Source organism: Numenius arquata, chromosome 8, assembly GCF_964106895.1.
Source record: "Numenius arquata chromosome 8, bNumArq3.hap1.1, whole genome shotgun sequence".
NCBI classification, from domain to species: Eukaryota; Metazoa; Chordata; class Aves; order Charadriiformes; family Scolopacidae; genus Numenius; species Numenius arquata.
In genome coordinates, this window is record NC_133583.1 from 56,150,247 (window position 1) to 56,438,604 (window position 288,358).

General features: G+C 41.7%; 9 protein-coding genes and 1 long non-coding RNA gene across 13 annotated transcripts in view; 4 read left to right on the plus strand and 6 right to left on the minus strand.

Annotated features, from left to right (window-relative positions):
* Window positions 1-433: 433 nt before the first annotated feature.
* Window positions 434-205,196, minus strand: GLIS1 (GLIS family zinc finger 1). Its single transcript, XM_074152086.1, has 11 exons — window positions 205,133-205,196; window positions 204,544-204,933; window positions 110,556-110,754; window positions 103,141-104,242; window positions 41,700-41,861; window positions 38,147-38,257; window positions 34,178-34,310; window positions 25,964-26,114; window positions 11,179-11,363; window positions 4,235-4,402; window positions 434-570 (listed from the first exon to the last, which is right to left on the minus strand). The coding sequence occupies exons 2-11, from the start codon at window positions 204,893-204,895 to the stop codon at window positions 434-436; spliced, it is 2,700 nt and encodes an 899-aa protein (XP_074008187.1). The 5' UTR covers window positions 204,896-204,933; window positions 205,133-205,196.
* An 8,129-nt stretch (window positions 205,197-213,325) lies between these two features.
* NDC1 (NDC1 transmembrane nucleoporin) lies at window positions 213,326-233,763 on the minus strand. Its single transcript, XM_074151387.1, has 19 exons — window positions 233,718-233,763; window positions 233,302-233,430; window positions 233,111-233,231; window positions 231,915-232,016; window positions 231,399-231,573; window positions 230,776-230,914; window positions 229,783-229,891; window positions 228,318-228,369; window positions 227,496-227,628; window positions 224,760-224,852; window positions 223,354-223,435; window positions 222,334-222,489; window positions 220,614-220,868; window positions 220,362-220,480; window positions 220,074-220,124; window positions 218,928-218,991; window positions 217,639-217,739; window positions 216,512-216,672; window positions 213,326-215,635 (listed from the first exon to the last, which is right to left on the minus strand). Exons 2-19 carry the CDS (start codon window positions 233,341-233,343, stop codon window positions 215,572-215,574), a joined length of 2,019 nt encoding a protein of 672 aa, XP_074007488.1. The 5' UTR covers window positions 233,344-233,430; window positions 233,718-233,763; the 3' UTR covers window positions 213,326-215,571.
* LOC141467074 (uncharacterized) lies at window positions 233,510-239,494 on the plus strand. The gene is made up of 3 exons (XR_012463327.1): window positions 233,510-233,754; window positions 235,625-235,724; window positions 237,526-239,494. It is a non-coding gene; the product is annotated as an uncharacterized lncRNA (long non-coding RNA).
* YIPF1 (Yip1 domain family member 1) lies at window positions 234,648-241,655 on the minus strand. 2 transcript variants are annotated; one of them, XM_074151389.1, is made up of 9 exons: window positions 241,494-241,655; window positions 240,746-240,879; window positions 239,998-240,078; window positions 239,800-239,887; window positions 239,557-239,673; window positions 238,354-238,520; window positions 237,572-237,754; window positions 235,933-236,027; window positions 234,648-234,913 (listed from the first exon to the last, which is right to left on the minus strand). In XM_074151389.1, exons 1-8 carry the CDS (start codon window positions 241,522-241,524, stop codon window positions 235,938-235,940), a joined length of 891 nt encoding a protein of 296 aa, XP_074007490.1. In that variant the 5' UTR covers window positions 241,525-241,655; the 3' UTR covers window positions 234,648-234,913; window positions 235,933-235,937. The 2 variants fall into 2 exon arrangements, with proteins under 2 accessions (XP_074007490.1, XP_074007489.1); XM_074151388.1 differs by having other exon boundaries at window positions 240,746-240,909; window positions 241,494-241,634.
* Window positions 241,656-243,212: 1,557 nt separating this feature from the next.
* DIO1 (iodothyronine deiodinase 1) lies at window positions 243,213-247,744 on the plus strand. Its single transcript, XM_074151263.1, has 4 exons — window positions 243,213-243,567; window positions 245,090-245,233; window positions 246,426-246,625; window positions 247,084-247,744. The coding sequence occupies exons 1-4, from the start codon at window positions 243,237-243,239 to the stop codon at window positions 247,165-247,167; spliced, it is 759 nt and encodes a 252-aa protein (XP_074007364.1). The 5' UTR covers window positions 243,213-243,236; the 3' UTR covers window positions 247,168-247,744.
* IFT25 (intraflagellar transport 25) lies at window positions 245,562-251,291 on the minus strand. Its single transcript, XM_074151264.1, has 5 exons — window positions 250,888-251,291; window positions 250,380-250,486; window positions 249,586-249,654; window positions 248,951-248,994; window positions 245,562-248,455 (listed from the first exon to the last, which is right to left on the minus strand). The coding sequence occupies exons 1-5, from the start codon at window positions 250,983-250,985 to the stop codon at window positions 248,348-248,350; spliced, it is 426 nt and encodes a 141-aa protein (XP_074007365.1). The 5' UTR covers window positions 250,986-251,291; the 3' UTR covers window positions 245,562-248,347.
* Window position 251,292: 1 nt separating this feature from the next.
* Window positions 251,293-258,037, plus strand: LRRC42 (leucine rich repeat containing 42). Its single transcript, XM_074151262.1, has 8 exons — window positions 251,293-251,424; window positions 252,295-252,782; window positions 254,948-255,079; window positions 256,101-256,219; window positions 256,632-256,720; window positions 256,805-256,918; window positions 257,071-257,155; window positions 257,551-258,037. The coding sequence occupies exons 2-8, from the start codon at window positions 252,310-252,312 to the stop codon at window positions 257,805-257,807; spliced, it is 1,269 nt and encodes a 422-aa protein (XP_074007363.1). The 5' UTR covers window positions 251,293-251,424; window positions 252,295-252,309; the 3' UTR covers window positions 257,808-258,037.
* Window positions 258,038-262,950: 4,913 nt separating this feature from the next.
* Window positions 262,951-268,268, minus strand: LDLRAD1 (low density lipoprotein receptor class A domain containing 1). The gene is made up of 6 exons (XM_074152537.1): window positions 268,248-268,268; window positions 267,789-267,843; window positions 265,852-265,971; window positions 264,593-264,730; window positions 263,888-264,016; window positions 262,951-263,096 (listed from the first exon to the last, which is right to left on the minus strand). The coding sequence occupies exons 1-6, from the start codon at window positions 268,266-268,268 to the stop codon at window positions 262,951-262,953; spliced, it is 609 nt and encodes a 202-aa protein (XP_074008638.1).
* Window positions 268,269-272,982: 4,714 nt separating this feature from the next.
* On the minus strand, window positions 272,983-282,920 carry TMEM59 (transmembrane protein 59). 3 transcript variants are annotated; one of them, XM_074152016.1, is made up of 8 exons: window positions 282,710-282,920; window positions 278,918-279,023; window positions 276,719-276,813; window positions 276,375-276,527; window positions 276,025-276,109; window positions 275,625-275,709; window positions 274,701-274,809; window positions 272,983-273,968 (listed from the first exon to the last, which is right to left on the minus strand). In XM_074152016.1, the coding sequence occupies exons 1-8, from the start codon at window positions 282,899-282,901 to the stop codon at window positions 273,813-273,815; spliced, it is 981 nt and encodes a 326-aa protein (XP_074008117.1). In that variant the 5' UTR covers window positions 282,902-282,920; the 3' UTR covers window positions 272,983-273,812. The 3 variants fall into 3 exon arrangements, with proteins under 3 accessions (XP_074008117.1, XP_074008119.1, XP_074008118.1); XM_074152018.1 differs by lacking the exons at window positions 276,719-276,813; window positions 278,918-279,023 and having other exon boundaries at window positions 282,710-282,796; XM_074152017.1 differs by lacking the exons at window positions 276,719-276,813; window positions 278,918-279,023; window positions 282,710-282,920 and having other exon boundaries at window positions 275,625-275,690; window positions 276,000-276,109; window positions 276,375-276,524.
* A 161-nt stretch (window positions 282,921-283,081) lies between these two features.
* TCEANC2 (transcription elongation factor A N-terminal and central domain containing 2) overlaps window positions 283,082-288,358 on the plus strand; it is a 6,685-nt gene continuing 1,408 nt past the window's right edge. The window contains exons 1-3 of the mRNA XM_074152540.1: window positions 283,082-283,190; window positions 284,622-284,763; window positions 286,463-286,656. Of these exons, the coding sequence (XP_074008641.1) occupies window positions 283,089-283,190; window positions 284,622-284,763; window positions 286,463-286,656 (438 nt within the window). The 5' untranslated portion in view covers window positions 283,082-283,088. The remainder of the gene's footprint in view (window positions 283,191-284,621; window positions 284,764-286,462; window positions 286,657-288,358) is intronic.

Here is a 288,358-nt window from a genome sequence, read left to right on the forward strand (position 1 = left end):
TTAAAAAAATCCTTTTAGTTAAAAAAAAGGCAAAAAAAAAAAAAGATAAGAATTGACGAATGAGTTAAATGAAAACTGATTAAAGGGAACAACATTCTCAAATTGAAACATACTTTTCAGGAAAAAGAAAACCTTCTTTACAAGTTTATTATATAACTTACATTTACACTTTACTGAGAGAACTTACAAAACAAGCTGCTTGAAATGCTCCTCATTCCCTTAATGCATGAATTTCAAAGTGCCACAGCAAAGGAACAGTTTCCAATATTATCTTATACAGACTATTCATGTATAAAATGGTTTGGTAAATGTGAGGTGTTTATTTAAATGAGCACATATAGGGATACAGACTAAATAAAAGTACTTGAACAACACCTTTGTTATTACATACACAGTTATAGGTATAATAAAGGAAACAAGGTCAGCACTGCCCTTAGGTATCTGTGTAGATGGAAGGAATGTGATTCAAGCAGTGATCAAAGGCACCGTTTTGGAAGAATCCATTTTCATCAGTTCCATTGGAGACCATGTCTTCAGATACACACTGTGCTTCAGAGATTGCATCATAGCCTGAAAGTGTGACAAGTTGCATGGACATGATTTAGTAGAGTACATATAAGGAAGGAAGCATGGTTTGAGGCCTGGGTTTATACAGTACAGCACAGTGTTAATGAAAAGACAATAGGATTTACCATCAAAGCCTTACCCAGGAGATACACAAACTAATCTCCATGGGCATTTGTGTCACAGTAGATGAAGCTCCCATTCATTTCTGCGGAAAGCTACCCATTTGCAAGTGCAGTGCAAGTATCAGAGTATGACTCTCTTGGGACTTTACAGTCATTATCTGAATAGGATGTCAAAACAATGAGTGGGCAAGGATCCTAGTTAAGTGTGCACTAAAAGTGATGCAGTCCTCTTGTTTTCTGTGTTTTTCCTTTTAATGGCACTTAGGAAAAATGTTCCATGTGTCTCCCAGCTGCTGTTAAGATCCAGAAGAAATCTGGATTCTACATTTATTGGATCCGCACATGCTGCAGAAATGAAGTCTGTGGAAGCATGTCTGGGTCAGGTCAGGCTCACAGGACATGAGGAAGGAGCTGTGCACCGCATTGTCCTCAGCCCATCAAAGCCCACCATGCTGCTGTCTCCTCATCTGCCTGAGCTGGCTGGTGCTTGCCAGGCTACCAGAAAGTCACTATGGTGGGGAATTTCTTTGTCCTTATCCTTTTAAAATGCAAAACTTCCACAGCTGTTAGAACTGTCCCTGAGCTGTCTGTCCCTGTGGAAAGGAATAGGTTTGCCTGCTACCAGGTGCTTTGGCAGCTGGAGTGCCAGGGAGTCTGAAAAAAAAGTTTATTGCCTACCCTAAAGGACATGAAAATTGCCTATTGTGCCCCACTATAACCTGCTTTTGCAGCTGGCCAGTCAAGGCTCACATGCACATACACATTTTACCGCAGTCCAGCTCTTTCCTTACTTCCCCCTGCTGTGTTCACCCCTTGCTGTGCCCTTCTTCTTTCTGCATTTGTCCCTGTGCCCGCACTTCTCCTCACACCAACCATACCCTCCTTATCTGCCCCACGGCCCTGCTGTCTGCCTGGGGCTGCGCAACTTCCCAAGTTATCTTCAACAGTTTTATAACCCACCCACTACCCCCTCCCCAAACTACTGCATGAAACATTGACCCCTCATGTCCATCCTTTAACATACATATTCTGTTTCACCCTGTACCACCTGGTACAGGGTCTTTAACAATTTGGGTCTTTAGAAAAGTGTCTCTCTGTGCACTCAGCCCACCGACCACAATTTTATTAATCATCATCAGCATTAAGTCAGCTGAGACAATACATGGAACAAGATTCTTCTAGTTAAGACAGACCTGTAGACTAAGTGCCTGATGTAGAAAAGAAATCTCTTAAAAATTGCATTCGTGTGAATTGCAAGTCAATGTGTGGGTGGCTGATCCTCATGGTTAAAGCACTGGGACCTGGCTCCATTCTCTGCTTGACAGAGGAGCTCTGTGGAGCCATTGCGAAATGACTGTTTTTCTGTGCCTCAGTTCCTCATCTGGAAAATGAGCTCTTCCTTCTCTTCATCCTGCCTTTCTCGCATCTCTTCAGCCTGCCTAACTCTGCAGGAAAATGTGTCCAGATATGGCTGCATCAAATGCTGCACCACGCTTAACTGAGGCCTCCAGGCTGTGCAGCACCACGCCACCACCAGTAATGCCAGATCTTGTAGTCTCATACAGCCAGTCCTGATTTCAGAAAGAACCGTCGGCTTACTCCTTAGAATTTAATTATAGGTATTTTACTATGAGGTATGTTTTTATTATTTGAGACCAAATTATCTACTTATTTACATTTCTGCATTTTCCTATGACGTATTAATTTACTGTTAGTTTACAGGTCAAATTCTGCTGTCTGCAGAAATCTGGCATGCAGTGTATGTCCAAAGTCTCTGGAAGATGAACTTGGCCTGTTTATCTGCCCTGTGCTGTGTTGGTCCAAGTGGAGTGACCAGTATTTTGAGAAGTTTTGTGAGTGTTTATGTTATGCTAATTTCTGTTTGATGAGCCCTGTATACAGGGTGGATACACAACCACAGATGGACAAAACCCAAGATAAGCATACACCCCAGAAATCATTATTAGATTCCAGATAGAGTAAACTATCCGAAGTCCTGAACAGAAAATAAAAATTTATTGACTGTTAATGTGATTCATGGAACAGCTGTTTGCCAGTCACATTTGGCATTCCTGTGAGATGAGATCTCATTTAATATTAATGGTGCTATAAAAGCCTAAAAAAAATTAATGTATAGCCTTGATGAATCTTGCAAACCTGAATGGTTCTATTTTACACACAAAAAGATGAGATAAGATTTATATATTTAATATATATTTATGTTTCAGCCTTTTAAGTATTTGCATACCTCAATAACCACTCTAAAAACAAAAATATTACACAGAAACATTTCATAATAGTTTAGCCCCAGACAGAAAAATCAACTGTTGTTGAAATTGGTGTCTTGCCATAGTATTATTCTTTGCTCCTACAATTTCTTTGGAAAGTTTATTTAGTCTGTTCTTTAAATATTGCAGGCTGTCAATCTAAACTTGAAATTTCTTGTTAACATGAAAAACCTATGTTTTAGTAACATCAAACTTATGAATTATACAAAAGAATTCAAAGCTGAAGTTGAAACTTCATCTTAGGCTTTTCCCTTGTGTTTGTTACTGATGCATAGACTTTCTAGTGTGGAACAACAGAGAAATACATGCACGCTCTCTCTGAACAGAGTCTCCTTTAATACAAAACAAACAGGAAAGTCAACTCTAATTTTGTGGTCTGACTCCGGCCCCATTTCAAAAAGCATTTAAACATATGTTTTCACTATTGTCCTTAACCAAGATGCCCTCCTGAATTCAGACATGAAGAAAAATTTCTTGGAGATACGTAAGTAAAGATTGCAGTAAATGGTAGTGTTTCGTGGCTCTGACAATACTCACATTTTGTTTGATTTCAGTAATTCTGACAATTCTTAATTGTGGTTTTAAAAGTAGGAAAAAATACTTTATAAAAATTAATACTTTAATATTGAAGTATTATAGTAATCTAGCTATAATAACTTGTTGCAAATTTTATGTTATGCAAATATGTAGCTAAATGGGAGAATACAATTGCCATAAATGTGCAACAGCACAAACACAAAGGAACTCCTGAATGAAAAGGAAACTAATATTTTTAGCTGATTTTATAAAAAGCAGTGCCTTTCCATTTTGTAAACATCAGTATTGCAAAACAAAGCCATCCTTTTATTCTTCCATGGACAGGAAGTCCTCTGCTGCTATTTGCTTCAGAGTTGTGTTAACTATCTTCTCAACTTTAATCTGATTATAAAACCTGCCTGCACATACCTGAAGAGATGTACAATGAATAGCCCACACAATAGATGTGGGAAGTGTCTTGTTTGTCAGCGCTCATGAAGGTATGTGTTGCCTACGACATCCAGTAAAACAAAAGGAAAATTTGTCCATCAGTCAGATGCAGGACAATTAAAGAAAACAAATTTGCTTTCCTTCTGGGTTTTTTAGAGATGCAAATGACTTTCAGTGACTGAATTTTTTATGCAAACATATTTTTGTAATAACATTGACTATAGAATTTGTTCGTTTCCCCTCCTGCTATAAATATCATATGAATAATTCTTTATAGGCGCATTAAATTACCTGTTGAAGCTAAAGGTGCATTGAGTATGTGATAGCCATTCTGTCTCAGAGGATTAAAGCAATGGGATTCCCCTGTTAGCACATCACTGGTGACAGCCTGGTCCATTGTTCTGTAGCAGTCTCCATAGTGGAAACAGTTTTGTATTGAGTGAAAGCTGCCTTGGTAACCTGAAAACAGATATTACACACACATTTTAACACTACTGCAATGGTATTAGCTCCATTTCTGTCACTGTATTTCAGTACTATTGTGGGGGTTTTTAGTTCATCAGTTTTAACTATGGAAAAATGATCATGCTATTCTATAAGGGGTAATAATATAAAAGCTACATCAGAGTTGGTCCCACAAGGTGCTGTGGACTGTGATCCCCATCAAGCAAAAATCTCAAGGATGTGCTTCATTTCAAGCAATAGATCAGTTGAATGCAGTCAACAGTCCACTTGTGTTCAAAGCTAAGTAGTAAGTACTCCACTGGATCAGGTCCAGGATGCTCAGCTCCTAAGGGAATGTGTCTATCATGAATTACTTTCAATTTAAATACAATAATGCAATATTTAAATGAACAGCACTGCGTTGTTTTCAGTTGACTAAAGTCTTTTCCCATCCAGTGTGTGTTATGCACTGCTGGAGACAGAGCTATTTATTCCAAATACCTTTAAGAGTACCTTAAACCTCTCCTTTCTCAGACTGCTCTTATTTAAATGAAACTCCTTGCACTGAACACAGGGGGCTATAGTCTGCAAGTAAAATTGAACTAGAGGTACAGGACTGACTCCAGATTGAGTTCAGCTAGAGGCTTTTCTAGCTTCTGAAAAGTGGCGAGATAAATCTGTATGGTGTTCGGCTGCCTCGGTCATTCTGCTTTTGGGGCATGTTTTACTTTTGTCCCACGCATACCCTATATGTCTTATCTACTGCTTTTTTTTTAAAGTATTGTATTACCAACTAACCAGCAGTTTGGGTTTTGCCAGCAGGAGTAGTAAATAAATTGTACCAACAAAAGAAGACATTTAACAGTAAAGGACAAATGAATTGCTGAGGAAGGAATTTTACAACTTACAAGTTTGTGCCAGCATCCTAAAAGAAAATGTTACTTGCTCCCATAAGGATGACCTCAAAGCATGCCATAAGATTTACACCAACCATAGCCTGATTTAATTCTCTTCCTTCCTCCTGCCTCAACAACCTCTTCCTGATTCCAGGCACATCGCACAGTAATTGCACATTCATATTAACGATCCCTTTTCCTACCTTCTCTGAAAGTCCCTTCTGAAATGATGCTCTTTCCTTTATATGTGACTGAAGTCAATCAAGTAGAATGTGCCATCAGGATATTCCTCTAATTGCTAGGAAAAAAATGGAGCTGTTGTCTTTCTTCCCTCAGTTTTACTCAGACTGAAACATTTCCTAAGGATCTTCAGCTGAGAAATCAGCACAGCTCCACTCACCAGTGGAAAACTTGACTTGCTGGGCCAGTTGTGCAGCTATTCAGTCTGTTTGTTTAGAAATGAAATACCTGTGCCTATCACCAGAGCGCCTGGGTGCTGTACAGCATGGAATTTGTCCCTTACAGATCATGCAGTGTATAAGCTTTTTCCTGTTAAGAAAGATCTCCTGTCTTTTTCTAGATTTTCCCTTTACTACCAAAGTTTGACCAAGTAAATAATACCAGGCAAAACTCAGGGTCTGTCTGTTCATTCTGGTCATGTTTTCTAAGGTGGTAATAAATAAGGCAAAGTGAGCCAATTCTTTAGTAGAAATGCAGTGAACTCATCGAGTGGTGAAAGATTTGCTCTGAAGTTTCACAGTTTAATATGTGTTTTGGCAGAATCTGCAAGGATTAGATGATTCATTTCTTGAAAACCTATGATCCTCCACCACAAAATACCTAAATTGTTGATATCCATGATTGGTGAAGTACTAATGGATGACTATATTAGATAAAGACACTATGCACACTGTACCAAAGCTGTTCATATTTGCTCCTATGTAGAAGGCGGCCCAGAAATTTGGAAAGCCAAGTATTAAATGATGCATGTCCTTCCTCAGAATAAATACACAGCCACCTCTATTTACTGCCTGGAGAGCCTGGCTGAAAAAACCAAAGAGCTCTTATGAGAGGCAGCAAAACCATCTTTTGATGTGGTTTTAGGTACAGTGCTTTATTGCTTTGGCTTTTGATAATTATCCTGACTTTTCTGTTTACAAAACATTAACTCCTTGCTGTAAGCCTTCTAAAAATACATCCTTTTGAGATGAGCAGTGAAAAAAAATGAGACACTTGGCGTCAGATGAGGTATAACTTTGCAGAGAGCACTTAATATCCATTGCGAGAGAAAAAACTGAACCTTTTCCAGAATGTCTGCTATACACATCACTGCTAGGGAAGGCATGACGTGTATTTTCTCTGTCTCTGTAATTGCTGCCCTTTCGTCATGCTCCCAGGCTTTCCTTTGTTAAATCAATTAAATATCTTTATAATCTACAGAGCTGGCACAGTGGCTTAGAAAATCAGAGAACAGCCAAGCATGACAGAACTGGATTGAAACTAGTTGGATCCAGGGTTTTCTCAAGGCCTATGGGTAAAGATTTCTTTTAAATTGTTTTAAGTTACACTGTCGAGTTGCTCAGGAAAAAATACCTGAGGCAGAGAACTGCCTCTGAATCAGAAGTCTGGAAAAGAACTACCATAAGCAATCAAATGCTCCTTTGGATTGCAGTATCTATCCCTCAGCATGTGAAGAGCAGTGCAAAAAGTGTTACTGGAACTATCCAATGAAGAGACACAATGTAGGAAAATACTAGTGTTATTGCATTGTTGTATTCACCCCGACCAAATTTCTGCTAAGTGCTTCCCAAAGAAAATACAGAGAAATACACCATTCCTGTTCTAATGTGTGTGCAGACATGATAAATGCGAGTAGCAAACTAAAGAAAAAGACGGAGTGAGGAAGAGAGAGGTTGCAGCAGGAACACTGGTCAGGTAAAACAAACCATGACACCAAAAATGGGACTTTTAACTCTTCTGTGAAATGATGAAACAGTGGAACCCTATAAGAAAGGGACAGAGGCTTTAATGCATTCTATGCGTGTGGAAAAAGGCAGAGGGATGGCTATGGGAGGAGTGGACTAAAAGGTAGCTGCTTCCTTGAGTACTACAGGTGAAGGAAAAAGGTAGGAACTCCCAATAGCTTTTGCAATTGCAAAAGGTGAGAAAGAGTTGGAGACTCAAGACAGCTCTTCTGCATAGACAAGAGCACTGAGAAGATACCTGAGTTAGATGGTGCCTCCTTTATCCCTTATGCAGGGATCTTGCACCAGACAGATCACTGCTTGGTCGGAGACCCGTCAGTAAGCACTTGTATTTCTCTTCTGTGTTTTCACACGACTCATCTTAAGAACAACCTCTCACATGACAGCATGGAAGTTTCATGTGGGGTGACACTGGCAGCAGTTTATCTGGGAGGACTCTGGCCTTACATCTGAAACACTAAAAACTGCAGTTGCAGCTGGTGAATCTGATCTGCAGTTCCACTACTAGGGTGTATGGGAAGAATTTGGTGATGTTCCCTGCCCTTAAACTGGGCACAAAACAGTACTTGGGTGAGAAGAATCGTGCTTGCAGTATTAAAAGCTGTATTTCACAATATAGCCATGTGACTGTTAATCCTGGAAGGTGGGAATGAATCTTAAAGAGTGACTGAAATTGCACACCTTCAGGTTGAAGGACTGCAGGATCAGTGAGTTGCTATGTCAGTAAGATTTTTTTAATGACTTTTTATAAACTTTCTGTATTCCCACCCGCTGCTTCAGAGGCACAATTGGAGAGTTTCTTTTGGTACCAGGTAGGCTGGCTCTTGCTGGTGGCCTTCAGTAGCCTGGCATGGCTCAAGAGGGCAGTCAGTCTGTTCCAGAGGATCTGAGCCTCATGCATCTTTTACGCTATTAAAAAGGGAAAATTGCCAGCTTGTTTAAATGCTAAGTGTTCCCGAAAACCAAAATAATTAGACAAGAGACAGAAAGGCCATGTGAGTTAAAGCAACCACAAGGGCTTTTGTAACAACGGGTGCTCTTGCCAGATAAGGTTTCATTCATTTTACACAACCACAGGAAATGAAACTTGTTGCTTGCAGGCAATACAATGTTTGATTTGCATGTGCAATACAAGTCAGAGCTTTACTGCATTTATTCATTTTTAAGATGTGCAGTATGAAACAAGGGTGCTTTTGGTTCATGCCATTTAGTTGTGGTTCCTCTAGATTTTTTTTAATGCTTTACACAGAAAGTATTAGAAATTAAGATGTAATTAAAGTCCCATAACCAGTGGTTCAATTAACAACCACATATGGCTGATTAGAGTAAATTAAACATGGAGCTTTTTTTACAAGTTCTTAAAAAAGACTCCCTTCAGTGGTTAAAATATGGAGTAAGCAAAAAGGATTGTCTGGTGCAAACATCCCTGCTCCTTCTAGGAGAGCAAGAGTGTAGCACCAATTTGGCAACAAGAGCTTCACCAATATTTTTTTTTCCACTTGGATTTCAGGTTTTCCTTCAGTTTTGATTTAAATCAAACATTTTCTGAGGTTAATTTTCAAGTGAAGAATTTACTAAATGTCCTGTCAGTTTAAATGATCACTATAAAATGTTTTATGTACAGTAGATGTAGAAATATAACAGTTAATAAAGGAATAAACCGTGTTCCAAACATAACATTTAGTTAAAATTTTGCTTTGAAATAATTTGTGACAGAAAAGCTGCAGTTAGCCACTTCACACAGTGCACTGGCTGCCTCTGGTTCTCTAACACATGGCCCAGAAAACTTCAAGCAGCTTTAAAATGAGTGATGTAATGAGCAAATAATTGGAATATGCCTATTAAATGCCATCTTGTTATGTCATGTCATTTACATGTATGTGCAAATAAATCTCAGCTTTTCAAATTCCATAAAATTTCTGACAAGAAATCATGTCAGGTATAAATAACTACAGGATTCCACTGCCTGCAGAACTCTTTCAGCATGTAATAATTTCCATGTGATCTTACTACAACTAGGTTTAAACATATAAATAATGTCAGCTTATTCTTTCATTATCAATATTTCTGCTACCAGCTTGACAAAGCTTGCTGTCTTCTAAAAATTTCAGCTCCACAATGTTTCTATGTTTCCATACAGATGCCTAGTTCTACAGCTAGACTTACATAGTGTTTCTTTTTTCAGCAAAAATTCAAATCTCCCAAATTACTACAGATTCCATTAGAAAAATGTGCTATTAACGAACTGAGATGCAAAAAAGATGTAGAGCAAGTACAGCTAAGTACAGGTTACAGATCAATTGCTTTCAAAGGCTGCTAATCAAAATTGATTTTTGAATGACCATTTCCATAATGAATTTATAATAATACTTCAACATTTGGCCAAAGTGGAAAATTATTGCTTTTTTAAAACCACACGACATAACGCTTAGAAAGCAACAATTCATTCAAAAGGAACTGTGGTTTTCTTAAGGAATAAAGTCAATTTATTTAAGTGGTTCAAAACTTGTTCTGTCTATGCATTTGTTTCTGCCATAGTAATGAGCTGCTAAACTTTCCTCTTGTGGTTTGTAGTTATTTAGCTCATTATAGTAACATAATCATATATCATTATATGCTATCATAAATCTGCCACTTTTCCCTCACAGAGTTAATCTTTTTAAATTGAATAATCTGTTGAGCATCAGGTTGAGTTAGTTTTTCCTTCAGCACAAATCATTTGATAAAATACGCTTTACCTTTTTCAGACTAAGTCAGTCCAACCAAGGAGCAAAAATAGTCCTCAGAGAATGAAGGGCAGAGGGAACCGTTGCGATACTGAACTCCATTCATTACAGCTGTGAATTGCTTACTGGGTTTGTGTTCAGCTCCTGTGCTTCAGACCAAGCCTTAGCATATATTTGAGAGAAAGCAAAAATCCTATTTTGCCCACCGGTAAATTGATCACGTGATACTTTGCCAGCCAAAAAATGACCTTATAAAAAATGACAGTACAGCTGTGAAACCAGTTTCAAAAAGCTGGTTATCTGCCTGTATAAACTTATATGCTTGGTTATACTTGCAAGCAGACAGATGTCCTGCACACTTCTTTATTGTGAATATTTACCACACTTAAGCAGCATACCATCTGGATTATATAACATGTTCCTTAAATATGCAAGTTCCTGTTACTGGAAGAATCTGTGATAATAATATCTCTTGCTAATTTATACCTCAAAAATTGCAGAAACATTAATTAGTTCCCACAGCAGAACTCTGGAATAGGTAAATAAGCTCCCGAATAAAAAAGCTGAGTAATTAAAAAATGTTTTAAATTAAGCAGTAGGACAGCTGCTTAGCTGCTCCCATTCCTGTCCTCAAATCACACTGGCACACTATAATTGTACAGAGTGCCTTTGCATATTATTGTATAAAACAATACAGATGCCAAACTTCGAAATAATAAATAGCAAAATATTTTTTCTTTGTCTAAGCTCATGTCTAGTGCATCACTGTCAGTGGACTGAGCAGGACATTGCCAAGGTGTGCTTCAGCCCATGTGTTTTGGGACTAGATGGCTCTTGCTTTGGCAGGGTCACTCTCTCCAAGCTGATGGAAGGCTGGATGACCAGTCAAATGAGGTGCATAGCTACTAGCCATCTACTGACATACCTGAATAAATGCAATAAATCTGCTGTTGTGATAGATTTCCCCATTATGATAACTTACCACAGCATAAGCTGATCTGAAGATTTTTCTCTGTATATTTATCAAGCCACTTTAAAAATCGGAGCTCCCATTAAAATCTTGTCAATCCGTTAGTAAGACAAATATTGGTCAAAAATGCAAAAACTGAAATAAATTCTTTCTCCCCAACTAGGAATTAGAAAAGTTCAAAAAACAGCAACAAGAACAAAGAGGGAAGAGTTACCTTGAGATCCCTGCTGTACAGACTGGTTTTGAAACTGAGCGTATGGTTTGTTTGGTATTCCAGAAAATTGCTGCCCATTTGGTGACTGGCTGTGTGATGATGGAGAGCCATGTTTCTGCAATAGGGAAGGTGGAACTAATGCTTTCAGGGGGCTGACAAGTGGAGAAATTATGTTGGGAGCAAGCCTAGAAAAAGAAAATACAAAAAAACTTCACATATCACATCACAATATGGGGAAATGAAATACTCTATTTCCATAATGGCCAAACTATAGAAACGCTTGTTTTCCAGATAGAAATTATATTGTAAAAAAAAAAAAAAGATAACAATGCAGTGCTGCTTTCAGGTATCCATTAGGAGGAAAGGAAGTTAGAAAAGGATTTCTGTTCCTTTACACTGACTTCCTGTACTAGCCATAATGACAGGATCAAAACGACACCACTCCTCAGGAAGCAACTTAAACACAGCTCAGTATAAATTTAAAATTCCATGATACATGAAATACATGTCCAGAAAACAGAAGTGGAAAACTTAGTTAGAGTGAGTAAATGCAAGTAAATTGTTTAAGTGCCTTCATAGCTGTAACAGGGTAAAGCTTCACACCCCAGTTGCAGCCAAGAAACAGAAAAGCATTAGTTTCAGTGCAACAGATGGTACCGTCCTCTCAAAGAAAGAGCCTGATTAAGTGTTTGCTTGTGGCGGCAGCACTCAGTGCAAGACCGAGAAGTGGTTGTACCTGAGAGATGGAAAATTCCCCCCAGACATCTGGGACTGGGGCCAGCACAGGAGCGCTGGGGCAGTCCTACTCGGGGAACAGACCCTGACCCAACACTCCCACAAGGAGCGGGAGCAGCTGAGGAGCCTCACTAACCCACTTGTACGCAGTCCCTGGGCATCCTCTGCCACCAGTGGAGCAGAGAAACGAGTGCTTTGTCCCTGCCACAACACAACCATTCCACCAAGGGGTGGCACAGCAGCTGGCCCAGAAGGGACAAACCCTTTGCCAGAGAACTGTCTTTCAGCCATTTACAGCCAGGAAGATGGCACAGCACAGAAGATGGGACCAAAAACCTGGCCATCCACGTACAAGCCTCTTAGAGCCAGATTAAACTAACTCTGTAAATCAGTAAATAGATAGAAGCTGGATCTTTTGCCCTCCTACGGCAGCTTTGACAAATGGCCTTTTGCTCCATAGCCCAGTGCTACACTGTCAAATGTGTGGACTGCATGGACTTCATGCTCACCATATACTCTCTGTTCCCTCTGGAGCTTTTGTTAAACAGAAGTGGCTCTTTGAGCAGCAATAGAACCTCCAGAGACTAGAAAAACACAGCTACAGGTCCTGAGGTGTAGAAATAAAAATACCTCTGCAGGTTATAATACATGTCACGTAACTGGAAAAAACATATTGAGCACAAACCATTGCAGGCATACAAAGAATCAACTAAAAACCAAATTAAATCTCTCACTGTGTCTTCCTCTACCACTGCACACGCTGTTCAAACACCATAAACCATGATTTGCAATAGCAGCTCCTTGCCAGTTTACATCACTGCTTCTTGGAGCAGTTAGGATTAAACTTGGGGAGGGAGGCTATGCTTGACTTAGGGCTAAGCACTACATGGGAGCATTCAAGAGGTAAATATAGATGAACTGTGACTTAATGGTGACAACAGCTTAATCAAATTTAACATGAGAGGCAGAGGAACACTGCCAAAAGCTGTCATAGTGACACTCTATTAAAAGGGGCTTAAATAAATCAACCAGTCAAAGCCCATCCTACGTTGAAATAATTCCATCTCCCAAAGCAGGAAAATAAGGCATATAATACAAACCACAGAAACTCTGAATATCCCCGAACTAGACTGAAGAAATAAACCAGTATTGTTAAATGGGTGAAGGCAAGGATATTTTCAAGCCAAATACGTAAGAACTGGAAAATAATTTTTTTGTGAGAAAGATAACACCCCTCCAATAAGTGATGAGCAGCAATAGGTAAAATGAAGAGGACTAAAGTCAAATTTTAAGAACCAACATGCAAAGAAAAAAAATATTATCGGGTTTTTTTTTTTAAGTGCATATTAAAAAGCGCTCAGCACCAGAACTGGGATGGCCCTTGCCCTACCCGAGGGGAAAGGCCTGGGGCTGCATAGGTGGCAAAAAGGGACGCGGGGATTGCAGGGGTGACCTGTGCCCTCTTCAGGGCAGAGACAGAAAATGCTCTCTGGAGTCTGAACTGCTGAAGAGCAGAAGCTCAAGGAAAAATACCGAGTTTATTTGCTAAGAAGCAGCTAAACGCCAAGGTCAGCTCCCATGTGACAGTAGTTTTTCCTCAAAGGTCTCAGTAAAGAGATCGTTTAACACAAATGAGCTGTCGCGCAGCCCTGCTACAAGTCGTATCTTCTGCAAATGCTCTTGAATGCATGTCTGTGGTGAGCTTTTGCGTGAAGATGGGGCTGACATGATCTGCTGGGACCTGCAGAAAACAGTCTCTTCTGAGGCTGCAAGGGAGCGCCAGCAAAGCACAACCACAAATTACAAAATGGTCACCAGCCCCTTCAAATGGCACACATGGAGACATTGTCCTCAACGTGCCAGAAACGCTATTAGAAGCCTGGAAATGCTTCTATCTGAAAGGAGATTTAAAAGATTGCAGTTGTTTTCACTGGAAAGATAATAGCTAAAAGAGATCATGATAGTGACATTTATATGGATAATGACCACACACACATTTAAAAGAGAAACAAAAGATGTACTAAAAACTCCAAGGACTGGATGAGCCAGAAACCACTCTGAATGAGGGAGGAAAATACTTCTGGTGAGCGAGGACTCTGCAACTGCCTGTGTTGGGTTTCCTCTGCCTTTTCTTGAAATGTCTTCTCCTGGCTACTGCTGGGAAATGCAGCACCCCATAGAGGCCTGCTGGACTGCTCTCTGTCGAGTGCTTTGTTAGGATGGTCCAGTAATCGCATTTTTAAATTCTCTGCAAATATGTTCCATGCCAAACAAAAATGGTACATTTAAGGTGTCCAGCTGTGGGAATACTGAAAATCCCAGCTTCCTTACCCAGTTTAACTAATTCAAGAGGCTACTTAAATCTTAACCATGTGAGAAGAATTTGTCAATTTGAGACACTGGAACAGGCTGCCCGGAGAAGCTGTGGATGCCCCATCCCTGGAGGTGTTCAAGGCCAGGCTGGACGGGGCTTTGAGCAACCTGCTCTAGTGGGAGGTGTCCCTGCCCATGGCAGGGGGGTTGGAACTAGATGATCTTTAAGGTCCCTTCCAATCCAAACCATTCTATGATTCTATGATTGTTATTTTTAAAGCAGCGCTTTCTCCCCATTTACACTCTTTTGCATTCTGTGAGAGCTCTGGTTTTCCTGTGTGCGAGCTCACCAGTTGTGATAGCGTTTGTGCCTTTGAAATAGCTGGTTAGGAGCAGGAGAGCTTCCACGTGGGGTGTGGAGGTGTGCGGGGCCATGCTCCAGCTGGGTGAGCCGAGCTGCCAGCTCGCTTCTCCCCCTCGGCACCGCTGTCACCATGCTGGAGCTCAGCAAACATAGCTGTGTGCGGGCAGCCAGTATCCTAGCAGCTTGCAGTACAGGAACCTGAGCTGAAACCCTGGAAGCTCTGGATAACACTTGACCATCACTGTCTCCTCTGTGTGAACGGAGTTTCGCACAGTTGAGCAGGTCACTGTAAAATCTACTACATTCTGCTCAGTCTCTCCCAAACAGGGAATTTAACGTATTTCCCGTAAGTTAAGGCACAGTTTTTAGCTAGGGAGGAGCTTTGCTCGGGAGAAAAATCTGGCTTTCCCAGTATAAGCGGCCAACATGGGGATTTGTTTCCTTAAAATGGTCATCACAGTGCCTACAGCTCGAGCTGATCCCTAAAATACTATTTTGTGTGTGTGTATGCATGTGTGAATGTGCTCTGGCACGCTCAAGGGGAGTTTTTTCATCAGCTAACTGTCCAATTCCCAGTGCCGTGTTTTTAATTCTCTCCTGAATATTTCCCTACTAATTAGGTTGCTGTGATACTCAGGTTGTTAAAAGAGAGGAGGAATCATTCCTGATACAAATTAAATAGATAATGCATTAGCAACAGAAAAGAGCTTAAAAGGAGATGCCTTCTGTATGGAAGAAGAAACACTAAACTGCTTATTGCAGGAACTCAGCTGGATACATTAAAAATTCCCAGGCAGCAGCTCAGGCATATATGTTTCAATAACTAATAGCCTGGACATTTCCTGTTAATACTGTCTACAACCACAGTTTGCTTTGGTTTGGACATTAATAATAAATATATACCATATATTTTACTTTAATTGTAACTTGCATAATTCAGTAAATTTGCAGGTCCTTTTGGGGCCTTTTAAAATATATCTGTGCCTATATATAGCTATATAGAGAGATAAATAAATACTCTCACACACATGTAAAAAAATCCTTATTCTTCCTTAATTCATTACATTTGAGGGCTCCTGGCTATACTGAATATTTCTGTTCAGGAGCATAAATCTTTTTGCTATCTCCCTAACCTTGTGACAAAGCTAAGGAGAATCAACAGTTCTTACAGAACTTGCACTACTGATGTAGTCTGGCTGTTGGTATAATCTACCCTGTCTTACAAGGATGCTTGATGGTAAAACACTTTGTAACTCAAACAACAAATTAACCCACTGCAAAGTTTTTACTATTCCATTATCAGAAACTGTATGACCCTTACGTGAAAGGTAACCTCTCAACCATGCATTTACCTTACTCCTAGCCATTATCTGCTACAGACACTAATGAAGTTCTTAGCAAACCCCCTCTGATTCCAGATTTCCAGTTGCCTACCAATGAAACTGTTATTGCTAAAACCCTTGCTGTATGTAATATATGATGCAAGTAGGAAAGCTTTTTCCCCTGAAGATTCATTTTGGTGACTTCAGACCTAATGACTGTAGGTGTTTCTCAATCCCTCTCATACAGAGACATATGCACCAAAAGGGTCTCTGTTCCCTGCATCTGTTGACTGGTTTTAAACTTACAGTATCTTTTGGGAACAGCACTGTTGTAGGAATAACGTGCAACTTTCTGGAGCAGTGATAATAACAGAAAGGGAACTATAGAATCTACTTATTAATGACCATATATTACATAGTGGGAAAACCAGAAGAGCTGTATTCAGTTTTGATGCATTAAGGTATTGTGGGAGTTAAAAACAGCTGAAGATACACTAGCATAGTAAGACAGGTTTTTTTTTACAAAGTAAAACTGCCAAAACTAGAAGTATGCCAATGAAAGAAGAGAATTTAAAACACAGTTTTTCAGATTACAAGGGTGCAATGGAGGAGCCAGCCTCCTCTCCACCCTGTCCAAGACATGGGAGCAACAGGGCATGCACCACAGAGGGAAGCAGGTCAGTTTAAAACAAAAGGAACATTTTGCTCACACAGCATGCATGCCCCAGCCTGTTTCATTCATAGCCACAGGAAGTCACAGAATCAAACAAAATACCTAGTTTTTTAAAAGGGACTGAATAATTTAATGGCCAAAACCAACATTTCCATGCTAAGCGAGGGGTAATCAAATCTTGTGCTTCAGGATGTAAACTGATCGGCCAAGGAGGCAGAGAGGAATTCTCCTCTCTCTTCACTCATCATACAACTTCGTATGATTGACCAGGTATTGCGGGTTTTTTCACATTCCCTTTGAAGCACCATGTGTAGGATGGCGCTGAAGACATAATACTAGTCTTGAGGGACCTGTGATTTCAGGTGGAATTGCAAAGCTAATGCATTCCTCTCCTGAGAATCCATCAGTAGACAATTAAGTAAAAGGACTAATCAGAAAGATCTTGTTTATGTAATACCTTCATCCACACAACCGACTGAAAACTATTGGAAGAACTGATCCTAATTTGGTAATGTACCTTGTCTATGATACTGCACACATTTCTGCTCCATGCTAAACACTGTCTTAAAATGCTCAGCTCCACAGCCCTTCCTAAGGGAAGCTCTCAAGTCAGATGGGCTACTACCCATTAAGAGTCATTAAACCAAATGTTAGACATAGACAACCCGCTAATTCCTCACCTCTGAGGCAAAGCATCTGTCACATCAATGAGAACACTCGGAAATCTCTATCTTAACAGAAGGATTTTTTAAAAAAAGAAAATTACAAGTCAAGACATAGAAGATATTAATCTGTCTTCTCTCTCATTTTACAGAGTACATACCTTTAGGAATCTCAAACAGAAATCCCAGTAGAATCTGTAGAATCCCAGACTTCTACATAAATATTCTTGTGATCATGTTTTAACAATATATTTTGGATGGTGAAAGTTCATATTAAATTCTAAGTAAGGCCTGTGTGAGGGAACTATCTAGATATGCCATGAGTTAGCAGTGATCTGTAGAAAAGACATCTAACAGGCTACAATTACCATTACCTTGTTTTAGAATTATTTATCCTGCCTCCACTTTCAGCCTCCCAAAGTAGGCAGTGGTGTGTAAGCATTTGTGTATTTTTACAATGCATACCAAATGTCTTCTTCCAATATTACCGCAACATAATGAACCAAAAAATTAATACATTATCGACATTGATTTTTCTGAACTGTCAAGATGTATGTTTCCTATATTCATCCACAGTACTTAGTCTGAGTAAGAAACTTTTACACTTTGCTTTAGCCCATCTTTGTTCAAAAGCAGTTCCTGGACAAATTAGCTCAAGAGTAAGAAACTGTAAAGCCAGATTTTGATCTAGTTTAAGATTAGCTTTTTCATGCTCTAGTTCATCATCTCTTGACTGTCAAAAACTACACACGGTATACTTAATAGTAAATATTGAATGGAATTGAAAATTGAAAAATAATGAAAATAAATTTAAAATAAGATTCTTGAATAATAACTGGGAATGAAGTATAACCGCAAAATAGAAATATCTAAGATAGGGATGTTTCCAATATGAAAACTGTCTGGGGTTTTGGCTTTTTTTATGATGTGATGGCTTGATTGGCAGATTCCTCAGCAAGACAAAGAACCTCAACCCATATCCCATTGAGTTCAGTGGAAGTAGGACCAAATCCAGACTGAAAAACATCTGTCCTTTATCTCAAACAATTTTTTGTATACTTGGGGTTGTAAGACCATTCTGTAATACAATTCTCATGCATAGCATATCACCATATCAAACAGTCTTGACTTTAAGAATTATGTTTAACTCATATTAATATGAAGAAAAGTATATAATAAAGCACCAGGGAAGTCCAAAGCAAAGAAGCTCCATGTTTTATCTTAAGTGGCTCATACAGTGTTGCAGCGAGTTACAAAAGCTGAGATTTTCCATGAAACCAGGTTCTACCATAAACTCCAGCATGCCAACCATTTCATTCATAAAATCTCTCCCCCAAGCATTATAGTTACTTATATTGTGAGAAAGTCCAATTCACTTCCAGGACCTGGAGATTTTTTGTTTTTTAATGGAAAAAAAAAAGTTAACACTGATTTTCATCTCTTCCCATAATATTAAAAATGATGTGTAAAGCTCTGCTAATCTGGTCTCTGGATAGCGCCCAATCTCTTGCCACGTGTTTCTGTTCTGGGTCTTGCCCTACGGGAATTTCTGTCAGCACATGCTCAGGAAACAGTTATACCGTTCACTTCTTTTTTTTTTTACTTTTTTTTTTTTTTTGAGACGGACTCGTATCTGAAGTTTGGTGAACCTTTGCACTAATCACTGCCAGGTGCCTCTGGCTACATTTCTGGAATGCAAGGAATCTTTTCCTTCTCTGCCTCTTTCTTCCTTTCTCCTCTTCCCCCCTCTCCCTGATATATAACAAATCCTTCATTGCACATCACCTTGCTGGGCATCACTGTGTTTTATTACCTTTATCTATAAACAATGAGCAAACAAGTTCCTGGGCTGTGACACACTGCCCTTCTTACAAGGCCTCAGTCTCTGCTCCGTGACTGCAAGATACAATGCTGTGTTTCAGTTTTCTCTTTTCTCGGTGTGCTGGTGGCCAGCTCGAGTCGCCGTCTGCTGTGAAGAGACTCGGGCTCTGCTACTAATGCGTTGGGTGACACACCTCCATGTGTAACATCTTTGAAGTAGGAATGAGGCAATGTCAGCCTTCTCCTATCTTCTAGATAAATATGCTATTTTTATTTCAGAATACTGCTTTGGATTAGTTTAATCCAGTTCTGCATCTTCACTCACCCACACTCCGAGCAGTGACAAGTGCCTGTACAATGAGTGCAGGAGGCAGTTAGCTATGAGGAGTAAGAGGAGCTTCATAAACATTATGGAGAACAACATCCATGGGACCTTTATAGTGACTGAAGAGTCTTAGGTTATTTAATTGTTTTGGATTATTTTTAATAATACCAATCAACAGTGATACGAAAATAGCTTCAGGCTCAAAATTACAGAGGAGTCAAAGGAGTCCTTTCCTGGTACACTCAAAGGCTTTCTGTGTGGGTCTTCCCTTCAGGTACAGAGCAACTTACTGAAATACTCACGATCATACACATTACGCCCATACATTGGGCATAAAACATAACTCAGTATTTTGTAATGCATTTCATCACCTTCACAAACACACAAACACACCCAGATACATTTTTTTCTATGCTAAATGAATATCTCTACACTTGTTCTGACCTGCTATGTCCAATTTTAATTATAGTGATCATTATGGGAACTGTGCCAGTCTAAAAGACATCTTTATTTATAGAGTTTGTTGAATAATCTCCCTTGAAATGAAGCTGATTAATCACTACAGTGGAAGGTGCTACACGTAAGGAAAATTTGAAAACTTATTCTTGCTAAAAATCTAACAGGAAAATATTTTTCAAAAGTAAAAAAAAAAAAATCCTTATTAATGTGGTCAAAGAGGTATTCAAACATATTTAAATAAAGAGCACTGCCTTAGGTTCAAGTGATTGCCAGGAAGTCAATTACAAAGACATGCAATCAAACAGATACTGTCTACTCAGTATTATCCAGCATGCACTGCACGCTTGACTGATCTATCTTATTTTAGTCATTCAAGATCATTATTCCCTGGCAAGTAAGCAGCAAGATGCTCCCAGGTGCAGGTAGATTCTGTCCAGGTACCTGATGCCTGCTTTCTTCAAGTTTACAGTCTAAAAGGCACTATACTGAATAGTGGGAGATGTGACGATAACTTAATCATTTGTTATACCATGATAAATCATTGTGTTTGGTGCATATGGTTTACATGTAATTGCAGAAGTTTCATGTAAAAAGCAAAACAAAATTAAAAAAAAAAAAGAAAAAAGCAGCTTTACAGAGGTTTAGCATAAATTTAACTATAGCTAAAACCAGTAAATGCTAAAATCATTAATATAATGCAGAAGAGCTGCAGCTGAATCCATCTTAAATGGTTCCTGAGTTACGCTGACCAACTCCTTTAACCTCCCACCTTCCTGTAATTCTCTTATTTCTTACTCTAAGATAGTTTTTCTCACAGTGTCTCCTCTGGGCAGGCAACACAGCATGTACTTTGAGATGCACTGATGAAGGCTCTCTCATGAATGTCAATCCCGCCCTTTTAGAAATACAAATGAAACACATGCCCTCCTATTTCTGCTGATGGCCAAACAATATTTTACCCCATGATTAACCACTAAGTTATTCTTAACCATGTCTTGTTGAAGTAAGCCTATGCTAATGCTAATTTTGCTTTAAGGGGGGAAAAAACTGTATAAGCCTATCTGGACATGATTATAAATGAATTCTGATCACATTTTCTACAATGAGATAAATGACTTGGGATTTGAAACCAGATGCTTTTAATTACTGATTTTCTTTGTTACATGAACCTCATCTCCGCACCTGTACATTGTTCTTTCTTTGGACAGATGTACTGATGCCCCTTTTGCGTGCTCAGATCCATAACACTGAGATAAATTATGATGGGTTCTTGGCTTCCTCCATTGAAAATGTTTTCAGCTGTCAGAGATATCTGTTTCTTGTTATTGGTTTTAGTGCTTTTGAAAGAAAGACTAAAACACTGACTTGTGTATTCTATTATAAATGGAGAGTATTCTCCAGTGGAATCCACAAGGAATGAATGATGTATCTCCTTGGTCCTAGGAAGTGTTACAAAAACTGTAGGTATTTGGTTCTCCAGAGTACTTCTAGAGAGTAAAAGCTGGTTTCCTACAAAGACTCTAGCAACATGCCAGTCACTACTCAATTTATTTATGTGAGCTCACAAACTTAAAGATTAATAAAAATTAGACAGAAGTAGTTAGACACCTAATTGTCACTGAAAGTAATGATAATTAGCTACACAAATGTGTTTTCCTATCTGGACATGGATTCTGGCAGTCAAAGGAGTTAGAAAAGAATATCCCCCATTTCATTTACTGGTTTGGGGGCAATTTCTTAAAGTTTATCCCAGAAACAGTCACGCTCCAGAAAACTATCTGCTTGCAAACAACAGTGAAACTCTTACAGCCGTAATTTGAGTCTGGTCCCATCTGATGAGGAAGCACCCACCAGACCCTTTGTATGCCATCATCACCTACCAGCAAAGCTGAAGCCAAATCAACCCCCAGGAGCAGAGATGTGGGGTTGTTGGGGGGTGTTCTCTCCCAGCTCCTCAGCTCACTGCCAGCTGTCAGGGGGACCGGGCCAGATTCTTCTTTGAAGTGGAGGCACCTGACAGGATCCTGGCAATGTGTGTAAGAGGGCTGAAATGTGGGTAGGAGCTGGCGTACGGTCCCATATTGCCAAAGTATGGCAGGGTAGTAGTACAAATAAAAATCCAGCACACAAGATTTTACCCTACGTATTTGTTTCCAACCTTCAAAGCATCAGGAATTTCAAATCTAGTGTTCCCTGGTTGAGCAAGAAGGGAGGCTCTGTGTACCTTGTGCTATTTTAGGTAGAGAGAAATGAAGCACTAAATTTTTAATAGAGGTCTGTAGTATTTGAATTAACAGATGCTAAGAAGCAAGCAAACAAAAATTCTTAAGCAGCCTGACTAAAATGTTTCTTTTCACGTGATTGATTTTAAGTCCTGTTTCTTGTGATTTTGAACGGGTAAGTGGCTCTTCATGGGGGTCTGGAACATGGTTTGAGCTGGTTGCAGTTAGCTGGTGAGAAACCTGGGCAAAAGAGAGTTGTGTAAGCTCCTTCCTCTAACCCTGATTACTTAATCCTTTATGTTAAAGGCTCACAAGACTGGATTCAGAGTTCTCATTAATCATCACCTATGGACACCACAGATGTCTTAATCCCAGTAGTTCTTCATTTAGTGTTCTGTTTACAGAGCAGAAATGACCTAAATTACCACAGGAATATAGAACACTAGTTTCACTTTCCTTTCCCTTGGAGACGTGTCACCTTCCCAATAAAGTTATTATTTGTCAGTACCCCCAGCTTCTTTTAAGAACATAAGTGCTTTTTGTTATGGGTGACACAAGTGACAGAGGGCCTCACAGTCACATATAGAGGGACCGTGTTCAGATCCTACAAAGTGACCTTGTTAGGTCATTAAGCTAAATTGGTGCAAATCCCTAACTTGGTGCCACCACTCAAACTCACTTAACTTTAGTCACATCAGTTTCATTTAAGCTGGTAATTTATCACACTTTAATATTTTCAACTGGAATTTACGGAGATAGTTTACAAATGAAACCAACTACATTTTTAGATGACTTAGATAATAACAGTTTAAAAATAGCGGAAAGAAAGCCAAGTGCAAAATCCACATAAGATTAAATACTAAAAGCTGTTTTTCTGTCTTCATACTGCTACAAATCAAAACAGACTATTTTTGCAATGGGCAAAATGAAACTGAGTTAGACATTATACATGGCATATGCTACAAGAAATGCTAAAATACCACTTTGCTACCTGAAATAAAATATAAATATATATTTAAACCTGGATCATGACAAGCGCACTTTCTGTATGCCAAAACATTTCTCAGTCACACACTTTTTAGTTTAATTAATATCAATATAAGTGAAATTTTTTGGTCGAGCATACACTTCATACAGAACTTGAAGAAATACTCTCCCTATTGTATAAAGCCAGTATAAATACATTTGGTAATGAAGTCAGATTTTGTTAGAACATTTTCAAGTGAATTAGATAATTTTGTCAAACTATTTAAATGTCTTAGCAAACCATTTGGGAAAATTGACTGCTGCACTTGGTATTGACTTTGGCAAAGGATGGTATAACATAGAGCTTTTTTTAAAAAAAAAGAAAAAGCCTTTAAATCAAATTCTGAATCTTATGTCAAACTTGAGTAGACTATTTGTACTCTGCATCATGTAGTTTTTGGCATCTTGCATATTTGATGACTCAGTAATTAGACTTCTTGATAGTAATCATTTGGTTCATTCCACAGACTTAAACTATGCAACCCGGTCTTGTCATCGTACTGATTCACAGTATAGAAATTCTTTGCATTTACTTAAACATTAATGCTGAGACAGCTGACAAATGAGGCAAAACATTATATGTGTGCCAGAAAGCTGGAGCAGTTCATATGAAGAAAGGTAGTGTTAGGTGTTTCTTTCCTATTGTAAACCATATATATTTTATATGAGTAATGGCATACTGCTATGAAGTGGCAAAAGTGTAACAGTTCTATAATTCAATGGCTCCAAGCATTAGATTATTAAGTGATTTTACCCAGTTAAATGGATGAATGCTTTAAACAAAAGTGTGTTAAATGAAATTCAAGGACTATTAGTTCACACTAAGTTTCTGTACATGCAATTAAAATGTCATGTATGGGCTTTATTTCAGCAGTCATTAATAATGTAAGCATAAACAAAATACTGCAAAAGGATCTTGGACTGCATATGACAGTACTGAATACAGATTATTTTGAGTTTAGAAAATGGTATTTGAGATGCTGAAAAATTCCAAGTAATTATGTCATGAAACTAGATACCCTGTTTTGAAATAACTATTCAAAAATACATTCCACGCTCCATTTCCTGAAGTTTGGTTCATGGTTAGAAATCTGTTATCATCTCGCTCTTACATTTTGTCATAGGATATTAACTATGGTGTTGCTGCAAAGACTTTACATTACTTAAGTATATAAGCACCGAGATAATCAATCGGCACCGGTCTCCTCTGAGAAAGAATACTTGTTCCACTAGAACTGAAAACAGCAGAGACAATTCTGATGTAAACTTTGGCCTGAGCAAAAGATCAGAATGTCTGTAGAAGGAGCTCAGAGAGAAACTGGGTTCACTCAGCACCGCGTTTCTGCTGGGAAGTGCTGTGCTCTGGAATGGAGACATGAGGGGTAGCAAGGAGAACTCATCTGGGAGCTCCAGACCACTCAAACTGGAATACTGTCTATTGCCCTCATTCTGGTCAAGTCTTTGCTTTCATTTCTTATTAACACTAACATTACATGAAGTGCCTTAGAAATAAATCCTTCCTGTAGTATATCCTTAGTTTATTTCGTTTGTGGGAGTTTTTGCCTTAACTCCCCTAGGACGCCCATCCTAGAATGCACTCAAAGAGGAAACAGCTGAGCAGCGCACTGGGCAGCAGTGAGAGGAGAGGATCCTACTCCTCTAGGCTCAAGTAGCTCCATTCAGCAGGGAAAGAATAGCTCGTGGATTAGCTAACCTTGCTACAGCGTTCATTCCCCAATTAAGAAAAAAAAAAAAAAATTGAGTAATTTGTTCCTAATTGAATTTCCTTAATCAGATTGTTCTTCAACTGCTCCAGGTGTAATTTTCATTACTGTGCCCTTTCCATGCCACTTACACTCTGCCTTCTGCCCTTTGCTTAAAGCATACAATTTAAAACTTACTGGGCTTTCCTTTCCCCATATGAAAGAAGAGTCGGATCAGTCACCGGACTAGAACGGAAAAGCTCTACATTCAATTGCTGTATTTACTAAAGAATTGCAACATATTTTTAGAAGAAAAAAACCTCTTAATCTCTCTGTATCCCAAGTTCCCATCAGTAAAGCAAAATCAGAGTCCCCTCCCTTTCCAAAGCGCTGGGAAGAAAAACTAAGTTTGATGTTTAATTTGCATGAGTCTAGACACACAAAAAAAATTCTGAGCAGAATTTTGTGGCTTTCAGAGATTCTTTACGGTTGAGAAGATGTTATGAGATCCTTGAGCAAACATTGCTTTACAAGTATCAGATACTGTAGCAATGCAATGCAATCCATACTGTAGCAATGCAATCTGTACAATCAGTGTGATAATACACTCTTCTCTGATTGGTATCTCACTGGTTAATGCCTGCTGCTGAGAGATGTATTACAGAAAATCTTATCAGAGAGCAAGGAAGTGAGAAAGCCCGCTGCTCTGACACAAAGTAAGTCTTACTAAGGCAAACACTGCCTTATTCCTGAGTGAGTCATAGTTTGGGTTTTTACCCTTTGAGAGGTTTCTCACTTTAGCTGAGCAAAGTTCTCTCACTTATCCAAAGTGAAGTCATCAAGCAAGAATTAAAAAAAAAATAAATATCTAAAGGCAATTGCATTCAATGAAGAAAAAAATCTCAGTGTGTTTTGTTCAAGACAAGGATGTGGCCCTGAGCAACCTGACAGTAATGTCAAAGTTTTCTGTGCTTTGCACAGGGGATGATGACGTGACCTACTGAGGTGCCTTCAAAACTGAATTATTCTGTGATTCTAAACCAAACAAAATTGCTTAGTTTGAGCCAGTGTTTTTCATTCGAACAGCATCCATGCAAAGTAAAATAATTAATCAATCATTATCATGGCAGACAGAGGCCAAGCATGTTTCATACACATACCCTTCCCTGGCACTCTCCAGCGGCGACTGATGGTGATGTGGACTGGAAAGGGTAGAGTCGAGTGGATGGTGTCTTGAAGGGATGTCATGAGGAGGTGGCAATATACCTGGTGAGGGACCGTTATGGTTAGCGCTGGAACCACTGTACATGCCTGTGAACACACGTCATTTTGCAAAAGAAAATGAGCAAGGAAAGAAGCATCGAAGTAAGCCCTTGAGAGTCCCCAACTCCTTCCCTATCCCCCACCCAGCCCTGAGACACAAACACACAGCAGCCCACTTGTGTTGGGGGAGTCATACTGCCAAGGCAGGGCCCCACTCAGAGACCCAATAGGTTAGTGAATACTGCTGTGCTTGGAGCAGCACTCACAGCTGTATCAAGGTATTTTGACATGTGTCTCCCCTCCAACCCTCTCAGGTGGTCCATTTCTGCCTTGCTGTGACTGCAGACCTGTAAGCACTCCTCCCAGCAGCTGGCGGGACTTGGCAGGACTCACCCTGCCTTCACCGTACTTCCGAGTGAGAACCCACAGTGCTTGTTTGCAGAATGATGGAGCTCATAGTCACAGCAGAGTGGTACGTGATACCTTACCAACATCACATTAGACACTGAACTCAGAGCACTGGACATCCTAGATCATTTAAAAATATTACATATCATACAAATGAAACTGAAACTGAAATGGACTGTCAATGTTCCATTTTTTTTTTTCAGGACTCTGGCTACTCTCCTCTGTTCTGCTGTGGTGAGACCCCACCTGGAGAACCACATCCAGCCCTGGAGCCCTCAGGACAGGAAAGACATGGACCTGTTGGAGCTGGTCCAGGGGACAGCCAAAAAAATTATCAGAGGGATGGAACACCTCTGCTATGAGGACAGGCTGAGAGAGTTGGGACAGGGAAATAAGTTAAATTCTTGGAAAAGTCTAGTCCTTCTTTTCTCGATTTCTCAGCCCTTCTCCTCATCTTCTTAAAGTTTGCCTACAACACATCTCCCAGAGTTTTGGCCCACCAGGGCCTGCCTCCAGGGAGTGCGCACCCAGAGGAGGACTAGAGCAGCCACTATATGGTGAAGGCTGTGGGGAGCAAATGAAGTTTGCCAGCTCCCACAGCATCCAGCTACTCAGCACTTAAGACCCCCCACACCCTCTGGGGTCTAGTTTCTTTGCTTTCTCTCCTCCTGTAGCATTCACCTTTCTTCTCCCACTCACTGTGTGCAGAGTGACACATTCAGGAAGACAGAGCTGTGTATCAGCTCTGCTTGGACGTGTCCCATGTCACTGACAGCGTTCTGGATGGCACTGCTCCCAAACCCTCACAGTGACAGGAACAAGCAGAAAGCATCATGTAAATCTGGAGCTGTGGGGAATGTGTGACAGCCCTCTGGGCGGATAAGACACGGCTGAGTGTCAGCATCTGTTTCTGTGTGACTGAAGAGCAGAACCACTGAGGCAAGATTCCAGCCACCTTTGTCAGAGACTTCGGATGAGTCAAAAACCTCTCATGAACAATGAGTCCTCAGCTGTTGACAGATCTAAAGCAACAAAAATGAACCACATCATCTCTGTCTCCTGCTAGACAGAACATTTGTCAACCAGCCAGTGAAACCAACTTGCTTTCTGCACTGAAAGCCAGACAGAAGAGGCTTTAAGAAGTCAGATGTTTCCAGGTGATGCTAGGATTTATTTGTCAAAGCCTCTTCTGATAACAGTAAGTCAGTAGCTAGGATGCTGCACTGTGAAAATGTCATTTTTCTACTGGTGGCTTCAGTCCATTTTATGATACAATGGTTTCCACTTCCCCCAAATCCTTGCTGTTCACACATTCATTATCAGGCTTGGAAGATGAGCCAAATACCAATTTGACCTTGACTGTACTGTGTCATTTCACACTTCAGCTGTATTTCCTACAACACGTAGTTCAGGTATATTGGCAGCACAGCCTGAAGGAAACTGCTGAACCTAAAAAGACACGTTTACGCTCTCTAAGGCTAGTAGACTATTACTGGACCCTGTCAGTAACTCACCCCAAAAGCCCAAAAACCCTTAAAAGGTAATTTTAGCAGTGTGGTCGCCAGTAAACACATTCATATGTTTTATCTTACAGTCCCACCCTGAACAGTTCACGAATGTCTAAGAGGTCTCTCCTGGCACTTTACATACTCTCTCAGCTGCTGGGGATAGTTCAAATCTTTGCTTGAGGTGGATGGGAAAGACAGAGTAGCAGAGTACCTACCATCAGAGTACTTGCCCCTCTAACGAAGCAAGAAAATGTTAAACACCCCACGCATCTGTATGTCCAGGAGACGAGTCTTGCATGATCCCATGCACTCAGACTCACCCCATTAGAAAACCAAATGAAACCAGAATCCCTGTTACCCCGAGTTTCTGCCATGCCCAACTGCTATGCAGAGGAGTTTACCCCGCTGTGGTGGAACCACTGGAGTGGACACCCATTGCCCACTCTTGGGCTTGAGAAGATGCATTGCTGTGGGTCTCCTCTCCTATTTAAAGTAGGGCTTCTTCCAGCCACCCCAAGTTCATCCATCTTTTGACTTACTGATCACACCTGGAAAAGGCCCTTGCTTGGAGCATACGTGTGCTGAGGCTTGTAGGCTTTGTTCATCAGTGAGTGTTCCTTTTCCTACATCTTTATTTACCACAACACCCTCACTCACGCTTGGTTTGACAAGTGGCGTCTCTTGTCCCCATGATCCTCCTTCCACACCGCAGCTTGTGCTGCCTCACCCCAGAAGCCGCTGGCACCGACACCCCCTCTCCGTGGCCTTGCTAGATCGGCAGCTCACCGCAACATCGGCTGAAGCATGTCAGGGTAAACCCAGCCGTCCCCATGTCCCCGGGGACACTGACAAATGTGGCGCTACACGTGTGCTGCCTGCTGCCAAGCAGCGTGTGTCCCAGCTGGGCCCTGCCTGCCTCTCCCGCAGTGGGAACACTAATTTTGGGTGCCATTCTCTGGTATCCAGCTGCCAGTATTCATGAAAACTTGTCAGAATGCAATTATCTCTGAGGCGTTTGTCAAATGTGGTTGAGCTTGGCTAATGGATTTAAAAAAATACTGTGGGGAAGGGGACTAACACACATGTGGACGGAGAGGCGAGCAAAATGATTACAGAAATTACAGAAGCTTTGCTTCCCAAGGAAATGAGACTTGACCCGGGATCCTGACTTGTACAGTGTGTATCCCTCTGACACGGGGCTAGTGGGAGGAATGGGGAGAGCTGCAGGGCTGCTCTGGCATCAGACACAGCGATGTGTGCTCCTGGGCCTGGTGGTGAGGCTCTGAGACTGCACAGCCCACCATTTGGATGAGGGCTGCATCTGCCCCTGAAGCTTCTGGATAGCGAGAAAGCCGAAACGCGAGCCAACGTAGACAAAGAATCGACTCTATTGTTCACTTGCTTCACTTGCATGGGGTGTCTGCCTGTAATTAAAGAGTACTTTGGGGGCCATGTGGTGCACACAATGGAAGATGGGATTTACTACGAGATTCCATGTGAGTCTGTAATGAGACATTAGTCATTTCTGTTGAGTCACTGAGAACCAAATCGGTACTTATTTAAAGTTAAAAGTCATTTAACTTACACAGTGGAAAACCAGGCCACTCCAACAGAACTTTATTCCCTTCAGAGGGACAGACCTTTTTCTGGTCATGGAGACTGTGCAGGGTGCACTGTGCTGGGCACTATGAACGCTATCAGCTATCAGCATTTATGCTGCTACTGGAATTTGTTTTGACTTTAAAAAGGTTTGATGTGCATATTTTTATTCCAGCCTTAAGACACTCAAAGTTTGGAGGTGCTGTCACTCCAACTCCATGACTACCTAATGGTATGTTGATGGGTGTTAAGCTTTTAGAAGGAAATACTGGCAGTGGCAGTTTATCAGGAAAGAGAGAGAGTGAACTGCCTTGTTGAGGGAAGCAGGAGGTATCTGTTGATAGGAGGGTGTATAAAGTCCTTCTCACTGCCAAGCCCTAGCAGAAAAGAAGAGCTGTTTGAGGGGAGAAAAATGGTATCTTTGCTGCGTGGATCCCTTTAGGAGATCAGGTGCCTCTACAATGGAGGAAGTCAAGGGGGAAGAGCAGTTGCTGTTCCAGCCTCAGTATAATTTTCAATACTTCTAAAATGTCTCTTCTTCTACAGTTTTTTTTCTTTTTTTTCAGCAATGTTTCATACTCTGAGTACCTGAAGTCACACAGAAGCCTTTGGAGCTGTTATGAATGACTGCAAGCACAACCCAGTTCAGGACTGTGCACCTTGGGCCTCTTCACGCATTGACCATCTTAGCTCATAAATATATGTCATCAATCAATACTTTAAATGGCTTGGCCTTTAACCTTAACATCTGTTGCCAAAACAGTACTCTGAGCATCTGTGACTAGCAGCTTTTCTTTTCCCCAGCTTTATGCCAACTGAGACCAGAAAAACAATAATAAAACATGCCCAAAGAAAATGCCTGAGTGGAATTACCTGAGCAGAGGTACTTCCTTTGTGGAGAGAGTGATACGAGTTCTTAGGCACAGCTAGAGTTGAATGTGTGCAGCCATGAAGCATCTTAGTTATGAGGAGGGAAAAAGGAGGAAGATCTAAGCAAACAATGGGTTCCTCTGACTGCAAAACATTCTTTTGCTCACTGTCTTGCCCATTCCCAAGCACAAACCTGCTTTGAAGTCAGACACAAGGGATGGGAGCTTTTTAAATATTTCATTTTTTCTGTGATTGGCTTTCATCCCTGACATATTTAAAATGTGCTTTAACTTGGAGAAAGACAAAACCGAAACTCTCCAGGAATCCAAGTGATCCCTAAAGCCCAGAGCTCTGCACATTAATAATGTGGTTTCTTTGAAACAAAAAAAAAAAAAAAAAGGGGGGGGGGGGGGAATCCCAAACTCAAAACAAAAACCCCAAACCATGAACATTTTCATATTTTCAAGTGGAATCAAGAGGATGTCATATACTATATTTATCCATATATATTCTATATAGAGTGTTATAGCTGATTTCTCCAGAAATATTACCTCTGCTTATTTGAAAGAGCAAATGTGCAATCACTGCAGACTATAGGTGGCAGCAGGAATGTCCTTATGCTTTAATTCTGTAAGGATCAGCACTTTAGCTTATACGCCCTACATAATGACAGAGGAACAGCTTTGCTATGAAATTGTGCTACACAAAGTATGAAGTAACTTCTGTTTCACTGTAAAATGGTCTTTCAAATCTTGATTTATTTTCCCTGGCACTTCATACTGTGCATGTGATGGGGTCTCATATGGTGTGACCCAATGGAAGTATCAGGGAAGATTTACTAGGTTTTTTACAACATCCTGGTGATGGATTGATATAATCAGCAAAGAAGTCATACCAGAGAAAGCCAGTATTATTGATAGATAAAATCCTTAATTTCACAAGAGGTTCTCAGAAATGACACTGAGAGTTTAGGGATGGTCTGTTTATCTGGAAGTGAATAAGTTTTTTCCTGTTTTATTGTTGTCACTTGAAATCTGAGGCTGTTTCTAAGGTTCTTAAGTGCAGCCTGTTCTGAGGGAAATGTCACTGGTCCTTCCAGTCCCGCCTGGAAGCGAGAGGCCAAGCCACGCTTCAGCTATGCTGGACTGGCGTGGCTGCAGAGCAGGGGCCACGTGCTGCCCTCACAGATCTAAAGAGTGCAGACAACACAAGCAGAGAATGGAAATTATACCCCCCAGTCCCTCCAGCTTTCTGCCACTTTTCAAGGAGCAACGTATAAACTGCGAGTGCAGATTCCCAGGGGAACAGTGTCAGAATCATCGCTATTTCCCTTTCTACTCCATTCTGTTCATGTTACATACCAACATTTAGTGCAAATTGAACTAGAAAGGAGAACAGGAGATGTCAAGCAGGATGCATTTTTTGGATTTTACGTTTAAGATTTGGGAAAAAAAAGCAGGAGATTCTTGCCTATGTAATTTTTAGTAATTTATTACTTTGCTCTTACATGGCAAAATATACTATTGAAGCGCATCATCTCTTCCACCAGGCATTTTTGTTTCTAATCCCAGTTTACCATTGGATTTCTCTAAGCCTCAACAGCAACAAGCTCGGGTTTGTCTGGAAAGCTCATACTCAGTTACTAAATCACTTTAAAACATATTTAGTAATACCAAGTCAAGCCTTTCCTCCACAGTGGAATTGAAAGAGGATAAAGTACATCTTAAATCAATAATGTAGTCTTCAAAAATGGCATCCCTGCCTTTTTTTGTCTCACCTTGGCTCTGCTCTGCCATACCAAGGCAGAATCTGAGGACAGGCTGAGAGAGTTCAGGTTGTTCAGCCTAGAGAAAAGGTGGCTCCAGGGAGACTTTATTGGGGTCTTCCAGTACTTAAAGGGGACTTATCAGAAAGACAGGGACAGACTTTTTAATAGGGCCTGTTGCAGTAGGACACAGGGTAATGGCTTTATGCTAAAAGAGGGAAGATTTAGACTATATAAAAGGAAGAATTTTTTTACGATGAGGGTGGTGAAACACTGGCACAGGTTGTCCAGAGAGGTGGTAGATGCCCCATCCCTGGAAACATTGAAGGTCAAGTTGGACAGGGCTCCGAGCAACCTGATCTAGTTGAAGATGTCCCTGCTCATTGGAGGGGGTTGGACTAGATGGCTTTTAAAGGTCCCTTCCAACCCAAACTATTCTACGATTCAAACTGTTCCCCGCTCTTAGGCATAGCATGCTGTATACCAGACTCCACATTCCTGCCCCAAAATTAGGAATAGTCTGTCCAAATCTGGGTTTAGTATGCATTACTATTTAAACAATTATAGAATGAAAAAGTGATTAATACCTGTTACATCTTTTTTTTCTGGAGATTTTCTCCAGATTATACAAAGTGCTAGATATAAAATGTTGCCATATATCCATCCTGTTTCTAATACACAGCTGCCATTAAAAATGAGTAAGACACTGAGATGAGTCTGGAATATGACAGAGAATGACACAAGAAAATGTGACAATGATGGCTTATAAATCAAGAGGATGGCATAATCTGGAATGTTGTGCATAGTATTGGTTATCCCATCCCAAAATGGATATTACAGAGTTAGAGAAGTTTCAAAGGCTGTAACATGAATGGTTCTCCAAAAGTAGGTTCTACCAGAGCAAACCAAGTAGGAGTCTATGTGCATATTCTTCTTACTGAACATTACCTGAAAGCTGCACTTGCAGAATTAGTCAATGAAAGTATTTTTTTCAAACAAGTGTGGGCTTTGTAACTCACGTGGTATTGCTGAAGCCAAAAATAAATTATATACGAAAATCAGAAAAAGGGCTAAATAGTTACATGGACAGAAAGAGATTTGAGAGTGAAAGTTCCCCACTATAATCTCTAGAATCAGGGGAGGGATATGGCTGCCTTCACAGGGTGAGGCAGATCACAATGACACTGATGGCCTTTGAGAGCTCCTCTTCTTCTTTCTGCTGGCTGAACAAAGAACCCAGAATTGCTACATCCCTGATTCAGGATCCTCTGCTGAGGTTCCAAAGTTGTGAATCTAGATCTTATTTTCAGCAGAGCAGAATGGAGACATCTTTTCTCTTCCTATAAAATGTATAGAACAGTCTAAAGTCCCTGAAAGGAGCCAGCTCTTGTTCAAACCACAAGACGGACAGACAAGACAGACAAGAAGGAACGGAAGAAAGATTAAATACTAGAAAAGATAATTAAAACAGCATGTTTGACATTTCAAATTCAAGCTTTTCCTCCATTCATACGTTACCATATTATTTGTTATAAACACACAGCGCATGATAATACACAGCCTCAACAACTTCCCTACAGCTCCTGAAGAGCTGGAAAACCTTATTGCTGCGTGCTTTTGTCTTCGCTAGAGCACTCATTTGGCTTTAGCGAAGCTCATGCACCTGCATTCTGCTGAAGCCAAGGCAAACTTTTTAAAAGAGAACAAATGGATAGAGGCTGACTTTCAGCAGGGCTGCTGCCCCTTCACGTCAAATTAACAGGAGCTATTTGGCTGACTAACTCTGAAAAAAAAAAAAAGTCAGGCTTTAGCAAACAACTCACAAAATTATTTCATTTCTTTTGTTGGTTTGGGGTTTTTTTTCATCTTCCATAGTGGCAAATCAGACCCATAAGCTTTTCTGTTTTAAATTCTGTATTATATGACACATTTAGCACCATACTTATTAGAAGTATTCTTACCTGTAATTAAATCATGATGACCTACAGATCTACCACATTTCCCATCCAAAATGTGTTGTGAAGATGTGTGGAGTTGTTGTATAGCTAAGCATTCACTTAGTACATCTTGTTCGATATCAGTACATGAATTTAGCTACAAGAGGAGGATAAAACAAACATTTTATTTCAAAGTAAACCAAATGACTTCTAATTAAATTCGTATGTCTCTTTGCTTAAAGATTATGTATAGAAGGAAGGAATAAAATGTCATTCTTAGGAACTTGGTGCAATTAAGGATATCTCTATTACTTGGGTTTTTTTTTAATTAGAGATAATTTTGGTTTTCCTAAGTGCACGAGTTAAATGTGCTAATCTTAAATCAACAAATTTGCTTCAGAAAATAATGTACTCTGTGTTTCTTCAAACCTTCCTGAGTAATTTAGCTGCACATTTTCAGGCTTTCTGTAGTTTCTTGGGTTGTGTGGCAAAAGGATTGCATCACCTTGTAGCTGTGACACTTGGAAAGACATTTGATAGGGAAAGAAAAGCATTTGTGCTTATCAGATTAGAACTGGTGGAATAATATGCTGTCAGTAATGTGTAAGAGGTATCACCGATATGTCAGCTGTTCTCCATGTAAATTAAAGCTCTGGCAAAAGTGTCTGAAGCAAACTCTTGAAAACCACAATGTCGATCATATTAAAAACAGCAGGAGAGGAGAATTAAGAAAGAAAAGCATTTCTAATTCTCTTTCAAACATGCTGATGTTGCCAAGCTTTTGTCATAGTATGGTGCTCACGTTACACAAACAGCCATCGTATTCTATAGCCATTAATAAATAGTTATTGTCTTTACATTTACAGTTTTGCATACCGATCTCCCCTGGGCTTGGTTATTCTAAATAAAAGGTCCGGGCAAACCTATTTAGAATTCTGCTGTATGGCCATTTGCTGCTTCAAGATAAACATCTAACATTTGGATCACAAAGTGCACCTGTAGCCAATTAAACTTAAACTACTACTAAATTAACAGCTAACTTTCTCCTATTTTGTTCTTGTAAAGCCTTTCAGAACAACCAAATATTACCTCTGCAGTCATCTTCTAGGCTATGAACTAAATATTCAGGATTCCTTTGATGTAAGTCTAAGGTCAGACATTTTATTTTATATCAGAGATGGCACATTTTGGTAGCATATCTCAACCAAGACATGTGGGCAGAGCAGCCCATTAACTTCTCTTTCTTGGCTAAGTCATTTCCACTTAGAACTCCTGGGAAGCTGATACCAACAGACAACTGCTTTTGCCGAGTTATAACCAAAAATGAGCAAATGAGTATAAGCAGTCTTTTCCCCTGTGGACTGTCACCGTTTCAATAACACTGAGATTTACTTAGCTGTGAAAGGGTGGTTTTTTTCCTGTAATATGTTTAAGTGAAATATTTGAGGGATTTTATTATTTCTTTATGAGTCAGGTTGGCTTTGGTCCCTTTTAAAAGAGAGCCTGAGCAAAACACACTTTAAATCTGCTGCTTTTTCAGATGCCTTTTAAGCTCCAGGAAAAAAGACACAGGATCAAGTATTCATAAAGTTATCATGGATAAATGAGACGGGAAATCTGAAGATGATTTCAAACCACTGGAGGAGTGCAGACTTAGACTGGTTTCCCAAATAAGGTGTGGGAGGCAAGGAACTAACATTATTTTAAGATAGACTTGATAAGTCTATAGGAGGGTATGTATACGCATGCAGGAAAATTCCTCAAGCTAGGAGATTAAGAGATATGAAACCTTGGATATTTGATGTCTTGGTACATCCAAGCAGCTAGAGTTTGCAACTTGTGTGTACTGCATTTGTCCTCTATTAATTCTATACTTAAGGGTTCCTGCTGCTTATGCAGGAAGTACTTTGTGCCAGTTAATGCAAAGTTTGGATTTAGGGTTTTTTCTCACCTTCCTCCCGAGAACTGGAAATGGGCCTCTGCAGGTGACCGGGTGTAACAGTGGGGACTGTTCCTTTGTCCAGATGTAAAGGATGTTAACATGTTAATGCGTTCAGCCCAGTACACAGAGCTGAACAAATGATACCCATCTTTGGTATTAGGAAATTATTTCCTTCTTCCCTCTCCCACGAAGTACGTCAGCAACCACAGGAAAGGAAAGATGGCGGGAGGGAGAGGGGAAGGGTGTGTTCTCTCCTTTGGAATAGGGAGCATAGTTGCTTTCCACAATCAGCTGAGAATTTCATATAACAAAATCTTCCTGTCGCAAAACTTTTGCTATTGCAAAAGACTTCTGTGCCACAGTCAACCTCTTTCCGTGGCCGGTTACTGCTATGGCTTTCTGGCTCTTACTCTCATTAAAACCTACAGGTTGCTCTGGGGGAGCGTTGGGAATTTTGCGACCTGTGGTGTGGGAGGCAGGTGCACAGCACGCCCTGTGGAACCTTCTAGAGAGCTTGTAGTGAAACCACATGGCCTGATACTACAAAATTGGGCTTGAAAACTAGGCGGTCCTTTCCAGTCTTGCCAGGCTAAATAAGAGTTCTGACTGGACCTGACGTATGCAGAGACAGCAACTCGATTCTGTGGGCATCTGGATGGATACGAACAACGTTACTCCCAGGCACAAAGCTCCACGTGTAATGAGTGTTTCTAGACTGACTATTTGAAATAGTGTACACAACTCTGGGCACTGATATTCTAGAAACTGTTACTCGGACAGCATGCACCCGGCACGGAGAAGGGTTACAGGAAGAACTGGGGGACAGACAACTGTCCTAGGAAAGGGGACCACAAGTTCAGTTTGGTGAATCTAGCCAAGCGAAAACTTTAAGGGATACAATTCATGCTGAGAAGTAGCCGGAGGGAAGGGGTGTAAGACAAGGGGCATGGCTGACACAAGGACAAATCAGCACGAACTCATCACAGTTGTATTCAAGCAGGAAAATTAGGCTTTTTTGACATTGATCTCAGTCCTCCATGGCTCATCCCAAATTCTGCAACTAAGATTGCCTGGGTTCTGCTATTGTCTCTTCTCTCTACATGTTCCTCTCTTTGCTCTCCAGTACTTCTAATTCTTACCTTTGACATTTTTAAAAACTAGCTGCTCCCTAAGCTCTATCTAACAGGCTGTCATTTCTGCTCTGTCCTCCGTCCTTTAAACATGCCTTGCTGTCTCATCCGTGATGCTCTGGACAGTGACAAGGCAGCTGGGGGAAGATGTCATTGCTGCTTATTGAACTAATTGTAATTGCTTGCTAAGGCTTGCACTCCCTTCCACTCCTGGGCCTGAAGTTTGCTCATGGTCTCTTGTGTCACAGACCAGCTCCGTGGGGTCCCAGTCAGCTTTTTACGCACTGTGTGTCCAAATGTGTAATAAACCAGTCTCTGATCCTGGGCTGGTGCCCGTAAGCATCCCCATTTAATAATGAGCTCAGCATTTAGCCCAAAGAAACCAAAATACTTATTTGAATCTAATAGTAGTGAAAACATAACTAGCAGTCTGGGTTTGGAATGATTTATAAATGCATTTAAAATACAGATGTGGTGGGAAAAGTGGGGGGTTTTCATTCTCCTCTATTACAAGTGCTCCTTTCCTGACATTTCCATAGTACCCTGGCTTAGTTTCATTTGCGTTTTAGATGATCTGCCAACGTGTATCTACTAGCTGATTGCAGAGACTCAAGGCATGGACATTTTGTGTGAATGACAGCAAAATTTGGGCTTGTGTATGAAAGATGAACAGGAAAGAATGCTTGGAGAGAAAGTGTGGGGCAAACTGAAATGACAGGGGGATAGCCTTGCAAGTGTAAAACTATAAAGTGGGCTGGTTAACAACAGTGATTAAAAACCAACTGGAAAATTAGCTCAAGTTTTCTTCTAGCGGTATTGCAGAAGAACTCTGATTTGAACATGTATAAACTAAAGGTAAATTAAAAATAACTGTATCGAGGAGGTCTAGAGATGTGTCACTTTTTGCCTGGTGGGTCTTACCTTCTTACGCACCTGTTGTTCTTTGGCTGAATGAGCTTTCACGTGTTTGCGCAGAGAGCTGGGGTCGGTGTAGCGTTTGGAGCAGCCAGGAATCTGACAGGCGTAGGGTTTCTGTAAATGTGAGAAAAGGGAAAAGATTTCCTATTCTTTTGCATCTCTCCAATCAGCACGCAGAGCGCTGAAGGATGGCCGTCTCTGTGACACACGGTGTTAGGTCTGAGCTGTTTGCGCTGTTTGCTGTTTCCAGATTTGCTCTGTCTCCTCTGTGTACACCAGCCAGATGTGATGCAAACAGAAGAACCACATTGATTGCTCCACGAAAGCAATGAGAGCACCTGACACATCTATACTCTGGCATGTTGGGTATTGATTACTGGGCTGAATTAAATGCTAATGAGATGTAACTGAATGGGTTTTGAGAGCATTACTTTTTTTCTAGCCTTTACAGTAGACAAAATGATCATGAGATCACCCGGTATAATTATAAATATAGAAGCTCTGGGTTTGAATTCTGATTTACATAGTTTTTAAAACTGTTCTGTATGCAGCAGAGCAAAACTCGTGGCATAGCACACATTTGGTTTCATTCATACCTTATACCTGTTTTGAATAACAACTGCAATATCTTTCTTTTTGTAAGGCCTAACCAAACAATCTGCATCAAACAGTAACATCTGAGCAAATCAATGCACAAAGAAAAAACCACTATTGTCAATTTTGTTGGGAAGATCTTTCCAGCTGCTTTTGGCATGTGGCAGAGTTTGCCACTTCTATGTGGCACAGCATGAGCACTCTTTCCTGGGATAACAACCTGGGTCTGAGCAAGCAGTTCCAGTACACTCTTCTCATAGGAAAATTAAAAACAAATAATAAATAAGGATGTTGCAATTTAACTGCTGATTTCGGAGTCCCAATGACTGAAAGCCTCAGCAAGTTCTTCTCTTAGTTATGCCTACTCCCAACAAAGGAAACACTATCTCTCTGTTACAGTACGACCTCCAAATTAATGTGCACGTACCCAGTTGAACAAAGGGACTCTGGCACTTGTTATTAACTAACCACTCACTTAAGTGATAGCAAGATAGTGCCACGTGTCAAAGCTCACAAAGTTTTAAAGTTGAATGGAACATTCCTTTTTTCTCTGTTTTCTTGCCTCATCTGTCAACATTACCTTTGCCTTCTCACTTGGACTAGTAGGTCTGTTTGGTGTCTTCCCAAAGGTAGAAAGCTAGTTTTTCATGACCTCAGTGTCACATTCTTTAATCCCCTTGGTTTCAGAATAGAGTATGCACAAAAGCGAGAAAAACCCACCGGTTTTGGGAGAAGTGACTGTGAGGTCCTTTAAACAAGTTGCCGTGCTCCTGGAGGAGTGATGACATGCCCTTTTTACCACAAGGACAGATATGTTCCCTTTGTTCTGCCTCTACCTAGGAGAAGGATCTACTTCCAGATGATTTAGTAGAGACTCGATCAAACTAGCATACACCAGTAAGTCTCTGAAATGATTTACAGATTCTCCTTTTGGAGATGATAAATGATGGAGTGACCTACATTGAGAAGCTTTGAAACCAATTCCAAATGCACTCAATAAGGAATAAGCAGTCTATATAAACTCCTTTTCTTTGTCAGTACCTCCAGAGGATAAGTATTGCTGCTCTGTCCAGCCAGCAGGAAATTTCTGAAGGAATAATGGAATCATTCACCAATTCATGACCTTACAGGCTAACACAGCACCTACCCAGAAAGCTACAGGGCAAAGCAGATTTATTGAAAGTGTCTGGAACACAGAGAACTGACACCTGAGGAAAAACTATGGAAAACTTTAACAAATCCTGTAGCAGAAAAACTAGCAGAGTGTTTTTCAAATCGTTGATGTCATTCAAATTAGTGATAGAATCATTCAACTTAGTGATTGGGAAACTAGATAAAAATCTGACTACCCTTAAAAAGGTTCATGGCTACTTGCTCTGACATTCCAGGCAGTTATTTTGCCCACCGAGCTAACGCGACGTGCCGTCTTTACAGCAGCACCATCCCGCAGCTCTGCTACTTTTCACATTCACATAAGCCCACGATACACTAAGCTAAACCATCAGCCTTCAATTAACCCAGGTAAGTGGAAGTTAGTTACTGTGTTGTAGGACTACAGAAACAGTCTTAAAGAACCTGCAACAGAATAGCACGGAGGATGTTTTTAGACATTTAAGAAAGTTAGTAGAAAATGATTACTGTACCTTTTTCCTGATTTATGAGCATTTCAGATAGTAAAGACAGAGATAAAGAGAGAAGAAAAGAAAATATAAAATTAAGAGATTTGTCTTCAATAATGCACAGATCAACAGATACAAGAATTTTTGCTTATTTTGGTAACCATTTGAATTCTTTTTCAAAATTAATAAATGGCATTCCTTTTGCGACTTCGGCTAATAAAAAATATATCTATTAGATTCAAGCAGTTACATTTCAAAACTGTGCACCCAATTTAGTATATCCACTTTCAAAAGAGACGCATTTTAGAAGTAATTACAAATTCAAATATCTCAGGTTGACTTTCAAATAAATAAAACATTGTTATTGTAAGTGTGCTTTGGTTTGGAAAATGTGACTGACTCGCTTCTCTTACTTGTTTGTTTTTGCAAGGCATAATATACATTAGACATTCCTTAATGCTGCACTGTCTGAAATGTGTAACTGCTTAAAAAGTAAATATCAATTAAACTCAAAAGTTCTGCCCCATAAACACTCGGCCAAACGTTAAACCATATATTCACTTCTTTGCAAAAGACAAAGGAACAACTCTGCCTGTTATTCTTTACAAGCTTTATGCTGTGGACTTAACTGGTCTACAAAGTTGTCTACTTACTTTCCTTCCCCATAGTATGGTGATTTAATTTTATCGGAGCCTAAGACACTAGACAGGCTCCCATCTTCTCTGCAAGACAAGTGAGAAGACTTGTAGAGTTGAGCCAGAATCTAGCAACTGTCCATAAGAAAAGAATTTGTTTCTTACACTTAATTCTGATGGTGGGTACTTTAAAATATTCATATAGTTATAAGACAGATGTATTTTTACCTTTGCAAAATTATGTCCAAAATTGAGATGCATTTAACCTCCACTGAGATGTCTGAACTGCTTTTGTATTCATTCAGAACAGACTTTATTGAAGCCACACAGGATGGGAAGCAAGACAATGACACACATTTAGTACAGCAGCAATGACTCAGCTTTCACTCATTCTGTACCTTATTCTGCTGCCTCCTCTTACTGGAACAAGAACAATGGGAGGGTTTGCTGAGTAACTTATTCCTGAGTAACCTATTCTTGAGTAATTTATTCCTCAGCATGAGTAAGACAGCTGAATTTGCCTTTCTGTGATCAAGACTTTTTCATTTCTCAAAGCACATACAATTCAAAACAAAAGTGCAGTTGCCTATAGCTGGGCTTTCTGAGATGCTCCTTGTGAAAAGGAACAGTCACCCTCCAGTTGCAGAACAGACCGTGTACAAGGACCACTGGAAAACAGTGCAACTCCCAGTACGAAATCATGCTTACGGTATCCAGGTGTGTTCGCTGATGCTTTGCCCGGTCGCTGGAGTTGCTGAAAGCTTTCTGGCAGCCAGGATGCTGACACAGGTATGGCTTCTCCCCAGTATGACTCCGGAGGTGAATCTTAAGGTTCTCAAGCCTAGAAAATGCCTTGTTGCACCCTTCAAACTGAAAAATGTCATAAAAAATTGTTATAAAGTACTGTTAAATAAACCATGTGTAGCCACAATGAGAACAGTGTAAGATCCAAGTTGGACATGCAATAAATCAACCAACATTCAAACATCTGTTGAAATTTATGGACAAAACATAACATTTTGTGCTGTTCATTTATTCTGTCACTGAAGACATGGTGTATAGCTCAATAATAACAGAAGAGTTATAAATATCTCACACGTTCTGTCTGAAGTACTGAACACTTAAAGACATGGTATCAGAACAGAAAATTTAAAGAAAGAACAAGTGTTCTGATGAGCTCTCTTAGATGTTAATTGGCACAGGAACCACCGTGAGCAATAACAATTAGCTGCTACAGACAGAGAGCAAGAGAAGCTATTTGTGGCGGGTTAGAACCTGGTTTCAGATGTCTGAAACACTATACCCTGGAGCAGATGAGCACAGACTATTACAAGAAGACCTGATCCACGTGAAGATCAATCCAAAGGAACTCTGCTGTTATTCTGCACCCTTTTCTTTACTCGCCGCATCACGCAGATCTGTTCTCAGCATTTATACAACCAGTAACCTGAGCAATTCTGACTTCTTAAGCACCCGTTTCATTAGAGAACTCAATAATAAAATGCTGCATAGCATTCATAACAGAAGTCACTGTTTCAAATTAAATCTGAACTAATAAATAATTAAAATTTCCAGCTACTAGGCCAAGGGAGGGGTGTTTTGCACTGCTCACTGATAAGTTGCAGCGTTACGGATAACCGGTGACTGCAGGGGAGGCACTGTCTCTGAGACGGGCCCTGGGAACTAACTCAGGCGAGCACAAATACATGCACATGCACATTCCTGCACCAGCAAACCCATAAAACGCATTCAGATACTTGTGCATGTGCACAAATACTTCTATGCACTCACACGTGTGGTGGTGTGCATATACTTTGCCCACTCTGCGTTGCAGCTTCATGGCACTGCAGACCTTCTGGTGTCTCTATACAGATAAAACCCTGGCTCCTCTGTGATTCGAGATCTCAGAGAATGTATTTGAGAAAGACAACCCAATTCACCTTCATATCAACAATAACAACAATTTTGAAAGAAGGCAGATGTGTCTGTTTCTGGAAAAACTGCTATTTCTTGAAGTCAGATTTTTTTGTACAATCCTTGCTCATAAAGAGCGAAATCCTCACCCTCACAAAATTAGTGAGTGCTTTGTCACTTCCTTCTGCTGAGTCGGATTTTGTTCAGCAGCTTTCCATTCACTACCTGTGCTGTGGTTCCTCAGACGGCGTCACAGAAATTACAGTCTTGCCAATCCCCGTCACGTTCTATTTGTGACACACACACCTCTTACATACATCGGTGTGTGCAAACTTCTGACTTGGCTGCTGCATCCAGCATTGCAGGCAGAGGGATGGCAGGGGAGAGCACATGCAGATGGAGCCTAGAAGATGCTGTAAACTGGAGGTAACTGTTCTCCTGGTGCCTGACAAAGGCAATTTTAACTACTGATGGACAGAGGCTCATCGCATCCTGCTCAGACCAGTGGGTTTTAAGCATCTCAACACAAAGCGATCTGGATTCTCCAGCTAGCACTTCATTTTGCAGGCTGGGTTCTCTCTTTGTAGGCAGATTGGCCGTGCACACTACAAATTAAGCACAGCAACGCACTCCAGCACACGGGCACCCACACAGAGGGTTTCCTGGCAGACTGCAAATTTCTGCCTTTCCCACCACTCATACATAAAAGGATCACTGTGGCTTTTACTGCCCTGGGCAGATATCTATTCTGTCTGAATGGCATATATGGGTCTATGTGTGCAGATAACTATCTGCTATGTATATATTTCCATCTTTCCCCATCACAACTATCATGACAGATCCACAGAGTCACCTGGAGACATGCAGTCTATGTCTTCAGAGGTTTGTTTGGCCATGACTCTCCTCTGAACGCTTCAGCTGGTGCAGGGAGGTAAGGGAGTTTTGGAAGTGACCAAGCCACCAAGGCTTAAAAAGAAACAAACTTTCTTCTTAATCATCACTAAAAATCTGGCAAGGATGCAGAATGAAGCAATCTAAAATGTGCAAATATGCATGAAAAATAAAAATAAAATGAAAAATAAAGCATGAAAAATAAAGCAGAGTTTGGAAAATCCATAGCTGTCATAAGACATTCCATAAGGCCAGTCTCTGGCAAATGGAGTGAATGTTCTGAGGTCCTCAAGATCACTTGTTTCCTCTTTGTTCCCCAGCTTCCTCTCCCCCTTGCTTTCTTCAGTCTCCTACGATTAGTGTTTTCTCCACAGTGTTGCATTACCCCTTTTGAACTAATATCCCGTTCATTTTCAGTTCAATAGTTCAGCTCTTCTCAGTTTTACCCACCAATATTTAACCACAAGGTAGGGTGAGAATCAGATGCAGAGTCTACAAAATTATTTTGCACCTCAGCTCTGCGACCTCATTCACCTGGACCTCAGGTAAGCAGCAAGACCAAGCTTTTCCCTTCAGTTGCTCATGCTGTCCCCCCGTGTGTACCGTTCCTTCCCCCCTACCTGAGCGGACTCTCCCGTGACTCTGTCAGGAGTCCTTTCTACATGCTCCACTCCCCTCTCTAAAGGAGCTTCTGGTTCTTGCATACAGGCATCAAAAAACCTAGTCCAGAAGGACATTATACAGCAATGTTCCTTGTTATTGGGTCTTTGGGACACTTTATACCCCATCGGCACCACAATCACTACAGTGACACTGCACAAGATCCTTCTTGTCTCCATGGTGTCTCAGGCCTGGAAGACCTGCTAGGTCACAGAAGTAATTTCTCAGCTATTCAGTCACAAATGCAGGATCCTGACCCACAGATTGTTTTTCTAATGGATTACCAGTCTTCAGCTCCGTATCTACAGCCGAATGCAAAGTAGGAAAGTATGCAGAATAATCCAAACTAATTAAAGGTCCAGCTCCATTCTCATTGATGTCAGTAGCAAAAATTCCAATGGCAAATGTCCTAAAACATCTAAACACAAGCTTAATTTAAAACACATGAAAGCACATATGTTTAAGACGTTGCTGGATCGAGACTTCAGGAAGAGAAGGAACAGGCCCTACCATAAATGCTGAGAGCTACAATGAAGCAGCAACACTCGAACAAATACGGGTTTATTATCCTTTTACTGTGGTCAACAGCCTTTTTTTTTTGGTACTAATGTATAACCCAAAGGTCTAATGCCTTCAGCAGTAAAGTTCCTCCATTACCACGTATGCCTGGACTTTAAGGGCTTTTCTTATTTATATCATGATTTCCTAATTTGCATTATTTATATTATCCAGCTCTATTAAGCTGAATAACAGATAGTGGGACAGTCACAATGCTGTGATAAATTCAGTCTAAATGTGCAAGGTGGGAGAATACACCAGCAAAGAGCATGAGATGACTCCAGCGCTCATATTTTCAAGAAGGCAGGGTTGCTAAAGGTAGGGTTGGCCAAACAGGAAGAAAATCAATGGAAAAGGAGTGGGAGCAAGAACTTTGGCATGTGATGAGAAGAGGGGAAGGTGATGTACAAAGGTGAAGGTGAAAGGCCTGAGAGGGAGGGAGGAAAGGAGTTGGTACGAAGAGCTGAGAAACATGGGGCTGAGAGAATCCATTTAGAGCTACAGAAAGGTCTCCACTTTGAATGATTCCAGGAAAACCTATTTCAATTCTGTCATTTCTTGCGGGATCTGCTGACTGTGTGCCTGGCAGTTTTTCCCTACAAGTCCACATGTGGAAACAGCACTGCTTCCCTAAAGTGGAAGTGTCTCACCTGTACAGTTGTGCAAGGACAAGACAACTTCAACTGGGCTGCTGAGGAAACTTGTGTTAGGATGACTTTGTAAGGTAATTCTTGGGCTTCAGTGCTCTCACCAACACTTTTAACCCTTCTCCCTACCCTTGCTACTTGGAGTGTATTTATATTTATATATACACTAAATAAAACTACTCCTGGAGAAACGGGGTGCTCGTTCTCCTTTTCAAATAACCTCTAGGAAGATCCAGCCATCCCACAAGTGTCTCAGCTTCAACTACAAAGAACAAATGTTCAATTTCCAAAGGGTTTTAGGATGGTGAGAGCTATTTGATCAACTGAGAAGGCTACTTACAATATCTCCCAGACATCTGGCCCCAATCTGTCACTGCTTAATCCTACAATCTTAAACATTTTGTTGACGTTTGATGCTTGGGATAACTGTAACAAACGCTGCATGATCCTCAAAGTCTGTAAATGTCAACAGAGCTCTTAAACAAGTTCATCAATAAAAATAATAATTATATTGCAATTACTACTTTTGTCTTTTTTGTGAGGTTGCTAATGTGGGCTTCAGACACTTCTATGCTACACACATCTGAGCACAGACACAAAACAATGCCACATGATTACAGTAAATAGAATGATGCAATTACTGGATTTTATAACTACTGCTGCTTTAGAATAGGGCTTTTACCAGGAAAAAATATGTTGTAGAAATTTACGGGACTAAATTATTTCACTACCATATGGAAATACATACGTTATCTTTATTTTATTTCTAAAATCTCACTGGAGTGTAACTGGTGCAATATCATGCATTTTAAAGGCATATTTATGAAAACACTAAATTATCTCACAGTGATCTGAACACATCACAATTTTCCTATCTAAACAATTTAATCTAATAACTGTAATTGCTTAATGTTTTTTCTTTGCTTCCACATTATACTTTGAATGCACCTGAGAGTGTTGCTATGCAGAAATAACGGCATATTCCCAAGAGGATTTATATTATCAAATGTTTACCGTTTTCATAAGCATATTTAATCACAATCATGTCTAGAATATCTGTCAGTGGTACAGATCAGAAGAAAAAAACTATAAACTAAACAGCTCAGACCATAAGGTGAAGCAATAACTGACATTTTCTTAGGAAATGAGTTATGACTGAAAAAGAGAAGCCTTCATAGTTGCAGTGCTAAATAGGTCCAGTGTGCCATTAGAGAAAGCTCATTAATATACACCTCTGCTCTCTGCTGCAAGATCAGTGAAACAAGCTGCCTTTTATTTATAGACCTAAAAAGGAAAGAGCAGGTCATATTGGCTGCTGACATCTCAGACAGCTTACAGATGGAAACCCCAAAACATTTCATTCCAAAGCATTTATTACTATCAATAGGAAATCTTATGTCTGGTCAAAACATCTACCAGCCTTATGAACATTGTGAAATGTTCTTTCTTCCCAACTGATTACAAAATTGGGAAAAATTTACTGGAAAACATGTTATGAGAAAAAGGATCCTGTGAGGATATATATCCCTTCTGGAGGGGAGGAAATAGTCACAGCGCTCTTTAAATAGCATCAATGTTTTACAGCACACTGAGTCTAATGTTGGGGACATGGCAGGAGGCACACGAGGCTCCAAACTCTTATGAATGTCAGTAACTTAAGCACATGAGTTGTTCCACCCAACACAAAAATCAAAATACCTGATTTGGTGCTTTGTTTTTTCTAGTGAACTCTTGATTGCATTAATTTTTAACTCTCTATTTTAGGTACAATATAAAGCCCTGATCCTGCAAATGCTTGCTCATGAGTAACATGAGTCATGCAAGGAGTTTTATTAAACTCAACAGAACTATTTGTGTACATAAAAAGCAACCCATACGACTGAGCTCCCAACTGCCTAAAGAATCTCAGCTCATATAGGCAGTCTACAGATTTAAATTGTTAGAAGCTTCATTTTTCCCTTTGTGCTAACAAAATAATGGAAGTTACCTGTAACAGAAAAAGTACCTGCCAATTTCTGTGTTGTTTTTTTCTAAGTCTGAACAATTTACATTTGCATAGTGACATTTCTACATATTTCATCTGAGTCCTGGGAAAATTGCTTGTACTTGTTTTACTATTTGTATTAGAAAAAAGCATTTAAGGCTTTAACCAGACTATTGTACAATTGTTGGTGTGTAACAAAGAAAAGGTAAAAAGGTTCAGAACAGGAAAAAAAATCCTAGAAAAGTAAGCCACACTACAAATGCAATACATCCTTCATGTTGTTGGGTTTTAGGGTAATTACAGCCAATCATTTAACATTAACACATTGTACACCAGCAGTTCATTTTTCTTTATGCTGTTAGACAGGTTGCATATTTCCTAATTAACATGAAACTGGGAAATACTCATACACTGAAAATCCTGGAGGAAGCGTTTGATCAGCATACGTCACTGAATTAAACAAGACTTTGGGCTGTCTCTTTTATTTCAATTTTATGAATTTTATAAGCCCCTAAGTTTGCATTCCTGCCCCCCTTCTCTGGCAGTACCAGGACTTATGGGTGCACGAGGAATGCAGACCCGGCCCACGCATGGCATAACAACAGACTCATTGAAGTCATAAGGCTTTCAACAGCCACCAGGTCTGATTCTGCATGCGAGGCCATTTCCACACACAAACAGACTTCTCTGACTGCAAAACCCAACCACCTGCCTGCCAACATCCCTGGAGATGGGATTCCTCTGCTCTCACTGTAGCTGTTTTTAAAAAAAAAATAATGAAAGGCCTCATTGTTTGAGTTCCCCGAGTCCCTGGGGAGCAGCAGGTCTGCCCAGCATGAGGTGGGCAGCTCCGTGGGATGCATCCTGCTCTGGAGGTGCCTGTGCCTCTCTCCCAACTACACAGGCAGCCTAGATTTGGCTTCTGGGTTTTGTTTTTTAAAGATAGTTTTACCTGTGCTCCTGGGGAAATCTGGCATTAAACCTGAGTTTTGCCGATCATCTCTCAAGGTCTGGTGCCATACCAAGCGCAGGAGACCAGCTCAGGGCAGACACTGAACCTCAGCCCGTCTCTAAGTAGCACTGACATGTTTTGGGTCTCAAAAGCCTTGCTCACGTAATTGTAACTTATCACCTGTCAGGAAAGGGGTGAATGTCATTTGAAGCACCGAAATAATGAATCATAGATTTATTTCTTCTCGTACCACTAGGTCAGACACTTCTGTGGGCGTTTCAGTGAGTAAACAGAGCTTTCCATACATTTTCCAGTAAGTTTCCCAAAATATCTGGGAAACTATCACATCATTCTATCGTTTTCACAAGACCCCGTTGCTAGCCTTAAAATTCTTTTTAGTAGTCCTTCTTTAATTAAGTAGAGGGATAAACATTTGTCAAAATAGGGGTACTTGCATTTATTTGCTGCAACATACGAGAATGAACCAGCGAAGTTGGGGATATTTCACTATCAGCAGCACGACAGCCACAAATTTTGCCATAAGGTTTTGCTAAATATGTAGTTTGGAAACCAAACAATTTTCTGAAACGTCATTACAGTTGGACTGAATGCAGTATTATGGCTTGCAGGCGAAAACAACATTGCATGGAGCAACAGTTTAAAACACAGAATGCAAAATTCATATGGTCATGTAATAAGCAAAGACGACACCCGTCCCAAAATCTACATGTCAGTCCCTTTGTTTCCTTGTATGTAATTGGGAAACTATTATTTATTTGGGATTTTTTGAATAGCTTGCAAGCTATTCAAAATTAAAGGACATCACACAATCCAAGATTTGCTGCTCCAGTATCTGAAGCCAGATCTGCTTGTTTTGGGGACAAAATTAAGATTGAACAAAATCAATTAAAAACCCTCTCCAGCTGTGCCAGCAAAGAACCATAAATAAAGTTAAAATGCTTCCCTCCAGTTCTTTTATTTATTTTTTTTTATGAGAACTATAGTTTACTACACTTCAAAACTGTTCCTCTGGATAGGTAACTCATTTTCTTACCTCACTTCCCAAGCAAACATTTCAATTCCAGGTTGCATCTAACATATCGCCTATTTACACCCATCTCAGTGGAAACGTTACTGAAATTCTTTCCTACACTCTTGCCTTTATCTTTGTATTCGGGTCCACATTTTAGTCACATCTTTAAATAACAGACTGCGCTTCGGGTCTGGGAGGCCAGTTACACCGCAAACAGTTCCGTACAGAATGTATTTCACTGACCTGCAAGATGGAACAGGCGCTCAGGATTTACTTACAGGTATAAGAGTTTGCAAGTTCGGAGTGAAGAATTAATTTGCTGAAGATAATGAAGGCAGCCCTAGGACAAGGGGAGAATCCTTCTGAACTAACAAGTTAAAAAAAAAAAAAAATAGAGGACAACAGAAAGAAGGAAAAAAAATGTCAATACTAAAAGAAAAAAAAAAAAACCCTCCCCAAAACTTACGGCTGATTAGCATAGCGTAGCATCTTAAAAGGCCAAAATACCACATGTGTGGCATGTTACAAAAGAAGATTAAAATAAAGGAAAAAATATCCAGAGAACCATGAAGTCTCAAAACATCTGGAGTTTTATAGTAACAAGGAGGAAAAAATCAAAAACATAATTGAAAAAAGTCCACTGCGATACATTATTGTACAATGAAGCTTAATGGAATTGAAAGGAGAAGAGATGAAAAGGCAAAATAAGGGGGTGGGGGGAGAAATAAAAGAAACAAGAAAAGGCATTTATATTTTAAAGATGTCACTGAGGGTTTTTATCCCAGTTATTAAAAATTACACACCCTGCTTCTGTAAGCTGTTCCTGTAACGTGTTGAGCGCTCTCATTCAGCGCAGGACATTCATGCATGCTGGGGAATTCATCAACCCTTTTGTACCCGGTGTAGGGGCACTTTTCGCTCCCGATTCTTTGAGAGACATCTGCAAAGAGGATGGCAGAGGCACTGCCTGCCCTGGTTTACATTCTGAATCCAGTGGGAGATTTGAAGAGAGGCAGGACAAACATGTAAATTAAAAATGTTTGCTAAAAACAATGCACACATTCAGGAATTAAGCAAACAGTCTTAAGCTGTTCTATTGGCATCAGACACTAGAATCAACTGTAATTGAAATACTTTTGAATGTATTCACTAACAAACATTTATATGGAAAAGTGAAACGAAAAACTTCCCTCTTTTTTTTTCAGATTTTTCTCTTTTTTTTTAATGAAGCAGTAAAGGAAGAGCAAGATCTGCACATAGTCCAGTCTGCCTTTGTACCGTGCCAACTGTGTGTCTATAAGCAGGAAGGGTTTCCAATGCACCACAGGCATGAACATCCTGGATTCGGTCTGTCCCCGGTCTGTCCCCAGTCACAGGAGGATTTGAGACAAGCGTGTGCCAAACCCCGTCTTGTAAGAAATACGGTGTAATCTGGCAACAGTGAGGGTCCATCCCAACTTCCCACTCATCCTCCAGACTAGGATTATTATTTTTTAATCCTGGGAAACCTAGCTCGTATCTTTGTCAAGACCAATAAATACGTTTTACGCTCATAATTGCCACATGTCATTGCAGCTAACAGAGTGGCTCCTGCCCTTGGCAGATCAGAGGAAGATCCTGTGGGTGAAAAATTATCTGCAACTGGAAATTGCTGGCTACAGATAACTGAACTGGTCAACCACAATCGAATTCTCTCCTAGAAAAGAGGAAAATTAGCAGCAAGGTAACTCTCCACCCACCTATATGGTTTTTTTGTTACAAATATAACTTTTTGTATGCAGTTCAACATAGATCATTAGTTTTCCTCACAAAATATGTCTCACAAAGTGGATAGCTTTATTGTTGGGGTTTTCTCCGGTTTTAGATAGGGTGAGTTTTTTATCTTAAAAGGAACTGTACTATCTTAAAAGGTACCATATTCTACCTATATTCGTTTCCACGTGCACATAATGGAGCTTTTATCTTAAATTGTTGTTTCTAAAGATCAGCTAAGAAGAACAAAAGTTTCCCTGCAGACTAACAAACTGCATGAAATTTTCAACCCTGGATGAATCTTTGCACAAAGTGATAAGAAGGACACACAAATTTCTCCCAAGATTATTCTTGGCAAGGGAGTAGACATGCTCCATGCTCAGATAGGCTCCTGCTCTTTTCTATGCCACACTGGGCCAATTTGATTATCCATAAATGAAGACTGGGGTTGGAATCCAAGGAGTGCAAGGGATCTGCTAAGATGTACATGATTATGCCCAACATTTCCTTATGTGTGTAGAGCTGAGCTGCGGTGAAGAGCCCTACAAGAGCTGCTGGTGAACCACCAGGAAAGAAAGATTGTGCAATGTTGTGGGAGCTTGTCATCATTTCAGCGTTAGTTACTTTATTCTGCTTTCCCTCATGCCCTGGTTGTGCAGCAGATCCTCAAGAGACATGGCTCCCTCCTTCACCCACTGACCTGCTCCACCCGCACAACAGAATCCCACAGGGTGACTTTACACTGGGGAGAGCTAGAGGGTAACAACATCTTCTCTTTCTGAGAGAACAAGCTCTCTTCCCTAACAAATGAGAAACTTCTCATTTTACCCAGTCGTTAATTTAATCTTGCAGTGTTTTAATTTCATCTTGCTTGGCCATGTTCATTACATGAAGGAAAATCTGTCAGATGTATTCCTAGGAAAATGGCTTCAAGACGTCATGTGCATTAAAGGAAGTCAGTTTTCTGGCTTTGCCAAAATCCAACCAGTGTCTAGGCTCGGTTAGGTGCTGCGTTGTTGGAAGAACCATGTTTTAGAGTTTGGAAACACAATTCTGTTCTTGCACTCTGTAAATGACTACCATGCTTCAGCTGAGCTGCAGCAACAGTCCATGTCTAAGCTCCTTTTCTCTGGTAAATCCATTATAATGTGATGCCTTCCATTAGAGGCTGAGCTCAGTCCTGTCATCTCACACTTCCACGGGTTAAGTGCATGCGCTTCAACAGGCACATTGGCTGATGTACACCAACCTGTCAAGCAAGATGCCTAAGCCTCCAAAGGAGATGTTAAATCAAGGTTTTGCTAATAAACATCCCCAACTCCATTGCTACTTTTCACTCAAGGTGACTTACTACTTCCTAGCACACTGAGCTACCCACATCTTCACCAAACCCTGCTCCAGTTTTAAGTATGGAGTTGCCTTCCAAAGTCTATTGTGAAGATGAGCTCTCTGCCGAAGAGCAGACGGCATGGCAGCAGTGCCAGGTCCCCTCATTCTCTATAGCACTGTGGGATCCTTTGGATAAAAGGCAGTATAGAAATGTTCTTTTCTGAATAGCACTTAATGTTTTCCCACAGTCTTATTGTTTACAGGGAGTTTAGCAAGTCACTTCACTAATTTAAAATAGATTGTATCCCACATGGGTGGATAACAATAACACATATTGGTGAATCATATGGCTTTCAAATGATATGTATGAAAAAGAAGTGCTACACATATTGTCTGAAATTTTATTGTGTGAAACCACAGCACTTAGCTCCCTACCAGCTGTGTCAACAATTGAGCGTAATAAACTAATACAATTGTAGAATAACAGCAAGGTTAGTTCTGAAAAAAGAAAAGCCAAGATTAAAAAATAAAGTGCAACAAGAAAATGAATACAGATGAACACCATTTCAGGTGGGAACAACCAGCCTTGCAAATGACGCAACTTCAGGAAGTTTAGATTCCATGGTTATAGGTTGCCATTTAAAGCCTAAAAGGAAAAGGGATTATATGGATGAGATGATTTTTAAAAGGGAAGAAGGACAGGTTTTGATATCTGAGGAAATGTGTGTTATGCTTAGACTGTACAACCAACCACTGCTGAAGGATTGTAACTTACTACAAACTACATACGCAGGGTCAGCTTTAAAATGAAAGGGGGGTAAGAATCTTTCCTGGACTTTGCTTCCTACGTTCAGATCAGCCTCCTATCCCTGCTGATTCCTTCATACGAGCTGCTCTACACACATGACGTAGCTCCTGAGGATGCTGCCAAAGGACATTCCTGGCATACTTTACCAATAGCAGCCCATGTACAGGAATGGCTGAATGAACCAGGCTCAAATAACAAAGGGTTCACATTGAGCTGTCTCACATAATTTTTAATATGCTGCTAAATAAATAAATAAATAACTGAATAAAAGACATTTTCTAAAATAATATTTTGAGGGAAAACTGGAAATTGAACTCAACGGAAATAGGTTTTAAATTAAAATGTTGAACTGTAGCCCAGAAATGACAAGAAAATTAAATCTCTTTTTTTTTCCTGAACCCCAATAAAAAAGCCTTAAACACTCTCAGTAGACCACAGTTTTGAAAGAAATGAAATTATGTTATTGTCATGCACGATTATCCAACATTTAGAAGGTATCTGCAAGGTTTTCCTGAGAGTTGTACCTCCATCCCATAACCTAGCAGGAAACCACAATCACTTCTGTACCTTACGTGAAGGACTTTGAAATGAAAGTGCCTCAAAATCAAATATAAGCAGCTTTCAACATGTGCATTTAATCTTCCTAGGTTAAGAAACACCCTGTGGCCACCACACTAAAGAACTGAAAACGTAAATTGAAGAAATTATATCCATATGATTAAGTAAGATTCTTAAAGAGAAACATGTTGTTAAGTACTTCATTGAGAATAAAATGAAATGCAGTAAAATAGAAGCTATTTGGAATAAATCACTGACGCACATGCTTTCTATGCAAAATGGCAGCGTTCAGCTCTGAGTGGACATCTGGAGCAAATTAGCATTATGTTGAGAATAATATAAAATTAAAACATTTAGTTTCAGCTTCTAAAATTAAATATAAAATCAGAGACCAATGTTGTGTTGGACAGCTCGCCTTGTGACTCTGATAGCAAGAGTTTATTTTTGTTTTTAAATTTGTTTATGCCTCCTATCACTGTTTTTGGAGCCCTGACACTCCTAGATATTATCTCTGCAAACAGCACCAGGCAGAACGTGGTACCTGGAAATGTGCTGCCGAGTCTTGCATTGGAGGTTCAGAATGAGGAGTCCAAGGCCAAGCGCGGGCCAAAGCAGCTTGGGTAAAACAAGAGGAAATGACCCAAAACTACAGGCAGAACTCGGACCACACCCAAGCCAAACCTCCCAGGGTCTGAATATGTTTCATTTTTACATTTGCATGCTGACTCGGCACTTTCTGGCTCTGGAGAGCATCCAGGGTTGATGTGTTGAAGGTGCTGGATGACTTCAAGCCTTTGCGGGGCCCCTCTAAAATATGCTGTGCTCCTCCTGGCTGCTGCTGCTGAAGCTACTCAATTCACATGAGGTCTGTAATGGCCAACTAGGAAGCTCTATTGAGGTGAAGGACAGAAGAGAAGACTCTGCTCCTGGTGGGGCCTGCCCTGTTTGTTTCAGGGACAGAGGCCATGCAGGAGACTATCACACGGTTCCCTATTTCCAAACCCAAAGAAAGCTTCTGTCCCCGTTCCTGTATCTTCTATGTGCAAACTCCAGGCTCTTAAGACAATCAAGCTCTGCTCTTTCACTTCCTAGAGAGACTGACCAGGATAACAGAAGCTGTAACTCCCTATAATCATTTTCCTCTACAACTGGGTCCTCTCTGTCACTTGAGGGGAAGGGCAGCTGCCATCAGCCTAGGCTTGCCACAACTGAATAACTGGTCTGTCCACTTTGATCCTGAAGCAGGAAAAAAGAGGGTTTTCTGCTCCCTCGAGGTGCCAGGCTTGGCACTCGCCAAGACCACAAGCTTCAGGGGAGAACTAACTTTTCTCCTGGACATCTTTTTAGATGTCTCATTTCAGTGCTCTGCTCCACACACCTTTCCAAAAGTTACTGGCTTACAAAACTGTCCATCTCCAACTAAACAGAACGGCTACTAGCAGTAACATTTCTGAAAAACTCTGTAGCCAGAAGTCATTAGCATCCCTAGTACACTTTTGAACAACTGCTGCCTGGTGCAGGGAGCCGTGCTTGCAAGTGGTGCCATGCCAAGCACCCCTTACTGCTCCTCTCTGCCTGTGAGATCTACCTATGGATCACTTCTGATCTGCCAGCAGCTCGACAGCATGCCCTGAGACAGCTGGGTGTCTAGGAAGTGCTCAACTGGAAAGAGAGTGCAGTGCAATGGATATAACATGCAGCTCAGCTGTGGGAGATCTGGAGTTTTACTAAGTTCTGCGATTGGGTGACCCTTAGCAAATCACTTCATCTCCTGTGCATGGTTTAGTCCTTCGTACTTTCTGACTATTTCTACTGAAATGCCTACTGAGCAGGGACTGTGCAACGTCAAGAGCCTTTTGAGATGCTTTCAGAGCAACCTGAAGTCATCAGTCATTGGTGTAAAGCCACTGAGACAGGAGCAGTGCTCTGGAGGATCAGGCCTTCCAGCAGAAGATCAATAACCATAGCACTGGAGAGAATACCAGACACATAATCATCTTCGGGTAGTTTGCTAATGCGCCTTTATGCTTTGAAATACTCTCCTAGATGTTTGAAAAAAAAAATAACGTCAAACAAGCAACCAACATTCACTTTATATAGCATAAAAATAAGCTCTTTATAGTATGGTTTATCTCCTTTCCGATATATTTGGGAACATGCCAACCTTGGCACCTGTTCCTAGACTTCCTTTAAGGTAGCCCCGTCTTTCAACATGAAACCTAAATTGGATGTGCACAGATTTGCTTCTGCACTTTGCAATGTAAACACCTGCACATATGTTTTAAATAGTCTCACACCTCTATATGTAAAAATTCAGACACCTGTGAATTGGCTTTAAATGGCCCCACTGGGTTTTGTGGATGGAGAACAACTTCCAGGTGCAGATGAATAAGGTTATTCCAAGGGCATAGGCAACGTAGAGCCTCCAGTCTGAGTACGTACAATATTGCATTTCCAAATTTAAAGCACGATTTTAAACACTTGTCCTCTCTGTGACTCATTAGTCATCTACAGAATGGGGATATAGATACATTTGTGTCTCTCTGGATTGTATTGAGCCTTAATTTGTTGGGTTGTAATTCTCTAAAGCATCTTGAGATCTTTGCACCGAGTGTGCACTCCACAAGCAAGAATAGTCTCAGTCTTGCTCTTCTTACAGCTGCACAGGAAAGGATAATTTTCACTGGTCTTGGGCTACACTGCTTTGTGATTCTTCTGGAAATAACTATCTTTCCATGTGTCTATTTTAACACTGAAAGATTCTGTTGGGTTTTTTCCAATTCTTCCAGCACCTTCACTCACATCAGATCCTCACAGATTATTTCTTATTCCAAAATTTTGGCCTGCTTTAGCCCATCATTTACTCCCCCAGAATTCTGATAAACACTTCCATTATGCTTTTGCAAATGATATCCTATGTGAATAAAGGCTGGGAACTCTGAATTAATCTACAGTATGTCTTTTTAAATTCCTACTTTTCCTCTTACGTTTCTTCTCCAGTCACCTCATAATTGAGAACAAAAAAAAGATGTTCAGTTTATTTTCCTGTTTAAGAGATGAGTTCTGGAGTAAACTTGCTTTGATTTCATGGTGATCTATGTGACCACAATGCATTCTTTGAAAAGGAGAATAAACTTTGGCATTTAATGAATGATTAGAACTTTTCCAAAAGCTATCATCATTTTTTTTAAATGCCGTGTCCTTTTCTCCTTCCCCAGAAGAATGTCCAAAACAACCTCAACTTTCCATATGCAAACAAACACATATTTTAATGACAGTGAGGAAAGTTTTGCAGGGAGAAATAGTACCTTTTATTAGACCAGCTAATACAGTTGAAAAAGATAGGCAAGCTCTTGGCACAAAAGCCCTTCTTTGGATGTAAAACTCTCTCCAGACTGACCACAAAGAATTGCAGCCAAAGACTAAAGAAAAGATATGTGCATCAGATTTCCATAATGCTCTATGAAGAGAAGTCTAATGGGCAAGGGGGTCTTTGTGGCATTATCTACACTAGCCTGGACAAAGAGTGGCATGAGTTCACTTCTGCCTTTCAGATCATTAATTCAGACTCAGGCCACCACAGCTGGGCTACCGAGGTTCCAGCTGTGGAGCAGGCCAGAGCAAGGGCACGGCCAAGCTTCCTAAATAGGCACTACGTAGTGTATGGGCATGCCATAGACGCAAGATGGCACAGCCATCCTCTGCGGTGGAATGGGTATGCTTTCCTTGAACCTAAGGGACCACTTAAAGACAGCCTCTGCCTAGCACTGCTCCACTTTCTTTTTTACTTTTTACCCTTTGGAGCAGGGAGGAGACTCTGTGGATCCCTCCTACTCCTACTCCTACTCCTACTCCTACTCCTCTCCCACTAGTTGCAATCCTGGAAATGCCAGGGCCGTGGGAATGGAGAGATGCAGCCCTTCTTTCTGTCCAAACAATCCTGGATCAATGTTTTGTGTGGAGAAAAAAAATCACATTCCTCCTTGTGAGCTTTCTGTGTTTTCTCACTGCCGGAAGTGAGCATATGAAATAAGAACTCTTTAAATTTCATCTTGGAGGCTGGTGCCTTTTTCATTAACCCCAAATTACAGAGAAGCTAAAGAGCAAACAGGTGAATATGCAGTTGATAAACATATGCAAGGAAGATAAAAGGGGCATGAGTGGTGGGCCTACTACTCTTGCCTGTACACACGATTTTTATGTACACGTGACCTTATCAATTACATGATATGACATCAACGGTACAGGGCTTTTCTCTCTGTGCTAAATGTTTTCAAAACATTCCTGGCCTGAGAAATTTCTCTCTAAAACCACTCACTAGTATGAGCCTTTCATGTAGCCTAAACCAGGAGCTTCACTTATAGTTGTGCTTCATCCAAATAATGTGAAGCATAACAGGTCACAGAGCCCTTGTATGCGTGACCACACGCCCAACTACTGATGCACACGTGCATTAAACAACTCTCTTGAACTGCTGGGGAAATTATATTGCCCCTTGCAGTAAAAAATCTCTATACAAGACTGCCTTAAAAGCTGAATTTTGAGCTACTGGCTGTCAGTCTGTTACAGTAATAGAGAGGACTTGGGTTTGAGACAGCACAAACACTACAACTGTTCGAAACTACAGCTTTAGCTATGTGGGCCTAGGCTTATCTGCCATTAAAGCATAGCCAGAGTGATAGACTCTTAAAGTTCAGAATGGCTCATCACCATTAGAATGCCTTTTCCTAATCCTCACCAGGAGCCAGTACCTATGTACAGCCAAATAATCCACCTCATCAATCTCCTGACATTTTCCAACCAAGCCAGGCAAGTAAAAGACCTAGCCAGAACTCACTAAGGGACAATCTGAGGGTTTTTATACACTCAAGGTGCCAGGTTAACTTCTGTGAGGCTTCTTTAGCCAAATGCAGCAGGGTAGATGAAAATACTGACTTTGAAAAAGCTGGACTACTATTTTTAAAAAGGAGAGCAAAAGTGACTTCTTGAAAGGCCTCTAAATTAAAGGTCTAAGGGAAAATATAATGGGATCTTTTCTTCTGTCTGGGACAGGGAGAACAAAAGGCCGTGCAATGAAATTAAAAGATGGCAAAATTAAAATTGAGGAAAGGGAATACTTATTCACAGAACATGGGAGATGGGAGATTTACGAGTTCATTGCTGTAGGGAACTGGTGGGAAAAGAAAGTGAAATCTAGAAAACTTTTGGACTGATGCACATATAGCAAGACTTTCCAGACCTGTCAAAGTTCAAGCAAACAGTACGGAAAGGATACTAAGCCTCTTTCTTCTGGGATTACCACCACTCTCTACCATTAGATGAGTACTACATGATCACACCTGTCAATTCCAGTTTTCATACCTGTTGTGAAGCATTTGGTGCTGGCCACTGCCACCTGTGGTAACACTAGGTACCTGTCGTACTGTTGGGTTTCTTACCCACTGTTGGTGGGAGACAGCTTTAACATTTCAAAGATCACAAACTCCTCAAAGTCATGTTAACCAGCCATTTTGGGAGGATGCCTCTTACCCACATTCAGACAAGAAACAGCTAGTCGTCTCAGTCACTGACACCCTCCTCATAAACACTGGGGCAGAGACTTTCCAGGTGACCGAGCCCCCTCATCCTCAGACAGCTGTCCAAGACAGCTGGGATATGCTGCCACCACATTCCTCCTTATTGACCATTAGGAGATCTTAGAGAACAATAAAATTACCATAAAGCTTAAAAGGTAATGCCGGGTCTAACAGACAGCCAGGCCAACAAGAAGCCACTGTGACACTGTTGAACTGCTGGTGGCAGGACAAAATTTGAACTTAATTTGGTGCAGAAAATAAGGTTTGGAAGGACAAAGAAGAGAATGATGACCTCTAGGAAGACAAGACCAAAGCCTGACTGGGTGGGTGGGCAGGGGAAGACAGGGTGTGGGAGATAAAATCTAATGATTTCAGCTAAGCAAATGGAGCAGTCGGGTTTCAACAGTCAACTGCAATCACTACCTCTTGCTTTCACTGTGGGGTCACCAAGAAAGACAGAGCAAGATGGGGAAGCAGAACAAATGCTGAGCAATCCATGTGGCAGACTGTGCCCACTGAACAGAAAAGATTTTTAAATGAGAGCCCAGGATGGGACAAAAGAAATGATAAAAAGGGTACAGGATACTCCTGCCTCTGAATCCCATTTACAGTGAATAACCTTTTGACATGTGAACTGAGTTCTGCTTAGGATCAACCAAGTCCATTGTACCTAAATACCCCATGTCAGACAGCACAAAACATACCCCGATTTTTTGTTATTTTGTTTGGTTCTCTATTGATATTTTTTACCATGACTAACACATGATTTTCCCTCAAAAGTTACCATGACAAAATCACAGCTCTTAAACATAAGAGTACAGCCTGCAGGCTCTCTGAGTTAAAGGAAGCCCTGGCACAACAGCAGCATGGAGGATGTGGACTCAGCCACAAAGGATCATGCCAGCAGATTACCACAGACACATTTGTGCACTTGCCGTTAAAAGCCATACACCCCAAACTTTGGCAAACAACGTCAATGACAATAGGAAATGACCCTTCATCAGGACACAGAAAAGATTTGGCCAACTGAGGAGAACCTCTAAGAGCACCGGGTAAAACCATCTTCTCCCCTAGGCTGGCCTTCCCTGCAAATCAGCCGAATCGTCGTCACACTGCAAGGCACATAAATCAGATCAGTGGGTTCAAGCCTTAACTAAGCTTGCAACCATTTCTTAGAGTCCTTTCTCCCTGCACTAAAATCAGTTTTCTCAGCATATAAAACATTCTTGGCATAGGACAGAAAAAAGAAAGGGAAAAGTATACTCATGTAGTCATGGCTGAAAGGGTACTTTCCCACAGCAGCATCTGCGAGGAATATTTTGTACTATCTCTAGTTGCCTTGGAGACACTGTGCCGACCTGATGGGCCAGTCACAACCTCAGTTGTGACCTCTAAATCTGAACCACAAAAGTGCAACGCATTTGGGCTTTACAGGCTATCCATCTAGCCTGCTATGGCATTACGCTGACCTCCGCTCTCTTCTCAGTATCGCCGTGTGAATTTGAATCATCCTTGCAATTTGGATTCCCTCTTTCACACACTCAATGGCATGGTCCTGCATGGTCCCACAGGATGTTAAAAACTGACCAGACTGCAAAGAACAAGTCTTTGGTAGAGCACTTCACTTCTCCAGAGAATCAAAAACAACACTCCAGGGGCAAATGAGAACAGAAAACCAAGACCAAGACCATTTCAGAGGTATTCTGTGATTCCACCAGCACAGATACCACACAAGCAGAATGCTGACCTCTTTCTGGAGAGCCATCAGCACTCCAGAGCTGACAGCCACTGTCATCAGCTTGTCAGCATCTCCTCTTCATCCTGGTCTTCTCTGAAAAAACGCAGCTTGGAAATGGCGGCATCTTACTCCAAATATCTGCTCCTGTGCACAACAACTTTCCACCACCTGAACTATAGGTTTCAGAATGGACTGAAAATCATCTGCAAGATGAGCCACCTCACCCCATGGACCTCAAAGGCAGACAGGGCTCAACGGCAGCATCAGGTAGCTGTAGCTGTTGGTCTGATATGACCAAGAGAACTTTCTTCACTGTGATGAAGAAGGAACGGCTCAGAGTGAGTGTGCTGCCAAGTTTAATAGTAGGAAAAAATGATTTTGCTTTTACCAAAAGGACATAATTATTGTATCCATTTGCAGGTTGTTCTGAAAAGTCACTTTTTTGTTTTTAGCAAAACAAGTTTTGTGAATCCTTTCTTGTTCAAACAGTCAAGTTACTCAGCTCTCCCATCCCAGACAGACAAGGATGAATTGGGTGCCAACTCACAGGACGGCTCTCCTCTCTTCTGTGCGTAAACCCACTGACAAATAGCCCCACACAGAAAAAGCACCATAAAAAATGCTAAATCCACTGGTCCACACACAGTGTCAACAAAGCCAGGCTCTCACCACTTCTCCTGGGATATTCCCCCTTTTTCCCCTTAAGTTGTGGGGTTGGACTATTAGTAAAAAGTTGACACAGCTGTCCCAGATGCAAACCCACTGGCACTTCATCTGATATCTTAAAATGACAACAAACAAACAAAACCAAAAAGATTTTATGCCAAACACAACAGTCTAGCTTGAAATTTTTGGGAGGATAGGAGATCTGGAGGCAGGGACCACAGTAAGTCAAAACTTTATTTTTCGCTGCTTTTAATGCCAGCTGAGAAGTTGTGAAAAACTGGTGAATTCTAAACTCAAGGCACAACATAATGGCGGCCAAATTTCATGCCCTTCCAATGCCGGGTAGGTGATCTAGGACGTAAATGGCAATATAATAATGGTGATAATAAACAAGATAAAAACATGTAATTCTGCATAGTAAAGTCAAGTCATTATGACCCACTTTTTTGCTGTTGGCCACTGTTCAATAACTGGCAATTTAGCCACGAAAGAGCTTATTGCTGTGCATCTGCGATCTGTCAGAAACAGTTCTCAATTGAAACATACAGTTACTGCTATTCTTTGATCTACTGTTGTGTATGGGACTTTATACTCTGTGCGCGCAGAACTCCTAACTGGAAAAGTGTGTGCTCTTATAACACAAGGGCCATACACTCTCTGTGACACAGTACACGGGTTCATTTATAATATTAACTGGTCTTTTATTTAATCCTTCAAATTGACACTACCAGCATGCAACATACATGATACACGTTTCATCTGGTATCAATCCCCCCTCCCAAATCCCTAAATCCTAAATAATCTGAAGGTCTTCCTACTAAGGTTTTCAGGTGATAGAATTCGAACCAAATCCCTTTAGATTTTAGTCCAAAATTTGGATAATGATTTTAGAATTATTAAAAATAATCAGATCTTAAAAAAAAATCTCCTTATTAAGATTTCTCATATGTCCCCTTTTTCTCTACCACAACAAGTTCATTTGACAAAGAAACTGAGCTGGTTGAAGACAGTACAGGCAATTCTTCCATCAAATCCTCTTCCAGATTAACTTAAAACCACACCACACAATCAATAGCTTTAAGCGTGCTTAAGAAAATCTTCTTAAAAGATTTTATTTTTTAAAAAATTCTATTTTCTTGTTCATGTTTTCCAAATCAACTTTGTTTTGGTTTGCTTTTAATGAAAATGTAGATTCTGGCAATCACGCCTGTGCCAAAGGATCAGGGAGCTGGCATAGGGATTTGGCCCATTGTATGGATACCTTTTAAGTGCCTGTCTCTGGTTTACTTATCTCACTTCCTTCTGACCTAGTAATTCCTATTTCAACACAATGATTTTATGGATTAATTTTTAATGGATTTATGTGTAAAAGAGAGAAAGAGAGATGTACATATTTTTGAATACAGCCCAGTATGAAGCAATCATTTTCAATTAGCATGTCCTTAGATGAATACAATAAGCCAGTGTTTTTCATTTCCAATTTGTTTTGTTCCGTGCAAAAGGAATTAAAGAGATAAAGGACATACAAAAAGACTGGTCCCAGATGCAGCTGGAAAGCAAGATTTATCAATTAGTATGTTAGAAGTTTCAGGCTGGCCACCATTCCTAGGGCTTCAGATTCCTGTCTTCTAGTTGTATCAAGTTTTCTGCTTTTAATTAAATATTGAAAATCAGGCTGGTTACTTGAGATACCATCAAAATACATAGCTGCACCCCAACACTGTTCTACAATCACTAAATTTAGCAGTGTACAATAATTTATTTTAAGCATCACAATTAAAGGAACAAGATCTACTAAATAAAGGCCTTTTCCCATTATACTTCTAGAGAGAGAAACGTTAGAGCATTAGGTACACAATATTGCATTTTATCAAATCATGCTGTTCTTACTTCAGTACACCACAAAGCCATCCTATCTTTGCCCTCTCTGTGATGTCCTGTAACGCTGGAAGTCATGCTCAGCACTTGCGCAGTTTTCTGTTAGAGCAAATGTAACTTGGATGAGCTGCACTGAACAGATGTCAACTATATTTGTCACGTATACAATGTATGACCAAAATCCACTGTAGATGTGTTCATCATGTGCCATCTCACTTGAACTCTGGGCCTAGTGTTACAAAGCAGGCATTTTGGTACCAACACTGACTTAAGGAATTCTTGCCAGTGCTTTCTACCATTTTTTCTCATTCCTACTTTGTTTTGCATGCCTTCAGTTCAGCCAAGATAAGTGTTTGCAGAGCCATGCTGTGAACCAGACCAGTGATTTTATCAGAGTCAAAAACTGAGAACATTAATTTTAATCAGAATCTGTTCAAATTCAAACTGTGGATCTCATAAACACAAATAATGGAAAGAAGGGACAGCAACATTCAAACCCCAGCGCATGAACGAACAGCCAGGAGAGAACTTTTTAAATCACGTTAGCTGCTGAAAGCCCCTGCACTGTGAAACCACATTTGAAGCATCTATGGACTAGCCCAGTCAAGGATGCAGGGCACTAATTGAAAGCATAGAGAATCACTTCCCAATCTCTTAAGTAAATACCATTTATACAGTAAAACTGCAGCCTGCTGTAATGATCTTATCCTTTCTTAGCTCTGTATGGTCTCTCTCTTCCTACCCTAAACTGCCAGAAGTCTCCATGACCTGCAAAGAGTGTTTCACAGACAAGCAGCCTGACCTATGCCTCGATGAAGCAATATCAGACTTGTTGAAATAAAAGACTCTATACAAATATAAGTGACTATTACTATTACAATTTCCGTTCATTTTCACAGGTACACCACATCCTCTAGTCGGTGCAGATGAGAAATATCTGCTAAATTTTAAAAAAAAACATGTCCTGATAATGTTTATCATTCCATACAGTAACACAGAGGGAGAGAGAGCATCTGATTACCCTGACATAGATCTTTGCCGATGAACAGCATTCTGTGTGCCCCTAGTATTTGCTGACAAAATCTCATTCTTTCTTCTCAGCATCACCTAAAGAGCAAAGCCAAATTTCCAGAAACCAAGAGGGAAAAAAAAATTTGTAGAGGGTCACAATTCATACTCTGAAAAACCAGAAAAAAGTGCTCAGCAAAGCCCTCCTGTCTCTGCCCTCTCTATGCAATGGTCCGTAACACTGGAACACACCTGTGCAGAATGTGTGCCTTTCTGTTACAGCAAATGTAAGTTAGATGAGCTGCAATGAGTGAGTCACCTATACTTGTCACACATACAAAGGCTGAGGTTTGCCCATAAAAACAAACCCTGTCACCCTACCATAATTTCTCCAACACCATGCCTATACCCACAGTGCTGTTTTAAGCAGCTGGTTTATATATGCGGGGTAACATCCACACATTGCCCCCCTGCTGATCATCCCAGGTAAGAAGAGGACAGAATATCCCTGCTCACACAGCTCAGTCCTGAAATAAGGCAAGATCTGTGAAGATCTGCAGCTACCGCTTTCTTTCCACTGCTTCGCTGGGTGGGGAGAAGATGAGAGGTTGGCAAAGGTAACTTCAAACATCCTCCCCTGACTGTGGGAACGGATCTTCTCAGCTTGTCAGCTATTCTTGGGGTGGTGAAGGCAGGCAGACAATGCCCAGTGGCTTTTGCCAGCTCCTGCGGGACAGCTGAGGCTGCACTGGAGTCTGTGTGAACCATGGATTTTCTCAGTCGGGCTTACATTAACTTTTTCTTCCACGATTTCCAGATGCCTGTGCCTACCTGAATGGGATATTCCAGAAGAGAACAGACAAGTTTTTGGTAGGTAACTTTAGCTCCGGGTTAACTGAGCTTTGGGCTGGCAAGTTTCTAGTTTTGTTCTGTTTGTTAATAAAATAACAGGGGGCCAGTGTTAAACAGCTGAGACTTGCATGTAAATCTGCAGTTAAGCCTCTCCTGTGGCTACACAGAGATCAATACTGCTAAGTAACTTCTACATGTCCCTGTCCTCTCCTCTGTTACCTTAGGAGAGTGCACTAGGGACAACTGGTGCCAGAATTCCTCATGTCTTAAATCTCAAAGGTGTAAGTTTAGCCACTGGGCAATCTCAACTGTGAGTTAGCAGAATTGTGTGCCATTTAATTTCTTTGATTTTAAAACAATAATTTCTCATCACTCTCATTCACTATCCCTCTACACTCCCTCAACCCCTCGGCAATGACAGCCCCAGCCACACAATGCCCATTCTGTCTCGCTTCTCTGCTTTTCTCTGCCTCTCCAGTGCTGCTTGACCCTCCCTCCTCCAGCAGCTTCCTCCCAAAGAGACTAGAGGAGCTGGGAGATGGCACAGAAACGGTGCAGAGCATGGTGCAGTCTGTGAGAATGTTCCTGATTTTTCATGAGAGCAGTCACAGAAGCAAGAACAGACACTCCTCAGTAGGACGGGCAAAGTCAAGTGAACTGTGCTGATTTCCCTGTGACATGTCTCCCTCACCCCAGTAGCTGTGCTGCCCCAATTGCCCTTGTGCAGCAGCACTGACCATGCTGGCTTTCCAGGCCTCTCGCACCAATGGAAGGAACATGGACATTTGTCCTTCTCAGCAGTTATCCCTCCAAGAAAATGGTTTCTTAGTCAGCACCTCCTGCCTGCCCTAGGCGTGAAGGCAGCGAGAATGTGGGACCATGGGGACTGCTGGTGCAGGAGGCTTCTGGAGAGCAGCAGGGTTTCAGAGCCCCTTCCCCAGAGTCAGGTCACACAGCAGGCTGGGGAAGGAGGAGCAGGGTCCTAAGAGGACCTGCACCCTCCTCTCTCCCTCCATGCTGCTCCTCCCTCCCACGACACTGAGTCATAACAACCTTCATCTTCTCTCCAGTGCATCAGTGCTAAGGGTTCAATCCATACAATCCCTCTGCAGTAGCAGTCCCTGAGCGGAAGAAACAGCAAATGTGCGGATCATTCCCAAATACATCTATAGAGACTACACCATCTGTAATTTATTACCTTTCAAGAAGAGCCTCTCTAATGTTAGCTATGCAAATTAGCATGGCAAATCCCTACACACACATACACCATCTGCAGAGTGAGGTCTGATCACAAACAGTAGGGGACAGTTGCAATGGGATGCCAGAAGACTGTCAGCATTCTGCCAAGAGAAACAGATATGGCAGTGGAGTAATTTGTCCACTTGATTTGCTGAAGTACTGTGACCACACACAGTCTAAAAATTCCTTTGCTTGGTCTTTTTGGTATGTACCTGTATAGCCAAACTTCTTCTTTAAAAAAAGTATTCAAAGTTGTATCCCCAAGACCGCAATAGGAATCTTGCATTAGTCAAGGCAAATCTCAAAAGGGTGAGATCAGTCAGGGTGGGAGGTACAAGAAATACAATTTTAAGCTTCATGAGAGTACAAATACCCTGCAATAGTAAAAACACCTTTAGAGATTGTAAAATTCATTCTTCTGGGTGCAAAGAGGAAAAGTTCAATAGGACACCTTGCTACAGCACCTCAATTTTGTGACATTCCACACAAAGACTTCAAGTCTGAAATAGGACTTATCTAGTGAGCCTAACTCCAGTATCTCCATCGCAACAGGTAAAGATACAACCAGCTTTTCAACAGGTCCAGTGAAACGCCTAGGAGGTCCCAGCAGTTAAGTTCATAAAAAGCCAATCTTCCCTCCTCTTTCACATTACCACAGTATGGATGCAAGATATTACAAAAGCATTCCAACTATGTTTTCAGAAGTGTATCTTGTCAAGAAAGACACTGCTTCACATTGGCTCAGATACTGAAAAACTAACCAAGCTAATACACTTTCTCTTGCTTAGGTCCAAGAGGTATGCTCAGACATGGCAGAAAAGCATTCTTCCATATGTGCAACATCAACCTGCTCAGGCCCAAGTTCTCAAACATTAGCAAGGACCATCTGCAAACCTGGACACATATTTAGCATATTTTTACTTAATATGATTAAGTAAAGCTGATTAAAAAATGTGAACTGGTTTGCAAAAAATAAATAAAGGTATTTTCTGTGATACTTTCACCATAAAGCTAGAATCCAAAAGCTTGGTGGATGTAATTCCAACCTGCAGAATGATTCATGCATAGGAGCGTAGGATAGAACTTGCACCAAGATCTTTTTCAATTTCCAAGTGCTTTGCTTTGCAATTTCAACATTCTTCCATGGTATTTGAAAGGCTGGGTTGAGAACTGTGAAAGGGATGTCAGCCTGTGAGCAGGAGGGTGACAGGGAAGGGCAGGATGTTGGCAGGTGAGCAGGGGCTGGAGAGCAGCTTTCCCTCCCAGCGTTACAGATACTCAAACACCACAAAGTGCAAAGCCCGAATTCCATCCCTGTAGCACTAGCTCTGAACAGACAATAAACAGTGTACCTGTGACTGAGTTTTCAAATCAGAAGCTTTAATACAGCAATAGCTTCAACTGTAACTGCAAAATTGCTTTCACTCCTACCTGTATTCTCCAGAAGAGAAAGGCAGTACCTGATGATCCACATCATCTCTGGTGTCTTTTGCGAGACCAAGATGCATTAAATTGAATGGCCTGGTCCAAATCACAATCAGTCCTGCTGTATAGGTCTACATTAACAGCTTCACTTTATCCTGCTCGATATCTCTGTTTCAGCTGTGTTTCTGTATCTGGAAAGCTGGAAAGCTGCACTGGGATTATTCAGGCTGAAAGACGCTATATGCTGTAACTATAATTACTCAATATGCACAGTAGCCACTATTTAAACATGAATTTCTTAACTAGTTTTAATTCTTTGTAATACTCAAAGGCACCAGTAGATGTTTAAAGCTGTTTTGGGGCTAGAGAGTATTAAAAAGGGGAAAAAAAAGTTTCTGAAACAATTAGATTTCTATTTCACTCGTCACTCTCGCAATCTGAAAACAGGCCCGTCAATAAACCAAATGTAGTTTAAATAAGAAAAGCAGTATGCTCTCAGGCTGGAACCCTGTGTGCCAAATTATAGCTTGCAGTAAATTTTTATGAGCAAGTTATAAACCCCTGAAAAATGGAGCTTACAGCAGAAACACTGGAAGAGCCATCACTGCAGCAGCCCTAACATATGCTGCTGCATATTGCTTTTGCCTGGTGAAGCTTCATCTAGCTTCATGTCTTCCTCCTCTTCAACATCAATACAGCTTCCCAGAGTGACTGTGAAATCAGCAGTCATCTCTGACACAGCCATATCTTCCATCTCCGTTGCTGAGCACTGTTCTTGGCACTGAAACACAACACGTTATCCGTTCTGTCAGGCACCCTGCTCTACGCTCTGGTTTTTGTGGCTTATCCTTAGGGAACATCTCCCTCGCAGATTTGTGGTTTGCCCCGTGAGGCTGAAGCCTACTGTTGGCTTCTCACTTTCTACCTTGGCAGAGGAAATGTACTTCTATTTCATGCATCAGTGACTGCCTCCAGGGCTAATTTTGGACTAGCATTTTCAGAGCAAGGGTCTGTGAACAGAAAGATTCAGAAGAGAAAGAGAATTCCAGAAAGAAAAGCCTAATAGAGAATAACTAAATAAAAGACGAGTATTCATTATGTATTTAACTTAGCTGCTTCATGAACTTGTCGTTATAAAAGCTATAATGGGAATACACTAAATTTGCCCAATAGGATTTTCACCTGAGTTGAATGGAGAACCTTGTCATCACAAATTTCCCCTGAAAACTGGGAAAATGAAACTTGGGTTCCTAGCCACAGACCGAAAGCAATGCAGCTGACTTTGTGAGGATAATCTCTACTTACATAGGATGTCTGAAAACACACTCTAAATCCATCAAAAGCAAAGACGGACACAAGGGGAACAACCCAGCTTGATGAGGAGAAAATGTGCAGGTTTAAGGGCAGCTGGAACTGCTGATCTGATTCAGAAGTACCGTGAGGTCTGTTAGTGATGTACTGACACAGAGATGGGTGGAAAATACGCCAGACAAAACTATGCACTATTAACCAAGACATCTTCAAAGTCTGAAAAAGACCTAATGGGAAAAAAAGGAACAGTGGTCACATAAATAATTGCCCTCATTGATATCTTACATTTGTTGTGAAAACTGAGATTTTTAGGACCTGCAGTGGTCTGCTTTTTCCATCTCTGATTTAAAATTACATTTTCCTGAATCTGAAAATGCTCATATATTTTAGATTTTTCTGAATGTTTCTAAAAGGATTCCCACAAACTTTTAAGTATTCTGTGCTGGTTTTCCTCCCTGTTTTCCTCTTCCATATTTTGTTTCTTACTGTCTGCTCCTCCTCCGTTTCCTTTTTTCATTACTGAAAGGGGACTGAAGGGAGACAAAATGAAAAAAGCTGTATTTTGCATTGGGCAATCAGGGCATTTTTGGTCAGGAAATGCTGAAGTTTTTCATGAAGCATAACTTGACTCTTTTGCCAGCTCCATTCTGTGACCTCCTTTTTCACAGAATGGAGACTTTCTACAATGTTGCCCTGTTCTCATCAGGTTCAACAGCAGGTTGGGAGCATCTTCCAGAACCGTTTTTTTACTTTTCCTCTTATGTCACCACAATGAGCTGGTTTTATTCCCTCATATAGCATGGAATATTTAGCTTAATTGAAAACCAAACACAATTAATGGATTAATACCAACTGTCATGATTGTACTTCGAAACCTGTTTGACAAAAGCATAGTCACTGTCATGAAAAACTACCTCCTTCAAGACTTCTGTGGTCTCTCTGCTAACAAACACAATGACAGTTGTACGCACTACAGCCTACAAGAGCACTCCCTGTTTTCTCATTGTCTCAATACATCCCCCATGATTTAATTATAGATTTTGGCTCTGCTTTGATTTCAGTTTATACTAATGATATTTGATTGACAGTAACTTAAGAAAAATCACAAACTTATGTTAAATTACCAGATTATTTATGTATTTTCTGCTGTACTGGTAACAATGACTTCAGTGAAACATATGGAACAAATAATATTGGGATATTTAGAAATCAGGAGTTTATAAGAAACTGGAAACAACTTGATATAAACCATTTAAAAACTATATTGTGCTTCATTAAAAAAGATATATATTTACCTAGTCTGTCTGGTATTACAGGAAACAAATAAGAGAGAGGTACTTGCAACTGTAATTGAAGTGACAACATATTTCATGGTAGCTGGAGATTTCAACTATCTCTGAAGACTGGATTCACTTTAAAACTACACAGCCTACTCGCATCACTGTCCAATTTCAAAACACACCTAATATTAAGAAGAGTTGGCAATATGTTTCTCAAGCCAGAAAAATACTTTACGGTATTAAGGCACAGTTGATTTTGATTATCCTGTTGTTGAATGTCACCCTATAGGCACAGCTGCAGAGCCCCAGGCCATCATTCCTCCAGTGAGCAAGGTAATACACAGCTTCCATGGGCACAGGTTTGGCTGATCTAGTTCAATATTGCCGTGCTGCTGAGTCAGTCCTGATGCAGATGAAGATATGACATGTTTCTACTTCTCCTCACCCTATTTGGTGATCTTCACAATTGCTGTACCAGCATAGAGCTTCCCACAAATGCTGAGGCTGTCCATAAAACACATCATGTCAACCTCCTCAATGACATCCTGTCCCCCGGGCGCCAAAAGCAAAGAGAACACCAAGCACATGCTAATAGCAAAACATGGTAGAAAGCCAATGCCAATTAAAGGGAGCACTAAAGTGGTGTAGCAGAGGACTGATTAACACACTGCCAGACACCAATTAAGGTGAAGCAATAATATGTTGGGAAGTTACATAATTAATAAATAGCTTGGGATAAAGTATTAAAAAGCAGTTTATGTGCTCTGTCATTTTTAATCACCACATTTACGAACAATTATGAGTAATGATGCCTCACAACACTATGAAATAACAATACTGCTGTGGTACTGCTGTTCTTCTGTGTGGCAGAAGCAGCCCATCATTACTCCTGGCTGCTAAGAGACGTCAACAGCTTCTACAAATTGGATTTGCCTTAAGTGGTATCTCCTACTCACATTGCAATCCAATTTCAAAACATACCCAACAGGTATCAAGAATATATTTCCCACAACAGAACAGTTTAGGTGCCTTACTTGTGGCCACTTCCAATCTCACTAGCAAAGCTGAGCTAGAACTAGTCTCTAGAACTAATTCTCCAGGCCCTTTGTGAGCCAACAGATAAATCCTCCCCACTTCCCAATGAGAAACCTGTACTCTTAACAAAGACTGACTTTTATTTGTAACAGTTCTTCTTCTTCTAGGAAGGCTGCGAGGAATTGGCGGAAAGGCTTCTTTCTATGTATTCCTGTGAGAAGACAAAACTTGCTCCCACGTAGCTGGTAGGGAGTATTTGATATTACTCCACGAATTATTTGGCAAGATGAAAAAATTAAACAGCAATTAAATAGCTCTGGAGAAAGGTTGCACTGCATAGCTCAAGACCCAAACCTGCATTCATGCTTGAAACCCCCAACACGGATCCCCACCACCACCTGTACCACAGTACTGTGTGTGGCGCTGGGCATGGCCATGGGAAGGCACTAAAGGCTCTGTGTCCTACCCTGTTGAGTTTGAAAAGAAATGAACTCAGCGTTTATGACATGGCCCTAGTTCCTGGCTCCATGAATACAAGGTACATTCCACTCTAATTATTCCTAATTGCCATGACTTAATGTGTAAATATTTGCAACACAGGAATATAAAAGTGCTTCCATACTGTTAGCTACAGACACGTTACCAGCTGCTAGCACGTTTTCTAAGCCTTTGCAATTTCTCCAGATACAGGCTGTGGAGCACAGCTCCTCAGCTGACGTAAGCCCTTTGAAGTGAAGGGCTGTCTTGTTTTGTTGAGGTTTTCAACAGATAGTTGAATGGGAACCAGTGCAGTTCTGATGCCCCAGTTTGCACACACCATCTTCCCATAAATCTTTCTTTTATCCATTTGTTATTGTTTTCCACAGCTGTTGGACATCTATCATTGTGCAGCCTGAACCCCACCTACCCTAAATCTGCCTTTGCCCTGTCCTGACTGCTCCCCTGGTACTTAATATTCTGCCCCTCCTCCATCCTGCTTACACTGTTCTGACTCTAGTATATTGGAGAACTTAAATTGGCAAGATGAGACCAGCTGACAGTAGGGCAGACATGACCCAATCATGTTCTTCTCAATTTAGTCCCTTTTCTTGGTAGAGCCAAACCTGCAGAGAGAGTCAAAGGCAAATTCCAGGGTGGTCAGGGAGGGGGCTGAGCAGTGGGTGGCACTGGGAACAACTGGGACTTTGGCTGCCAGTTCCAGAAATTTCACAGGATGGTTCTGGAGGCAGCTGCCTGAAAGGCCAAGGCAAGCCTTTGGAAGAGGGTAAAAAAAATGGATGATTCTTAAGGTTACCCTGCAATGTTGCAATCAAGTTTTCCCTGTCCATCAGCCCTACACCTCAAGTGGGTGTACCAGAGCAGTCTGGCAGCATGAATCCCTGTCTACAGAGGTCAGATTTATTGACTGAATGCACCGATTGCCATCAGCCATCAAGCTCTCCTGAAGCTGTAATGATTCTCAGCCTCCTTCCACTTGGACCAGTAAATCGGAGCAGCTGAGACACTGAATGCAACACAGTGCTGTAACTCACTACCAAGTCCCCTGAGGCATCTTGGGCCATAATTTATACAGCTCTGAGTACTTTTATATTATATAAAACTGAGAGCTTGAAGGAAAACCAAACCTAATGAAACAAAGCAAACGCAGACAATGAATAGCCTGAAAAATTAAAATAGCCTCAAAACTTGAAAAATCCAAACTGTCCCCCTAAATGACTCATATTAAAGAAGCTGCCTCATTTATTACGCTAGAAGAATTGTAAAAATAAAGACAGACTTAAAGAAAAAGCAAGCTCTCAGGGGATTCATAGGTTACTCAGTTTTTCTTTTAATTTCAATCTCTTATTACATATTACACTGTAAAGCCACGTAGCTGCCCCAAGGCAGGGGCTTTCACTATGGTGGTGACAGGGTAGCCTGTTCTTCCTCCTTTCTTTGGGGGTAGGGAAGGTACCATAAGGGGCTAGGCATTGTCACCACCTAACAATCCATTTTTTCTTTTCCATCCCACAGGGCTAAATGCCTCTTTCCCAAGATCTGACACAGAGCAAGTCCCACACCTGGCCCTTACCAAGAGGCTGGGGAAGAGGAAGGTGCAGGACAGGTCACAGGATGACTGAGGATGACAACAGCCTGAGTCATCCTCACTGAATCCTCTCCTCGTCCACTTCCACCTCGAAGAGCTCACAAGGTTTTGGCAAAGTTGAAATAATGTTTAATGAACAGTAATAGCAAACCCAAATTAGTCTAATAATGCAATCTAATATGCAAACAGGTCATATTTCTTGCAGATAATAGAATGCACCACTCTCCTGTTAGTCTCTTTATCCGTGACATTTTTCCCAGCATTTTTCTGCAAGCTGAATGGGAGTTTCCTTCTGGGACTAACAGTCCTCAGCAAACTCTGAGTAATAAATAATAATAATAAATAAATTTCAAAAGCTCTGGAGCAGTCTGCTTAGTCATCTTATTAAGTGTTACCAACACTTTCACAGTGTTGAACAGGCCTTAGTCATTCACCCATTCCTGTAAAAGACACAGTTTTCTCATCACTAACCCTCTGCAAAAGTGCCAGAATGTCACGGCTGGAAAGGAATTGCTATGAGCAGAGTAAAGAGCTCCCCTCTGACCTCTCCCATTGGCTGGACAGCAATTAAAGGTTGTTCTGCACTTCGGAAACAACTTCTCTTAGTGTTGATTTTAACTATGTGACAACATTTCATCATTTCTGATTATCAGACTGTTCCCACACCAGCAAAAATGGCTGCAGCTCTGCCTTTGGCTACAAGAAAAGCAAGAGGAAGATGCTGGATATGAGCTGGTGAGGCGCTACAATTCATTTTTCTACAAACTGGCTTTTAAAAATGAGCAAAAGTTTTTCTCATTTGATGCAAAATAAAGGGGATACCATAATGACAAGGTAAAAAAGAAATCAAACGGTAACCATCAAGGGTTTAAATTTCCAGGTGCTTTGAAGAGAAGTTTCTAAACTGTTCCTTGAATTTTAGAGATTGAGTCACACAATCACGCTGTATCTGACCAGAAGTGTTAATCAGAAAGAACAGTAACAGCCTATCACAATGGGAGTAAGTACATAAATATTATTTGACATACTTTTTCAATAATCTTATACGTGCTTTTTAACAAGCCTCCATAACACAGAGAACATATGAGCCCTGCTAGTATATACTGTACGGCAAGGTAGTTAAGAATATATTGCATTTATAAACTATCCACAACTTTATGAGTCTCTAGCTATAATTTCATCATAGCACAGTAATTGGAAAGTCTGCATAATTTTGGAAGGATATGTGTTTTAGTTAAAAGAACACTATTATTGCTAATTGGATACCAAGCTTACATTGTAAATCAGAGCAAAGTATGGGCTCCTAATTACAAACTTTTTTGAAACAAGCACTGTATGTCTTTACATTATTTTTGGCTAACAAGTGACTTAAATAATCTTAGTGTTACAAAGTCCATAAATCTTTTCTTTAGCTGTGGCTGATGAAATGTTACAGGATAAGAATGTGTGCTCCCAAGCTAAATAGCTGGCTTGGCAGCCTCATCTCCTCCAGTGAATCAAGGTAGAGGGGTATGTAAGTGACTGGCACTGGCAGAGCCCCAAGCAGAAAAGGTAAAAAGTAGAAAACTGGTATTACAGTATGCAGCATGTTGCAGCTTAACACATTTTAAACAGGCTGGGCTCACTCTTTGGCATCTGGAGCTAAAAACTTACAGCCGTGTTCTTATGTGGAACGAACTTGTGTATTAGAGTTTTACAACACCAGCAACAAGCTTTTATGAAGTTGTTAAGGTCCTGAATCCAGAGCTGTTATGCAAGGCTATTTTTAAAATTATTTTTTCCAAACAGCTTTTCCTCCACATGACTTGATCCACTCTTGGAACACCTGTGGCAGCGGGGATGGCACTCACCACTGAGCTGGGTGACAAACACCAATGGAAATCAATATACACATTGGATGCAATCCCTCACGAACTCTGCTGAAACATGAAACATGAAAGTGCCAAAAGCCTCAACTTCCCATCAGAGTCCGTGGGAGTAGAGAACGTTCAACAAAAGCTATGATTCTCATGGGATCTGCCTGCTGAGCACACAGGGACCAGGCCATCTACCCCAATCCCGCAGCCAAGGCGCAGGAAGGTGGTTCATTAAGCGGTGTTCGGTTGTTCGCCACGGCCTTAAAGCTATGCTGCTTACCTCAATGATGGACAGAGTGAAAAGCCTTGTGCATTAAAAGGCATAAAAAAGAGGCAACTTAAAAAACTGGGCCTCTTGGAACATGTAACAGGGCTCAGGAAGATCAATGATGCTAAGTCAGAGGCCTATCTTTCAATCTCTGCCCATTGAAAGGAAATTCATGTCCATTTTTAAAAGTCTGTTCTGAAGACAATAATGTACTACAAATCTCTGGAAATCCTTTTGATTTTTGCTTTTGATTTTCGCTTTTGATTTTCTATGTATGATATATATTTATTAAAAAAAAAGTAATGTAGACTCAGCCTTGTTGATGCTGTTCAAGTGTCAGCCTGCATAACATCAAGACAGAGGCCATGTGTTCCAGATTTAAAAGCTGTATTCAGTTTTTGATATAGCATTCAGCAAGGACTCACTGTCAGACAAGCCTTCTAATCTGTTCAGCATGTTTCCACCTCTTCTTCTTCAGGGAATGGTTGTGGTACATTTTACCAGGTTACCTAGTAATGTTGGTGTCTTAACAGCCAGTTGGAGCAGAAGACGTCTTTAATAGCCTTGGATAGCCTATGGATCCCATCTAGGCTGAAAAAGTCCCCAAGGTCTTGGGAGTTCAGCAGCTCTGCAGGGTATATGTATTTAACCTCTCAATCTGGTCAGGTTATTAAAGTGAGTTCACTGAACTTGATTCCAGAAGAAAAAACAGAAGCAGCGTGCTTGCACTGTTGCAGATGAGTAAGTATGGTTAAGTCCTGTTTTATGACCACCTTAATTCCTTTCCCATAAATTCACTAACCTCAATTCACAACTGTGAATGCCTCTGACAAACAAGACTTGTCTGCATGGGAGCGGAACACTGCAAGCTCCACTTGGCTTGTACCTATTTGTTAATGCAGAGCCTGAAAACTATTTCTGTCACAAGTTCAACCACAATCTTCTTTGTCCACCACAGGGTTAACCCAAGTTCAGTCTTGCAGTGTAGATGACTCAAAATGTATGATTAAAAACATAGTGCTCCAAGCGCATTGGCCATGAAAGCTGCCTTGGAGCCTTCCTGCCACCACCAAACAGTAGCACAGCTGTATCCAAACTATATATTTAGGATGGTCAGAGATGAATGACAGACAAAAATCAAACTGCACTGTCAGGCAGAGAAACTAAAGATGAGTTTCTCTGTGTTTATTTGATCACCTTGTTCAGGCTCAAGCCTTTACTATCTACTATCAGCCTTTTAGGATTCTCCTGATAACCAAAGATACCATGACAATACTGTTTCTCTCCCAGAATGACTGGCAAAAGTACTACACTGTGGAAAAAGCTTTCTTATGGAGATTTTCCTCAGTTTCAGGTTGGCAGGTGTTTCCCATTGACCAGAAGAACTCAGAATTGTTCTGGAGCAGGAAACAAGTCCTTTGAGATCTGGAGTAAAATGCCAACTGGAAACTTTTAACACGGCAGGTGCAGTAGACGCCTTAGACTAAATCATTAGTGCGTGATTGTTAAAGAAGAGAAAAAGGGAACAAAGTCAGATGTGGACATGTAGATTAGACAGGAGAACATGACTCATCCTCCTCTGGATAACTTTAGTTCTTAATCAGAGTCTCCACTAGAGAATTTACCAACGTCAAGCAAGAACACATTCTTATGAAACTGAACACAACATGTGCTCTTCAGAACATCAGAAACCCAGGACAGACCGGTCACATAGAAATGGGAGGCAATATACGTAGTTCAAACCTCATGGTAAAGTAATCTGTAGCTACCTTACATCAGGGGGGCAGATGGAAATGCCCTCTGAGCAGCTCTAGTCTCAGCAGCAAAGGCAAGATTTACTAAACCTGGCAAATAACCTTTCAACAGAGAGTAGAATTTGTTGTGCTAAAAAACATGCTCAGACTCCCGCAGACTGGACCATCCAAACTTCACCTGCAATGCATTTTTTGAAACTTTCGGGTAACTGCATTTTATGTTTTTATTTTTGTTCTGGCATTCTGAAAATCCTGATGTTTCTGTTTAACATTTCTTGCAGTGAATCATTAATTTCAACTGAAACCGCGCCAAATTTTTCACCTAAATCCTTATTTAAACACCTTTAAAAGTAGGCTGTTTTTAAAGGTGCTGAGCACTTCACACCTCTGAAAAAATCAGTGCTCTTCCTTAGACACCATTTCTCTCTTGACTCAAGCTGCCTGTATATTTCAGACAACTTGAAATACTTTGCTTTCAAGTAAAAATCTGTCCTCTCTCCCTTAGCACTCTCTGACACGTGATTCACTGGTTGTTTCCTAACAGTTTTTTGGGGGCACAGAAATTACAATGTCTTCCCTGTCAGGATGAACATGTTCCTTTTCTTACCGACCGCCTGAGCACAGCACTAAGACTAGGTTCCAATTAAATTATCAAAAGAATTGCTTCGAGACTGGGTCAGGTGAAATCAGTGAGCAACCCTGCATGAGTAAGAGCAGAAAAAACAGTAACTTAGAATTTGTGCAGGATATCCTGAGAGCACTGACCACTAACTCCACTTTCGAAACAAAGTGAAACAGTCTGCTAAGAGCGCTTTAAAGCCAACGATTAGATTTCCCATGTGCATGTTGTATGCGCATGTTTTAGACTATCCCCAAGTAACACATGACATTCCCATTAGCTTTTGTTAACTTCTACATCAGAGTAAGCCAGAATCTTAAGAAGATTAACCTCTGTTCCTTCTAACTGTTCCTTAATTTTTATTAGAACAATTTTTAGGGTAGTTTTGTGGGCTTTTTTTTCTCCTTTGGATGGATACAGAAATTTCTCTGATGAAAGCTTCAGATTTTTTTAATTAAAAACAAAACAAAACAAAAAAGCCCCAAAACCCCAACCCTGTAAAATTATTTTCCTTAAAGAAACTGCCAAAACTCTAGGAATCAAATTACAGAACAGAAGCAGACGTCACAATTCCAGCTTTACCTACTCATGGAACCTGAATGCCTCTCTGAGGTGATGAGTTGATGGGAAACAGCACAGTTCTGTACTGAGGAGGGAATTTCTAGTTGTATTTAATGATCTTGGTGAAAGCGAAGCTTATGAGCACATGTAATGGATTTCTGTGTTCTTAAAAGTTGGAAAATAATTCTTTTGCTTACTGCTGAATAACTTCTACACACAAAGGTACAGCTATCTAAGAAAGAAGACGACTGGGGATTTCCATCTGTGGTCTGCAAAGTGTTAAGGTTAGCTATCTGCAAGACTGCCGTAAAACATAATTACAAAAAGCTGATTACTAGTGGACATACATTTGCTACCCAAAAGTTTGCAATTCTACTCAACCATTTTTTAGAAATCTGCAAATTGAAAACTACTTCAGGGTCAGAGGGCCTGATTTTGGCCTTCTCCTTCATTTATGATACTGTTTCTACTTTTTAAATTGACAGACATTCTTCATTCATAAGCTCCATTGTTTAAATGGTCATTGACTTCAGGAAAATAAGTCTCTGTTACACTCAATAACTGCTAACCCCATTTATCCAACCAATAAATAATCCGTCACCCTCTCCCTCCTCCTCAACTCCTAGGTTATTATACTGCAACATCTTGGCTCTACGCCTATTTAATCTTGGTAATAATGATCAAAACCAGAGTGCACAGATCTCAGTACCCTGATTAGGATCACCATCCAACTACACATAATGCACGTACTTCATTAGAAAAAGAAGGTTCTGCCAGAGGTTGCCATATTCGATTGGAACTTTTACATTTCTCAGGATTTAATATTATCATCAGCAGTTTAGATCCCACTGGATTTTCAATGGTAAATGGCAAGTTTATTAGGTTTTTCCATTGTTAGAGGCAAATGAGGAAGTGGGTTTTTTACTGTTTTGCATGAACTTATGTCAAGACTGGTGACTCTGAAAAGTCATTAGAAAGCAGAAAATGGAGGGTGATTACAGTATAATACCTTACAACTGACAAGGCTCTGTTCTTGCTCCAACAAATAAGAAGTGTTTGTTGAGCCTTCATGGTCACATGCACTGAGAAACAGGACAGTCCAAATTTAACGTCTGGGTGACGTCTGTTTGAAGGTTTTTGTAGTATACATTAAAGAGTCCGCTCACAGAGGACATGACTCAATTCCCATCTGTGACAGTGGCCAAACATCTACTGACCAAAATTGTACAGGCTAAAGGTTTCGTTTGTCAGTCTCATGCTATAAATAACCAGTCTCCGGTCTAGATGTACAGCCTAGTTTACCTTGGCAAGGAGAAGATGGCATACTGATTTATACAATCCAACTACCATCAACATGTCTTGCACTCTGATGTGCAACAACAGAACAACAGTTAAACATTTAAACAATAATCCCCAATGTTTGGTCCCAAAACAGTGGAAAAACAAAGGATTCACTGCAGTTACGTTGCTTATATTTTAAAGTAAATTCTACCTTCCAATATAGGTGGGAAAGCCAGGAATTAATTTGGTTTCACTGCACACTTACTGGTTGATTCCTTGACAGATGGTGATGTTGTCACTAGCAGAGCTTTTTCTTCCACTGATGTGCTGCTACATAAAAAAAATTAAGACCTGAGGGGTTAAATGCAATTGTTTAAAGGGAAAAATGTAAAGATATAATTTTAAATAATGCTTTGCAATGGTTCTGCTTTAAGTAGATTAAAATTGTCTTAGAGTCTTATTCTTTTTTGCAGAGAGTCAGTGTCAGTGAGGCTCAGAGTGTGGACAGAAATACCAAACCTCCAGCCTTGGCTGTAGATGACTTGAGACACCCAAGTTTGTGCTGACATGTCTCTAATTCGTGGCCACTTTATGAAAAGAACCATTTTCCTTACCAATTGGTTACCCTAATGAAAGCAACCTGCCTTTCCTGAAACGCCTAGGTTTGCAAGAGATAAAGACTTCTGTATAGAGAGAAAATTCCAGGCAAATTTGACAGAGGATTGTTGGTTGCAAAGATATTAAGTTCCTACTAGTTTTTCTCAAAGTTGGTAGTTGAGTAGGGGAGAGACTGAAGAAAAGACCTCAATAGGAGACTTTTTACTAGACATCAGAGAATCCTCACAGGCACTCAGCCTTGAGACAACCAAAGGAAGACAGGCTTAATTAACTCTGCTGTCCACCAACTTGTTTTTAGGTTAACTAATTTATCTGCTTTACAGAATGCTAAAGAATCCTTTACTGTAAAAATGCCTATGGTATAGGATGATACTGTACAAAGTGTTTCTATCTACTGTCTCTGCCCATAAAAGATATTAAGTCCCTTTGTCCAGCATGGACAATGGGATGGGGGCTGGGCAGGAACTGAGGGAGGAGGGATTTGCCTGTGCACATGGGTTAAAAGACATTTAATGAATCACAGAAAATAATAGCTTTACACAGTAAAAGCATCCCTCTCCCTGTTTCTCTCCCCCTGCTTTTCCACATAAATTATGTGAACATATCATCAAAACATGATGATTTTTATTTTCATAAATGGGGCCATATGTCAGTTAAAACAGAAAATGTGTGCTGAACTGTGATGTGGGTTACATGATACACTTTAATTGGATGTCACTTTAATGTAAACAGCTTTACATAAAACTCAGCCTAAAAGAACTTTTTTAAATTGTCAAATATTAGTTGCTAAAACAACTTGATGTTGCATGTGTCTTTCGCATTGTCTAGTCAATCAAAAGATACCCGTCACAAAGGGGCTAGATTCTCATCTCACTTGCACCAAAGCAGCAACAGAGACTTTGTTACAGGTCCTTAGAATAGGGAGCCAGGGACAAAGACTTTTTTTGCATAAACAATTTTGCCTAAATTTTCCATTTAAGATTTGATTTTTTTATTGCAAATGTCATTTTTTTCATCTAAACTTTTAACAAGTGCAATTCACTTGTGGTCAAGCCTGTATGCCAACATCCCTTTTTGCAGTGGGAGAAATCTTAATCTGAAAAAAAACCCCAAACAAACCCAAGCACTACACACATGCTCTTACATAGGCGAAAACGACCAACTTTCCCTCATACAACACACAACTCCGGGTACCCACATGGAAATAACCTCCATAAACAACATGCTACCGTAATAATGAACAGCTGAAAATAATGAGATTTTAAAAAAAAAATTTAAAAAGCAGCTTTAGTAATGCTGATAAAACATCAACCACTTACTTATACTGGGAAACATTAACAAGTCGGGATTTGCTAGCAGATACCACAGGGTTACCACAGTCATTTTCTATGTATAAACATGGGGAAAAGCAGTCACATCTCACCTGCTACTCTGCGGTTGCTGCTGGCAAAGGCTTATTCTTTGATGCCACTGTGCTCTACTATCACAGCAATGCTCAGAATGGGGCCTTTTGAATGATACTGTCAAGTTGAATTTCAAGAAACAACTGATTCTTACTACCTTGCAATAAAAACCTCATATTTTAATAGCAGATACGCAGCTGGATAGCACTTGCTACCTTTTAAAAGTACTTAAACCAGTCGAACAAAACTGCTCACATCAACCCGTATTCACAGTAAACCGTTGATGGGTTTATCAAATATCTTTGATTTCTTTTAGCAATTAATCAGACCTGCAGGCACATACTGCTATGTATGCACTCTCTAATCTTAAATGTTACCCCTAACACTTAAGGCAGAATCCTATAGCACGGTTAGTAGCATCCCCTATAAGCTACCCCACCAGAATCCAAGGTCTACTTTGTAGGAAAAATAACAGTTATCATTCCTTAATCTGCAGCTTTCTACAGTAAGCCCAGTGCACCTCAGAGCCATGGCAGAAGCCTCCACGATGCCATCTTAGGCCTGGACTTCTCTTAAAACAAAAGAAGCTGCATGCTTCTCTCCGAGAATCATCTAACACGTTTTGGAATTACGTCTAGACCACCAACAAAGCTGTTGGAGAAAAAGAGGAGCGGCGTTATATTACAAAGCTTTTCCTTACAGTTCCTGTTACTAGTTATTGGACATCATTATGGGTTTTATAACGATGGCAGTGTAAATCAGCAGGCGAAGGCTGAATAGAATGTTCTATCCTTGTCTCCTGATGAAAATTCCTGTCCAAAGAAGGGATAAAATAATAAATTTGTTTTAAAGAATCACTTTTTTCCTCGGGTTTATTTTGGTTTAATTTAGCAGAATGCATAAAAGAAGGATTTAAAAAAAAATCCATAAAGCCAAGAAAACCACAAAATCCCCTTAAAAAATGAGATTTATGTTCAAGTTTGAAATGGCATAAACAGGCATTACAAACATCATCTCTGTTCCAATCAGAGCAATAAAAATTGTCTTACAAATTATAAGGCTATAAAAATTGAAGACGACTGTTCCTGCAGTCCAGTTGGCTGGCGCTAACTTCAGTATTTGGTGTTCAAATGTAAACAGCACTGCTGATTCCTCACGTGTTGCCTGTCACTTAGGCTCGCCACAACGTATGTAAGGAGGCAGCATGTCCATGTGGCTGCTTCCTCAAACTGTAAAGCGCTTGAGCTGACCCCGTATGGCAATGGCAAGGGACAGAAACAATCAGAAAGATGCTTCCAAAGCCATGTGCCTGTTGCACTGGCTGGTACTTAAAGGAAACTTACCCTCATCACAAGGAAAATTTAAGGGAAGTTTATTGCTTTAAAGCATCATTTTGCACATTAAGATCCAACGAGATGGAAATCATCTCCAACCACATATTGTGGAATGAAAAAAATGTTTCAGAATCTTGTTTTTCTGGCTGTACTGAAGCGGGTATCCACTATCTCAACTCGTAATCTACCAAAAAAAGGGCATAATTTTCGTAATAAAGCTGCTGTAACTGCAACAACACAAATAGAAAAATCCAAACCAGAATGGCATTTATGCCTTGTATCAGGAAGACTCTGGATCTGCTGAGCAGGGCAATGACAGCCCTGCACCCCCAGTGTACCCCATTTGTTCCACATAAGCCTGTCTATGTATATTTACGCAGGACGGCCCAGATGCCTGTGCAGCAACACACCGCCCTTTCTTACACCTCCCATCCTGCCATTAGTCAGATGGATTATTTAAACAAAAGCCTATTTACACCAGCAGAATATAAATCCCGTGCATAAATGCTCACTGGGGGTGGGCACTGCCCCGAGCAAAGTCTCACCAGGGATGGCTGTTGGACACAATATTTATCCCAGACTCCTAAAGCCTGCAGCGCTCATCCCCACCCGAGGTCTGTCCCAGCGGTGGTGCTGTGGCTCCTAAGTGGGGAGGCATTTTGTCTTTCTCCCTCTGGCATGGCCTTGGCAGGCTATACCCCAGCGATTCTTTTATATACCTTTTCAGTTAGGCAGTAGGATCCAACACCCCATTGTCAGCAACCGCAAGGGATGTAAATCCCTCTCAAAATGAGCATTAGGGTCCAGTTCTGCAGTAGTTCCCACGAAAGGTTAGTGCAGACATTGCAAAATCAGCTCCTTACAATTATCTCAGAAGTACAGGAGAAAACGATACGCACTGGACTTACAGCTATTCACTCCTTGCCTCCTACATTCATCTGTGCTGTATAGGAGAGAATGAGCATATTAAGCTGTTAAATGCGCCTGGCAGCAGGTGAATGATTTAACTGTGACTTAGTAACATGTTCTGCTCAGGTGGTGGGATTTTGCATGTAAAGCATGACCCTGGTTGAGGGAACATATATACCCCTCCTTTCTCCAAGAACCAGGCCGGTGAAGGGGCGTAGAGGGAGTATGCACACATAGATATATATGTACTTACACATACATACATACACGCATGCATGCACACATCTACATATATATATATATGTGCTTTAAAACATGCCCAGAATGAAATACAGTTGCCTAATGCAATTACTAAATTTTGTCTTCATTATAGCAGCGCTGCCAATCTACCACCAGGCATTCCATCTTTCATATAGAATTCGGTAAACATTTCAATCCAAATCTAAGAACCATAGCCAAGGTATCAGTAACAGTGACATATTATGAAACTTTCATTCCCTTTCCCCCTCCCTTTCCACCCCAGTAATAACTGTCAGGCGATCCTGGCAATTTCACAAGCATAGCAATGATTCAGCTGGCAGATTTCAGTGGATTATTGTGGCCAATTTGGAAAAACACTCTAATAAGCATTACTTTCCAGAAACCAATATAAATCTGGAAGAGGGGATTATTAAACCCAGGGAAACTATAACAAAAGACATTAATTGCATTTTTGGAAGGACCTTTTGAATGAAATTATTACCTGCTAGTTTATAAGGCAAATATATAGATAAAAACCACTACTGTGACAAGAATTTATTTATATTGGCCATATATACTGTAGGAAATTTATATATAAATATAATTTACACACAAACACTATGCTCATTTATGGCATTATATAAGCAATACATTTTGTTATATGTCTATATGTATATCTTCAGACAATTAGGATTAAGTTATTTACTCTCACATGCACACATGTGCACACAAGTGATGGTAAGTAAAACAAAAGATCAAAGGTAGGAAGTGATCACAATGAATTATAAGCCATCTGTTTATGTATTTCTAAGTATATTTTAAGGTTTCTTGATAGGCTTACAACAGAACACAGCATTTTCTTAAACTGAGTCTACAGGATTTGGAAAGATTTTCCTAACTTGCTTCTCATTTGCTGCTTATGCCTAATATTTGAAAATCACCGGCCTGCTCCAAAATCTGATGAAGTACATGAGGAGCTTTCTCTTGACATCAGTAAATGCTGGACCAGGCCATTAATATAGAAAGATTAATCACTGCCTCAAACATTTGTGTCTTTGGGGATTGTGTGAGAAGAACGATGGAACAACCACAAGCCATTTTGGAAGTTCAAACACTAGATGACTCAAGGATTCATCCCACTGTTGAATAACAGTTTTGAAAACAAAATAATGTATTCTTACAATAATATGATGTAACCTCTGATTTTCTTATTTTCCCTGTTGTGAGACTGTTCACTTGTATACGTGTTCTTCTCATTTTGTCTGCGTTCTCCTTCTATTTATCTTCCCAAACACATCATGAGTAGCTTTGGAAGTAAAGGAGAAGCCCTCTCCCTTCACAGTGAACTTCATTCTTGTTGGAGCCAGTGCTCTAGAAGGCTTAATAAAGCAGCAGGAAGGTAGTCTGATGAGCAAATATTTAGATAGCACAGATCATATAGCCCACATATGACTAAAACTGGTCACAAAGACTGCATTTATTTTGATAACTCAAAAAAAGAGCTAGGATTTTACACTCCATTATTATTAATGAATAGACCTGGAACAAACACAGGAAGCCAAGCTCCAAAATAACTACTGCATAGGACACTGCTGCTAAAACCCAAAGTGCCAACCAAAGAGGTAATGAGAGCAGAAATACCCAAACAAAACATCCACAGGGACTGCGGCTGAGCCACAGGACTCCCACACAGCTACCTCTTGCCTTCCTGGAGGGGAAATACAGCTTGTGTCTCGAACCCGAACACATTCAGCACCTCTCCTGTGCCAAACACCAGCCCTGTCTACCCTGCCTCTGGTCTTTCCAAGTCTGCATCCTACTACCAGAGGGGTCTGAGAAACCTCTAAGCTTCTATCAATGCAAGTGCTCTTCACAGGTCCTTTCCTGTTCTCAACTAGCTCCCTCCAGAGAGTGACCATTACAAAACACAGGTGAAAAAGGGGTATTTGAACCTTCTGCTGACCTTGGCAGTTGATGAGGTCTCTCCACACCAGCACAGGGGTGAGATTGCCCCTCACGGATGCTCACTTGCTCATGGTGCTGTGGCCACCTTGCAGGCCTGACTTTGACACCATCAGGAGCATGCTGAGAAGGATACAACTAACAGTTTGGCCCAAACACCATCAGCTGTAGATTTTATTAATTTCTGAATTAACTGATACACTGTGCCAATAAATAATGGTCCTTTTCCCACTAATTCCTACCTTAATTTTTTGTTTCCTGGATATCCCAAGACCAAAAATTAAAACAATTAGAACAATACGGTAAAGTTAAAATTCTGCATCCACCACAAAACAGAGAGGGCTAGATTTGCAAAGGAAGAAAGAAAAAAGGAGTTGTCTCCCTTTCTTCTCCTTTTAGCATTGCATATTGATACATTCAAGTAAGACATGTCCCCTCCACCCCCTCCAGTCCCCAAAAGACAGCCAGGCATGAGTTGTCTGCTTAATTTGACAAACACTGGGCATTCAGTGGGATATGAGTGGCTGTAACAAAAGGCTCCAATGTCTTACACTGTTTTGCCCTAAACATCACTGTAACATGCAATTACCATAGAATTCACTGAGCAAACAAAGTTTGTGGATGATTCACGTTGCGTATTTTCCCTAAATCTGAGCTAAAAACTTCAAAGCCTCCCAAACTGAATCACCAAACCGAATCACCCTGTTTTCAAACACATGGAGCAACTTAGGGGGAGCAGCATTTAGAGGTACTGTACAACAGAGCCATGCACAGCACAGCAAAGCCCAGGGAAAGTCATCCACCTCTGCAGCAGAAGCACTCAACATCTTGTGAACTGGGGCTTGATTATTAAGCTTGTATCATTCCGGCCTTGGCTGTGCTCCCACTTGTTTGCGGTCAATGGGAATTTTGCCCCTGCTCTCAGCGCAGCTGAAATTTGCCTTTAGGAATTGGCAGAGGCTTCAAGTTTGCAGCTGGGAAGGCTCCACACAGGTGCACAAGGAATGGAGACCCTGCTTGGCCTGGTGAGGCCATGGCTGAGGGACATCATCGGGAAGCAGAGGTGTCTCTCCTCCCAGCTTTGCACGGTCACTGGATTCTCGAGAGCGGACAGGCAAAAGCAAAGTGCAGATGGGGAGGGTGGGAGAGCAGCATTAGCTACAATCCCACCTACGAGTTGCACTGGCCACTTTACAGCTGCTCCAGTGCATCCAACAGCAGATAGCTCCCTTCTCATCAGCAAACATCATCTACATATTTAGCAGAATAATCAGCCTCTTTGCTCTCAGCCCTTCCCACCAACCTCTCTTCCCCTCACATAAGCCAAACTACCTGCTAACTAAATGTTGTGCCTATTATTTCTTTAACAACATTTTGAAACATTTATCAAAATTTATCAAAACCAGACTTGGGTCATGAATAAAGCCACCGTACACTGATAAATGTTGTAAAGAACAGGGAATCAGGATTTAAAGGCTTGCTTTCTTCATCTTTCATAGTCTAAAACTGGCTGCAATCAGTCCTGGAAATTAGACAGTCCAGCTATGGTTGTTTACCAGTAACTGTATTTAAGCTACATTTGCCAGTATTCTATATTTACCATGTTCTTAAGCATACACTAGTGTCTTTGCATGAAAGGACAGAGAGTTGAAACAATGACAACATTTTCAGTGCAACGTTGCAATCAAAAGCACTCAATTTAATATACAGGTTTGATAGTTTGTTTTGTCTAAGGTGGCTATTTTGCACCTTGTTTTTCTTGCTTGAAATGGTTCCTGGGCAAAGCACCATAGATTTAGAATGATATGCTGCCATGTTTTTAAGGAAAATATGGTTTTGTTTAGGCTACAATTAGATGCTTTCACAATTCGTCTCTGGCAAACTGAGACTGAAAACTCCAGAGTCAATTTGTTTAGTGTGAACTGAAGTAACATCTATCTTAGTAAAGAAACTTTTACAACAAAGAGCCTTCATCATAGTAAGACCTAGAAGTTTTCCTTCTAAAAATGTAAGGCTGCCATGCAATTCTTAACGCACACCAATTCACAAGGCTACGAGCCATGTATTGTTTGGAAGCCATGGGGGTAAATCAAATTATCATGAGTGACACTAATGATCCCATACTTGCCTGAACATAATGCACGTTATATAGTCTTGCCTTTAGAGACTATTTTTTTATATATATAATTGGTATAAATGGCTCACTCCCTCTCTTTTGTTGATTTTACAAAGAAATGCATTCGGGTACAGAGTCTGCCTTTCCCAGGTTAATTATGTGAGCCAAATCGGCCGTGCCTCTCACGTGAGAAGTCCCCAGGTAACGCCTTGGAAAGACCTGAGTGCAATAAATGGAGTGGTGTATCATAAAATGCATATGACTACCCTCTACTGGATGGAGCTAGAGCAGCCGAGCTGTGTCACTGGATCCTCAAAGCCATGATTTCATAGAAGTCCTTCCACTGGGTTTGGGTTTTCACCGAAGTGGATCTAAATGCAGTTGTCAAAGGAAATTCCTGGGTCATCAGGGTATGCTGTCCTTGGACAAAGCAAGCATTTCTGCTAAGTACAGGTCAATTACAAACACAACATACAAAAAAGCAAAGGCTATATAATGAGAGAAGACAACCATCACAGACTTTCAAAAATCCAAATGGTTTCTTTGCCTTGCACTTTTCTTTCCCAGCAAAATCAGGCCAGATCCCAGCTGGTAAAAACTGGCAAATTTCCATTAGCCTGTGGGTCATTAACTCTGAAAAAAGGGCAGTTTCAAAACCAGTTTTGTGTATAGTGTTAGTTTCTGTCAGCGTTGCTATAAACAATCGAAATTGAAAGTATTTGGGATGACTACAATACCCATTTCTTTCTCTTGCCATTCAGAGAAGTGTTCCAACACAGATTTTCCTAAAACAATTTACACGTATCAGAGCCTGGATCTGACAAGCTGAAATATTCAAAACGAGCTTAATCTACCTTCTAAATTTGCACTGCTGGTGTTACACAAAGATAGTCCTCTGTTGTCTGCCTGTAACCATTAGACAAATTCTTAATGGGGGTGCTTTCACATGCTAAAGGGAACAACTGATTTCAAAAGGGCTGGTGCAAATACTAAGAGCAAAGAGAGAGCTGGTGTGCTCTGCACTTCCTGATCAGCAAACGCCTTTGCAAGGAATCTCAATCCATGCCAAATGTAAAAGAGGAAGGCAGCATTATCATGCTTTTCATTATCTTCCTTTTCTGCCATGTCTACCACGCTCAACGATGCCAAAAAATTGACAAGCATAAGCCCAGGTACAGATTTTGCAGAGGAGATGTCTAGAAAGGAGCTAGCTTCTTTACCTCTCCCCAGGTTTTGCTTAGCATCCTCTGATTGTGGTCCCCTATCTGTGGAGCTCCCACATCCCCCTGTAGCTGTGCCCTGCACCCTTCCCCAACCAACCACAGGCCAGCGCCCGGAGCTTTGGGACACGGAGCAATGCACACCAAACAAGCCTGACCCAAAACTTGAATTTCACTGCCTGCATTTTGAGGAAGTTGGACCAGGAATCTGCAGGTGAAGCTGGTGTGTTCAACAGTCTTTATCTGCCCAATTGCACAGCAGAAATAAAATACCCATACGTCATGGCACAGTCATTTCTGGCACAATGGTCTATGCCGGTACATTAGCATTCACTGGAATCAATAGCAAAGCTTTCATTCATGGTGAGGAGAAACTTTTTGTTCTATAAAGGTCAAATCTGGTAAGGGCAAAACAAAACAAAAGGTATCTTTCTTGGCAAACTGACTGCTCCAGCCAGTGATCCCTGATTTCATACTTGCCAGTGTGCAAAGCAAGCATCCGTTTGTGAAACGGTCTGAGGACAGTGGGGCCCACATCTCAGGGGACGCTGAGCACCATCTCTCTGCATGATGACTATCCCCAGCAACGTTAGGAGGACAAAATATACAAATAATATCTTGAGAGTGCAGCCACCTGAAGGCTTAAACTGTACTCCTGTGCCTGTTAATGCAGTTCCTTCTCTTATGCCTAATGATGCAATCAATCTTCACAAAATGGCAGAAATGAGGAATAAGACAGTTTAAATTCAAAATTATTCTCTACAATATATTTTCCAGTTTTTCAGACGGTCTAGCTTATATTATTCACACAGTTGGGCATCTTCTATTTCCACTATGAAATTATTCCACTCTAAAATATACCTCATTTTTAGGAAACTTATATGGAAAGATTAACTTTAAATATCTCTTTGCTTGATTTTGCCTGATACCCCTTACTTATTCTCTATTCTCTTCTAAACAATCCCTCCCTCTCCTTGTTCTCCCCAGCCCTTGTTTAATTCCTTTAATCTTTCCTTAAAAGACCATCTCTCTGTCCCCTTAATCATTTTTTAATTTCCCATCCTTTAGGCGAGTGCCAAAGATGCTAAAATGAGAAATGGATGCTTGCCATAAAGGAACAGAACTCCTGTAACTCCAAAACAGTTGAAATCATGAGAACTTGCAGGCCATTACCCCATTATGTGAATGGTATTTTTACAGCACTAGAAATGAAGTAATGCAGCTACAAATATTCATGTTTTAAACGTGCTGTCATTCTAGTGGCCCAGCTACAAGTTGCTCAAGAAGTACTGATAGAAGGTTAGGGATATCACAGTCCACAGTTAATAACACTCATGCTTTGCAAAGGTTCCTTCCATTCTGATCCCTTCAACTTTGCTCAGTGTTAAAAAGTCTATCCTTTAAAAAGTCCTAAATTTGCTGCTTTTCAATATCCATCTGTGAGGAGAGACAATACAGAATCCTTCACCTGGCCTTTCCTGTGATGGTCACTGTGTCCCTCCAATACCTCTCCCTCTAAATTCAGCAAAGTCTCTCCACACCTGGAAGTATTTCTGAATGCCTCCTTTCCAAATCTGAATAAAAACAGTCAACGATCATCTGAGATAATTTTGGCATATCATTTCAGCCCAGAAGTAAGATATATTCGAGGGGAGGTTTGCCAATCTGAAGTGTAAAGCGTGCTATTTAGCAGCTACCTGGCTAAAAGACTTACACTGACCAAGCTCGTGTGCTCTGTGCATCCGATGCATATCTCTGGTTTCTGTGTGTTTGTTGTCATCTTTTCACTCCTTGGCCTTGAAGACGAAGCACAAGCTAAAAATGCTCAGTTAAGACCAAAGCATTGTAAACAGCGAACTCTCAGATCACCACGACCATGCACTTAAAAATGGCATTATGTTTGAGGATATGCAGGAAGATAAAAGCCTGTGAATAACTGTGATACTTTTAAATATTTTCACATAATCTGCTTTTTTCTGCTCTCCCCATGTCTTGTCTGAGGAGTCAATTTATTGCATGGAGGCAAGTGGGCAACGTGTCAAGCATTAGATGTGGTTTTGCTGAGAGCACCCCACACTGAGTCAGGTCTACTGCTGTTTTTCTGAGTGCAAGCAAGTATCAGAAGGTAGATCTCTTGCCAGATCCCTTCTCCCTGCAGTACTAGAATGTGTTTTCAGGCATCACGACTTGTGCCATTCCAGGAGTAGCCCCCTGGGCCTTGTCTGATGTGGAGACAGTGTGCTCAAGATCTACGGGGAACTGGGTTGAGACTGTATCTCTTTATAAGGGAAAGCAAAGCAATTCCTACAGCTGGCCAGTTTCTGCACAAAGGCAGACAAATGCAGCTGTACCCATTTTGAAATCAGGGGAAAAAAGAGCAGGATTTGTTTCACATGACTTTAAAAGATCCTGACTTACAAGTCATAGTGCTGATGATACACCTTTTTCAAAGGCACTGACATAAAAGTGTTCTGTGCCTCTGAGTGTACTGAAATCATTATTGTAAGGTGACACGATACCTGGGATCGCAGAGGCTGGGCTCAGTGACCCAGATGGCCCTGCCAGTTTTGCCTTGTGTTTGCCTTTTTGTAATACTCCATCTTCTTCACCCTCCCGCTGAAACAGAGTGAAATCATATCAACATGGACAGAGCAGATTAGCTTTACAAGGTTCCCACCGGTCTGACATTCATCAGCTTTCTAATCTAATAGTAACACAATACCCTTTACAAGTACACACTGAAGCAGCGTGCTCTCAGCCTGAGTCCAAGCGCTGTAGGTTAAATTGATACCCAGGTCCCGCATTCTACCAGCCGCTGATTGACTGTTATTTCTGACATTCCCAGGGCCTGGCAGCCCTCCATGCAAGGGTTAAAGGAAAGTTGTAAGCAACGGTTCTAAAACACTTGGAAGAATCTCCCTGAATCAAAACCATTTCATAAAAGGCTCTCTGCCAGGCAATAAAATATTTTTGATGGACTCTTATTTTATCATTACCCATGTAAGAAAAATGTATTGCAAGAATCCCAACACAATTCAGGGAAGTAATCATTTGCAGATTTAGTAGGCATTCTCAATTGGCAAAAATGAAAGATTTATTGTAGGGATGATGAAACAAAGAGCAGTTGTGCAAACTTTACTGAGCTGGATTATGAGAACATGCTTTTTCCATTTCCCACTTTTAAATGCCTTGGATGCAGTTTCAAAAGAAAGATCAAGATCAATTATTTAACACTGCAGCTCCACTGTACCTGAGTGTAGGATCTCTTCACACATATGTTATCTGTACACAACAATAAAAGGAGGAGATCGAGGGAAGACACTGCTATAGACAACAAAAGCAGACTTTGAAATGAAACTCATATTGTTCCTTGATTCCACAATCAGCTCAGGGATGTAAACAGAAAAGTCAGGCAATGACAAATGTCTGTGATGTACATGCACAGCTATTTGAAATGAAGCCCCTTTTGACTTACCCAAACAGAGAAAATACAGGTCACAGGGCACTGTATACTCTACAATAGCAACAGTTTCTTTGAAAGCCACAGTAGAGTTGAGCTGTCTTGCTTACCCTTACTCATGTGAATAATGCTCTGAAGCTGAAAGGACTGTCTGGTCAGCAAAGGTGCATCAAACCGACTTTAAGAAATAGGTGGAAGAGGAAACACTTTAGGAAAAAAGAGGTCTTTTTCTTGCCTTTTCTACCAGGCACTCAGTGTGTGACTTCTGGCACTTTGTGGCTGAGCCATTCTGGGCTCATGTACCCTGGTGTAAATTCAGGGTTTCTTTCCAATTACACCAGTATAAACAGGGACAGAAAGTAGCAGATTCATTTGCCTTAATTCAACTGTATCTGGAAGTTGGGCACAAGAAATGCCATAGGCAGGCAGAAGTTTGAAAGAGCTCTGAGATTCTCAGCAGAAGGAACCATTAGAGATGCAAAACAGCATTATGGATGTGTTACAATATTGGCCTCACTACCTCACTGTGATTATGCACCCTCACTGTGCACCAGTGAGATTTATTTCATTGTACTTGTGGGGAAATGGAGATCTAAGGTCAACATTTCCAGAAGCGCTCATGAAATTTCAGTAACTCAGTTACACACTGTCTGGTTTGAGAGACTTCAGAGGTGCCCTATTAGAGCAGGGCACCTCCAAAATAAAGTTATCCAAAAACCAGGGTCTGCTTTTGAAAATCTTGTTCAATGTGAGTTGTCAGATGCCAGAAGGTCAAGTTTTGATATATTTAGTTTAAATAGCACATTATGGTTTTACCAGGCCCACTGGACTACTTGCTAAACAAGCGAGTGAAGCTTTCAGAATCTGGCCCATTGTGAAGCCCAAGCTGATATAAACACCCCGTGTTGTGGAACGATGGCTTTTTATTTCTCATCTGATTGTTAAAGGCTAACTGTTGCTGGTTTGCCCCGAAGTAACAAACAAATGCATCACATTTAGAACTGAGATCCAACTGCATAAATGACTGTATAAAGTTTTTAATGTGCACTAAATTCCTCTTTCTCCCCTGAGACTATACTATACAGCCTCTGTGCTGCCTGCAAATGCAGATTAACATTTTTATTAAATGACATATGTTTCACTAATACAGAGTATTAAAAATGTATTGGCCTAATAAGAAACATTAATGAGTATATCGTTGGCACAGTTTTTAAACAATATTTAATTTTACTGCTTTTTAATTTGACCAAGCCTTCTGCCAGGTGATTGCAACTATTTTTCCTTCTTGAGGTTAATCGCTGTTCGGAAAGGCTAAATCACTGAGAGTTCAGAACAACTCCATGCCATTTTTAATAATCCCCACAGAACATGTCCATAGAAATAAAACAAAGCCAAGCACTTAACCTCAAGAACACAATCACAGAGACTTTGTTTAAAATTTTAGAACTTTCAAGCTCTCCACCTAAATTACAAGATTAATAATATTCAGGTGCAATATTTTTTTAAAATGAAATGTCAGGAGGAAAAAAAATCTTCTCTCACTGCTCCTAGATATTAGATAACTGTACACTGTCTTCAAATCACTGAATGCAACCTTCTTTCCCAGTTCTTCTGGAGAAAACCCACCCTGCCAAAATGATGCTGGGCCCTGCAGAATTACAGTTTTAGGACGCGACTGCTGGACACATCCTTGAGGTACTCTTGAGGTGTATTAAGACATTTCTAAGGAAGCAGGTAGTTCCCAATTATATTTACTGCTCTGTAAAACTTATGACTAGAATGGAGAACGTATCTGACTAGCTGAGGGTGTATCACTTCTTCTTTACTACTGTGCAGATTCATATAGTGAAACTGATGGACAACTCACTCCCAGACAGGATGCATAGTGAGAAAGAAATCTTGTCACACTTTTGCTACATGGGAAATGGTGAGCTACAGAAGTCCTGAAGAGTTATTGCAAATCCAGTGCTTAGAGGCTGGAAAGCCTTTCTCTTTTTGCATCTTCAGATGTGATTATTTGATAGAATTCATTGATCTGCATAGCAAAGAAAGTGATCTTGTGGTGCAGCTGGAATGAATTGGGAGTTAAGAGGCTGCTTGCAAGATATCTTCAAAAGGTGATGCCCCATGAGAGGTTTATAGGTCTGCGCTGAGACTGGGGTTTGAATAAATCTACATGTGGAGTATCATCCAGAGCCAGGCCACAGCAGAGCTGGAAATAATTCTGAGTGTCTTAAAATGAGAAAGAATCACTACTTACTGAGTTTTGTGGGACAAGAGGATAAAGATAAAAACACAGTATCGAGATGTCATTTTTGTGTGCAAACTGGGCGAAGGGAAAGGAAAGGAGCCTAGGAGAAATTTTCCAAAAAGACCTGGGAGACATGCCTAGAAGTTTGTCTGGCGGCCAGACATGGTAGGTCACAACTAATAAATTTCACTTTTCTCAGCTGGGCATACTTTAGCCTATATTATTTGACAAAGAACATGAATGACTGCTCTGCGTGGAGGAGTTCTGATACAACTACCTCTTCCATGTGCCACAATGGTGCCAAGCAGCACAGTCACTGTGGAGAACCATTTCTAATACAAAAACGTTCCCTTCCTTTAAGATGTTCCCTGTCAATCAGACCATTGTCAGGTATTTTTGAAAAGCTCAGAGTGTATAGGATGTTGACAAATATCTGCTGCTTTGTAGGAAAGTGGATCATTTTCCTTCTACTCAAAGCATGTCACAGTTGGAATTGTGGTAAAAAAATATGTATTTCAGTAGCCAAATCAAAACACTTAAGAATGAAGAGAAGAGAAATCAGTCCAGGATGAACTGAAATATAATTGTTTGGGGCACTGCGCTAACAAAATAAAAACACTGAATAAATCAAATGGGGAGAGCTTTTAAGCAACCAAAAAAAAAGCATCTTTGTTTAACACTTATTCATTCTGAAATGGAAAGTAAAAAAAGATGGGTGAAGATACAGAAACATCTCATTATTTCCAAAACAGTACATTGTTTAGAAAATGTCAATACTTACAAAAACTTCCAGTCCTGTTCCCTGTCCCCCCATCATTTTTTTTCCAAATTGAAGGTGACCCAGATTCACTAATGGTTTTCTTCTCCAAGCTCTGTTTTACAATGATACTGGTTTAAAAAAAACTGGCATGGAATACCTGGTAAAATGTCTAATGTGGAAATGAGTATCCACCCTTGTGTCACAAGGCTATCTGCTCCCTAAACCACTATTTGCTTAGTCCTATCACCTTACCTTCAGTAGATACTAAGTATTATTAGTGAAAATTATCCAACACTATGAGAAGTGTAATACTGGTAATTAACTACATTATATCCTATGGCAGTGAGTTTCATAGGGTGAGTACCCACTACGTTGTGGTGATATTACTGTTACTATCCCACTTTGTTTCATACTTAAAAGACTGAATGAACAGCAATATCTACACACAGTGACCAGCTCTGTATAAATATGCCAGGAGAACTTCAGGATAATTATGTTTTAACCATGTCCCAAATTAATAATTTATTGAGTCAAATGAAATAAAACCTGGTGGAATTAAATGCTCTTGTAGGATGAAAAACTATGTATTTGAAAGCCCCCTCCATGGAAGCTCCTCTAACTACCATATTCCATTTATCAGAGCTCTTCAATGCCCTGTATAACATTTTTAAGGCACACAACTGAACTTGAAAACCATTCTGGTTGCTGGCAGCAACAGTTGGAATTTATTTCATTTGTATTTATTTAGATTTATGCGAACAAAAAACCCTGAGAGTATGCCAGCCAGACCTAACCCATACCAAACTGCTGGAAAATAACAAAAAATGCAGCCAGCCTTGCTTGGTCAGAGCAGAATTCCATCTGGCCCAGTGTCCTACATCTTTTTCTATCAACCTGATAAAGCCAATGCACCTCACAGAATGTCCTGAAGGTCAGCAATCCCAGGATCGAATTGGGAAACTGATAATCCCTCAGGGAAAACCCCAACAGCTACTCCCTCTGCAGCCCGGCTCAAGAAGGCTGGTCTCAAGCCCCTAAAGGCACCATACCGTTGTGCTGTACCATTGCACCAAGAACTGCCGTCCTGCTAAGAATTTCTGTTCTATTGCCCTGAAACATGGGACAATCCCACCCACAGCAGAATCTGGGCCATAATTTCTACATCTTTCGCTCTGCAAGATCTGCTCCTGTGAACATACAAGAGTTCAAATTCACCGACTGCCATCAGACAAGAGCTGACATGATGCCAAGCCTAAAGCCATTTGCCAGCCTGCCCTCCAATCCTAGGGCATGCTTCAACCCATTTGTACTGTCGTGTAATCTGTAGTGGTTTTTGTAAACAAACAAACATTGTATTTTCATAAAACCACTGAATTGCTGTCTGTTCCTCTGATCAGAGTGTTTTTAATGCTGCAGTTCCTTGACAGTATCGGGAAATGCCATCAGAGACCTAATAAAAAGAGAGATCTCTGGTGAGGCAGCTTTGATAGAATGGATGTTTCCTACTATTGACTTCAAAGGAAAGAAAGTGAGGCTAATATTATTGTTGTTTTTTTTAAGCACTCCTTTGGCATCAGCGCATGACACCCTCCACTCCAAAAGCTGAAAATATTTTCCAGACTTCCACAGCATTCCCTCGAGTCAGGCATGGAAACTTATTGTTTCGGTGAAGGAACTCAAAAGCACATAAGCTGGTGCATGCAGACCTATTTTCCCTGCAGATGCAGGATTGCCCCTTAGACTCATCTGTAGATGTAGCCTGTAGAGATCTCATTACTCACCATCTATTGCTAGACACATGCTCCCCTCTGACCGCAGACAGCATAATACTTGCTATCTACTGGGAACATGAGATTCCGCATTGGTTTCCGTAGCAGCAGAAGCAATAATACTAATCTGCTCAACAGGCCCCTTTCTCCTGTGATCGTAATAACCAGGTTGCCGCCCATGAAGTGTTACAAATGTAGCCGAGCCTTCTGATGAAATTTTTCACAGGTTTATGACACGTCAAACCACCTGCGTCAGAGATGTACAGTAAAACTAACAGGAAGTTCAACCAGACTGCTATCTTTTGGGTAATCTGAACAAAAATCTGTTTCATAGGTAAATTGCAAATGGTTAGTTTGTGCGATGTAGTGATTTGAACACAAGATCTGCACTGGAATGCTGGCATTGCCTAAAGATGCCTTTAGGCAAGTTACTTATCATCTCTATGTCTCAATTTCCCCATGTTTAATGCAGTACCTATAATGTCTCACCCTTAGGGATTCAAAAGAACTGACTACAAACAGCACAGGTGCTGAATTTCAATGCATACAGCACAGCACCCGAAGACACTATCAAGACTATTCCCAAACTGAGTATGTTGCACATACACAAGAAAAAAAAAAATCTGCTTCAAAGTCTTAACTATCCAGGCAAGAACACGATGTGACAGGTCTAGAACACACTCAGGAGGAGTTTGTTTCTTTGAAATACATGAGCTAGAAACATTAACAACAGCTATTATCACTGTCCAGCTCCTCTCATGGATATCACATACGTTATGATACCTCATTTCTATAAACACTAGTTGCATATGTAGAAATTATGTAAGGATAAATATATTTACCTTAATCATGTCTGTAGAGGTCTGCAACATAGGTTCCCTGAGCACATATGCATGCAGTGATGGGAACTTAATTTTCTACTCTTTGTGAAGCCACAAGAGTGCAAGAGGGTAAACTAATAAGCCAAGTATGGGTTTGTCCAAATCAAACAATTCTAGACAACTAAACGAGCAGCATTATATTTACATTTGCAAGCAGAGGCTTAAACTGAGGATGCAATATCTGGAGATCAGCAGGGTTCTACCCACCAAAGTATTGGAAGAATTGAAAGACAGCAAAAGATGCAGCTATGAGAAACTTTTTGTAAAAAAATAAAAACCATTTAAGCTTACTAATTTTTGCTGTCTCAGACAATCAAAATTCCAATTGTCTGGGACATCAAATCTAAAAAAGCATGAAATTAATCTTTAGAAGTTAAAGTCTTAAAGGCATTGCATCATTATTTTTGTTGGATATATTTTTGATTATAATGCAGATGAACCCCAAATTTAATAAAACTAAAATAACATGAGTTAAGTATGAAACATAACAGGATATTGCAAAGAGATTAGGTAGTTTCCTTTAGACTACTTGCAGAGCCCAAGGAAAAACCAAACCGAGGGACACAATGACGAGAAGGCACCGCTTAATTAGAATATTTAACAGAATATGAAAACAGAATACTCATAGTACACAGCGAGCAGAATATGGACCCGAAAGATCAGTAGTTCTCTACACCAGATACTGTTTTGCCTGTCGACTGTCTGTAGTAAAGAAAGAAGCAGACTTGCTAAATTTAAACCAGCTGTAACGATGAGAGTGTTACAGTTGGACTGAAGGAAGCTTACCTCATGAAAGTATTGTGGAAACTGCTGTTGGAAAGATAACAAAAGGATTAACTGCAGTTTTAGTGAACCATTTACTTTTCAATCAAAATGTCTCATGTATTTCCTGTTCTCAAGTAGCTTGAATTCCAAAATTCCTTTGTCTATTACAGTACATAGTAGCAAAGCCTGTCATAAGAAATTAATAATTTTACATGGAAAAGTACTTTTATGTATGAGGGCGGGGTGCTGCTCACTGTTAGCTTCTCCTGAGCAGTTCAATACCTAGTCAGCCAGTAATCTTACAGAGAGGAACAAAATCAAGGGCTTAAAAAGAAAGTACAATGGGTAATTGTGAACAGCGAAAGAAAATCTCCACTACAAATACCAAGAGATGTAAAGTTACTTTAACAGGGCTACAGCAAAAATGAAACAAAATCTCAGACCTCTATAGACGGAGAATGAATTGCCTTCTTAATTTGCAGGAATAACAGCACAATTATTACCACATCAAAAGAAAAGCCATCATTTAAAATGACATGACATCACTGCACAATGAAACACTGCACAGCAACCCCTGTTTAAAGAGGAATGGAATTCACTGGGCAAATAATCCCCACTTGATATTAATAACTTCAAGGAGCCGTGTTGCAGCTTTGGATCTTGTCCCTGCTAGATCAAGGTCTTTCCAGGGTACAAAACAAAATTTGCAAAGATGACATATTTTTCATGCTCACTTGGATCCAGCTTTACTCCACACAGGATTCCAGGTTTTAACATTTAATACATGGATACCTCTGCTGACAGTGGAAGGCTCTTATTCTGGGAATAGAAGAGTTAACTGCAAGTTGTGCAATGTAAAGCTCCTAATTCTGATTGGGCCATTCCATGTATGGGAACAACCACAATATCTGCTCAAATAAAACAGATCTTTATGTACTTACATGCCAAGGCTATATACATGTGCCATGAAGGCTGTCTGCAATATCAGATGCAAACCTATTAATGATGTTAAACCTTGAGATGTTATCAAAAGCCAGTTCTTTAATGCAGGTGAACATAATTGCAAGTAGGAAATTTTTAGCTTTTGCTAAGATATTACATGATTTAACGTCTCTGGTTTATCCAGTTTCCTGTAGGAATGGGAACGTAACATTAGAAATCTGCTCTACAATACCTGTAAAATACACATTTTGCAGAAAAAGACAAAAATTCCCTCACCCATGGAGTCTACCGAATCTTTCAGCATCATAGTAAAGCTAATCAAGGCTTCATGTTTTAAGCATTTCTTTTAAAAAGTGTGAGATAAAAGTGGGAAGACGACTGATGTAATTGCAGGTAATAAAACCACTAAAAACAAAAAGTAGGCTAAAATAAAATCTGTAAGTATGCTTTCACAGCTTACTTATACTTTTGTTTGGAGAGAAGCAATTACCTTGCATTATCCTTTGATGATTTATGACCAAATAAAAGATATGCATAGGAAGTTAAACTCCTTTGTACTTCTACAAATTGTGATTGAGCTACTTCTGGAAAAGAGCAAAGCAGTTCTTTCTCTCAAAGGAAAAAGAAACAGGTAAGTCTTAGAGCGTTTCCATTTTATCTTGGACAACTTGATGGTGTTGTCTAAATATCTGCATTGTTTCCAGTATTATTTTAGGGAATACCCACTGGACAGTGCAGACATTAAGGTAATATATTTCATTTATCCAATGGAAGTAAAAAGATAATCAGGATGACCACTCACAGAGAAAATTTTTCTCTGTATAACATTTTGAATACAGTTGTTTTCTTCTTTCTCCCTTCCACAACCATTGTAGGCCAGCAAGCTTTTTCTTGAACAAATGAAAAAAAGTAAGCAAGCTTTTTATATAAACATTCTTTCCTATTCCTCCATAGAATGCTACAGCTTGCCATGGAAAAGTTTGTCGTGATCTAACTTCCTTACAAGCATTTTCCATTATATCATTCTCTGATCAAAACAATAAAATAGATATATAGTCAGAAATTCTGCCTATCAAGAACCACAACCTGCACCCACAACCATTCCCTTTGTTTGTACTTATTTGTGTGTGTATGCATGTGCATGCGTGCACATGCGTGCACATGTGGGTGTTACAAATAAGACTTTCCAAATTTCATGGCCCAATTTGGAAGCTTATGTCAAACTTGTTTTGCTTCATCTGTTTCAGTCAGGGTCTTATATCATTGTTGTTTCAAACATGTGGAAAGCTTAATGGAAGTCATTAACTTTTATTTTAGTTTGGCCATATTGTCATCATGGTGGGCAGATGCAGAGATGGTGTTATTCCCAAGATCCTCTTTTTGGAACACTGATGTTGTTTACATCTTCTTGATCAGAAGAGAACAATGGTTTTTACTTATTTTTAAAGCTCTGTTTTGCAAATTAAAAAATCCCCTAACAACCTTTGAAAATGTAATTAAAGATACTCCTTTTATTCTTTTAACTGTTTAAAAACCTTAACAAATTTATTTTTCTTTTCTAAACTACCATTTGAAACTTTTGCACTCGCAACTCTATGGCTTATTGTTCAGCTGAAGGAATGAAAAGAATTTCATTAGATGTGTTTTATGTTTCTTGATTAAAAATGTCACCCGAGGCTCAGGGACTTGTTTTACGTTAAATGACTGCTGTGTGCTTTGATCATCACTTTATTAATGCTTTAATGAATATTAAAAAAAATAAAGCACTGTATTAAAAGTTAAGCTCTCATATAAGGAAATTGAATCCTTTTTCCAAGAACTACAGTATTTCTTACTCAAACATTTCCTTCTAGATTAAGGTTTTCTCTGATTCCCCTTTAGCCCGCTGCAGACTAAGTTACAGGAAAGCACAACAATTATATTGGAATAAGATTGAAAAGAGGGCAAGAAAGAGAGCAGAGTAGTATGTTTCTATTCAAACAAATATATTCCAGACTTACCATGCACTTGTTTGGTTTTTCTCCAGAATGAACCCTCATATGAATCAGCAGTTTGTAACGAGCATTGAAGGGTTTATATCGGCGGACACAGCCTGCCCAAAAGCAAGTGAAGTCCTCTCCTTTCCGCTGGTCAATGTGAGTCTTTTCTATGTGTCTGACCAGTTCGTCTTGTTGGTCGTAAGTGGCACTGCAGTCAATCCACCGACAGACCTGTTTGCCATTGCCGAGCTCCTGTTCATCCCCGTCGCTGGGCTGAAGGGACTTCGGAGACATCGAGGCGTGTAAGTGAGGCAGTGTCCCTTGAGTTTGGCTTAGTTGCTGGTGTAGATGGTAAGGGGGAGGCAGCCCCTGATGATGTCGAAAAAGATCAGCAGTGGAGGAATAATCATCAGCTGGCTCTTGTTTTAAGAAACTCACCTTCTGGGTGCTGTGTGAGGTGTTTTGATGAGGAATGCTAGTACCATTCATCATAAGGCTAAGGCTTCCATTCTCCTCGACTTGCTGCATTTGTATCTGCTCACAGTCACCTCTGTCACATTCAGCAGAAATAGGTACAAGACATGCTGGAGGGGAGGGAATACTGCAAGGGTTTCCAGGCTGAGAGCAAGACTGGGGCCGAGAGGATTTTTGAGGACTGTGATGACTGATCTCCACAGGATGAGAGGAAATGCCAGCTGAATTAGTTCGCAGTCCATTCACACAGGTGACCAGTGACGTCTGTGATGTGCGGATGATAGCTGTAATATCAATTCCTTCAGCTGAAGACGGCACAACAGAGATGCATCTCTTCTTCAGGTTGCTTGTTTGTAGCCTGGCCGAGTGCTGAGGGGTGCCAAGTGACAAAGGACCCAGGGAGGAGCTATGTTCATTATTAAACAAGTAGGATGAAAGTGAGTTTGTAAAGCTATTATTCATTAGGTCTATTTCAGGATGCAGACTACCGGAGGCTCTCAGCTCCATCCCCTCCGTAATCCTCCTATGTGTGGAAGCCTCAGACAGAACCTTATAATCGCTCGGGCATTCTTGTTTAATGTGCTGAGCCGGGTGACTTCCATTCAGGCATGGAGCAGCAGAATCTACTGAGTCTTGAAACCTGGGAGACCTGCAATACAGTTTTCATTAAGCATCACTAACTACCACAGGATTTATGATTTTTGTACAAGACACAACACTTGTTAAGCCCTGGAGAATGGAAGCACTTCCTCCCTGCTGAATGTAGCCTGTCTAATGCAGCAATTACACCAAAAAAATCTGCAATGCTTCTTCTACAACCCTTGTAAAGGCAGCATCGTTTTACACAGGATTAATTTTACACCCTGAGTTACGCATAGAACAGACAATCTCCCCTCCACTGCTACGGCCAGTTCATCAATCACAATCTAGGTTTTCAATGCATAATAAATCGGGCAAAACAATAGCTGAGAATGAAGTTTGAGAGCTTTGGGCATTTTTGAATAATTCAAATATCAGCATTTTCCTCAGAGCACACTGGGAAAATGCCTTGCTATTCTTATTCACACAAATCAAATAAGGCTAGCTGAGCTTTGCTTACATGTCAGAGAGATGCCTTCCTTTGCTAAATTAAAAAGGGAACAAGATCAGTGCGGAAAAAAGGAATACAAAAATACGAACAGAGGTCTGGAGTCGATGGGAGATCAGCTGAGTATTTACTTCTGAAGTCTACAAAAGATAACTAAGAAAAGTTCACAACTGGTAGATTTAAACTGGCAGTCTATGTATTCCCATTTCCATTTTTCCAATTAAAGTCTACATGGGTATGCAAATCAAAAGAAGATTGTTCTGCAGAAGTGATTTTTAATCTTTTTTGATGTGTGCTGAATCCAACCACTCAGGAAGCAGAACCTTGAGGAACCCCACACAGACATTTCAGAAAAGCACCGCATTTAGGAAATGTTTCCTCCTAACATTTTCTTTCAAGCAGTTAGCAATTGTTTTCTGCCTTAAAATAAAACACACTATCTCAGCTATAAACATTTACTGTGGATGATCCAACTATGTTTTTTCTTAGGACCAGCGGGTGTTCCTTCCATATCCCCAAAGCATGGTAGGGTTTAACCTATGGCTCCATCATGCAGTAATGTGCCAGACCGAGAAGAGGAAACAGTACATCTGTGTGCAGGGAAGCTGTACCTGAACTAATAAACCCTCCAGAGAGGTGCTCCATGGCTCTTACACTGACACGTTCCACTTAAATGAATTTTATGCTTTTTTGGTGCTAGCACCACAAAGGCTGAAGAAAACCTGGCCGTTTGGCAACTTGTGTGTGAGACCACAACTAAGACAGATCTGACACATTTTAAAGCATGAAACCCATATGCATAAGGTATTTTGGACATATACATACATTAAACTGTGAAGCTGCTGAATAAACTGCAATTATTTTATGACTTAGATGATTTTATCACTACTATTTCTATTATCCACCACTAACACTAAGATGGGAAGCTGGGACAACATCTAACACATCATTGGTAACAGCTCTCAAAGAACTACCAATTAGGAAAAAGCAAAACAACAACAAAAAGCTTCAAAAAGACTTCCTTCCCATGAAATTAAGGTTGTCAAAAAATTACACCTGTCTAAGGCACATAACTGTCAACACTGCATTCTCTAGTGACAGGTTTCTAAGATCCAACAGTTTGCAGCCAGTAGGGCTTGATATAAAAAACCCCAAACATTTAAGGTCATGAGAGAACTGAAATTCTCCACCATTCATTGCTACAGAACAATCAGATCTTGCATTTGCCACCAGAAGTTTAAAAAGACTACATTTAAAAATTTTAGAGGTTTCCATAATCCATTAGTTATAATTCCTCCCTTTAGGTTTCCACAGTTGGTCTCAGGGTAAACTTAAAGCACCTGGTTTTGCAGATGGTAAATTTAAAAAAAAAAACCAAACCCCCAAACCAACAAAGCAAACAGTATTCATACATTATTTTTTAACATTTACAGAACCATATGTCTGTAAAATATGTGGCATAGGCATACCTAGAAACATTTTATTGCATGTATTTGGGAAACACTGCCCTGCTTGCTTCTAGTTTTGTTGCTCAGTAGAAAGTGTGCTGTTCTACATTCATTCTGAGAAAGGTTTTACAGCATACCATGCCAGGCACAATATTTCCTATTACTTAGTTTCTTTCGTATGAGAAGTCTTCTAAACAATTCCGTTTGTATCATAGTTCAGTGGTCCCAAAGCCTCAGGGTAAAGTAAACACAACACATTTCTTACATCATATAAAGCTAACCCAAGCTTACGTTTCAGCCTGTGATAATTGGTGTCATATTATTAAGCTTTATGTAAAGCTCCTAACTTGCCAAAAATCCATGTGAGGAGTTTAAGCTGGAGTCAATGCAGAGTTACCTGCAGTATGGATACAAACATCCCTGTCCTGAGAAACAACAGGTTCCCCAAACTTCCAGCAACATCTATCTTTATTTCCAGCACAAGATCGTACTTGGAGTCAGAACTGTATTGCTGTGATGCTGCAGTGCAGAACATGAGACACACAAAAGAGGAGAATTTTGAACCAAAAAGCAAGGTCGGAATACATTATTTCAAAAGCAAATGAGATGGAGGCAGTGAATTCACGCTTCCCATTGCCACGGCTGTGTCTTATCCACGCTCTGCCTACATAGTGATAAGCCCAGGCTGCTTGTACAGATCAGAAGCAAGTCTTTTCTGGGAGCTACGGTTTCCTCTGCAGCACTGTATATTTAAATACATTATATACCCTGCGTTAGTTAACTCCTCTGGGATAATCTGGCATTCTTTCAATTTCCCAATGTTTGAGTGTTGGGGTACTTAATGCAAACTTTCTGTATTCCTTGCAGAATTTTGCCATCGCTGTTCTAAGGAAAATCCTGCTTGTTCCTCCTGGTCCTGGGGGATGGGGGAAGAAGGGGCACAGAAACAAAACTGATAGAAGAGAGAGACAAGGTATTTGGCATCCAATCTGCTGTGTGTCTCCTCTTATACTTATTGACTATTTGCTCCTGCAATGGCATCTTGCTGCTAAAGCCAGGGATCAGATTCCAGGGCTGGTACACACAGGCAGCGCTGGCTGTAAGCATTTCAGAATCTCTGGATGGTAGTGAAATATAAACGCATATGAAAAAACAGCCAAGAGGAGAGTAAGAGGGACAAAGGACAGCAAGACAGTGTGAAGAGCACTGTGTGGACACTGGGATCAGCATGAACAGCTCTGAGGAGCTTCCAAATGAGCAATCCTAGGAGGGATCGGGGTCAGCAGGAGAATATGCCCCACAAACCTCCCTTCACAGGGAGCATCCACGTCCCAGGGATGGACAGTTTGAGGCAACAGAATTGCTGCTTAACCAGATGAAAGCTGAGTGTAAGGCCTTTGAAGATTAACAACAGCCTCTCAGAGGATACTAAGGCAGTGTTTCCAAAGAGACTCCCTTACGTGGTAATTGGAGCCAGAGCATGAGGCCAGTAGCACCATGCCAGAAGTACTGCAGTTCCCAACTGCCCTCAGAGGAAAAGATGACTGTATCTGAAATCTCCAGCTTATTTACAAAACATACATGCCTTCAATTGCCACTGTAAATGTGCAATCAGTGATAACTGACAGTTTTAAGAAGCTGGGGGGGATTGTTCTGCTGCACATCCAGGGACCCTTTGCAACGCTATCTGACTGCTCTGATGTCTTCCCTGGGTTTTATGTGCCGTGCTCTGAGCACAGCGTGGGCGGGTTTGCCGTGTCTGATAATGAATTATTTGACAAAAGGCCAACATTAGCTGTGTGCTGACTCCAATTGTGGTAAAGAAGGTATGAGGACTTTTCCAGTCCCACACACGTTGCATTCACAGATAGCATGTAGCAGCAATTATGTTGCACAACTTAAAAGCTATTAACTGAGTGGGGAAAAGGGGCCAGGAAGAAGAGGGATTGGGATTCTTGGATTAAGGCAGTCGTCCCTAGAATACAGTTTCCAAGAGAAAGTGATTCAGAGGAAAGCTGAAGGGAATAACAAGTTTCAGTGCACTGAGGGGAAAAAAGGACAAAGCCAATCATAACCCCAAATCCTAAGGGAGATTTTGGATTGCTTGGGGAGGTGCTCTCTCATTTGTTTGGGTTTTCCTTGAACATTGCATATCCTAGAAATGCAGAGTCATTCAAAGCTCAACACAGAGAGATTGTTTGAAATTGTATCTCCCTTCATTTCTGTGCTGGTCACTACAACTGGACAGATCAACCAAATAAGAGTTTGTCCTGACTTCTGTGTGCTCAGATATCTGCCCATTCCAGCCCTATTTCTCTCATCTGTTTTGATTTTTCTCATCTAATGAAGGCTGAAATCCGGGGGGCACAGAGCACCCTTGGCTTCCATTGACTTCACTGAAATCTGATGGGCATTCACCGCCACCTCAGTTTGGTTCTCCTGCTTTCAGATCTTCAGGGAAAGACGATTTTTTCTGTTACTTGCTTGTCAAGAACTTTTAGCATCACAAACACCATGAACAGAAATCATCCCAACTGCTGTCCACCTTCTCTCACACGCCAAGGTTCTGGCCCTGTACCATGTGCCTTGTGAGTAGCACGGTGATAAAATTAGACACTGTGTCTATGAGGTCTATAGAGCAGAGCTGGGCATTGGCTTTACCTTGTAAATCCCATGCAGGCACAAGCAGTATAGGCCAGGTGGACATACAAGCAGAGCATGACCAGTGGGATACACAAAAAGGATACACATAAAGGAATGGAATGGTCCTTCAAGATATTCTCCAAACATTTCCAAACTGTTGCTTAGAAGCAATGGAGCCTCAAGGCTTCAGACTGTGCTACAAAGCAAAGGGGAGGGAATCAGGCCTATCACCTGCTACTTTCTCATGTTATGCAGCAGACAATCCTTTATGTTGTTCTGGGAATCCTCTTCAAATAGGGGCTGGAAGGGGTTCGTATTTCTGAGGGTGGGTACTGTGATGCCCGGTATGCAGGTATCTGTCATTTCCTCATTATAGATTTTACAAAAAGGTTCAGAAAGATCTAAGCAGAGTACTCTCTTCCTCCTTTTGTTTGCTCCTGCCCTAATTATCTTTGTTTCATAATTGTCCTCACTGACAGAATAAAAAAAAGGTTGATAACTGCCAGTCCCACATTGAGCCATAAAGAAGGTAGGAGGGAGCAGACTCACATTCAGCTGCAATGGCATCTACAAATCTTTGTAGCAATAGCAGAATATTTTGTTATGTGGCATGGTTATTATTTGTCCTTTTCAAACAAACAAACAACTAGCTCTTTCCACTTGCTTGCCATATTGCTGTGCCTCCTCCTCCTGAAAACACAGATGTTCTTACCCCACCAGTAAATGGAAAAGGGGAAACAAAACATAAATATGTATAAAAAAATCAGAAACAGTCAGATTTGGAAGACCAAGCTATAGGCCATATTTCCTCTTGCTGTGATTATGGAAATTTAGGCTTGATAGCTCCATGCACAGAGTGCCAATTATTCCAAGTATCTAAGATAAAGGCTGCAACTTTATTGAGGTTTTGCTTTTCTACAGCTCTTCAAAAAGGTCAAGATTATTCTGTATTATATCCCCTGCCAAAAAGCAGTGTAATTAAAATAGATGGACAGATTTTAATTTGTAGCAGGCTTCTATTCACAATGGATGTCTGTTTAGGGTACTTGTTTAAAATCTGGTAATGTTAAATTTGTAACAACAACAAAAAAATAATGGAGTTCTGTGTTTTCATATAATTAATTTATAGCAAATGTTTAAATAGAGATTCTGTTCATAGCATATCCAACTACAGTGTATATATCAAAACCAGAAACCAAATTTTCACATTACGGCCTTAAAAGCAAATACCAAGGATGTGGCTGTATGGGAACATTGAAAATACTTCATTAAAGGAAATACTGTAGAAATAAAAGTGGCATTGGCTTCCTGTAGGTTTGATGGTGGCATGCCAAATTGCCATATGGGAGACATTGGTTTGGGAGTAAGTATCATCCCTGCCTTCCAGGCTGCAATTTGGAAACAACATGGCATTGGGGTGGAGGTACAGAGGAGGCAAGTCTGACCCTACTTAAGCCCCTAGCAAAACACTCGCTGAGTTTTGTGCATGCTGGAAGAGCCCCCACAGAGAAGCTGTATTTCAACTTCAATTGAGGGGGCTGTGGCTGCATTTGCAGCGACTCCTCCTGGCACTGCCTTGGCCAGTTGTCTGTGCACATGTGCGTGTCCCTGCAGTGAGAACCTGCAAACGAGCAGTACGGTTAAATCAGCATCCAAAGGACTTCCAAAATGAAGTAAAACCCAAAATCACTCTTCCAAATGCAGCACCCAACTGGGAAATAGTTCCAACAAAGAAGCACTCGAGAAGAGCAAAGTATATCAAGCAATAAAACTTGCAGTGATACCTTATATCTGAGTGTGTCAAGTTCAGCTGACCAACGTGAAGCAGTCTCTCACAGGACAGTGGGTGGTCGCGCACCAGTGAGTTTCCTGCATGGATGAACAGACTTTGTCTGCAGACAGGTACCGAGCTGCTTGTCATCTCCATGTCCATCATGTTCTTCTTCTCAGAGATCAAATTACAATGATTGTAGCCACCGTTCACTGTCAGAAAAAGAAAAAAAATCATAAGCCTTTGACTAAGAACCCTCTATTCTTATTACTTTGTATGCTCATTTGCATATTTTGTATGTTTATTTTGGATCTCCTTGTAAAATTCTTGTAAATGACATGGCAGTAGAAACGAAAGCTTTCACTAGGAAGCAAAAATTAATTCCAAAGGAATGTGGATCTGTGAATTATGGTTGTTTATTTCTCTTTTTAAGTTTTGTGGCTATTTTACACTTCATAATCTAACTCAAAAAAACCCCTCCATCTGATAGTTTGCCTTCCTTCTGTGTATTTTTATGGCAGAGTCTTGCCTGTGTTAGATTTTGAAGAGGGATGTTTCAGAGTCCCTTTATTTTCAGGGAGAGGAGCGCTCTGAAAACAGTGACGTAAGTCGAGTTTTTCTTTGCAGACAATTATCTCTGTGATTATGACTTTAGATGGGCATGTTTCTACTTTATTGTCAGGTCAACAGTGTTAAAAAATTTAACTAATTTTTTTTCAATGTATACATTTAACTGTATTTTCCAAATAAGCTATTATTATAAATGCTAGTGCTAATAATAAAATATTCTGCTCTGGTGAACATTAAATTTTACCAGACTAGGAAAAACAGACTAGAGCTATAGCAATATTCTTCAGAAATATATATAACCACAAATGATAATCCAGCTAAAAAGATCGGACAAAGAAGGAACTTAGAATTTAGATTGCGTTGGTCAAACACTAGCAATTCCACTTAATTTGAAGCATATTAGTTGGGGTTTTTACCTCTAGTGAACTAATCAAATACTTACAGATAAGCGTGTATAAAAGTATTTTAAAGAAATTTAGCCTTCAGAGGCTAGCTAAAGAAGTCGCAATAGCCATTTACCATCATTTTCACTATTGCATATGAATCATGCTTTGAAAATACTAGATCTCCGTCTAATCTGTTTTTTTCGTGGAGACAAAATGTAATGGTATCAGATACTAATGGTAAACATATTTCTGTAGTTTTCATACAGAGTCCAGAAAGTAACTCCTTCACCCTTGTACCCACCACTCATGGTGACAGGTACTACAGAGCTCAACTGCGTTTTAGTTAGTCCCTTCTCTATGGAGGCACTACATGCTGCACACCGAGGAAGAAAACAAATTCTGCAGTCAGTCACAGAAAAGATAAAGCCTGTGCCCAGTTTCATGCAAATCACTGATTCTCACAAGCATCAAGGTTTGTCCTTTACTAAGGCATTACACGGCACAATTCATCTCACCACAGTTTTGCTGTCTCTGAGTTTTACCCAGAGAATGCCTACAGCGTTCAGCCATCCCAAAACAGGTGTCTAAGATGGGCTCATGCAACTTCAGGACATGCTTTCCTCTTCCCCTTGACTACAGAAGGTGCCTAGACAAGTAATTTAAACTGAGTACCAGACTTTCAGACAGCTGCAGTTGAGTGAAATGAATCCCACAGGACTTACAAACATCCTTGTCACAAATAACCTACTTTTCACTGCTCTCAGGTCTGGTCCTCCTTCTACTGAAACCCACATTGGACCTGCAATTGACAGCATTAAGTTCTACTATTTCAACACATAATTTGTGGTATTACCCACAGCAGGTATACCTTGATATAAACTCAACGAATCAGAGAATGGTTTGGATTAGAAGGGACCTTCAAAGATCATCTAGACCAATCCCTCTGCCATGAGCAGGGACATCTTTCATTAGATCAGGTTGGTCAAAGCACATCTAACCTGACCTTTAACATTTCCAGTGAGGGGGCATCCACAACTTCCCTGGGGAACCTGTTCCAGTGTCTCACCACACTCATCATGAAAATTTTTCCTTATATCCAATCTAAATGTACCTTCCTTTAGTTTAAAACCATTGCCCCTTGTCCTGTCATTACAGGCTTTTACATAAAAGGTTTTTCTCTGTCTTTCTTATAAGCCATCCTTTACATATTGCAAGGCTGCAATAAGGCCTGCCAGGAGCCTTCTCTTCTCCAGGCTGAACAACCCCAACTCTCTCAGCCTGTCTTCATAGGAGAGGTGCTCCAGGCTCTGATCGTCTTCGTGGTACTCCTCCGGACTTGCTCCTTGCTATGTCCTTCCCATGCTGGGGGCCCTAGAGCTGGACATGGTACTGCAGGTGGGGTCTCACCAGATCAGAGTAGAGGGGCAGAATCACCTCCCTTGCTCTGCTGGCCACACTTCTTTTGATGCAGCCCAGGATGCAGTTGGCTTTCTGGGCTGTGAGTGCATGTTGCCACCAATACCCAAAGTCATTCTCCTCAGGGCTGCTCTCAATCAATTCATCACCCAGTCTGTACTGAGCTTTACACCTACATAATATAGGTATTACATATTTTATAGTTATAATACTATATAATTAAACAGATATCACAGTATCTAGTTAATTCCATTTTCATGATATAAGGGTAAGTAAAATTGTACTCATGAATTTCTGCAATTGCTGCGGTTTTGTTACCTCATTTACAAAGTTTCAATCAGAGATTGTGCTCATTTTAGTTGGTTACTGCTTCAGCACAGGTCCTCAGAGCAAAGATACTCTTAAAATATGTAACACCCATTTCCTCTTTTGGAGAGCTGCTAATGCTTGTGGACTTGGCAGTGTTGGCTTACAGTTGGACTCAATGATCTTAAGGTCTTTTCCAACCTAAATGATTCTATGATTCTAATCCTATAGCAAACGAAAGGCAAGTGGGAAAGCCTGAGCTGCCGTGGCCCTCTATAATTACAGTCAATGGATGCTTTGAAAGCAATGAGAATCACGTTCAGGGTACAAATGAGAAGAAACAGGTGACTGGGGAAGGCAAAAAAGTCTCCGGTAACTGGAGAATTTGTGAAAGGGATCACAGCACAAAAGTCCATTCTCCTCCACTGGCTGGGCTCCACAGCCTCCCCATCATGCTCCACGGCACCATTGTAATGGGAAGACCATGGCAGATGAAGACGTAGTCCAGGCAAGCATCCAGACCCATAGGAAAGAGTAGGTACATGTGACACCCAAATTACAAGTCTCATGAGGCATTATTGTGACATTTCTAGAATAGAATTCCCTGTTTCCAGTGAAAAGTTTTCAGTGTTTGGCTGATACATTTCTTGACCATTTATTTTATTTTTATTTTTTTAAGAAGTCAGAATCTTTAAAATTGGGAAACCAATACAAGGTTTTTCCTACCCAGCTCCGTCACAATACCAAGGCATGCGATAAGTCTTAGAAAGTGTAGGCCAGCACTATTTTATATAAACGAAAAGCTCACTTAAGATATTTAGGAATGATACATGAGATTTTAAAGAGAAACCAATTTGTATTTAAACTATACAAAATGGGCTGTTAGCCTTCTTTATGGTAATTAATATATATGTTCTAGTTATTTCAGATTTATATTCAGAGACCTGAATTCACTGATATCCTGTGATTGTTCTGAATGACTCGGAAGAGACTAAGAAGCTGTACAGAATCATAGAATCATAGAATGGTTAGAGCTGGAAGGGCCTTAAAGATCATCGAGTTCCAACCCCCCTGCCATGGGCAGGGACACCTCCCACTAGAGCAGGTTGCTCAAAGCCCCATCCAGCCTGGCCTTAAACACTTCCAGGGATGGGGCATCCACAACTTCCCTGGGCAACCTGTTCCAGCGTCTCACCACCCTCACAGAAAGAATTTTCTCCTAATATCTAATCTAAATCTCCCCTCTTCCAATTTAAAACCATTACCCCTTGTCCTGTCACTACATTTCCTGACAAAGAGTCCCCGTCTGGCTCTCAGAAATGTAGCTCCTTTTTGCCTGCACAGGGCAGTCATTTGTATTTGGAGGTTTTGGACTGAGGCTTTTAAGAAGATCGCTTTGGATGCCTTTCAGCTTATAGTGGGTGTTTGTGACAATTAGCTCTGCCCTGCTTGTAATCATGACATAAATTATCACTATATCCTCTGGAGTCCACAGCGCCATCGGGCTTTATTCCATTCCTATTCTGGCTCCATCCCATCATAATTTAACTCACTTCAGGGGTAGTATCTACCTTAGCAAGACTGTATAATCAGACTTGTGGTTGTTAATTTGGATACCTGAATCACATTTAAAGGGTATCTAAATACACTGTTGAACACCGGTGAAATAAGTTCTACACACTTTTAAAAGCCACACCACCAAGAGAAGTTGATAAATCAGTCATATCTGCAATACCCAATTCACAGCTCCTCACTTTTTTCCATCAGCAATGTTACCTGGAATACAATCACGATGTATCTTCCCTCCAAAATACTATGGATTCTTCTAAAATGTTTAAGATTTATACTGGACTCATAATAAAAGCACTTTCTTTCTTTCATTCCCCAAATGATACAGGTCTGAAATTCATTAGGGCTTTCTAAATATGTATTTTATCAATTTTATCATATTATCAAAACACAGAAACCTGAAGCTTCCACCAAAGTTCAGCAATACCAACTGTAGCACACACTGATACCTATTTGTGTGAAGACGGAGATTTCCTAGAATAACATGAACATTATCCGTGTGCTGTCAAAAATGATTATTTTCTCTTGTAGCTGTCAAATCAGAAAATATATTTTCTCCTTGCAAAGGAACAGAACACTTACGCTAAATCCATGAAATTATGCGTTCAGCCAATCCACTGTGCATTTGCCTTCACAAAGTACCTTACAGATTTGTTAACAAGAGCTAAAAATTTCTTGCACAACAGCGCCTTGAGTGAAGTCGCACTTGCATCAAAGCCCTCTGAAATGTGCCCACCACATGGGAGTTGGAACAATGACAGAGGAGGAACACCACCAGTGGCTCACTTCACCACACCCCCCCCCTGCAGCAACTAAAACAAGAACCGAGAGATCATCTCTGAACATCGACAACCAGAGTCTACGTTCAACTGTCCAAGCACGTGTGAAAGCAAATCCATTGCCTCTGAAAAAAATAGGAAAAAAGTGTGGTTTACACCAGTGTAACTGAGAACAGAATCTGGCCCTTTGACAACTGGCTGTTTTATACAATATTAATATCACTGGCTGGCATAACACAAGCTTTAAGCATTTTCCATGTCTGGAACTAGATCTCTTCTTTCACTGGTATCGAGGGGCCTTTAACCTACATACTGTAACTTACCAGTAACAGATGAAAAGAGCACAAACTCCCTGCCTTATACAAGAGGGTTCACCCTGCTTTCAGTAGAACCGTAGCTATTTCATAAATCCATATAAAAAACTAATCCTAATTTACAGAGAGTAAATCTAATAAAAGCAGAATGGTTTCCAGAAGGATCTCATGGAAGTGGAATCTATCAAGGTAACTTTTGTCTTTCTCTTTTTCTGTCCTGCAGTTTTGATTTATATCTTTACATTTAAATGCTCATGAAGGGAACGGAAGAGGTTGATACAGTAGTGTGCAAAGGCTGCAATCAGGCAATTCCTTCCATATGAGTAATCAAGTTAGTTCAATTTTGGATATCTTGCTTCTTTCATTCTGGGGTAACTGACTTTGGGGGAGTTTTTTCTTGATTTATGCCAGATTTAGTCGTGTGAGAATTGGTCCCATTGATTGTGATGAGACTACACACCTCAGAAAGGACATCAGGATCTGCAGTTAGCCCTACATTTCTTGCTAGGGGTAAATTCTCCTAGAGGAAAACAGAACATCTCCTCACACAAAGGGAAACCTGTCTGTGTGACAATGAGATCAACATTTAAAACAACCCTACAAAAGGGCAACAGCTCTTCTTCCCTTGGGTTATCTTGTTTACCATTCAGGAAGGCTTCACTCTTACTGATAAAATTAGCTATTAAGGCCATAGACAGATAAGAGCAAGAACTTACCAAAAGGGTAATTATTCAACAATAAACACATGCTGCAGTGTTTTGGAGTTTACCTAATTAAGGCCAATGAACAAATAACTAAAATGATGTATAATTGAAATGACTCGCATTCAAAATAGAGATAGATTTGAAATATTTGCCTAACATACTTAGATATCCCCAGAGCTTTGTGGGTTTTGCGGCGAAGACCAAACTAGGTCATTTGCTTTTTTCTTACAGCTTCATTCTCTTTAATTACTTCTTTTTAAAAAAAAATTTGCCATTCTTGGTTTTGTTTGGATGCGACGTCCAAAATTTACCACGACAACACTGAGAAATGGAACGCTATTACTGGCAGCTGGATGAGTCACGTGAGACAAGTGAAAGACCAAACAGTACCAGATTTTCCTCAAACAAGTGAAAATCATCTGCGCTGGAAGAGGCCATCAAAGCCCTCCACTGAGAGAAAATTATTAACTCAAAAGGTGCCAACACAGAAAAGCCATGTATCGAAGGGAAGGTACTGTACCCACACTCAGCAACCCATTCCACATAACGAGCGCTGAATAATCTCCATTACTGCATGGCTGGAGCAACTGCCACAACTCCTATACAGTCAGTAATTTAAGATCATCAAGAGGGATGCACAGCACTATGCTGCCTGCTTGAAGGCTCTAATGAATGAACGGAATGCTTCAAAACACAGAATCTTCCAAATGATTCATGAAAATACAGCATTTTCAAAATTTTCAACAATAACAAAAAAAATCAACACTTCCTCAAAGTTTGTAATGCCTGTTATGCCAATCTCTGTTGTGAATGGGAGAGCTTGCCTTAATCCTACAACACCAAGCCTGAGGGGCAGAAATGTAGCGTAAAAGCTGGAAAATAGATACTATAGTTGTTCTTATACTTCCTAGCAGGCAGGTCTGATTGTGTGATTTCCTACATCTTGTGGAAAAACATGGTTTCTCCTTCAGTTTCAGAGAACTACTACTAGAAGGGATATGAGTTTGGGTCAAATTTTTTCTATTGTGGGCACAGCTTAAGAGAAGGGAATACAGTTTAGAAGTAGGCTGGTGTGATTAGCCATACACGACATTACAGCCCTAAGCAGACCGTACCCAAATGTAATATTGTTATTTTCACTTAGACCTTCAAGTTCTTAACAAAATATCCTAAACATGGACTTCCAGATCTTGGCCTGGAGACTCTAAGAGGGGATGTTTAGATCTTTTCTTGACCTCTTTACAGTCATTTCCACCATCTGGTACACAACAAAGCTCTAGACATTTGGGCTTCTCACCACTTGAAAGAGGAAAGTTCTGCGCTTTAAGAGATCTTTGTAATAATTTCTAATTCAGTACAATATTTCCAATAACATGTTACTATTAAAGATTATCTTTTTTTAAATTGCACAAACATGATGTGGTCCCAGATTGTCCCACTATGACTCTTTATGTAGGTAAATGTATATTCTCACAAAGCTTTGTAAATTCTTTTTATTACAAGCTATAGTTTTACCCTGTGTATTTCTAGTACTTCTCTCTGTGTTTTGATTTCATTTCTGTGCGATATCAACACTGTGCAACACTAAGTTTCCTTCCTGGGGTAAAAGAAGGCAAGAAACCTCTTAGAGCTGAACGGCCTCGGAGCAGTACATTAAGGTACAGAATTCCTTGCTCATTCCATGAATTATCTGAGTCTTCTGCAATGCACAGGTAGCAAATGCAAGATCTGAACATGGCGCTGAGGAAACAACTACATAGATAGTGACTATCCAACAAAATCAATGTTGCACAGAAAAGTTACTAAAAATGTTCAAATACAATTGTGCAGTTCTTTAAACCTATCGGGCAGCCCATGGGGTCAAGCATATTGACTTTCAATGCAACCATTTGCCACACACAGCTCCTTTGGTAAATTTACACTGGCAAAGAAACAATGCTTTCTCCAAGGCATCAAGAGAAGAGATCTGTTGCTGTTTGTCCTTACCTGAGAACTGAAGTGGTTAACAACAACAGACTACATTTTCACTGCTGCATTCAAGAGTTCATACCTCAAAGATGAACAAAGCAGCTCACACCACATTCCAGGTTCACCCTAGATCTCTATATCAGTTACAAACTGTTCACATTTTAAGGCTTGTTTCATGCAGCTGGTAGAGACTTGGCTTCACTTTTTTATGATGTCTGTACACTATCTTAATAAAAACAGAGAAAGCGAGAGCCAAAAGACTCTTTATTACAGAGGAGACCATAGGGTATAGTGAGAGTCAAGTGAAGACACAAGGTGGTCTATATTTGTGTATCATAACAGAGGTGACCGATCCTCTCCCTATTTGAAAATAGATACAGCCAATATAAAACACAGGGTCAAAACCAGCAGCATTCAATAAGATTAGAATAAAAAAGAAGGATCTCTTTCCTCCGAGTTTTTTTTTAACCATCCTATAAAATCCTATAACAGAAATACTTATTTCTTTACTTCCACGTTGATGTATGAGTGAAGACAGAAGGGCGAAGAAAACTCTTGGGAACTGAAAACAACCCAGCTAGGGAAATAAATTCTGGAGTATCAATCTTAAAAACTTGTGAAAGATAAATATAACCCATGTGTGTCTTTCTAGTAGATTCTGGACCCTAAGTGTTGGCTACATGTATATTTGTTATTTCATGTTCAATTTATTTTTAAAACAAGTTATTTGGATTGCATTTTATTTCTGTTCTGTGGAATTTCTTTTTGCAGACTACACACAGTATTTTAAAAGAGTGAATGAGGAAGGTTGGTAATACTGAATAAAGAAGCGTGGTTAATTTTATATCAGTCTAACGTAAAACAATTTGAAAACATTTCAGTAATTTACAGATTTGTAACCTTTTCACCTTCAAGCATGCAGACAGATATGGCTCCCATCTTTGACTTTTCCATATTTTAAAAATAATCTTGGAGTCCAACAGGCAGTTGAAGAACGCAGTAACAATACATTACACCTTTCACTGCTAAAATGGCTTGCAATGTTACGTAGTTTAGGTTTCCAGCAGAGACCTTCACAACACTTTTTGAAGTTAGCGACTATGGCCAAGATTCAGGAAAACACATGCCATGTGCTCAGGTTCCAGCAACTTCACAGCCTTAGTTGATATTCTGAGATAGGCTTTAGATGTGTAAGAATATAACCATTTTAGGCAACAGTGGATAGATTGTCAGAGAAATAAAATAACCATCTACTATCACAAGGAGTCTTTCACTGCATTCAGGTTTGAAACTCAACATTCTGGGCTTCCTATTTGGACCTCAGACGTCTAAATTATGCCCTCAAACAGAGCTGAGAGCAGAGTGAAAATGACCATTGCCCTCTTTTGTGGCAATCAGGACAAAACCTTTTTCAGCCTGATGAAACACAGGTCTCGTCATTAAATTCATTGTTACAGAGTCTCCTTGTTTTGGAATCACCTTTTGCCTGTTGCCAGGCAATCTGAAAAATATTGTTCTCGGCACATCTGGCCTTTTTTGTGGTCAGTTATCCTTCCTCACAGCTTGAGTTCTAGTAACAGGGGGAAAAGACATTAAAATAAATGTTTTAGGAAAATATTAAGCTCAACAAACATTATTTTAATTAAAAGGAAATCCTAAAACCCTCCTAATGGGCACTTGGAGAATATAAGCTCTATGTAATGAAATTTGATGTATTTCTTTTTCTTTTTTTAAGAAGACTGCATTTGGAATAGGTTTAATTTTCAGTATTTCTGTTAGGTAGGATATAACACTATGATTCTCCTTGCCCTGCCAAACACAGGAGAAGAGGGGTGCCTCTGCCACCTTATGAGTAAACATGTTCAAAGGAGACGCCAAATACAGCCAATGGCCCCATTCTCTTTTCCCACTTCTCCACTCCTCTCCATTTCATTTCTACATTCAGTTTGAAACCCTCTCTTCCACTGCCATCTTTAACCCTTTCCAACCTGTGCCTCACCTTCTAGTACATATTCCAGGATGCCACAGATGCAAGACTGCCGCTGCACTGTAGAAAGCTGGCTCTACCAAATCCACTGTACTACTTAGAGTGCAACTTTTAACCCTACTTGAAGCTGGTCACACTGTCCGAGTACTAGACAACCGTATTTTTCAATGCGAGCAACAGGCGTAACACACAGAATCTGGTTTAAAGTCCCTGCTGTCACACATGAGATTGATCAACAACCTGTGCTCTCAAAGACTGGCTGAACCAGGACTAATCAATCCACAACCCCTGAATAAATGCCGTTGCACATATTGGTGTAAAGTATAAGACAACTCTACACCGTTTAGGGTTATGTACACACTCACCTGCCCTTGTGCCCTTTGGTTTGTCTTTTTTGTTGCTGTAAATGGACACCACCAGGGTTTTCACAGCAGCCTGTAGTTAGACGGGGCCTGTAGGTTAAAAGAACTCCAGAGTGACTCTTTCAAGACAGAAGTTCACACATTTTGTGATGAGGGTACTTGAATTGTTCCTACTGTAAATGATGCTTTCATCATCGATTATGACTCCATTGAGAAGACAGGATCTTTCTATACATGCACAGTTTGAGAAAATCTGTTGCTTTTGGTTTTTTCCTCTAATTCACTAATAGCCAGAGCATGCCTACTATGAACTGCACGAGGGTTATTGCTTTCCCATTTACTTATTAAACCCTGAACTTTCAAACTCTCAGTTCTCCACTCCCCTATATTTTACTTAGTCGATTTAGTCTCTCTTTTCCATGGAAGTTCTAGCCAGCAGACCACATAACGACTCTGCAGGGGTATATGCTCTCCCAAACATTTGAAACACAAGGATGTGCAGGGAATGAAAGCTGGGGTTTTGCCATATGGCACCTTGCATGTGTCTTGTGTAAACATACATGTCTCTATGTCCCAAGAAGGAATTTTATGTCTGCCTGGCTCAGCGGTACAACATTAAAAAGGAAAAAACCCACCACCCATACTTACAACAGAGTACAACAAAATATTTCTATCAAGATGTTGAGCTCCAAGACTTAGAAGCCTGGAAGTGTCACCAAGTCAGTAAAAGCCACAGAAGTTAATTGCTACAAAGACAGAATCACTGTAGATCACACAGGATTATGCAGAAATGCTAAGCTTTAAACAAAAGGGTAAACTGGTAACTAAAAAGCATTTTGTTCTTTTCAACGCAAGCTAGACAGAGGAAATGGTCTGGTGGGATGTGGATGCACAACATTAGTCTTAAAGACATAATTCTTATGCATATATTTGGAAACAATAGTGAAACAAGAGAGAAAACAACTCATAATAGGAATTAAAATGCACTGGGAGTCTAGAAAGAACTTTCCATGTTGCTGTGTTCCTCCCCTACATGTAATGGGAAGACAATGGAGGGGCGATAGTAGACCTGCATTGCACATCAGCTTCCATCTGTGGGTTGTCTTCCATTTGCTGGCACTCTCTTCTCTCTACTGATACAAGTGAGCACTCCAAGCTCACTTGTTATAGCGGCCTCTTCCAGACATTTTTCCTGGTTCTTTATATATCAGAGTGATGAAAAACTACAGTGAAAAGGTATTTGATTGCTGAAGACTACATATTCTCCTAACACAACTTGCATTGGCTTCTCCACTCTCTTATTAAAAAAGAGACATCTTCACATATAAAACCCCCGTCTGGACTCACTGCAGATCTCTCACACTTACCAAGTAACCTACATCTCCAATGAACCTCTTTGTGCTCTTGTGTAAAATATTTTTTTACAATGAAAACTCAAATTGCTACCACAAACAGGCAACCATTTCACCTACACAGTCCCCTTGATCATTTAACGCTGGATACCCAATACAGTAATGGCTTCTTTGCAGCTTTGAATTAACACTGCCAGAAAGAAAATTCAAGACAAACAAACAGTTTCCCCAATATAAGCTGAAAAGAGCAACAGCCTACCCCTGCTACTTTTCATTTGCTGTTTTCATTGTTTGACATTTCTTTCTGCCAGGATTTTGGCACTATTTCAAGGATTGATTTGAAATATATTTAACACCAAGTGATTTGCAATGTTGTTTTCTATTTTACCAGAACTATGCTTGGGACTAATTCTATTTAAGTAGAATTTACCCTTCTGCACTCGGTGCCAGTGAACGGGCCTCTTGCAGGCTCTCCACAACAGAGTGCACTTCTTGACTTTACCTGAGAACAGCAGTCATCCATACCTGCAGTCTTAGGATTGTAGATATACACAGTGCCTGTTAAACATACACCTTAATGTTATCACCAGTAAGAACAGTCTACTGAAGGACAGAGTCAAACATATGAGTTATTGGTGCAATAAATACCTATATGCCATGAAACATAGTAAGAAGAAAAACCCTCCTCTATGACTTAACTACAACTGGTTCAGGTGTCTATTAAGAAAGGCGCAGCTTCAGACAGCTGGGACGACTGAACATCTTGACTGTATCAAGACGCTAGGCTTAGGACAGACTGTGGGACAGGGGAAAAATGAGGCTATTGTGGAAAAGGCACAGGGAAGAAGAAAAACAGAAATAGGATGATGCAGAAAGGTTAAAGTACAAGGACTGCTAAAAAAAGGGAAAATGTTCTCACCGAATAGTGCTGGCTTACACGAACACTGAATAAACAACAATTAGAAGTTTTAGCTCCAGCTAAAAGTCCTCTGTGAATCTTCCAGTGATGGCAGTGGGCAGTTGCTATGGATTAGGCAGTCTATGGAGCACTCTCTACTTTTATTTAGCATTGCTGCCTTCTACATCCTTCTGTAAACTGGGTCTGAGCTTTCTACACAAGTCATGAGAATAAGGTATCTCAGTGATTACATGAAGCCAGATATTATAATAATGAGAAGCCCATTATTCTGATACACAGATTATGCAATCACAGAAAACAGGGCTGAAAGAGTCTTCAGAGGGTGTATAATCCACTCTCACAAACTTAAGGAGGTGTTTGGCCAGTCTGTCCTTTACAGCCTCCAGCAATTCCCCAGCATTCCTAGCAACATATTCAGTTGTTTCACTTGACTTAAAATTTTTTTTTCTTAATGTCTAACTTAAAGCCCCCTTAGCACAACTTAGTCTGTTACATATTGTCCTGTCAAAACTGGACATGGATAAGAGTCCATTCTCTTGCCCTCCATAGCAACCTTTATGTCTTTGAAGGCTGTGCCCACTCAGTCTTCTCTTGCCAGTATCACACAGTCTTCATTATTTCAGTTTTTTCTCATAAATCATGTTTCACAGAGCTCTGATCTCTTCCCTCTTTCTCTCTTCTGAACTCTCTCCAGCAGATCTTTTTCTGTACTTTATACTACCTTTTTTCCTTCACATTTTACACTATCAGATGCTGTTATTTGCAGATGGTAGCAGGTACACACTTCCTTCGCTGTGAGACAGCAAGGAAGCAGGACATTGGCCATCAGACCCAGCAGTTATATCTCATCTGGATTATTTCACCTTTTTTCTTGGATAAGGCACAGAATAATGAAGTTGATGAACCTGTGGTATGACAAGGTTTTCCTGTTAGTTCTAACTGTTGTATTAAACTGCCCTCTGAAAAAATGCCTAGAAATCTCAGTGTAGAACTTAACCAAACGCACCCATGCAGAGGTAAAGGTTGCCTCTACCAAGGTCCCATCACTCCATAATTCAACTTAGCAGCATAAAACACTAAACAAAAACTCTCAGGAAAGTGCACATATTTGCACACTGTCCAGATTCCAGTGTTACGGCATTCTCAAAACTCTAATTAGGACTGACTCTTCAGATTTACAGCACTTTTTGTGCTGACCATCCCTGCCATCAAGAACACACGAAGAGCATGAAATCATTCTACCATGCTGATCTAATTGATCCAGTGAAACTGAGAGTAATGCATTAATCATATTGTCTCCGGGTCCAGTTCTGGTCTGGTTGTCAATCAAGAGTCACTGCCATAGCCAGTGAAATAACAATACTATGAAACTAGAAGGTGCAAGATCAGACCTATGAAGTCTTCTAGAACTTAGTATCTAAAGATGCACACCGGAGGGACAAATTCTAACATCTCCATTTTAATAAAACCTTCCACTGCTCCATTGGAGATACAAAAATTGCAGCCAGCAACTCAGTAAATATTGTTGACTAACCAAACTGAGCAGAGAGCCACAGACAGAACGGTGATCTTCTACTCAGACTAGATTTGAGGGCCTCAGACTGAGATAGTCCAGCTTCTTATAACTCTGGGCAGGTGTCCCATTTCTTTCCTCTTTCCCATCACCTTGGCACACTGCTAACTTTGATAATGAGGAATGAGGATTTATACCTGGAATGTGCATTTTTATGTGAATTTAGTGCTGGGAAAAAAAAGCCAGGTTAAGAGCTGTGGAGATAGAAATGTTCCCATAGCAGGTAAAGTGTGGTCAAAAGGTGTGCAAAGTTCCCTAAATCTCAGGGCAAAAGAGCCAGAAACGTGCCCTGTAAGAACTACTTCTAAGTGGGAAACAGAGACCCTATGGTGAAGTGACCGAGTTTGTGAATAGCAGGCATGGCACAGGACTTCCAAAGACCACGCAGTTTACAGGCTGAACCCAGAAAGAATGCCAATGTGCTCGGTGCATTGTATTTCCTGTGGGATATCTGCATCTAGTTTAACCACATGCTGTTGGATCTAGAGTGTATCTTTTAGAAAGACATCAAATCTCAAAGTGGAATCTTTAAATGATGGAGAATTGCTTCTGTGGCAGTTTGTTCCATGGCTCTCAGCATGAATTTTATATAGTTTGAACTTGTTTGACTTCAGTTCCCAGGCCCTGGGTCTCATTATGCCTCTGCGTGCCAGACTAAAACACAAGATGTACCTGGTACTTTCTCCCACTGTAGAAAATTTTAGACTTTGTTCCCACCTTTTCTTCAGTGACTAACTGGCTGCCTTCTTTATTTTCTCACAGAATAGTGTGTTCTCCAGATCATGAATCGTTTGTGTGAATCTTGTCTTAAACGCAGCCAGTTTTTCCAAGGAACCTTGTTAAATTGTCAACACTAGAACAGTACAGTACTAGAATCATTAATAACATAAGACAACAGTGTTGTTTTGCTACTTCTTCCCGATATGTGCCTAAACATAGCTCTCCAGATTTTTTTATTATTACTGTTCTGCTGTAGCATCAGAATAGGAACTCTTGTTCAGCCAGCAAACTCTTAATGTTTTACCTGAGGCTGCCTGGTTGGGTCCTTTAACGCCCTCAGAGCTTGGGGGAAGCGAGAAGGATGGTTATTCTGGTTTTGTGTGTGCGTGACTAATACAAGTCTCTGCTAAGAAATAGAATAAAGTCACCAAATTATACTACTGTGCCTCCAAACTTAATGACCCAGAATGAGTTCTGCTGTCGATGGGCCTAACTCAATAGGCACCACTGAAAACAATGGAGTCCCCCAGTGTGTGACCAAAAAAGAAATAACAACTTTTTAAGGAATGTAGCAACTGCAGAAGCTCAGTAACCACTTACGAAACTGAGGGGGGAAAAGCAGCCATTTGAATTTTTGTTTACAGGCAAAAAGGGCTCCAGTAATAGAGTCAGTGAGTGTGAGATTTCTGTTGTTTTAATTATGCCTTTCTTAGGTTTGCCTTGTTTGGTTTAGCACAAGTTCTGCAAAATACATCTAAACCCTATGGCTGGTTTGCAAAAGACAGCAGAGAGGGAGTAACTGAAGCCATTTGAAAAATAAAGGAGCTGGAAGCTGAACGTGTGTGTCATCCGAGCCCCACGCTAAGCCATGGCCTTTTACAGCTAAAACGATTGCCGACAGAGCAGAGTACGGCTCACAAAAATCCGTATCTACCTGGCAGAAATCCATGTGATCCTGAGCACACTGACTAAGAAATTAGCTGAGATGAAGGGGGAGGAATGCAACCTCTGCAAGTTCCCAAAAAGAGAAAACCAAGGAATTATTCCTTCTCATTGTCATAGCCCTTCGTTTACGTGAATCCTGGCAGTCAGCAAGAGGGAAAAGATGAGAGCAGCCCAGCTGCAAAATCACTACTTGTGATATGACAGAAGCAAGTATCATGCATTATTTGCACTTCAAAGCATTAGCAGTAGTTTTCCAATAAGAAAAGCAAGGAAAGAAAGGACTAGCAACAGCAAAGCTGGGCCACCTCAGAGCACGATGCTGCACGGATCTCTAAGCTGGCTTGACTTGAGCTACCAAGTCCTCACGCTGCAGGGTAACACCAGGAGTAAGAAAGTCTGTATCCAGAGGCTGTATTAGCCTGGATCCAGGGTTAGGCTGGCAAAACTGCTCACAAAACTGTTCAATGGCAAGCCCAGATGTCAGGCGTTTTGCTGTTGGCCACGTGCACTTACTCGATGGATGTGCTTAGAAAGAACTAAGCTCTACAGAAACACCAGGATGTGTGCTGCAGTACTAGTCCCACACAAGCCACAGTGGCTTTCCAAAGCTCAGGTCTACATCCCTTGTATGTCAGTGCATTTTCCTCTTCTCAGTCAGTGTGGAAAAGCAAAGTATCCTGTTTCTGTGTAACTGAATCCCAGCCATGTATATAAAGCTAATGACTGGTTACACCACACATAATGAAGAGTCACATTTTGCTAACTGCATAGGAAATAAACAAGCTAAAAAAGAAAATAATTACTGGCTTTAGTAGGAATCTCTCTTGACCTTTCTTCTGGACTCAGACCCTTGATGCTAAGACTGCGATGCATTATAGTCGCTGTCAGGCACACGTACCGCCTTCTTTGGTTTTGCTTTCCTTTTAAAGCCCATTGATATTTCTTAACTTTCTTTGCTGCAGAACATCCATCCAGCAGAGGCCCCAGGATCAGAATTACTGTGGTCTGCTTGAGATCATCCATGGCCTCATTCCTCACACCCACCTGACTGAGGTGCAGCCTCATGGCCACTGCAGCCATGGCAAAGGAGCCATCCCCACCTTTTACCTCTGATACACAGGTAGCAGTTGCCTGAAACACAGAGACATGGCAGAGCTGTGAGGGAACCTTGTGCTCTCCTTCCCCTCAGCTCTGGAGGATGGACCATTCTTTGCACATACAGTGAGAACCATGCAATTCTACTGTTATTTATGTACTAATATTGCCAAAGCCCAAAGGATTATAATGCCATTGCAGTTTATTCTGCACAGGAATGACCAAAAATACGACTTCTGCCTCAGAGAAAGGCCACAGCCTAAAAGACTGACCGATACAAGCAGCAGAGCAGAAAGAAATGATGTGCCGGTGCCACTCAGCACAGCAGCAGTGGCCTTGGCACAACTGTAGCTTAAGGTTTCTACATCTTTTGGCTGCATCATGAGCCAAACCCAGCATGGCAAACCTCTTGACATGCAATAGAGACAACTGCAGTGCAGGCTTAGGTTGTGGTAGTAAAGACCAGCAGTTAATGGTTGGCAGGAGAAAGAGTGTCGAAGGGTAAGACACTCTTAAGGGTAAGAAGAGGCAGGGAGGGAACTGACACACACACTACTATGTTCTGTCCCTGCAACCTACACTCAGAGCTAAAGGAACCCCTCACACTTTCACATCAGTTTTTTGAGCAAAGAAGAAAACAAGTTCCTCCTAAACACCGTACCATCTAGTGACCTGTATCTCCCTCTGCTCTCCTGTAGTCCCTGTATCACAGCCACGTCTCCAGAGGTGACACAGTGGCCTGCACCCTTCTGTGTGTGGGAGCATTGTGGGTCTTCTCTTCCAAGGAAGCAGTAGCTAATCAGTTTTTTCAGTCACAGTTAGAAAGGATGTTTTATTTGGAGGAGTGGAGATAGAAGGGAAAAAAAGGAAGGGGGGGGGGGGGGGGGGGGAAGAAACAAAAAAAAGAAGAGGGACTTATGCTGACAAGTGGCTGGTGGGGATAATGACCCCAGTCAGAGTCCTTGTGTTCTTATAAAAAAACTCTTGACAAACCCCAGCATCTGGTAGTTCAGCTGTGGGTTTCCGCTGTTTATTTTTCTATCCCAGTGCTCTCATCCCTATGCACTGCCTGTGCCTGGCTCTGTTAAGCATTCCAAGTGCTACAGAGCATAATTGAAAGAATAAAAACCCCAGGCTCAGCATCAGGCACGTACAGAAAAAAATGAAACTGCTTAAATCCTTCCTTACATTGATGCGAACGCAGGCAATAATCCCCCAACGCCACGCCAGGGAGGTCCATGGTGAATACAGTCTAGGAGTGTCAACCCCAGCAGACTTCGCTGAACTGGTAAGCACACACATGAACACCAGGTTATTTTGTTCTAACCAGCGGGAACCATGACCAACCCCTGTGATGCACAGGGGGAAGCAGTTGCTTTGATGAGCTGTCCAGAGGATGGATCCTCTTCATGTTTTCTCAATTTCAAAGAGCTTAGTTCTTTCTCTATTTCTCTCCTCCCTCTTCACCTTCACACAGATAATCTCAATTACAAAACCAAACATAACTATCCTGCCTCTGCTGACTATTGTCTGCCTACCACGGCTTAAAAATTTAGTCTCTGACAATGCTTCCTGGATGGTAAGTCATCAAAGGTAGCCCCGTTCAGCTAAAAAACGGACCGCTGCACCTTCAGTCTGCTTCTTCCTTCTACTCTTACTCTGACCAGTCCCTGTCCAGGCTTCATCTTTGAGCCCTCACTTCACTTCCAGGCCTTTCTGCAGAGTACTCCTAAGGCAATGTCCTTCTGATATACACACATGTCCATCCAGCTCCCCATTACCCTGTGTTTCTATTGCTAATATATGCTCTTATGTGATCTTTACTTAGGTGGTATTCCCTTGCTGATAATCATCCAGACTAGCACAGGAAAAAACTAATATAAAAATTCAGTGAAATTCTGTCACTGTAGAGTTGGAAGGGACCATAGAGATCATCTAGTCCAACTCCCCTGCTGAAGCAGGATTGCCTAGAGCATGTTAGAGCATGTTACTCAGGGCTGCATCCAGGCGGGTCTTGAAAATCTCCAGAGAAGGGGACTCCACAACCTCCCTGGGCAGCCTGTTCCAGGGCTCTGTCACCCTCACCGTGAAGAAGTTTTTTCTCATATTTGAGTGGAATCTCCTGTGTTCCAACTTGTGCCCGTTGCCCCTCGTCCTCTCATTGGCAACCACTGAAAAGAGTCTGGCTCCCTCCTCCTTCAACCCACCCTTTAGATACTTAAAAGCATTGATAAGGTCTCCCCTCAGCCTTCTCTTCTCCAGAAGACAGTAAGGCTAGGGAAAAAAAAAAAGCCAAGATGGGGAAAAGCTGCTCTCCTGACCAAAAAGAAAAAAAAAAGCCTATGTGGCTACGATTAAAAAACATGGGGATTGCAGAGAAACCATGAGCTATATATGTACGTGGAGAGGATTTCTCTTTTACAACTCTGGCAGAACTAAAATGATGTTTATTGTAGGGCTCGCCACCTGGTACCTCACTCCTTCCTCTGCCTGCAGATGCACTATTTTCCCACTATTCCATCTCCACAGCTCAGTCGGGAAAGGAGCAGTGGTCAGCGCCTGAAAGGCAGAGTCTGGAGAGAAGCCCAAACTCGAGGCTCTGCTCCTTTATGGTGAAGGGCAAGCAGGATGAGTTTTATCAGCTCCAGAGACGCAGCTCATCTCCTGGAGGAGGTCACCCATGCTGCGAGGTGTCTGTGCAAAGCCTGAGGGGCTGCTAATGCCACATGCTCAGGAAAGCAACCTCTGAAAGTAATTTAAAAAAAAAAAAAAAAAACAAACTCTTGAGAAGTGGCCTATCTTTCAGTTTGGGGAAATCACACTCTGCATCTAATCAGCAGGCAACCAGAGCTGTTAACTGTAATTGGTGATAATCACAGGAGAATTTTATTCAGTAACAATTCATTTTCTGTAATTATTACTCTGTTCTTATAAAAGTTACCTAAATGTGCTCACAGCTACAAGAACATTCCCAATGCCAACTCTCAAATTGTTTTCACTTTGAGAGATGCGTAATATTGAAAGCAGATGTATCAAATTGAAACTTTTTTTTTTTTTTGCAACGTACTGTAAATGTTTTTAAAATGTGACTCTGGTACAATGCATGTCAAACAGTCGAATTCAAGGTAAAGAGTGCTGCCAAAACCAGAAGACAAATTAAGTTTAAAATCAGTTTTGACAGATTAAATGGAGATACTTTGAAGCCATAAATCAAATGGCCAGTCTCTAGGAAGTTAATAATGAACGTATCTTTTCTCCGTATTTATTATCCCAAAGATATACAGAAAAACAAGCCAACATCAAAAGCAAATTTGAACCTCAGTGTCTAAAATACTTCACCTGAGCGGCAGTGAAAGTATGAGCAAGTTCATCTCCCAATATTTGCTTGTTCCGAAGACAGATGAAAGACTAATATTTGTAAGTCACACAACTTCCCAGTGTTCAGAATCATTGTCTAAAGTAAACATTTGAGCCTTGTGTATTTTCAGTGTGTGCGACTCCACATTCACCAAGCGGTGGATATCTGGATTATTTTTTTTAACACTGTTTATGAGCAAATCAGTGTCTGTTTAAAATTGGTGGTTTTGGTAAAATCATGTTCCAGAAGAGAAAGGACATAAGGAAAAAAATTTTGCTTGCAAGACCTTATTCAATCTTCTGTGCAATCTGGTTGGTTATATTGGGTTAATTTCTTCACATGTAAAATGATGCATGCAAATAAAATCAAACCAAAACAAAGAAGGCAGAGCAAAATGTTTTCCAAGCTTTGCAAACAGAGTGCTTACAGTGTTTATACAAATAGTAAAGTCTGGCTAAAACAAGCATCTGACAGCTCTGTGCTGCTTTCAGACACATGACTCCTATTTGCCATTTATTCCATGTAGGCAGAAGTGGGTGCCCAGGCAGAGCCCCAGTGAAATCCCTGGGGCAATGCATGAATGCAAAGTTTTGCTTGCACACATGCCATTGCTAGATTAGATCTTGTGTGTTGTGCACTCCGTTCCATGCTCACTCAACACGCTCCCACTGAAGCTGGACAAATCTAGATATAAACTGTCCTGGAGGAATTAGTTACTACAGAATACATAATAAACAAAGGCCCAAGAAATTTGTGCACTAAAACATAACTTTCACCTCCTGGCTTTTTTTTGTATTACAAATTATATTCCATAATCTGCTGGCATGCATTCTGCTTGGACATCAATGAACTCCCGAAAGACAGCAAGGTCTAGCCAAAATGCAGCACCCGACAGTAAACTCAGCAAGGATTAAATGAGAAAGTCTGCAGGTCGCAGGAGAAATACCTGTCACAGCAGCCTCCTAAATTTAAAATCAGAAGGGAGAAGACTGGATTTGCACATGCATCTGTATACACATATGTACCAGTACAGACACTAGCATTTGGGAATACTACATGGATTCAGGATCCGTAGAGATTAATACCATCACAATAAACTAGACATATGGGGAAATAAAATTCTCTTTCAGTAAATTTGATACTGGTTCATGAAAACGGTTCTGCCATTTCTCTCAAATCACTACGCTGAATTTCAGTTCACCTGTGAAACAAAATTAAAAATAATCATTAAATCTCACCAGACTGTCTCTTTTGAAATCATAGTTTTGAATTAAGACAGGTAACATTCTTTCAGCTGCTTAAGATTGCAGACCCCTCTTAAGTGATCTCATACATTAGCTACTCTTACTTGATTTTTATAAACATGATCACGTACTGATTTTATAAAAGCATATGTATGCAACAGCCCAACTTCACCACTGCACAGCTGAAAGAATGGCCAAAACACAAGAGGACGGGGAGTTCTCACAGGACCACAGGGTGACACTGGGCTCAGCCACTGGCCACCTACAGCAGTGAAGAGCCTTTCACCAACATCTGGGTCTAAGAAACCGCCATCCTATGCAAACAGACATTGCATCCTATGCAAAGTCATTCATAGCCAATTTCTATTAAATATAACTCTCTTTGCTTTGACCCTGACGTAAGAGGGTGTTGGTTCTACTCCTAGCACAGGGCACTCAACATCACCGGTTACCTCAAATCAGTATGCACCATCACTGGCTCTGGTAATTACTGCCAAGTTCTCCTAATCCAGAGATATTAGCATTTAAATGACAGATACTTGAGTTTTAATCCTATCACACACATCTCTATATAAGTAAAGTTCCTTTGGAATTCAACAAAATGCCGTGAGGCTTGTGAAATCACTACATAAATCATCTGGAAGGGGGAAAATACACAACCCAGAGACAAGCAGAACTTGTTTTCTTTGTAAAACAGCATTTTCCATAGTTTGTGCTACCACATTCTTCTGTTCTTTAGAATATAATATTTGAGTTAAAACTAAGATTTTAGTCAATGCAAGGTTTTCCTTTGCGAGTTCTTATCTTACGAGATGAATTATGTTATTTTATGGATCACTGAACTGCTGTTCACAAAAACAACCTTAAACAATATGCTTTGTGAAATACAGAGAGAGCTGAGAGCAACCCACCCATTGCAAGATCCTGTACCTTGGCTATATACTGTGCAAGTACACCGGAGCACAAGAAAGGCAGCAGGGCCCCATTTCATTAGTATCAAAATTAATCATTTTGCAACACTGAAACCTCCTCAATACTGTTGGTTTAAGCTATTTTATAGATGCAGCAGTCAAAGGCAAAACTGAGAACAAGAAGTGTTCCTTCTATAAACACTGTTGCTTAGAAACCCTGTATTTTTAATAACCTAGCACTCTAAATTCAGCATGGTCTGTCAGTATGGGATTTCAGCGCAAGACACTAAGGTATTTTGAGGCCAGTTTCCCAGTTTGCACTGTACGATACCCAGAGTTGTTCTTCATAGCAATACAGTGACATGATCAATTGGGTAAGGAGACAGGAAGCCGAGTACTTGTTCATTATTCATATTGCCATAGTGCCTGAAATCTCCAGTCCTAAAGTGATCCTTTGCTAGTGATGTGCAAGTACAAAACAAGACAGACAACCCTTGCCCTCAAGACAGCTTAAATGTAGAGAACAGGAGACCAAAAAAGATACAAAGCGATAACGCATTTGAAAAATAACATATTCTACAAACTAAAAAGTTAAGATATAAAATAAATAATAAGATAAAGCAAAAATTAAGTGTTGTTATTTGGTTTTGCTAGAATAAATATGGTATATTTGCTTGAAATACATCCTATGTTCTTAGAAAAAACAAACCACACAGATGTAGCTGCTCTCTCAGCTAAGTGGTACCTGACAGCTTACAGGATGCTGCTGCAGCACAGTCACATCTGTTCTTAGTACCCTCACTGTGTTTCATTATCTCCATCCTGCTGTACTACGTCCCTGCCTGTTAAACTTCTCTTATTTAGAGGACCCTAGAAGAGTTGCTTCAGTTCAAGCAGTTAGGTTTGTACTACAGGAAAAGTAATTTTTACAAAATCAAACATGATTTCTCAGACATCCGTATTTTTTCAGACATATGCAAACATCTGGGGATGAGATTTATATTGGTAATGAATTTTTGTAAATGGGGAACACTGGACAAAGTTCCCTCTGAAAGACAAGAATGCGAGGCAGAATCAAGGACTAAATTCTGGGCTCTGCCAGATTTACCCATCCATGTTTTTATTAGAAACTAATTATGAACAATAATTTAAAATACCTAGTGAACCAAATCCTGATCTTGCAGCCAAAATCTTCTTTGACGTCTATGAACTTTTTACCTAAGAAACAACAAAATCAGAAAGAAGCAAGGGTATTGGGATTTCACTCATGAGTTTTACCTTGACTGTACCTATTTTAATTGCCACTATTTTCCTTCTGGCACTTCCACGCATCACAGAACTTTGGTCACATCCCAGCAACATTACTTCATCTCCCTGTCATCTCTCTGTGCAGCTGGCCAATAGGTGTAGAAATAGGTTGTGTAGAAATACATCATTCCAAGCCCTAAAGGATGCACTGTTCTCGCAAGGATAAGCTCAGCTCTACCTATAAATGTCCCTTCTTCTCCTAGTCCAAAGGGATGGCAAGTCTTGCTGTCTTGCCAGGAAAACCTTACGTCTAAGAGCTGACACTTACTATGACCCTGACCCTCTAAGGCATGTTACATCTTGTTCTCCAGCCATCAAGTTTTAACGTCTGTTGTGTAATTCCGTAACAGTGATGCTTTCAGAAGATACCAAAGGCCACAGTTTTATTGCAATATGACGTACGCTGAAATCAATGATGGGGCCTCAGTTTAAACATAACAATACATTTTGACATATAGCTTATAGCGTTTAGCAGTGGGGCTCTAACTTCCCATGACTGAACATGCCATGGACATTTCTGAGCATTTCACTGCTTGAAGTTTCCTAATGATTCTCCACTAAAGCCTTAGTGTTTATTTAAACACAACTACACAAAGAAATCTGCAAGACAAAGTCTGTATTAATTATACAACAACAACAGTCATTACCAACATGGTTTTTTTTCTTTCTCTCTCTGCTGGTGCACTGCTTGAAGTTGCTCTACTGACTTTTTCACAAGGATGCTGGAAGAACAAAGTTTGCAGTCAGTCAAGGCAGCTCGTAAACATTATCAGGCTATTCCTCTGAGTCAGGTTAATTGATTTACCTGAATCTAATCTTTTAATTAAGATTACAAATTGGTTCGGTGATCAAAGTAAAGTTTGTATGACAATTGCTTTTTATTGAAAGCAAGTAGCAGCAACGGACTCATACATAAATGTAACAAAACGCAAAACAAAAACAGTGCATCCCGCCAGAAATTACTTCTTTTTCCTTAGGTTTTCATCTTGTCAACATTTTAGTAGCTTGGATAAGTCTGGAGATTTATTTATTTTATAGTAACTCAGTTCAAATTCAGCAGAGACCAGTATTTTTTTAGCATAGTCAATACTTTCTTGAAAAGATACTTTATGTGGAGAAAAATGATTGCTAATTCCCCAAATGTTTTTAAAATCTTCAAAGACACTCATAATCTTTTGCCAAAGCCAATGGAACCAGAATTTCCATGGATGCATCATTACTGTTGCCATACTAACTTATCCTTTGAATTTGACAAGTCTCACAAGCAAAGCAACATTGAAGACAGATTTTGGTAGGAAACGTCCATGAAAGCCTCAGGCATTACAGAAAGTGCTCCTGACACCCAACAAACTGCAACATTCCACTGCAATCATGCCTTCTGGATGCTTCAGGATGGCATTAGTGTTGCTAGCTGCTAGGATACCGATACTTAATCTATAGATAATAGATACTTAATCTAAATAGCAAACAGAGGGCCTGCTTATGATTCTATGATTATACAAAGTAATTGCACATGCATGCACAATTAAGTACTATTTTTGCAAATTAGCTTTTTAACAACAGCTACTCATTGCAATGCAGGGAGACTGCTCTCCTCTATAGAAGAAGAAAACCTTATCATTGCTTTAACTCATGTCAGGTTACAGGAGTGAGAAATGACCTCTGTACTGGAGGATTACACACTACACAACAAGCAAACCAAGCAGCAACACAGATTTTCCAAACTGCAGATTCTTCAAATGTAACTGTCCAGTACAAACGCCAGCTTAGATACCAGCAACATGAAATAAACCTTACAAATTCCTCTGAGTTTTTCTGAATCACCTTGGTGCAGAAAACACTAGTGTGGCCAGCTAATGAGAATGACTGATAGAACTGATATGTTTCCAGGGTTTAATGGAACTAATCTTCTGTATATTCCATATATTTTACTATTGTTTCAAAAATGACCCTTTACTGTCTGAATCTTTCAGGCCTCACTATCAAGCTCAACACTTCATCAGAGCTGATATCGCTTACTGTTTTCTTAGGACACCTTAATTAGGGTAAGGTTAGGGCACTTCTAGGTTTTCCTCCGACAGGGGAGGATTTACGTTCAAAGACTGTCTTTCCTATGTCCACCTGAAGGCCTGAAAAGAAGGATGGTCCTTGGATTAGAGCAAAGACAGAAAATTTTGGAGCTGATAATTCACATTGTGGATGGCCCTCAGGCAAGTCATTGAATTCAGCCTGCACTTTACACCTTTCTGGTAAAATGGGAGTAACAGCACTTCCGTATCTCAGAGTTACTAATAAAACAAATATATTAAAGGCTGAGAGACACCCAAGTTCTACAGGACCATACAATCACCCTGTATAGAGAAGTTACTGTCAAAGTCTGGCCACCCCCATTTCAATGCTTTATGTATTTGCTGGCAAGACCTAACATAAAGCCTCCACAAAAAGTATATTAAATTATAGCCAGAGAGTACACAGGGGATTGCATGATCTTTGTCTGGAAGAAGTCTAGCTAATTCAAACAGGCTCCAGAATTGCGCATACATATATATATATATTTATATATTCTGGGATACTCACTGGAGATAAGCCTGAACTCTGAACCTCCTAAGCCTCCGCTGTCACTGCCAGACAGGAGAAACCTCAACGGTAAATTTTAAAGCAGAGGGAAAGATCTTCAGAAGCATCTCAGGGAATCGCCAATGCAAGTGTCCCCCACAGACATGCCTCCTATCACAAATAAACTGATACAAAGGCAGAAGAAAAGGGAGAAAGTAAGCTCTTTAGAGTAGGTTTCTATACTTTTTACAATCTATCTTCATTTTTGGCAAATTAGGTCAGAACCGCACTGCCTTGTGTTCTGCAAGGCCCATTCCCCAACAGATTTCCAATTAGTCGAAGGACAGGTAGTCAGAGCCTTGCCAGAGCACATTTCAGTGATGTTTTCTGGGGCAAGTAAGTTGGATTTAGTGCTCAGAAGATAGAAAGATTGAGAAATGCTTTCTGGGAATCAGGGTTTTGATGGCAAAATAATAGCTCAGGCCAAGGAACAGCCAGAAATGGGGCACAATGCAGTTAGCCCCAAGGCTCAATCAAATCTGAGATCTGAACCCATGTGAAAGCCAAGTTTAAGACAATAATATAACACATTTTCTTGTACTGCCAGATTTCAGTCATTTCCCATTCACCTTAAGTTGTGGCCTAGTCACATTTTCATGGTTGCATCCACAGGAAAAAACAATAGGAAGAGACAAAAGGAAGGGAAAGAAGAGGAGCCCTGGAGTCCCTGTCACCACTTTCTCCCTCCCTTTCCCCAGCTTGTTCCCTGTTGGGTCATCCCAGCTCTCCCATCTCATCCCTCACACTCTTATTTGCAAGGCCGGGAGGCCTGTCATCACCAGGGAGGCAAACTAGCACACCCCTCCCTTCGGCCTGCCCTGGAAATACAGTATGTTTGCAGCCTCCTTCCCCAGCAAAATGACGTCTGCTAGCAGACCTTCATAGGAAGGAGGAATGGCTGCAGGGCACGTTCTGCTCCAGGACTGCTCAGAGACTAGGAATATACCCAGGCCAGGGCCTCTAATCACAAACCTCCCATCAATCATTTACTTTTCTAGATTCTAGCTAAGAGTAAAGGCCAGATTCTCAGTCTCACTCAAACACAGACTTTGACCAGAACTGAGTCTAGAGATCTACAAAACTGGTGACATTAGGGTAGGTGGGAAAAGGGACATCTCTGCTAGATTGATTTGGTAGTGCTCACACAACAAAAAGAGCTTAGAGAAAAATAACTTGCTTTAAAAGGAGGACATCCCTCTTCCCATCTCAATTCCTTTTTTTCCACTTCATCCAGTTTAGAGGACTTGTGTGATTCTGAGACCAACACTGAGGTCAGGTCTCACTCTCATTGTTTCAGGTCTTACATTCTTCTGGAGGAAGGCCATAAGGAAATCAGCCAATCAAGTCAATAAAGCCCAGACCTAAGGGAGACTTGCTAATTTTTTCTCCTTCTTTCCGAGCACTCAGGGAAGGAAAAGGAGGACAATTTTTCTGAGGGGAATGCTGTGGCTTAGGAGAGAGTGGAAATTAAATTTTGAAATTTTCATTCTACCAGAAATCCTCTAAGGAAGGCTATTTCTTCAGTGGAGCAGCAAGAGCATTTTTGAACTTCCAAGGAAAGTAACAGGGATATACCAGTGTGTTCTGAAGTCAGAAACAGATGAAGATTAATTGCCTTTGATTTCTTTGTGAAATGGGAAAAGTGCTATATTTAAAGTAATAGGAAACTGAGAAACTCGGAGATCTAGAATTCTGCCACACAGATGAGTTTCTGCAAGGTGGCAAGTTACTACTTATCAACCACTTCATATTAACTGTCTTGTACAGGCACTTACCTTACATAAGCGTAACCTAATTTAAGGTAGCTTCCCTTTATGAAAAGAGAGCTGAAGTACCTTTCATTGACATGGAGGTGCTGCAGGCTAAAAGTGTGTGCGTATGGTTACTCACAACCAAGCAACTGACACTCTCTGTTACTCTCTAGTAATTTATCCTGATGCCAAAGCCCCGAGGCCCTGTGCCCCCACTGAACACCTCTGCTCCTATCCATAGGCTCTTTACAAGAGCTGAAACATCAGCACAATAGTAATCTGTCTCCTAGTAGAATCAGAGACATTTATGCACCTCAGGAGCAATGACCGTACACATGGAAGGGATATTCTTGGAAAACCTGTAAAGTTTAGAAAAAAATCATGGGAAGGAAATACTGTCTGTCCAGTGTGTCAAGCCATTCTCGTGCTGTGCTGTGTGAATGACCACCTGACCTGCCCAGGATCTGTTAATCCTGCCCGCTGATCAGAATACAGATCCCCATGTTTACTGCTGGTACCTAAATTGTCCTTATTTACAGACACACACACAGAGCACAGTCAAATTCTACTGTTAGAAGACCATGGGCAGGTTCTCAGCTCATGCAAATCATCAAGACTCCCTTTACTTCAGTTCAACTCTTCAGTGAATGAACTACAGTGATTTACACGAACCAGGGCCTAACAGGCAAACGCTGTGTAGCTGGTGGATGCAGGATTTGATCTGTTACATCCTTGACAGGGACTAAAGAATGCTTTCTACCAAAAAGCAGACATCATCTTAGCTAAGCTACATGGTCCATCCATGGGCTACATGGATCCACCAACTCTTTCTCCTTTACAGAAAATTGTTCCAATAATTTTTCAGCATCCAAGCATAGACTGAGGAAGGAGTGTGCATGAAACATGTTTCCTGACATATCTTGCTGTACAGAAGCAATGAGAGTCTTAACGGGAGAAGATTCCCTTTTGCTTCTTTAAATAACTGGATAAACAGAGGAGACATGATGTTCGGCCAAAGATGCATCTCTGAGAATATTGCACTTAAATGCTTAACAATTGTCAGGTGAAAAAAAATCATGTAGCTGCTTCACACAATTGAGGAAAGGAAAATAAACAGATATGCTGACTTGCTCTGACTCTGCGTCAAGGTTTATGGTGTCTAGGCATTCAGACAAAGCCTGCACAATGAATGGAAATAGCTGCAATGGCTGTTCTAGGAAGGACTGGCCTTATCTGGCTTTTAGTGAGGCATGAAATGCTGCTTAACCTACAAGTGAGGAAATAATCTTTTCATAAGAAAAGTTTCTTCCTAGCTCCTTTGCTAAAAGGCTATATGCAGAACCATGAGGTTTTATATCCATCCCACAGTTCACATCAGCTGGGGACTCAACTCCATTTCTAATGCTGACAAACGTATGCCACATCCATACGGCTGGAATAAGGTCTGTGCGATCCCTGACGCCTGCAGACTTTGTCTTGGCAATAAAATGTGAGATGGTCTTCCTTTTCCCACAGGACACTGAATTTGGCATCACAGATACGCTATCAACCCAAGAGGGGAGTAAGGAAATAGGAAAGGATCCGTTCATATATGTTTACAAATTCCTGTGGAAAACAGATTTGAAATTTGAAAAGGAAACTAAACTAGTTTTGGAATTCCTTATTCCTTTCTCACAAATTGACTCCAGTTCCTTTTGCAGGAACACTAAGTTTTAGGACCAACGAGCAATTCAGCTCACACTTTCTATCTGGTTGTAGCATAGTCTCAAGTGACTCCTGACTGCTCAAGTTCTGGGATTTCACTCGAGTCTTCATTAGATACAGACTGTAGCAAAGGGTCATATACTATCAATCGGCCAAAAATGAAGCCCTGAATCAAATAAATCAACCGTTGTTAAAGGCAAGGACAGGTTTGCTTACCCAAGTTCAGACAGAAATATAAGCTCTTCACATTCCAGGACAGCCTCTCAGTATTTTCCATTTTCATTTGCATACCTTATAAAAATAGCCTATGTTTCATGATATACACTCAGAGAAGTTAGTCCCTGAGGACAGATGCAATTTTTGTTTACACGGAAAACCTGTCATAGGAACTAGGGGATACATGAGCATTACTGTTAGCTGTTTGAATTGTGTCCAAAGAAAAAAATTAACTCTGTAATTAAAAAAACAAATCCTGCCTGAAGCTATGCAAGGAAACCAAACAACAGTGGAGTAGATGCTCTGTTCTGGGGAAAGGAGCATACTGTTTAGTGTGGCATCTGGCAGAGCCATGATAAGCACAAAATGGAGCTGCCTACAGAAAATGGCAAACCAAAAAAAAATCCAGGGAAAGCAATAAAGCACACAATGAACAAAAAGTGCCCTTAAACTCAGCGCAGTTTAAATGCACCAGGAGTCCCTTCAAACATTCTACCTTCTACACTGAAGTCCCACAGAGACAAACAACTCGCCCTGGAGCCCAACTCAGTCCTCACATTTCTCCAGATAGTTCCATCACCAATGTAACAGGGCGGTACATTTCATTCCCTAAGGCAGCAGCAACTCACAGCACTTATTAATGACAACATGAAAGTTAATGACAATTTCTGGCAGATGGCAGCAGTTAAGAATATCAGTATTGCAGCTCCATTGGAGCAGGTGCTGTATAACATAGTATGCACTTTAAAAAATACAAACCAAAGAACAGTCTGAAGATAGAACACAAGCAAATGTTCTGTCCTGCACTTCTGGAATCATTTTAAAACAAATAAAAACAAGTTTAAGGAGTTCTTTATACCAGCAAAATGTTCCAAATGCATGGTAGCTTCTGGGTCAACCTGAAAGTTGTGATGCAAAAAAATGCAAAATATTTTTCCTTCTCATTAAGTAATATCCATTTAGTATCTAAAGAACAGTTTTGATATGACACTCACCATATTCTTGACTTCATTACAGGTCAGAAAATATGCAAGACAGGACTGCACAAAAAAAAATTTGCAAGACGGGACTGCACAAACCAAACTACTTCCTTAAACAAAATGCAACAATACAAGCTCTCGAAATATGAAAAGCTATCCCAGCAGTATCTGCTAATGTTCAGAAATGTTAAGCTTTCTGCACTGCTTTATATGGAACTCCTTGACAGACCCTCTGTAAGTCAAAAAACAGAATAAAATAATTTATGGTCCTTGTGTATCTATTGGCAATAATACTTACACAATTTTAATGAATTTGCTGGTAAATCAATAGCTCAGTTTCTGTTCTGCATTACAAGTATTACTGCATGTCAAATAAATCATTGTAATGAAGTTTGATGAGCAAAGAGTTTGATGGTGGTGTTCCATAATTATAAACATCAGCAGAAGGCTTTTTCAGATCATGAAAGGAAAAGTGCTTTGATGATGGCAAGTAAATTCCCTGATTAAAATTACTTTAGACATTTCAGGCAATGGAAGTCTTCAAATCTGGCCCTGACCTTTGCTCTTCAAAATACATCTCTTCATTAGTAAATTGCAATACGTTTAATCATCAAATAATAAAAAGACACTGAACATCACAAAAGCCACAGCACACAGTTGATTTATTTATGCAAATTTTAGAGATGCAGTTGCTCAAACCATTTTGAAGGTATCTGACTTCTAAGACAAGAAACAGCCATATCAACCTGATGGAAGTATTTGTTGCCTTCATATGGAAAGAATCAAAGGACTGAAGAAATAAAGTATCAGCTGGAACAGACACCACATTATCGAGACTATAAAACATGATTTATTTTCAAGTTTCTCCTTGACATAAGCATTATAAATTTAAAACTCTAGCTAACGTTGGATCAGGTGCAAGACGCAACAGAATTGAAAATCACATTCACCATTTACACAGTATTTCATCAGATTCCTTCCATCTGCATATCAAATGAACCCTGAATGTCTTACATGCATGAAGAAACCAAATGATCCAACTAAATAGCTCTTGCTGTGAACTGTAAATAATTTAGGTGTTCCTATCAAAGAATAACAGCAAACAAACCTGGTCAGTAACATCTGAACAGATGTGCAAATTGACTGCTTGGTAATAAGCTGGGTTTAGGCCATTATCCAACAGGAAAAAGAAAAGGCTTTTACAGGACAAATAATTTTAATTTTTGTCACTTCATAACATCCTGAAATACTTCTATGTAATCTCAGTTATTATGTTTATTGTTCTTGGTTACAACAATAAACTCCAACTACACACCAAAGATATTTTTCCAAACTCACAATAACATTTAACATTCCCACTGCTCCTCCCTCCCCGTATTTGTCCCTGCCTCTAACCTTGCAGTGTGTATGTAAGTCTGAGGACACTTTGGAAATGGCATAGCAAAAGAGCTGTTATTTCCAACCTTTCTCCAAGACTGATCACGAGATTTCAAGGATCTGACAGACTGCACATTCTGGGGAAGTAGTTGTCCTCTGCTCCATTAGCTCAACCAAGCACCTATGCAGGCTCAAAGAATTAGAAGCAACACAAACCTAATCCAGAGAACTGCATTCAGGAATGTCTTCTCTTTCACCCTTCTCATCCAGAAAGGGAATACAGGAACTCAGCACTCCTCTGGCTTTGCACCTTTCTTAACAGGTCCCTCTCAGACTTGGGCAAGGACAAGAGCAAATCTCTCCTGAAAGCATTATGTACACAGTGACGCTAGAGGAACACTACACGAAGCAAAGCTTGAAAGAGAATGCAGCGTTCCTGCTGAACAGTGAAAAAGAGAGCTCCAGGGATCTTTTTTACTAACCATAAGCTGGAGGGAAAAAACAACATATGAGAGAATGCAGTGTATATACAGGACAGTATCTATCCTCTGTCACACATGCGTACCCCTCTGATCTTCAGCTATAGTTCAATGATGTAAAAAGGAATTAAATGTTTATTCTGAGAGTTGCTCCACAAGCTGTTATGTCCGGAAGGTTTCCTTCCAGAATAGCTGCAAGGCCAGCCCACCACCAGCCTTAAGGATGCTGCTATAGCTGGAAAAGTGGAGAGACACATTCTTCATCCCTAAGCCCACTTCAGGTGCCATTCTACACAGCAGACGTAACCCAACCACAGCAAAACCAGAAGACGTTTTCTAGCATAAAAGTCAGAACACATCAGCACAGCAGTCAGAGACATTCTCCTCACTGATAAAACACCAGCGACAAAAAAGCTCACTTCAGAGGGCAGAATATACGCCGAATTTGCAGCAGGCCTGTAAAGACAATAAAGGACATGATATATGACGGGTTTGTGGCATGATTCCCTATCGCTGACTGCAGATATGATTCAAATAACCAAACGGAAAACAGCACTCATAAATGGGACCAGATAGATGGAGAAAGGCAAATATTCAGGGATTGGCTGAGATGCTGATCCCTGAATACTCATCCCTGGGATGCTTAAAGGAGGGAGAGGTTTTGCTGGAGACAAGACTGGCCATGCAACTGGATGTAAAGGCACGGCAGGCAGTTCATTCCAGATGGTGAGGGCAGCAGATTGTAAGGGATAAACACAAAGGAGTCTGGTGCTTTGGCTGCCAGAAAACATTGGAAATATATTTTTAAATACTTTTAAGTTAAACTTGGCTCTTTTTTTCTCCAATCAGTAATACCAGTACAATGAGAGACAAACTAAAACAGCTGCCTATATTGCCACGTCCAAGACATTCTGCAGAGATCACGTCAGAGAGTCAGCAGGCCAAATCCAGAGGTAAGTATAAGCAAGGCTACAGGAAACCTATGGTGGTGTGACTTACGTCACCTACAAGAGCCCTTGACTGTATGTCATCTCCACCCAGACTTCCTCCAGCCTGGTGTATGCTTATCTGTGGCTAACTCACCCGTCCTCGTATTCTCTTCACGCTCCACCTCTGACTTTGGCTCTCTGCATTGATAAGCATGTGAAGGATGTTTTGGGAAGCCCAAGCTATTGGGTCTGACAAGAAAACTCAATGTTAAGCATGTACTGAATCCTGGAGGGGGGAGGGAAGAGTGCAACTCTGGGAGCAATTGACTGGAATGTAAAAGAAAGTGCAACACAAAGAAGGGAAGGAACTACTTCAACTTACAGCATAATATGACCGTTCTATGTATAAATTATAGCAACCTATTGTAAATCATCCTAAAAGCACCTACGTTAAGATGGAGGTACTTGTGACATGTCACCTCTGCGTTAGTCCCAACTTCTGCCAAATAACAGGGAAACGTTAAAGTCTTCCCAAGGTTGTTCCCAAGGACACTTGAGTATCTAACCCAGTGGTACCCAGATGCTGCCTCATGCAATTTCCCAGGGAGCAGGTGGGTGGCCAGTCTCTGTGTGTACCAGACCCAAACCTTTCCATTCACCTTCATGAAGTTGTGCCATTCTAACTGAAACTCATCACAGCCTCTTATGCTCCACTTCCAACAGCCAGAATCATTTTTAGTAGCACCCAAAAGTTAGCCAAGTGAGCTAACATTTTCCTTTGAACCCATGAGCCTTTAGAAAGGTTAGTAAATTTTTATACAGTATAGAAGTGTGGTGTGCTTGCTACTTAACAATCCAGTTCTGTGCTGGATCTGTCACCACTACAGTAAAAAGTTTAAGTGTACAGTGTGCTTATAATAAATACTTTGCACAAAATTATTCATTCCACAGATGGGCAAAAGGGACTTTAATGCTTACTTTGTTTGCAGAATGCTATATAAACCCCGCTAGTTACAGGCAAGAATATGGAAGTCGTTTTGTTCTATTAAATAAAGGAAACAAGGTTCTCATTTTAAAATTAATTCAATGAAAACTATTAAGTAGCTGGCTGTGAATGCTTTGGGAATTTATATATACATGCACACATACACATTTTTACCTGATAATAATTTCCCTCCCCGCTTACCTCTTAAACAAACACACTGTTAACCACATCGTTTCCAAGGAGCTCTGCATGGGAAGAGCTTGCAAGTCAAGACAGCAAGGTAACATCCACTACCCAAATATTGTAGCCCTACACTGTTTCTTCCAGCAGACACAAAGGGAGTATAAGCCAGAGGGTTTTCTCCCAGCAGATGCAATTTGATCTCTCCCATAGTCATGCTGCTTTAATACTAATAGCTGAGGAGGAACAGCCCCAGCCCTCTTGTCTCTTGGCAATATCAGCATCACTTGGGGAATTAGCCCAGAGTGAACTTTTGGTGAAAGCATGAGATCTGAGCGCTCGTCTGTGCTGGGTGTTCGCCTTGACTTCAGCTCCCCTTTGCTGGCTTCAGGGCAACTGAGCTTTTGTCCTGAGCTGAGAAAGACATAATGGCCCCGTGCTTTCTGCAGCCTGTTGTGAGCTTATGATACAAACCTAACTAAGCATTTTAACTGCTTTTTCTGCGGGGTTCTCAGCTTTCCAAGAGCAAAAGTGCCGGCTATGAAGTTATAATATATTTCTGTGAATACAGGCTCTTCTTATCCTCATCTGCTTCTTTAGTTTTTCTACTTAACACCAAGCAGGACGTGTGATAACATTATTCCTGAACATCCCCATAGTGACTGTGTGAGGCCACAAATGACGGGTTGTGTATCCAACTCACAAGGAGGTTGAGGGTTTGGGGAAAAGAAAGCTTCAGTTTAAATAAAACCAACTGTTTATCAAGAACCACAGAACAAAGCAATAGCAAAAAAAATTAGACGAAATTAATGCATATTAAGTAGGAAATGTCACTTATGTTTTTAAACACTTTCATAGAACTTGTATGTACCCATGCCCCTTTGAGCTTCCAACAACACATTTCTAATCTGTCATAGCACAAGTCACACATCATAAAAGGCAATAATAACATGGCCGAAGTTGGAGATCCCTGCACCACTCACAGATACCCTACTGTGGAGCTTTTCATTCTCTTGAATGGTGCTTCCCATGTCTCCTCTATCTCTCAGGGCTGCATACTAACTTCAGAGACAAATTCTGGCTTAAATTAAGATGGTTGTATCAAGATGAAATGTTCATGTCTTTGCAAACTATAAGGATAATATATCAAATCTTTAAGCTGGCATGTTTTTTTCTACAGCTTCACTGCTGATTTACACTATCTAATGATCTGTTTATTCTCTGGATCGTGCATAGTCCACAATGGTTTAAATTACTCATCTGCTTGCACTTAAGCGTTTGGCCTCTATAAATAAAGACATGATAGGTAAGTGCAATGCAAATGTACTTTCCAATAATCAGTGCCACCCGGGTCAAAATTTCATCTGGGTAAACGCAGTTCAAGCACACAGATTTATGCCACCTTTAATAGAACCCCTTAGTGAGGATCTGTGGAAATCGCTAATAGGAATGTTAGGTTTTGCTCTTGGTTTTACCTACAGGAAGTTTTAGGATAGCAATCTCCAATGACATATTTTGAAGCTCAGTCTACTAAGTCACATTAATATTTTAATGATGAAGCAGCAACCTCTCTACATGGTTACATCAAAAGAAGCAGAGTAAATTCAGATTGGCTTGAACAAATGCAGTATTTGGATAACAGTGTAAAATTGTATTCAGCTCATCTGTCCTCATCAGGTAGCTCATGAGTATTTCATGGGGACATCAACATCTGCAATTACAAGGTTTACAGTGGGACATTAAGGCAAGGCTCCAGGTTATTTTGCTCTGTGTTGCTCGGACACCTTGCCCTTGACAGCAGAAACTTCTGCTTGGAGAAACCCCAAGAGTGACATATATATATATATATATGCACGCTCAGACACAATGCCTCGGCAGAGATTGTCTATACTCTTACTGAGATACAGCTCAGGATCCAAATGAAATTGAATTAGCACATCCAGGGAAGCAACAATGATATACTTACCTCAATTACAGCAAAACCTAAGCATCTGGAAGCTGGACTGCATCATTAAGACCACTAGGAATCTTTCACTACCCATAGGGATATTATTAAAGCTAATGTCATACAGAATCTTAATGTGATGCTCTTTTTTTTCTGGAATAACCACATGTATTGTGGGTTAGAGTTAAACTTATGCAGAATGACCTAGAGCCTCACCATAATGTCTTTCTTACTGTGGCAAACCTGACAGATGACCTTCAGCACACAAGATATATCAGTAATTTAACTTCATGAAACAAAATGGCAGGGAGAAGTGAATAAAGGAGAAAGAACAAGAGAACTATTGTTAACATCATTTAGCTACTCAGAGAAAGAAAAAGAAAATGCAAGCATGTTTTCTTAGGAAATAACAGTAACAATTGTCTTTGTCATCTAATTCCCTATTGGCTTTATTGGTCTCTAGTAGAGACTTAGATGAAGAACATCGTGCAGATGACCTCAGTGAGGGCCTGGCATGTGTTTGGGAAATCCAGCAGGAGGGAGGGAGGTAGTTGTTTCGGACACAGGAAAATAACCTAATGTGTGAAAGCATGACAGAGGGAACAAGGGGATAATAGGATTAGTGACAGAGACAAATGATCAGGGAGAACGCAAATTACCAACTTTCCTGAAGACAACGCAAGAAGTACTATACCCAAAGCAGAGGAACATTGGAAGCAAACAGCAGGATTCATTCAGGACATGATGCGATCTAATCACTGCAGGGAAATGCTGAAGATTTATCCCATCCATCATTTATCCACTCAAAAAAAAAAAAAAAAATCACTAAAAACCAAGGGGTTCCAGCTCCTCCTGACTATAAAAGAACCCAGATTTGCCTCAGTATAATCAGGGACAAAACCTGGACAGAGTGGACTGCATAAGTGAATAGGAAACATGCCTGACAGATGTGAAAACTTTATTAGTAGAAAGTCAAATGAGAAAATGAAGGTAGGTGCCATCACAGCTATCATACACTAGAATCGTGCAAGACTGACATAAGAAAATAAAAGTATTGCTTTAGTGCATATGCTTTGGAAATATTAAGGGACAAAAAACATGGAAATCTTCAATGCTGTTTTTAGAGCTGCTTTTCAGGGAGGAGCTGCCCTTTAAGTTTGAGTGACTAATGGCAACGAATGTAATCTGTTTTTTATTTGCAGTGCCAGGCTCATTTGGCTTGTGTAAAATGCAACCCTTTGTTTGGTAAACAAGCAAATTAAACTGGTGATCCAGAGAATCTTGGAAACTTTACTTAAATAAAGGAGCCTCTCTCTCTCAGAGTCATGGCTTAAAACCCATTGGAAGGTGTTTCCAGATGTTTATCATGGGCTTTGCTGTCAAGATCAAATAGGTAATCTTTGCTAATACAGTCATGCCATATTAAAAATAGAAGTAGTGAATAAACACCTATTTATTCATACAGTAACAGTGGCCTCAGCTTCTTGGTCAAGCTGTAACAGTGCTGCCCAATGTATTATAAATGAGTTAAAATACAGTTAGTTACATCATTGGAAATAGCCTCAAAAAAAAAGACAAAATATCTATACCAATGTTATGATAGGAAGACTAATATAAAAAAACAACGAAACAGGGCAAGAGGAAAGAAAAATATGCACAGCAAGAACTGTAAAATGCCTCAAAAATCTCAATAAGTCTTTTTAAATCTTGGGAAAAATGAGCTAAGACATATGCTGAACCTTGAGGGAATATTCCACAAGAGGTTCCTCCCAGGCAACGAATAGGTCCATGCCAGCCAGGGCTACACACTGGCATCCCAAAAGAGACAAGACAGAACCACACAGCATCAACCTGCTTCAGTTGAATTATGCCCATCTACTCACACTGCCAGCCTGCCCATTGCACAAGTGCAAATATTCCCCAATATTCATTTGAAGCACTAAGATTCCTTTGTAACCAGGGCATATGCCATGCTTTGCTGATTAAGTTGTCTGCCCTAAAATCACCCAGAGACGTGAATGCAAGTGCAGCTGCTCATGCCACTAAGAGCAAAAGATCTCAGCATCCTTGGGCAGAGCAGAGGTTGCAGTAACAAAGCCTGCTAGTTTTAAGTGCGTCTGCAGCTATTGCAAGGAGCCTCCTCATGGACACTGACTATTTCCAGGCCATGGAAAATGCAATGCTGAAAAGAACACATTGATTCTCATGCTGCAGGTCTTCTAAAAGATAAATTATGCAAAAATATCACCCTCTAGCTCCCTGGGCAGAGCTGTTGTTTAACATCTTAGACTGGACTGCCTGCAGGTACTGACAGAATTTGGAAAATACTCGCTACAGAAACCAAAAGCTAAACAATACTGAGACACTCTAAGGATATCACTGCCCCAAATGCTTGTTTTTCCCCTTTCTGCAGAACTAAGGGAGCAAAAGCAGGGTTCCCTCTGATGCATTATCAACAGACCACTGTATTGAACTCCAGGCAGTTGTTCATATTTAAATGCACAATGCGCGTTTAAGGAAACTGGGGAAGATCTAATCTTGGCGCAGAGACGTACAAGGTGAAATAACGCATTCTTAAAGACCAAGGTTAGTTTGAGAAACTGGCAGTCAGAAAACACATCTTTCTATCTACAAACAGAACAAACTGTTAAGCAACCAGAGACATGAAAAATCTAGAAGCCCTTGCCATTATTTTCAGAGGCCTACTTTTCACAGCAAGGCTGGAACTGACCCTGATTTATGCCCAAACAACACAAAGTCTGACAAATTGAAATATGCAAAATGAGATAAATTAAAGCAGGTTCTTTCTGAGCTGAGACACCTCTTCTGTCTCTAGCGAGTAACACAGTGGAATACATGTGTAAATGCATTTTATCTATTCTTTCTCATTGTGAGGTTAGGCTCAAGACAGCAACAAGCTCTATTGTGAATTGTTTTGATTTTGTTCGTTTAAACTTGATCCTCAACATTTGGAATTTTTTTTTATTTGATTATACACACGCTTCTCAGAAAGGAATGCAGAGGGCTCTCTCCAGCTTTCAATTAGGATGATGAGGTTACCTTGAATTTTCTAACACTGCAGCAATGCCTTAAGGTGAGGATGGGATAGCCCCTTTGCCCCAACATCATGGGAGGAACGTGTGATTTCTAAGAATCTACATATGCTAATGCTTGCTGTTTGGATATTAACTCGCAATGCAAAAACCAGCAGCCAAAACACAAATTAGAGCTAGTGGTAAATCGACTCCTGATCTGTTTGGGACTCTGCAATGAAATCCCCCAGGAATTCGCTGTAATATTTTGGCTGCTCAGTCTGTTGCCTGCATACGTGGTCACAGAGAGACAGTAAGACCAACACCCTACTAATGAGCAAAATATGAATTACCATGATAGCTCAAGATAAACTCTGCCACAAACTCATGCACTCGTCCTTCTTTTTTCCTTCCCAGACAAATCATCAGCTGTTAGGGGGAGGGGAAGAATTTATACCTTTTTCATCTCCTGGATCTTCCCTAACCCAGCACATTGCCAACACCATGTTAACGGTTTTTGAATATGCCCCTGAAGAACAAAGATACTCCTTTTGCCAGATCCCAGTATTTACAAGCAAGCCCAAATCTGTGAGAAAATTCAATTGAACGCAGATGGCAGGAAATTCCTCTAAAATGACAGTGGCCAAATTCAAACCACAAGACATGAAAATAACCCAACGTACTAGACATGAAGAACATATCTTATAGATTTTTCCTCATGCAATTCACAATCTGTGATTGATTACTGGGAAGACAGACTGCAGATTTATTGGACTTCTGTAGAACAAGTATTCCATTTGCAACAATTAAATCTTATGTGGTTGAAAAATAGGTTGGAGGAACCAGTGGATGGCTCTGACACTGAGGAATGCATTTCTAGGTTGTCCATAAGACTGTTGCTTGTTTAATTTTGCACTAGACCCCACTGTGCACTGATTTGTTTAGTGTAATTAACAGGGCTGACTCAAAATTTTTGTCATTGTATCAGAAAACCAGACCTGAGAAATATTATTTGTACTGCTGTAATTTCTTTTAATTTTTTTCAATGACAGCTGTCAGTCTTTTTGTGATTTAACAGCTCAATTAATCTTTATGTGCTCTTCAAAAAAAAAACCAAAAAAGTTGCTATATACATGGCAACATGCAGCTGGAGCCTGAACAAACTACAATGATGCCTTAAACTCAGATGTGGACAAAGCTGAAGCAGTCTTCCATGCTGAAGGGACCAACTACATGTTGGGGGCTGGACTAAGCTAAATCCTGATTCACTGAAACTTGAGGAGTTTATACTTTGCTGTGTGTCTGCCGTAAAACTCAAGTGGCAACCTAAGGACAGAAAGGCACGGTCTGGTATCAGACAAATCCCAACAACCTGCATCAGAGGAAATGAAATGCCATCTTCTCTCCTTTCGCAACACCTCAGATCCAGTTGACCAGCGAATTCTGAAGGGTGGCATAGGTCCTCATAGCAGAGGTGCTCCGGCCCTCTCATCCTCTTCATGGTCCTCCTCTGGACTCACTCTAACAGCTCCATGTCCTTCTTATGTTGGGGTCCCCAGAGCTGGATGCAGTACTCCAGGTGGGGTCTCACCAAAGCAGATAGGTGCAGAATCACCTCCCTTGACCTGCTGGCCATGCTTCTTTTGATGCAGCCCAGGATACAGTTGGCTTTCTGGGCTGCGAGCGCACGCTGCTGTCTCTTGAGCTTGATCCATCCAGCTCTACTGTGCTTCCCTGAGCCCATGTAGTTCAAAACAACTTTCCTGATATTCTCTTGAACTGACAGTTTCTCTCTCTTCCTTCTCTATTCTCATGCCTAACCCCCGTTCCTTTCCATCAGTCCGCTGGCACCTCTCAGTTCAGAGTACCGAGGCAGACAAACTCCAATTTTGGTCCGAATGTGGTGGCTTCTGGGGGAACAGGAGTGTAATGAGAAACAAACTGCTCCTCTCAGAGCTGTAGCAAGCCAACTGGGCACTACACGGCATCCCCTCTCCACAGAGCACTCCTGCCTCTCAGGAACACCCTCCTGCCTGAGACCTGACAGTCACCAGCCCAGGCCTGCAGCATCTTTTCCCAGGCTGCAGCAACCTGTGAGGCTCAGGTGTACTGTCCCCATTAGGTACCGCTCCTCCCGCTGTCCCTCAGACAGCTTCTCTCTCACCACCTCGAGGAATACAGCTCTTTCTCTTCAATTCCTAATACATCCCCCCTGCTAAGACAAGATAGGGCAGCAGAGACTTCATGCTGGCCTTCGTGGCACGCTATGTCTGCTTTCTGGCTGCAGCGTGCGTTGTGCACACAGCAACAGACAGAAACTTGGCAGTCCCTTTGCTCACTGCACCGACCCGCAAAGCCCTCCCCAGCCTCTTCCACTCCATCTCCATTTGCTTTCATGGGAATTTTGCATGCACATTGAACGGAAAACAGAAATCCTGGCTGAGGCCTGCAAAGAATACTCGCCTAATAGCACGCAAACCAAACAAACGCAACCTATTTTCAAATAAAATACCATCTTCTCACAGTCACTGGGAAACAGGTAGCAAAAGCAGCAGTTTGGACCATGATCAGGAATTGGCAGACTCTCCTCCAGGCAGAAAGAGATACACAGCGCGGATAATCCGTTTTACAATAACCTGGTGCAATGCTCAAACAAGAGCTGCCCAAGTATGTTGTTAGGCACCACTGTCTATGCTGGTTTTATGAGCAACAGTAACTTCTATGCTGGGGCTAAGAATACCTCTTTTTTTTTTTTTCACTTGTCGCCAGGTACTTTTTAATATAGCTGTGAGAGCCTGCAAAAAAATATGCCTTGCAGACAAGCTTTCTCTCTCTCTGCCTTTATCCTCCCCCTTCTCCCCACACTTCCTTTTTTCAAAATAATTCTTCAAACTCTGAAGTCCAAGGAGATCTCCACGGAAAGAACAGTGAAGACACGAAAACAATTACAAGTGAATCATGCAAATATAAACAAGTCTGATTCTGATCTTTCAGTTAATTTATATGGGTAGGAATACATCAAATTTACTCCAGTTGTTTCCAAATGGCATCGAAAAATGCAATATCTGAATTCTGATTTCTGTGTTAGCTCTTGGAAAGATAATTAGTCAAATAACCATATTCCAGTGCTTTAAAACTGCACTCAAAAGGGCTGCCTGTAGAAAAATGTGTTAGTGAATCCCTTGCACTTGATATCTTGAAGTGAACACTACCAAATCACAGTGCACAAGAGTACAAGAGTACTCTAAGAGTAAAAGTAATGCTATTTTGACTCACTCATTTTCACTGAAGCCAATGAAAACCCTCCCACTGAGCTAAATCAGACCCTTTTAAGGATGACAAAGAAAATCTGGTGAAAGTTAGCAGGATTGTGATATGATTAACGTCTGACTTTACCATCCACAAGAGAAAGCTGGCTCTGTGCCTGACCCTATGCTTTAGGTGATACAATTTTTCAAGACTTTTTTTTTTAAGAAAAAAAGACTGCTGTACCCATTGAATCCCATTGCCTGACCCTGAATTTCTCTCTTACCTCTGATCCCATAAACTCATGTTCTAGCTGAACACAACTGCCAAAAGAGCATCCAGTCTTGATTTCAGAAGGCCAAGAGCCTTCACTTGTTCCAGAGATTCTTCACATCTTTTATTAAGAATTTATGACTATTTTCATTCTATTTGTTTGATCTCAGTTTCCAGCCCTCAGTTCTTGCTATGCTTTTCTCTGATGCATTAAGGATCCTTTAATGTACAGCGTTTTCTTGTCATTGAATCACTTAACCTTTTTGATAAGCTAGAGGGTAAAGTCCTCAAATCCAGGAAGGTTTCTTCCTCTTTAATGCCCTTTCTCCAACTTGTCATCATTTCTACCGGGAGCAGCACAATGCTATGAAACACCTTGCTGCGCATACTGCCACTGCTTCCCACAAATGCAGAATCACCTAGAAAGTTCATGCTTTCTAGGACAAGGTGCCCCTCCTTTTCCCGATATTCCCTGCCTGCCTTCCTTGCTTCCCCAGCAGTTGCAAGACCCAATACCAAGCTGTGCCAAAAATCATTTTTTCTCCGTGGGTTCCAGCTTTTCAAGGGATTGACACTCAACCTGTTGCATTACTCTGCTCTTGTGGTTATTTGGCATTGGATCAACCTTCACAACATGCAGAAATTTCTAACAGCAATGGTTTTAAAATTCTAGCCTCAAGTATTAAAAAACCTAACCACTCCATATGCAAAGCCACTGGATATACCTACTTTCTACTCGCTACTGTCAGCTACTCTAAGCCAGTACTTAATGTGTTTAGTAGATGTTTCAGCAATATCACATAATGTGTGTTGGGGTTTTTTTGGGTTTTGATTGTTGAGGGTTTGTTTTTTTTTTAAGAAAACCTCAATCCATTAACCTCATAACCTCATGGAAATCTGACATCAGATTTCTTGGACAAGATGCACTTTCCTTACAACCACACTAAACTAACTGTATGCCTATTCTTCAATACTTCGTCAAGCCGTGATATTGCCAAATATAAAATCCCACTAACTGGCCTGCCACCACCCTATTTGTTCATTTTTCATATTGGCCCAACATCAATTTTATGCTGCCCTTTTACAGAGATGCTGTCAGTAAAACATTGAAGCATAAGGAAAACAGCCATGCTGCTGTGCTGTCTGTTTACCATGGAGCCATTCAATAAATACCCGACTCCAGTGACGTGACATGTTAACAGCAGTGTCCAACAGCAATCATGGAAGCCAAGGCTCCTTTGTGCCAGAAATGGGACAGATGATAGCCCCTGATTTTGTACACACTGATCAAACAGAAAGGTAGGTGAAATGGGGTGAGGGGGAGGAAAGGAAAATGAGTGGGTTGTGTGCCTTGCCCACAGTCAGTCAGTCAATAGCTGCTCTATATCCAGGGAATGTACTGCAGCAGCAGCTGGGGCTGTCAGAACCTATCATAGCTATTAAACACCTTGGGAAATCTGTCCTTTGGTTGCTATTAATCTATTTTAACAAGATAAGGAGAGCTCTGAGAGATGCCCGTTACCCTTTAATTTCTTCCTCTAAAGCACTGTTTCACAGTGAGCCTTGGAAGAGACCTTCTCCATGCTTTGCTCTCCTCTGCTACAGAGCCTACACTCAGAGCAATCTTAACTCCTGCCAGCACTGCAGCCGGAGACGGGATTCAGACATCTCACAGCTGTGTGCATCAATAGGATGAACTCACTGGAGATCTCTGGGGTCAGCCTGGGCTTCATTCAAACTTGTGCAGGAGTCAGCAAAGCCAATTGAGTCATATGCAATCTGCTTCCCACAGAGCCATCAGCCTTTGAGGATGACGCAGTTGCCACTGCTGCAACACAGTTTTGTGTCACACTTCTGATCCCCTGTGACTCACCCCCACGTTTTCCCGTGCACCCAGCTATCTTATCCCTGCAATTCCTTTGTCCCAGTCTTTCTGCCTCCTGGCCATGCTGAGGGCAGCACAAGACAGTTATGTGGAAACGGTTATCTGGTCACTCACCTCCCACTGCTGAAGCAGGGAAAGCACCAGGATAGCTCCTGTCTTCAGAGCAGACACCAGGAGAAGGAAGAGATCACTCCACCTAGTCAGAGAAATAATAAGAAAGGGGAAGAAAGGCCTGGAAAGTAAAAAACTGACATTTGGGTTGGAAAAATAGAGTTTCATTAATCCGGGGAGAAAGAATGGGAGACACACCCTAGGAAGGTGGTTGGAGGGAGGAAGGCAAGTGGACAGCAATGATCCTACAGAGCACACTGCTATTTGTTGTTTAAAAAGGGAAGCAGAGGAAAATGCACAGGATGAAATTAAGAACAGAAAGCAGAAAAATACAGCCTGATGAGGGAGATCTATTCAGCTACACAGAAGTTACTCTAGAAAACATACCCTTGGCCATATGGATAAACCATTAGTAAATCTGCAGTACTGAGAAACTCCACACTGGAAGAAGGAAAAGCATTTGGCCAAATGACTCTTCAGTCTTTGTTTCCTTCCTTGAGAGATGTCAGGATAGGGGACGTTGTACAACAACTTTGTATATAAAGTCCATGAAGGAGGGCCAAGAGGTCTGTGGTCTGATTTTCAGTGCCTGCTTCCCCACTTGCAAATAGCGACAACTTCATGCCATAAGGGTAATGTAAACTTTAAAAAGAACCAAGACAGCCTGTAATAGAAGATGCTACAAAATGTACAGAATTCTGCTGTTAAAATGGGAGAAAATCTACAGGAGCAAAGATAAGGACTACCACCCAGCAGCAGAAAGAAAAGGAAAGGCTGAGGACCTCACATGACAACCCCTACAAGATTATTGCTGTGTTTGCAGAATTGCCTAAGTAAGCTCTTTAAGGGAAACACACTTACAGTAAGTGATGTCTAGCTTGTGTGTGAATCACCCCTCTTTCCATTCCCTACTTTTTGTAAAATAAAAATAAAAGGTACATACTTCTGTACTGCTCTTCTTCGTACAAATAACCCACTCAGAGACGTGCTGGCTGGACATTCACAACACAAATACTTAATATTAATGTTGCTCGTGACGACAACTTCTCCAGCATCTAGCTGGAAGCCCTACTGGGGAGCTATTCCACCAGAAAAAGTGAAGGTAAAGTCATCCTCTGTGACCTACTGCTTTACATCCTCTACAGTCCATATTTTTAATTGTGCCAGGTTTTTTCCTTCTCTTGCCTTAAGCTGCTTCTTGCCCAGGTACTGTCAGCATATCCATGGATCTTGGTAACCCTGGTAAACACTCAGATATTACTGAAACAAGGGTACAAATACGTAATCTGATTGACCACACGGGCAATACTCAAACACCTTCCATACCCAGGTGAACAGAGATGAAACAGTGCCTGTGCCCACAGTGGGTAGGATCTCCAGCATCCTGAAGCCAAAAGAGACTTCCATTGCATGAATTACAAATTGTTCTCTAGGGAAAACAAAACAAAACAAAACAAACAAACAAAAAAACCTACCTCAAACCAGAGAGGCTGGAAACCTTTAATAAGTACTGATGATGCATATCTATCAGAGGTAAAAAAATTCAGGGGCAATTACAGATTCCTGGAGGAGAGCAGATAAAAGTGAACAGGAAATAACCAGAGGAATTCTAAAATCCTGTAACTGGGAGCAAGATTTCTAGAACGTGCTGTAAGAGGGTCAGCATGCATTAGCACAAGCAGCATTATAGCATGTAAACCCTCACACATTACAGACGACCTCAGACAATTTAGGGCACATGCTGAAGAACTGAAATAGTCAAATGAACTTGATCCATCAGCAAAAGAAGACAGCAGACCCTGGATGTGCTGTCGAGGTTGGTGATGTTATGGAGCAGGGTTTGCTTTTACTGAACAGTGAGTCACTTTCCCTGGGGTGACTGGGTAGCATGGCATGTACCACCGTACGTTTAGATGACAATGCCTCTCTCTGTGCCTAAGAGATCAACTCTTTGATGGGGCATTTGCTCAGCAGCTGCTGGAACTGTCTCAAGATCATGACAATTCTGCCTAGACACACTGCAATGCTGTTTCAGTCGTAATTCAAAAGCTAGATTCTCTCTCGAAGTACTTCTGATGCCATTCTCCTTTTCACGAGTAAACAACAAAGAAGTCATTTCAGTTTCTGTAAACATGTTTTTCTTCATGAGCTAGCCCGTTTGGTGTGCATTACATGCCGTGCTGGCACGGGCTGGGATGTCTTACAAAAACGCTTTCCACTAATACTGGAATCTTGCTACTCTGAGGGAATGCTGGGTTGCACAAGAGAGACATCAAGAATCGATTCTGCCTTTTCCCCCACAATTTCAGATAAGAATTGGTTTTATGTTAATTGCACATTCCATTTTTACAAAGCCCTTGGGTGTGAGTCAAAATTTCAAAAGAACTTCTTCATTTTTTCAGAGGAGAAGAAAATTATAATATTTAAATAAAGGAAAATGAATACTTACTAGGCTAAAGCAGAGAACACTAATTTGTTACACAATGAAGTGGCCACATTCTGTTCTCGCTAACTGAAACTAGAATAAATACAGTGCATACCATGAGAGTGAATGAAAGGAAATTTTAAACCTAAAATTTTATATAGGTAATAGATGAGTAGATGACTGGTGTGGGAACTGGAAAATATGCAAAGCAGGAAAATCTTTTGCTTAGCAAATGAGATTTTTTTTGCATTCATAAACTGGAATTAAATTGATTCCACTGAAGTGTATTTACCTTCCCCTATGGTCTCCTTTGGGCCTGATTTTTATGACTCCTCTAATGGAGCTGGCAGAGGACAGAGTCACTAACACGGTTTTGATGAAAACTTCTCGTTAAAATAATTGTTTAATTTTTGCTCTCGTTTATCTATTAATGAATATTTCAAGGTTTCCATTGGGGATCTCTTGTCAGACCATTCTGACAAGAATCCCTGTTCTTCCTAATATTGCATACAGTACTTAACTTCAGAATTGTATGTGTGTTATGATCTGGAAGCTAAAATAGCCAGCACTGCAGCTAGTCTGTGAATCTTTCAAATGAGGCCACTTCCCAAGATCAATGTAGTACCTAACTCCTTCTCTGTCACCCCTCCCCCTGAGCTCTCATTCACCCGCTTTGTACAGTTTCTTATTAAGCCAGCAAAGCTCCCCAAGAAGCTGTCTGCAGCAGCATTACTGATCAAGAGGCCATTCAGAAAACACAAGTATAGAAACTGCTGTGTACTATGGACAACAGATCACAGAAGGAAGCTGAATATAAGGTTCACTGAAAGTCACTGGGATTTCTACTCTTTCATTTTAGAAAAATACTTTTTGAAGCTAGTTTTGATTAATGTGGACTTCCTCTCAGCCTTTATTGAGATTTTTCATGTCCATAACAACTCTATATCTGGCCTTTTGTGCCAAAAAATACCAGGCTGGTGCCACCTTATTTTTATTAGCTTTCAAAAGAAGTAGCTCAATTCACTACAGCTTACCCAAAACTTTACACTTAAATTCACTTCTGAATTAATTCTGTATAATTTGGGAGCACCAGACAGAGCCTAGCGTGAGAGTCAGCAGAGACACACACGCAACTCCAGATCTTAGGTGGCTGAATCAACCTTTGGGAAGTATCTCTGTCTTTTCACTAGATCCAGCACAAGCCTACAGATTTGGCCTCTCAGCAGAGATGGTTTTAATTTGAAAGTCTAAATTTAGCTGGGATGCCACTAGTAAGATGTCTTAATCCAGAGGGACCTTATGATGCATTTGATTCTTCAGCTGGAATAGATCCCTCATTTTTATCTCCAGAATCACTGAGATATATATTTTTAATTTATAAATACAGGCTACAGTTTTAAAATGCACATTTTGCAACCAGACACCTACAAGCATCTAAATGTAAAGAATTTTTCTTTCCTAGAAGCTGGCTTTTCATGTAAGTGCACGAATGAAGACAAAGAATGAAACTGCACTGCATTTTGGTTTGGAACTGTTAGTCCCATTCTCACTTCTCACTGCTAAAAGTTGCTTTAGACAAGTGGGAGAGCCAGGGACCCGCTGAATGCAACAGAAGAAGCCTCCTGTGTCTCAGCTGTAGTTACCAGCAGCCTGTGCACAAATGCAGAGCGATGCAGCTGAGCTCAGCAAGTGAAACATCCCTCTAGTGGGGTGACATCGCAATCGTAAAACTGAGCACAAGAGTGGCCTTGCTCGGGCTGCATCTCTGCAGCTGGTTCCCAGCAGCACACACTCGTGCTCTGCGGCATCCGAATCAAAGGTGTTGCTCTTCAGCTTGTGTTACACAACTGCAGGGTCCAGCTCATTTTCACAGTACAAATTTTTGCCTCTTCATATTTCAAGAGTTCACACTGCCTGATGGGAAAGTTTCTCTTGGACACAATGTCAGCTCTTAAAATGAATTTGACTTCTGTTTTGAAAATGTTCTGAATTCAGAATCTAGGAAACAAAGACCCCTCACAGCTAACTACAGAGAAGGTAAAGAAAGGCAAATTTTTTAACAAAGTTCTGCCACAAAGGTAATGGCTCTTCTTCTGCTGCTCAACATTGTCTTTATTATCCAAACTCTCACTGCACTTACCCAAACTCCTATCAGCTTCAACAAGAGCAGGATCAAACTGTTAGGTTACTACTGTACATGTATCATAATAACTGGATGGAAGAGCTTTACAGCCCAAAGCATCTCATGTTGCTCTGAGATGTCACAGGTATTGTAACTCAGCTCAGCTGAATATTGCTTTTCCAGCAGCCATTATCTTACCTATCTCTGCTCTTTAGTCTTAAATGAAGTTAACTCCAGTCAGACTACAGCATTTACTACAAAAGCATCTAATTTCTTGCTAAGCACATTCTTTGGGCCACTGGAGTGCTTCCATGCCAGATGTACAGTTCTGTACACAGTAATGGGCTTCATGAATTATAAACCATTACGAAGGAGCAAAACAGTCTCTCAACTGCCCCTTGAAACAGTGAATGAAACACAGCAAAAGAAACATCCGCCCACTGGGCTCATGTCCATGCTGTGCTAGAACATCTCACCAAGATCAGCTTGGCACTGCATACAAGAAACAGCTGTAAAATGCTGAAGGAGAAATCCTTGTTTAGAGAGCAATTAGAATGTGCTTTTCTTGCTTAAACAGATTGTGACGTGAAAATAAATATACACAGGAAAGCTCAGATTTACTGCTCTGTTGACTAGACAGGTCTCCTATGGCTTGGATTGTTCAGTGACAGCCCCTGCCCTCCCCCTAAACTCCTCTCTGTTCTCAGCATCACTCTATAGATGCGTATCACCCTGTTTCAAGACATTATTTGCTGCAGCTCCCTCCTTGCAGTCCAATTCCTTTGCTTCCCAACCTGCACACCACTTGTATCTCCTCTCCAGAAGACCACTGAATTCCCTTGAGGCAGACTACGTTATCCAGGAGACAGTCTTACACATGGGACATGAATAACCCACAACAAAGGCCTCATGCCATTTATGTTCCCTATAGGAGAATTATTGGCTTCTCTCTCAGAAAAAGGACACCTCCAATTCTCCCCACATTATGCCTGCATGCTAGAGAGCACACGTACGTAAACTCTCACACACAGTGAGTCTGATATGTCCAGAGTGCGAGAAGCGGACTATCTGCTCTGTAGTACTTCTCTGAGCATGTCTGATGACCAGGACACCTAAATAGCCAACAGCATTCTAGAAAGCCTCAGACAAACCTCTCCTCCTTCTACCTGGGCAAAATGTCCTGGAAAGGAATAGGGAAAAGGTGGGGATAAAAGTCTGATGTGGAGAAGCCTGGGAAGTATATACATTTACTGCAGCAGGAATGGGACTGCACCACCACCACTGCCAAAGGCGCTGCTTCTGAAGCAGAAAGGAAAGAGCTGCCCAGTTTCCTTCTCTTCTCAGCACCCTTAATGGGAAACACTTTGATGACTGGCCATTGATATACACCAGACCATTATATCTCAATCCATTTAATGTGTATCGCAAGCTATGGCCTTATCATAGCACAGGTACAGTGACAATGCTTGGATTTGTATCTCCAGGCTCAGTACTGAGAGGGACCTTAGAGGTCCACAACTATTGTTTGAGACAGAACAGCCCATTATTCTTACAAATAAATAAATCAAAATAACAATTCAAAAAAATCCTAGTTCTTGAACCCAGAGATGCCAATAGTGCCACTCCTTAGCTTTTAATCTGATGCCTCCCCTCCATGTTGCTGAGAGGTGAGGTTCCCTCCCACAGAGCAGAATTACAGCAGAGCCAAGAGGCCACATCTCCCCACACTGCAGCTTGCTCAGCCACATCTCAGCACCACCAGTCCAAACTGGTCCGCCTTGCTAGTAACTGCATCCTTAATAAAACAGAGCAGAAACCCACAGTCTGACCGCATCCTGCACAGCAAGGTTTACATGGGGAGGTTTGGTCAGGACTTCTTTCATACTAAACAGTCCTAAAGAAAAAAAGGCAAATGAGAAAGTGGTGATAAGATCAGACTCTCAGGTAACTATTCTGTCTGTTCAAATCAATCAAAGAGGTTTTTGGAGAGAAGATTACCATCTCATAAGCAAATAAGCTTACAGGTTATTAATAACTAGAAGACCACCTCTTTTCTTTGGGCTAATCTTGTCACAAGCTTTCCTCTTTCCTGAATAGAAGTCCCGTCATATCTGAACAACAAAGAGCAGCCAAAGAATGGCTTGATAAAGAAAGGTTGAGGTAATTGATGTAAGGATGGAGTATGTCCTGCCATGAAGAGCTTACAAATAAGAAAAGAGTAAGATACACACCAAGCCTCTGGAAACCTCTTGTCCTGCTCAAACCACGACACCTCTGCATCAGCTTGAGGAAAAGTGCTAGATAGCACAGAGCAGAGTTGAACTCCTCTGCTGAGAAATCAGTGGCCACCAGTCTTTAGAGGTGATTGCTAAGCCACTTTGAATTCATTTTTGCCAAGCTCAAACCCATTTAAATTCTAAGAGATACAGCTGACACTATTTTCAGAGCTCAACTTGCTGATGATGTCCACAAATTTCCACTGCCACCTGGTCTCCACAGCTGCCAAGCACCTTATGGAGAACTCAGGCTCCTCTTCCAGATGTTTTTGTGTGATTTTAGAAGTCTCAGTTTATTCTGATTTCTTTCAGCACTTGACACCATATTCAGTAATTCATAGCTTAGGTGTAGCTACCTTATTTCTCAATTATTTAAAATATTTCCTCCCTCTTCCCATGCAGTTTCAACCTGAAACAATCTGGTTCCTCGCTCAGACTAAAAGAAAATACAAGGATCAGGGCGGATGACGTATGAATAGAATAAGTACACAAAAGCATGTTTAACTGAGTAAAGTACCTATTCAGATGAGTACTTGCTCATCTGAGGTGCAATTTTCCCATGTACTCCACCAGTGCCACAAGCTGAACCCATAACTTTCTGACATCTGTGCTGGTAAACAGACTCCATGTCCAGTCAGAAGTCATTCCCTTGTCAAGTACCTAAAATCAGTCCCATTGGTAAATCTCAGATGGCACATCACCATGCTACAAACTCCATGCAAGGGCACTTGAGGGCAGTGAACAAATCGAAATAGCAGAAAACTGTTTAATGTACCAATGGCTACCTTTTATCAAGAATATAGTTAATGCTCAAGCCAAAAGGCACACCATAGAAACAGAGGGAATGTCAGACACAGACAGTAAAGATAAGCAAAAGGAGAGAATGCACCTCAGATTACAAGATCCCACAGAGATCTGGAACTTTACCTCAAAATGAGATAAATAGGAGGTGACCAAGGTACAGTATGAATAGTATAAAGCTAACCATGCAATAGTTCATTCTTACCTCCTCATATCATAAGAAGAGGACGTTCAATAAAACTTCACTAGAAAGAAACTATCCCATAACTAAGCTGCTTCAGTATCTCCTTCTCTGAAGCATCCAGGACTCACTGTTGCATCAGACAGGACTCAGAACTAGATAGACCAATGGTCCAAAACACGTTGGCCAAGCCCTTTGTTTCTGCTATTGTAAGTCATCACTCCTACAAGGAAAGGGCTTTTCTTTTTCATTCTCTGAGTTGTTTTATAATTGTTTTAAGAAAGCAATTGCAAAGCTAACAGGGGTTGTGAGCACAGGACTTCTGTCATCTAGGGAACAGACAGTATCCTCCCAGGAGCTGGTGTATGATCATAGCTGTATCAGCTGGCATCAGCTAACAGTTACCTTAAGCAATAAAACAGTCTCAAAGCTGGAAGAGTCCATTAGAGAGCAATTACTCAGAATAACAGGGAAGGTAATAATTTTCCATATCATACCTTCAAACTTTCAGACACATGGCACTGAAATCCAGTACAGCTCAGCTGTAAATCAACTGTGCATCACAGGACTATTAAATGCTTTCAAACCGTTCAAAAAGTGTTTTCCCACAGCTTGGTACAAATTGAATCAAGATGTATTCACAGCTGTATGAATATCAGAAAGAATAATAACTTATTTTTTCTCCATTTCAAAATCAATTCCTATTGGTGTATCTAATTTAATAGATTTTTTGGTCCTATTTCAGAGAATATGGCTGAAATGCAGGAAAGAAAAATGGTTGTTGACGCCTCAAGCGGGCATCTTTAGTCATGAATGGAAGCTTATTGTGCAATTAAAATAAAACTCCAAAAAGATCTTTAAAATAACTTATAATGCTTTTAAGAAAGCTCATGGTGATGAATTTTCTGCTTGTTTACTAAGAAAATCCAGCTTAGATTTAAGATGAAAGTGGTAGAGAAACCAGATGTTAGGAGAAATATCTGAACCTAATGCAACGCAAAACCAATTTATTACTCATGTTTTTAATGATTTTCCCCATTTCCCACTCCATTTTGGCTCCTCTGAAGCAAGATGGCCTTTTAAAATTATCTCATTCTATCCTGAAGGTCATGATATAAAACTCAAGTGTATGTTTGCACCCAGAAAACTGAGTTCAATCTTGTGACAAGTTTCCTTCAGGACAAGAAATGACAAGTTTCCTTCCCTAACATGTCTTTAAATATTGTGCAATCCAATCACTAAAATAATACTAAGCAGCACATGGATTATGGACCATGACACTCACTCTCCTTTAAGGTGCAAAGCAGAGAAGGTGTCAAATGAAAACATCATATGGCAGTTTCTATTTAATCAGAATGGGCTAGGTTTAGTGGGGAGGTTAACTAACATAAAGTTATGAAAGTTACCATCAGAGGATATTGTGAATATTGTCAATGTATGTGTTCAAAAAAGTGATTAGAAAAAATTCTAATAGTAAAACTGGTCAAGGTCTATAAAACAGAACAACATGAGTACTAATTGAAGAAGTCCCCCGGCTGCACACTATTAGTGTCTGGGAGAAGATGCTCAGGAAGTTTGACTACATGCTCACCCCCTTTTTCTGCTCTTCCTTCAGCATTGCTCCCAGCTCCAATAAGATACAGAATATTAGACTTCAATCCAATACAGGTGTTTACATGTCAGAGAGGACCAAGCAAAATGGAAGAGAGATCAAAAGCTCCAGGAGATGCTATCTATACAGCTCTGCCTCAAATAAAAATAAATTGTATCCAATTCTTCTCCAACAGATGTGTTTCTAAGGTGTTCCTAAATTTGGTAAATGGTGATGACTTCACAAGCTCTCTGCCCGTAAACAGTTCTACGTCTCACTTTAATCTACAAGGGCTGATGTAGCTGCAGGTGTGGGACAGACACAACTATGTCCTATCATGGTGCTAAGAGCTAGACTTTCTACTACGTTCCCTTCCCAAATAAATCCATGCCCATCATCTCATACGAAGTAGCTAGGCATTGTCTCCTATACCTAACAAGTAAAGCTACAGTCAAATCTCGTGCCTTGTTATATAAAAATCAGGAAAAATCCCTCTCACCAGTTATTTTAAATTGATTATTATTAAAAGTAATTTTGTATGGCAGTCATGTTTACTGACAGAAACATCCCTGCATTCACCTTTCAAGTCTATAGGAAATACTGTAGCCCAATAGCACTAAATGGCTGCGTTGGTTGTAAATCAAGGCTGTGAGTTTCTGAAATCCCACCTCATTTTGCACTGTAACATACGCAGAACAGGCACAGAGTCATGTACCGACTCTCACGCCAAGGAAGCGGTGAGATCTAAACCACACTTAGATGATCTCAAGCTCTCATCTTGAAGTAAAGCATTACTAATCACTCAGTGTTGTGGAAGACTAACAAGAGGATTTGGTTTGCATCAACCTGAAATCAATCTGGGATCTAAACCTCAACTCTTTGGAAGCTTGAAAGCATCTGAACAATTTTAGGTAAGGCTTATCTTTGCTCTTAGTACAGCAAGAAAAATGAAATTCTGAACCCAGACTCTGCAGTTTTTCTTAAAAATGCATTCCTAAGACACATATCTAGAAAAGAAAAAGAACAGGACTTCCATACAAACATCTTTACAGTCTCCTTTTAAACAAAGACCTAAGCCTAGATAGGTAGGCTACCTACCTAGATACCTACCTATCTAGGTAACAAAGACCTGTTACCTAGATACCATAAATACAGATTTGAGGCCTCTTTATCATAGAATGATGCAATGCAAAAAAAAAAAAAAAGATGCTAAGTTTAAATTTTCCACTGGAAAATAATCCTGTCAAGTACAGCTGGGAAAAAAATACATTATTTGTTTGCAATCAATAGGGTCTATTTTCAACTTCAAGAATGTCACCATGTGATCGATCACTGTAGGGTCATGAGTATTAATTATGTAAGCCATAGCAGACACACTAGCTAAAATTGAGCTTTCACCACCTACAACATAAACATTATCATCCCATGGCTGACGGTATTACATTAGTTAGTAAAGACATGTGCAATTCTCTTTTGATAAAGAGTCATTTGACACAAGCTCCTCACGGTCTCCCAGACTCTACTCCCCAAAATATTTCTTTAAAAGAAGCCAGGGTTAATTATGTCAAAGACAGCGGCAGACCTGTGCCCCTGTAGGAGACTGAATGTGTATAGACCAAATTCTCTCATGCTGCATGTCTTGACTTCAGCGAGTTATGTCAGCAGAGAATATGCCCTTTGCTCAAATGATATGCTCTTTTCCTTTGGTTTTCAAACATTTTGCATTTTTCCATGATAACTCTAAGGCTTACTACCAGATGGGGTTGTTGCATGTGTTGCATGTTTCCAAAATGATGCTCACTGCTGTATCTGTAACTCCATCCTCAGGAACACTTGCTATTAGTGGTGAGAAAGATTTTTCCCTCTTTGCAAACTGTTCCCTTTTTCCCACTTGTAGCTGTACAGAGACAGTCATCTCAAGATAAGTTTTAGCCAATGCACAGTTAATAGCCTCTAATCTATTCTATTTTTTCATGAAATACATAAAACAAATCCATCTCTCATTACTATTTTTTATTATTCATAATTTTACACTTTGACTTCATTTTAATTATACTTTTGAAATGACTTGTCAATGTTCTTTAAACTTTTTATCATTAAATCTGTATTTTTAAAAGGTACTTAACATGCAGATTAGACTGTAGCATTTGATCTAAGTTTTCTAGCTGTCGCATTGCTTTGATTATTTCTAACATCTGGGATCAGCATGTGCCATTTCAAGGTATGAAAAAGTTCCTACAATAGAACAGGCAGTTCTGAGTAAGAGTTCTCAGCTCGCACTATTGATACTATGTACCTCAAAAAAGTCAAAGTGCACTGAAAGCACTCCAAAAGCACATTTCTTCCTGGCTTTTCTCTAATTCCAAGCTCTGAACACTTGAGCAGTCAGCCAACAAAGCCTTCTAGCATCAGCTCCTAAATCCTACCAGGAAGGCATGTTAGGTGCCTAAGCATTTTTCTTACAGCTGGCCCTCAGAATCTGTCTGCTTTAAATGAGCAGTGCTGCAAGAGGTCCCGACGTTTTCTTTTAAGGGATGCAATTTGCCATGGGTGTAGACACTTGTTTCTAAGTGAAATAAATAATGGGGCAGGGGAGAGGGGAGAGACAGCTTGAGTAGGAAAACTGATAAACCCTTAATTACAGTTAGCAAGATCAGTCCCCTGGATATTGCTGTTTTCTTTAGTTAAGATGCATAGGTCTTTAATGGTCTCAGCTGCTTCTTCTCCCACGGTGTCAAGGGGCTCCTGGAAAACCACTGTGAATGGATGGGCCTTTTCTGCAACAATATCTAGATTCCTCTTTTTTTTCTGGCTGGAAGAATAACCCAAAGTGGCCTTCCCATTTTGAGCCTGGCTGAAGTTTACCTTTCTCTATGTCTCCCATTTCCTCTACCCTATTGTCCTGCTTCTCTCAAAAATGGCTTGGTCTTTCACTGTTCACAATACCCAATACCCTACCTAAGGAGGCACGGTATAGGCCAAGTTCCTCTGCTCTGACCATTTCTTCTCTTCTGCCTCCAAATTTCAGAATTATCTTTGCATGAGGAGCAGCCAGCTAGCCAACAGCAAGCCCGTGATTTTTAGTGGACTTAAAAGTCCACTAAAGCTGCTTTAGCAGCTTGAAATCCCACATCCTTGAAGTTAAAGGGTTTCTTGCTCCCCTCTTAAATGCAGTTTTTCTACGGCAGAAGAAAATCCAAAGAGTTACTAACCCATCACTTATGTTTTGTTTTTCTGTTGTAAATGATACATCTTAGGGATTGTTCTCTTCCTAGAAACCCTGCATTTTTCCAGACCGGATTACCTAAGCAATAAACAACCTACTATTGTGCCATATCACTGTGTCAGTAGTGACTGAACAAAGTACAAAATTAAACAGCATAGCCTCAAGGTGCAAAAATAACAGTCACTTAAAGCTTTCCGATTGCTGGGAAAAAAAGAAAAAAAGTGAGGGAAAAAAAAAAACCCACACACCAAACTTTCAGCAATGTGTGATTCACCTTTTGCTGGCTAAAGCTTTATCTGACATTGCAGAAGAATCCAGCTACAGCTCATCAAGAAAAATCTAATTCCTTTATTTGACTCTGTGCTCAGCTCCCTAATTTGAGAATTCTTAATAGTTCTCTGACTCTCAAGGTGGTCATAGCACAAGTGGTTTCTACCTGTAGCTTGCACCCAAAACCCAAACTTTTGATTAACTGCACATATGAAGCTGTTATGCCATCCATGTTTTCCACTTGGAAGAAAAAACAATCTTAAAATCCATCTGAGATCACTGCAAAGCAGCTGATACCATTCAAAAGACCACAAAAATGTGAGCTAAATGCTAAATTTTCGATGCTCTCTAAAGGAAAAACAGGAAGATCTTTATGAAAATACTAAGTAGGAGATATTATCTTGCCTGACAAAGGCTTGCACTGCGAGACCACTAAACTAAAGAAACTGAAAATATACCCTTTAGCAATGAATAAAGTTGAAATCAATCTTAGCTGTCTTGTTTGCAAATGGAATCTGATCCTCATATTTCAAAGTAGCTGAAAATGACTCAAGACAAATTCACAAATCCAGTTACTCAACATGAGATAATGGAAATTATGGCTCTAAGACTCATGAGGGATGCTTCTGAGAAAATTTCTGGAAAGTGCTGTACAATTATGAATGATGAAACAATGGATTTCTCCAAAAGACAGCTAGCGGTTTTTTGTCTGCAGTATGTGGATGACAACATGAACATTCATGCAGAGTTCACCAGATTCTGCAATCCATTCTATACTTGTGGCGAGATTACATCAATAATTAGAATGTTGTGTGCGGATCTAATGGACATCCAATGGTATGGATAACGCTACAACAATGCTGTTAAAATGGCAAGCTTTGCATCAGCCTGACTACAAAAGGAAGAACTACAAGTCATTAATACTCACTACTTAGGATTTTCCTTTATCTCTACAGGCATTTCTGAAAATGTTTAACTTTTTTGGAAACATCCAAAAGGGATGAAGGATATTAACAGGGATATGTTGCATACCTCACCTAGCATGTGTCCTCTATGTAGCAAGAGGAATAGCTTCACATTCCGAGACCTGCTTTGCACATGTGAAACTTTGGAGGATGTAAAGGGTACAATGAAAGATCCCGAATTAATAGCACAGCAGCTGAGATGGGAAAGACTAATATCCTCTTTGGTACTGAATTAAGGGAGAGAATCCTAGACCTGGTAAACAATCAAAGTTTTCACAGCCCTGAAAGGGCTGGGTATGTTATTAGAGAAGGCCACTTTCTTACACAAAGACATTAATTTCCTTCAGTCATCCAATTGGGATAAAAGTTACAACTTGTTTGTATCCAATGGCTTTTCACCAAAGATTACTGGAGTGCCTGAGTGCAGTTACCAAAAATTAGAAGGGAGTTGTGTAAGTGTATCTGTGCTGAAGTAATTGTTTTTACAGCATCCAGTATTCAATCAATTTGAATGCACAGGCTTAGAAAATGATTCAAGATCTTTAAACTCACATAACAACTCCAAACATAACACAAATGCAAAAACAAAATGGGCTTCAAGTGGCTGATTCTGATTTCAGCTGTAATTGCCTGATTACTCAGCCTCTTGTGTTGCAAGCCAACTGCAAGCTCACAGAAAGGTCCTTGTAGTCAGTTCAGAAGTATCTTAGCTGGCTCAGCCAAGGCTGGCTTCCAGAACAGCACAGTGATAATTTTGATGTTACCAGCCATCAGTGCTATAAGCAGGTGCAGTTTCAACACTCTCTACCATATTAAAACCAGAGCTTCAAGCCAGAATGAGACAGTTATTTCTCCAGCGTTATATCATTTTAAAAATGAGAACAGAACCAGTGACTTACAGCCTACAGATGTTTTGGAAGAACTCATATCAAGAAATGGAGGGTAAATATGGGTGACTAGAACTTCTGGGGGCCTGTTTATTATTTTTTTTATTCACATTTTAAAAGCAGCCTTTTGTTTTCTTCTCACAAGCAATGCTGGTGTGTCTCCTCAGAAGCTCAGGAGGCCCTGTGAGCAGTTGCTTCATCTTTTCCTCCAGCTTTCAGCAGTAACCTACTCCACACATGCATCTGTAAGACAAGGCTCCTCTTCCTCCAGAAGACTCATGCACTCAAGAAAATCAGCTGGCCCAAACTGCTACTTATTTAGAGAAAAAGTTGCCTTTCCTCTGAACACCTATCAAGGGATGAGGGAGCCTTGCCTCACCCCAGGACCTTAAACGAAGAAGGCCCCAGTTTCTCATGCCTTCCCTTCTTCCAACAACAGCTTCAAGTATTTTCTTCACCTTCCCTCATTTAACTCCTGGACAGCAGAAGTGTCCTCACTAAATTAACAGGCTCTCAAACTACAACCTTGAGCTATTAAGGGACAGAGAGTTTTCCCTTCCAGACTTTGCATTTCCTTAGGTTAGAATTATAATCATATTTTTGAAAGGATTACAGGCCCCAGAACCTCAAATTATTTGTGCCTATGCTGGTTCTAGAGCTAAAGCATTTAAAGTTCACACATACTGAGAAAGGGACATTTCCTCAACTCTTATAAAAGCTGCAGTTATCAACAGTTAGCCTAAGTTTTGCACTGAGATGCTCAACTTGGTCTACAGGCCATGTATTACTATTTTTAGAGCCACAATGAATACTCAAAAGCTGAGATCAGAATGTCTTTCAAGGTATTTTTGTTTAAAAATACTGTTGAGTCCCTCATTCCCTGCTCAGCCTGACACCAGAGGAAACTTTGAGAAAAGGCCAGACTTTTAGAAATAAGAGCATCCATTACCTACCCAGTATTTCTCTCCCTGTAGGACATCCTGCTAGACCGATGCCTTGATTCTGTTTGCCAAATAGTAAATACTTAAGATATATAATGCTTGATCCCTCTGCATCCCCTAGGAACTACTTCAACATTAACAACTTAAGGAACTGATTTGCGTTCCCTCCTCCATTTCAGTAAAGAAAACAACAAATAAGAAAAATCCTCATAAAGTAGCTTGTCAGAAATCTTTGGCTTTATCACCAGCACATATATTCCAATGATTTGCAAGTCTTCCTTCCTTATAAGAAGTCTGACTTCATAGTTCAGCACAGTTTGATCCAGAGATAGTTGGCATCTTTACAGTGAGTAGATAAGTAATGTTTTCATGCAATGTGACAGTAGTTACTGTGCATATAGCAGGGTAATGTAATTGACTCTCCTGATTTATTACAAATGCTATCAACACAAAATTCACAGTAAGACTTTCATTATATTATGTTTTCTGTATAAACATCTCCATGGGTTTTGCCGATCCATTTTACATCCAAAAAAACGTAACAGCAGGGATGCATAAAATATAAATATGTCTGAGTCTGTATTTTGACTATTTCTAAGAAATATGCTTTAAGCAATTAAAATGATAAATAGAAAAGGAAAGGAAGCTACTTCATTGTTTAAATCCAACATTTCATGCTCAAATGATTTCACAGGATCTGTCCTTCAAATTGTCCTTCCATCTACCTGGACTGCCCCTTCCTCCAACCCCAAAGGAAATGAACTACAGACAGTTTGGGGGAAGATAAGATTTATGTGTCTTAAACACTATAAAGACTTATTATATATTGCAGACAAAAGTTAGACAGTTCTTGCCAAAAACCCAGTCTATACATCCCTAGCTACAGACTGAGTTGGTGCCATAACCTGCAGTTTGGAATGTGTTTAAATCAGGCATTACCCAAGGTACAGATTAGGTGCTTTCAACCACCCGAAAACATCTGTACTGAGTGTACCCATGCTGGTACTGCTGGCTTTACAGAACAACGGCGCAATGGAAAAATTTCGTATCATCTGGTTTGTGACACCCGACCCATCTGTAATATCCAACACTCCAGGGCTTTTCTAAGACATGGACCACTCCTCTGCTAAAAGGCATTTTCAATTCAAAAAGCTTCTGTTTCAGTCTCTCTCATACAAGGTCAGATTGAAAGGGGGGCTTTCCAAGAACAAAATTGAGGGCCACACACAAAATGTGTTATTATATTCACACACCTGTCTTTGTCTTAGATGTAGATGAAAACTGAATACTTGAGGATGTAGAAGTTTAGTTAGGGTATTTACATGAGCAAACTGGCTACAGTCCTGCCCTCCTACTTGGCCTTCAAAGTATGAAGATTCAGTCCTCAATGAGATAATGCTTTTGCCCTAATTATGTAAAACTTTACACAGCATTTGGGTTAGATATTCAAACATCACTCCTTTGGATGGCTAGACATAAGACATTCATTAACTGAAGTGTCAAACAAGAGCAGATGAAAGTTCTATCACTAAGTATTTTTTCCAATTCCACAATTCTTTCAGCAGCTATAAGCAAACAGTAGCACTCACGTCCATCAGGAAGAGTCTGTGGGCCAGACAGATCCTATTGGCTGCAAATCAAGATAACTCCCATAAAGATTAAAAAAAAAAAAAGTAAATTGACTCTATTCTAAAATCTTACAGACATTTGTTGGCAAAAAAAGTATACATACATATAAAGCAGATTCTGAGTTTGCACATGAAAAAATATCTTGCAAATGTTTACTTTGCCAAACAGCTATTTTTTTTCTATTCCCACCCTTAAATCTGCAGTATGCCAGCACTAATTTAAAGTATTTATTTACAAGTTATTATTTTTAAATACAGGTAGCATACATTACTGCTGCTGATGATACAATTTCCTTCTAGAAAAGCAGGGCTTCCATAATCACCGACTCTACCTTTAGAAAGAAGTCGTAGGACTCCTAGAAGTCTCATTCCTTCTTAATTGGGCTTGTATATATACTTTCTTACACATCTGAATAAAATACAAAGATGGTGGTTAGTTAGGAATTCCTGTAATTATGAAGAAGTAAAAGTCCAACAAAACGCAACTTTCCATATCTTTCCATCTTTGTGATATATACCGTGCGCCAAAGCTTAATTTAACTCTACCATGAGAGGTAGGAGGAAGAACAAACATTCAGTGGGTCTAACTAGAAGATCTCTATATGCTTCAGAGACAAAGACTGAGCTGATAATATACAGTAAAAGTCCATTAGTAGATCAGAAAGGTCCTCCTTGTGATAGGTCAATAAAGCTCACTCCGGCACTGTATAATTTATTTACACAGCAGGTCTGGTTTAAGATTGTCAGGTTATTTTTTCAAATACTCTCAGATGATCTTCATGAATGATCACTGTTGTGTTACTCACTCTGATCTCCAGAAACAGGAGTTGCAACAAGAGATCTTATTACCCATTGTTGAAAACAAAACAAAACTCTCTCTTCTGCAGTGGAAGTAACTGTAGGCAGGCTAATCTCCATAGCTCCATAGGTGTCTGCCAGTGTGATCTTAAATGGCCGTCTGCCAAGCACATGTAATTTGGTCTAGACCCCAGCAGCCAAATCTTTCTGTGAAAACTAGATCTATAGCAACTGCCAAACTCTTCAGCAACTGCGTGGCGTACAGTATGCAAATGTCCAGCAACCCATGTCTAACCTACTCAGAGATAAACTGCCTTGTTTAGGCCTAGGTCCAACGACAAAACATTCTGCTAGTGAAAACAAAACGTGACACTCAATCCTGCCTTCTCACTGGCTGAGAGCAAAATACTGCCTTGCAAAGAAATAGTTATTGCCACCACTTTAATGATGACAAAATGCTACTTTGATTCCAAAAGCTAATCCTTGGCTTGACTGAAGTTATCTAATCTGTCTGTTGTGTCCCTTGTGTTCAGAGAGGAGGTTTGTCTTTATGAGGCTGTAATGTTGAATCAGATACTCATAGGAAACAGCTTCCTTATCTATTCCAACAGCCAAAATTAGCACAGACACAGAAGTGGTGCTTTCATACTGGGAAATGTTATAGGGCTCATCCTCAGAAACAATTATTACAGAACATTTTCTACTTCTAAATACATGTAAAATGGCAGGAAGGACAGTGACTTGCATTCATCCTCTTTCTGTCAGGCCAACACAGCTCTACTCCCTACTCTCACTAAACCAAAATCTTCCAAGCAGCAGAGCAGACAGGGAATCTGGGAGCTCCCTTCCAGGCTTCAGGCTTTGCTGAAGAACCCTAGACCTGGCCTGCTGTCCTTAGGCCAGCATAACTCAGTACTCACCCAACCAGAAGCCTTTATTATTCAAGTCCCTAACACAACACAACAACTAATATTAAGTCAGACTTCAAGACAAGTGCCATCTTCCTGTGTTCTCTAGAGACATCAATGAATCTGCACAGAGTCCAGGGTAGTATCAGGGTAGCTATGCCTTTTACAGGTGATGGACTGGAAGCAAGGAGATTTGGTACATCAGTCCAGGACAGGGTGCAGGAATAATGCTCTCCCTCAAGTTCACAGTCCTCTGTAGCTGCCTCTCCTTGGGTTATACCTCAGAATGCTTTATGAACTATCCAGGAGGATTTCTGAAGAGAAAGGATGAGAGAATTTTGTTCTTAAGGAAGTACATCTTCATCCAAACTTGTGCAAAAGTGGAACAGTACCGCTAGGGACCAGGGTAGGGATGGGACCAGCTGCTCCAAATATTCATATAATCAAGATGTCCAAATGAAAACATGCGGTTGTAATGGTTGCCATTTCTGCTTGCTAATTTTTCCCCTGTTACTGCATACATAACTCAGCCTGCCTGACATGCTTATGTACATGACAGTTTTGCATTTGCCATTTGCCAGAACACTTAGAAATATTTCTATGGTCAAAGTATCCCCAGGCCCCTACTGAGATGCAGTACCCTTTGTTCAGATAACATGCACAAGGCTTAAAGACAGTTCCTCCCAAAGGAATTTAAAAAAGAAGTGGGTGAGGGAGGAAAAGAGGAGAACTGAGGCACAGAGAGTTCAAGTAACATGTTTGCAGTTGTACAGCAAGCCTGGAGAGAATTGGGAATTAAAGCCAGACCTCCCAAGGCCCAGCTCAGTGCATTAACCACTAGACCCTCTTTCCTGAAAAGCCAACTCCCACTGTCAATTGCATAGCAAATTGGAGCATTGAACTAAATAGTTGGCACCAAGCATCAATACTGATGGATCACTTAATTTCCTGATACCTCAAATCATCACTACACACATCGTGGTCTCTTGCTCCACAATATATACAATATATAGTCTATTTTCACAAAGCCACAAGTAATTGTTGCTTCATCTGTTAAGAGTATTTTGGCAGAAAAGAGGTTTTTTGTTTTGTTTTTATTTGGAAATCCTGCCAAGAAACCCTTTTTGGTGGATAGTAACACATTTAGGGACTTGTTACATTACAAGTTAAAACGAAAACTCGATTAAAAATTATATTCAACAGAATGGACTTGGCTGAAGAATCGGAGCATCAAAGAATGGGAATCTTTCCCAGTAAGGCCAAAGTTACTGCCCAGAGTCCATGGCAAACAATGGAAGTATTCATCAGAAGTAGTGCACCTTCCCCACTGCATGTTTGCAAGAGTGTAGAAAAGCAGAGCTGGCCCTGGTATCAACAGGCTAACTCTATCTTAGAAAAAGAAATACAGTCTAGAGTCAGTCACAGTGTCCACAATATATTTCAAATTTCAACTGTGCTTCGTAAGATCACACAGATCATGTTTCCTAAACAACTTAAAGAGTTAGCTCACAGGGTTTCCAAAAACACTCTTTAAGGAGAAGTGAACCCCTAAGAATTTTACATATATCCATGTATATACACACAGAAATACCTAGCATAAATTTTCAAGGCTTTCAGGAGACCTGCGTATGTACAATGGGCTGCCAAAATGAGCCAAAGCCCACAAAACCCAACTCTAAGAGACGGTAAATACTACCGCCCTGTTTCACTGCTGGAACAGTAGACAGTGGCTTATCACAATTGACTGACTGACCTGGGGATCTACATGTCACTGAAAACTCTTGAGATGGTCTTCTATCTTGTTGCTGTCTTTCACTGTAATAACAAGGGAATGGTTTGTATTCAACTACATACATACATACAAGATAACTCTTGTTTTGGAAGTCCCCTTGGTCCATCCAAGCCAGCTGCAGGTCACCAGTCACAATCAGCAGTCACCAGCATTGAGCTGCCACAGCTCCATCATCTCAGTAATCCAGTCAACCCCTTTCACATTGTGGTTTAACCACAGATGCTAAAAATACTTCTCAATGGGGGTGAATTTAACAGTGAAAGGGAAAACAGACAACCATCACTTTCTGAATTTACAGGAAGGCAAAACGCTTCTGTGGATACTCCTGCAACTGTGTTACCTATGGGTTGGAAAGTCATTTGCTCTTCAATGATCAGAAGAACTAAGCCTATCTCAGAGACAAAGCTGACCTTGAAGAGGAATCAGTTGGTGAAATACTATGGTCCCTTCCTAGCTGGTAACCTCTGTGAAAGGACCCTGCATCATACAAAGTCAATGTTGCGTTTGGAAGCTGAAGCAAAGGATCAAGGATTGAAAGATTCATGGGAAGAAATCTGCTCTCCTGATTCTATGAGGGAAAACAAATGCTCTGAGTCTATGCAAAAATGCAATGGACTACTGTACTGATCCGTCAGACCTTCCATATGGACACCTGGAAGACTGAACTGCTATACTGCCATTACCACACTGCTCTGTGCATGACAAACATGTCTCTGCTTTGCTTATCCGTCCTTGTGGTCAAATCACCACAGCTTAACAGCTGAGCCATTCTGTCTGTTCATGGAGTAAGCATTTTTAGCCTGAAGCAGGTGTGAGATCATTCCTCTCAAATATTTTTTCCATGGTGAGCCAAACTAAGTTACATTGTCTCCCCTTTCCCACAGGCCAAGAGCACAGTAGGGGACAGTCATCACAGTGTAGCTGGCACATGAGAATTTTTATTTTGCAAAAATGAACAACAGCTATAAAAGCAGAAGACTTTCATTGTCCCCTGTCCCTGCAAAAAACCTCAAACCTGTCTAAAAAACAAACTTGTACATTAAATAGGGATGTCTCTAGCCAAATAAAGTCACAATTTTAACCTGTGGTTAAAAAAAAATGAACAATTTAAGTGACCAAAACCCATTACATTATACAGAAATTCCAAGCCAACACAAAGAAGAGAAAACAAAAACCAAAGAGCACGAGCTGCTCCCAATGGCTCAACTCAGTGAAAACTGTGGGTGTAGTATGTGAACACTTTTTCAGTGAAAGTTCAGGGCTAGTTCTTCACAGCTGTGCTCTAAATGGAAGAAGATGCAGCTCTTAAACATGTGACACCTGAACAGCCACTGGTCTAGTCTCAGCTCTCTGTCATTTCATTTCTTTCCTTTTTTTTTTTTTTTTCCCCACAAAGCTGAGTTTGTAGCGACTGAACAATTTTCTTAGCCCTGACTGCATGCTGCAAACATTGGTGCTACAGCATGGACATTACGACTTTAATAAAACTAGAAGCAGCTAATGGTTAACAATAAAAAATAATATTTTTCCTTCAAGCAATTAAATTGTAATATAGGGCTCTCTAATTCCTTCCTGTCTGGTCCCATGGGCCTAAGAATAAGGCAACACGAGAAATAAATAATGTGTTGCTGTTACACTGTTTCAACCAAATCTTAAAGTCTCTACAGGAGAAATACTGTCTCCCTCATTAATTCTGAAATCTCTTTTATGGTTTCATATATCAAGTTACCTTTCTGCTAACCTTTTATTTATATGCTAGTTTACTGCATTATGTTTCCAATTCAGCATTGTTTTAATGAGTAATTTGGCTTTGATAAATCCACAACATCACAGAAATTCATGTTACATTTAGCCCAGCAAACACTCCAAAATAAGCAGAGAGCCAACATTCAAAGGGCCTGCAATATTTTGCAACCGCACCTTAATGTTAGTTTGTTTTTATTTATTCCCTTCCAAATGCAAGTAACTTCCCAGCTCACTTGAACAAAGAAGTACTAGCAGCAGACAAGAAAGGGATTATATTAGAAGGAAGGGAGGGTTCAGGAAGAATTTAGGCATGAGTATTAAAATATCAGAGTCCGATTTCTAAATGAGACCCTGAATAGCATATGTGGAACGAAAGAAACAACTCCAAACCTGCAATTTTAACATAAGCTGGGACTCTGCTTAATCTACTATTGGGGAAGCAGTAGATGGTCTGGCCAAGATCAGTATTGCAGTGCTAGGTAATGTATGAACAGATGCAGCCCTCTTCTAAATGATTTTATGCAATCTGGATGGTAGTTACATAGGGTATCAGAAAGCTCTATGAGCAAAACAGCAGCTTCACAAGTCTGTAAAGTAATTTATAAACATTTGCAAAATAGCGCTTACATGAAAGAACTAGGTAATGTACAGAGAATGAAAGAGAAACCTCAAATCATGAGGTGGAAATGCCACCATCACATCAAAAAAAGTCTTGCACAGGGATCTCGGGCAATAGAAGGAATCTGTGAAATCAGTGGGAGTAAAAGGGTGAGATGGGGAAAGCTTCAAAGTGTCTACTGGACTAAAAGGAGACGAGAAACCCTCAAATTAAATCAGGTTTGGGTTTTTTTAAAGAGCTGTGAGACTTAGCTCAGAAACTAACCTCAGGTTGAACCCAGAGACTGCAGGCTGGGGGTTCTGCTTTCACCACACAGCTGCTTCAGGGCTCTTCTACCAGCCACTATGGCCTGTCCATCCTGAGCCTTGGACTTGCAGCTATTCATCCTAGGCAGAGACATACTTGATCTCATTTACTGTCCCCACCAGGGACAGACATTCCAATGAGAAATGTCCCCCTCATGATAACCTGGGTTGCAAGTCTCCCTGACATTGCTACTGAACCTGCATCATGAAGATTCAGAGAAGCTGCTCAGTGCATCACCCCTGCTCCAAGAAAATGGCAAATCAAGAAAGTACATGTTAATTCCCCAACACTGTAAAAATATCATTATCACAATTCAAATTGGGATGGGAAAAAAAAAAAAAATCTTTGCTTCAGTTTCTTTTTTTAACCTGACATATTACTCTTGCTGGAGTACGTGAAAATCACAGTTATGAAAGCATAAACAGCACTAAGAAGAAAGAGTCTGTCTTCCCATTTCAGAGGAACTGCATTAGGATACAGATCCTAAGGCACCAACTTAATGAAAAAATGAAGTTTTTCAGTGTTGGCAGATGTTTAAAGTGCATGCCTGAAATGAGTGTGTGCTAACCAGCTTAGCTTTGCTTCAGAGAACTCTTCTGTCTGGTAAGACTCCCCAGTGTTTTACAATGACACACGTGCCCCTACACCCACACACACCACTATCATCTTCAGTGATGATGTGTGTCCTGGAAATACTAGTTGTTGTAGCTCAAAGCCCTGCATTTTATGAGCTTTGAGTAATTCTTGGCATTCAAAAACTTCATTCCAAAGGAGAAGAATAACAAAGTTTTTAAAAAAAAAAAAAAAAAAAAAAAGGAAGGATGGGTAGTGGTTGGCATGAACAGAAATGGGCACCAGAAGTTTCTTTCTCCCTGCACATAGTTTTGGTTGCACTTACAGCCTGCTGCATTCAATAGCTTCATCAGTTCCACATTAAGTGAAATGCTACTTTTGACCGCTCTTCTCAGAAGTGGAGCTCTAAGGATTTCTGGGTTACAGTATTTATTTACATGCATTTCTCTTGGACCACATAATCTCCCCTCAGTCACTAAGCATTTTACAAAAGCAGGTAAGTATCACAAGCCTCATCCTGCAAGCAGCGAGCCCAAGGCATGGAGAAGTTGCTTGACTCATTTGAGACTGTAACGATGAGCCAAGGCAGAGTCAGGCCCCAAACTCAGATATGCCACACAGCCACATCGCTAGACTTCAGAGCTTTAACCAGGGATAGATGTCATTCACTTGAGTTCATGATAAATTTTACTGGACTTAGGAGGCAAAATGAAAAGGCTAGATTAAGAATTCAGTCTTGTAAACACGGACTGTGAGGCATTCCGAGGGATGTCTCCGATCCACATCTGAGAGAGGCAGTGATGCTGTCGACTGGCTACAGTTCTTACACACTCAGTCAAACCACAACATCTGTGCAAACAATTTAGCCCTTATCCAACCCAAGAATCCTAATCAGATGCATCCAAGACACTTCACAGCCAAGTCTGTAAGTCCAGGCTCACTAATAACACACTTGTGCAAGTAGACCTTTGAAGTAAACAAGACTACTTGAGTACATAAGGACAACATACTGGCATACAAGATTGATCTTTTCAAAACCGAAGTAACTGATTTCCAGAATATTTTCTAAAATTAAGACTATCACTGGAAATTATTGTGTGAGGACATTTCATACACACTGAATTATGTCTCCATTTACACAGCATCAGGCTCATCAATGTCTTTTCATTTAAAATTTTAAAAAGAACAATATTCACTTTTTGTCTTCCTTCTCTCTCTGTTACAAGAGTTTGCTTATGAATGCAGAGAAGAGACAAGAATGTAATGGAGCTGCTTTTTAAGAGAGAATTATTTGCTGCTCCTTTTCAAAACTGTTACTGTTGCAGTAACATGTAGGACACTTCAGTATCTTTGAATCACAATAAAGATTATTTATATTATACATCATATATATTTAGTACATATTAATAAATAAGTATATAAACATATGCACTACAATACACACTGAACTATTTAGATAAAACATTTGTCAGAATGGACAATGTCTTAAACCGCACAGAGCTGAACAGAATTGTTTCTGTTTCATGAAGTGTTTATTCCACTCCATGAAACTATTTTTCCCTGTTCTTCTCAGTTGGGGCTTACACTGGTATCACTCTCACCACCAAAACTATATCTACAAAATGCTCTATAAAAGCCTGAGTTATAATATCACGGTTTAATCAGCCCTAACCTGACTAGTTTAATGAGGAACAATTGTATAAGTAGGAAAATTATTTATCTTGGGACTGTAAACAGATAATTTTAGTTAATTTTTTCCAGATGGCTTCAAAATATGAAAATTAGCCAAACCCTTCACCTATGTATTGAAAGAGTTTGGATGCCTTCCCTGGCTAATTCATAAAAAGAACATGTTGTATACACTCTATATGGCATGATACTCTCCATTGCTGGCCACCAGCACAGGGATGTAATTAATCACTATTAGCTGATACGTTTTTCTTTCCCTTTATATTAGAAAGGCAGATTAAGCACAAACTTCTTAAACCCTTTGGATTTGATATTCTTCCCTTCTTTTCTTTGATCCAGGAAGCTCTAATGGTGGGAAATAGGGCCCTGCTACCCTAGCAGGACAGAGAGCTGGGATAATGCTAGTGTAGGTACATATGCACGTACTTATGTGTATATATATCTCTAGCATAGTGCTATGAACATGCCTGATAATAAGGACTCAAATATGGCTGTTTCTTACCATCTATAAGGAACCACAAAAGCAGTGGTACATGTTAGACATGGACTTTACCTCAGTGATATCTAGTGCTCAGTTACCCTGTGGTGACCACACTCCCTGCGGCTGTCTCTGCTCACCAGCTGGGTTTCCTTGGAATTATCCTCTCTTTCAAAGAATGCCTCTCTTTACAAGGACCCAACAACGCAGCCAATAGGTCATACTTGCTTCCCAAGCACCAGCCAGGGAGACCTCAATGTATGATTTGGCCATTATAGGCATCTTCTAAAGGCCTCCTGACCAGCCTGTTTAGCTTCCTTCAGCAATGCCCCAGCACCTCCACAGGAAGGAGATGCAGAAACACAAACCAGCAGTAAACAAAAAGAATACACAAAATAAAATCAACAGGTTGAAGAAGAATAACCACTCTGGCAAAGTATGGCAGGACAGAGCAAAGGAAGTAGAGAAGCTGAGGGAGCCAGCAAGAACCTTTTCGGTAGGACGCCATGTTGAAAGGAAAGCTATAACCACAGTTATAGCTGGGCTTCCTCCCTGGCAGCTTGGTACCAACACTTTGACTCCAAGGATGATTATTTTATGAGAGAGGAAATCATTAATAACACGACTGGTTTTCCTACTGAAGCAATATCTGTTGGAGCTGGAGGAACTCAGGTTTCCTTCAACTTACACAGACTTAAAAAAAAAAAAAAAAAAAGGAGGATTTCTAGATCCAGTTCCTGTACTATTGCTAGCACCACCATACAAAACTCAAAATGAATTTTGCTGACAGAAGAAGCCAAGTTTAGCAAACGAGACAGAGTTTAAACATCAAGAAGAGGGCTGTGAAAGACAGTAAGCATTACGATAGAGGGGACACAGAATATCTGTTCTTGGTGGCACGTAAGAACAGGCTTGGCAAAGATCCACCAGAAATGGTGTGGGGAGCGATGGTCCTGGCTGGGGAAAGGAGGATGTCCGTCACCTCTTGAGTGCTGGCCATCATCACCAGCCATATTCACTGGTGATTAAAAGTGCTATTTTTCCAGGAGAAGCTGACAACCCAGCTATGAGGGCACAGAGTTGTGAAGCCCCCACAAAGCTTAGGGGTACCATTATTAGTATAAGGCAACACACAATAAATACTCTTCTACCTGCCCTTTGCATTCAGCATCCGGTTTCCCATTTGAAGATACCATCTTTCTAAAAGTGATGTTTTTCTATTTTACATATAACTGAAGGACGAAGCTGGATTTTCTTCAATATCATCCATTTTCTCCATGCACCCCCTTTTTCTTTTGCAAAAGCATTGTGCTTCTCTGATCTGTATCAATTTCCAAAAAAATCATTCCCATTCTTTTCAGTCTCAATCCACCTTTTTTAAGTCTCTGATCTATTATTCAATCCATCTTTAAAGCCTTTAAAAATTCTGCTAAATCCTTTAGGATGCAAAATATTAATATAACAACATTATATTACTTCCAGTGCTATTTTCTATTCTCTTCATTCTCTAACATCTGTTGTTTTGGTTTATGCAATATAGTTAAGGAAGGAGGGCTGAAATCTCTACAGGGAAACATCTGCATTATGAATTTTTTCACTTTCTAATAGGAAAGAAGGCTTATTCTAAAACTTCAGGTAGGTAAGGATGTTTTAGTGAGCGAGCTGGAAAAAGGAAAAAAAAAAAAAAAAGAATAATTTCCAGTGGATTTGTTGGAAAGCAGAGGTGTACTTTAGCTAACAGATTTTCAAACACAACTTGCTTTGGTGATACTAGATGCAAGGTCTTGCTTTCATTCAAATTAAATCACACAACACTTTATAAATAAACACCTCTATTCACAGAAAACTGTATTTCTTATATAGCTTTCTCATTTTGCAAATATTTTTAGTTATCTATCCTGAGAAGTACAAATGAAAGTAAATCATAAATACGCCCATAATTTGCATTCCTTCCCTGTAGAAGATATTGAATCATTTTATTCATTTAAATATTTGAAACCTCTCATTTTAACACATTTTTACCGTGTCTCATCCAGAAAATATATTGCTATTAGATGAAAAGTAAACAACTACTAATTTGGCACAAGTCTATCAGTTAAGATGACAAGGTTACAGGAAGAAAGTGAATATTGCACAACAGTATGTAATTTTACTTTGTTGTCATAAAAACTATTCTTATAATTTTCTTCTTTCACCATAGTGAATGGTGCTTCTAAAAGTCTAAGATGATATGAGGAGACAATGCAATATAAACCAGCTTATGAACTCAAGGCCATCTTCTCATGCAGCAATTTGTCTGTTCTAGAGAAGATGCAGATTTGAGGAGGCTACCACAAATTCAGCCACAGAAGGCTAAAACTCAGGAGTGACAATGCTGCATCAGGCCAGAACGTGTCCTTAGATACATTGTGTAGCAGAAATCAGTGGAACTATTCCAGGTTTGCACCTGTGTAACAGAAAGCAGAACGCAGGTATCTGCTTTCCCTTTAGACTTAATATTCAGTAAGACAAGAAAACAAATTCAAGCTGTTCCCACTCCTTATGTTTACCAAAATCCTGTAATTGCTCTCCACAGGAAATAGTTAGAGGATACTCTAATCCTGACATGCCAAATATTGCACAGGGTGATTCCCTATTACCAAGAGCTCTGTATGAAACCCCAGATATCAAGATTGGGACAAGCAGCTCCATCTGACTCCTGCTGATTTACACAATTTGCACCCGTATAAGCAGAGTTTAGAGCATGTTTACAGAGCAGTTTTCAGCAGCGTCAAAGGCTGCTTGCACAGATCTGCTGACTCGGAATCCTGAAGCATACAGAATGCATTTAGAGCCAACAGTAAAAGCAGTAGGCCATAAAGGGTCACAAGTTCTTAGGTAGAACTGAATAAATTCACTTGAAAGACCAGAAATACGAGGTGGCCGGTGGCTCACAAAGGGAGAAAAACAAAACTCAAACTTTCCAAAGAGCAAAAGCTTATTAATCTTTTTCTGCTCAGCTTCTAAAGTTTTATAACCACATATCTCACCTATAAATACTCAGTCTAAGACCAATGTGTCTTGTTCCGTGTAAACTCCCCAATCAATGCTGCCTCCTTTTCTATTAATCCACCCTTTAAAATACGTTCTTTTATCAGGTTTTAATGTCTAACATGATTTAATCAGGAACACATGCCTCATAAATATCATCTGTCATGTTCCATTAGTTTCATGTGGAAAAGTACAAGTCAATAAACAAAGGTTGTGCCATAAATCTGCCTTGAACACATTATACCTCAAATAAGAAAATAAAAACATGTGTGTCCTTTGACCTGGATATTCTTAAAATGGAACTTCAGGTATTGTCTTATGCCTTTAAAAATGTCTAAAGCATTCACAATTAATTGCGTACCTAAGCAATTTCAATTTACATAATGTTGATATGGAGACGGTGATTAAATAAGCACTATGCCTTTAAGGCACCTGTTAAATAACATCACTGCCTCTGGGTTAAAAATGATATCCCGGACTGCACAATGAAAACCAGGTCTCTCCACCAAGCAACTCTGCTGTAAAAATCCCTCATAACTCAGAGGAGCCATTGGGCTCCTTAGTTATTAAAAGAGAGAAGGGAAGAAAGAAAAAAGAAAGTGGGGAAAAAAAAAAAGCAGCACCTTCTCTTGTGCCCTGCATGGAAATGTGGCTGCTGTAAACACCAGTGAGTCCAAACAGCACAGATAGGATCCCAGTGAGATCTCCTCAGCCCCTCCACTCCAGCGTTGGTGGACACCAGTTTGTCACCAGTTCTCTGGTTGTCCAAGTACACAAATAATATGAGGTACTCGGTTTTGGTACTGACACCAATGATCAAATTTGATGCTTGGGTCATCCGGGAATTTTTATTTAAGGAAATTCCCGGCCTTTCAAGTTGCAGGCCATGGTCAGAACTTTCAGCCTTTCCTGCTCTTTATGGCACACAGTAGTAGTCTGTGGCTTTTGGTATTTTCCACTAATGATCTCCGTTTGTTATAGGCTGTTGGGAAGTGCTTTGTGGCTTGTTGGTGGTGTGGGACAGATGCTCCCTGGACTAAGCGTCAATTGCCTGCAATAGCAACAAACTGGATTCGATTGTCCATGTCATCCTTCCCAGTTCCCTGCTCCAGTGCACTTTGGATTGGACACCCTCCCTGCCCAGGCTTCCGCTCTACAGCAGCATGCACGAGAAAGGCCAGAGTTTTCACCAGGGTCCCTGTCCATCCCCCAGAATCTTTCTGAGCAGCATGGTGCCTGTTATGCCCTACAGCTGGCTGACTTGCTAGGTGGCTCGCTCAATTTAGCTCTGCTAGAAGCAGTATTCTTTTCCTGAGGTCCCACTGACCTCTGAAGGGTCTGGAAAGCGGTGAACAGTTCTGATTCCCGTCTAGAAACAGGGAAGTTGGACTGGCAACAGCTCTAGAGTCCTTGTGAAATCTGAGGAACAAGAAGCTCACAACTCAATAGTCCAATTTTGAAGCTTTAAAAAGAAAATAAAGAATATCTGTTTTTTCCCTTAATCACCACTCTGATTACTCACACACACACACTTACTTCCTGCAAGTCCCATTTCACCTCTTTATGCAGATGGGCATATACTCATGTTCCAAGTAGTTGATCCCCATTGGTTTCTAATTTTTTCCTGTTCCTCTTGCCTTTTCCCAGTGTTGCCTCCCTTCCATGTCCAGTCCCACCTTCATCTTCTCCGAACCCTTCAGCCACCAACTGGTTGGTCTAGGCTATGCATAGAGACAGATGGTCTGGGTGCCCTGACCTACTCTTCATTCACCTCTCAGAAGGAAATGGGTCAGCACTGTCTTTCCCTGCCCAGCTCTGCAGTTGGAGCATTTCCTCCTATGGTGAAGAGCTGAAGTTAATGTGAAGTTATGCAAGTCCCCACACAGAGTTTTCTAGATTTTGCTCCTTTCTCAAATATTCTCCTTTGAAAATGGGAGCAGCATGTCTACAATCTGAGTAACTCACTGGTTCCTCTGCCTCTGGATTTGGAATTACAAGATAATACTACTAGTCAGGAACTGGTAAGGTACAGCACTCCTCATATAGTTACCAAGCTCTGATATTCACTTACTGAAATCTCTACCTATTGTGTCTTGTTAAATTATCTGCCAGAGTTCATCATCTTGTTGTAGTCCTGTCCATTACCCTGGGACTTGTTCTAACACTAGAACTGCCCAAGAAACATCAACGTGTCTTAGGACACGTCTCTGTGCTCACCTGTGTAAGACAGCAAGCAGGTCTCAGCTTCTGCTGCCCTCATAGCACCAATAGGCTGCAGTTGTGCCTGGGATATACACCTTCTTACGGAATTCCTCAGGGTTACCAGTCACACCTTCCTGGTACCAGCCAGGTCAGTCACAGTGCAGGTCAGCCAAAGCTGGAACTGGGTGTTGTGGGGATGGGAAGAGGCCATGTGATGAAAACACAGGGGGAAGAAGATCACAGCAGACACAGCCAAGGGAGGAATCATCAAGCAAGCAAATCTCACATTCAGCCACTGGTACTGATGAGGCTGGCACCTTACACAAAGCCGTAAAAGTATTCCAGCACCACAAAATTCCTGCAGTATTGCTGAGCATCACCACTGAATTTACCTGGAAAAAATCAAAACAGACTTACAGCACTGCTGTTGTGAGTCTCTGCAAGGAAGGGGCTGACAAGGAGGACTCCTGTCACCACAGGAACTTCCCCACTCTCACTTCACTCGGCAGCAATAGCAGACCTGTGGGCCCATATAAAACCGTGAATCGCACAGTACAAGACTAAGGCAGCACCCAGTAGGGTGATCATCATCACAGCACCCAGCAGAGTAACCCTCACAGCACCCTGATGCAGCCTTTCCCAAGTCAGAGTTTAGAGAAGCAGCACAAATAGCTGGGCAGTGACTCAGACCTCCGGAGTGTCTCACAGGACACACTGGGAGCATGCAGAGTGTTTTATTTTATATGCTAAGTGAGAGGACACTTCATGTTCTCAGTGCCAGACACAGAATCAGTGTACGATACGCAGTTCCCAAGCGGTTACTCCCAGGCTACATTTAACCTGGCTAAACACCAGGACCCTTTGCTGGCAGACGAGCAAGTCTCTTCCAAAAACCTGCACTAATTACAGCTGCTCTCAGGGCCCTTATAAACATCAGGGTCCACTTTCCAGCTCTTGTGTTTCCTTTTCTTTCAATAACAAAATTTTAAAAAGAAAGCCAGTTTTCTGGGTCGTTCTCATGACTCTACGCATCAGAACGGTTTGATAGGAAAGTCATAATACTTGTAATTCCCTGAGATTTTTTATCTTGCACATCTCAGATGGACTCCAATGGTATCACCTGGCAAGGAGCCAAAGGAGCTCTGCTACTAAACCAGCATGATAAGATCAGCACTGAGTGGAGGAAACGCCAACAAAAATCTCCCACTTTTCCCTGGACTTTCATCCAAACAAACGAGTATGTCACTTTAGTTCCCCCCTTAACAAAGTCTCAGTGCTTGAAGGTCAGCCCCATTCTCCCTCAGTAACATTAAATGAATAAGAGAGCAGTGCATTTGCTCTGAGTTGCTCACCCACCCACCCCACTGCTTGTCTATGAGACCTCAGCTCCTTGGTGGAACAGTAGATTATCACATGGCATAGCTCTCTAGGCAGCTGTCTGCATCATGTGCTGGAACTCAAGATGGGAATAATTCAAAATTAATACTATTGCACCACTTGCAGAAGATGCCATAAAAGGAGACCCATATAAAGTATGAACTATGGAACATTCAACACCAGAAGACCAAGCACCAGATCCGGAGAAGTATTTGGGCACTGAATTTCCACTGACGTCAATGGGAGTTAGGTGTCTAAATACCTCTCTGGATCAGACCTTCAGTAGAGCAACTTTAAGGCTTGATTTTTCAGGGGTTGTATAGTTCCTACAAAGTCTTCAGCACCTCCTTTGAGGAGCAAGTTCTTCAAAGGAATGCCTAGGAGACTCATCACACAGTCGTCTTGCCTGAAAACAACCATCCAGTTCTCAAAGGAAACAGACTGTACCTGAAAAGTACATGAAAAAAAGCCCACCTTTTACGACATTGTTCAGGTGTCACTCTTTGGCTTCCTAGGAGCCATTCAGCTCCGTGCATCTCTAAGGCAGGATCCTGTCTCTACTACCAGGCTTACGGAGTTGGAATATGATAGAAGGCATCCAACAGTGATTGCATTGTGGAAGAATACCTGATAGACATTAGCTATTAAACTTACAGATTGTTTTCAACTACCACAGGCATAACTGAAATTCACTGGCTCTTAAAACAAAACAACAACTAAAAAACTTCCAAGAAACCTGTCCACAATAACATAAACCAAGAAACTGCACGTGCTCTTAGTGGGCACCAAAGGGCAATCACTTGCCCTGTTCAGAAATATAAATCAAAGATACCACCCAAAGGGAAGGGGAAGGAAAAAAAGGCCCTTGTGATGACAGTTCAGATTGAAATTAATTTGCCCACTTGCAGAAATTCTGAAAGTGTTTGCTCTTGATTTTTCATCCCCACCACATGGCAGCTGCTTTTTTCCAAAGCACACACTTGCACTGTTGTGGGCTGTTGGAGCAAGACAGCCAACATTGGAAATAGACATGTCCCGCGGTGGCATGGCAAGCAACGGGCAGAGCGGCCACACCACAGGGTGCGCAGAGCTGTAAGTACATATACAGACACAGGCTTGTGTCTGGCCCAGGGACTGACAGAGGGGGAAGGTGTCACAAATATAAATCTCAGGCTGGGGAGCCAAAGAACTCAACCGAATTTTAGTCACGTGGGTATCTCTCAGTTTCCCTTGGCTGCCTCGATCAACTGTGGCCCAACGTTGTAAAACCTGCCCACAGCTGCTCTGCTAACCCCCAACCTGATGTTTCACACTGTGACTTTATGCAGGCTTGTTTGCGTCTAACAAGGTCCTTATTTTTCTACAATGCAGGAAATAAGGAAACCAGCCATCAATTATTAGAAGCGCAGCAGATCTGAGCCGCGTGGCTGTAAAACAGATTTTTCTTTAATGAAACTGAGCTGGCATTTGCCAGAAATAACAAGTGCCCAAGACCAAAATGTAAATCAAAACTAAAGGAGAGTTTTCAAAACTTTGAATCATTGGTAGCAACAGACAAGCTCAGAAGGAGGTTGGTATGATTTTGGAATGTCTTAAAAATGTGTGACTAATATGACTTCTAAAGACATTATTTGTGAGTTAGTATTTCAGTCTCCCCACAGAAAGAAAACATCATGACCAGAGAGGGCCACAATGTTTGCTGTAATAACTGTGTTAGTATGTCACTATTGCTGTGCTAGGAAGGAAGCTAAGAGCCTTTGTTTTCATTTCAGAAAGAAAAGAAAGAGAAGACATTAATGTTGAAAACCATCAGTGCATGGTAAGAGAAGGAAGATCACAGCTGTTGCCCTTTCCCCACGTGTCCAGGTTTTAAACCCAGCACTTGGTTTTAGTTGGTCTCAGCCCAGGTCCTAGGAGACAGTAGGTTCCATCACAACATCTCTGGATAGAGACTAGTCTAGTCAAGGAGGAGTGGTGCTGTTTGCTGAAGAGAGACATAACAAGAGGAAAGAAAGGGCGGGTTTGGAGGAAACATTAGTTGCTAGTGACAGCCTTACCATAATTACTGTCAAAACTGTCTGACTGTGGTGTGGTAATGCTGCTTCTTCCCCAGCCTGCCCCCTACTCTTTGTCATGAAAACCAGAACAACGTCCTAAATTTGGCCCCAGTATGGGTGCTAGGCCCAAGGATTGCAATACAGACGGCACACGAAGAAAGAGCACCAGGTCTGGCAGCAGGAGATGGCCTGTAGTCCAATCTTTTACAGACTGCAAGTGGAGCTGTTGGGATGGTCCAGCTTGTTCGTCTAGTGATTCTACCACTGAATGTAATTGTCCATGGTTGAAATGAATCATTTCTTCCATCGGAACACCCAAACCTGGCTCAGCAACTCCAAGTCCCAGTGGATTTATCACATCCTTTGCTAAGCTGTGCCAGGGTTAATTATCCTTGCAGTCAAAAACCTGAGTCTTCCTTTTTGATCTTTTTAAGTTTCCAGCCATGAGACACCATTCTGCATTTATCTGCACCCAAAAGAACCCTCAAATATCATGTATTTTCTCCTCTGGTGCATATCTGGAACAGAACAGATTGCCTCTAATCTTCCATTAGTCCATCAGTACCACATACGGGTTGGCATCTTCCAGTTTTTCTCCAAACCCTTTGATTTTTCAAAGCCATTTAAGAAAGTTTGAGCACTAATCTATCTTCCTGTATCTACAGCGATGCTTAAAAGAAAGAACACCACTTCCCCATGCTTTTTAATAATGTATCACATCACCTTGTACCCCATTAGAAACATATTTTCTCTTACCAATTGAATACAGCATCCCAATCCTTTTCAGTGTCACTGATTTCCAAGACATACAGCCTCCCATATATACATACAGTTTCTATCCTCCATGCCAAGGTACGGTCTCATGTGTTCGACTGTATAAAAATATTCATTGTCCAGTTCCTGATCATTGCTTAAGAAATCCATATGGCACGCCAGTCACTTCCTAAATTCTGTTTACTATTCCCTTAATCTGAAGCAACAGAGAAACTTTACTGGCAGTGGTTTTCTATTTTCTGTCAGGACTTCAGTCTATCAGTCTTTCAGTCCCTATAGTCTATCTATTAGATAACACTGGGAACAAAACTCAAACTTTCAGAGTTGTATACCAAATACTGTCACTGTACAAAATATTGGTTTTGTATACGTTTTGCATAACATATATGTTATGCATCTCAGTTTCTATAGATAAAAGTTTTATTCCACTCAAAAGGCAACATTATTGTTTTCTGCTATCACTATTTTTCTGCCGTCAACATTGCATGTGACAATTCAAAATGTATCCCAGAAGCTTAAGTCTAATCTACCAACAAATTTACCTCTGCCAGCCTCACTCGCAGGCTTGCTATAAAACAAGAACAAGCTTGATGAACTCTTAAGAGGCAGAACAGCTTTCTTCAGCTGCTATGTTAATGCAGATTTCCGTCACAATACATCCCCAGTTCTAAACAATCTAAACTCCACCTGGACCATAAGGATGTAGATATGACCAACAACTAAAGGTCCAATAGTGCTGGAGGACTTCTGCACGGTCAGTTAATTTTCATATTTGGAAAACAGGATGCATTGCGAATGAATAATAATAATAATTCAATGTGAGCCTAATTCAGTATCAATAAGGCTATTTCCTTCTTCAGAACAATGGTTGGCATTTTCTATCCCCAACAGGCAATCGTTTGTTAGCAATGGCATGTCCCCAGAATGCCACAGAACATTTCACAACTGCTTTGCACATAAAAATCAATCATTTTCCATGCCCAGTTGTCCCACCACTGGCTCTCCCAACTGCTGCTCTTAGAGCCCTTCACTCAGTCTGTTTTTTATTGTATGTCTTCTTGGTGTTTTCTTGACAAACAAATGAGTGGCCAGAAACACCAATGTTAGACAAGGAGGGATTTGAACTTTGTTCTGTAAATCAGAGAGGATCGAAGCCTGGAGTATTCCAGTTTGAGGAACATTTTGTAACTCCTTACAGTGCCTAAGCAGTTGAGTGTGGGAATTAAAAATGTCACAGGAGAGATGGTCAGGCCCAAAGAGTTACATCCCACAGTAGGATTTCCATCCAGCCTGTCTTTAAAAACTCCAGTGACAAACAACTCACAGCGTGCTTGGGCACCATATGTCAAAAGCTAAGTATACTCCCAGTTAATATCCTTCCTAGTGTCAAGCCCACATAATCCCTCTGGAAGAATAAACCAATGTAGAAGAGACAGAAGGTGCTGAATATCAGGTACATTTCACAAAGCACTTCGTATCAACAGGGAAAACCTACAGCCACACTCAGCTTCAGAAAGGATGCAATAGGAGACTTTCTTTCATACCATCAAAACAACACTGGTGCCTCTGAAGGATGTGTGGGCACCATGCACACAAATTATAACTCTCATCTTCCAGATTGTTTGCTCTAGTGGTAGTTAGCATCATAATTCATTTTTACCTGAATGCCAGTTGGTTATAAGATGAAGCTATTTTTCACCACGTTTCTTCTCAAGTCTCACATTATCTAGGCTCTGAAACTGCGTCCCTGTCACTTCAGAGTGACTGCTTGCTGTCGAAACATCTACCCCGTGCATAAAACATCTTTATCACCTCTAATGTTTAGTGTTATTAATTTTCAAGTCTCCCAGCAATTTCTCCAGCAGCTAATAAAAACTCTATTGTTGGCATTAACACTAACCCTTAGCAAGGAAAGTTCCCCAAGCAGGTTAGGCCCATTTGAGAAACTTAACCTGGGTAGCCCTGAAGCAGCAAGCCTCTCCAAAACACCAGTGTTTTCACTCAAACTTGCCAACTAAACTGTACTTGTAGCCAATGTCATCATGCATTTGGGCTCAAAACACTACTGATGATTAGTCATTCCAATGGTTTGCTCTCACTTTCTAGATTTTGGTCCCCTTTATATTGGCTTTCTAATCTTGCAAAATGTATGCACTTGTAAAAGTATTTGTGGTAGCGGCAAACTTATAAGCAAATAGGCATAAAAGCAAATTTTGACAAAGCAGTCTGAGTAATCATGCCAGTAATCTCTGCCTAACAGCTTCTGACAGGATGCAGTAAGAGAAAGGAGATCTCATATGAATAATGTTTCCAATAAAAGCTAGACAAATCACCCTGACAGATTTTGAGTATTTACACATTCAACAGAATTACACCAGTTGCCATACTTCCACATATTTAGCCCACAAATTCAAATAAGTTACAACCCTTTACATATATTTAAAAATAAGCCAAGAGCAAAGTTGCACAAAGTAAAAGACAGAGGCCAGGAGGCTGAGAGAGTAGAAAGAATAAGTTATTGAGACTCAAGGGCAGGGAAAGAGCAAGTGGGCTCTAGGGGTAAACATCCCCTTAAATTTCCTGCATACCCATTCAAATTAGAGAGATGCTGAAATGCATGGGGATCTTTGTTTTGAAAAGAGAACCATTCACACACAAAGTCTGTTGCTTATCCCCACAAAAATATGACAAGTCAGCAAACCTTATCAAATAGCTCAAGAACTCAAAGGAAAAGAATACAAGCCAATTTGTGGTGAGTTGGCAAAAGGAAAAATAAGAAGCAAACCCGTTCAGATTAAAAACGTGAGACATCTTTTTCTTTTGCCAAGTGAACTGAGTCCATACTTACAGGACAAACTTCTATGCATCAGCCCTTCAGGGCTCAAGTCTGCCTCCTTTTTATCCACTCTTGGTTTTAAAATGGCGTCACTTCAGATTTGCACCAGAGCTAGGGATGATGGAACCAGGCCAGCTCAGTCTCAGTTGAACATAAACCAGCTCTGATGACTGCAAAGAAGCTGAACATTACAACAATCAGATATCCAGAAAGGAAGAATTTAGTGTTGCTTTTTCTTCTTCAAGTCCTGGGAGACATTCTCAGCTGCATGCAAAATCTGTTCTGGCAGATTGGTGAGGATCTCAGGAACCTTGTAGCAGCTACCCGCACCTCCAGCCCGGGGGGCGTACAATCCATCGAGTGATTTCTGCCTTGAGAACAACAGCGGTAAGAGAGTTTTCCATCTGCTGGGAGGCATGGGCAACCCTGAAGTTGCTCTCTCCAGCAAACCGGAGAGGGGGGAGATTTTTCTCCCAACGGGCACTTATTATTCACTCTGAGGGTGGTGAGACGCTGGAATAGGTTGCCCAGGAAGTTGTGGAGGCCCCATCCCTGGAGGTGTTCAAGGCCACATTGAATGGGGTTTTGAGCAATCTGGTCTAGTGGAGGTGTCCCTCTCCATGGCAGGGGGGTGGAACTAGATGATCTTTAAGGTCCCTTCCAACCCAAACCATTCTATGATTCTATTTCCAACACAGCTGCCTTAATGTAGCCTCCTTTCCCTCACCTCAGCGTGTCAAGCACTAAAATAAATGGGAGAATTTGTTCCTCAGCAACAATTCTGCAACTGGCAGCATAAACCAGATGCCAAGCAGTAAGAAGCCTGACTAAAACGTTCCGTTAAAAACCTTACTCTCCCAAAGATAACAAATATGTATTTTTGCACTTTTCACCACTCACACTTGAGGAGACTTAACTACAAGAGCAAGCACCATGTACTTCAAAGCAAAGGGAGAAATCTGGTCCACCTGCAAACTGTGTAGAGGGGGTGCAGCCACATCCAAGCAAGCGCCATCCCAAGCTGAGACAGCCACACGTTGCAGTGCAGCATCCTGCCGCAACACCGGATCAGATCTCAAACACAGCACAGCCACATCACCTAAACACTGCACCTGAACTAACAAACTGTCCCTCAAGTGTAGAAAATTAAGCTGGCCCTGATGGCGTGCCGAAACAACTGCACTGTTTCTGGCTCCAAAACTGGCTTTTCTTTCTCCACACCATAGTCCATTACACTCTTGCAGTAGAAATGCCATGAACAGTAAACAGACTTGCCCCAAAATCATACAAGTGGTCCAGCCTAGTACAGAGTTCAAGCACCCTAACTCTTTTCATCCAAAACCTTTCTATACTTGGCTATGTCAGTTGCTGGCATAATCCTTCACCATTTTGCCTGTTTCATGTATGATAGCAGATCACACTGGCTTTAGTCCCATGCAGGGTCTTGAACAGAAAGAAAAATTAAGGGTGAACATGCTGTTTTGACTGACCTTAGCACCCGAGCTACCGGGCTGCTTCTGCTTGCACATTTTCCTCTCTCTTGGAGAAAGCTGAACACTTGGATCTTCTCTTCTGTGCCTCAAAAGAGCATGGATGGGGTTTTCAAAACCATTCAGTACTGGCCTCCTCCTGAAGTTAATGCTACAACTCCCTGCAATTTCAGCAGGAGCAGCATGGCAAAGCAAGAGGTATGAAACCTCATGTTAAATCCTTTCTGGGATTTTCCCAGCAAATACTAGGAAATAAAACAGAAATTTCCTCTTTTATCTGTTCTCACTTTAACTTTCTCTTCCCTATCCAGCACAGATGGGGGCTGGGAGGTAGGCAGGACTTACATTAAGGAGCAATAACTGAGAGCTGGTCTGGAGAGAAATGAGTCCTTCTGAATGCAAACTGCTGCTTTCCTCGAGCACCCTTCCTGTCCTATTTGGTCTTCTCTCTGAAGCTTCTGCCACTACAGAGATGTTCCATCAAAGAGCACAGCACACAGTCATCGTAACTGACTGATCATTTGCTCTCAGTGAAGGATTCAGGTTAAATCAAAGCCAGCTGCTTTAAAGAGGGGCAGGCGGCTAAGAAGAAGTTTAACAAAATAATAATAAAAAATGCAATCTAGAACGTACATACATAGGAAATCTACTCTTGTATTTCAAATAAATAACTCTAAGGTATTTAAGCCTCATGCACAGAAAACAATTTTGTAACTTCTTTAAGTCATCCCCTAGCATTGTTGTTCTGCCCTAATAACTCTGAAACGTGCTACTCATCTCTCCCAGTTAAATATCCTGTTTCACAAGCCCACTCTTAGATATCTGAAACTGCACAGCATTTCTATCTAGCTTTAGGCATCTAGCATTCCAAAGAATTAATATTTAAACTTATTATAAAGGAATGGGGATTGCGTTAAGCACATAGTATTTAGCAAAACATTCATATTAATAAACTGTTGTGTTGCTTGTTTGAAACACATTTATCATTCTTTAAACTCAAAAAAGATTATGGTCCAAAACTGACACATGTATCTATTTTCCTTTTAATACAACCAAGACTTATATAGGATTGTAGAGTAGAAGCTATCAAATTTCAATTTTTACAATATGCCTAAAATTATATTATCTTTCTTTGCCTAGGGGATTGTTGACTTCAGTATTTAAGTGACTTAACCACAGCAAATTGTGAAAAAGCAGTGAATCACAGCACTTACTTTAAATAATCCGAGACCCTTTGGGAAGCACCTCATGTTTACATTTTTATACATATTACTGCTCTTACATCTCTTGATTATAGATAAAACAATAAAAACCCCTAATCAGTTACAAGGTATCTCTAATTGGGTTTTTTTCCTCTTATATTAGCCTTTGATTTACACCTCACATACACTCTCCCAAGCCAGCACATGTAATTTATTTACAGCATTTGAAGGCAGGCAAAATACATCATCTACTGTTATACAACCTTCTACTAGGTATTAAAATACCAGGCCCCTGGAGACACACTTCATATAGTTCAGCAAGTTCCAAAATAAACCGAACCGCCAACCCCTTAAGCACTTAAAACAACAATGGAGATCTGTATTAAAAAGTTAGTTTTACAGTATTTGATGATGTCGCCTTAGTGTCATTTTTCCCTCCGGCTAAATATGCAAAAAAACATGTAAGAATGTATTTGCTTTCCCCTTATTCCAAGACAACTGACAACTCTATAGCTCTCACAAAGCCCTCTTCTTATCACATGCATAAATGCCAGAATTAAACGCAGTTTAAGCTGGTTTGCATTCATTTAACCCTTAGAATAAATTTGATCGGGTAGATTCAATTACAGTGCTCCTTACCAATCCACTATGCAAAATAATCACATATACAGTCAGACATAATGACAGAAAAGTCAGACATAATTTAAAAAAAAAAAGGGGGGGGGGGGGGGCAGGGGGTAGAGTTCAAGCACTTTGTGATGATTTGACCGAGTTCAACCTTGTAACTCCTACATGCTCAACACCTTAAAATAACATAAAACATAGAATTTGGATCTATTTTCTATTGCAGCTCTGGCAAAGTCTCATCTGTTTTTCAAGTAGTCTCCTTTTGACAAATATTTAACATTCATTAAGATTCATTTAATATATCCAAACTAAAGACCGTAATAAAAAAGTAAAAAAAAATTTAAAAAAAAAAAAAAAAATCCTTGTTCCAGGTTACTAGTGAAGTGCAGATTCTGAAAACAGAAAGTTCCAGGTTCCAGCTGAGATTTCACATACTGGGTGCCAGAAATGTAATAGGAGGGGAAGGAAAAAGGGGAATTCTTTGCCTCTATTCTTCAAGGTCTGTGCAGAAAGGTAGTACTGCAGTAGTCTGAACTGATACTTATCTGAATGGAAGAACAGGCCCTTCCTTTTTTTACATGCCCCATTTAAACGCAATAAAATGGCATGAGTGGTTTTAACTGGTCGTTCTGTCTATGTCATTGTAACGCTCCCTGCTCTCAGGAGAAGATAACAGCTGGGCCATATTCAGAAACACATACTTTTGCTATTGTTTGCACATTTGTAGGGCAAGATTACACTGTCCCACAGTTGGTGAGCACTGCCCTTGCTTTGGAACCCTGTATTCTTTGAGTTACATCAGTGTGCTGGGAAACCACGTTTGGTGCTCGAGAGAAAAAAAAAAAAACCAAACAAAAACAACAGTCCATTAAAAGCTGTTTCATGCACTGTGAAATGATTACTAGATTGCATGCCTTTTTCAAGCCTGTTCACATATAATGGTAGAAACCTGGAGTACAAAACAGAGCAGTTTACATCTATATTCCCTCTCCAATTACCCTGCCATCGACATCTTCAACAGTTCTAAAATAACTAAACAGCAGAGGTTCACGTTTCTAGAATAATGGTAATATGGTATTGAACATGGAAATTATATTCACAGTACTACAAGTTTCTCTTCATACTCCATACGTTATTCTACTTCCTAGCTTGCAGATGGATTTAATATAAGCTTGTTATTCTACAAACTTTTCCCTGTACACAGGAGAAAGAACTTCTGTAATTCTAGGACTGAAATACTGACCCAGCTAAAGTTAGTGACAAGATTTCTACTAATACTAATCGTTCAGAGTAAAATTTTGGCCCTCCTGTTCAACATACTGAGCATCTTTGCTCACTGAAAGTGAAAAAACCCAACAACTTTGTTGCAATGAAAAAGTACTATCTCCCACAAGACACATTTAATAGTTTTACCAAACAGAGTCTTGAAGCACTTCCAGAATATAATCTTGAATCTACTAAAAATCCTCAGCATACTCTTCAACAGCTTATGTGTATACAGGGTCGAACGCTAATATACAAATAATAATTTAGATATAGTTGAACGCTCTAAGTCCAAAGTATTTCTAGGTGATGTGACTACTGACAGGAACACAGTAATGCACATGCTTAAGCACTTGCAAGATTTATATTTTAAACTATTTCTTACTAAAAAAGAAGAAAGAAGATAGTTTTCTTCTCATCCCATTAGCAGAGTATATAATAATCTCCATTTTCATTCCATGTGTTAATGTAACATTCTAAAGCCAGAGCAAGTAATTTCTTATTTTTCACTTCTATTCCTTCAAGTAAAACTCAAGAAGTTACAAAATCTTTTCCACAGATCAGACTTATTTCCTGTAATCCGACGTTATTTGTTATTCCATATATTTCTACACAACATTCAGATAGATACAATATTTATTCTCTTCATTTTTTCCAATAGTTGCATTTTTTTCCCGAAGCTGATGGAGGTTTTTTGCTTTTACTCTTCAAGGACTGAATGCCTTTCTATTACAGGTCTATCATTAGATCTTCTGGTTTGTATTTACTAAATATTCTCTACTACCAATCCCTAAATAACAAAGAATTTCATTATTAGATACAATTAAACCTCTTCTAAATTAAATCCATGAAAAAGTCATCTTCAATTCAGTTACTCTGATTTTGCAACACAAATCATTAGAAGAACTTCCTTCAGCAGCAAGTAACTGAAAGTCATTTTCCTATTCAAGACAAGTATGCATTTTAGCCAGTTTAAGGGAGGAGGGGACAGTCACAATTTATCCCAAATTACTTTATGCACACATTCTCCAATTTGCAGTTTCTTCTCCTTTCTCCCCTTATTAAAAAAAAAAAAACCCAACCAAACCCCAAAAAAAACAACAAACCCAAAAAAACCACCCCAGATCATAAACTAAAATGATCTGTAACTGCAAGTTCATTTCAAATAAACCTTTAAATTATTTTTTGTAGTGGAGAGTTCAAATGCATAATACAGCAAGCAAGAGAACTACAGCGAAAAGAAAAAAAACCGCATTACTACAGCTCAATATAAAAATGAGAGTTTAGAGATCATCGTATCAGAGAGCCCATTCCCTGTCTCCTTATCAGCTCTAGGCAGTCCCATTTGCTTCAGTGGGATAATTCAGGTGAACACAGACAAGGTGTATGAAAGAAAACAGCAGAATCAGGCCAGTCGGTACACCTAATAAGTCATATAAGCAAAACCATATGTTTTTGCTAAGATCCCAACAGTACAAGCTGCTACTTAAGCAAGGACTGTCCTGCTAACCAAGGGAATAGTCGCAGGGGGTTGCAATGACAAGATTTAACCCTCCTTCTCAGCAGCAGAAGAAAATTAATACATTTCAATACGTTGGTTATACGTCTGCTGAAAGCAGCTACAGCTGAAAAAAAAAACCCAATGCAAAAAAACCAAACCCACCTTCATCTTGTCTGAATAAAACATTCTCTACAAGGAAACATCGAACTACTGCAACCCGAACAGCTTATTGTTTTGCCCGCTGTAAGTTAATATCTGAAGTGGTTACTGCAAAGGTCTGGGCCATTTGGACGATTTCCCAGTGGCACAACTAACAGGATAAATCTCGTCATTTCTACTGAGTCATGAATTAGGTAGACCAAACAAAACTGGAAAAGAATGAAAAGGAGAAGTGTTTCCTGGTAACAACCATAATCGATGTCATTAAAAAAAATTGAGACATTTGACAACTTTTATAGATTACTCTTTTGTCACCACTAAAGCTTTCTTTCCCAAAAGTTTTTTTCCTGCTGACAATAATTATTTTGCCCTGTGTTACTTTCAAAATGGTAATACCGTAGCATGAAATTCAACGAAACAAAACCAAAACCACAGAATCCAGGAAAACATTGTAAAATGGACTTCATACCTTATGGTACAGTTATTCTATGACGAGTAGATCACAAATGCCTGTAAGCAGCACTGTCTGGGTGCAAATACTCTGCCTCGTGCCACACAGGGAAATCAACGATCAAGAAAAGCATGGTGTGTATCACAGCCAATCATACCAGAAGGGGGAAGCTGGGTGAAAACTGGGTGTTTATTTTAAACAGCTCCCAAACAGAACAAAACATGAAGCACAATTCCAAAATACTAATATTTTTGGTAAACAAGCAACAGCTCCATCCTGCATCTGATTCCCAGAAGTAATCCTCACCACCACCCCTCAAGTTTTTGTTTGGCTGTTCATGTAAAAAGACTTGCTCAGGCACGGAAGCATTTTGCAGGATCATAACTTAAACACTGTGAAGCAGTAGAGTAACACCACAGAGACATTACAACAGCAGGATGCTTTTTCCCCATTGTGATTACTTCAAAGCTGCCCTTTTTATTAGTAGGGTAGTGCATCATTTTGATTCATTCTTTTTTGAAAAAAATCCAAAAAAAAGAGTAAAGGCATGTTTAGAAAAAAAATATTTTTTTTTTACAGGCAACTATAAAAATTGATTTTGCTCTTGTTAGAGAGTCTTTTACCCTCCCTACTTGCAGCTTTCAACTGTGGATAAACCAAAACCAGGAGGCACATTCTGTAATCTAACCCAGATTGCAAAGGGAATTACTGGGTACACCGTACTCTGGGGCTGAAGAGCAGGAGACGCACAGCGTGATGATTTGAAATCAAGCTGTCATCAGTTTCCTTCCTAAAACCTTTTACTGGGTAAATCTGAATATTTCCCTCATTCCCACTTCTTAGCTATATCTTGTTGTATCACATCCACATACAGCCATCCTTGGCCATTTTCCTTATGTTCCTGAGAGAACCAGGGGTTGTCAGGAGATGGTTTACACCACCCCTTGAAAGATCAGCGGCTCTCCCTTCTGCAGCATAGCTCGCTTTAGATACACAGAGCTCTGATTTTACAGTCAGATCACAGAGAAATTGAGAGATTTCTGTTATTTGTGTGGAACTGACTCAGAAGCATCGGGTGCTGAGCATGGGCTGGCAGCCTGCAGTATTCAGTGGGAGAATTCCAAAATGCCCGAGTGGACATTAAGGCACTTGCTGACACCGTACAAGTCAGAAGGAGCAGCACAGCTCACGCTTTTGAAATCAGACTCTAGCCCAAAATTTTACTTTCCCTAACTTCTCCTGAAAATATCTTCACAGGGGAAAACAAAACAAACAACAAAAAAAGGCAAAAACAAAAACAAAAAAACCCACCCAAAACCCCACAGTGCTGCCGTCTTTGGAAAAATCCAACATCATCCATCAAATCACCACGCTCAGTAAACGAACCCTATTCTGCCCATGGATACCTCCCTACTTACTCCCATGACTCAAGTCACCCGTATGCTGAAGCAACCACAAGGTAACACCCTGAACAGAAAATGCATTAAGCAAAAACAGCAACAAAATTTAAAACATAATTTTTTTTTCCCCCAGCAGTGAAAAGGGGAAATTGATCAGTCAGGAAAGATGAATTAGCATCCTTATCCCAGAGCCCACCTACACCTTCTACAAGAAGTCCCAAGTGAATGGAAATTACGCTTTTCCTCTTACCCTCCCTACACCTCTGCCCTCTGCAGCACCCACAAGAGAAAGCGTGAAAAGAGGAGTAAGTAGCTCAAAGTGAAAAAGAGAAAAAAAAGGAAAGTGCTTCAACAGTCTGTCTGGGTAGGGCAACACATGGGTAGGGTTTTAAGCAAGTATGAACCCCATTCGAGTGGCACCAGCCTCACTCATGAGGCCACAAGGGACTTGAACACCTCACGAGTCCCTTCTACAGGCAGCAGTCGCAGCAGCATAGCAGTAGTAGATCTCGTAGCTGTCCCTTCATACTTCGTGAATCCTCCCTTCTCCCCCCTCCAAACCTGGTTCTGTGTAACAGACCTTCATTTCATTCTTGCCAAACATTAACCACCACCTTTTTTTTTAATCAGGAGAGGAGAATTGCAGCATTAACAAACAGAAAAATAAAAAAGGTAATTTATAACCTGCTGCTCCGCTCTGTCTGTATTCACTGGCGATGAACAAACACATCCTACAGTTTGCAGGACAGACCTCGCACAGATTGAGGTGTTCATTAACATAACTTCATGGCAATGAAAGGTGCCATCACCCTAGGTAACAAGCTCACAAAAAAAAAATGTTACTAGTCCAAGGGCACGCAGTTTACTTTTATTTTTCAGAAGAATGGACAGAAAGTGATGCACTGAAAAAATCCTAATGGGAATTGCCTTACACCAACAAGATAGCAGCATGTACATCTCTAAAATAGAGAACAGAAAAGGACTGAGAAAAAGAGCATTACCTTTTTAACTTTACAGAAAACATTGCTTTAATATTAATAACCTTAGGTACATATGTCTCTGCGAGTGGTTTTGGAGTGTAAAGGAATGCCTGAATTCCTTCTGAATCCATCCAGTGATACCTCAGAGGGATTCTTTTAAAACGAAATTTTGATTAACAAATTCCAGCTCAATTAACAAGTTCTGGCTCAAAAAGGTAACGAACAGATTCTAGCGGGCAATTCCTAACCTGACTTTAATGCCACTTCTTTAACAATGGATGGATGAAAATTGGGCATTTGTTAACTAGCAGAACTTAACCTTACGCCATGCCTTTCAGGCACCAGGAATCCCGTGTCTGAGGATTCAACTGCCCGAATCCAGCATTTGTAACACCTCCTTGAAATACAAACTATAAATCCAAGCAACCGTGGTGAAACTGCTGAGCAAGAACCAGACATTTATTGTCAGTCAGGCATACTCACAAACAAACACCCCACACGCACGCTCGGGCACAGGACAGACTAACCCAGTGTTCACCAGTGTTCAGCACCATCCTCAAAACAACCACCTCTGAGAAGCGACCAAACCGAGCAGCAGCCGCTCAGGAGAACTAAAGAAGATGCCGGTCTCGGGATTTCTTAAAGAATATTGAGAAACATTCTGCTTCCCATCGGCCAAAAAAAAAAAAAAAAAACCAACCAACAGTCTGGTTTACCCTGCGCCTCCAAGGTGCATAGAAAGAAAAAAAAAAAAGTTTTAAAGCTTGCAGTTTAATAAACAAGTTAGAAAATACACTGAAGATCAAAAAGAAGAGGGGAAAAAACACCAAAGAAAAAAAAAGAAGCTGGATACACATTTTTGTTTGGGTGGTGGATATATTTTTTTTTGTTTTTTTTGTGGTGGTAGTGTTCAGTTCATGCATTTTTAAACTCACCCTTCACGCTTTGATGTTTCTGCTGCTGGAAATAATCTTTGGAGCCTCTAGCGCATCTCAGCTCCTGCGCCCTGGGCAGGACCGGGATCCTCTCGAATATGCTGGGTCTTTTGGGGACGAAATCCAGGAGAGGCGCTGACATTTCAGGGGGGCTCTGCTGAGGCTCCGTGTGCTCACCGCCGCTGCTGACAGCGATTTTAAAGGACATCTGAGGATTCGGGAGGGCTCCACCAGCGCTGGGACGAGTCACCCGCGGCGGTTCCTTGAGCGGCGCTCCCTGGCATTTATCGGTCACCTCGAAGCGGGCCGGACCGGCGTTGCCTTTCTGACCCCCTGCGAGCTCACAGTGCATGTCCGCGGCCGGCTGCTGCCCGGGCCCTCGCCGCTCTCCTGCACCGAGCGGCACGGGGAGGGAGGGGGGCTGTCAGCGCCAGCCGCCGCCTCAGCCCCCGCCGCCGCCGCCTCAGCCCCCGCCGCCAACGGCCGCTAACGGCCGCCCGGGTGGCGCGCGGCTGAGGGCAGCCCCGCTCGCCCCCTCACGCGCACCGGCCGGGGCGGGGGGGGGGGTTGGGGGGGGGGGGGTTAAGACCTCGTCCCGCCTGTGAGGGACGGGGAGGCTGGCGCCGCGCGTCGGCTTTCCTCCCTCTCTAGGCAACGCCGCCGGGGCTTCTCCTCACCGCTCCGGCCGGGAGGGAGAGAGGGAGGGGAAGGGGGGGAACGGGGTTGCGTTGAGGCCGGTGCCTTTCAAGCTGAGGCATCCAAGCGGCCGCCCAGGCAACGGCGGACGCGGCGGCAGGGGCACGCAGCGCCGCGGGGCGTGTTTGCCAAGGCCGGGCTCACCGCGGCCCCTGGGTCACCGGCCCCGGCGACGCGCCGAGAGGTGCGTGAGGGAAGAAGGGAGGGGAGAGCCCGGTGACAGCCGCGCCCCCGCGCTCCTACCTGGGAGGGGACGCGCTGCCCGCCGGCTCCCGCCGCCGCCCCCCGTCCTGCCGCCGCCTCGCCGGGCTCATGGGCTCAGCCCCGCTCCCCCGCCGCAGGGCCGGCTGCCTGAGTGAAGGCGGCCCGGGCCATTACCCTGGCGCGGCGGCGGGGCCAGCCCTTCGCTCGGGCCAGTCGGGGCGGGCAGGGGGAGGGCTGTGCCGCCGGGGCCGCCCCTCGGGGCTTTGACAGCGGCGCGGCGGGGAGCGGGGTCCGCCCGCGGGCCCGGCCGCCCCTCACGGCCTCGCCCCGCCGGGGAAGGGGAGGGAGCCCGCGGAGGGGGTCAGTACCTCTCCGCGCCCCGTGAGGGGGCCTGCACCTTCCCGGTGCCCGCCCCGGCGGTGAGGGGTCCCCGCGCAGGGCCATGGCCCATGTTTTCCCCTCACACCCACTGCCCGGGGCCTGGTCTCTTCCCCTTTGCCCACAGGACCCTCGAGGGTCCCCCTGACAAAACACACTCGTGTCTTCGTGCCAGGCACACGACGGACAGGAGCCACGGGACGCCCGCAAACCACCCAGCCACAGAACAGCCGGCAGCACCCTATAAACAACTTGTGTGCGGAAGCCACAGCAACTGCAGCGTGTCACGGAGGAGCAGCGGGAGAGAGCAAGAGCCGTGCCAGGGGCCTGGGCTTAGGAAGCAGGAGATAGGGCAGAGGTGGGTAGAACCTGGCCAAGACATCTCCTCAATGACACAGCTTCAGGTGCACACAGTGCTCCTTTTCTATATGTTTCCATCCTACAGGTGCCTGGAGCTGGCCCGCTCCAGCAGAGACAATTAAGCTAGCTTAGAGCAAGCAGCACAGAGCAGTGACATTTGCGCTGGCTCCTCCTCGGCCAGCTCGGGTCTGGAAGCAATCTAGCTGGGTTTATTAGCTTGGGCCCAGTTCCAAGCAAACGCAGGCTGAGCTACGATGCGCAGCTTTGCGCCAGCAAGCTTTAGCAGCCCACTCTCTGCTGGCTCGGGGGTGCCTGCACCCTGCTGCCCTGCATGCTGCTGTCGGCACAGGTGCAGCGCAGCAGGTCTGTCACACACTGAGTCACTCCTATCTTTGAACTGTCCTGGAGTCACCCGTGATTTACACGGGTGTAAATCAGACAGACATCTGGTTGGAAATCACGCCTGTTCACATCAAACCTAAAGGAGAGGCTCGGGAGATTTAGCACAAGAAGGAGGGACAGCTACTGAACTGGCGTATTGCTACGCCCCTCCTGAGGAGCATCCTGCAGCTAGACGACAGAGATCTTAATTGTCTTGCACACAGATGCTGCACAGAGTGCCTCACTCACAGTTTTATCCATCTCCTTCATAACATATGCCAGCCTGCAGCGTAAAGGAATGGTCAAGACGGGAGGGCATGACTTCTTGGCAAACGCTAAGAATGTTGTGGATTTGGTGGGAGGGAGGCGACTCGCCATAAAAGACACAAGATCTTGAGATGGAACAAGCAGTTCTGGGAGCAGCAGTACTAATCAAGTCTTGTTTGCGGTGCCTCCTCTCCTTCCTGCCCAGGGTAGATGCCCTGAGGTCTACCGAAGAGGGAGCTTGCCAGCCTTTCCCCTCAACAAGGGCAGTAATAGGGTCTTTTTCTTCTGTAAGGCCACATTTTAAATTGTCAGAAGTTAACAGCTCTCTGCCAAATGTGGTTGAAAACTGGTCAGTGTCCTCAGAATATGTTTGTGGGACCAAGGTGCTACAAAAGGGGAGAAAGCCCCACCTTACCTCTATAGAAAACAAACCTAAATATCAACTAGCTGGCACAAACACTGAATTTTAATGGTGATATCCTGGGGATTTATAGAAACAGTAAAAGTTTTCAGCATACGTTCTTCCTCTGAGTGGCTGTTCTTACAGCCACACACCACCTCCCAGTGCTCTGCTAATCTACATCCCATTCCCCAGTCCCATCTGTCTGTGCGGCCCTCAGGACCGAGCCGCTCTTTCTCTTCCATTTGGAAAAGCTCAAGGCACCTGGCAGTGCTACTAGAAACAGTACTTATTTAAGACACAAATACACTGTGGTAACGGTCTTAACCCCAGTGACGTGAAGAGGCAGTAAAATTTACTGAAGGAAATATTATTCCAGGACACGATGTAACCAGGGTAATCCCACTGCTTCCAGCGCAGGAAAAAACTAGTGCTTAGGTGGATCCTGACCATGGCCTCAGCTTGTGCAAATTATTACATCTCTACGGATACACATTGTCTGAATATCTAAATAGAGGGGTTTTCCTAGAAAACAGGTAGCTTTGGATATATTGTGCAACTTCCTAGAGGGATTTTGTTTCATGGTTAGGGATCTTCCCACAGCAAGCAGGGGAAAGGACAGACTTCAGCACCTCGGCTGCTCTGACCTCATTAACCCACCTCATTCTGCATTCCCTACCTCAGGCCATGCGTGTCCTGCTCTGAACCGCTGTTTCATTCTTTTTCTCACTATCATCCAGAATATTCTGCAAAATACCGGCAGGTGCCGCCACTCGCCTAGCAATAGCCCAGGGCTGGGCTGCTACACAGGCAGGAGGGGGCACAGAGCCTCCTCCATGCTCTGGTCACCCTCGGAGTGGGGATGGAAATAAAGTCAGGAAGGCTTCAGATTGAAGCACATCATGTCTCCAAGCTTCAAGAGCGCGAAACACTGAAGCCTTGACAGCAAGGTACATTTCTCCGTGGCAGGTCATCTCATGGAGACTGTATAGCTCAAGCTGCAGGTACCCATGTTCCTTCAAGAGGAAATGAGGCCTCATGGACTCAAACTTTCTCTCCCACCACTATTTCCTCAGTTTCCAGCGAGACATTTGGCAGCTGCCCTGTCTTTGCTGGGACTATCCAGCTGGGGATGCCCATCCTTGAGCAGGGGAAGCAGACAGTGGTTAGACATCCTCCTCCAGACCTAGCTGTGCCAGATAGAGACTTGACACCTAGAGCTGTTCCAGACCAAGGACTCGTCTCCTCCCGCGAGTCCACAGATGCAGGAGGAACAAGTGCTGGGAGGAGCCTCCCTGCTGAATCAGAAGATGCTTCATATGCTTCAGTTCTGGAACAAAGGCCAAGCAAGTGCAATCGTGGCTGCTAAGACTGTTTTATGCCCTGGGTCACCATGACTTCGCTGTATGCACAAGCTGTACAGCAAATACTGATTCACCCAATGTTGTCACTACATTCATGAGCTAGATGGGTGTCTCCCCTGCTTGTGTACTTTTGAAAGCCAGTCATTGGCCTCTCTCCCCATGACAGCAGTAGAATGGGGGGGAGATTAACTCATATTAGCCTTCTTGTTCAACATTCCTAGTTGCCGAGGGCTGTGGTCATGGGTCATAGCATGACCAACAGCTAGCCCAGTTGCCTCTTCCCTCTGTTAATGAAGTCACCATCACCAAAACAGACCTTTCAGTTGAGGCAGACAGGCCATCTTCAGTCCCCAAAGTTAGTCCCTGGGGGTTGCTTCATTTCAGGTCAGATATAAAAGGTGAAATTGCAATTTGGGATAAAAAAACATCCAGAGGAATACAACTGCTTGCCTGAATACCCTCTTCCTTAGGCCAACTGGGAAGAACACACGTAATAAATAACCAGAGACTTGCCCATCTGCCCATTCACTCCTAGCTGGTGACCAAAGAAAAACAGATAGTAGCCTAAGGCTAGCTCAGGCTGGGGTGAAATTGTACCTCACAGCAACTAGGAAAAAGCCAGGACATAGACAATTGCTGGTGCAATGGTGCTAGTCGTGCCAACTGGTGTCCTTGTAGCCAGACAGCACTGAAACACCAGCAAGTTCCCTGCCCTCATGGTTCTGGGCATTCTGGTGGTAGGTGACACCAAAAACAGCTCCTGGCCCATGTTACCCACAGAAACTACGCAGCCTTCCACCACCAGAGCACAGTTAGTCTAACTCTGCCCTGAGCACACACAAGGCCATATCTCACCAAGCCCAACTCAAAGCTTACGCAGAGCAGTGAGGAGAAAAAGTTTAAACAAGTTTGATACTTCAGTTTTTCCAGGCTGATACCAGCCGAGATCAGGTCATTGCCACGACAATAATTTTCTCAGGGTCTACAGGTGCTTTTGCAGACACTCAGCCTCTGCTCCAGACAGCATGAGCCCCTGTTGTCACAGCCACACAAGTAGAGGCTTGAGATGATGCTGCCTGGGAGCTGAATGCACATGAGGACAATGAGAGATCATCTGTAAAAGGTGAGGGAAACAGGAGGGGAGAAAGAACATTACATGAAGGGCATCCCAGTTTACCAAATCCAGTCCTCAAAGCGTGCTCTTTACCTTTGTCAGGAACAGACGGTTGTAACTGGCCTCAGCATTATGGCTGGTCACAAACCGGATCTTCGAGAAACTCAAAAGAAGCTGAAAACTCCAGTTCCCCAAGCAGGGCTTCTGAGGGAGGAGAAGAATGAAGCAGAACAGATACAGGTAAGGTGAGCTGCGCAGAGCAAACAAGCAGAGTTGAAGTATTAATCTCTCCTTCGTGTACTGAAATCCCTCCTTCTACTCCAGCAGGCAACAAAACTGAATTTCAAAAGGACACAATTGAAATTGTGAGGCCTTTGTGTAACTGTTACAGTACAGACAGAGGTGGGAGGTGTTACCATAAGCATTCTGTTAGTGCAGGGCAAAACAAGCTCTCTGGTGGGAGAAATAACAAAACTTTGTTATAAATAACCTGGTTGCAAACGAGCTGTCGATTCACACACAGCAGTTTATTTACAAAGGCATGCCAAGCCCAGACTTGTTTTTGTTTTAATTTACTGCACCACAGATAGTAAAAAAGAAACAACCAAACAAAAACTGAGCCAAGGGGATTGTCTCTGTGAGTGTGCCTGTCTCTTAGAGATTGCCCATAGCCCTTTAAGGCAGCACAAAGCCCTTTTTTATAGTGGTTTTAAAATGACCTCCTAAATTAAGACAGCAGGGTCAAACTGACCACACATTATCTAGCGATGTACTCAACTATTGCCTCATAACATACAGATTTGTTTATAGCTCATGCAGTTAGAAAAAAAGAAATTCCTCAGATCACTGTGACTTATCTTTTACAAACAAGTCTCTTTTCAATAACTAGCATATTTGGGGAAAAGCATATGGTAGTCTTGAATCCATCTCTGTCTTGCAGAGACTGCAAGAAATGACCAGCATCTCCAAAACCCACCTTAACACTACAGATCCCTCCCTCCCTCCTGCCTCCCCAGTTAATTGGCAGATCATTCTAGAGGCCTTTGAGGAAAAAAAACCTCTAAAGAGGGGTTCAACCAGTCTCCATTCTGGACGTGGTTGTTTACACCTGCAGTTAGCTTCCTCAAACATTCATCTGTATTATTTCTCTCCATCAGTCCATAAATAGATTAATCTCTCACACCATGCATACACAACACAGGTAGTAAAATAAACTTAAGTCATAAAAAAAACAAACAAACAAAAAAAAAAAATCCAGGACAGCACACCTTAAGAATGTTCAGCTTGTAAAAATCCAGTCCTCAGCACTGGGACGTGCCAGGACTAGAATTACTGGTACAACCTCGATTCATGCCTAGTATAAATGAGTTATAGTACTGGCTTTATAGCATAGCCCCACACTTATTTTGCCTGGGAATCTATATATTCAATGCACTGAAGATAGTGATTGCTGAATGAGCAGCTAGTCCCTCTTCTCTCTTTGTTGGCATAGTGTCCGGACCACACACTGAATATATTTACTGCACATCAGCCAAGCCCATCACAGAATAAAGCGTTATTAATTTTCTCCAGGGCATTTCTTTGGTGTCCATCACTGCAGGAGCCTACCCACTGCAAACAGATACTTAATTATCATTATTGGAGGTGAGGAAGGGCAGGGTGAGACTAAACCCCATTTACAACAGAGGCCCAGAAGCCAAAAGCTTCAGTTTGAGTGCTAAACTTGTGACAAAGACTGGCTGCTTCCTCCACCCCTTCCTCCAGGTTATTTAGCATTTCCCATGATTGTAGATGGTAGAGCACATTTCCAGTTCCATCAGTTAAACTCAGCCTTTGGTGTCCCAAACAGAGCATCTGGAAACTGGGAGATTTGCAAAGAGTGGCCACCCGTGAAGAGCTTCCTACTTCTGGAACTGACTTTTTAGGGGAACTACATAAAGAAAAAAGACAGCAGAGAACTCTTATGCCATCACCACCTATTAGAAAAGTCAGGCAGCATATCCAGCAGGCCACCCAAGGAACTATTCCCCCTTGAACTTGTGTTTTGATCTCATGGCAGGCTCCAGACACCATGTTCATTTATCTCTTGACTGACTAGCTCTACTGCAGTCCCAACATTTTGGCAAGGGCAGAAAGGTGAGGTCTTCTCCAATTTAGTTTTTGTCTTCTGAAATCAGAGTAGGGTTTGCTCTCTCAGGCTGTTTTCTCAGACACATGGGAGCTGCGCAGTTTGTTTATATGACAGGTTTGTCCAAAGCTGATATGCCAGATACAAACCTCTACCATGATTCTGCAGCGAGGGGAAGCAAAACTGATGCGAGAACATCCTCTGACAACACAAGAGCTTGGCAAACCACACTCCGGGTATGTCCACAGCACCCAACTGCATTTGATCCACATAGCAAACATGTTAACGCAATACTGGTGATGAAGAATATCAAGACCACAGGGGGAAGAGGGTGTGTGGATAGTGGGGAGGCTCCCCAACTTGCAGCATCTGTGATGATTCCACACAGACCTTCATCCTTTTATTCTGTATTTGTATAAAGGTGGTGATGGGAGTGGTGGGAGCATGGCTGCCATCAGCTGTGAAGCTCTGCAGCTATGAAATGCCAGCCTGAACATGCAAACCACTGCAAGCTGCCACCGTTCATCCCCTGGGGAAAGGAGACAGCACCGCACATGGCAAGAAGTACCTACACAGCTGAAGGTGCTCTTAGGGCCACCTCATATGGATTCACATACACCCAACCCCCAGAAGCATCAGGCCTTCCCCCAGGCAGAGCATCGGATCCCACACACGGCCAGTTCCAGTAGCTGGGAGGGTCTGGTGAGCACACAGCCCACAGACCCCATGACTTGCCTGTGACTGAGGAGAGACCAGCAAATCCATCATCAGGAGACTGATACTTCCATAGCTGCAGCTGGATGCATCTGGAGGGGCGCTCACCTTGCCCTCAGAGCCATACGTGTATCTCCGTAGGTGGGAGGACGGCTGTTCAGGGCCTTAAGACAGGGAGCACGGTACATACAATACAGCCTCTGTTCAAAGTAAGCAGCAACAGAATCGAAACCACTTCATTTCAAGGGTGCATTCAGGCCCTGAGCTGCAATTGGCATCGAGACAATTCTCCAGAGTGGCAAAAGTGCTCCTGTTGAGGGAGCAAGTCCTGCCCAGCTCCCTCGGATACAGCAGTGTGCAATCGTTTCAAGGGACAGGCCACCGCATTTGTCCACCCACAGTCTGAATTTTCAAATTTATATTATCTCAGAAAACGAAGCAGAATAGGGTTTTGTTCATAATTATAAGAGACTGCTTAAGAGCTAAAGCCTCTATTTCACTACTCCATTCTAAGAGGAAAACAGAGCAATCATCAGCACTCCAACTCCAGCTGCAGTGAAAATCATTTCAGGTACTCTTGACCACAGTCTACCTGTAGGGAGAGGCAGGTGGTTCACAGGGTTACCAGAACAGCGATCAAACCAAGTGCTATCGGTTTCGCTTGTGCATTTAGTATGCAATCCAGTGAGAAGATGCAGCTCAGCTTCGAGATGATTAAACAGATGAAAAATATTATCAGGCTTGAGGGATCCAATTTAACTGCAGTTACACAGAAACCAACTGTAAAAAGGCTTTATTTTTTTCCTCATTATCCAGAATGTAAAAATGAACTCGAGAGACTCTTCCCATACCTCACAGAGGCTTCACAGACTTATTATTTTTATGTTAAGACAGAAGTGTATAAAAGGACTTGAAACACCAGCACAGTTTGCCAGAGGAATATAATTATTCCCAAAGCCAAAACTAGAAAAAGATGTTATCCCTGTTTGAATTGTGTAAGCCACTTATTCCATCTTCAGAGGGCATCCAATGTACGCTTTATATTCTTGTACTTCAATTCATGAGCATGAGATATTGTTAAAGATGCACTTCTAAGTAAAGGCTTAAAAAAAAAAAGAGAAGAGTCTACAGCTCTTTAAGAATTGGAGCTTTTAAAGAAACCACAAAGCAATCAGCTTTTGAAAGCTCTTCTGTCATACGCAGAGAGTGCCATGAATCACACGCACATTAGCAGATGTCATGTGCAAATCTCTACTGCAACACCAGGAGGACAGACCTCAAGCACTTTGGCATCAAAAACTCATCTTACATTTTAAGCCTGTTGCTGACAGCCATAACACTGTTAATTACAACTTGCAGCGTACAGTTGTGAGAGTGTTGCAGAAAATACCAGAGCAATAAAAAAACCCCAAAAACAATCCCCCAAAAAACAACCCCAAACATTCTGCACCTGTTTAAATGCCGGAAAATTTTATTTGAAAATTTCGGCTGAAGTATTTGGGTCAACAGTTAACAGCCGAGGTACCTGCTAAAGCACTGTTTCAATTCCAGGTGCACATTGCAACACTAAAAATAAGCAAATTAAATCATTTAATAAGACAGGCAGGCAAGAGGCTTTGACATAATACTCAAACCTGTCGTAGAAGTTAAGCTTGGGGAAGCTTTAAAAGACTTTGTGCTTAAACTAGAATGAAAGGCTGTCCATCACCTTGTGTTTACTGTGAGCCGCCTCAATGCGAAAGGAACAATACAGTTCTAATTTCTACTATCAAATCTAACACATACAGTGTCTGCATCACAAGAAAATTACCTGTCTCTGTACTGACGAAAGCAATATGCAGGTCTCGTACATTTGAGGGGGGTTTCTCTTTTACCTAAACCTTACAGGCTCCTGAAAGATTTATCACTATACAACCACAGCTAGTCGTTTCATCACACCAACAGTACTGACACTGTGGTCATCTTCAGATCTTGAACCCTCCATCAAAAAAAAGCCCCAAAATCCATAGGACTACCAGCACCGAAGAGAACAGAAGGAAAACTATCCAAATTTTGTTTCCCCTTATCACACTAAATTAATTTGCAAGACCAGTTAGCTTACTTTCATCTCAAGGAAGTTACAGGAAGGTACTGCAGCTACATCTAAGCTCTTTATACACATTTTCTAGTATAGACATCACAGTGCTGGAGTCAGATTAAAGAAATAGAGTAGCTAATTTTCAAACAGTTTTTAAAAATGCTTCTAGTGAAAAATATAATGTATGTTATTTTGAAAAGGTTGCATGTGCTGCAAACATCCTTCCTATTCACATTAAAAGAAAGCTGTTGATCTAAACTTTAATTCACAATATCATTACTTGGGAGTTTTACTACATACAGTTACGTTTCTTGTATGTTTCAGCGTAGCTCAGAACTTAGTTTCCTGGGTCACCTTAAAGATAAAATCCAAGCTGGTAGCTTTTCAAGCAGTATTTGTGCTGTAACAATGACTTTCTGCACACCCATTTTACTCTGAAGGCATATTTCCATCTTAGAGAAGAGTAGCATGTTTTATTCCTGGGCACATCTGTTCCCCACTCTTAAAGTACACACTTCATCTGCACTAAAAGTGTTATCAACTAAATTTATGAAACACTTAGGCACACTAAGTATCTATGTAAAACTCTACTCAGCCCTTTAACAGAGAAGGGTAGGGAAAGAATACATCAAGAAAAACAGTGAAAGATCTGAGTGGCAAAGTAACTCTGACAATCTCAAATGTCACAGTCTTACGGAAAATGAGAACTGACACTTTCCCATTTTAAGTGGTATTAAGAGGAGGCAAGATGAATTTTAAGAAAGTTTTATTATACAAAAGATGATCCAAATCCGGAAGAGCTCTCCTACAGCTCTAAGAGTTTTGTTTTGTGACCTGTACTTCCATATGCTTTTCCAAAAAGCCAAGATAAAAAGGTTCATTAGTCCCACTTTCTTCTTACCAAGAGAGTGGAAAAAAAATCGTAGCTGCATCAAAACCTGTTATTTATTCTTTGTATTCCAAGAATTGCTGAAGTCTTTTCTTGTGTTCTGCAGACACTTGCACTGCACTAAAAACAACAAATGTAGAACGTAAGATTTTACAGTAAACATAATCCACCACAAAAATAAAGTCTCACCCCAAAATTTCAATACATTGAAATCCACAATTACACTGGAGCTAAATTTTAGAAACCCCAGCTGTATGAAAACCTACGTTCCAAAAAAAAAAAAAAAAAAAAAAGACAAAAATGTATATTAACCCTTAAAACTGGCAATTCTTACCCTCAACAGCTTCCACTACCAAGACAATTGTCCCTAGAAACCTAGCCTATTTCCTTTCCTTTAAACACACACAAGCAATTTACTTGCAAGAATGATTTAGGCAAGAAAGAATCTCTTATAATGATCTCTCCTGTGTATCTAGCACTTCCAAATTGAGAAACATTTCACCTCCACAGAGAGAGATGGGCAGATACTGCAGGAATTTTCGGTCCCACATACACAGAGGCCAAGTTTTAAAGTCTGCCTGCTGTGACAGTAGCTGAGAGCGAGCCATCAGACAACCAAGAAGCAAAGGGAATTTGAGTACTTGGACTCTTCATAGGATTCTCAAGATTCTCTCCCTACAGAACAGACAATTGTCTCTAGTTGGTTTACTTTCTTTTCAATAGCGAAGATTTAATAAATGAGTGGTATTCATGGACTGCTTCTAAAGAGTTCATGAAAAGTCACTAGGAAAATTGGCCCAGAAATCTATGAATAATAAGTTTCTAAGGGGAGGGGGAGCAGATATCTACACAAGGATTTAAGGTTCAAAAAAATACTAAAATACTGTGTAAGAATAATGATGTGAAGGGATTTTTGCCCAAACTTCCCATTTCACAGGTTGTACAATAACATAAATTAAAACCAAATTTAGCATTCAATCATGAAAAAGTTCCTACTTCAAGTGTTCTCCAAAGACGGTAGTTATCCGGTACAGTGCTGTTCTCAGAGATGCTCTAAGTGCAAATCGTAGCGTTTTGTAGGATGTGTCCACCAGACTTCCTGAAATCCTGGGGGGTTTGCTAGAAACGTGAGGCAGTTTGAAATACCTGTCTACAACCTGATTGAGAAAAACAAATGAACTTAGTTACATTATAAAATCATTGAACAGATGAAACAACAATATGTTTATATCAAATAAAGCAAAAAGAAAGTGCAAGTTCAGAAATCCCACCAAGACACACAAAAAAAATGTATTGGGAGACTGAGCTTGACTTTGCATTTCCTGGCCATCAACGTGAACACAGAACCAAGTTCTGTGAAATAAGATTCTCTGTTAATAACTCCTAAATGCTAAGCACAGCACACACTGTAGTAAAAATACAATTCTGTCCTGTATTATGACTTGTTTCTCTCAGAAACCAGGGTATTGGCTTTTTTTTTATTTTTTTTCCCTGGTGCCTGGTCTTGGAATAGATTGCACCGAAGAACTTTAATAACCTCTAAATTCTTTCCAAGAATCTCCATTAAGGCAGTGTAAAATGTTTAGGTCAATAGGACACACATAGCCTTGGAAACACATCTGGATTTTTTTCAAATACACATTACATAAACACCAGTAATTGGAGAGTAACATCTTAGTATTAGTAGAAAAACACCACACAGATCTTATCTCCTGTGATTTGCAATGTCTCTAAGTGCTCTAGGTTGCACAAGGAATTGTGTACAGCCAAATAAAGACTAAGTCATAACACTGTTTTATGCATAGTTAGAAGTGCTGCATCCCTGAAATAAGGTCTTTAACTGAGCATAAAGTACCATTTTTTTCCAAATTAAACATTACATTAAAAACATGCTTTCTACTTCTAGATTTTAATAAACTAACAAAGTTTTTATTCAGCTGTTTCACAATGCACATAGTGGCAACCAGCTGTTTTGTTTAGATAAACTGCAGAAGAAAAAACATTTACAGTAGTAAGAAGTTTGAATGTTATGACTGGTCACCAAGGAAAAAATATAAAATTAATAAAACTCCTCCTCTTCTCCCAAACTTTTTCTGCAGTAAGGAAAAGTTAACAGCTTTTACCTCCTGAAGAGTCAGTAAAGTATTCAGGATATTTGGCAGCGTAGTCTGGACAACTCCAAATTGGTCTTCAGTAAAGGAGGCTGCTACCAGATGAGACAGACCTTTAAAAAACAAGAAGTTTGTTATAATTACTGAATCCTCAACTTCTGAAGCATTAGATGATGGTTTGCCTGAAGATACTACTAGTGTGGCGGAATTCTTCAGGATTTACTGCAGCCAGATGACAGTTACCTCAGCCTTGGCTTCCTTTAGGACCAAACCAGTCACTGGTTTGACCGGTGGACAATAGTTTGACATCGATGACAAGGCAAGAAAAATTATGCATAAAATAAATTTTAAAAAAGCCTTGGCTCCCTCTTTCCACTGCTCTGATCAGAGCTGAACCTGACATCAACCAAGAGACAGGACCTATTTCACAATTCTTCTCACCATAAACAAACATTTCCAGATCACTTCACTGTCTCTGTTCAGCTTGTATGAGAACTCTCTGCTACTTTGAGGGAAACCTTGATTTAGCTTTAAGTCCCTTCCCAGTTTACTCTTCTACCATATTTTTTAAAATTACAGCTTAGCCTTCTGCCCTTAATTAAACACAAATGGTATCATCTGCTTCTCTGCAAACCGTATATGTGATTCCCGTCTCCTGACTCCATGTCCCAACTCATCGCCTTCAGTCTGACACAGCCTGGCATATCTGCCCATAAAACATCTAACCTAGGAAAAAGATCAACTTTTGCAGAGTCAAATCTAATAAAAGATTCCATGAATACTTGTATTTGCTCATGAGTTTGAAACAATCAAGAAAATCCCGCAGTGCAACCACATACTGTCATTGTTCTTTTAATTCTCTGTGGACCAACTTTTTCCATTTATTTGTTAAACTACTACCTGAGTATCTCCCTCTCTCAACTCTCTATGATTAACAGACTCGGAGCCTTTAGTCAGAAAAGTTGCTGTAAAAAGACATCATAAATCTGTTACTGAAAAAAATGTGCAAGCGATGCATGGTTTCACGTGGGAGAGAAGCAATGGAAAACAGGTTTAGGAATCTCTACCAAACCTCTGCGGAATGTAAACTAAGAGATCTTGCATGGGATCTCAAAGCTAACAAGTGAATTAAACCTTCATTCGTGTTGGTATCTGAAATGCAGTCAGGTTTTTGTCAAAATAGATTCAAAGATTTTTCTTCCGTTACATTTATAAAGCACAGAGGCCCAGAAACCTGGAATTGGATCCCTTTAGTTGTAGTTCCATGAGCCAACAGAGTGGATCACCTGGAAACTGCTTACCTCCCAAAGCCCAGATGTGCATTTGGGCATCAGAGAAGACAGCCTGGATGGAGGCTTCAGGGTGCTGAGAAGAAATCAAAGCATTCTGAGTGCACTTTACAAACAATATCACCAAAATTGCAGGTTTCAATTAAGGTATTACAAATTTGATGGGGTCATCTCCCTCCCCTCAGAAAAGACCTGAAAGGTTGACAGATCTCAGGGGAATACCCAGAAAAATCTGATTTTTTAAGAAACTAATTTTTTTTTTTTTTGGACAGGAGCTGCCCACAAAGCCATATTTATGATTGTGAATTTAAAGGAAAAAAAAAAAAAAAAAGAATAATCTTAGCTAACTCGTTTTCAAGGGCTAAATAGGCAATACAATTCCCCTCTGCCTATTTCATGATCTTGCTTGCCTCTGTCTCTGCTCCAGTCTATAACTGATCAGAACACACTGCTGTACATGTAAGCATAAACCATTATCACATACGCAGAACAGATCTGCATAAAAAATACGATCTCTACTTGCAGGAAACATTTAAATCCCTGAAAAACAAAGACCAAAATTAGAGGGAGATGCTTCTGTCAAACTTAACTGAGTTATTGTTCAATTATGCTACGACAAATACCCAATTCTTTTTTTGTGTAAACACTATGCGAGTTTCCTTTAACCGTTCAAAGTTCACCTGAAAAGTAATAGTAATATCAGTACCAATATTTTAATAAGGAGAAATTCCCAACATTCTAGCTACCACTTTTCCCACAAAGGAAAACTTTAAAGAATTTATTTGGTACGCTGACCTAACAAAAAGCAGTTAACTGAATTTTAAAATTAACCCCATGTCATCTTACAATTAATATACTGAGACAAGTGAACTTAAGTTCTCAGTTGTGTTTTAACTAGTACATGATGCTTTTTACAAAATGCATTTTATAACCAGATGAGTTTAAACAAGTATTGCTATTCTTTTTTATGCAGGTATGAGAGACTCCTGCTATGAAACTCGTAATAAGTACGATGTACTTATAGAAAACCTTAGATTAAAAGAAAGGTTTTTAGAGCTGTTAATATACGCGAACAGCACAGAGCACTACAGCAGAACCCATATGCTCATGCACTTCTAGTCCATACTACTCAGTCACAAAACACAGGATGATGATTACCTTGCTGAAGAAATACATTATCAGCACTCGTTTGGACAAAAAGTTTTTTATCTGGAAAGAAACAAAAGATTGAAAATATAATCTGTATTTATCTGAAGGTATGCACAACCCTCCTCAACCCTATCATCTCGCAGTATAAAGGGATTAGGGTGTGGGGGGAAGGATTTTCATTATGTAAGATAATTGGGGAAGGAAGTATTCATTAACAAAAATGGAAAGTTCTTTCAGAAGAGAGAACCCCTAAGCTGCACTGGCTGTAACCTCTCAGTACTGCAACTGTTACTCTACCTGCTCTTGCTTGTTCTGAAGCCACGTGTAAATAAAGCTTGGCTGTACCGCCTCACTGCCAATTCTCGCAGCAGAGAGCACTGGAACAGATTCGTGGTGGGAACCATTCATTTGTAGATCTACAAGAGAAATACTGCATCTTCAGAAAAACTGGTTGCTTTCACTTTAATCCTTAAGATACAGATCTCTGTTGACATACCTACTACACTTAAGACTAGAAAGCTAAGAACAGTGCTGCGGAAAAATCTCTACCTGAACCTGATGTCCACAGCTTTGGTCGCCTTCTCATGACATGAGGACTCTGGACTGATCCATGCCAAGGAGAGTTTACATCCAGAATTCCCATCTTGCCATTCAAAGCCGGTGAGCCGAAAGGCGAACCGACATCAGACCCGGGCGATGTCTTTAAAGGCGTGAGGGATGATTTAACCAGTGAAGTCATGGAGGCTCTGGGAATGATGTTAGACCTCGGTGACTGGAAAGACACATCTTCTGTCACAACAGCTCCTAATGACAAACGACATGCTGCATGAGGACAAACAGGCTGGCATGTATGAAATAAAAGACAGGTTTGTTATTTGATTGCTATCTCAACAGCCTTTCTATCATTAGAGCTTTTATTAAAGGACATTGTTTCCACTGTGGTTTTGCAAAGAAGTACATATTCACATGAAGTGTTTTAAAAGTTTATCAGTTTAAGAACAGCAAGTGATGAGAAGGATCCCTGTGGATTTATTTACCTTTCTCCTTTTGCTAGCTAGCATTATATAGATATATACCAGGGTGTAGTAAAGTGTGTTTTTAGGATTAAGTACTAGAAAACAAGGCTACCTATAGAAGAATCGCAATTCTTTCTGATTCTGCTTGGTATATAAGAAAAGAGATGTCAGTCACAAAATCAGCAGCACTGGAAGAAATTCACCCCTCACATACCAACAGTCCCATGCTGTTCCCAGGGCACTTGTATCCAAGGCACTGACTGCTCAGGGATTCAATTACCTGGCAGCCCTTGTGCTAACGGAGCTCTGCTGCCAGAAACGATGCCTACGTCTGGCATGTAAAACACCCGAAACGCCTGCAGGCTGCACACAGCTCACAATTCAGGTTGGATTTTCTTTTTCTACAGTGATATTAGTGAATACACTAATATATACTACATATTCAAAGTCCCCACAACAACAAAACAAAAACTAACTTTACCATCTTAAACTCACCATCATAAGAGCAGCTATGCAAGTTACAAAGCATCTCTTGGCAAGACTTAAGTCCTCCCTCTGTTACGTTCAATCACTTACTAAAACTGTACTAATTACACTTTCTTAATTCAGGCAAGTGTGGAAAAAATACTGTACTGAACATAACATCATGCAAAGTAAAAAAACTGAGTAAACATGATCTTTCCAAGTTCTCTAGTTATTTTGGGATTGTTCCAACTAGAATACCTAAAATGAAACTGGGGAGAGACTATTTTGTTTGCATTTATTTGCAGAAAACCCTGTGACTCATTTTCCCCATACAACTTAGAATCATAGAATGGTTAGAGTTGGAAGGGACCTTAAAGATCGAGTTCCAACCCCCCTGCCATGGGCAGGGACAACTCCACTAGAGCAGGTTGCTCAGAGCCCCATGCAGCCTGGCCTTGAACACCTCCAGGGATGGGGCATCCACAGCTTCCCTGGGCAACCTGTTCCAGTGCCTCACCACCCTCACAGGAAAGAATTTCCTCCTCATATCTGATCTAAATCTCCCCTCTTCCAATTTAAAACCATTACCCTACATTTCCTGACAAAGAGTCCCCCTCTGGCTCTCCTGTAGGCTCCCTTCAGATATTGGAAGGCTGCTATGAGGTCTCCCCGGAGCCTTCTCTTCTCCAGGCTGAACAACCCCAACTCTTAATTGAGACTAACGTACCTATGTAACCTATCAGTACTTTCATGCTTTACAAACTATTGCAAGCGTTTCCCTCACATACCTGGAGTCTGTGGAAATCCTTTCAGCTCTCCTGCTGGCTGCTTTGCTCTCCCATTTGCTGCTGCAGCTTCCTGCTGCGTGATCAACCTCTTGGTCAGATCGCTCAGAAGACTCAAACACTCCTTTGATATTGCAGTCCAGTTGTGCGGGTGCCCACCTAGGAGTACGCACACAAAAAGGAAACGCTGGAGGTGTGTTTAACCCAGGTGCTCATCCTTGTGCCTATTCTGACAGTGCCCACGTGCTCTCAGCACAAGGTTCAGAGATCATAGTATTTCTAAAAAGACACAGTGCATTTTCACTGTGACAGTTTATTTGTATTGAGAGAAAGATGAAAACACAGACGGACTCTATCCTGTCAATGGCTAACTCTAAAAAGACTGCAGTGAAATCCTCTAAGCAAGAAGCAAACGGAGGCAGCTCAGCCCATCAGATCTGAAATCACTAAACAACTAGAACAAAGTAATATCAATGGCGATAGTAAACAGTTTTGCAGTAATACAAACACTAAAATTCTTGATGAGGTGTAACAAAAAGTTCCTGGAGGCTTTTAAGCAGTTTTAATTGACCTTCTCTGCCATATATTTGTATATAGCAAGAGGCTTGAATACTAATTGAAATTATAGCCCTTGTTTGCTGTCACAACTCTAGTGGCGACTCGCTATTTATGCTTGATTTCACCTCATTCACATCTGAGCATTGGGCTTTCATACACATCTGTTAGATTATTCATTTTGGACTATTTGACTGGGGGTGTCAAGAGGACCCCACTTTCTATATCCCAAGACCTGTGTTTCCTCATGGCTGCCGTTTAAATCAAACAACAGGCACCAATTTGTTGAGTTTAGTAGATGAAACAATACAAATATAGAAAATGAAACATCCTTTTGGAAAAGGCACCATAGGGATGAGGCCTCCTGGCTTATATAGCAAGCCTCTCAACATGAAATACCTTCTAAAAGCATTTGAGTAACACTTAAGAAAAGAAAAAGAATCAACATGAAATATTTTTCATAATTACCTGGCTGACTAAGGCTAAAGACTTCCTGTCGCCGAGCAGGAGAGTACTGGGAAAGTAACATCAAGTCTTGTAAGGCTAAAAACTACAAGAAAAGGAAAATGTTTCAGTGCATGCAAAGTCCAATGTATTTCCTTTAAAAAAAAAAAAAAGTAGTTCTCCATACTAAAGCAATCCCTAACAAAGAAATGAGCTCACACTGATTAACACCAGCCACCAAACAGGAAAAAAAAAAAAAAGGAGGCAAATGAGTGTGCACATCCCTAGAACCACTCTGGATGGTGCTGCTGAGTTAGTAAGAGCTTCAGAGAACTTTATTAAATGACATTTCTCTGGAGTTAAAGAAGATCTAACGCTATTCTTTATCTTAACAGCTCAGACAGAAAGAGCCTAAGATGCAAAAAAAGTCTAAGGAGAGAACTGTTTTTTCAAGCCAGAGCTCCACTACAGTGTGCCACACAATACCAGACCTAATACTGCTTTTTCATGAGTTTAAGTAGTCAACGTGGCAAACTAAAAATAACTAGATTTCTCACACTATGCAAGACCCAATTATAAAACAGACACTTTAGTAACAGCTGGGATCATAAATTAGACGACTTCTACCTTTAACAGTGCTGTGCTCAACCCTCCCTCACCCATCCTTTGATAATGCAGCAAAGCTTAACGGATTCAAATGGATTAGAGCCTATTATATCTCCAGTCTTATCAGAGATCTGTAAAATCAGTAAAAGTGGATTTTGCACTTGCTGGTGAATATTCTTATCTTTATTTGCATAATACTTCTTATATGAGGTCTCCAGTTTCTAAGTATTATAATCAGTAAATCCCATTAATGATTACCATAGACCAAAATTACTCTTCTTTACTCAGATTTTTAGGTTTTAGTATTGTCTTTATAAAAAAAAAAAAAAAAAGACCAACAAAACAAACCCAACTTCCAACAAAACATGGAAATAATTTTTCAATTTCAAGAGAGAACACACACTTAAGAACTCAAATATAAGTAGAGGGGCAAAGTATTAAGAATGTACAAAGGTTTGACAAAAGACACGCGTATCTGACAAGACTTAAAGTTGAAAGAGTTAAAAAACCCCTGAATGTCACTAACCTTTTGTTTTTGCATCAGTACACGGTAATATACTTATGCTGCAAGCAAACAGATCTTAGTCTAACTTAACGAGCCTATCTTCAGCTTAAAGGAACAGTGCGGGGAGCACCAGCAGATGTCACTACTAAACAAATTTTCACCATTAAGTGTAACCTCCTCCTTGAGTGTCCTGAGGCAGCTTTTTAAAGAACGAGCACCTCGGTTAAAATAACCAGTACCTGGAAGATGCGATTGCGTGCTTTTGAGAAACACCTTCTGAGCAGACACCTGGCTGGGAAGACGGTGGGAATTCAATTACCTTTATAATGAGGGGAGGGTTGCTGCTTAAGATTTTAGGCAGGCACTGGTCTGTCTCCTCAGCAAAAGTTGGCTGGACAGGAAAATGATGCGTCTAAATGTAAACATCAAAAGTTGTGTTATACAGAGCAAAACACAAGAAAAACGCATGGAAGACCACACCCGAGATCTTACTTCTCAGATGAATGATGAATTACGACAGCGTATATCCCATTCCTTCAACTTACTGTAAACTAGCCTGAAATTTCCGAGATAAAAACACAGAGACTTTACTCCTTACATTTAAAACTGAGAAATCTTAGAAAATCCAGGTATATCTTTATCCTCCACGTACCCATACAATTCATAGCTAGGGGCATCACATCATTATGAAAAGAAATTCCTCTAACCACATACCCAGAGGAAAAATTAGTGACAACACTTTCAGAAACAAGTCTGAAATTTAAACTATAATGTCTATAATTAACAGTGGAACCACTCTGGTGAAGAACTGAGGGTTCTTTTACCACCAAATAATAAAAGATTTATTAAAATTTTTCTTTTGCACTGTTTCACTGATAAACTAATGAATTCTTATCATCATGATATTAACGTTCTGTGTTTTAATAGAATTCCTCCTTGCGGCTACAATATTTAAAATGTAAATAGCAGCTCTTAAATTGTATCAAACATTGCATTTTTTAACAATATTTAACACAGACCAGTTTAGGCACAGATTACCTGTCAGTTTTGGTTTACTGCACTCATTTTACACATCACAGCTTTATTCTCCTCTGTTTTGAACTGCAAAATTGAAATTTGAGGTAGCAATTGCTTTCAAAGTGTTAATAGGGTGACTTCATGTGGATTAATTTCTTTACAATTTCTTTCCTGACTTTTCAGTTAACTCTACACAAATATTTACGAACAGCTTTGGAAGTTTTTTAGGTCTTAAAAACCAAATCATGTAGATAAACAAATATTTTGTTTGACAGTCAAAAGGTCCATCTTATACCTTCACAGCTGGATGTTTCTTTTGTCTGCCAGAGCTTTATAAGCAATACAATAATTGCAGACACTGACACCCAGCATTCATTCACTGGTGCTTCAAATACTGTCCTTTGAAAAAGGTTGTTCACACCTTGTAACTGTTGTTGAAGCCGTCTACAGACTCCAGCCCATCATAACATCTTGGAATCACGGAATGGTCTGGGTTGGAAAGGATCTTTAAGATCGAGTCCAACCGTCAACCTAACACTGACAAAACCACCACTAACCCGTGTCCCATACGATGGTCCTCACTCCCTGAGAAGTGACACCAAAAACCCTACGGCAAAGTTTTGGCAGTATCGGTCTTCAGCCCTAAATTGTGACATTATCAAGATCACAGGCAAGGAGAACAAGCAGATTATCCACCCTCTTTCAAGAATTAAAGAGCTTCTCCAAGTGACTGAACCTTTTCCCCAGATGGGAACATCTAAGCAGTCCACAAAGAGCCTGAGCTACGGAGCCCTCAGCTTTTTGACTGGTGGATATTGCTCCATTTTTAGGCCTTGAAGCAGAAAAAAAAGTTTTGAAAAATCAGTTTTGCTTTACTCATCGTTAATCTTTTCTCTGTGCAGACACAACAACTAGACCTTTTTAATTAAAGCCAACATTCCGACAAGCACTGCATGCCATTTCATCCTGTAGGAGTGTTTTGCATCATTACATTGGTCCAGGATTTAAACCTCACTTTTTTTTCTAACCCGCAGTCTACTAATGTTTAAAAAACAAAAACAAAAAAAACAAGTTAGGTGAGCATTTTTTTCCTCTGCATTCTTACAAAGAAATACCTGGATTAGTCAACAAAGACCAAGTCTTCCCCAATTCTCAGTTGCCAAGACTTCTTTTTTTTTCCCTCTTCAATCATGGTCTCGCATTTATTCTAATATGATTCATTATATATTTAAACAGTCTTTTTTTAGCAATATTAATTTGTAACTTTATGACTGAATGAAAAGGGAAAAGTGTCTTAATTCCCAAGACTGCTTGACGTCTATTTTAATACTGCAGCCTGCTTTGCAGTCCAAAGCAGTCTCTGCTTTAGCGAACTGTGTACTTTGATGGTTTGCTTCAATTTGAGATTTTGAGAGCTCAGCTCGCAGAAAATGGACAGCATTTTGTTTCCTTTCCTATTGTAAAATTGGATTGAGAGCTTTGGAATTCCTGGATGTTCTCTTTCCACGTAGCCTGTAGCTGTTTGTCACAAGCCTTTAGCTAGTCTTGCACTCAAATACAAAATCACCGCATGGAAACACACGCAGAGACCAAGCTCTGCCAGACACATACGGGCCCTGCGCCGGCTCATCTGTCTTTACACCTAAAGAGGACAAAGAACGCGGTGCAGACTCCATGAGGCACGAAGTGGTTCTTTTTTAAGGTGGCCCCAACAGCTTCGGCATGGATTTAGCATCAAACACGAACAGGAGAAAGGGGACGTGGAAACAGAAGAGAGTAAAAGGAGGAGGTGGAAATAACAAAGCATTGCTGTAAACCTGTTAATTTTGTAAGCAGCATAGACTTGTGCTATAGGGAGAGAAAGGGGCGGGGGGTCAGTTAACACCCGGCCCCTCTCATCTGTTCAGTTATCAGATACTACCTGCGGTGCATGCTTTGAAAACTCAAGAATTCATAATGTTATTTCCTAATAAAACTGCTTTTGAAAATAAAGTATCATCTGTGAAACGCTGATGTTACACTGTCACCCGGTACTAACCTCTGTCGCATAGATTTTGAAGAGTAACCACGCAATGTACCAGGTAATCAGAAGAAATACCCCACATAACCAGGCATGGTAAAACAAGGAGAGGTCCAATAGGCCAGTCAGAGTGTCAAGAGGATGCAATTTACTGCAGGTAAAACAACCAAGAAGATATAAGTATTTTTATTATGGAAGTTGTCTATCGTAAGCTGTTACAATAACAGTAATTGCAACAATAAAGTTGCAATTTTCTTTTGCAAGGACAGTTTCTTAAAGATGTTTGAGATTTCATCTTTTAAAGACGATCATCATTTAAAGATGTTTGAGATTTCATCATTTCTTTAATTCTTTTTAGTTTTTAAATGAACTTAAGAAAAATTAATGAGATTAAGGAAAAGAAAATAAGTATAAAATAAACAACAACGATTACGGGTTTAGTCAATTAAGGTATTAAGACTCCAGTTGCTCTATCTTAAAACAAACTGCAGACACAGAAAAATGAAGATATGCCCTCCCAAAAAACCACAGAAAAGCAGATAAAACACACGTATGCGATTTGGAGAGATTTGCCTTTCTAATACTTTAGAGACTTACAGAGGTGAAGGAAACAGAGAGGATTTCTTAAGGACTACCTACAAGACGTTTCCTACAAGGGGACGTCGGTTCCTTTTGGATCCATTTCAGAAGTAGCCAACGCTCCCCACGTTCTGTGTGGGGACACAAGGACCTGAGTCCCACTGGACACACAGAGCCAGCCGCGAAGCTGGACCCCTTCAGCAAAGGGAGCTGTCGGCAATATTCTCCTGCACGTTTTCAGCAGCACAATGTACAACCCACCTGTCTATATGGAGATCCATCGTGGTGCTTATCCATACCTTTGGGATATAACCTAGGGATCAAAAAGAAACACTGAAACAAGTACGACACTGCAAAACACATGCACAACAGGCCAAAAAGACAAAAGGAGAATGTATTTATAGAGACAAGAGATTGGTCTTTTAAGACGTCTGCACCAGGAAACAATCTGCCTTTGGGCTTGTTTTTTTGTGGATTTTTAACAGAAACAAGAGAAGGAAAAAAGGTTTCAGGCCAGCCACTATCATAGAGAGATGCAGACCTTATCTTCTATTGCTAGCTTCTCGGCATCGAGTTATTTGTGTTTCCTCACTAAGAAAAAAGGGTTAATAGTAACTTAATATTAATTTTCACTACAGTTCAGGCAGCAGCAGAGTGCTTTCAAAGACTTAACGGAAACTGATACAGAACCACCATACTTCTAATTTATCACCTAACGCAAGTGGAAACAATTCTAACATATTTTGATATCGTTTGGGAGGATAACTACAACCACAACATAAAAATTTTCCTAATTTTTAGAAAGTCCAGTGCCATCATCTTCATCGGCACAGATTTTTTTAACCACAGTTTTAAAGACCAAATTTCAGTTTCCTATAGGAAGAAGCCATACTGCCTTTGTCTCCCCAGCTTCCTCCAAATAATATAAAAGGCACTTGAGAATAAATATAGCAATATTACATATAGCGAAGTCATGACCACTACTGGTAAGTCAGGTTCAGCTCCGTGACACTGAATTTCCAATACCAGGCAATGGAAGGAACAGTCCAAGGCACGAAGATGTTTACCCATGTTCAAAAATATTTGGGAACATTTAAATAAAAAAAGGAATATAAATTACAGATTAAAACAATTTTTTTAAATTGTTTTCAGATTTATGATCTTTTTGCCACAAATCAGGACAGGTATGTGAATAGCGGTCTAAAACATCAGGTTTTTAAATCTACACCTGTAAATTTGGTAGCTCCTCTTCCAAATACGAGTTATTTCATCACTCCCTGCAGCAAGATTTCCTGCACATAAAAGATCACCAGAGACAACACTCTGTGTTTTGGTACAGTGACCAAACACAGAATTCAGCTTAGAAAACTATAATTTCCCCACTCCCTTCTCCTCAGAATATTGTCATCTTCTGAGAACATCATCAGTTAGACAATAAGTTCTTATAAAAGATGTTCATCTCTTTGGAGAAGAGACATTTCTCATACGCTAAACAAGCTTCTGTGAGGCTGTAAGATTTGCCATCATACAAATATCGCTGTGCAAACCCTGTGCCTTTTCTTACTGCTTTAGAGAGGTGTTAGATCTCTTCATTTAAAGAAGTCTACAAGCCTCAGCAAGTTACCTGGAAGGCTGAAAAACAGCATAACAGGCCTGAATGATTAAAGTTTTTGAAATACAGGAGAAAAAAAAAAAAAAAGAATTAAAGAATTTCAGGAACCCTTACCAAAAAAGTAGTATGCGACACAGAAGTTTCTAACGAAATATAGCGATTCCACACAACTGTGTTTAACAAGGAGAGGCAAAGACCTTCTGAAACGTAAGCACTTGTATTGCTGAAAAACAAACAAAAAACTAGTTTAGTCTTCTGCATACAGAACATATCAATGAAATGGTTAAAAAAAAGACAAGGTACTTGAAAACCTGAAGTCTAGATGAATATAAAAAAATTGGTTTAAGGCAATTCCACATGGTACACCTACTATTTATTCTCCCAGTTTCTTTCTGTCACTTTCTAAAACACTGTAACTACAACATTGCCAAAATGATGCTTGGTTTGCTGATAAACTGAACGGTCATTACTTAAATGTTTTCCACCAATGCAAATAGCCTTGCCTAAAGACACTTTTAGCCAAATCGGTTGGACTTTGTAAATCTGGGAATCATGCAAAACTAATGGTCGCAGAAGAAATAAGATGTTTCACAAGCCACTCCTCATCATTTCACATTGGTACAGATTTCTGTAGAACTGCTAGAGGCCCTCCAAAGGAATTCACGGAATTTCACATGAACAAGCTTTGGATGTTGAGCTTTAAGCAAGATTCAATAAGCTATTTAGACTTTAAATTATCTGGTACCCAGTTACAATTGATAACGTGCTTTCTTTCTGCTCAGGATTTTGAGCTTTTAACTCTCACTGACCCTTGTTGTCAGTTCAGTTTGTGTAAGCCGTTTCTTTCCTCTAGTTCACTTTCTGCACAGAGAAGCTTCTAACGTGCATCAGAGGGGTATAAATTTTATAGTCACAGCATCCTGGACTTCCGTGTTCATCTGAAAGGGGCTGAGCAGGAAGGAGGAAGATGAGCACTACCGGCATTTAAACCTGAGAGCGCACCATTAGAGAAAGCCAACAGACAGCAGCTACTGCCGTATTCCAAAATATAAATAATCAAGGCTTTACTTCAACATGTCTTTCTGCAAAGGTGTTTAAACCGCTTACCTGTATGATTGGAAATGGCAAATAATTCATATTGTTAATAAGATAAAAAAGACTATAACTGGATCCCAGGAAAGCTCCCGAAAGTAGAAAAAAGAGGTTGTATTCATTTAGGCACATCGGAGGAACAGCATCACCTAGGCTAAAATAGAAAAATTAGAATTAATTCTGAGTTTAAAAAAAAAGCCATTCTAGCCTTCAGAAGTTTGATTTTACTTTCCTGATCAGTACATATGATGATATCTCAGTAAGTCTTTCCTGAAGTAGGAATCCCAGCACCTATTGTTGCAATTTATGCATGAAGATACTTCCAGTACTTATGAAGTATGTCACATTAACCAGAAGACCAAAACCGAGTTCAAGTGACACCCAATTTGTCATCATTCAACTTTCCATTAAGAATCCTGGCAATTTAGTTTCTGGCCCAGTTATTTCTTTGTACTTTGTAACATTTCTAAAGGACAGTATTTCCTATCCTTTATTAAAGGATATCAAGATGTAATTGCTTATTTTTGATAGCACTCAAATTATAGTCTTTTGTTTGAAAGAAGCCATCAGTAAATACATTTTACAACAGAAGTTCTTTGCATAATTTATCTTTAACACACACACACACAGATAATTACCTTTCTGAAAGTGTGCAGGGCACAGAAAGAAACCGGAACTTCCCTTTTGTCATGACTGCAGCACACCAAGCAACCACCGTTCCCATTACAGCATGAACAACCGAATGGATAACTTGCCGAGGGTGAAGAATTTTTCCTATCAGTGCTAATCGAGAGCATGGTATCGATGGCACAACTGCAAAGAAAAACCAAAAGTGAATATTCATTTCTTATTAATAAAACCCTTCAAGCAGGGAAAAAAAAAAAAAAGACAAAAGCCATTGTCATTAAAGAACTTCTCACGGCTGGAATCAGTCACTAGATGAGAACGAAATAAATGAAGTGGCTCAGCTGAGAGGGTCTCAGCCAAGAGGTAAGCAGGAATCTGGAATGAATTACTTAAAAACAAGCTTTGTGTATTGTCTATATTAATTTCAAAGGAAATCTACCAATGTCAAGTACATCAAATGTAAATACAAAACTCTTTAAAAGATAATCCTATTTAATTCAGGTATCACAGCAATTTATATAACCCACCTGCATAAAATTCAACATTGAAGATGCTTATTACTACTATCACCACAGACATCAGAAGGATGCAAAAGATGACATAGGAAGTATATAAATCATTGAGAGAATCTAAAATAAGAAAAAAAAATAGTATTATTGCTCAGAAGATTGCAGTAACAGAATGGTGGCACAGTAAGTAAGAAAAGAACGCTTAAGCAGTCAGCAATAATCCACTAAGTATATAAAGGGGAGTAATGTTCAAGGATGTCTGTAATCCCATACCACATTTGCCCAGCTACATAACATTTCTGCGTAAAAGCATATTTAAATTTCATGGAAACTATTTCACACCCTTATAGTTGGCTTTCTCATAAGCAAACACTCAGAATTTTGTTTCAAACAGAAAACATTTCAAAATTAATTAAATTATGGCTTAACTAACACCGTTTCCCTTCACTTAATAAAAGCTGCAACTGCACAGCCACCCTTTAAAAGTAAGAAATACCTTACAGAATAAATTGCTTTTGAAAATACAAAAGCCCAAAAGAACCCATCAAAGGGTGAAAGAAATCAAGTGTCCCTGCCCGGAGCAGCCAAAGGATGACAGGTATTCAGCTTTCCTCTAAACAACTCCCAGTTTTCTGTGTGGGGAAAGTTCTTCTCAGAGCAGCTGTTTCATTCAGGAATTTCACTTGTGAGCTGGAGCACTGGAACAGGCTGCCCAGGAAGGTGGTGGAGTCTCCTTCTCTGGAGACATTCAAAACACACCTTTGACGTGTCCCTGTGCAACCTGCTCTAGGTGGCCCTGCTCTGGCAAGGGGGTTGGACTAGATGATCTCCAGAGGTCCCTTCCAACCCCGTATCATTCTGTGATTCCGTGATTCAAGGCACCAAAGTTAGAGGGAACTTCAGCCCTTCATGCAAACAGCTGCTGCGCGGGGCGGAAAGGGGAAGTGCGTCCAAGTACTTCAAAGAGAAAGCTATGTCACTTAATCTATTTTTTTTCTCTGAGTGATATACTCCCTTACACGAGCTTCCAACAGATATTTCTATCTAAGAAGAATTATGGTTATAAGCAACACAGAAACCGACCTTTCAAAGCCTACAGACCACCCGCCCAGGCCGCCCCGCTCCCCACCGCCGCAGCTCACGGCGCGGTGCCCACCGCGTTCCACGCATCCCGCGGCCGACCCCCGCGGTGGGGGGGGAAACAGAGCACCTACTGGAGATCCAGCGCACCGGGTGGAAGGGGTCGAGGCCGCTGAGGACGACGAAGGCCGCGGTGCAGACGGGCAGCAGCAGCACGGACCAGGCGACGGCGGCCGCCACCCTCCAGCCGAGCACCTGAGGGAAGCAGAGCGTGAGAGGCCGCGGGGGACGGGAAGCGCCGCCTCCCCTCAGGCCCCGCACTCACCTGGCGGAGCAGCGCCCGCCGCCGGGCCGCCTCCGCCTCCATGGCCGCCGCCGGGCCGCCCGCACCGGCCGTTCAAAGTCTCCGCCGTTCAATGGCCACCCCCGCCGGCCGCACGCCACTTCCGGCGGAAAGCCTGAGGGCCAGCAGCCAATGGGAGGTGCTCCGACCCGCTTTCCCCGCCCCCTAAGCGGAAGCGATGCATCTGCTAGAGCGCGGAGGACTACAAGTCCCGGCATGCCCAAGGGCACCGCAGCGGCCATAGCGGCCTGAGCGGGGCGCGGGGAAACGCGACGCCCCCGGGGCCTCTGCCGCCCCGCAGGGCCCCTCAGCACCGGCCTGAGGGACAAGGGGGAAGCGTTACACTGAGGGGAAAGCAAGTTTTCCGACTGCACCAAGCTGTGTGGCGAGGCCCGAAGGGATGGCAGGCAGAGGGACCTGGACGGGCTGTGAGAGGTGGGGCCGCGGGAGCCTCATCCTCGTGAGGTTCAACACGCGCAGGGTCCTGCCCCTGGGTCAGGGCAATCCCGGGCACAGATACAGGCCGGGGGGAGAACGGATTAAGAGCAGCCCTGAGGAGAAGGACTTGGGGGTGTTGGTGGACGAGAAGCTCAAGATGAGCCATCAACGTGTGCTGGCTGCTCGGCGAGCCACCTTCAGTGCTGCCTGCAGCCCTGGGGCCTCAACGTAAGAAGGACGTGGACCTCTTGGAGCAAGTCCAGAGGAAGGCCATGATGATGCTAAAGGCTGGAGCACCTCTGCTATAAAGACAGGCTGGGAGAGTTGGGGTTGTTCAGCCTGGAGGAGAAAAGGTTCCGGGGAGACCTCATAGCGCCTTCCAGTACCAGTAGCCTACAGGCAAGACAGGGAGGGACTCTTCCTGAGGGAGTGAAGTGACAGGACAAGGGGTAACGGCTTCAAACTGGAAGAGAGTAGATACAGATTAGATCTCAGGAAGAAATTCTTTGCTGTGAGGCTGGTGAGACGCTGGAACAGGTTGCCCAGAGAAGCTGTGGATGCCCCATCCCTGGAGGTGTTCAAGGCCAGGCTGGACGGGGCTTTGAGCAACCTGGTCTGGTGGGAGGTGTCCCTGCCCATGGCAGGGGGTTGGAACTCGATGGTCTTTAAGGTCCCTTCCAACCCTAAATCATTCTATGATTCTATAAAGAACGCAACTGGGCCCAGGAAAGCAGCACGGACAGCAGGAACCGCTTTCAGGGCAGCATCTGGTCCTGAGAGCGCTCAGGGCAGCTACACACCTGTGCCTCAAGGTGGTTCAGTTCCTGCCTTATCAAACCCTCTCGACAGCCTTGGAGGAGGAGTATTAGATCATTAACAGAATAAGAAATCACCTTCAGAACACTTTATTCAGAGGCAAAATAGTGTGGCGAGTGCAGACAGAATTTAAAAAAAACCTGCTGTACAGGATTAAGATCCACAGTTCACTCTCCTTACGGAACCGGTCAGTCTCCAGTGAGCGTGGAGGTGCCCATATGTCCATGGGACATCACTGTCCTTTCTTATACATTCCCTGTTCTTGCAGTTTCCATGCTCTTCAGTGAAAAAATAATCTAAAATAAGATTACTGTACAGATGGAGAAGCAGGTATTGTAATCTGAAAGAGACAAATAACTCCTGTGAACGTTACAGCTCCCCACAGGCACCCGAGGACACAATAAAGCACATATTTATATCTAAATACCAAAATTCATTTGGAATCTTAATAGGCACCTGGGACGAGAAACCCGATTTTGCAGGAGGAAAGCTTCTACAATGGATCTGCATGATTAGATTGTGTCACAGCTGGTAATTTTTTATGATCAGTTTTGCTAGGCATATTTGGCCATTTATTTTATTTTTATTTTTTTAATCTAATAAAGCTTCTACTCACTCGGTAAATACCCCGATCTCCACATCCACGCTTGTGGCTGCTGTACTTGCAGGGGCCTGGCCTCTGCCTGTCTATTAACCTTTCCCTGGACCTGTTCCACCCTCTCAGCTCTCCCAAGAGAATTCAAATGTCCTCTGCCGCTGGCAGCTCTCCCAGCTACCAGGAAGCAGAACCTCCAACCATCCCACACCAGGAATGTGGTCCGGACGGATGGCTCAGGCTCTGAGTCAGCCCTGTTCAGGGAGTACGTGGATGTCCCCGCACGCAGAGCCGCTGCTCCGAAACACATTGGGGCAAACAACAAGGGGGGGGAAAAAGAATAATCCGATTTACTTTTGACGTTAAATGGAAAGGAAAATAGGAGTATAATAGTTTATTGCTTAAGCTTTACTTGTGCAGTACAAATTCTAACAAACATTTTTTGGCTGTTTTAAGGGATTGAGGGAAAAATACATCTTTGAAATGACCTATGGGACCGAGTAGATTATTTAAATATGCGTTTCTTTGCCAAGAGTAAGCCTCAAAGAAAAGAAAGGTAAGATGTCTCCGTTCCTCAGTTTTTTACATTTTTACAGCTCTACTTAAAACTGGAAGAGACGTTAATAAATGGTATTTATATATGATATAGGTGCCAATTTAGCAAAATTGGTCTGTTAAACCCTTTTCCACTCAACCATAGTAATGGGGAAAAGTTTGAAGATGTCTGTGACGATTACAGAAGACAGTTTAGGTTGGATTCTTACCTTATTTACCGACTCTTTGTTATTACTGTTGATACGTTGTGAGCAGGGATAATAGGTGCAGGAAAATCCAGTTCAGGGGCATCAAAAAAGTATGCCTGCATTTTCACAGAAGAGAAAAAGGCTGTTTAGAGAGAAACAAACAGCTCTCCCTCATCCCAGCTCTTTCCTTCCACACCCACCCTTCATAAGGTATAAACACAGCACTGAAACACAGCAAATTTGAAGCTTTTCTGGTTTTACCGGATCGGAAACAATCAACTAAAACAGTGCTTTAAACTATACTTTTAAATATAACAATTGAGGCCTTTGAAAAGGCCAGTACTGGGAGGGATTGGATTGCAGATATTTATTTGACTGCTGTTTTAACCGGTGAAGCTCCGGTTAAAGGAGCTCCTGCGGTGACAGGAGCCCAACTGAAGTCAGCTGCACGTCTCCTAACACCGGAGTTGTGTTTTGCCTTCACCCCCCTGCACGCTGAGCTGTGGGGAACCAAATCTTATCTACTCTAGAAACTGGGAGCGGGGGGAACAGAACCAAAGCCTGGATGGTATCATTCTGCCTACTGCAACAGAGACAAAATGCAGAAGTAAGGAGGTGATTGTGCCCCTGCACTCAGCACTGGTGAGGCCACACCTGGAGTATTGTGTCCTGTTTTGGGCACCTCAATACAAGAGAGATATCGAGGTGCTGGAGCGAGTGCAGAGGAGGGCAATGAAGCTGGTGAAGGGCCTGGAAAACAAATCATATGAAGAGCGGTTGAAGGAGCTGGGACTGTTTAGTATGAGGAAGAGGAGGCTGAAGGGAGACCTCATCACTCTCTACAACTACTTGAAAGGACACTGTAGAGAGGTTGGTGCTGGTCTCTTCGCACAGGTAATTAATGACAGAACGAGAGGGAATGGCTTCAAGCTCCAACAGGGTAGGTTTAGACTGAACATTAGGAAAGAATTTTTCACAGAAAGAGTGATCGGGCATTGGAATGGGCTGCCCGGGGAGGTGGTTGAGTCACCATCCCTGGATGTGTTTAAGAGCCGTTTAGATGTGGCGTTGGGGGATATGGTATAGGGGACAACTTTGTAGAGCAGGGCAGATGGTTGGACTCGATGATCCCAAGGGTCTCTTCCAACCTGGACGATTCTATGATTCTAAAATACTTCAAGTTCTCATCGCTGTGTATTTCAGTAGCATTAGGGTCTTCTGTTTTCAAAACTTTACTAAGCTCCAGCAGGTTTATGTTTTCGTACATAAAACTCATAAGCACACACTACGTATTGAACATTTAATCATTTTAAAGGACTAACTAAGCATAGTGCTCATTGGAATAAGCTGCGATGGGATACAACAAAGATTAACGCTTTGCTGATGCTATGATGAATTCCAGATAAATTTAAGACTATTCTGCTAATTTTTGTGCTAAAGACACATTCATTATTGGGTTTGTTACTGGCAACTGTCAAAGTCAGGTTGGCATCAATTTTTGCTCTGTTTGAAATAATCGGAACAATTACTTTGGACGTTCCTCAGAAGTAGTATTTTTCTTTATTAAAGAAGATTTTCCACAACCAGCAACCTCTTTCCCTGCACCGTAAGCAGGTCCCAGGAAATAACAGACGAGAGAAAAGGAAAGGAAGTGTCGTACCAAACAGCCGACAGCCAGAAGGGCATGGAGCACAACAATGGTCCCCACGGTCGCCAGCGCGATCCTCCGGTTGTCATCTCGGACAGCGGGCCAAAAGGTCATCACCAAAACAGACCCCGACAGGCACAGGGAGAACATCACCAGGACCCAGCGCACCACTTTTTGCGGAATAATCCATAAAATCTATAAAAGGGAGTAAAACGATTGTTAAAGAGACTGTGTGAAACAGGGATCCATTTATTTAACGCATTGTTCTGTGACGTTTTATCACTTCCAGCCAATTTGGGCACAAATTAGCTCATGCCTTATCTGATATGTCTCTTATTTGAGGAAAGAATAACAGCAAAAGCAGGCATGACAAAGCATGTCCCCTGAGTTATGGCACTCTCTCCAAGGCTTGCCCCTTGCCAGAGTGGCCCAGGATGGTCCCTGCCAGGGGAACTTGTCCTCGGAGCTTGCCCAGCAGCACTGCCACCCCGCGCACCCATGTCTGTACCCTGGGGACACACATCCCGATTCCTGAAGCCTCTGCCTGCGAGGCTCACCAGCAGCTTGGATTTGCTGGCTCTGGGGAAAATGACCTCTCCTGAGCTTTTCCAGGACCCACAAGACATCTTTATGTTACTCAAGCTTAAACAAAAACCCAAGCAAAAGAAGTAAATTATTTGCCCAGTCCCCAAGATTTGGACTAAATGGAACGATACAAGAAATAGCAAGTTTTCTAAAGCAGGAGGTTTTTTGCGGGGCATGTAATACAAGTGCCCTCTTTAGGCCATACGTACTGCAGTGGGAATGTAAATGAAGAGGGAATAGCCATAGACACACACGATCTCCAGGAACGAGTAGGACACAATGTTCATAACTTTGCTGTTCCTCCACATCAGGAACCCCCAGAGAGCAAGGGGAACAAGCCAAGCGTAAGCATAAATCGTTGTTGCTGCTATGGACACTGGAAATATGACAAAAGGTTTCACATTTTACTCGGAATACCAGCCAGAATCAACATGTAGAAACATTTAGCCCCAAAACTAGAAAACTACCTTGGAAGTTACTTTCAAAATAAAAAGTTTGAGTTATTAATAAACTGAGAATTTTGCATTTGCATCCAGTTTACCTCTACTACTTCGCCAGCACTTCAAGTTAGTTTAAAAGTAAAGACTCCAGAAAGTATTCTCTTGGTATTTTCCAACTTCTTTATTACACCTGCGTACAAGACGCTATTGGTTGCAGTGTGAAACGAAGTGTCACGGAGGAAAGAAAAACTTAGTTAAAATAGAAATTTGGCTACTGACAGCTACTGAAAAATGAGAATAGAATGCAAACATGCTAAAATTTTTGAAGGAGAACACAGACATGAGTGTCAAATCTGGGATTATTCAAGTGACTGGATTCCCAAGCAGCAGCGTTCTTCCAAGTACGCTGTGGATTTTGGAAACAAGCAGAATCCACGTTCCTCTGCAGGGACAGCAGTGTCCTTCAAACTACAAGGACAGGTACAGACAATTGGCTCCTCACTCCCAGTTCTCTGGGGAACGTATCAGTTGAGTGTCTTTTGCTTATTTTTGAGTTTGCCGGAAGGTAACAACTCGGTAGGTGATATAAGTAATACTCCAGTCATTTCTCTCTGAGGCCTGCAGGCTCCTAGGAAGCCACGGAACCAGAAAGGCACCTACAAAAGCACCATGGTGGCCACTGCTGGGCTTTCCCTCTCTGTACAAGGGGGCATTCACTAAGGCTAGAAAAATAACTGCTTTAATTACTCCTGCCTCCTCTACTAAAACTCTGGAGGAGTAGGATTCTGCCAGTTACAGCCGACTGTAAGGGCTCGGTTGACATCTCTAAGAATTTAGAGAGCGCAGTAAATCAACAGACTCTGCTAAATTAAAGCTGTGACCTGTTTTTATATTACTTCACTAGCATATTAAAAAAATAAAACAAAAAAACCCAAACCATCAAACTCAGGACCGTATCAACTACTTACAAACCTTTTCTGAACTCGGGCACATAGTGGTACGTCGGTTTGCCCAGATGGATGAAGAAATTCGAGAGATTGCCACTAACAGCAATGGTAAAGACGAGTGTGGCACATATCCAAAAGGGACCTTAAAAAGAAACAAGCAAGTTCAGTAACAACTCCTCTGCCCTCTTGTTTTTTTTTTTTTTAAGGTTAGTGAATAAAAGGGAATACAAACTCAAAACATTTAGCACAGAAAACTTCTCAGACTTACCGTAAAGGTCAGGATTGCTGCGGATATACAGCCTTACGAAGTTCTTCCCTGGTACTGGGAAAACCGAACCTTTGATTCTGTCCAAGACCTATGAAAATACACAGATGTGTCTGACTGAAGATGCAAACCAGACAAAAACTCAATATCTGGATAAAGCATAGCTCAGACAATAGTTCTCCCCTGGAGCAGGGTATTAACCTGGTAAGTGTCCACATCGAAGAACGTCTGGTAGTACTCAAACGTCCAGAAAGGGGCACTTTTCTTCTGTCCTGCAAGCAGCTGTATGGGGGGAAAAGGCAACACTGAAAACATTACAAGCATGCAATTTATGTATTACTAGTTTAATGATCTCTGTACCCGGATACAAAACAAACTGAACAGGATGGCGCTTACTATTTAACGGCTTCCCTTTCCCCCGCTAGCGGCAGCTAGTCTTATCTCCCTGCAAGCAGAAAGGTGGCCTGGGGATCTAAAGAGCCCGCAGATATTACCTTCCACTACATCATTTATAACACGTGCCTCCATCAGTGTCACAAGTTCCCTCACCGTTGTTAATGGCTGCATTAGCTGAGCCTTCAGAAAAGCCCTGGCCCTTTCAAGGTTCCCTGCTCTCCTGCCAGAGTCACCAACCCCATAGCAACACCCAACAGAAACAAATACGGTGCTGGGTTTTCAGACGCTGTCACACTCATGTCCTGGCATATTTGCTTAGCATAAACCACCACCGTTTCAGTTCCATTTCCCAGGCTGCAAAGCACAACAGCTGAAGAGCCAACGCACGTTTGCTGCTACCAACTCTGCTAACGAGAAAGTAACCCACAACGGAGAAGACACCGAGTTTTAAGTCACCCAGCATGAATCCCTGGTGTCCTCTGGAAATATCTCAGCGCTGTCAGCACCGTTTGTACAGGTGCCGATGGAGGCACCGTAGGGGTAAGGGCATTACCTCTGTTTTATCAGAGTCGTCAGTCCCCAGTAATTCATCATCTTCTTCTCTCCCTGGCTCCTGCAGGCGGCCGTGCTGATTCCTGGGGATTTCAGCTGGCTCGTCGATGCTTATTGTGGTAGCGTCAGGATTTGCTGCAAGCAAATTAGCTGCATCGTCAAATTCTGCAAATAAGTACATTACATGAGAGGCAATAATCAAGCTACTGAAATTTTTGCTTTTGTGGCTTGAAAACCTCCATTAAGACCCCTACACAGCCCAAGAAAGGATGCATTGCTAGTTTAGGCACGTCAAATACCATCTGTTTCTTAAAGCCCAAACTGACATGGATCAAGCTGAATGCTTACTTTATCAATAAAGTGTGGGGACATCTTTCCTGCTAACCTGCTGGATGGAAGCCATCAGCCCCAGCCCGAGACCCCGCAGGTCTCTGTGAGGGTGGAGGGAAGGAAGCTGCACCTCTGAAGTGACTGTAGAAATGGCGAATTTTCATCCTCTCCAAAAATTAGGGTTTTTTTCCGACCTGAATCTATTTATCAATAAATACACTTAAGCAAGTCTGAAACTCCAGCCCATCCCCTCCTGCCAGGAAGGGCTCCGGCCAGCAGAGGTGACACCGGCAGCACAGTCCTGCCACCGAACGCTGACGCTACCGGCGAAACCCCAAGGCAGGTTTTCCTCAGAGAAGGCTCAGAAACGCTCCCCGGCTCTGACTCCCCCACCAGCTGGGCCCCAAACCCGCCTTTACCTTGGAATTTGAGGTCATCCACCGCCGCCATCCCCCCGCCCTGATGAAGGACGGGCGGCAGCGCTCGCCCTCTTCTCACTTTCCCTGTCCCCGCTGCCGGCGACCCCGCAACAGCACCGGGGAAGCCCCCACACCTCCGGCTGCCACAGCCCAACCGTTCCCGGCCCCAGCCCTTAAAGGGACAGCAGCCGCCGCGCAGCGACAGCCAATCACCAGCTCCGCTGCTCTCCTCTCCTCCCCCGCCCCTCTGGCTCGAAAGAGACCTGCCGGCGACGCTCGTCGCACCGACCAATCAGAGGCCGCGCGGCGTTCCCTCTTCCGCCTCCGCCCTCCTCCTTAAAGAGCCCGCGGCGCCCTGCGCCCTGCTGGGCGGGTGTTAGAGGAGCGGGGCCCCGGCTGCGGGGTTTATGCGTGCTATATACATCTATACACACATATAGATTATACGTGTGGTTACATGCTCATATATCCCATTACACATGTATATTATCTATTTTATATATCATTATATCAAAATATATTTATAATATATAATAATGTATATAATTTATGTTTTTCTATATTGTATATAAATATATACATATGTGTGTATATATTTTATATATAGAATATCATTAAATAATATAATTGTTATATATAATATAATTATTATATATAATATATAGTATATTTTATATATAATATATAATAATATAATTATTATACTACTATATATTATTTATATAAAATTATATTATATATAATATTATATAATATATATAAATATATTATATAATATATATTTATATTATATATAAATATATAATAATATACAAATATATAAAAATATATTACATAATATATATTTATATTATATATAATATTGATGTATCTATATATAAATATATAGAAAAATATTTTTATATATTTATATATATATAAATATCACAGAATCACAGAATCTTCTTGGTTGGAAGGGAACTTTGAGACCTTATATATAAGGACCTTATATATAATATATATAAATATATATATAAAAAAATATATGTTTTATATATATGTAGGTGTATATATATAAAAAAATATATATAGGTATATAAATAAAATATATTTATATATTTATATTTTATATTTATATATATAATATATAATATATATATTTTATATTTATATTATTTATATTTATATTTTATATAATAAAATATATTTATACCTCCCAGCCCTGCAGGGACAAGCAGCGGCCACCGGAGGAGGTGGGGCTGTAGGAAGAGGGCGCCACTGGCACAGCCCATGTGAAACCCAAATGGGGACATCAATCCAAGGCCCCAGGCGTCACCCTCAATGGTCTGGCACCAAAACGTGCCAGCTCCGAGCCCTGCACACGCAGAACCGCTGGCAGGATCAGACCCTCGGGTACCACCGGCGTAATTCGGCCTTTCAGCCCGGGGCTCTGGGAAAACACCCGGATTTGGCTCCTCTCATTGATAAAACACATGACTTATTTATGAATAAGCCCTATAATGGTGCAATTAGCACCAAAAATCTAGCCATCGCTATAATTAGGGCCCTTGGCGTTGACGCAGGCAGTGCGGCTGACCGGCTCCTCGCCCACGGAGACGCTGAGGTCCGTGGAGAGGTGACGGCGCGCAAAGGCAAAGCAGAAATTTGGCCAAACCTGTGAATATTTTCCCTCCCCCTCGACCTTTGCCCCTGCCGTCGCGCCGCGTTCCCGTGGGAAGCGGCCGGACCTCCTCCTCCGGCACCATGTCGGGAGTCAGGATACTCCTACAAAAAATCCTGATTTTTCTGCAGGTCACCACGTGCGTCGTCGTTGGCAAAACACTGATGATCCTGTTCCCCGGCGCCATGAAAAGATACATCCTCAAACAGGGCGAAAAGAGCAGAATGAACCAGAACCCGAAGTTCAGCTACGAAAACTGGGGGCCGACCTTCTTCAGCTTCAAGTATTTGCTCTTCGTGCTGAAGGTGAAGTGGAAGAGGCTGGAGGACGAAGCCTACGAGGGACATCCCGCTCCCAACACGCCGGTGGTGACTTTCAAGGGGGAGGTCCGTCGCCTCCTGGATTTCATGCGAGGTCAGTAAATGGGGTTTGGTTTGCTAGGAGGAGAGAGGAGGAGAAGAGGCTGCCGAGGGAACAGGGACTGGCAGATGATCAGCATTCACGGACGGGAAAGGTGCAACGTGTTCACTCCAGCTGCCTCTTGATTTTTTTCAAAAATAACCCCCGTTTTATCATCCTGGCCACCATTATCCCATCACACCAATAAGCTTAAGAACCTCTCCCAAAAGCCGGCTCTGCTTGGAAACGCCTCTTTGCTGAAAGCCAAGATAATAATTTATTTTAGGGAGAGAAGACCCAGAATTGGAGCCGCGTGCGGTGATTCACGACTGTTGGCTGTCACTGCCTGTAGGTACAGAAAGTCCCACACCCACGCCCTCGGCCAGGACAAAGCCTAGAAAGCGCACGGTGGTTGGGTTTTTTTTTTTCCAGATTCGAAGTGGCTGGAAATAAGCACAAGAAAAAGAAGCTGCTTTGTACTTCGTCCACTGCCTCCCACGGAGATCTCTGTAGGACGTGGAATTAATCATTAAGCTGCAGCCCTGATTCCCATAGGAGGGATTACACCCTTCTCTAACTCTGCTTTTCTAATTTTTTATATATATATATATCTATATATATATATCTTTCGATAGAAAATATCTGGAAAAGAGATCTGGAAAAGCTCTTCAACAAATTTCAGATAATTTAGCATAACCACAGACTAAAAGAAGTGCTTAAAAATCCTGCAGGTCCTCTTAAATGGAGGCCTTGCGAACAGATGCTGACACCTGTGGGCACACACCCTGTTAATTTGTAAGCGGCTGCGTAAACGCTTTTGCCGGTGGCTCGTGTGACACCGGTTTAATAAATAATTACAAATAACCAGAGTTCTGTTTGGACAGGAAATCGCAGAAATACACTGAAAGCATGAAAGCCTGCGAGGCATAACTGAAAAGCGCAGCTTTCACCCAGCTCGGCCAGACCGGACACCTCTGGAAAAAAAAAATCAAGACACGGCTACTGGGTTCATTAAAAGGCATTAAAAAAGGACCCTGTGCTTACACATCCCTTCCCCAAACGCTGTCCTTCGAAAAACCTTGTGGATAATTGTGTTTAGTGTTTTTGAAGTTCCTTCCTACGAAGGATCTCGGGGAGGCTGTGATCTCTGGGCACCGTATATCCATTTTAGACCACTTCCCTATCCCAAAACGTTGGTAACTGGAGCACTGGCTCTCGTGACACAGAGGGGAGGGAAGCCATTGGGACCGCACGGTCCCAAGGAAAGGGTCCCCCTCGGCTGAGCTCTGTGCTGGAGCCAGCACAGCCCAGAGCCAGGCAAGGGAAAAGAAAGCACCTTTATGGCTGTTTTGCATAGATGCAGTTTTTCACGTCCTAAGAAGAAAGTTATGGGGTAAGCGACATCCCTGCTGTTGCCCAGGAAACTCTCTGACAGAGGCTCAATTCAGTGTATGCATTTCATTCTTCCCGACATTCTTCCCTTCCTCCCAACACCGTTTAACTACAAATTGTCCTTTTTTTTTTTTTTTTTCCCCAGATAACCGACCTTTAATCCTGAATTTTGGAAGTTGCACCTGACCTTCGTTTATGTTGAAATTTGATGAGTTCAACAAGCTCATCAAAGATTTCAACTCAATAGCAGATTTCCTTATCATCTACATCGAAGAAGCTCACGCAGCAGGTACAGTACAAACATCACAGCAACGCCTACCAAAGCCCTCATCGTTCCCTTTAGGAAGAGAAGTACATTAGCGAAGGAGGGAAAGAAATCTCCCTCAACAGTGGCAACACGAAATCTCGGCACCAATTTGTGTCCCTAATTCTCCAAAGCTTTTACTCACGCATCTCTGAGGGGCTTTACTCTGAGGGGCTCTGGCTGAAGGTTCATCTCTGTGAAGCGAAGCACGGAGTTCTATCTTTACAAAGCTTCCTCTCAGTGTTAGCTCTGGTGTTAAAAAAAAACCAACAAAACAATCAAAACCATTTAAGAGAACAAAGGTTTAAGTATACGATGCCAGCATGTGTAATGTGTTTTTAAAAAAATTAATCATTTTAACATGTCTCAAGAACAGGAGGCAGACTCTTAATGTGAAAAATTCAGCAAACAAACTGTACACGCTCTTTTATCTGCACTGGACTCAGTAACGCATCGGCACTGATTTATCCCAGGGTTAAGGTGGTTTTCCAAAACGTAGTATTTACGGTTTTCAAGTTTTCTAACACCACAACACTTTCAGTAGTTAAGAAAAAGATAGTAACTCAGTCATCAGAAACCTTTACTAATGTCTATTTTATTAGGAAGGGTTGCGCGCAGATGTGTGTTTGCCTATTTCTGAAAAAGGAAGGTGCGCCCTGGCTCAGAAATGCTTCCCTTCTCACAGATCTAAAATCTTGTTTTATAGGCTCAATGAGCAGAACCAAGCAGAATGAACAGTACAATTGTTGAAATTGTGCTAAATGAACGGGTATCCACTGCTAGCACCGCTTATCGTTTTAAAATCCCTTCCTCCGTGCCATTAATTTTGGCAAACCTTACCTAAATGGGATGTATCTCCCCTCCCGATATCTCTCTACGGTTGATTTATGTAGCAAAATTTCAGCTAAAATACACCAAATATTTCTGAGTTCAGGACAAGGGGAAAACAGTTTGTCAAAATTAAAGAAAAAAAAAAAAGATCATGGCACCATTCATTTGAAAAGCTGTAGCGCTCTCATACTCTTGAGGGGGAAATTTCATTTCATGGCAAGTTTTGGTGTTAGGAGTAACTTGCAATACCATTTTAACAGAGTTTTGGGGTATGGCAAGAGTATATCTCCACCCTTGGCACCTATTCAGAATGTTCCTTGCTAAATCCCTTTCTCATTTGTTTCAGATGGATGGGCTTTCAAAAACAATATTGTTATTAAAAATCACAGAAGCCTTGAAGATCGAAAAATCGCAGCACAATTCCTTCAGAAAAATAATCCTTTATGTCCAGTGGTTTTAGACACTATGGAAAACCACAGCAGTTCAAAATACGCTGCACTGCCAGAACGACTGTATGTACTTCAAAGAGGGAAGGTCATCTACAAGGTAAAAAATATCAACAATAATGAATGCACTATATTGAGATTTTAAAATTTCAAAATAATTTGAGAATGCTTTACATTTAAGTCGGTATTTCATTCTGTTTCAGAACTAGTCATTGCACAATTCACTGTAACTGGGGAGAAAAGGACTTGTAGCAAAACCAGTCTGGGCCTTTATAAAGTACATATTTGACGTACACCTCAGTCCTGCTCAAATATTTATCCTCTGGCTCATTAGGAAACCTAAGTACATCTAAGCTGTGAGATCCAGGAACGCTTTTCCAGCTCCAGGATCCAGAGGCTGGCCCTGCCCCAGTTCCACAGGAGGGTGTAACCTGTGCGTGCACCATCTCCCACACGATGGCTGCACATCTGCCCACAGTTCCGGTGCGACTGCTGCGCGCCAAAGGACCGCTGCTCTGTTTCCTTGAGCATCACTCTCTAATTTTATTGCCTTTGCAGGGAGGAGTGGGGCCTTGGAATTATCACCCCCAAGAAATACGCGCCATCCTGGAAAACATGAAAAAGAGGAGGACTTCAGAGTAAAGACTAGCTGGACAAAAATGCTCAATAAGTAAGTTTTCATAGACGTAAGTGTAAGAAGGAAGAAACAAAGAATTAAAAAATGACAATAGAGACAACAAGGAAAAGAATCTGAAGAGCATTTGCATTTGTCTAGAGGCTTTCAAGTCTCATCGCTACAAGCCCAACTACCGCACTGTAGGATCTTCCTACGCTCACACCACATAGAGTAATGAAGAGCAGTTGGGACCATTGAGCTACCGGGACTGGATACCAACGTTTAGATCTGTAAGGAACATCGTGGAGGAAAAAACCTCAGGGGTGGTGACACCTGCAAAAGTCGACTGGCAAAAGTGCAAAACAACTGATTTCACACGATTAAGATTCTCTTTCTCTTGCATACACACAATTTTCCTAAATGTTCACTTTCACTGACTTCAGAAGGCTTCTAAGCAAGACAATCTCTATCAACGTTTGTTTCTATTAATATTTGTTATGACAGTCATAGCATAAAGCAGGGGCGGCTGTGACCTGATTGTAGAAAATATTTATAGAAACAAGGGATTGATCTGCAATTATTAAAAACCTATCAGAGCACCTCATATGGCTTCGGATTATTTCCCTCCCTGCCCTGCCCCTTTCCTCCCTGGGTTATTTCTAAGCATTAGCAGATTTTTATATTCATCCTATTAATCTTGAACAGTTTGAGTTGATGAGAAAGTTACTAATTTAAGAACTTTCGAAGGACTTCTTTGACAGTAGGAAGTAGTAACTCCTATTTAAGTATTTCACTTTTTTTTCCTATTTTACTCAGAGCACAAGGGAAACATTTTACAGGAAATTGAGTTTTAATTCAAAGATTAAGAAAGCCTGATATAAACATACTAATTTAAACGGACTCAGTTATGTTCAAGTGTTCTAGGGTAACAGTCTAGGTTATAAAACAAGAAAGCTGTTACTACAATTAACGAGAGTACTGCATTGCGGTTGGACTTGATGATCTTAAAGGTCTTCTGCAACCTAAATGATTCTACTCTATTCCATACATTAGACCAGCGGGGAATACATACTACATCCATACCTTCAAAAAACACTTTAATACAAGATTTTATGTTTTAATAATAAATACTCCCTGCACTATAGGTATCAAAATGTAACTTCTTTACCAAAAAAAAAATAATTGAGGTACAAATTTAAGCTGGGCTTAAGTGTTTTCTGCTGTGCCCTCTGCCATCACCCGGTGCACTGACACAAAATGATCAAAGGCAGATTTGATGATGAAGCGCAAGTAAGTGGCTTGGAAATCAGGAAGCTGTAGAAGGGAAAAAAAAATGTTATTGCATTCTCTGTAATAACATAGCTATCAAACAACATTTGCAGAAGTTTGTTAGACTGAAGGACCTAGGCATTTCTGTGTCTGTTCTCGAATTGCACATAAATCAAAGTCTTTTAATACCTCTAGCCAGCTTCAGAGCTTCTTTAGATGACAGCAATTCAAAAAAGTCCCATTCCCCTTAAATAGTGCAGCCTTAAAGGCAACAACCATGGGAGGAGAGACTGCCACGCTTCTAGAAAGAGCTCCTTCACAGAGCTAGGAGCAGCAGGGCAGGGGCAATTTCATACCATAATCTACAAAGGAGCAGTCAGGAAGTGGAATTTCATACCGTGATCTACAAATTCCCGTATCTAACATCAACTTAGCAATAACTGTAAATAAAGACACGTTTTGGTTTTTCATGGTTTCTCCCTAGTTAGTCTAGACATCCCATTTCGTAAACCACTACTGATGTACACCATAAATACTCACTGGAAATTCTTCCATTTGAAGCTGTCCTTCTGTATGGTGCAAATCTAGAAAATATATTTTAAAGGAAATAATGAAGAATAATGTGCAATGCTGTGAAAAGCTTTCACTGGACTTCAGAGTTCAAGGGAGCTTAAGGACCATGAACCTACACTGGTTACAGAAACAGGCTGGGTTTTTTAACAAAGAGATTTAAGAGAACAAATACTTTTTGCAATATCCCAGTGTACATATATCCCGCTTATTACACTGTTTTATAAAATTTCACCCAAGAGGCATTAGAAAAAAATACAAACCAAACCAACCAAAAAAAAAAAAAAAACCACAAAACTCCCCAAACAATGCAGGAAATGGCACTCTATTATACTATGTAAGTCTGTTTTTAATTTTTGGATCATAAAAGCGAGTACACAAGTAGTGCTTTTAGCCCTTTACAGCTTTTTACATCTCCAAACTGCTACAAAGACCAGCAGCGTTCATAAACTTCATTCAAATGTGACTATTAGACATTAATGTCTTAATAAAATAATCATCAAGCCACACTTGACTACTCAACAGACAGGGGGTTAAAATGACTCACTGGAGAAGATCAACATTATTCCCACAAAATCCCTGCTGCTTTAGATTCAGAATCTTACCTTTTTCAACACACTGTTCAAAACCTACTGGATCTTTAGATACGCTTCTTTCAATCCGTAAGGTCCGCACTAAAATAAATATATATATATACACACACATTTAAAATATCAACATGAATTCTGATTCTTTATTAATAATGATATTTATTTTATTTACTTTTCATCTACAAAGCACTTTAAAAGCATTAACTAACTAATCCATTCTTCCTCTTCCTTATCTGGAAAGCCTGTAATACAACCAACATCCTCATGTTTCAGGTTGGACAAACAGTGACAAGTTTTCACGTCTTTTGCGCAGCCTCTGCTCATGGTCAAGCTGCTGTCTCCATGCTCTGACCTCGTAACAGTCCGTCCTGGTTTAGAACTCAGATTTTTCTTCACGTTATTAAAAAGTAAAGCTTCACTTTTTAAAAAGTAAAGCTAACAGAATTCTGTCCTACGAAACTATTAAAATCAATATTCAAAATAAATCATTGAAAGACTAAGTATTGTAGTCCTGTCCATTAAATTGGAACAGCCAACACTGTGCAACAGAATGGTTAATTATAAGCTCAATACAAGGTGTTATAAGGACAAATTAAGTGCAGGTGGAATAGATTTTCCATCTTTTTTCTGACTTATGAAAAACTTTGGATGTGGAGGGCAATTGCTTTATTGCTAAATGAAGCTTTATGAATTGAGCTTTAGAAGTGACTAGTTACAGAATGTCACACCACTGTGAGAATTTACATATAGGTACAGACACACGTTTTAACGTAGTTACGTGTTACATACTGCAATACATGAAGTCTTACCCAAGTAACACTGGATTGCGACTTTGCTGATTTTTACGCATTTAGGAAAACCAATAATGAATTCCTGTGGGAACATCCCTGTCGTCGTCCAAAACGTTTCTGAACTTCTGTGGAGAGAACAGGACATAAAACCCCACCTGCAGCTTTCCATGTATAACCATCTTGAAAGAAATTTATCACCAAAAAAACCAAAAAAGGCTGAAAAGCCATTTTTATTTGGGGTTTTTTAAGTGTATGGTGACAGGGAAACGCTCTGGAGGTATTAATACATTAACGTGCTCGGTACCTGAAGAGCACCTCAGAAGGACTCATGGGAGTGGGGGTCCCAGAAAAAAACGGAGTTAAATTATGCGTTTATCCGAGTGGGAAGCTAAAGGACCGAGCCTGGCGGTGCCGTACCGGCAGCACCGGGAGGGATCTCTGAGGGGAGCAGCCGCCCCTAAGGCGCCGCTTCCCGCCGGGGCCCGCTCCCCCTTCGCGGCCCCTCAGCGCCCCGCGCCCCCCTCACCCGTCCGCCATGTTCTCGGCGGGGTGCTGCTCGTCGCTGGAGGTGGCCAAGACGACGGCGGCCCCCGCCGAGCTGAGGCACCAGTCTACGGCCCTCATCCTCGGGCGGCGGTAGCGGCGGGGAGGGGAAAGCCGGGGACTGCCGCTACCAAGCAACGGCGGTGGCCCCCGCTCCGCCCCCAGAAGCTGCGCGGTGCTTCGCGGTGTCCTGCGGGACCCGCCACCTCAGAGAGACCCTCACAGCTCCGGCTTCCCCGCTGGTGCCGCAACTCCCGGGGGTCTCCAGCCCCTCTGCCGCCGGTGGGGCTTGGGAGCGGGGAGCTCGCCCCACACAGGGGACTGGGGACACTGGCCCGCCCCCCCCCGCCCCTCAGTCCTCGCTCCCGGCATGCCCCGCGCCGCCCCGGCCCCGGCCCGCTGCCGCTCCCCGCCCCCGGCGCGGCTCCGCCCGCCGCCCGCCGGCGCTGCGGGATGGGCGGCGGGAGCGCCGAGCCGCGGCCCGGCTGACGGCGCGTCGGGACAGCCCCTCCCGGGGCAGGTAGGTGGGGGCCGGGCCGGTGGCCCCGGCGAGGCGTGGGGAGCGGGGCACGGGTCGCTCGCCTCACCGCCGGGCCGGGGGACCCTTCTCCTTGCGCTCTGCCCCGCCGCCCTCTCCCCCGGGAAGGACCCGATCCCTTCAGAGAGCGCCCCTCCCGCCCCCTCAGGGTTGGACCCGATCCCCCCGGTCCCCTGCTCCTCCCGGGCAGGGCCCCATCCCTTCGACTCCCCCTTCCCCCACCTCAGGCAGGGCCCGGTCCCCTTCCGCCCCCCAGGACTTCAGCCCCCAAGGCAGGAGCTGACAGGACCCCGACCCTCCTCTGCCCCCCCGCCATGGCCGGGTCTGCGCCCTCCTGCCCCCTCCTCACAAACCAGAGCTCCCGGCACTGGCTGGGCAAAGCTGGCACCAGGATCCTGGCCACCCTCCCAGGGAGGGAGATCCCCCAGCAGGCTCCATTGCCCTGCTGCAGTCAGCCATTTGCCCTCCTCCTCCTCCTCCCTGCCCGCAGCAGAGCCAGGCCAAGCTGTGGGGGCCGCTTCCCACACAGCCCCCAGACCCCTGTGCCAGTGCAGGACTGGGACCATGCCCCAGGCCTCTGATGGGCACCAGGCACAGAGTGGCAGGGCCCTGACAGAGCAAAGGCCCTTTGCCTCTCTGCCAGCCCTGGGTTCCATTCCCACTTGACTGGTGTTTGCGGTTTGATGGCAGACAGCACACCCCTGTTCCTCGCAGCCCGGCTGTCTTTGCACCACAGAGCTACGTGGCTGCGCTCGGGGCTTTGAGGAGAGCTGCCAGGGTTTGGGGTCTTTCCCGAGCTGTGTTTTCCTCTGTAGCTATTCTTTACCTGTCTATGTTGGTTTTTTTTTGCAGAACTGGACAAGGGGAATGTCTTACTGTCTCCACTCTGAAAGCCATTTGGACACCGGGCCGATATATGTGCGTGAAAATGGGAAGCTGCACATGGTAAATCAGGGTGCAGGCGGCATACAAAATGTCACTCCCAAAACAAGACCTTTTAGGCTGTTTTCCAGAGGATTTTCGGTGGAGCTTTGTATGAACAGGGAGGACGATAGGGCAAGGAGGCAGAGAACCGATCATTTCATCTTCACGTACACTAAGGAGGGGAACCTCCGATACTCGGCCAAGTCTCTCTTCAGCCTAGTGCTGGGTTACATTTCTGACAATGTTGATCACATTGACTCGTTGATTGGTTTCCCAGAACAGATTGCTGAAAAGCTCTTTTCAGCTGCAGAAGCAAGACAAAAGTTCACGGAACCTGTAACGGGACTGAGAGCTCTACAGAAGTTTACTGAAGCATATGGCAATTTGGTGCTATGTTCATTATGTTTGCGGAATAGGTAAGTGTATTCAGTAACAAATATTGTCATCTGCTAGTGCTTTTTGTTAGCACACTTAAAGTTTCCCTTAAATTATTTTATCTTAAAAATAATTTTAAAAAATCTCTTGGGCCTTATGACACCACCTAATTTTAATGAAATGACCTGAGCCTAATCTCATTTTGCTGCTTTGCTTACTTTTGTCCCATTCCTTTCCTACAAGTGCAGCTGGTGGTTTCATTCTAAGAAACAAATCATAATACAGATGACGGAATACATCTGTGTTAACTAACAGGGGATTTCATGTGAAGGATTAAACCTGCAACTATTTTTCAACAATAATAATCAGCACTTCCATAGCAATGTATGTGTTTAACGCGTTCTCAGGAATTTCATGGGATGCTTTTGTAATTGCTGTTCATAACCATTTCAACATACTTAGCTGACTGTACAGATAAAGTACACCCTTGCAAACTCTCTGGATTTACTTACTATAAGCTTGCTATCCCGTTTCAGTTTGGGGCCTCAGGAAAAGATAGTCTCATAGGTAAGTTACAGGCTTTGAAGTCGGGCAGGTTTTACCTTAGTTTATTGTGGTTCCCCTCCCCATATTGAATGTGCTTTAACGAGGTTCTGATTAGAGTCCAGCACCAGTTTTTCCATCATCTCAATGTCCACGTTGTCTTTCACTAAAAGAGAGTCTTGCCAAGCTTAAAACTGGATTATGTTTTTAAAGCCTTGCTCCTACTGAAGTCTTTCCCAGTAATATAACCAGTCTATCTTCCATCTGTACAGTTGAAAAAGGGATGGTTTATCCAGTTTAAAATCAAAGTACAGGCATATTCATCTGAAGTGCCAAGGCTGTTTTGAGCACAGTAAGAATGTTTGAGCAGAGGTCAATTATCCTTTGTTTTATCCTTTAAACCTACTGCCGTTTTATCTCTAGTACAGATACTTTTTATGGGCTTAATTCAGAAATGAAGTTACATTACAGAAAGCTGACTTAAGTATCAAGTCTTTGAAATCCAGCAAGTAAGATATTAAGGCATTTCTGATGAATCTTATTTCTAAGAGAGCCCACTCTTCTCTTCATGACCCCCCCCCTCCCCTGAGATAGTAGTATCTCTGAAGAATTGTCTTGCGCTCTGACTCTGCCATGCAATTCCACTATGCAGAAGGCAGTACGTAAAGGGATTTGGTGGGGTAGTTTGATAGCTATATGTGCAGTAGGAGGATATTAAGGTCCCCTTATTTGTATGGCCAAAGAGGTGTTCCTTGAGGGATTAAATTAGCAGTGAAGATGCTGACCTCGGGGTTTGTCTTGCCATGGGGAACAGAAGGTAAATTCAGGGGAGATTAGTGAATTTGGTGCTTGTCTTGCCACGGGGACAATAAGATGTAAATGCAGGGGAGACTGGTGAAGTAGTGACTGCTACGTGCTTATTACTGCATACTCATGCAGTGGTTTGTTCCCATCTGTAAACCTCCTCCTGAATAGTTCCAGCACAGATGTTTGCGTGGCTGCAGAGTGAATCAGATCAGGGAACAAACACAGCTAAAAAAATAACCCACTGAGTAACTACCACCTGGGATGCAGTCACAGGTTTAGTTGGGGTCCTGCAGGTGTCCTGTAGGACTTTGATCTCTAGTGAAGTATTTTATTTACATATATAAAAAGTAAAATTTTGCTATTTGACAAACTATCCTGATATATTTTTGAAGTAGATTTTAAATCTGGATGAATATGGGTTTGTTTACACACTTCCTAGATACTGAGGAAGTATGAAGTATGTAAGTCAGTATCGGTATCAGTAGTAAAGTCAATTTACAGTAAAATTGAATGTATATTTTGCATTATTCTGAAATAATACAATAATATTCTGTAAAGAAGTCCCTAATTGCAATGTTTGCAAGTTGAAGTCTTAATTGTTAGTCCAATATTTTGAATGAAAGCAAAACCTTGACATTTATTCAAGGAGAAAACTGGGAAATGAGATGTTTTGTGTGCAGACTGCACATAAAGTGGTTGTTAGGACAGCTGGCTAATTTCTGTCAATTTTCATGTAGGTACTTACAAGAAATGACTGCATTATACTCGTGACACTTAAGGATGTAGGGACATAAGTGCCACCTTATGTGCTTGAAAACCGATAGCTTTTTTTTTTTTTTTTTTTCTCTCTTTTCAGATACCTGGTTATCTCTGAAAAGCTAGAAGAAATTAAATCTTTCCGGGAGCTGACATGTTTGGATCTCTCCTGTTGTAAACTTGGAGATGAACACGAACTGCTGGAACACCTCACCAAAGAGGCTCTGTCTAGGTATGGATTTCTTGATGCATGGCTAAAAGTGACACTATCACTAAGCAGTTCAAAGAATCAGGCTGTGACTTTAAAGGAAATTGTCACAAGCAGAAACCTGTAAGTTTGAAGATTTTGGATTTTCCTAAAACCTGTTCTTGAGGTAAACAAAATACAGAATTTATTATACACAAATCACATGATCCAAAGCAGATACTGAATCATAAAAGGTCCTACAAATGTACAAGATAATTTACTGTCTTATGTTTTTAAATCAATTCTTTATAATTTTCATTGGCCAGGTAAAAACTGCATCTTGAGCATTTGGAACAGTTTTACACTTCTATTTCCTTTTTTAAGAGGTAACTTGATCAGCCAAATTTTTAACCAGACCAGTGTTCCAGATGAAGATTTCTGCAAGCGGGACACTGAATATTTAGTTAATTAATATTTTTAATTTTTTTTTTTTTTAAGTTTTCTTTAATACTAAAGATTGAAAAGTAGAAAATTTTGGAAATCAATAGGCAGGAGGACTGCTAATTAGGGGATATTATGTTACTATAAGATTTTGGTGCATTTTGCATCAAGGTTTTGTCTTGAAGTTCTCTGGAGAATGCTTTAATGGTATGTTTTTCCCTGAGTTTTGTTCATCTCTATTATAATACCTCATTGCTCGCTTAAAATCGTTGCCATATCTTTTACTGAATCTGTCCTCTCCCATTTTGCCAAGCATTTTTGAGTGGAGTTGAGACCTTATTGTCTGTGTTAGCAAACGCTTGTGCTCTAGGACTGGTTTGTCACTGGAGCTGTGGGAATAGCCGGTCAAGTAAGTGCTTCTCTTGAGCTTGCAGGGGCAACATAAAGATATTTGTTAGTCCTACCAACCCAGGCTTCTTTCTTGCTACTTTTTACTAACATTAACAAAGTAGACTGAAGAGTTGGCACAGGAAGACCCCAGCCTTCTGACACAGGGTTTTGGGATATTTTGCAAAACTATCTAAAATAATGACTATAAACTACACGTTTGTATCTCTCCCCCCAGCGTAAAACGGCTTCTCCTGAAGGATAACTCTTTATCAGATGCAGGCCTTCGCAGAATGACAGCACCAGTACGAGTATTGAAAAAGGGACTTGAGAATCTTTTGGTATTAGACTTGTCTTGTAAGTACTTCATGGTTTAATATTAGAAGCAAACTGTAGCCTTTCAGATAAAGAATTTCTCCTCCTTACTGTTGAAGGAATAACATGAATTTGATGATTTCCATGAGCCAAGTACTCAACCTCAAATTTTACCAACAGCTTTCCAGAAGGGACAGGTCATAGTTGTAGTCCCAGCCACTTGCTACTTACATAAATATTTTTAATAGTTTGAGAATGGGTATTGTAATACTTATATTTTGATCATTAGAGGGAAAAAATCCATTTTGACTTACTTTTGAAACATGAAGCATACTACAAAAAAGAAAAAAAAAAGGCCAAACCCAATATTAGCTTTTGGAACAAATAGTTTCTCGGTATTCGGATCATTTTTATCCACATCTTGGAACTTATTTAACTTTACTTGACCTTACAGGTAACCCTAAAATCACAGACGTGGGAATTGGATACCTTCTTTCTTTCAAGAAATTGAATTGTTTGGACATTTCTGGGACAGGTCTCAAGGTAAAAGAGCATCTGTCTAAGTTTACCAGACAAGCGTAATCAAATGTTCTTCCCCTCTGACTACTTTATTTCCCTTTTCACTAGGATGTTAACGCTGTCATTAAGCGGATCCAAACGCAGATAGGCCTCGTTCACTCAAAAGTGCCTCTGAAAGAGTTTGATCATAGTAACTGCAAAACAGAAGGATGGGCAGAGCAGGTACGGGGGCTTGAGTCTGTTTTACTCACTAGAAACAGTCCTTACGGAGTATTAAATCACTGAATAGCAAAGAATAAGAGATAGAGTTGTTGCTAGTGATAATTGTGTAAATTTTACAAGAAACGTTTTAACTCCTTCAAATGTTATTTCAGACAGTTTTGCAGTGGGAGCAGGCAGTTATGGAGGCCAGAAAGCCACAAGACGACTTGAGATCCAGAACAGCAGCTCTGCGTTTCTGTACGTAACTGCATAGAGACCGCATAGTTTATTTGTTTTCTTTTCTACAAGGAATATTTTCATACTTTTTTTTTTTTTAAATATATAGTACAAATTCCATCTCAGGTGTGCAATTTCAGTCATTTGTGTGACTGCATTACAACGTGTTTGAGTTTTTGCATTTGTTGTACTGCTGGATAACTCTTAAAGTACAGCACGGCAGCATGCTTAGGGCAACATATAATAACTTGAGTTTTCTCCTTCTGAGTCCAAAATATAAACATTATTTTTCCCTAAGCAGTCGGTATCCCAAGGTGGCTTGGCCAAAACACTTTGCAACACAAGCCTGCATTTTACAGCATAATTGTGTTTTTCCCCAAAATCTAAACTTGATTTTTTTTTTTTTTTTCCTGTAGATGGCAAAACACACAGAATAGAGGAAGTAGTCAAATGCAAGCTGGTGGGAGCAGAAACAAAAGCATCTGGAAACTTGCAGTTTTATAAGGAAAAAGTTCAAAATTGCCATTTACCTTTGAAAAAGGAGGTTGCAGGCAGCCACGAATTAAGGAACAATAAAAAAAGAGCTTTGGCTGAACAAGAGAAAGAAAGGACTTCCAAACAGAAGCATCTGTGCCTCACTGTGGAGGACTGGGATTTGTTAAATACCTACTGAGTCAGAAAGAAGTGGGTCTTTTGTTTGCTGTTTTCTTGCTCATGACAGAATTTAGACATACTGAGAGGGAGTAACAAAGGAGACCAGTATCGTTAAAGCTGGTTGCTGGGATCTGCTTGTGGGTTAACCTATGCCTGGGGAGGGAGAGAGTCCAGGAGAAGCTTGATGATACTACTGTATATTTTCAATACATAATAATTTTTTCAAATAAAGTTTTTGTTGTCATCCTTAACTAATTCTTCTGACATAGATATTAAGAAAAATAGCTGGTCCTATCCCTTCTCCTTTCTTGCCTCCTGAGGGGCAGAAACTAATCGCTGCAGCTCATTTGAAACGAAAATGCACTGTGCTTGTCAAGCGCCCTGGGACCTTAATAGTGGTGGTAGAACATAAACCTCAGCCTGTAAGCACCGGGTAGAGCTCTGACAAAGGCAGGAAGCAGAGAGGATAAGCACAGGCCCCAGGGGAGGGAGGCAGAGAGACCGTAACCCCTCGCTAACGGTTATCGCAGAAAGGCAGAGTAGAACAGCAGTCCCCTCTCTCTCTCTCTCTCCTTTTAGCCCAGGAAATGAGAGCTGCAACTGGGTTACTGTAGAGATTAGACTCTGCAGTTGTAATACAGTCTCCTTTATAAGCAAATTCACTGCGGGTGAGGACATTCTGTGGTTTAAAACCCTTTCTTGGTGTGCGTGCCCTGCGATATACTTCCCTATCTAAAAACAGTCAGGGTAGTGTTCACAGAATTATACATACTTGCTGTAAAAAAAAAAAAAAAAAAAAACAAACAAGATACTCGGAGTCACTCTGTGTTGGTCTGTGCAAAGCCAGGAGTGCAGCTCTAACACTGCAGGTGCGTTTACCATATGGGTGATGTCCCTGCCCGTGGCAGGAGGGGTTGGAACAAGATGATCTTTAAGGTCCTTTCCAACCCAAACCATTCTATGATTCTATGATTGTTGCATTCCTGCCCCGAGTGTTTCTATCAAAACTCACTGAGGTGCACGGAGCCACAACGACCGTTGTGCTCTTAGGCCTGTCGGGCCAAGAATTTACTACAGATTTCCTCTACTAGTGCTTATTTAGAGGGTACCTTCCTTTTACACTGTTGTTTGCCATAATTCAACAACAAGAACAGCAACGCATCCTTGGAAATCATGAAGAGGCTGGGAAAAGGAACTTGACTTCAAAAAAAGGCATAAAGAGGTAAACCCCTTTCTCTCTTCGTTCTTTTACTGCTGAATTTTCCTCAAAAAAAAAAAAAAAGGACTGCCCACGAACAAAACAAGAATACGCGCAGTCAAGCCCTACGTGTTTTTCCCAGAAACTCCAGACTATTAATAGCTTCCCTGAGGACTACATCAGCCCTCCGCGGAGACAAATAACGGCACAAAGAGTGACTTCGCAAAACAGCATCTCAACGGGGAGGAAGACAACTGCGGCGGTCGAGTATAACCCTCCTCCTGCAGCCGGCTTCTGGTCCAGCGGCCACCGGGGATTTCTTTCACTAGCCCCTTCCACCGCTGCGGAGAGCTGCTAATCTGAGCATGGAGAGACACGTGTCTCGGGGGATCTGATGCCTTCAGCCGGAAAATAGGCATGTGGTGAGGCCCCATCTGGAGCATCGTGTCCAGTTCTGGGCTCCCCAGTTCAAGAAGGACAGGGAACTGCTGGCGAGGGCACAGCAGAGGACCACAAAGATGATTAAGGGCCTGGAGCATCTCTCTTATGAGGAAGGGCTGAGGGACTTGGGTCTTTTTAGTCTGGAGAAGAGAAGACTGAGGGGGGATCTGATCAATGCCTATAAATACTGAAAGGGAGGGTGTCAAGAGGAAGGGGCCAATCTTTTTTCAGTGTGACCAGTGACAGGACAAGAGGAAATGGGCACAAACTTGAACATAAGAAGTTCCATCTAAACATGAGGAGGAACTTCTTCACTTTGAGGGTGGCAGAGCACTGGAACAGGCTGCCCAGAGAGGTGGTGGAGTCTCTGTCTCTGGAGACATTCAAAACCCTCCTGGACACGTTCCTGTGCAACCTGCTCTAGGTGGACCTGCTTTGGCAGGGGGGCTAGACTAGATGATCTCCAGAGGACCCTTCCAACCCCATATCATTCTGTGATTCTGTGATTTAACAGGAATGGTCTGCCCAGGTCACAGGCTTGTTGGTAAAATAACGCACAGCACAGCTTTGCTCTTCAAAAGCGGTGTTTTAGAGCACCGTGTTTCTTACATGCTCCATCCCTGGGACAATTACTCCTTCCCTTAGGTTTCTTGCTGACCACAGCAGGCTTCCTCTTTTAGACACACCACTGTGCAAATTTTATCCTAGGACGACTCAGACACACTTGCTGCTGTGTCCTCAACCCACCCATCTCTGTTAATTGCTCTCCGTAAGGCACGCGGCCTCTGCTGACCAGGAACAAGGCAGAAAGTAAGAAAATTGCAGGAGGAGACTCACCCCGAAATAGGCTCAGCCAAACGCCTGCTGAAACTGCCCGCTGCGTCCCCGGCTGCTTCCTGAGTCCTGCTGCTGAGTGCTGTGGACTGCTTCTTCCCCCTATCTCCCTTGGTTAGTCTCTTCACAGGTGTAAATCTAGAGCAGGATGGGTCCCCGGTTCCTCTCTCCTGGCCTAAGGCCATTAATCACAGCTCCAGCATCCCAGGGACATCAGCCGGAGAGCAACCCTGGGGCTCTACCTTGCAGGTACCAGGTGGCTCAGCTCCTCCGACACCGGTGAACCTTTACTGGCTCTCTTGGATGCAGAGATCACATTCCTTCCCTCACTTCTTTGTGCTTCACCTCAATTACAAAGCTTAGGAGAGAGGAGTGTGTTTGGTTTCCTCTTCCCAGCCAGGGATATCCTCCATGCCTCCAAAGGCTGCCCCTGTTTCCTTACCCTCCTGCTGAAGGAGAGAGGAGGTAAGACAAGAATCTTTCCTATGCTGAGCGTGAGGGTTTTTATAGTTGTTTCTTTTTAACAGCTTGTTGGTTCAATCCTTACCAACTCCAGTTGTTCTGTTATCCATATGAGGGATGAGATTCTTCCCCTCCTCTCCCACCTTTCTTTGACCACTGCCCCATAGAAGCGTGCAGCACTCGTAGCCCACCTGCCCCCTCCCAACGAAGGGACCTTGTTGTGCTTCAAAGCCAAGGAACAGGCAAACAGCCCCTGGCTGAACCCAGTTTGAACCAGAAGGAAGCTCTTCTTCCCCAGGACAGAGAGACTGACCCAGTAGTGCTGCCTCTGAATCATCCCTCCTTGAGCTCCTCTTCAGAAATTCTGCAGGACTTCCTCATTGATTGCCCCAGAACGTACTTTGGGGTAACAAGAGGAACAACAGCAACTACAACAAGCCAGGCTTTATTTACCAACCCCCGGCTCAGCCTTATCGAAGCGTTAGATGTCCGTGACTCTCCAGTAAAAACGTGCATCACGATTTCAGGCTTTGACGGAGGCTGGAAGCTTGCAAGTGAGAAACGTTTACGGAGGAAACCCCTAACCTCTCTTCCAGGCTGCAGCACTGAATATGCTGCAGTGATGTTTTACAGGCAAGGAGAAAGCAAGCCACCGGTCCCAGCCAGGCGTGGAGAAGGACAGGTTATTAAATGTGGCTGTGGAAGTTTCCCGTAGTACCGGTTCCGCTATGCAGAGTTTTGCCATCTCATTCCAGGTGAGGTATGAGTCAGGGTACAGTAAAGCTATTTTTAAAAGATCTCTCAGACCGACAGCTGTATCCCAGCTACAAATTAGAAGAAACGTTCGCTGTTGATGCAAGCCGTGGTGACATGCAGAGCTGCAGATCACAGGACAGAGAGGAAATGGTTGGACTGGGCTTTATTTTTAAAGGTATATGAGCTGGGATGGTGGTGGGAAGAATATCGCCTGATGTTTCTTTTGGGCCTAGAAAAGTAAGTGCACTCACTGTAAATGTGGGCTTTTCTCAGAGATGACGTTTTAGACACAGATGAGCTTTTCAAAGGAGCAGAGAAAGACAGCATCTTTCTTAAGTTTCAGTGGCATGTCTGTATCTACATCCTGAGGACTGCTTTGAAGGTTTGGCTGCCTGATCCTGCTCTGCTGGCAGAGGAATGAAACGAGCAGCGAACAGACCCCGTGTCATCCCCCACCGCCCCGCGAGCGGCGCTTGGGTTTCTGCTGCTCTCTGCTCTGAGGCTGTGACTTTTTTTTTTTTCCCCTTCCTTTCTCCGCCATCTTCAAGTGCAAACTCATCCCAGCCCCACGGCTGTTCTCAACCTGCTGAGCTACTGCTCCAGAACTGCGCAGCCCTGAGAGAGGTACGTTTTATATACAGACCAGTTCCCTGCCCTGCAGGGACAGCTACGTGGTGACAGGGACAAGGTGATTTGTCCCCACAAACCCTGAAACACCCACTTCAGCCTTCCTCGCCATTACACTCTCCACGTTGGCCTTCATGGTTTGAGAAGAGGGTGGGAGACGGCCGATGCAGCAGCTCCCCACCATGTCACCCTCAACATGGCATTCTTGGGGAAGTGTCCTCGGAGCATCAACTCAGAGCCTTCAAAGCCCCTGCTGAAACCACTTGCAGACGTGCTTTGCACACAAACATAGGCTTCTCCTGCCTGCGAGGGTCAGGAGTGTGAAGAGGTGTCAGAGGGAAATGCCAACCGAGGGCTAGAAAGGCTCACCTCACTCAGCTCCTGCTCTTTAGGGTAGTCTTCAATGTACCTTCACCTGGCTGCCTGCAGAGGCACTAGCGTGTCCATACCGGAGAAGCCCCCTGCCCAGGGCTGGCCAGACATGGTATCTGTGTTGCCAGCAGCTGGTGATCTCCAGGACCCTGCTCACAACCCATCGAGCTATCGAGTCAATGCTACAAGATGGTGGTCTGCCCATGTAGAAAGGACTCACCCTCACATGACGGGAGAACCTGTGAAGGTGTCCCACAGCCGGTGTCTCATCTGCAGCAGGGGCTGCCATAGCCTGGAAGTGCAGCACTTTGTCCCTGCTCAGTGTCACGGCGTGCTGGTCAGAGCACTGCTGATGAGGGCTTGCTTGGGCTGGAGCTTCCTGAACGGGTGGCAGAGCAGGAGGACACCACGGCTCCAAGGTGACAACACAGGAAGCACCCTGCGGTCCCCAGCGCTGCTGGGTGCCAAGACTTCATGGTCTGCAGATATACTCATCGGACCAGCTGTGGCAGTGCTGGACGCCGTCCCGGCAGAGCCTCCTGGGGACGCAGGAGCAGTACTCGTAGAGCACAGGGCTGCAGCTCCACCACTCCAACCCACACAGGGGGCAGGCGGCCACTGGGAGGGATGGAAAAGAGGGAACAGAAATGATTCTGCTCACTGACCCATTCCCTCCTCTCTTGGGTGGGTTTCACCCCCTAGCAGCTACTGCAAAGCCACTGGTGATGACCTTGCGTCTGTGAACCCACCAAAGAAGACACTTGCTTGATGCTACTTGTGGGAGACAACCACAGAGTGTGACATTGTGATGACCTTCATGGCAGACATCATCCTGGGCAGAACAACTAGCTGTAATTTTTTATTTTTTACTTTTTAGCAAGCTACTCTAAAGAAAGCCATTGATATGGGCAGGTCTTGCCTGAGTTTCAGGTCCAGAAGGGTGACTTAGGAGCAAACCCATGGCTCATTCTAGCGAGAGAAGGATCTAGATGGCTTTGAAGCTGCTGAGGCACATTCAGTCCCCCTGGCTCAGAGACGCACCCATCTCCTGACCAACAACCAAAGGCCTATTTGAATGATCGCTGCTGCCTACAGCTACACATCCCAGCGAAACTGCTCCACACTTAACAAGCTGTGGAGGAGGAATGACTTTTGGGGCTGGGAACAAACCATGGAGCCTTTCTCCTCGTGGTTGCCACCAGGCATTTGCACAGAGCCCTTGGCAGCTGATGGGAGGGAGCCTGCATGGGTCGTACTTGCATCCTATCCCAGCTATTTTGTGTTCTAGCTGTGGACACCAGCCTCCTGGCATTTCCAGCAACACCAGTGAGCACCATACCTGTACAACCTATTTCAATCCATCAGCAGAAAAGACCTTTTGCCCACCAGCAGCCAGAAGAGAGACTTACAGCTTCCCATCTCATCAGAGCAGTCTCCGCAGTCGTTCATCCCGTTACACCTCTGATCGGCATAGACCCAGACCAAGGGATTACTGCAGCGGAAAACCAAGTGTCCTGGAAGGCTGTGGGGCAAGTCACCTGCAAGGGCAGACACACAAGACACGTGCTCAAGTCCACTGGGCACAGACTGGGACGGCAGCTACCAAAGGCTGCTGTCATGGAGGGGTTGATCGGTCCTTCCCTGTACGGTGTCAGGGCACGAACGCCACTGCAGATGGGGAAGCTGTGGTTGGAGAGGGAAAGGGATGCTCATGGCTGAGCCAGAAGTAGAATCTGAGTGCCCCAGGCTTCTGCTTTAATAAGGTGTTGGTTTTTTTTCCAGTGTAACTGGACAATAAATTAACCATGTAGGCATACAGCTTAACCAATGGAGGAATCATTATTTTAAAAACTTAATCGTTTAAAAAAAAAAAACAAAAACAAAAAACAACAAAACCCTAGGAAGATCAGAGGAACTTGAAGTCTTTGATTTCTGGCACCCCAGCTGGGTTTTGGGCAGTGCCATCTCTCAGCATCTGCCCTACAAAAGATCTCCCAAGTTTATCTGTTCACGTACGTGGCCAGAAGCCAGAGCAGGATTAGAGGGACATCAGCTGCTCTGCCTCACGATAGGAAGACCAGTGTGGAGAGGATGGTCACAACAAAACCACTCACCACAGAGTTCCTCCTGCTCATCCTCTCCGTTTCTGCAGTTGCTGACTCTGTTGCAGACCTGGCTGGCAGGGACGCAGGTCACTCTGTCATCACACAAGAAGCCTGTCCGGTTCTTGGAGGCTGTACAGAAGCGGTTCACTGGAGGGAAAGCGAGAAATACTTTATTTTCCAACATTTTCACAGTGTGAGGAACAGATCAAGGGGAAGAAAGGGGTTTTTCCAAAATTCATTTTTTATTCCAGAAATAACCAGGGGCTAGGATTAATCTCTGGTAGGTTCATGGCAGAGTCGTAGAATCATAGAATTGTTTAGGTTGGAAAAGACCTTTAAGATCGTGAAATCCAACCATTAACTTAGCACTGCCAAGTTACCACCACTAAACCATGTCCCTAAGCACCATATCAACCTGTTTTTTAATTGCCTCCAGGGATGTGACTCCACCACTTCCCTGGGCAGCCTGTTCCAATGCTTGATAACCTCTTCTGTGAAGACATCTTTCCTAATATCCAATTTAAACCTCCCCTACTGCAACTTGAGGTCATTTCCTCTTGTCCTAGCGCCTGTGACTTGGGAGAAGAGACCAACCCCCACCTCTCTATGCCCTCCTTTCAGGTAGTTGTAGAGAACAAGAAGGTCTCCCCTCACCCTCCTTTTCTCCAGGCTGAACAACCCGAGCTCCCCTCAGCCACTCCTCATAAGACTTATTCTCCAGACCCCTCACCAGCTTTGTTGCCCTTCTCTGGACCCGCTCCAGCACTTCTTTTGTGTCTTTTTTGTGGTAAGGGGCCCAAAACTGGACACAGCACTCAAGGTGGGGCCTCATCAGTGCCGAGTACAGGGGGACGATCACTGCCCTAGTCCTGCTGGCCACACTGTTTCTCATACAGGCCAGGATGCTGTTGGCCTTCTTGGCCACCTGGGCACACTGCTGGCTCACATTCAGCTGGTTGTCGACTAACACACCAGGTCCTTTTCCACCAGCCAGCTCTCCAGCCACTCTTTCCCCAGCCTGTAGTGCTGCGTGGGGTTGTTGTGACCCAAGTGCTGAAGACAACACCAGTAGCCTGAAATGTGACCACACCACCCAGAGCCACCACAGCCCTATGGAGCAGGACACTGGAGCCAAGGAATGGGTGGCGATCCTTTCCCTTCCTCCTGGTCTGCGCCGGGAAGCACCGCGATGGATACGAAGGCTCATCTCATGCAATGCCATTCTCTGCCACCCTTACCAAAAAAATAACAACTCTTGGGATACCAACCTGGTGCATGTTGCAGGAGTCCCAGCGCCACCGCCAAGCCCACAGCAGCCATGAGGACAAGCAGTGCCATGGCAGAGATGCAGACGCGTCTCCATGTGCAGCTGCGTGGATGGCAGCAGTCTGTCAGGAGGCAGGAGCGAGAGGTGAGGGGTTGGGGAAGGGTCGGGGTGTTTCGGAGGGGAACAACATAGAGCCGTGAGGGTGATGTTTTGGGGGTTCTACATGCAGGACTGGCAGGGGACCGCTGGGCTTTCGGGGTTGATAGTTGAGTTTTAATAGCCAAATGATGATGTTAAACACCTCCTTGTAGAGAATTTCACTGCGTGCAGTGTGGAAGAGCCCGTGGTGCCATTACAGAGCAATGAGACCAAATGGCACTAACGCCGCGTCTCCATCAGAGCTCACTCAATGCACTCGGATGCAGAAGGATGGAGAAGGCCCAACCCGGTGGGACAGCAGTGCCCTTTTCACAGCGGGAGCAGCCGAAACACAAGCAGGTCAGCGTAAGGCTGAGAAAGGTGCCCTCCCACAGCCCACGGCAAAACTCCCCAAGAGGTAAAATTTCATTTTATGGCATTTTGGGCTTTCTGCCCCAACTAGGACTTTAACGCTCCCACAGAACGAGGCTGAATTATCAGCTCAAACTGGTGAGAACTGGCTGAAGAGCAGCCCTTTTCCTCCCCAAAGACATCTGAGGCGTGCAAGAGGCATAGAATGGTTAGAGTTGGAAGGGACCTTAAAGATCATCGAGTTCCAACCCCCCTGCCATGGGCAGGGACACCTCCCACCAGAGCAGGTTGCTCAAAGCCCCATCCAGTCTGGCCTTGAACACCTCCAGGGATGGGGCATCCACAACTTCTCTGGGCAACCTGTTCCAGCATCTCACCGCCCTCACAGGAAAGAATTTCTTTCTGGTATCTAATCTAAATCTCCCGTCTTCCAATTTAACGGCAGCAGCTTCCCAGGGACTCCAACTTTCAGAAAGTCACGTATGTAAATCAAAGCAAATCCAGAAGACAAATGCCAAACCCACAGCCATTGCAACACAAGGGCAGCACACGTAAGAGCACCGCCGACCGGCTCAGCTCTCTGCAGCACCAGCGCTTTGTCTCTAAACCAACATCGTATTTTCCTTCGTATTTCCAGACCAACAGGAAAAAAAAAAAAAAAAAAAAAATTAATGTGACCATCTGAGAAACAGGTAACCGGGCACTTAAGGCAACCCGGCACGTATAATTGGATTTTGGCACTTCTGAACTTAAAGAGCTTTGGTCCAAAAGTTAGAATTTGCTGTAGTTGTGCTTCATGTTTACTTAGTTGTCGTGTTGCACAAATGCAGTGAAGGCCTGGCCTTCCCTCCACAGCAAAGGGATCCCGGCTGCAGTATCCACCCCCTCCGTCACGCTTGAGCGGGAATCAAACACAGAACACTTTGGCTTAAAAGAAAAGCGGTGAATTACAGCATGGCTCTGTCTGCAAGACAACACCTTTGACCAGAAAGCACAAAAGCTGCCAACAGACACGAGTATAAAATAATGGCAGTGATGACATGTTGTTGCAACCCGATCTACGGGTTTGCCATTGATTCTGTTTGATCTCACCTCCTCCTTCTTAAAACGGTCAAAATTTGCTGAAGGTTCGCTGTTAAAAATGTATAGAAAGCCTATAGGAAGTTCACAATGAGCCTTTCTGTGACAGACAAGGATTACTCATCGTGCTACTCTACCATAAGGCTGCCAACTCCAGGCCAACAGAGAACAGCTTAAGTTTATTAATTTTAGAGTCTGGACATTTCACTACACAGAAAAAAAGGGGGGGGGGGGAGGAATCAGTCTCAGCAGACCATAAATATTGCTTGCATTTTACATTACTTAGATAGTTTCAATTGATTTATACTTTAATAATAAAAACGCTAAGCTCGGCATTTTACTCGTTACCTCTTCTTTCAGAGAAGGACTTTGCTGAATCAAAAGCAGCTACATCACCGTTTCTCTAGAAGGAAAGGAATACAAGAGCGTTTACAGCAGCAGCACGCAGTAACCACACAAGGTATGGCTTTCTAGTTCTCATACCATCTTAACCCAGGAATATAGAATGTATTCCTTTATTTTTAAATACAAGTTAAAATTGCCTCGGTGGAAACGTATTTAATTCCCCAAGCGATCAATCAGATCCCCTTTTAAATCTTGGTTGCCCGTTTGTAAAACAAACACTAATGCAAGTCCAACGCCTTGTATCAATACTTCCCTTTTGTACCAAATTAGGTTAAGTAGAAACGACTCCGAAATCTCACAGAAACCAGCGATAAAGAGGTCAGACAAACACCACTATCAGGAACACATGTACTTCAGGAAACGGCCGCCCGTAAGATTTTTTTCCAAAGCGAAGGACTGTACCTGGGGGTGAGTTTTGTTCATGTTTCCCAGAGCTCCAGCCCTCGCAGCAGCTCAAAGGACTGCCGGGAGTCTTCTGCACCTACCAGGAGTGATGTTACCAGGATACAAAGCCCAACAGAGGTAGGAGAGCACAGCGACGTGCTGCTGCCCAGGCACGCAGGCAGGAGAGGACAGGGAAGGCAGCGCCGAGCCCGGGCTCCAGTTGGAAGCAGAGTTTCTGGTTTGCTTCTCATTCCTCCAGGCTCCATCTTGGTTTCACAGAAGGACATTAGGCGAATCATAAAGGACACAGAGATTTTGGATGTGAAGAACACCGCTCAAAAGATGAACGCTCACCTCCAGCTGATGCCAACCGTGTTTACCCTGGTGCCGGTCAGGGACAACCCCCACTTCGTGATGAAAGCTTGAGGGAAGAATCTGATCATCTTCTTGCACCTCTCCTTTCTCCCCACCTACTTCCAGAGAACTGACACATGGACCTCGTAGCCGCATCAGCCCAGACTCCTGCAAGGTGATCAGATCTCAGCAGAGCTGGGCAGGATACAACCATCTGGAATAACTTTCCTGCTTGGACAACAAGCACAGGCATAGTGAATCCTCCAGGGTCCTCTCTTTTACTTACTTAATTCAAATTACTTGAAATTCCAGGCCTGCAGTAAGTCCTAGCAGCTCAGCCTGTAGCTAACATGAACTTACAAGTAGATTGCAGCCTTCTAAACCAGCTGCAGGTCTCAGCACAGCACATGCAGTTTTGCAACTTCACAGATAAGACTCTTCCCTTCTCGATTTTTCCCTCTGCAATTAACTGAACCTTCAAACACCACCCAGCTTTTGCTGAAGTATTTTTGACCTCAGCGAGGCAACAACAAAACGTGAATATCTCATGAGCAATATATACTGAAAGTAAGTTGCACCCTGTGAGTAGCTGGACTTTTTAAAGACAGTCTCAAAATATGACATAAAAGCACTGATCAATTCTGAAAATGCTTGATTGTGACAAAAAAAAAAAAAATACATTCCTCAAGATTCTCCCATCCTCTTTTTCAGACTCGAGGACCTTTGGTATAGCAAGGCTGAGTTCTGCTCCCACAGACGTTCCTCTTCACTGCTTGTGAATTCTGTCATCATGAAGCACACGCTCCTCTGAGTCACCCTGTCATTTCTCCTCAGCAGTGATCATGGCAAGCAGGGAAGTGTCATCCTCGTGGTATACCAATAGGCCCAGTCTAATCATAAAAATCAACAATTTAGGTTGGAAGGCACCTCTGGAGGTCATCCAGTCCAGCTTACCACTCAAATGAAGGAGAGATTCAAAGTTAGGTTCAACGTTGAAGCTGAGGTTGCTTAGGTTACCAAGGTGTTACTTGGCAAAGCCAATAATTAAATTGCGATTTCTTGTATCCTAGTGTGCAGTCCCTCAATTACATGTTTTGTAAGTGATTTAGGAAAGTAGTTGGAAAACCAGGCTGATCTAGTTTAGCTTGAGTTGGTAGCATCCCTTCATCCCTGGAGGTATTTAAAAGACATGTAGATGTGGTGCTGAGGGACATGGTTTAGTGGTGGACTGGGCAGCGCTGAGTTAACAGTTGAACTCAATGATCTGATAGGTCTCTTCCAACCTAAATGATTCTATGATTCTATGAGCAGGCAGCTTCGCCATGGGGGTAGGAGGGAGAAAAAGTACTGGCATAGTCTCCAAGGGGCCCATGTTCTTCTCGCTTGTAGGAAGGTCCATAGGACACAGGTGCCCCCAAATTGTTGCCACCTCGCAGATCGCGATTCCTCCCCAAGCAGTAGCAAAACTAGCTCACCAGGGCTTTGGAGGAGAAGCTGGAAGCTATAATGCCTATAAGCCATCCCTAAGACAGCTGCCTTGAATTAATCAAAGCACCAAAACACGCCCATCATGGAAGAATAATCACAGCTACTTCCCTCTCCATGTCCACACATACACCTCATTCTCGGTTACGCTAACTTTGAGTTAATATATACTTCTTGACATGGGCATCTGCCAACCCTGCACTCACCTGTCCATAGACCAGCCAGAATGAAATGCAGTCTCTAGGAGCTCCTCCTTCCGTGTGGCAACACCAGTTTGTCCAAAGCAGAAGCTTCTCATGGGAATACATCACTGGTAAGTTTGGTGCTGTCCTGTTCTGAGGGGAATTTTGGGTGGAAACACCAAACCCCAAACAGCCTGCAAGTCTGGGCACCCACTGCAACAGGGAAGAGTGACAGACTAAGGGTTTAAAACCCGCATATCTTAAATTTGGGATCTGTATCTCTATAAAGAGGAATTTTCTCATTTGACTTGAAAGAGAAGGGCTGTTTTGAGCCTTCAAAAAGCTCGTTAGCAACAGTGAGTTGGCTAAGAGTCCCATGTAAGAGCCAGGCCGAGACATCCATACCCCACGAAACAATCCAGGACGAAAACGTTTAAGATGTGGAGTGAACCCACTCTTTGAGGCCAAGGTCCATAAGACCTGGCCGTCTACCACCACCTGTTTCCTCCACCAAGGTGATCAAGCTCAGCTGTAGCCAAGCAGGCAGTTGGGGTTTAGAACAGTTACCCCACACCAAAGACCGCTAGTTCAGAAAAATGAGTTCACGGGAAGGAAGCAACAGACACAAGCAAGTCCTTCAGAAGTGAAAATAAAAAAGATAAAATCTTTACCAAAGATCAGAGAGGCTGAAGAGGGAGCCCGGATTAAGATATCCAGTATGACAGAAGACTGTCGTTAATTCCAGCACCTAAAAAAACCACCCCAGACTAAATGTACCACAGCTATTTCAGCCAGCAGTGAATTGCACACACTTCAGAGGGTTGCCTCCATTTGTGTCGAGATGATTCCATTTAAAAATCTGATACAAGTTGGGTTGAACACATGCCTAAAGAGAATATAAAATGCTTTTCCTCCTGCAGTTTCAATCATTTAAGACTCTTCGTTTAAACTGTGGTCTTGGGCAGAGACCAAACCCCAAGCTGCGGCCTCTGAAAACGAAGATGTCAGGAAGTCAAACGGTTAAAAAAAAAAAATAGATCAGTAAGACAAGCCATTTTGCAAAGTCAAATGCCAAGATAGCTTAAATACTCCATTTAGATTAGAAATCTTGAGAAACAGCTCAATTACCGCAGCCTAGCCAGTATCTGATTTTACCGAGGGAAGATCCTGTGACAAGAGCTTACAAGTACAACACTTTGCGAATTCTCCAGGCTCTGGCTCGCGCTGGGAACAGCGGTGCCAAGTGACAGATTGCCGCGGGCACAGCGTATCCTGTGACCCAACAGCGCAGTTACCGAATCACTGGCTTCACTGCACAGATTACTAAGCCGGAATGTCATTAAACAGCCAACAGAAGACAAAACCCCCTAAAACTTCTGTTGAGTTTCCTCCTTTTGTCGCAGGCAGATACAGCGCCAAAGGGAAGCAGAAGCGTCTGTTTAACCCAAACCTGGGAATGCGAGCCAGAAAGTCAAAATGTTTGGGAAGAGAAAGTTTTGTGAAATCAAGTCATCGACCTAAGAGAGGCTGTACTGTACGTACACATTGAAACAGGCAAACAGACAGGTTTTTCTGAAGCTGGAATGCTCCCTCTGCAACTACACCTAACAGCAAAGGAGAACATTTTAACAGACTTGAAAACATTTCCATGGTGGTTTTTCAGTTAGAAAAACTGGGATTGCTAAAGTCTCCTCTGGAAAGGCAACCCCCAACAACATCGTGCTAAGAAGACCGGCAACAGTCACTGACATAGAGCCCGTATCTGCGAAGTCATTTTTGAACACGCGTTGCGTCCATCACACCTGACACTGCTCCAACGCCAGCGTCCTGCACCACCGAGGTTCGCACCTGAGCAGAAACGCCTCAACTGAACCACTGCTGCAGACAGAGGGATTTCCCACCTCTGCTACCGTGCAAGTGAACAGTGTTCCAAAAACACCTCACCATCCATTTTCACCAGTCACACTCGAGGCCCTTGCAATAATGTCACCTACACACAAAGGTACCTGTCGATGGCTGCTGGCACCCACGTTCCTGGGCTACCGTACTGTCCCACGAAGAGGTATCACTAATTTAAGACTTCAAATTGCAATTTTCACACCTTGATACGAACCTGTTTAAAACAAACAGCACTTAAATGCTCTTAAACCCCATTAAAAGAAAACCTGATCAAGTGCTCCCAGGCTAACGGCCCCTGCAAGGCTCCAGCCTCTGCAGTCACACAACCCTCAGCGTTACAGCCAAATGACTATTGAACCGGTTGTGACACTACCGTATCCTCCAGAGCCTCTACACCTCTCACCAGAATTAAAAACCTGAAAAGGTGTTGTTCGGTTGTTGGGTTTTTGTTTGTTTGTTTGTTTGTTTTAAATAATCAACAAAATATGACGATGGGTTGGAGATCCTGCATTCTAGCCAGCTTTCAAACACTTAGGGAGACTTTAAAATAACTCGCATACACCCCCAACTTGCCAACGCGATGGGAACCAGCACATAGTAACCTCCCCAAAGAACTGCAAAACAAAAAAAAAAGTATTAGGGACATTGTTAAATATCTGAGGGACACTGTTAGTTGTTGTTGTGTTAGTTGTTGTGTTAGTTGTTGTGTTAGTAAATCATACAGCAAAATCAGGTCACACTGCCCACGAGGGGAAGGCCACAGACAGGCTTTCATCCCGAATATGTTGTGGTCAATAATTAACCATAGCAAAAAGCTGTACAGCAAACGTTTTCTATACAGTCAATTTTATTTGCCTGTTCTCATTTCTCAGGAATCAACTTGTTTCTGTAAATGAAGTTACAAGACTAGAATAATTAATCAAGAACAGAAAGTAGAATTTCTTCGGAAAACACAGGCGCTAACTTTACAAGCAATTTAAGACTTAAAGGCTAAAGTTTGACAAAAAAATGTTTGACAAAATAATTGACCGTGCGATGTTCTCTGTGTGAAGGGATATGTCTGTAAGTTTTAACAAAGTTTCCATCTTTCACAAATGGAGTTCTAGCCTGCAGTACCTCACAAATGCTTTCCATCTTGGATATTGCCACACTGTAGAAAAAAAAAAATATAGTTCTGTTTTTGAAGACAGGATTGGTTGTGCATGGACATTAACAAATACAAAAATTCAGCAGATAATTTTATAATATTTTCTCTTAACTACAACAGAAAGTGCAACACTAAAAAGGCATCTCCTGCCTGCTTAAAATTTTCTTATACCTTTACAAAGCTAACTCTGAATGTACACGTTACGTCCTAGAACACACAAGTAAGTTTGAAAGTGTCATGGCAGAAGTATGGAAAGCACGCTTACAGCTTTTGTAAGCAAAAAGACATGGAGCAAACACCAGTGAAAAGTGATTATGTCTGGAAACAAACATAAATTCAAGATGTCTGAATCCTCACTACCAGTTGAAAACAAAAATCCCATGACATCTGTTGATTCTGTAACTTTATTTGCATTTAAAGACTGGCTGCTAAGCTTCTCGCCTGAAGAACCACCACAAACAATCAGGAGTTGCTAGCTCTGTAAGAATTAGTCTATTGGATCCAGCGGAGACCTATTTAAATAGCTGACTGAGCCAGATTGACTTTTGTAGGAAGAGGTCCTGCTTCTTCATGTTCCTCAGTCTTGCATCTCACCACAACAAGTGCAGAGGATGGGTATCTGTTCAGTTTTTGTTCATTCATGTATTCCAGATCTCCATAGATGCTCAGCTTCTGAAATACGTAAAAAATTTACTTTAAGAAAAAAAAACTCTCCGTACTGCAAATAAAATGCATTTAATTATGCAACTACATTCCTGGTTCCGATGGCTGCAGCCCTTCAACACAAGTGAACCCAGCCTTTCTGTAATGTCTGAAATTCATGGCTGGAACTGGATTTGAGTCCAAAAGAAACGTGTTAAATCTGCCAGAACAGCTCCTTCACTTTGCAAATACTGCAAGCCTTGCTTGCACTAGAAACACTAGTTCAGCCAGCTCCCCTCCGATCAGAGTCTCTGTGCTCCCCGGTAATACGCTGTCACTTCTGTTCTCACTATGGATCCTCCTGGATTAAACCCGTACTGGGTTCTACCTACACCATCCAACCCTCAGTCCAGCTTTATTCCCAGAGAAATTAGTAGCAGCCTCCATTTCTTAAGAGTAATCTGAAGGTTATTGAGAGAAGAGCGCTACAAACCAAAAGACATCATATCCAGGGTGTCTGAGTAAGGCTCAGAGCACCCATCAGCCACAGGAAGGAGCAAGAATTGTTCAGCTATAAAATGAACATTTAAATAACAAAATTGGTTTGTAACTGCAAAATAAATAAAAACAACAAAACCCCTACTCTTTCTAGTTGAACCTCCCCCCACATGTTTCTTAGTGTCTAGACAGCTGTTACAAAAGTAACGCAAAAGTAATATAATGAATAAATTCAAAATATTCTAAGTTATAAAACAGAGTTACCTCAGATGGAACATACTGTTCTACAGCTGTAGCTACAGTTGCGCAACAAATCCAGAGCAGCACCAACACCGAGAGGACGAGCGTAGTGGTTAAAATCCAACTGGAATTTCTGAAATGAAAAGAATGTTACTAGATTTCATATACTGAATACAAGACAATGGAACCTCTAAAAAGTTTGGCTCGATTTTGACTGCATTTCCTGCTGATTCATTAGTCTCTCGCTCTTCCAGCTACACAGCCCACTTCAGACTCCTGGGTACTCTAATGCCTATTTAGTATCTGATTTAAAAGACACAAAAGACTTGCTGGATTCTGTTTATTCAGCCCTAAGCATCCTCCCACTTACAACTGTAAAAACAGATTTTTCCTGTTACACATTTAGGATGCAATTCACTGATCCTTCATGTGTAAACTTTCAAGGAGAAAGTAATCAGAGTAAGGGAAAGACGAACCAACATGCTGATCTCCAGCAAAGCTTTAATAAAGCTATACTGGGTATTTTCAGCCTGAAACAAGACATAACAACATCCTTGATATCAGACAATCCCAAATCAAAATACAAAACAAGTGCTTTGCCCTGAAACATATCCAGAGCTAAAGAAAAGGCAAAACACAGTATTGATTAAACAGTTCATAGAATATACTCAAAAAACAGTGCAGGAAATTATGGACTTGATGTTCAACTGAAAAGGAAAGAAGAATCACAGAATAGTCTGCAATAGTTGGCAGATTCTGCAAATAACACGGGGCCAGCACAGACAAACAACAATCACAATCAGTCAGACAGGCAGCTTTAACTGCTGTGCATCCTGATCCTGACAGACTTGTAGCACGTTGAGACCCTACAACAGTTGTCACCACACACCCACAGGGAAGGCCATTATCCCCCCCTTACCAGGTATGGACCTTCTAGAACATACGTACATGGAAAGACACTTGAAAAAGCTGTCATTTTCTCGCTCTTCAAAAAGTCCTCGGTATGTCTGCGAGCTTCCTGGACGTAGGTCAGCTGAAATGCAACAGAAACAGCGGTAAGGGAAGCAATAAAAGTAAGAGAAAACCCAAATGCCACACAGTTTGTTTACAGAGTGCGTAAAAAGCAGCTTTTAAATGGCCCTAGCTTGCACGTTTCTATTTCCAGCAGAGTTTGGTTTCTACCACAGACTTTGCTAAGTGTACACAGTGCGGTCTACATGGCAAACACAATTATATTTTAGCTTTCTAAAAATTTGTTTTCATGTGCCACCTGCAACTTTTTTTTTTTTTTTTTGGCATGACAGGGAACGTTTGCATTTGTGCTTCCGAAGCACAACGAACAACTTACAGGCTGTTTTACTCAGCGACAAGGGTCCTCTTGTATCTCCAGTTTCCTGATCAAGCTGTGGAACATACTGTACTTCTGGCTTTGACTAAAACAAAATAAGGAATTAGGAGATCCTGCTAGCAGGCTTCCACCGATCTTGATACAGAAGTTAACCTTAAGACATGCACCATTCACCCAAGTTTGATCCCCCCCCCCTACCCCGCGCTGGTCCTAAAGGCAGAGAAATACTAGCAAAAACTAAACACTTCTGATAGTGCTCCATAGTCTCTTTTGTGACTGGAAGGAGCAGAGTTAAACAGTTAGCAGCCACAACACTTAGTTGCCTTAATCTCAATGAAAAAGGCAAGCACCTGGAATATGACAATTTTGCCATCGTCTGCTTGAAGGTAGAAAGTCCATGAGGATGTTATGAAGCTCTGAGCGGAATCCATCATGTCACTCCAGAATGATCTCACCAGCGTCAGAGGAAAGAGGAGATGAATTCTTGGCATCAGGGACATTAACTGCAAGCACAACATTAACATTTTCCATTTGTTTTTATATGAAAAGGACAGAAGCCATGTTCTTACTCACCCCGTGTCTAGATTTCAGTCCTTAGGAAGATTTATCTTCCATTTGAAGAAATTTAAAAAAGAGAAGACACGCTGAACAGAAAACAAGTAGGTGGTATTTGAAAAACATGTCAGCTACTTACTTGCTCTTGCCTTAACTCAGCAAATGGCAATTGGTTCTGGCATCCAAGATGGCAAGCATATTGTTCATCAGATTGGGAGTATGCTTCAGTACAGGCTGCAAGGAAGACATTCCCCAAATGAGAAGATAAATTCTGCATTTTAGTTAAGAAAACATTTTCAGTAGAAGTTGGATCAGAAATAAAGCAGCAGCTAAAAGATTGTCAATCCCATTTGCAGGGAAAGATGTGGCAATCGCTCCATGGGTAGCATTTGCTCTGGGGTCTAACGAAGGTTCAGGAATCAAAGCTTGGACAGAGGAGGTAGTTGAAATCTGTATGCAGTCAGAGCAACCGCTCAGCCACGTTACCCTGGAAAAACTCAGGGATGCAAGTTTTCATTGACCCTCCCACTACCACTATAGTTTTTCCTGTACATAACACATGAGTTTTTACCTCAGAGAATACAGTTGGAATCCTAAAAAGAATAGAGGGACCATGAGTGCATTAAATCCCTTAGAGGTGACAGCAGAAGTCATGGTATCACAGGAAAACCAAAGGAGCATTTTCCTGCTAGTGTGAGAACTACAGAAACTTCGCTGAAAGTATTACTGAATAATTTTTTTTAACGAAAAAATGAAGTCAACTTTTTGCTTTACAGAAAGCTTCTCTTAATTGTTCACTAGAGACCATAAAGACCAAGAAATCTAAATTATTCAGAGAGAATAATTTAGATTATTCTGCCCATGGAGATATTGGGCAGGCAATACACAGGCATAGCTCTGCCCCAAAGCTTAGATGGTCAACGTTGCACTACTACCTCAAATAAGACCCAAACCAAGTAGCAACACCTCTGTTTCCAGAGGAACAAATGAACCATTATAAAGGCTAATAACAGCATGGCATCAGCAGCTAAACGTTTGAGTGTGCAGCTCATTGCACCCGAACAGCAATTCTATGGTAAAACTACCACCAAACTCATGTTTGTAGGCAGAAAGAAGCATCAGAAGACAGAACTGAGCAAATCAGCCAAGACGGATCTTGCCAAGCACAGAATACTTAGTCAGGGCACCAACCAGTGTAACAGATTACAGAACATAAGCCAGCAAAAGACAACAGCCTCAGGAAGGAGTTAAACCAGAAAGTAAGCAACTGTTCAATTACCTCTACATGTGGTCTATTGCTACATTACTCCTTTTTTATGGCACTCTTTCATGTGTGGTTTGACAACTAGACTGACATACTTTATCACAGCTACACACGGTGTACAACAGACTAGAGCATTAGCCCATTTCTAGAGTTTTTAACGCAGTTTTGGAGCACATTAGTATCTTTGCATGTCAGGCTTTTTACTTGCATACCTTCTCTCAGAGAGAGCCACTAGCCCTCTTGTTTCTATGAGCTACTGAGAGGATAAAAGCCACCTTTAAGCACTGGCTTGGTGCTTAGTTGTATTGGAAATACAGACAGAGAGCTCCTACCTTTCCTGCTTTGGGTGATTACGTCCCACCTAATCTCTGAATAAAACTGTGAATCAGCTGTCTCAATATTATTAGATGAAAGTTCTATACAATTCCAAAACCACTATTAACTGGCCTATAATAATATTCATCTTCACTGTGAAATTTTTGCTCTAACACAGATAATCTGAGAGAATTAGTCACAAGTATTTAATGGCCTATTGCAAACAAAACACATACCTCATTCCCGAGAGTTTAGCTGTAGGTAAGCCTCAGGATGTAGCCTAGACCACAAGTTACAAGGCAGAGAGCACATTAAGATCTGTGTTCTTACTCTCTCTGAACAATTCAGTTGTATATACAAGTTCATCAGGAACTGTAAATGGCACTTGGAATTATTAAAGGAAAAGTGTTCATTTGACTGGATTATTTTCCCCAGCCATTTTGTGTTTTCTATGACAAACTGTTTATAGTAAAATGAATTATTTCTAATTTATTTACAGAGCCTGATGATACTTAAGAAATTCAGGAAAATAACAACACTAAGGATCAGGTAAGGAGAAACTTGCAGAGAACAGAAACTTTTCCCTAAGATTTTTTTTTTTTTTCATATCCTGTATATAAACTCTAAGTAGTTGTTAAACAAAACCAGAAAGCAACTGAAGTAATCCCACCTATTTAACACCACCCTTTCAGACCTTCCTGCTCTCCTCTGTGTTACGTCTCCACGTTAAAGGATGCTGAAGGAGCACTGAAGTCTTACCAGAGTCGCATTCCAGTTTGGTTCGATTCAAATCAATGCCATCGTCCACAAACTGACAAATGGAAAACAGTCTGCAGCCTCGCTGGCAGGCGTACAGTTCCTCTTCCTGGGAAGGCACAAGAAAAAGGCTTGCATCCCTCCATTCAAGAATAAATTGTCAGAAAACAAACAATTTTTTTTTTTTTTCCCTGAAGTGCTATAAAAAGCCACCCACCAGAGCACCATCCTCTTTCCCTCTGCTAGACCTAAAAGCCAACTACTAAACATGAGACTCTGGATCATCTGAAATAAAACCAAGCTACAGCTCTTTTCACACTGTAGCAGCAGCTACAACACAGTAACATTATTGATTTATTTCTAACAGAGCTCTTTATTCTGTAGCGGGACAGACCTGAAACAGCGAATTCTATTTTGTAATTCCAGTCCTACAACTCACAAGCAAAGTTGCACTGCAATTTTTTTTAGTAAGTGTCACTTTCAAAAATAAGAGATATGGCTGTAAAAGATTTAGTGACATTTAACCCTACAAAGAGTAGATAGGTTTCCATTTCAGAACTTACATAACAGAACCCAATAGGAGAGGACAAAAAAAAAAAAAAAAAAAAAAGACTATTTTATTTTTGACACTGTATTACAATGTATCTAACAGACTCTATTCAGAACTACAACAGAATTGTCAAAATAAGAGATTATCTTCTGACGCAGTAAAGCAGTTAACCAGGGTACCGGTAACTTGCCAAACCAGTTCCACAAACACATTTTTACATATTATATTGAACTGCAGTGAAAAGTTCTTCCTCTAAATTGGAGAGACGTGGATTTGACAGATGGACCGCTCGGTGGATAAGGAACCGGCTGGATGGCCGCACTGATTTGCGGTCAATGGTTCAATGTGCAAGTGGAAACCAGTGACAAGTGGTGTTCCTCAGGGGTCGGTACTGGGACCAGTGCTGTTTAACGTCTTTGTTGGTGACATGGACAGCGGGATTGAGTGCACCCTCGGCAAGTCTGCCAATGACACCAAGCCATGTGGAGCGATCGACACGCTGGAGGAAAGCACCCGCACCTGGGTCAGGGCAATCCCAAGCACAAATACAGGTTGGGCAGAGAACGGATTGAGAGCAGCCCTGAGGAAAAGGACTTGGGGGTGTTGGTTGATGACAAGGTCAGCATGAGCTGGCAATGTGCTCTCACAGCCCAGAAAGCCAACAGCATCCTGGGCTGCACCAAAAGAAGTGGGGCCAGCAGGCCAAAGGAGGTGATTCTGCTCCTCTGCTCCACTCTGGTGAGACCCCACCTGCAGTACTGTGTCCAGGTCTAGGGCCCCCAACATAAGAAGGACATGGATCTGTTGGAGTGAGTCCAGAGGAGGCCATGAAGATGGCAGAAGGCTGTAGCACCTCTCCTACAAAGACAGCCTGAGAGAGTTGGGGTTGTTCAGCCTGGAGAAGAGAAGGCTCTGGGGAGACCTTATAGCCCCTTACAGTACCTAAACAGGATACAGGAGAGATGGGGAGGGACTCTTTATCAGGGAATGGAGCAATAGGACAAGGGGTAATGGCTTTAAACCGAAAGAAGGGAGATTTAGATTAGCTATTGAGAAGAAATTCTTTCCTGTGAGTGTGATGAGACACTGGAAAAGGTTGCCAAGGGAAGCTGTGGATGCCCCATCCCTGGAGGTGTTCAAGGCCAGGCTGGATGGGGCTTTGAGCAACATGGTCTAGTGGGAGGTGTCCCTGCTCATGGCAGGGGCATCGGAACTCGATGGTCTTTAAGGTCCCTTCCAACCCAAACCATTCTGTGATTCCTCACTGCAACTATTAAACTTATGCAAATATAGAAAACCTACACCTAGTATTTCTTCTGTTCACAACACCACAGGGATGGACGCGCGCTTTCTACATACAGTGCTCTCCACGTGCAGAGCTAAAGACAGCCTCTATTATGTGAGCTGTCCCACTTATGATCCCACCCTCTCATGAATCAGGTGCCCATCAAAACCACTAAACACATAACCACTCAAATGACTCCAGCCAGTTGCTATACAAGTGGAAAATGGACTCTGAATTAATTTAACAAAAACCAAACACACCACACCTTCTGTATGACCTACTGTAAACGAACCGGCCATTGTTTGCCTCTGAGAGCACGAGTTCACATGCTTTAAAGGCACAAAAGTAGAAGACTGTAAATGTAAATTAAAACTCAACTCTAACGATGCTGACAAGGTGGCAAAGACAGTTATGCTGCTGCAGAAAACATGTTTGTAATTTGATATCCAGACAGAATTTGTTTTAGCAGACAGATTTCTAGAGCAGTATTTCATACAACTCTCAATAAAGCTTGTCTTACTTTCCACTGACAACTAAAACAATTTCCTTCAATTCAACTGCTAGTTTTGTGACAAATGGAACAAAGACTAAATATAAAGGAAGAGACAGGTGTATTATTTGACAGCTCCAACACCACACAACAAAGAATTTAAAAGCACAATAAAAATCACAGAACTATCAGCTTTCCCTGAACTTGAGTCCTTTAATAGAAACACAAGCATTGAGCCAAAACAGTAAGGAAATATATTAGCATGAAGTTTAGTCCTAATTTCTCAGGCTTAGTTATTTCTCCTATCATCACACAAAAGTATCAAAACATGCCATAAACACAGATGCCAGTTTACTTGTATTCCACACAACTCCCTGTTACTTCCCAGAGAGGGAAGTAGCAGCTAGAGTCACAAAATCTGATTTTTCACCTGAAAGAGACAAAGCCCTATTACCTAACATCGTCACTGCTTCCACTTGTCCACTGCCCTTGTGTAAAATTTCAAAGATGGGGTAAGAGCTCCCATCATTTAGAGTTCAACCTGCTACACAGCTGCAGCTGATAATGAAATATATTGCCATGAACCAGGAAAGACGAGATTTTTGGCAACAGATTTTCCAAATTCAAACCAGCAGTTAAAGGTTTACAAAGCACTGAACCAACAGCAAACTCTGCAGTATGAAATTAGATTCCCATTATACACTATTTCTGTACTTGAGATGAGAAAAATTCCATGCAAGTGAATCAAAACACAGGTTAAAGGTTCTGACAAGCTACTCATTTATCATCATTTATGCTTCATCTTTCAATATCCAAGTGTCACGCTAGCACCCTGACTCAGGATCCTTGGCCTGTCATGGACAGACACAGCATTGTTTTAGTGCCCACAAATATGAAGCAGCCCAAGTAAAATTACAGCTGCCTCTTTAGGAACAGGAGGGGAAAAAAAGCAGCTAAACTCCCCAAAACTACCCAGCACTAACAAATCTATACTTTGAAAAGCAGCATTTCTTTGGCAACCATCTATTTTCAAAATTAAGTATCTATCTTTAGAGAAGCCACTGCATTCCCTACTTTGAGGGGAACAAAAGCTTAAGCCAGATGAGAAACGCCACAGAAGGCCAGCAGCAGGCTGCTGACTGCTCCCAAGCACTGCGAGCATCAGCTTTCCTCCATATTTATGTTTACCTAAAGACACGTCTAACACCGCTTGAGCAAACACGGATGGGGACAAGCCTCGACAAGGGCTCCTGCCCGAGAAAACCCCAGGTATGTCCTGTCACTCTGGAGCACACGAAGGGGTTGCGGGGGGTGGAGAGAGGGGCAAGCGACAGGCTGGGAGATGGGGAGGCCGAGGCCGTGCTGCCCGCCAGCCCCTCAGCAGGGCTGCGGGGGGAGGGAAAAGGGGAGCGGGAAGGGGCCCAGCCCGGCCCGCCCCGCCGGGAGCCGTGAGGCAGGGCCCGCCCGTACCTTGGGGTAGGTGTGCAGGGAGTAGGTCAGCTGGCAGGCGCGGTGACACGACGCCGTGTTGCCCAGCACGGAGTCAAAGGCCTCGGACGAGGCGGCGGGCAACGGCCCGGCGGCCCGAGCGCTGCTGCTGCCACCCGCCAGCAGCGCCAGGGCGAGAGGTAAGCAGAGGAGACCGCCCCGCCGCGCCGCCATCTTCCTCCTCCCACAAACCCCCACTGACGGTGGGCCACTCTCGCGAGATTCAGCCCCTTCTCCTCCCCCGCGCGGTGTCTGCTGGGAGATGTAGTCCATGCCGCGGGGCCGCCCGGGCCACCCCACTGGGCTTCGCCTCCGGCGGGAACTACAGGGCGGAAAGGGCGGGGCAGCGGCTTCCGGGAGGATGGACCGGTTCGTGGTGCGGAGGGCCCGCGGTCCGGAGAGCCCCCGCCGGCCCGGCCCGGCCCCCCGCGCCTACCGGCAGGCCACCCTCGAGTCCCTTAAGGCAGGTCACCGGTGCTGGGGGATGGGGGGGGGAGTGGGAGGGGTAGTACGGCTCGCCTCGGCCTCCCGGGCCTGAGGGGGGGCTGTTTGCATCCCGCGGCACCGGGTGCTACTGCGGGGCTCGCTGCCGTCGAGGGCACGGGGCGAGGCCTTGCGCCGGGGCAGGACCGCGCTGCTCCCCAGAGGCTGTGTGCCAGGGCGGCGGGAGCACTCCGGGAGGAGCCAGGCGGGCCCTGAGGCGCCTCGGATAGAAGAAGGGGTGTGAGGCCTTCGTCAGGCCACCATCCTGCCTCTGCGCGGAGCTGAGCAGCGTGGGGTGACAGCGGGAGGAACGCTTTGTGAACTAATCCCAAACTGATGTCCTTTATGATCAGGGAAGGTGTGAAGCACGCCTTCCCAGCAGTCGCCCTGTACCCACCTAGGAACTCACCTCCGGTTCCAGTTCTTCACCGAAATCTCTGCCACGTTGAGGTGGCATCCTCACAGAGAGCAGGGGAGCCAAGTTAAAAAGGGGCAGAGGGCTCCACTGCATTGACAGGGGCTTCCTAAACCGAGATGGGTTATAACTTGGCTCCTTCCTGCCCATTTGGTGTGGCGTAGGGTCAGGCTGGCCACACAGTTGGCGTACAGCCAGGTGACAGCACCAGCTTCAATACTCCCAGCTGGCTCGCTTCTCTCCCCAGCAAGGAGAGCCCTTCACTCCCCTGCACAAGACCTGCGCAAGAACTGAGCCCCTTTTCACCACCTGTTTGCAGAAACACAACAGGGAAACATTTGCTGCACCAAACAGCTTATTAATATCAGGCAGAAAGCAAAAGACTGGTACAAAAAGCACCCCAACTGTCTGACCGTTGTTGAATCTTTATAAGATGCCTCACATCCGAAAAATGAGGCTTGCACTGTTTGCAGCCTGTTCTGTCAGGGTCTGTGGCAAAAATAGGGCAAAAACCATTGCATATGTCCAGTGTACTTGAGTTTGCGTTCATGTCCCCTAATACTTTGTTTCTGTCCCTGCTGATATTATTTTAAATTTAAAGCCAATCTGAGCAGGATTCAGATTCTGCCAGGCTGCTAGAGATAATAAGCTGGCTCCTGCTTACTCCCTTTTTCTATTAAGAGACATTTATACAATGGACTCCTTAAGTTCAAAACAATCTTCTTCTAGCAGGCATTTGCTGTTACGTGCCCTCAGTTTGGCAGACCAAGGTGAAGCATCTCGCTTTGCTTTCTAGTTATTTCAGTCTTGATTTGCAGTAGGCTGCTAACCTCAAGCAAGTAGCCATCATTCCAGGCCATCGTGTATTCTGTGCTCTGGTTCATACCATAATCAATAATTCATGTGTTGATAACATCCCCATTAGCTGAGATGAAGTCAGTGTCCTTATTTATAATAAGAATATTCCGCTTTCCTAATGGCTTTTCTATTTTCCAGAGAGTTGTGGTTGTGGAAGACATAAAACGATGGAAGTCTATGCTTGAGCTTCCTGGGCAACCCAAAGAGAATCTGATTGAAGCTTTGGAGGAGCTGAAGAAGAAAATACCTTCCAAGGAAGTGTTACTTTCAACAAAAATAGGTACATCTTGTGTGATTTAGACTGAAACTATTAGGTTGCCTTGTGTCTGTTTAGCTTGTCATTACAAAAGAGAGTAGCTTGCAAGGTTTTTAAGAAACAAGTATAGCTGCCAATAAAAAGGTGTTGATATCTAGCCTGCAGTTTTCAGAGCTTGCACTCAAAAAGTCAGCTCTCCTCTTAATTCCTCCCAGATTGCCTGCTTATTTCCAAATACTGCCTCACCCCTTCTGTGGTCAAATTTTTGAAGAGCTCTGCTTGGGCATCTGTGTGTTTTATTCCTCCCCCTATCTCTCAGGGGCATGGCAGAGTGCTCTCTTGCCATCTGAGACGTGGCTCACCTATTTGACCTGGCTCAATGCTCTCAACAGGCGAGAAATTCTCTACGGATTGCCCCAAAACTGCTTACTGCATCCTCCTGCTGAGAAATCCCCAAGCAGAGGGGCAGCTCCATGCCACTGACATATCCCGATGCCTGGCTCTTTTCCACAGGACGTGGGGGAGGGACAACCAGACCACATGGTCCCTGCCTTTCCCGTCTATGGAGAGTATCCTGGCGTGAGAGACGGTCGTGCTGGCCTTTGTTTGCCACCTCAGCAGCTGGATCTCTATTCAAAAACCCCTCCTTGCCTTAGAAAGGGCGATGAGATCTGCCCTTTTCCCCTTACATTGTCATTTCATTTGCCGTGTTCAGCTTTTTCAGTCTTTTCCTGAGATGTTTTTTTTCCCCCAAGTGCCTGCCTGAACGCGGCAGGGCTGGAAGAGCGACCGAAGCCTAACAGTGACATCTCCTGGCCAACAGCGCTAGTGGTCAGAGACAAATACCTCGCTGGAAGAAGGTCCCTTTTGTCTCCTTGCAGAGGAAAGCCTCCTTTGCTCTTGCAGGTCCTGTCCATTGGAAAGGTTCTGCTTGGAGTCACCATGGTATTTGTGTGTTAAAATGCTATAGTTGTCACCAGCCACATCTGTTTCCTTAAAGGGGTTTTCGGTTCAAACCCAGCATCCTTTGTAGGCCAAATCTTACAGGATTTCACCAGATCTCGTGTCTGTGTAGAAAATTAATGTAGCCCTCTATTACCTAGGTGTCGCTCCACACCTTGGTGACTTGGGAAGGTAATTTTCATATGTATAGGTCAATTCCTTGCTAATTGCTCAGGCGAAAAAATCACTGCAGAAGTCAAGAAGTGAGAACTTTGGGCTTAATTACACAGAATCACAGAATGATATGGGGTTGGAGGGGACCTCTGGAGATCATCTAGTCCAATCCCCCTGCAAGTCCACCTAGAGTAGGTTGCACAGGAACGTGTCCAGGTGGGTTTTGAATGTCTCCAGAGAAGGAGGCTCCACCACCTCCCTGGGCAGCCTGTTCCAGTGCTCTGCCACCCTCAAAGTGAAGAAGTTCCTCCTCATGTTTAGATGGAACTTCTTGTGTTCAAGTTTGTGCCCGTTTCCTCTTGTCCTGTCACTGGGCACCACTGAAAAAAGACTGGCCCCAAGCCAGTTCCTAATATATAAAAAAATATAAAATATAATATTAAAGCCAATTCCTAATAATTATATATTTGTATCAATGCTCTGGTTGTTTTGCTGACACTGCCTGAGTTAAAAACGTGTGTGGCAGCTTAGCACCAATGTGATTTGACCGGTGTCCGTTATATTTTATCTGCCTACCAAACCTGAAGGAGCTGCTGCTGTTTTCCAGGTCACACAGTGAATAAGATGCGCAAACATTCCGATCACGATGTGGCCAGCCTCGCCAAAGATATTTACACGGAGTGGCGAACTTTCATCAAAGACCATTCAAACAAGCCCTCAATAGAGGTCAGGAGCGATCCCAAGACCGAGGCTTTCAGAAAGAATGCACGGAAGCTGCTTTGTAAAGCCCTGGATTTAGAGGTAGCGTTCAGATCCATTTGTCTCTGGCTCAAAGAGTTATTTCTTGTAGGAACAAGTTAAACAGACTTCTTTCAGCCATAGCTACAGTGAAGCGGGTCCTGCCTGCAGAGTGGGGACGAGGACAAATGATCTGATCCTATTTTCAATGATTCACTGCACGTCCCTCTTTATAAGTAGCTTTGCTTTCAAGGTAGATAATTTTTTTTTTTATTGCTAACCAAGTAACCCTGCTAATTGTAAGTGGGGTGTATTTGCTCTCATTTATATAACCAGCCAACAGAACAGTTGTGAATCTGCTGCAGTTGGGCTGTACAACGGAAGGAGGAAGTTAATAGAACAGAAAGTTTTTCCTATGACTTAACAGCTGTGAAAGCAACACTGGGACCTTTTGGTTGTTTCATATTTAAGTAATTAAACATTTGTAAATTTAAATCTATTGCAAAAACAGAGAGGCAAGGTTGACAGTATATAAAGTGGTGATAAATACCAGATCCCTCAGGTATCTTTAGGTAAATGAACAGGGCTTTGCTGTAAGGCTTAATGACTAGTTTGCTTGGTCTATGAAATGCCATAATAATTATCCTTTTTTAATTTATTCATTAATTATCCTTTAAATGGCAAGTCAAGTGGTAAGCACTCAAGAGTTTCAAAGCTTAGGTGTTTGCTAGCTATGAGAACAACCTTTCCAACTTCCAGTCCATCCGGACTGAGGCAGGGCAAAAGGATGGTTTGCTGTGGAAACAGAAAAGTGGGAAGAAAGGTGGGAGCTCACCTTTTCCAGGCTGCTGGGTCAAGCTTGCTTCTTGGATAGCAGATCTGTGCACGGTGATAAGACTGGTAGTAAAGCCTGGACCTATGGGACATAAAGGCTGTGGTACCACCCTAAAACGAGTAGCTTTGGGTAAAGCAGAATTGCTTTTGAACAGGACTCACCTGAAAGCGCAGCAAGGAAAAATACCCTTCTAGCTTGCAGCTACCACTGTATGCACAAGTAGAGCTTACAGCAGCTGGTGAACAGCATATATAGGCAGGGGAGCCACAGAGGTCCAGCAAACAGGGAGTAGGGACACCTGAGAGGCTGACAAAAAGGAGAAGGGAAGGTGGGGGCTGAATGGATCCAAGGGGCTTCTAGTGCTGCCCAACAAAAGGGCAATTTAGTGATGGGTAGCAAAAAAAGAGTGGACAAAGGACTTGAAGAAATACTGCTTGGCAGGCTGGAATCTCCTGCATGCAAAGCACGGGAGATTCCCCACCACAAAAGGCAGAAGTGAAATTAAAACCATTTCTTGATGGGTGGGGGATTTTTTTTTTCTAAGCTGTGCTAAATTACAGGTTTTGGCACATGTTGAAGCAATAACTACATAATTAACATTTAGCAAATCCCTTTCTGCATTCTTAATTACACCTCCTTCTACACACAGAGAGCCCACATTTCCCTTTATAGCACCAGGCAGAGATTGCCAAGTGTTTGGCATGTCTTAGAGTTGCTGTTGGAATCAAGTTTAAAATAGTATCCAAGGTACTTTATATCAGCAAGATCAAAAAGTGAGCTTTACGGAGACAGTACAACGTAGCTTATAATTGCAGTTGAGCTTGATACCCAAAGCTAGTTGCAGATTAGTTTCCTGTTGTGATGGCAAGTACTGCCACCCAGCTGGAGACGTGGATATGTTCCCTGCTACTGACCACGTTGCCTTGTTCC

Bases quoted from the DNA above. Each gene is read 5' to 3' on its own strand.
- GLIS1 (XM_074152086.1), bottom strand. From the start codon at position 204,895: ATGCACTGTGAGCTCGCAGGGGGTCAGAAAGGCAACGCCGGTCCGGCC. The intron at 41,862-103,140 runs GTAAGTCTGGAA...GACATTTTTCAG, and splicing joins AAAAACCAAACAAGTGCATG to TTTGAAGGGTGCAACAAGGC. The intron at 571-4,234 runs GTAATTTAATGC...TCACACTTTCAG, and splicing joins TGCACCTTTAGCTTCAACAG to GCTATGATGCAATCTCTGAA.
- NDC1 (XM_074151387.1), bottom strand. From the start codon at position 233,343: ATGGAGGCGGAGGCGGCCCGGCGGCGGGCGCTGCTCCGCCAG. The intron at 224,853-227,495 runs GTTAGTACCGGG...GTTTACATTTAG, and splicing joins TCAAAATCTATGCGACAGAG to ACGCATCATTTTCCTGTCCA. The intron at 220,481-220,613 runs GTAGAGATTTTT...TTTCTCTTGTAG, and splicing joins GCTGTGGACATCAGGTTCAG to ATCTACAAATGAATGGTTCC.
- YIPF1 (XM_074151388.1), bottom strand. From the start codon at position 241,524: ATGGCGGCGGTGGATGACCTCAAATTCCAAG. The intron at 240,910-241,493 runs GTAAAGGCGGGT...ACTTATTTGCAG, and splicing joins GGATGACCTCAAATTCCAAG to AATTTGACGATGCAGCTAAT. The intron at 238,521-239,556 runs GTTTGTAAGTAG...TCATATTTCCAG, and splicing joins TGTGCCCGAGTTCAGAAAAG to TGTCCATAGCAGCAACAACG.
- IFT25 (XM_074151264.1), bottom strand. From the start codon at position 250,985: ATGAGGGCCGTAGACTGGTGCCTCAGCTCGGCGGGGGCCGCCGTCGTC. The intron at 248,995-249,585 runs GTAAGATTCTGA...TATATTTTCTAG, and splicing joins TGAACAGTGTGTTGAAAAAG to ATTTGCACCATACAGAAGGA. The intron at 248,456-248,950 runs GTGAGTATTTAT...TCCCTTCTACAG, and splicing joins TTCAAATGGAAGAATTTCCA to CTTCCTGATTTCCAAGCCAC.
- LRRC42 (XM_074151262.1), top strand. From the start codon at position 252,310: ATGTCTTACTGTCTCCACTCTGAAAGCCATTTGGACACCGGGCCGATA. The intron at 255,080-256,100 runs GTATGGATTTCT...CTCTCCCCCCAG, and splicing joins ACCAAAGAGGCTCTGTCTAG to CGTAAAACGGCTTCTCCTGA. The intron at 257,156-257,550 runs GTACGTAACTGC...TTTTTCCTGTAG, and splicing joins AACAGCAGCTCTGCGTTTCT to ATGGCAAAACACACAGAATA.
- LDLRAD1 (XM_074152537.1), bottom strand. From the start codon at position 268,268: ATGAACAAAACTCACCCCCAG. The intron at 264,731-265,851 runs GTTGGTATCCCA...CTTTCCCTCCAG, and splicing joins ACTCCTGCAACATGCACCAG to TGAACCGCTTCTGTACAGCC. The intron at 264,017-264,592 runs GTGAGTGGTTTT...CTGCCCTTGCAG, and splicing joins TGAGCAGGAGGAACTCTGTG to GTGACTTGCCCCACAGCCTT.
- TMEM59 (XM_074152016.1), bottom strand. From the start codon at position 282,901: ATGGCGGCGCGGCGGGGCGGTCTCCTCTGCTTACCTCTCGCCCTGGCG. The intron at 276,110-276,374 runs GTGCTTGCCTTT...ATTTTGTTTTAG, and splicing joins GCAAAATTGTCATATTCCAG to TCAAAGCCAGAAGTACAGTA. The intron at 273,969-274,700 runs GTAACTCTGTTT...TACGTATTTCAG, and splicing joins AACAGTATGTTCCATCTGAG to AAGCTGAGCATCTATGGAGA.